Below are 219,704 nucleotides of genomic sequence, written 5' to 3'. Positions count from 1 at the left end.
GAAGACTAACAACAATAACAAAGAGAACCAAGTTGAAGAACAAAATTCAAAGAACGAGATGAAAAAGGAAAGAAATTACTTGAAGCTTCAAAGGATTCTACAAATTGATGTTGAATACCAAAGCAATAAGATTAGCTAAGTGTTTATCTCTATAAAAACCCTAAAAACTGAAACTAAGAGCAAAAACCAGATGTCCTAAAAAGTGGGGAAGATGGGGTATTTATACCCTTTCCCGAAAAAGAACAAAAATTAATAAAATATCTGAATTTCGGACGTCGGTGCGGGAGCACCAAAGGGGTGCGGGCGCACAAATATGGGTCTTCGAGGGCGCACCCGGATTGGGTGTGGGCTCACCAATGAGTGAGAGAATAGGGGAAAATCAAGATCTGTCTTTGGTGCGTGCGCGACCAGATGGGTGCGGGATTGCGGGCGCGCGCCTCTGAAGCGTTGGAGGCGCAGAGAGGCTCAACATGAATCTGAAAACTGCAATTTGAGCTTGGTGCGGGCGCACCTGCACAGAAATGCAAATTCTTGCATTTTCAGAAGTTCCTGTAAGTCTGGACATTTTGGTGCGGGCGCGGCAAAAGTGGGTGCGGGCGCACCATCATGGAAACGACATTTTTGCAGATTTAACTTTGCTCCAACTTGTGCACGCGCACCAAATGAGGGTGCGAGCGCACCGTTCTGCATTCTTGCTCAACTTGTTTTCCATTCTCAACTCCATCCGAAATCCTAGAAAAATCAAACAAAAACGAAATAAAAACCAAGGAAAAACGAACTAAACTAAGAGACACTACGAATTCAATTAAAACTATAAAGTAAGCAAAATTATAGAGCAAATAGGGAAAATAAGAACAAAAATAATAAGAAAATAAAGGTTTAGAGCGACATAAATGTCGCTCATCAACCGTATATAAGGAAAATGCCAACAAAAATCTATATCTATACTAATATATTAAAAGGCGTTTATAAGAACGTATATGTGTCACGTAGATCCCTCCTTATTACGCCACATCACCACTACTCTGTATCATGACATATAGTTGACAACCAAAAAGCATATAGCAAGGATTGAACACTAGACATCTTGAATTAAAAGTTACCATTCTTACCATCTTAGCTAGCCACAATGATGTTATATCTTTCTATTTAAATAATAAATACAACTTTTTTTAAATGAATAATTAAAGGGAAAAAAAAACAAAAGAAAATTAATTACTTAACTTATAAATGTACAATTCTTTTCTTCTCAACTTAAGCTTAAAAAATAAAAAACTTAGGGTAATGGAGTGTAATTATGAGTGCAAAAGAGGGAAACATTGACAAGAGTATAATAATCAACTAATCATCAAGAAGAGAACTCGACTTTATTTTGATTTTCGGATATGGGAAGGAAGTTTGTTGATCGGCCACTGATCTTGCATGGAAATCAGATAATAGCACCACATACACATATTTAAAATAAGTAAATCCCACTAAAAGTAAAACCCGGAGCAACGCCCGGGCCACAAACTAGTGAAGAATAAAAACGAGGGAAAAATTAGACAATGCACTATTGTGGGAATGTAATTGGAACTTCTTACTTTTACAAGTGTTAGGATTTAAGCTCAAAACTTATTCACTGGATCTCAAAATTTTATTCAGTTAATTGACATTTTATTTTCTTTTTCTTATTTCCGCCATATTTTTCTTTTCTTGACAATTTAATTACAGAAATGTCATGTTATTTGCATATTTACAAATAACAGTTACGGAATATTGTTTTTCAATTTCCCCGAAATAAAAGGTGAGGAAAATATAATTGGGCTTGGAGTTAGCGTTTTAGATAGTGGGTAGTGTTTTGACTAAACTTGAAAATTTTACAAGTGTTTGGCAAATTAGGGGTTTCGATCGAAATAGCGGTTGGATAGTTTTTTTTTCTCAAACTTTAGGGGAACGTTTGGCAAATCTAGCGGTAGTGGGTAGAATTTAACAGTTAAGTAACGGGTAACTATCAAAATAGCGGGCAACGGTGAACTAGTAGCGGGTAAGCAGTAGTTGTCAAAGTAGTGGTTAACTAGTACGAAGGATTGGTAAAAGTAGTTGTCGGAGTTGTAAAAAACAATAAAAAAAAAACTATGGTAAAAGTTTTGACCCCCAGCATGGTTGGCCACCATCATCACCCCCAAGTGGGTGGGGATGGAGACAAGTTTTGTGGGTTATGGGGATAAAAAAATGTATGACGCGGGTGATGGGCCGGGGTTATCCGCCTTGGGTAACGAGGCAATGATGAATTTTGGATTGGACTTAATCGCCTCGCTTATCCTTTATTTAATTTATTATGAGTACATCAATATTTTTCAATACTAACCTACAAATTTTGTTTACTTACACAAGCTACGAATCACACAACTGAGTTGTCAAATACACTATAATAGAGTTTTAAAATTCAAAACTCTCATATATCCATAAAAATAATAAAATTGTTGGACCTAGGCCGGTTTGAGGTTGAGGCGGGTGTGGATTCCCGGGTGAGTGATGGAGCGGGGATGAGTTTTATTTTGTACCCCACAAGGCTGAAATTGTGATTAGTTTGAGATGAGGATGTGTAGCATACCTATCGTGGGTGGTGAGGATGGGGACAATATACGCAAGTACAATTGTGCAAGGACCAATGCCCCATCAACCATTATCACATCTAACCTTGCCACTAATCATACAAAATTCATTAAGGTTTGTTCCCGAGCAACTCATATATTGACAAAATATGATTAAGAAATTAGTGTTTGGCACAGGCAATTGGGTTACTACTTTGAATATTATAGTGAGGTGTGTAATATGTAATTTAATATATACTATACAATGTGATGTTCCAGTTAAATATATATATGTGTGCAATAAAGAGAATATCCCATACTTGGCTAAGATGGTACAACATCCATTTTGCATGTGACAAGTCTCATGCTGAATTCATATTATAAGATATTTTTGTTGTGCATTTTCCCTTGATAAAGAGATGACATGACATATTGACATGTACGTTCTAGTGAATAGAGGTGTTCTATGTGGCACGCATATGTTATTAAAAATGTTTTTTGATATATTAGTATAGATAGAAAGCTATAAAATACATTGGTAATCTTGAATCTCATTGTATTTCTTTTACCTACGCCGACTAGAGTATTGAAGACAATGCCAATAATCCTGAATTATATAGATCGATTATGGTGCTACAATGTTTATTTTAGCGAGGAGCTTGATTTGTTTACTTGTTTTTCTTGAGATTTATGAAAGTTGACAACACTACGATCTTCAAATTTTATGTATGGGATGATATTTCAATTTTATGTATAATTGTTAAAAAGATGGTATGTGCAACTTGAAAAATGCACAACACGATTAGGTATAGGGAGGATGTTGGTGGATTGAAGTGACGGATTGAGACTTGAGACTAGTTGTTGGAAGAGTAGAGTTAAGAGTTATCTAAGTTGTGACGATACAATCGCTAACATGCAGAATTAGAGGGACTCCCCTCCCTCCCTAAGATTTTAAAAAGCAACAAGTACGCCATATTAAATATAGCTAAGAATTAGTAAGTCCGTCTGACATAATTTTCAACCTATGATTTCTTTAAGAACAAATTCTTGTATACATGCACCATGTGTCCTCTAAAAATTAGCAAGTCCGTCCAATACAATTCCCAATACTATGATTTCTTTAAGGAGATACAAAGTATTCTTTTATCACCACTATTCATATATGCACGCATTCCTTGTGTCAAAAAATAAAATAAAATAGTATATGTAGTATTTAATAATGATAATAAGAGAATTAATAGAAAGTTGGTTTTTAATTTTGAAAAATAAATTAAGTGGAGTGTATTAATGATAGTTCACATAACGCTGCCTCAGACGTACCTTTATACAATAAAGATTTGTTTTTCGTGGATCTCTCAAACATAATATTGCGCCTTCTTTTGTTTTGACGGAAAACACTTTCCCAGAAAATGAATTTCACATATCTCTTTGTTTGTTTTGTTAATGGTGGAAAACTATTTTCCCAACGATGGAAAACAAATTTCCATAGGGAAAAACCAACTTTCCTTTTGAAAAGAAGGAATGCCACATTTTTCACTGTAGTGCGAAACAAAAAGTAACTAGTTTCCCTCACATTTCTTGTTCTCTCCTTCTATCTATCCCTCATTTCCACTTCTATGTTATTTTTCTTTATAAATTAACTAGTTTTTTACCCGTGCGATGCACATGTTACATGTTTTTTTTTTAAAATTGCTTTCATACAAATTTGATATTCGAAAACCAAATTATTCAACACTTGTTTCAAAGAGTAACAAAAAAAGTTGATGAAAAAGTTGAAGGTGACGAATAGATCTAATCAATTTAAAGATTTATTTAATTAAAATTTAAGAGGAGTCAATTAATATCTTTGTTAAAAAAAAAAGTAGAATTTTAAAAAGATAACAAGTGGCATAGTATTTGTGTTTTAAAATATCAGTATAGATTTTTTTTTTAAACAAAGAAAATTTATTTTTCTTGGTATTTTTCTTTAAAATAGTTTTTTCATTGAAACAAAAGGAGGCTACGAGTAGTAAGAAAAGCCTTTGACTCAATTCAGCAAAAGCCCATAAATTCTACCGAGTAAATCTTATAAAGGTTTTACACCTCCACTCATCAAGTTTATAGAACCCCTCTTCTATTTCCCCTTTTTTTCTCTATCGAAACCCTAAAATCTCCCGAACTCTCGATTCAATCAATTTTCCCCAATTAAACGCACATACACCGATCGGAGTTCCGATTTCCGGCGAAGATGGCCTCCAAATTCAAGAACGATGGTCCCCACGGCGATGGAGCCAGCCCTGGGTTCGAAATTTTCATCCTTGTTTGTTACTAATTTCATTTATTTTTTGTTGCTAAATTTCTTCCCTTTTTTGGTTGCAGGAAGATATTCATCGGTGGGCTTCCCAAAGATACCACTAACAGTGAGTTCCTTAATATCCGTTCTTAATTACATCTTTGTTTCACAGTATTATTTGTTGAATTTTTAATTTCCCCATTTTTTCGACGTTTTACAACTTTCTACCCCCTCAAGTTGAGTACTTTGTCATGCGACTGTCCGTGTATGTTTGAATTTGAGTGTTTTCCTTTTTCAAAGATGTGAATTTGTGTATTTCACTCAATTTGCTGTGATTCTGGTTAATTTGCTGAATTAGATGTTTTCTCTGTCCGGTATATTGCTGCCGAATTTCGACCCACTAGTATGCAATCATTTTAAAGAAACAACCTTTGATAGTATTTCTGTTGCGAATTTATGTGCATGTTGTTGTTAGATATACCATAATACTAGAAAAATAATTCATTGTTAGTTGTTGGAACAAGTCTTATGTTTCATGTTGTTTTGGTGGGAAACAGCTATATTTATCAAGCACTTTGGGAAGTATGGTGAGATTACAGACTCGGTTATTATGAAAGACCGTTACAGTGGGCAGCCAAGGGGTTTTGGATTCATCACTTATGCGGACCCTTCAGTTGTTGACCAAGTTATGGAGGATACTCATATCATAAACGGGAAACAGGTATTATGAGTGGAGTTCTATGGAATATTGGTACTCTTGTACTCTTATTATCCTTTTCAATAAGTTTTTGTTGATCTTTGTAGAAGCCTAGAAGGTGAAAGACTTCAACAGTTTGTTCTCGAATTGTGTTTTCTGTTAGTTTACTTGTGGTTTTCTTTGTTATCAGGTCGAGATTAAGCGTACTATACCCAAAGGTGCTGCCCAGTCAAAGGATTTCAAGACGAAAAAGATATTCGTTGGAGGCATTCCTTCGAGCGTCTCAGAAGGTATGCTGTTTTATTTGCATTAATCCTGATTGATTTTTGTAAAATTTATATAGTGATGAATATAAGCATGCATTTGGTATCCGTCTTACATACGATGTTACTCAAAGTTAATACTTGACTCATCTTTGATTAATTTTGGACAACTCAGATGAACTCAGAAGCTTTTTCTCCCAGTTTGGAACGGTGGCTGAGCACCAAATTATACGTGACCATGAGACAAATCGTTCTCGTGGGTTTGGATTTGTTGTATTTGACAATGAAGATGTGGTCGACAGCTTACTCACCAAGGGCAATATGATTGACATGGAGGGTACTCAGGTTAGCTAAATGCAATATCATTTTGTTTTCATTTATCATGCTTGTTGGTTTCTCTGCGTTCTATGAACTTTATGAACCTGTTTTGAGCCGAGAATCAATTTTCACTGATGCATGATCAATTTTTTTTAATAAAAAACACTTAAGGTTGTTAGTTCGTCTATACAGGTATAGATTATGCCATAAGAGGACTCTCATCTTAGTTTAATGGAGCAGGCTTTAGGTTAACTAAGTTCCTTTGTTGTAGGTGGAGATCAAGAAGGCTGAACCAAAGAAACCCACTAACAATCCTGTAGCTTCTACTTATGGTAGCAATACTAGGACCCGTTCTTATGGGGATGGTAATGCTGGTTATGGAGCCCCCTATGGGGCTTTTGATGGTGGGTATGGTGCAGGTAATAACTATAATAGGATGTCCGGAGGTGTTGCTGGTAGACTTGGGTATGGAAGCTATGGTAGTGCAGGGGAATATGGTAGAGGTTATGGTTCTTTTGGAGGTAATAGTTTAGGGGCCTATGGGGGAGAGTCATCCCTTGGGTACTCTAGCCGATTCGGTCCGTATGGTGCAGGTTTTAGTGGTGCTTATTCAGGAGGCAGTTTAAGTGGATATGGCGGAAGTGAAGGTTATGGTAGCTATGGAGCTTCAGGCTATGGCGGCAGTTATGATCCCAGCGCTAGTGCTGGTTATGGTGGAGCTAGTGGGTTCTACGGTGGTAAGGGAGGCTATAGTGGTGGCAATAGTCGGTATCATCCTTATGCACGGTAGAAAAATCAGTGTTCTTAAGTTCGTGATAGGAGCTGTCCTTCCTATTATGTTTGAGCTGATAGGTACTTCCCGACCAGAGTTAGAGATGCTTCCTCGAGTGCTAAAGGCATTAGAAGATCAAAAAACTGCTTTCATTAATGTCTTTATTATTGTGGTTTAGACAACTATGTCGTACGGATTAAAGAATTTGGTGTCTATCTTGTTCTAGTATCAGTTTATTTTGTGGATTTTTTGATACTAGATGAAGTTTATCTTAGTTTAGATAGATTGGTGCAATTAAACTTTATATTTACAATTTGAATGTGCAGCTTGTTGTTTTACTCTTTACATGTTTTAGAGGGGCCTTAAGTATTTTGGTCAATTGTTACCAGTGTCTTCTGCAGGTTTTCACCACTTTTCTTAGTGATCATTTTTTCCTTTTTAGTGTTACCATTTTGGTAGTTTGCCCTCTTGTGGTTGTCCCTTCCTAATCCAAGTCTTTAATGATTTTACGACTTCCCTTATTCTGATTGATCACAACGCACAAGTAGGTCTAAACTCTGAATTTCTATAATGAAGAATGCATTTGGTGCTGTTAAGTTTCTTGCAGTCTGGCTATTCCTGAAGTGGTTCTGTGTTAAATTATGATTAAGCTCTTGTTTCGCATGCTAATTGAAATTTATCCATTTTAAAACCAATTCTCCCCTGTTCCTATGGATGTTGAATATTATTGTTGAGGATTATATGCTTTTATTATCTTTTCGAACGAGCTTGGTTGAGGTCGATGGTACAGACAGTCTTCCCATGTTTCTTACACGAGACATGACATTATGGCTTAAAGTCAGAAGAACTTGCAATAGCTGCAGCATTGATTGCATATTGACTATTGAAGAAGCTTGCATTCTAACTAGTTTATTACCCCTCGCCCCTCTTTTGTATTAGTTTGTTCTAAATTGAGCTCTAAATTTATAGATTACCATTGTAATCTAGATGGCTAGCTTCAAGACATTGTAAATTGTCAATACTACAACTATCTTTGATCACCGATGTAGCGATCCGGTGTCATATGTTATCTTTGTACTTGCACATTTTCTTTTTAAAATTTCCAATTCTATTCAATTGTTTGGTTGGTTCCCAAATATTTGGTTTTTGTTGTTGTCACCTGACAAATTGGGGGAATTTTAATGTCATGGAACAAATATTGTATTGATCAATGTTTGTGTTTTTAGGTAAAGAGAATTGAACCTCAACAATGATTCTACCCAGAGTGTTTTTGCAGATACGTTTGTGTGTGTGTGTGTGTTTTTGTTGTGGTTAAAACTAATTTTGCAGGATATTTCTTTCATCATTTTGATTTTGTGCTGAACTACTTCACTGCTCGTCGTGAATTTTCATCACTTTGTAGTTTGCATTTTTTATTTTTCTAATGTAAAAGATTAATTAGAGCCTTCAATCATCCAAAAATAAATGAGGTTTTGTATTTGGACGTTCGACTAGGGGTGCAAAGAGTACCTCTAGCATGCTCAAAAGATTTCTATTTCGATTCCCATATCATAAGAGCAAGATTAAGTGGAGTATGAGCTTAAAACTTCCACACCAGCTTTCCATATCATAAGAGCAACTTTGACATTAGAATTTCCCTCAAATATCTCTATTCAAAAGAAAAATTCCTTAGAAGTATGTTATTTTGGCATTCAGTGCTCGGCAATTGTCTAATTGGTAATCACCATTTGCAAACGCGTTTGGAATAGGAAAATTATCATTAATAAATTGCCAAGCGGTATCTACAACAATAATTAGCCCTAAACAACATATAATCTAAAATATTCATCCACTGTACTAGTGTGCACGCATGGGAGCCGCTTCTTTGATATTCGTAGTATTAATCGACTTTCGATGACTCAACATCCTTAATTCTTATGTTAATAATTGAAATTTGATATTCGTCCTGACGTTCTTGATCTTTAATCAATACGGAGTAGTAGTTTTCCCTCATAGTTTCATACATATAGAATTACGAAATAACCTAAAAAAATTCTCGAAAGATAAGAAAAGTGAAGAAGCGTTATTATAATCTAAAGATAAAATCGCTAAAGGAGGCTAGAGTTTAGAAGATTTTGTATCTTGAAACTTGATTCTTGATCGCGACTTTTGTGCTCTCACTTTGAATTGTTTAGTTCGTGGATTGCATCTCAAGGCCATGACATGCTTGTATTCTTGTGGACATTACTATGAGACGCACATGGTAAAGTCAACGCTGAAATTTAGTTGCACATTCATAGTTCAATAAAAAGTAGTCTCTTATAACATAATTCTTTATTTTATAAAGTAGCTAAGTTTACAATATTTTTCTTATTAGATAGTTTTTCGCAAAATTCAAAATTTATATGGTAGATTTTTTATAAATTTACCCGTAAACAATTATACAACATTTTTGATGGGTTGATGGGTGTGTATAACTTAACTTTTTAGTGCTATGTAATAATGCAACAAGTCCCCTAGACAATAACGAGATGCTAATACGTGAGAGTGATAAGGCTATTGAAGCCTCACCTTTTGCATACACGTCGGACCATTGTTATGTACTTTCTCTGTCAAACACAAAATAAACTACATATTTTTTGTATGTTTTAAAATAAGATGATTAGTTTGAACCATTATTATGTACTTTCTCTGTCCACTTACACCATTTTTGCATGCTCCTTAAGAAAGTGATCAAAGAAGATAAACAAACAAATCAACTAAAATAAGTGAAACAATAACGGCCGAATCTCTGGTTGATGTTAAAATAATATGGTCCCAAAATAATTTCATCATTTTATACGTCTGTTGTATTCAGTCTTTTTATGAAATTGCATATGAAAGATATACGAAATAGGTTGCAAGTAGAAGAAAATGGAGAAATTTGAGTTTGTATTATCTGAAATTATCTTAGAATTAGGCAACCTTGAAGTCTTGAACTAACTTTTTTTTGTAGGAGAAATTATTTTGATTAGTGGACAAACAATGAACATGAACGAACCGAACCTAAAAAGGAGGCCAAGGTTGTAAAAGAGGCTCAAAAGCCCCATAGGCGGCCAACCATAAAACTAAAAGGGCAAAAAGGGAAAAAGGGAAAATTGGGAAAATCAGATTTCTCCCATAAACCCTAGCCATTATCGAAGGAGGAGGAGAAAAACCCTAAACCCCTCTTTCGCACTCTCTTTCTCTCTCCCCAGAAAATTAGCAGAAATGGTTTCAATTGCATCAATAAAGAAGAATATAGGGAATTTCACTACTAAACAGAAGAAGAAAGAAGAAGCTCCAATTGTGAAAAAGAAGAAAAATGTTGGGAATTTCATTACCAAGCATAAAAAGAAAGAAGAAGCTCCAGTGGTGAAGAACAAAAAGAACATGAAGAAAAAAATTGATGATTTATCATCTGGAGATGATGATTCAGAAGATGATGATGATTTTGTTATGTCTGGTGAAAGTTCTGATGATTCAGATGATGATAACCCACTTCAAGATGATTTTCTCGCAGGAAGTGGAAGTGATAATGACGATGATGTAGTAAAAGGTTAGTTTTTTTTGGTTCAGAAACCCCATTTTGCGTTTTTCTTCATTCGAGGTTACACCATTTTATTTAACCTAAAAGGTTAAAATGAGAAAATCCCATTTTGTGTTTATGTAGTATTGTTAATTTGAGAAAGCTACATTTTGTAATTTTGATGATAGGACTAAATATAAACTCTATTGTGCAGGAAATAAGGAGTATGATTCTGGTTCAGGTTCAGGTTCGGATTCTGATGATTCCGACGAATCAGACATAGAGAAGAAATCGAAAGCCATCGACGACAAACGAGCTAGGGAAGAGAAGGAAGCAGAAGAGGAATTACAGATAAATATACAGGAAGAATCAGATGAGTTTAGACTGCCAACCCAGGAGGTATATTGTTTTTGTTGGCTATTCCCTTTTACTTCTGTGTTGAATTTGATGAGATGAAATTAACTTTATGTTGGGAATGAATTGTAGGAGCTTGAAATAGAGGCTCTTGGTCCTCCTGATCTTCCTGGTATTCAGAGGAGGATAAAAGAAAGTAAGTGTTTTTCTTAGTCTCGAACTCTCAATGTTACGCAGAATCTCTATTTAGTTAATATTATACTACTAGAAATAATCACTTGTGCCACAGTAACAATCATGGCACAAGAAAATTTCTGTGCCTACACTATCTATCCACTCAAAATCAAGCCGTATACTCCCGTGGCTCAAGTGAGCTAGGTTAGAATTTACCACTGGAAATACAAGTTAGTGGCAAAATTTGAATTTTTTTGCCACTTTGATACCCGTGGCTAAACATATTCTTATGCCACGGGTTAAGCTGTGGCCAGAGTAGTGACCCATGACAAATCTTATCACTTAGCCACACGCATAACTGTGGCTATATTTGATTAGCGTATATTAACCTTTGATAAAAAAGTTCATCAGACTTATTATGTCACCAATCATGTATTCGTGTATAGGCTTTAAAGTCTTCCATTAGATCTGTCTGTAAACTGAAAAAACTAATACCTGATGAAAATAACTTTTATAACCTCATCCGGTCATCCCAAAAGTATTTATACATAAAAATCACTTCATCTGATCTCTTTACAAAAGGAACATAAACAATGTAATTGTGCTCTACTTGTAGCTAACTTCTCTAATACCGACACATTTATAATACTCTTCTGTAGCATATGCCAATAGCTCTTAGCATCCAAACACCATTTTTCCCGTGGCTAGATGTAAAATTGCCACGAATTTGAAACTTTCATTGCATAATTCGTGGCACAAGTGATGATTTATAGTAGTGATAAAATAATGCATTTCGCTGTTTTTGAATATAAGTCTAGCTGAAACTGCTTCACAATAGCTTTAATGACTTCCTTCTTTACTTCTATTATGAGTAGTTTTATGCTTATTTGTCTTGTAATGCCAATGCCTATTAGCGGCTTTTGTTTTAAGGAGATTCCATATGTTCAATACCTAATGCCTCTTTTATTCATGTTAGTTGTTCGCGTCCTTTCAAACTTTAGTTCTCTGAAACAAGAAGGGGCGTCAAGGAAAGATTACACTGACCAACTCCAAATAGACTTGTCTTCATACTATGGCTACAACGAGTTCATGATTGGGATGTTGGTGGAGGTATAGTGCTCCTGTTATGTTTCTACAATGAGGTTCTGTTTCTTTATCTCAGTGTGGCATTATTCCTGTTAGCTTACTGGTTTAACATTTACAGATGTTCCCAGTTGTTGAGTTGTTAGGGCTTATTGAAGCTTTTGAAAAGAACCGTCCAATGTGTATAAGAACTAATACCTTGAAGGTACCATTGTGTTTCTATGTATATTGACTATATTCTGTCTTTTATATTGGGCATTCATAGAAACTGTCTTTTGATGTAGACACGCAGACGGGACCTTGCCGATACTCTCTTGAACAGAGGAGTGAACTTGGATCCTTTGAGCAAGTGGTCAAAGGTAATTATAATTGTGCATGTTTTGTTGGGGAAATTCTGGTTTCTTATGTTGTTTGTGCCACTACCAGAATTGACTTTGAATGCTTTTGTAGGTTGGATTACAAATATATGACTCTCAAGTGCCGATTGGTGCCACTCCTGAATATATGGCCGGTCACTATATGGTAGTTTATCAATTTCTATAAAGTACACTGCTTTTCCGTACTGATTCCAGTTCAATTTACTTGATGTTTAAGTGGTTTCTTCTGTTATGCTGCAGTTGCAAAGTTCAAGTTCTTTCTTGCCAGTAATGGCTCTCGCTCCTCAAGAAAAAGAGAGCATTGTTGATATGGCGTAAGTAATCAATGTTGTTACTTTGCTTGTAATTTATACAAAGAAGATTTTTTTTTTCCAGCTTCCAAGGTCCTACACACCAGTCACCACCATTTCTTCTGAAAAGAAAGAGGAATGATGGGACTTCATGTACTATAGTTTCAGCAGTAGTGAAATGATTTCATTTGTTTTTCTCGTGTGATGACCTGTTCTCTTTCACATATCTATTCCAAATGGTTGTGATATGGTGTGTTTCTATGGTTCTTGCAGGGCGGCTCCCGGTGGGAAAACCACTTACATTGCTGCTCATATGAAGAACACTGGTACATTGATTTTCCCCCTCTTCTCCGTCTTCATGTTTGTATTTGGATTTTCATATTGACAAGGCTCTACGTTATTTTTCTAGATTCAGATACTGTTTTAGCTAGTTATTTCCTCCATTTATTTTTTATTGTATCATTTTGACGTTTCTACTATTGACATACTCTACTTTTGACTGTACTTTGTTTTTTATTCTCAAGGTGAAATATAATCATGTGAGATCTTGTTGTTTTGAATCTTGCTGTTTTCAGGCATTTCTTCTTCTTCCTGTTTTCTTTTCTTATCAGGCAGAGGGAAATAGGTTCATTCTGTTTTAATTCATGCTTAACTGGTGGGCGGGTTTTTATATATTGCTTTTTGTTTCTCCCAAGACTCGCCCCTTGAAGTATTTGATAAAACTGATTTTTTTTATAGAATGCAAAGGTGAATGTATGGATGAGATTTCTGAGTTAACTGCACATAAGAAAGAACAGAAAAATGATTTTGAACAATATGCAATCTAGCTGTGAAGCTGTAACCAATCCCTAAAGAAGCTCCTGTTTTAAATCCAGTGCCATTTTAAGAAAATCAGTTGATCTGTAAGATCTTTGTATGATCACCTTCTTTAATATTGTTGCATGTAAAAGCAGCAGTGCTTCCATAGCTCCTCTTTATCAACATATTTATTTTTGGAAGATGCTTTCTTTGGCGTTTAAACATGTTAAAATGATAAGTGTTTACTTTGATTTAAAAGTTGTTGATGAAGCTCTGCTAGAGGTTTTACTTGTTAAAATAATTGTTTTAATAGACTTATATTTGGCACTACCTATGGCTCAATCATACTGTACTATGACTATGTCTTGCAGCGTGCGGCACGCTAATCGCTAACCTAATCTTAAGGACATAAATCCATGGTTTATTTGTCCTGAATTCATCTTATAGAAGTTCTGATTTATTGATCTACTTGTAGGGTTATTGTTTGCAAACGAGATGAAAAAACATAGGCTCCATTCTTTGTCAGCAAATGTTAGCCGCTTGGGGGTGACTAACACAATAGTGATAAACTATGATGGAAGAGAGGTTTGATTATTTTTATATGCTTTGGTTCTGGTTTTGTAATCCTGTCTTCGTACCTTTTTTATCCTTTTTCTCGTCCTTTTCCCTGATGTAATGCCGTGATTGACTTCAATTTCTCCCCTACTAATATGCTAAAAGTTTAATCTAGTTAGGTAGATGGATGTTAAAGAGTATCTTAATTATTTTCTTGTACATGTAGCTTCCGAAGGTATTGGGAGCCAATTCACGCGACAGAGTACTACTGGATGCACCTTGCAGCGGAACTGGGGTAAGCAGTTCAATTATTGATGTTTTGTTCGTAATTCCTTGGCTGCTTTTAGTAGAACTGTTTGTAAATGAATTCTTAGTTGAAATTTATTAAAATATATCAAGGGTTCTTAAATTTACCTCTATATATAGATCGAAATTCAAGCAAAAGCCCTGCAGTAGATTTGAACTAACTATATTAGTACTCCACATCAATGTAAAGTAAGCCCTCTTTTTGTGCTCGCTAGTTGTCGCACAGTCCCCCAAGTTATACAAATTTCTTTGGTTTCGAGGGTTAAATCTTTAATGTAATACATTCCTCTTTTTGCGTAAAAAAAAATCACTATAAAGTAAGATCTACTTCAGTACTTTTTAGACTTTGTTTTTTCTGATTTTTCCATTATTTACTTTTTCCATTTGTTCCACACTTGTATTTTGAACTCTGATGTTTCACCTACCCCATTTATGTTCTCTGCGTGCCTGCACATGTGCTTAGAAGTCTAAAGTATATATGCATTCAAGTTATTTTCTACTTCTTGCATAATTTTATTTTCTTTTGGGTAAAAAAATATTGCTAGAAGATTTAGTTTTGTGGGTTATGGCCTAGTCATACATCCTACTCAAGAGTACTGGGTCCCCCTCCCCCCCCCCCCCCCCCTTCAAACTTATGTGAGGCTTTTGTAAATTTTTTATGTAAAAGTAAAAAAAACAAATTTGTTTTTGAGTTTCTCATGACTTTATGAGCTTCTCTAGTCTAATTCGAGCTTTCATTGAGTCAAGTATCTCGGGAGCAGACTGACATGATTTTGCTTTTTGCTTTGTCATATATTTGCAGGTGATATCCAAGGACGAATCAGTAAAATCCACTAAAAGCTTTGAAGAGATACAGAAGTGTGCGCACTTGCAGCAGGTATCAAACTGTTATGAATCTTGTTTGAATTTCACTAGTACATTGTACATTACTGTCTCAACCCGTCGTTAATTTTCGAGGCATGGTATGTGTGCTATGTAAAATAGTAAAATACAAAAGGTTGGTCATGGTCAAGGTACATTTTCGAAGCAACTATTGTAACCTAGTTTTATTGGTGGTTGGGGGGTTGTTGGCCTGTAGCTTTGTTGTCATAATAGGAATCTTTTTTTAATCTTCGCTAATATTAACATGTTGAATCCTGTCTGCAGCAACTTCTCCTAGCTGCTATTGATTTGGTGGATGCAAATTCAAAAACTGGGGGATATGTTGTGTATTCGACATGTTCCATCATGGTTATGGAGGTTTGTGAAATCGGATACTATGTTTTCTGTCATTTTTTATCCCCTGTTCCCTCCTAATTTAGTATCTTGCAGAATGAAGCAGTTGTTGACTATGCCTTGAAGAAACGAAATGTAAAACTAGTCTCATGTGGACTAGACTTTGGAGTGAAAGGGTAAGCTTAATTTCCGAGTTCTTTTTCGTCATATGGGTTTATTCAGAGGATTTAAGTTGTCTGATGATATCCCTTTTTTCTCAGGTTCGTCAACTTTAGGCAATATCGATTTCATCCATCATTAGAAAAGACGAGGCGGTTCTACCCCCATGTGCATAATATGGATGGGTTTTTTGTGGCAAAGGTAAATCTACTGCCCGTCTCACCAGAACAATAAAGTGGTAGCCTATATGTTGTCATTTGAGTATGAACCGTGCATTAGCATAAGTTTAGGCAGACCATGACACCTTACCAATAATTGTATTTGGATTATGGGACTCTGCTTGATTTATCCTTTTCTTTTATAAATACAAGCCCAACAGTTAGCAGCGTTATCTATGGTATGTCAGTATGGATATCTCGATATTTTTTATGCACATATTAGTAGAGAAAAACTAAGAGAAAGTTAATAACTCCCAGAAATGTGCTTGTAATGTGAATGTTATTGACCCCCTTTTCTAATTCCAGGGCTAGGTCTCGGATAATCCTAACTTTTGAGAATCATGGGTTTTGTACTATTACCCAATTGAAATGGTACCTGAGTATCATTGCTATTGGGGAAGGACTGTTTTGTGTGTGTTTGGAGGGTTGGTTAATTGGTATACAATGAATCTTCAAAGTAGGATTTGGTTTCTACAGTATTCTATGCTGGTAGTTTTTGTGTTGTTGGAATGATCCTGATTTAATGATGTGATGTGCTTGCTGCATTGTATGCTGATGTTTTTGTTATTTCACTTTGCAGTTGAAAAAAGTAAGTAACACAAACCCCACTCCAAAATCTGATATTCCATCAGAAATAGTAGGGAAGGATGTCGATGTCAGTGATGAAGAGGATGCTGATCAACCGAAATCTAAGAAGCGACAGAGGGAAGAAGATGATACGCCACAAGAGAATGGGGATTCGGGTGACACTAAGAAGAAGCCTTCTTCTAATCTCGTAGAGAAGAAGAAAAAGACCTCAAAGACGACTAATAAGGAGAATGAAAGCGAAGAATCACCTCCGAAAAAGAGGAAGAAAAGAGTATTCCCATCTCGTGAAGAAGTTTCAAAAGCAAGGTGAGCAACTGATAACTAGAAGCTTGAAGATTTATGGCCTGTTACATTTATCCATGAAATAATATCATGATTGCCTTTTTTTTTTTTTTTTTTTTTTATAGTCAGAGTAAAGTTTTTGCTTATAATATTGATCTAGATCAGTTAATTCCTAATTCACATAGATATTGTGTTATGTACTGCATCTGATAATTGTGCGTTAAAACGTGTTCAGGGAAGAAAAAAGAAACTTGCTCAGGGAAGAAAAAAGAAATATGCCCCCGAAAGACAAAAGAGAAGGAGGGTTGAAGAAAAAGAAGGTTGATGGCAAGAAGAAAGGTCGTAAATGATCCTTGAGCAGAACTTCGCAAAACCTTGCTGTCAAGAATGCTGTTTACTAACAGGATGAACAGATTCTATTAGTTCTAAAGTTTTGTATCAGTTTATTTATTTTTTGTTTCCAATTTTGTGTAAAATTTTAGGAGTAATTTATATGTTTTCTCTCTAGTTAAAATCGATGTTGTAGAAAATTTTGGTCCTTCAAACAACTGGAAGGACAGGTCTTGATTACAGGCACATTACTCTAAAATTTTAGTGTAATTTTTCGAATTTCAGATACCTATTTTTATCAAACATGAACTTATTTGTTGTATACGCCTATTTCAATTCTTTTTTGTGTTGTTGATTAATTTGATTCTTTTGATGAAGTTTTTGTATGAGTGATTGATCCATGGTGAATTTTTGCGTCTCCAAAAACAATGAATATTCCATCTGTTACATAATACTGGCAAAATTTGTGTTTGGGAGTAGGTTTTGGAATGTTCGTGTATAGTATATGGAAATGAATAAGTTCATTAGTGGTGATTTTTTTGAATGTTTGTGTGAGAAAAACAGTAAAGAATTGATGCATGTGAAGTAAAAAAGGAGAAAGAATTAGTGGTCTGATTCCAAAAAAGGAAGTGTTGTAATTATTTAAAAATGATCGAAAGAGGCAAGTGTTGCAATTATTCAAAAACGGAGAGAAGCAAACAACTCATTCAAACAATACAAAGGAATTGTCACCTAAATTACAACCTATAGTATTTACTTGTAGTCCGCTTGCATATCAAGTCACTATTCAGTGTTGATCTAGTCAAATGTCCATAGTCGAAGGGAAGTGAGGAACTCTCTTATTGTTAAAGTGTCTTCTATAGCGATGAACTTGACACTTGAGTAGTAAGGAATGTCAGGATAAAACTACTAGTATCCTTGGATACACACTTTTACGTAAGGTAGGCTATTCTTTGAAATTTATATTACACGTCATTTGATTGTTCACTATTTCGTACTAAGGAAAATAATGTACTTGTACGTTGTACCATGTAAAACTTAACACTTCAAGAAGGTACCAAATGAGCGTTCTTTCTCGGGATTAAACACCTTGTATGCGTCGTCAACGCTATTAAGCGACAAAGGAAGGATTCTTGGGCGATCTTCAACATTATTGCTGATGTAGAGAAGGATATTTCGAAGTTCGAGTCGATATATTTTCACCATTATTTTCGGAATCAAATCAGACGACATATTTTATGGCTAATTACGATTATACTCACCCTTCCATGTTCTATTGATTTAGATTGATCATTTTTCAGGGCCAATTCTAGTTTTTTGTTTTCCTTGTAAAAAAAGAATGGACATAAGTAGGCCATTAAATGGGATAGGGTCCATTTAAAAGTCTCTGACCCGAACCGTTTAAAACAAGTTGGGCCAATGATTACGTACTACACTACTACAGTCTACATACTTCGTATATGGGTGGTACATGGGTACGGGTCGGGGTACACGGTAACGGGTCCCAAAAAATCCGTCTCCTGCAAACCCGTCGCTGCTAATGATGAACTTTCCCTCTCCTATTTTCCGTTCTATTTATGTTAATAAGTTTCCTCTAATAAACATAAACCTTGAGGAGGAGAAAAACCCTAAACCCCTGTTTCTTTCTCCTCTGAAACTTAGCAGTAATGGGTACAATTCCAGCAAAGAAGAAGAAGAATGCTGGGAATTCCATTACCAAACATAAAAAAGAAGAAGCTCCAATTGTGAATAACAAGAACATTAATGATAGTTTTTTATCCGGAGATGATGATTCAGAAGATGTTGATGAATTTGTTATATCTGGTGAAAGTTCTTCTGATAATTCAGATGATGATAACCCACTTCAGGATGATTTCCTCGCGGGAAGTGGAACTGATAATGACGATGATGATGAAGAACAAGGTTAGTTTTTCTTTTTTGGTTAATTTGAGAAACCCAAATTTTGTATTTTTCTAATATTGTTAAGCGAAATTCTCACTTTTACCATCCAATTTTTGCCAATGGTCGATAATTTTTTTCTTGTGTTGGTACCATGGTTGTGACTCTGTTAACAAAACTCCATTGAACACTTTGTATTTTTGTCTACCATTGTCAAACGTCAATAGTTGAATAGTACCATTGAGAATTTCCCCAATTGTTAATATGAGAAAACCCCAATTTGTATTTTTGTAGTATTGCTAACTTGAGAAAACCCCATTTTGTATTTTTGATGATGGGACTAAATATACACTCTAATGTGCAGGGAATAAGGAGTCTGATTCCGATGATTCCGATGTATCAGACATAGAGAGGGAATCGAAAGCCATCGACGATGAAAGAGCTAGGCAGGAGAAGGAAGCAGAGAAGGAATTACAGATAAATATACAGGAAGAATCAGATGAGTTTAGACTGCCAACCCAGGAGGTATACTATTTTTTGTTGGCTATTCCTTTTTGGTCATGTGTTGAATTTGATGAGATGAATATTAACTTTATGTTTACGCTATATTGGGAATGAATTGTAGGAGCTTGAAATAGAGGCTGTTGGACCTCCTGATCTTTCTGGTCTTCAAAGGAGGATAAAAGAAAGTAAGTGTTTTTCTTAGTCTCGATCTCTCAGAATCTCTATTTAACATCACTTGTGTGACAGTGACAATAATTTATTTAGTTAAATATACTACTAGAAGGCCTAATTAAAATATTCATACACTTAATTATCAAAAATATCTGTCACACTGTATAAAACTATAAAATGAAGCAACATATTCACATAGGCTAGCTTGATTATTTTTTGTTGTATTGCTTCTGATATCATACACCGCTTGATTACTGCTGGCGGGAATTGAAGTAACGTTGTTTCTGGGCATATATAGCGAAAATTTAATGTGACTGCAAAGACTGTTGTTCAAATAATAGATTCAGAACCGACTGACTTGAGGTAGCAATGGTAGCACTAGTTCCTTCCTCCTTTGGGTGTGCTGTGGGATTGACTCAATGTTACTCAGAATCTCTCTTTTACCTCGAGTACTCGTGTAAAATCCATTTATTTAGTTAAAATAATGCATTTCACTTTTTGAATATAAAGTCTAGCTGAAACTGCCTCACAATATAGTCTTGATGACTTGTTTGTCTCGCCATATGCTTGTTTTTTATAATGTCGTGGCACAAGTGTAAAAATTTCTGTGGCTATGCTAAAAAGCCACGGGATTGTCTCAGTGTTACCCGGACTCTCCATTTTAACTAGATTACTGGTGTAGGATTCATTTATTTAGTAAAAGTAATGCATTGTGTTTTGCTGAATGTATTGTTTGGTTGAGCTGCCTCACAATAGCTTTTATGAGTTCCTTGTTACCTCAATTATGATTAACTTTTTTTATATCTCACAACAAGTTTTTTTTTTATATGCTATCATGACTTTTAGTGCCTATTTTTTGAGATTCTTTATTTTCAACACCTAATGCCTCTTTTATTCATGTAAGTTGTTCGGGTCCTATCAAAATTTCGTTCTCTGAAACAAGAAGGGACAGATAGGAAAGATTATACTGACCAACTTCAAAAAGACTTCTCTTCATACTATGGCTACAACGAGTTCCTGATTGGGATGTTGATGGAGGTATAGTGCGAATATTATGTTTCTACAATGAGGTTCTGTTTCTTTATCTCAGTGTTGCATAATTCCTGTTAGCTTAATGGTTTAACATCTACAGATGTTCCAAGTTGTTGAGTTATATGAGCTTATTGAAGCTTTTGAAAAGACACGTCCAATGTTTATAAGAACTAATACCTTGAAGGTATCACTGTGACTTAGGCTTCTATATATATTCTGTCTTTTATTTCACATCAAGTTTCAACCGTACTTTTTGTATTGGACATTCGTAGAAACTCATGTTTTTTGTTGTAGACACGCAGACGGGACCTTGCTGATACTCTCTTGAACAGAGGAGTGAACTTGGATCCTTTGAAGTGGTCAAAGGTAAATATAATTGTCATGCGACTCATGCGCAATGGAAATATTCTGGTTTCTTTAGTTGTTTGTACCACTATGAGTGTTGACTTAGAATGCTTTTTGTAGGTTGGATTACAAATACATGACTCTCAAGTGCCAATCGGTGCCACTCCTGAATATATGGCCGGTCACTATATGGTAGCTTATCTATTTCTATAAAGTACACTACTTATCCGTACTGATTCCAGTTCAATTTACTTGATGTTTAAGGGGTTTCTTCTGTTATGCTGCAGTTGCAAAGTGCAAGTTCTTTTCTGCCAGTGATGGCATTAGCTCCTAAAGAAAAAGAGAGCATTGTTGATATGGCGTAAGTAATCCATGCCGCTACCTTGCTTGAAGTTTATATAAAGATATATATTTGTTTCTTCCCCACTCCCCGCCCACTTATTATGAAAAAAGAGAGAGAGAATGATAAGGCTTCATGTTCTCTAATTTCAAAAGTATTTTTTTCTTGTGTGTGATATGTTGACTCAGTTTTTCCTGTTGGTATCCATAATAATAGTGAACTTTGCAGCTAGTAAGATAGTATTCCAGATGGTTGTGATATGATATGTTTCTATTTTTCTTGCAGGGCGGCTCCTGGTGGGAAAACCACATATATCGCTTCTCATATGAAGAACACTGGTATATTTATCTTTCTCACCTCTTTTATCCCGTTCATGTTCTTATTTGGCTTTTCATATTTACAAGATTTTAATTTCTTGTTTTAACTTCAAATACTGGTTTAGCTAGTTAGTATTGAATGTTGCTGTTCTCAGGTGTTTCTTATCCTTTCTGTTTTCTTCTTTTAACTGGCGGAGGGAAATAGGTTCTTTCTTTTTATTTCTTACTCATAACGAGTTGAGGCCTTTTATAACTTGAGTTTTTGACCTTTTCGTTTATCCAAATACTGGTGGGTTGAAGTACTGAGTATTTGATAAAACTAATTTATTTCTAAAGATGAGAATTCTGGAGGTAACTGCACATAAAGAAATAACAAAACCCATACTGAACAATATGCAACATGGCTTTAAAGCTGTCGCTAAGTTGGATAGACTACCACTCTCCTAAAAGGGCGCTACTAAACAAAAGAAGGCGAAGAAGGGATAGCACCTTTGAAACTAGGAATCTTTGTTAAACTAAGATGGCAGAGAAAGTTTAGCTAACAAGTCCCTTCAAAAGCTCCTGTTTAATTGTATTAGAAGAATATCAGTTGATCTTTGTATGATAACCTTTTGTAATATCACTGCGTGTAAAAGCACATTAAAGCAGTAGTGGATCGTTAGATTCTGTTTCCTCTTAATCAACATGGTTGACTAGAAGATGTTTGCTTTGGCGTTTGAAATGTTAAATCATTATGAAGATCTGCAAGAGGATATACTTGTTAAAAATCATTGTTTCTGTAGACTGATATTTGTCACTACATTTGGCTCAATTATACAATTCTTTGAATATGTCTTGCAGTGTGGGTCGTGTTGCACAAAATCTAATACCAAGAGCATATATTCATGGTTAAATTGTCATGAATTCATCTTATAGAAGTTCTCATTTCAATTGATATTCTTGTAGGGTTATTGTTTGCAAACGAGATGAAAAAGCAGAGGCTTCATTCTTTATCAGCAAATATTAGCCGCATGGGGGTGACTAACACAGTAGTTATAAACTATGATGGAAGAGAGGTTTGATTATTTTTACTGACATGTTTAGATTCTTGTAAAGAAAATTAATACTGTGTTTGTACCTTTTCATCCATTTTCTCGTCCTTTTTCATTTAAGAGTTTTGCATGCCTATCTTGATTATTTTGCTTTTACATGCAGCTTCCGAAGATATTGGGAGCCAATTCACGCGATAGAGTACTATTAGATGCACCTTGCAGTGGAACAGGGGTAAGCAGTCTAATTTTTGATATTTTGTTGGAGTCACAGGTTCTAAACATTTGATGTGCATTTGGTAATTGTTCTTCCAACACAAGTATAAACCTCCTGTCACAATCCATTCAAATTCTTAGACTAGGGGTGCTAAACTACTAATAGATTGAGGTTGATTTGAGAACAATTTGACTCAAAAAGGGTTCATATCTTTGCCTCAACCTTTATTTTTTAAATAGCACCTCAGGCATAGGGGTACAGGCCACATCCTTCCATGTCCAGCAACCTGGCCTATGACAGGTACTATGTTGTGTGCTCCTCCGGCTAGGTTTGAGACGTAGTGCCTTGACTGCTTTTTCATAGAAATGTGTGAAAGTGAGAAGATCTGAGTTGAAATTTGTTAAACTACCAAAATCTCTCAAATTATGTCTTACCTAAGTATAAAGATCCAAATTCAATCGAAAGCCCTCACTTAACTGCATTAGATTTTGTTGAACAAAATTTCAAAAGCCTAAGGTGTAACTCACTATCTACTTCAGTACTTTGTAGATTGTATTTCTCTGTTTTTTTTATTATTTGTTTGTGCCATTCCTTCTGCACTTGTATTTGATATCTGCTGTTTTTCCTGCCCTCATTTGTGTTCTGTGTGGCGTGTGCTTTTTTGTAGTGTAAAGTGTGTGCTTAGTAGTGTAAAGTACATATGCATCCATTCAGGTTACTTTTAAATTCTTACTGTCTTAAGTAAATTTAATTCTTTTGGATAATTTTTTTTTTTTCAAATAGTGTTGTGGTTTATGGCCTGTCATTCAGCCCTCTCAAGAATACGTGATGTTCTCCCTTTGCAAAGGACATGTCTAGTTCGAGCTTTTATTGAATCAAGTAGCTCGCTAACAGACTGTAATTATTTTACTTTGTCATGTATTTGCAGGTGATATCCAAGGACGGATCTGTAAAATCCTCTAAAAGCTTTGAAGATATACAGAAGTGTGCACACTTGCAACAAGTACCAAACTGTTTCAGATCTTGTTTGAATTTCACTAGTACATTACTGTCTCAACCCATCATTATTTTTTGAGGCATGATATGTGTGCTATATAATGCAAAAGTTTGGTCAAATGTTCAAGGTTCATTTCTGAAGCAACTATTGTTGTAGGTTTGTAGGTTTATTTTCATTATAAGATTATTATTTAATCTTGGCTAATATTTACATGTTTACCCCTGTCTGCAGCAACTCCTCCTAGCTGCTATTGATTTGGTGGATGCAAATTCAAAAACCGGAGGATATGTTGTGTATTCAACATGCTCCATCATGGTTATGGAGGTTTGTGAAATCGAAGAATGTTTTCTGTCATTTATTATCTCCTGTTCCCTCCTAATTTAGTATCTCGCAGAATGAAGCAGTTGTTGACTATGCCTTGAAGAAACGGAACGTAAAACTAGTCTCGTGTGGACTAGACTTTGGAGAGAAAGGGTATGCCTACTTTCCGAGTTCTTTTTGGTCATATGGGTTTATTCAGAGGATTTAAGTTGTCTGATGATAATCCCTTTTTTCTCAGGTTCGTTAACTTTAGGCAATATCAATTTCATCCATCATTAACCATGACGAGGCGTTACTACCCCCATATGCACAATCTGGATGGTTTTTTTGTGGCTAAGGTAAATTTTACTGTCTGTCTCACCACCAAAAATGTGGTAGGCCTAGATTGAAGACATGCTTGTCTTTTGTTTCCATGAATCACTACAATATGATTTGGTTTAATGATATGATGTGTAATTTACTGCATTTTTTATTTGATGTTTGTGTTATTTCACTTTGCAGTTGAAAAAAGTAAGCAACACAAATCCCACTCCAAAATCTGATGTTCCATCAGAAATAGTAGGGAAGGATGTCGATGTCAGTGATGAAGAGGATGCTGATGAACTGAAATCTAAGAAGCGGCAGAGGGAAGAAGATGATAAGCAACAAGAGAACGGGGATTTGAGTGATACTAAGAAGAAAGGGACCCGAAAGACAGCTATTAAGGAGAACGGCAAAGAAGAATCACCTCCGAAAAAGAGGAAGAAACGAGTCTTTCCATCTCGTGAAGAAGTTTCAAAAGCAAGGTGAGCAACTGATAAGGTTTACGCCCTGTTAAAGTATCCATGTAATGTAAAAACATTGTTATATCTTTTACACTGAAACCTTTGAAACAAGGTGTTTTTTTTGCCTTGAAAATGTGCAGATTTTATGCTTGTGTTGTATCTGACAATTGTGTGTTTAAACATTTTCAGGGAAGAAAAAAGAAACATGCTCAGGGAAGAAAAGAGAAATAAGCTCAATGAAGAAAAACGAAATATGGTCAAGGAAGGAAAAAAAGAAGGGTTGCGGAAAAAGAAGGTAGATGGCAAGAAGAAAGGCGGTAAATGATCCTTGAGCAGACTTCCTGAAACCTTGCTGTCAAGAACATTTTTTGTTTAGGAGTAGTTTATATGTTTTACCCTTGAGAGGTTAATTTTTAGGATCAGATCATATGTTACAGGAATATGTTTATGGATTATAGTGTAATGTATTACTCTGAAATTTCAGACGCGTATTTTGTCAAACGAGAATTTGTTCATTACATTTTGCCTATTTCAAGCAGATGATTTTTGTTGCCTAATCTATGAGGTAGGAAATTTTTCTAAGTCCTGATATTCCTGAAGTGTCTTATATAGTTCTGTTGAGAAGTGGAACTGATAAATGGAGTACATAGTATCTCTACTAGCCTGTAGTACTTCATGTTCTAAGAGTTGGTATGCTATTCTTTGAAATTCAACTAACATGTCACATATTGTCATATTGGTGGTTGATGGTATTGCTATTCTTTTACTTCTTGTGGTTAATCAAATGATACCTAATCTTTTAGAACACAAAATTTTGTGTACCATTGTGCCACGTGTTATGTCATGTCATTAATTTACTCCTTTTTTTTTCCCTTTTTAAATATCATTTATTTTCGGTATTTGCAAAAAATGACATTTTATCTAGGTTGCACCAAAACGGACACAGACACAATACGGGTACGGGGATACGCCTTCCTAAAAATGACGGACACGGGGACACGGGAAATAATAATATTAAAATAATATACTATATCAAAGAAAATTAAAATTATTAATAAATTAATATGCAAAAAGTAATGAAATTCATTAATGACATTCAAATAAGAAAATAGAACTATACTACATAAAATGACATGATAATCATCTCCTCTCGATCACATCCCTCATTTTTGTTCTTCCCTTTTAATAACTTTCACTCCTCCTAAATATTAGACGGAAATTATTGTGAATGAACACCAAGCCTTCATAAACATAAGATCAGATTCACATGATGGATAAAGTAACTCACAAAGGAGACCGTAATTAATGTCATGGTGGCTTGTGAATCTGGTCTATGTTTATGAAGGTTGTTGATTGCTCAGGAGATCTTCGAAAGAATTGTAAAAAAGAGATAGCAATCTGAAATATTAATTAATATTGAAATATGTGTTCACGACGTGTCCAAGACGTGTCCATCGTGTATCCGATCGTGTGTCTCGTGCCCTAATTTTTCAAAAAAAATCAGACACGTGATTTCGCGTGTCGGACACATATTTTCGAGTGTCCAAGGCGTGTCGGTGTGCAATACGTGTCGGACACGGGACACGGCAGCCCAATGGCGTGTCCGGGCTTCCCAGCATTTTATAGCCCAAATTTTGCGAGAAATGACCTTTTTTTTTTTTGTAAAATCATACCTTAATATAATTTCTTTGCGAAAGACAACCAAATGGAAGTTTCCGGCATTGACTGAGTTTTTTCGACCATTGACTTACACACGTGCAAGTCAATGGTTGGAAAAGCTCAGTCAATGCTGGAAACTTCCCTTAGGTTGTCTTTAACAGAAAAAAAAAAAAAAAAAAAAACAATAAGGTGTGATTTCACAAAAAAATTATATTAATGTCTTTTCTCACAAAATTTGGGTTATAAGAGGTCTTTTTACAAATTTGTCTTTATCTTCCTATATTTCCCTTTCCCTTCTGCCAAATGTCATCTCTGTCTTCTTCAAAACACTAATACTTTCACATCCAATTTTAATTGAGCTGGTTTCGGCAAAACTTTTGAAGCTTTTTCTCCTTTTTTTACATGATCAACTTTAAAAACTATGATAAATCCGTGCATTGCACAAACAACAAAGCTAGTTATTTTAGACTAAAATAAGTAACGCATATTCATACCAAAGGTATCTAAAATTTCAAAAGAGCCAAAACACATGTACAAAACTCATTTAAAAAATATATTGTATAAAATTATGGATATATTAGATTTTTTTAGGTAGACAGTCAATTTTTTAAATGTACTTCGTATAATTTTTTTTTTAAGGTAAGATGAAGGACCTTAGTCTTAAGAGGGGGATTATAGGGGAAATCCTCACTTCCAAAGAGCCTCTAGTGGGGTTTGATCCCATAATTTTGGGGTTATGAGGCTAAAGCTTTACCACTAGGTCAAGCCTTACTTGGTAGATGTACTCCATATATGGTACTTGTATAATACAATAATACATACAGATAGGGGTGTCAAATCGGGTCATCGGTTCGGGTTCATCGGTTCGGGTTGAAACCGGTTCATTTTGCTATCGGTCCGATGCTAATTCGTACGATGCGCTTCCGATTAAATTCCCCGTTCCAGAATTCATTTCCGATACGACCAATATTTAATATTTCCGATTCCGGAATTAATTTCCGTTTCGAACAAATATTTAATATTTCCGTTTCCGGAATTATTTTCCGATTCCGACAATATTTCCGATTCAGACAATATTTCCGTTTCCGTCAATATTTCCGATTCTGGCAATATTTCCATTTCCATTAATATTTTCCGATACGTACCATGTTTCCGTTTCCGGCAACATCTACGACTTGGATAATATTCATATTTCCGATACGATCCATATTTCCGTTTCCGGCAATATCATCGTTTCCAGAGTATTCATTTCTTGCTTGTGACGATCTTAGCTCCCACTGAAACCAAGATCCGTCGATTCCGAATATCCATAGATGGAGTATTTAATGACATTAAATACTTGATCCGTTTACGTACTATTTGTGTGACCCTACGGGTTCAGTCAAGAGTAAGCTGTGAATTAATATAATTAATTCCACTTGAACTGAAGCGGCCTCTAGCTAGGCATTCAGCTCACTTGATCTCACTGAATTATTAACTTGTCAATTAATACTGAACCGCATTTATTAGACTTAATATTAAATGCATAATTGGACCAAGGGCATTATTTCCTTCACATATCGGGTCGGGTTCATATCGGGTTGGTTCATATTTGGTAGGGTCATAAACGGGTTAAGTCGGGTTCATATCGGTTCAGGTTCATATCGGATCGGGTTCATAACGGGTCGGGTTCATGTCGGGTCGGTTTGTAGTCGGGTCGGGTCAATTCGGTTCGGTTTGTTCACGGGTTTATCCGGGGGTTCATATCGGGTCGGGTTCATGTTTAGTCAGATCAATTCGGATATAAATTACAAACAATGTCGAGTTATTACTAAAATCACATTTTTCAATACGTTTATACTATAATATCTACATTATTAAAGCAAAGTGACAGGTAAAAGAGGCCATATAATTTGATTACGTGATTTATAACTAATGTTATTTTCTTTTTTGACGAACAACTAATGTAGTAATGTTCACTATCCAATTAATTTCTTAAACTTAATTACGAAAAGTCAGTCAATGTCTCTTATTATGTCATGTAATATTTACCAATCAAATGATTCAAATGGAATCAAAATCATCTATGCCCTCCCCCACCATGCCAGAGTATTACGAAACATGTATTGATGAACTAAATACGTACTAATAACGTAGTAATTAATAATCGATAATGATGAATTAATACGTAATGATTTTGCAAAGTTTGTAAATACAAGTTTGTCATATATTCATATTGGTTTAAACAACAACGAGACTAACACGTTCATTAACGAAACGAGACAAACAAGTTCAATTGTTAATGAATTAAGTCGATTCAATTAAAATAGCATAGTTTTTCGATTAGTTCTTAGGTTACAAGCTTATAAGCTTATAAGGTATTGAATTAGATCATTTTAGTTTAATGATCGATTAGACGATTAGTCAGTTGAATACGAGTCAATAAAAGAGTGCACATTCAATTCTACAAGACTATAACTATACAATAATATACTCCGTAGCTATATTGGAAATTAATCTAATAAAGAACAATATGTTAAATGATAACATGTTTAGTTACTTAGTCGGTTGATAAACAACAGTTCGAATACTCGGTTGAACAACGCACATTGAATTAATCTTTGGTTTATAAAGGTTTAAGAAGTACAATTACTTACGAATTATATCATTTGATATCTTAGCATTTCGGCTCTGTTTGGTTTGACGTAAAATATTTCAAGTAAAAACTTATTTTTGAGGCGGGTTATGAACGGTTTGAATTAAACGGGGTGTAAACGGGTTACGGGTTGTAAACGGTTCGGGTTGTAAACGGTTCGGGTTGAAACAGTTCGGGTTGAAACAGTTCGGGTTGTGAACGGGTTTTCCCCGGGTTGAAACGGTTCGGGTTGAAATAAATCGGGTCATTAACGGTTTTCGGGTCCATTTGGTTCGGGTAGAAACGGTTTCGGGTTGACGCATGACGGTTTGTTATCGGGTATCGGGTCTTAATCGGTTTAATATTTTCGAGACGGTTCGGGTTCGGGTTGAATGTTATCGGTTCAGTTAGTTTTCGGGTTCCAAGTAACGGGTTATTAACGGTTCGGGTTCTTAACGAATCGGATTAACCCGGCGGGTTCAACTGTTCGGATTGAGATTTGACAGCTCTACGCCTCTACCTACAGATTTACGTGTACAGTACAAGTTTAATATTGGGGCTTCTTTGGCGACCGTGAAGTCACCGGGTCTTGTCCGAACCCCATAAAAGAAGTAGAAAAGGAGTGTGAACAATAATTTAAATAAGAAAAGAAAAAGGCAATTTGGGGTCCTAAAACCCTAAACCCTTAAACGCTGAAATTCTCAACTATTGTTCCTCACATTGGCGTCACAAAGCAGTGAAAACCTCAGAGAATCGACTATGCCAAAACTACCAGACCACCTCGAGCTCAAGCGCACTCGCGTCTCCTGCAAACTCGACGCTCCTAATGACGTAATCTCTCCTATTCTTCATTCAATTTCGTTGATTAATTTATTGTCTTTTCATTTGCTTGATTTTTTTTTTGTGAATTTTTATTTCAGACTGAATCAGTTCTATACTCTGGAGCATACGCTTCAATGGGCGTTGATAATTCGAGTTTGGAGAGCTTTTTCAAGGAATTCAATGTCGTAGTTAATCGTCTTAGTGAAGATGATATTGAATTTGATATGATTGGTATTGATGCTGCTTTGGCTAATGCTTTTCGTCGAATTCTAATCTCCGAGGTAAAATGAATTTGATGTTGGTTTGATGCATATTTCATCTGTTACATGCCAAAATTTATCTTTAAGACAAAGGAGAAACCTTGCAAGCTGTTGATTTTTTTTCTTATGGAGCTTACAAATTGTGAGCACTGAATCAATATTTTCTCATGAATGCTGAGGAATGATAGTGTGTTTAGGTCACAGTAAATGTGTGATGATGTTTTCAAAGTAGTATTTGGGAACAATGTAACATACTTTGAACCTTAGCGAGGTAATATGTAAATGATCATTCTTGGAAAATTGCTACATGGGACAACAAAGATTGCAATAAGCCACATAAGGTGCTGAGTTATTCAGTTATGAACATAATCTGTTTATGGATACGAATCTATGACATGCATATGCTTTATTTCACATTTCATTTTCCAATAAAAATCTCAAGTTTGACAACTTTTGTTCACTTGTTTCTCATTATGTGAATTTCCTTATAGCATTAACATAAAAGAATGTGGATCCTGTAAAAACAATTTGTAGGTTAAAACTCAAGATTTGATTGAAATCAGATAAAGACTATAAGGAACAGCTGGAACATTCAGAACTTGGAGAAACTTGATTCAGAGACTTTAGTTAGTTTGTTCATGAGTTAATTTGTTTGCCCCACTTGTTCTTGCTTTTGGTACTCTTTGGCTTCTACAAAGATGCTAATCATGTCAGGTATATTTCAAGCTGGATTTAGAAAGAAAAAAAACACACACACACAACAGTCAGTCAATTACCAGTTTCAACAATTAGTCTCAAGTGCAACATTAGAATGCTAAAAAGGTTTCAGCAATTTAAGCTAATAACTTCATATAAGAAGGTAAAGAAAAAATGATAGGGACAATGGAATTTCACGCCCGCACACAGGGTATGAATCTGGATAGCTGAATGATTTATTAAAATGATTACGATAAGTGAATGTGAAACACAATGCTCAGACTTGTACATGAAAAACAGAGCTTAATATTCAAACTCTATCCCCACTTCCACTAAGATTGCAAACTCATAAAAGTAAAATTAAACATAATTGTATATTTGTATATGTCTTGATACTCTTGAAACACAGGTTGACCTTTGACATTAGATAACATGGAACTTTCCAGCGCACAAAGGTACAGATAAAGTTGGAAGTTAGATTTAGGTTTAAAATATCTTATTAAAAATCCAAAAATTCGAGGAGATGTCTAGATCAACTCAAGTTCTACATCTTGCTATAAACATAATCTTTATGAAAAACAATATCGCCTTAAAAGAACTTCATTAAATCTCATATTCAATAATTGGCACTACTTTCTTCTGTAGGCATACTATAATACTATGAAACAGGCCTTATTAAACCCTAGAAATAAAAGATCTATATAGTAAGAAAGATTCTGACATAGAGAGGATAAGAACAGGTGGAAGTATTCAACAGCCACGTCTACATCAAAACCAACAGACGGAATAAACTAAAAAATGAACGGTACAGGACTATATTCTAAATTTGAATTTAAAGGTGGCCAATGTCAAAATTTCAAAGAAAATTTAATTTGTTTTTGAATTCAATTTTGATTCTCTTCTATCCATTTTGCTGTGTGGATTTTAAATTTAGTGAAGGGTAATGTGTTTTAGAAAGACACGGCCTTGAATTTGCGGAAATGTATATTCGTTAAGGTCGGGAATAATAGTCACGTTTACTATCATGGGACCTATGTATAAAGTTTTCACCTTTTCTAAAATAGTAATGGTTTGTGGTTGGATTCGAAGATGCTTAAACTTATTTTGGTTGGGAAATGGGATAGGTTGAGGATGGGCAGCCTTTTATAACAGTTATTTTCGTAAAATTGTGTTATTAACTTTATCATTATAGTTTAGTACGATGTTAGCTAGTTTGATGTTAGCTAGTTTACAAACCAAGGGAATAAGAGTGAGAACAATTTAGTCAGAATTGAACATGATAGAGCATAATCATTCTACATAGGAAAAGGATGTCTGTTAGTGACTAATTCAAATCAGACGAAGACGGAAGCTGCAATGGTTATGCAAACAAGTAAAGAAGTTGTCTAGCAGGGCTATTAAATGTCAGAGAGATGAGCTATGACGAGATTGTAGATGAAGATACATAAAAGTAAGACTAATTCTTTGACTCTGTATTGTTTGTATAGAATGTAAATTGATAGGATTCCCTGATAACTCTGGCATAATACACAAACTTAAACTCCTAGAAGATATAGGCCATATAGCACTATTATTTCTAAGTAGAAGCTTGCTGAACTAGAGAATAAGTTAAGTCTCGAGAATATGAATAGAATTTTCGACTCATTAAGGACAAGATGAATCTTCATTCCCTCTCTGTAAAGATTTATGTTATGAAAAGACCTGAAGTTTTACCAGAGATGATGTCATAAACTCATAATACTGGGTGGCCAAGAAGATGATACATGAGTACATTACATACCCTCTCGAGGAATCTACAGGAACAGCCAAATCTGCAAGTTCTAGGTGTTTAACTACACTAAGAATGCCAGAATGCCAGAAAGCCTCATATAGTCATATATTGATTTCACTCAATATCCTTCCCATGATTTGCAGGCTTGCAGCATCATATAATTCAGGATTCCTTCTGTTGTTTACCTCAAAGTTGAGGATAGGTGAGGATTGCATTATTATTCTATATGCAAGGATCAATTACTACTTGTCTTTGAATGGGGCTTAAGCATTGCTATGCATGGTCCAAGTTGGATACTCAATGACTAGGTGCTTCCTGTGTGAAAAAGTGATTTAGCTTTGAACTCTTGTTTCAGGTTCCCACAATGGCCTTTGAGAAGGTTTTTATAGCAAAAAACACATCAGTGGTTCAGGATGAGGTTCTTGCACACAGATTGGGGCTTATTCCCTTGAGAGTTGATCCAAGGATGTTTTCTTATAAGTCAGGTATGGTCTACTGGTGTTTAACGCCGATACATGAGTTCATGAGTTTACCATATAAGATTGTGCTTTGACATATTATTTTTACTTTTTATTAGAAAAGGATGAACCAAATGAGAAAAATACCATTGTTTTTGGACTTCATGCTCAGTGTAACCGAGGTGAACCACGGCGTTCAGGTATAACTTTACTTCATTCCCTTGGCATGTAAGGGGTTGGAGGATTAGTTTATAGTATTTGTACTAACTGTTCACCTCCATTGTTTCACTTGCTTATGGTGCGTTTAAATAATGATTGCTATCATTTTGTTGCAGTCAAGTCAGAAGAACTGAAGTGGCTGCCAAATGGGAGTATGTTCTTGTTGGAGATAGAAAATAAAGCGTCAAGTTCAACTACAGCACCCAGAACTTATACTAATTTTAAGTCTAGCCAGGAAATGCAACCTGAACTATCTGAAAATCCAATTCATCCTAAGCATCCTGATATCACTATTGCTAGAATTGGGCCAGGACAGGTAAATTTTATATGTTTCTCTTTTTACATATTTGTTTAATGTCTATTTTTATCATTGAGTACAGAAGCTTGATACTTAAAATTACTAGGGTTGTTTAATGATAGATGGAAGTTCTCTGATTGAGTGATTCACGTGCCTTGTATCTCTGGGCTTCTGTTTTTTCTTTTGTAAACTCCTTTGCGAAGTTTTGAAGTTAAATATCATCAAACGGCAATCTTGTCATCTGTCCAGGAAATCGAACTTGAAGCACATGCTGTCAAAGGTGTTGGCAAAGAACACGCAAAGTGGTCTCCAGTTGCCACTGCTTGGTACCGGATGCTTCCTGAGGTAAACAATGGCTACACCGCTACTTTGAGGGATTTTCCTATGTGAATATGCTGATATGTTTATTTTGTATTGTATAGGTTGTTCTCTTGCAAGATATTTGTGACGAGGAGGCAGAAAAGCTGGTTGAAAAATGTCCAGCTAATGTTTTTGACATAGAAGACACTCCAACTGGTATTGTGCACTTCATTTTACATTACTGCACATCAACTGTGATGATTTTTGCATTTTACTTCAAACTTTGAAAATACATCCCTTTGGTTGCTTCTTTATCAAAACTTGTGCCTGAACAGGTAAAAAAGCAACAGCCCCACGACCAAGGGCCTGCACCCTTTGCAGAGAATGCATTCGAGAGGAAGGATGGGACGAAAAGATTGCCCTGCGACGGAAGAAAGACCATTTTATATGTAAGTCTTGCTCATAAAATGTTATGTGCTTTGAAAATGTTGCTTCCTGTTATTTTTCTAATGCTTCTTCATTCAGTAACTTCCTTTGTGTACCGAAAAGTCTTGTACTCTACTCCGTATATAGTTGGAGCTGAAGGTTTCATCTTTGTGTCTTTTACTTCTCGGTGAAGTGTTTTCTGGGTCCTGTTTTAGTTTGAGAATATACGATATGAAAAGTTCAAAGTTCACATCCCGTGGGCAACTATATATTTTACTCTATTAAAGAATTGCATACTTGTCACTGTGGTAGGTTTCTTTACATTATATGTTGTCATATCTGTTGTGTGAATGTATTGGACCCTTTTACTTTAGGGGAGTGTTTGGTTTGGTGAAAACGTTTTCCTGAAAAATGATTTTCCCCTTTTCAATCATTTTACGTTGTTTGTTAATTGTTATGGCAAGGGTGTGAAACAATTTTCTAATAACTATCACAAGAGTGGAAAATATTTTCCATTTGAAATGAAGGGAAACCATTTTTCCTCCTCACCTCCCTCTTCTCTCTTCCCATAATCCTCACTTATCTATTCGCATTTTCCTCTTCTTTATGATTTTCTTGTAAAGAACCAAACAAAGGAAAACTAGTTTGGAATTGAGCTTCTTCTTGGAAAATGTTTTCCATGAAAAATCTTGCCACTAAAACATTTTCCGCCAAACCAAACAAAGTCTAGTGCCTCTGCGTGCAAGATGTTTTTCTCTTTTTATCCTTCTCAACGGATTCCTCAAATAGTTCTTGGTTTTGTATTCTGCACAAGTGCACGATGATGGAAATGCCTTGAAAAAGTTTGTATATTGGCATTATGGTTTGGAAATTATTAACCCTTGTTTGTTCTGTTCCCAGTCACTGTTGAATCAACCGGAGCATTGCCTCCTGAGGTGTTATTTACTGAAGCTGTGAAGATCTTAGAAGACAAGTGTGAGCGTATCATAACCGAACTGTCATAATATCACTTCTTGCATTCGTGAATCAGATAATTCGCTGCAAAACATATGATTATTAAGCCGGATCATTAACTTAACCCCATTGAGGAGTCTTCGAGGACAAATCCAACCCTAGAATCTCTCCTGAGTGTTTCAGAAAAGGCGAGAATTAGCTGGTGGAAAGGGGGTTATATGGTGGTTGTATAGTATTTCTCAGCCAAATTCGTTTCAATCATCAACCAAAAAGACAATTGGGGAGTTTCATGGCAAGTGTTTTGGGTTGATTTTGTGTGGCTTTGTTCTGGTCAAGACAAGATCTTGTTCTTTAGTCCTTACACATGTAAAATAGGAAGATTATTGATGTGAAACCAGTTAAGGACAACACTTGCATTTTTTTGGGAATTTCAATTTCAATTTCACCTGCATAATTCAGTTAAGATGTGTTGAAGCTCGTAAGTTAACCTTATTAAGAGTTCGTCTTTGTTTTACATTTAAAAGGCGTGTTCTTCCACGCACGTGCCTTTCATATGAAGCCATTTCAATTTTTGGCTAGGCGCTTTGCTCCTAAGGGCTTGACCCTTACCATAATGTATTGAAGTATTGTTTGCATTGTAGCACATGTAATTCTCATATGTTTGTTGTTTTTTTGCCAATTTTATTTACTATAAAATGGTTTCTGGAAATGACTTTCTGCAGTTGGTTGTTAGGTTTTGTGAGTATGTGACAAATGAGATCTCATTTATACTTGAAAATTGGTGACTAGATTCTTGTCCTCTTGATAGGACAAATCCTCAATAATCAAAACAATTAGTCTCCCAATCCCACATCTAGAGTCACTAGAGAGACTCAGATCTGCCAGGTAGGTAAGGCCTTGGTAAGGCATACTTTATCTTATACTCGGGTGCACCTAGAGGCTAAATCCGTTATTGTTAGTGAAGGAATTTTGGTAAAATGCCAGTTGATTTTTCAAAGATTGATCCCCTATTAAGATGCAAGAGTGCACTTGTGACCAAAATCATTAACAATGTTTGCAAATCCTTATTTTGGGGTCATTTCGACTTTGAGTTCTCGGCACAAAAACACCTTGAGAGGTCTGAAATACTTGAATCTTGAATAGGCCGGTATTTATTGCCTCCCCCCTTATAGATATCTCGGTCCTTTTCTATGCATAGGACCTGTTGGTAGTTGGATTTTTGCTGACTTTTTCACTGGCTTTTGGCTTTTTATGTGGTCAAATAACTAATGGCTTTTTACTTTGCTAAAAAGTCGGTTTTGACGCCAAAACTCAAAATATAGTAAGACCATGTGCATTCTTGACCTTCATTCAAGTATAAAATAATTTATCTCTCATCCTTCTCCTTCTTACTTAAATACTCTTCTTCCACAATCTTGACTCAAGGTCATTAATTTCTCTTACCTATTTTTTTTACTTTTACATATACCCATTTCAAATCCACCTTCAAACACAATTATTAGTTTTAACAAACAAATAAATATGAAATTAAATTAACATACTTATAAATATAGCTTATAACCTTAAACATACATATATAGCACAATGAAGTAAAATTGACACATAACTGGCTACTAAATTTTAATCAAGTTCCTCTGATCGAAAAAATTATCATGCAAAATTTTCTAAAAAAAAATAATATGCAAACCATGAAGTTGCATGGCAGCACCGCATTACTTCAATACACATTTGGAGCAGAGTGATGCGTCATCGGTACAGGAAGCAACAAAATAGGTAATGCGTACAAAATGATCTTCTATATCCATGCAAGTTGCACGTAAACTTGGCCACACATCCCATATTTATTAACTTGACATTGGGTCACATATCCGATTCGGGTCAAGTTAATAAAATTTTGACCCTTACACACTTTAAACATTGTAGTCATTTTGTCCTGTTAATTATCACTTGACCCAAATTACATGTCAAGGTTGTGTGTGCTCTAACAGTATTTTTTTTTACATAATTGTTTGTTGGCTTTTCATTTTGGTATTTAATTTTGTATGAAACAATTAGTAGTGACGGCTAACTTTACAAACAAATTTTTAGAAAATTACGGTCAAATAGCCAACAAAAAAAGCCTAAACAAAAATCAAACAACCCAAGTGGTTACAGTCAATATTAAACGGCCAATTGACAAACAGACCCATAGTGTTAAAGATGGATGTGGGCCGGGCCGACGCGACCCGGCACGAAAAAAGCCCTGCCCGATAAGAGCACGAAAAAAGCACGGCCCGACAAGAATACGTAGTCGTGGGCCGTGGGTCGGGCCTGAGCTTAATTTTTTGGAAAAAGCACGACACGATTCGACCCGACCCGACAAATCACGCTAAATTTAGTAGAAATTAGCCTTAGGCACGACGGGCCAGCCCGACACGAAAGCCCGTGGGCTTGTGCCATGTTTTAAACTTTTCGGCCCGATTCGGAACGAAACAACGTGGGCATGACGACATGGGTTCGTCCCGGTTTGGCCCGTGGGCTCGGCCCGAAGCCCGAGTCGGCCCACAGGCATCTTTACATAGTGTAAGCTTCTTATAGAGTCAACGGAGCCATAACCGGCAAGATGGCTCGTGATTCAGCCTCGCTGGAAATCATTCATGGTTGTATTGTGAATTACAGAGGGAGAGAGGGTGGTTAATTGATTGGTTATAGGTTGGGGGCATGTGATTAACTCATAAAACATATAGAGATAATAGTTGTAAAGGCTACTTTGCCTAAACCCTAATTAGAAGGCTTAATTAAAAAGTGTGGTCCAAAAGAAAGAAAAAGACCCAACTAAACAACTTTTTTCCTTAGGATTGTGTAATGTTACTTCATTTAAAGAATTAAAGTACAACTCCTTTGTCTACTTTGTTGTTGATAAGCATTTCAGATTGAGGATCAATGGGACCTTTGTGGTTCTGGCAACTTCCAACGCACCCCCCTCCACCCAATTGCCGATTCGCCGTGTTCTGTCGCTGATAGTGTAATTTAAACTAATAATTTTGATAACTGAATTCAATTGAGTTAGATTTACTATAGACGAGAGAACAAATTGAAAGGATATAAATATATGTTTGTAATTTCACATGTGTTTTGAGTAGAAATGACACGCATTTACTCGTTTCGTATGTATTTTTGCAGACGGGGAAATCATGAAAGAATTAATACAATTGAGTATAAGGTTTCAAACCCTCGTAGATCAATGTATCAAACTATCAATAACCAATGAGTAAAATCAATGTGACAATAGCAAGTGAGTCAAAACTCGATACTCTAAATAAAACTTTTACTCCGTATTTAACTAACTACATACGTAGTACTCCCTCCGTCTCGGAATACTCGCAACGGTTTGACTGAACACGCTTGCCAATGCACAACTTTGACCATCAATATCTTCAATTATATATTATAAAAAATTATAAAATATTAATATTTTGAAAATATATATTAAGATGAAGCCAACAATATATTATATGTTAACTCTTATTTTCATATAGTATAAATAAAATAGGGTTAAAGTGAATTATGTGAATAGTGCAAAAAGTCAAACCATTGCGAGTATTCCAGGACGGAGGGAGCTAGTACTTCGTAACATAGTAAATTATCAATAGTATAGAGCGTGCCACAACAAGTATCAATACCCTTACTTATTACCTTATTATATACAGAATAAAGCTTTGTTCTTTTCAACTAGTCTGATCTAAATTTTTCAATTTGTGATATGGGTTTATTGTTTTCTGTGAGTGTTTTTAACTTTTTTGAGCTGGTTTTTATTTTTTTTGATAATATCTAATAAGCAATGAGAATAATGGGAAGATAGTAGAGGCAAATGCCAACAAAAACTTTCCCTATTGTTTGTTGACATTGTTTAAAAATCCATGCACATGCAAATATGCAATGCATGTGGTGGTGCCTCGTATGATTAAAAACGAGGAGGCATAGGATTCTATTGTATGCCCATAATCTAATTTGTTTATAGAAAACAAAACACATAGATATTTAACATTATTATTTGGTAGAATTAACAAAGATTGTATAAACTTGTACTTCGTACTTAATATATAGGCGTAGGAGGGCACATGCCAAAGAAGTGGGTTTGGAATACCATGAAAACCTACATTCTTGTATGTGTATGGATATCCACGTGCTATGGGAAAATCAAAAAATTTCCCATCAACCAATTATGAGACAAATAATTTTGGACATGAAAAAAAATACGGATGATTTTTTTTTTTTTAATAATGTATAAGGTTTTATGGTTCTATTTGTCTTATTTTCACTTGTTTTAATAAGAGAAACACGTTACGATAATAGTATAAGCTTATGAACAAATCTGTTTAAATACTCTACAAGGGTTGATGTAGTTCAATTTACAAACAAAACCAACTTTAGATAAATTTCGTTAATTAATAATAAGTGAAAATCAAGTGAATGAAATAACGCATAATTATTGTGACATATGAAGTCACAAACATTTGCATGAGGGTTGGGGGCTGTGTATTTTGGTTCTCAATACTCCCGGATGAATGTAATATTTACGTTCTTGGGGTTATTTAATTTATTTTAGGGTATACAAAAATTTATTTGAAGTATATATGGCAGTTTTATGTACTTCGTGTAAGACTAGCTTCTTATCAAATATACTCGGTAAGAGTAGTTGAGTAATAAAATAGTTAAACATTATTATCAAATACAGAGTAGTTATACACATTAATTATTCTACACAATATAATAGTAATTCCTTTTTTTCTTTTTTTTAAGGGAATTAATAGTAATACCTTCTAACTAATTACTCTGTAGTTATATTTTTTTAATCAAATAGTTGCATTTTGTCATCATATACTTATATTTCTAATGCTAATATCAGTTGTCTTATGCATATAGCGGCTTCAAACGAGACCGACCCCAATACATGCCAAAATAACGCATCTAGGTTATACCATACATAAGTTACAACTAATTGTATATAAAAAAATTGCCGACTATTGTATCATGATTTAAGGACCGTCCTCTAATTGGAACCTAACCTTCACAATCACATACTAACCAATTATATACTTCCCTTGAATGGCAGCAAATTGGTCCACCTATCTAGCTAAGATCTAATTCTATAAATCCAAAATGAAATTTTGATTCTTTTTTTATGTTGTTGTTGTTTAAAGCAAATTCTTGCATCACGAATTGACGATTGACAAGAAAGGGATACTTTTTGTAATAAATGAAATAAAAAATTAGATTGTTTTTATTTGCAAATGTAGAAATCTTTCAAATCAATGACAAGATATACAAGTATTATAAATTCGATGTTAGTTAGAAATATTGATCACTGCCCTATAATTTTATGAAACCCATGTGGATTTGAGGATGGATTTAATGAGAGCTTAATGATGGATTTGTATTGTCACCTCTGGTAGAGTCGTTGTTCGGGACATTAAGTTTAACCTTATATTAAGGCGTAATTTTGTCATACATTTTTTTACTTATATTCAAGGAATTTTATTAATACTTTAAAAAGTTAGAAGAAAATTTAAGTTCCAAAATGCAAGGAACCAAGTTTTTTCATCACTCTCATAAACTTTTCCGTGATTCCTAAGAGCTTTTGGTTATCCACTTGTCATGTTGTGATCACCTTATTTTCACTTTATTTCAGAAAAAAAAAAAGTTTAAGTAAATTCAGATAAGGATATTTTTGGCAATTAAGAAGTACCATCTTAAATAGTTCCAACTTCGGAAATTACCATCTTATTTTTTTAAGGGAAACCATTCAAGATTTAGCTATTATTATTGATTGATAAACAGAAATCCGAGGCTACAATCTCATAAATAACTTCCAGACAAGTTCCTACCCACACTCTAGTAGAGAACTCTAATGGGCGAATGTGAGCCAAAACATGGGCTGCTTCATTTGCCTCTCTAAACACATGAGAAAACAGAACTACATGAAATAAATCAGCCAATTTATCTATTTCTCTAAGTATCATCCCAACATACGATCCATCAAAGGTTCGCTCCTTGAGCTTCTTGATAACCTCTAGACAGTCACTCTCAATAACAACCGAGGTAGCGTTGCATTGTATTTTTTTGAAAATTACCTCTTTTTTTTTTTTTTTTTTGATAATTAAAACTTACCACTTTAAGTTTACAAACTTTTTAAAAATCACCATCTAAATAAGATAAGTTATGGGAAATGAAGGCTATCCAAGTACAACTTATAACTAAAGTATGGTATAATAAATTCTGAAAAGTCCAATTAAATTCAGATAAGATAATTTCAGATAAGATAATTTTAGAAAATATAACTGAAAACCAAGTTAACAGAATGCAACCTAAAATGAAGTTGTAAATTAAACTTATTGTAGGCATTTTTTGTCATACAAAAACTTAAAACACAGAAAAACCTCTTAAATTTTATATATAATTGATACTTAAAAAAGTGATTTTTTCACACCAAAATGCAATTTTAATATATTCAATTTAAAAGCAGAAAAAATTTGTGATATACTCACATAAATATAAAAATGTTTCTAAATCGACAAAGTGTTGAATGGAGTAGTAAAATCAGTTTTCAAATACTTGTAGTCAAGCCGATCATCTGATAGAAGACCTACAATTTTTACTAAAAGATGGAAAACCAAACAATGGTTTTAAAAAGGTTTAAAAAATAAAGCAAAATAGACAGGTTGGAGGTCTTAGAGGCCCACATGTTGATTCAGACCCTTGAGTTTGGGACAAAATACATTGAAAATAATTGAACCAAAAAAGGCTTTTTTTACTTTACCTTTGACCTCCTCTCTTTCTCTTTCTCTTTCTCTTTCTCTTTCTCTTGAGTTGATGGTTGCCCACAAACACCAAACTCTCTCCCAACAACAATCAACAATTAACAACACCACCACCATTTCCTCCTCTTCCTTCCTCTCTTTCAAAGCCTTCTCACTCATTTTCTCTCTCTCTCCTCACATTCCTCTTTTATCTTTCTTTGCAAGTTAATTAACCCCCCTTTTCTGCCTCAAAAACCCTAAAGTTTTGATCTTTGCAATCTTGGTAAGCTTCTCTCTTTTGGGTTTTTTGTTTCCTTCCTGCAACTGGTCCTTCATTTTTCTGGGTTTTTGTTTTTTCATTGTTTTTTGGGGTTTTTTTAGGGTATTGGATCCATTTTTACAGTAAAGTTTTTGATCAATTAAAGTGGGTCTACTGTGATTGATGGGATCTATACATGCTTTTAGATTGACCCTTTTGTTTTCTTATGATTTTGATTTTTATTTCTCAATCAAGTTGCTCTTATCTGTTTGTTAATTGCCCTTTTATGATCACTTAGAGCCATTAATTGGGCCGGCATTTTTATACTGATTGATCAATTTATAAACCTCTTGGACAATTGCTAATGTACCTTTCTTTTGGGGGGAATGAACTCATTTTTGTTGTTGTTGAGATAACTAGGCTTGCAATTATTGTGATAATTTTCTGCTTTGATTTTGATGATTCCTTTGATTGTATTTTTTTTGTTGTTGTTTATGAGTTAATATTTTTTGATCTAGCTCTAATATACACTGAAGGGTGCTTTTAGTTTGCAAAAACTGTGGGAAATCGATAATTTAAGGGTGATCTTCTAATTTTATTGTTTCTTGTTAGTTTACTTGTGTATGTTTAGTATTTGCTGATTTAAGGATTTCTAGATGGGATAATTAGGATTTTAGTAACTTGTTGATCTACATATGATAGCACTGAACCTTTTTGGTTGAATTATTTCAGACATAGCCATTGATATTTAATGGAGTTGGAGGTGGAAGATTTTGGAGCCGCAACCGGTGGGATTAATGGATTGAAATTATTGGTTTTGTAATGGGTATGCTGAATTTTGTTCTTCTAACTTGTCTGTCATATAATCTCAATGGCATCCAAATTGAGTGCAAGAATTTCTCCGGATAGGTTGAGGAAAGCCTCTGGCTCTCAAGCTCTTGAAGGTAGTACTCGTAGGCCTTCGCCTACACCACTAAGTAATAAGCCAAGCAGAACAGAACCAGTTACCCCTAATAGGTTACCGCCATCTATGCAAAGTTTTTCATCAAAGCAAGTTGTGAGTGATGTTGTAGATGAGAAAAGGTCATTACACCCTAATCAAAAGGGGTCTAGCAATGGTTTAGCTGATAGGTTTGGTTCTAGTTTGTCTTTGGCTGATGCTAATCAAGTTCAAACAAACGGGACTAGAGGTTCATTAGAATGCGGTTTTGAGGATGAGAAGAAGACATCAGAGCAAGGAGTTGGATCGTCTTCTACTAAAGTTAGCGATGGCACGGGAAGTCTTGCAAAGAGTAGTGTGTACAGAGCTAGTACAAGCAGTGATGTGAGTGATGAAAGCACTTGTAGTAGTTTAAGTAGTATCAACAAACCGCACAAATCACAAGATATGAGATGGGAAGCCATACAGGCTGTCCGTGCACGAGATGGAGCATTGGGGTTAAACCACTTCAGGCTTCTGAAAAGGTTGGGATGTGGGGATATTGGAAGTGTCTATCTTTCGGAGTTAACTGGTACGAAATGTTACTTTGCAATGAAAGTTATGGATAAGGCGTCTCTTGCAAGCCGCAAGAAGCTGTTAAGGGCGCAGACAGAGAGGGAAATCTTGCAGTCTTTGGATCACCCCTTTCTGCCAACTCTTTATACTCACTTTGAGACTGAGAAGTTTTCATGTTTAGTTATGGAGTTCTGTCCAGGAGGTGATTTGCATACGCTCCGGCAAAGACAACCTGGAAAGTATTTTACTGAGCAAGCTGTAAAGTAAGATTTTTTTTCCTTCAATTATAATCTGCTTGTCATTTCTGCCTGATGGGTTCTCTTTCTGGAGATCACCTGAAGTATTATTTTATCTTATATATGTTGAATATTAATCTTATTTACCTTTCATGTGCATCTTCTCTTTGACTGAGAAGATTTTTGGGTGTCTATTGTAGTGTGAATACTCCATCTTTGCCACCAACACTCTCAATTAGGAAACTGGTACACGCCGTACACCTCAAGATGCATTGATGAATATTAGAGTATATGTTTGCTGAATAACTTTTATGCAATTGAAATTTTTAATTTGTTACACTTCTTGGTATCGGAGTAACAAGAACATATGTCTCTCAGAAATGCTGATCCAACCATCTTGTTTCTTGGGACCTACTAACGATCTAGCTCAGTTTATAAAAAAGTTCAAGACCAAACAGGGAGACAAGGGTCCTCCTGTGCCTCGGTGCACTAAATATAAAAAACATTGTTGTGAAAAAGACAGCGGTGTGCCTTAGTTTACCTTGGCTGATCAAAGTGCTTGACCCCAAACGCCTGAGTGCCAGGGTGCACCTTTTTATACACTGATCTAGCTCTCCAGAAATTATCAGGCATGGGTATCTGGTGATTGCTGAATATTCTTCCCTTCATGATTTTCTCGTCCTGTGTTGTATGGGTGGGTTTTAAAATCTATGGTTCTTTTTATCTTCCTTTGGTCAGTACTCATTAGGCTTTGCACTTCAAACCTCTATACTTAGCTTAAATAGAGCCAGTTCTGTTTAGACCCTGTGGGGCCTGTGGGCACTCCAATTATGTTGGGTGCGTAGCCTAATTCAGATGCTCATATTGTATTTGTTTGATCCGAATAGATGGGTATCAAAAAATTCATCATAACCAAGCTTTGCCTGAATTATAACATGAACTAGATTCCTAATTACTTAAAGAGGATCCATTTTTTGGGCAGTGCTTCTTGGGCAGCAATTGTTTCCTGATCTTAGCTGGGAACAGGGGCAAGATGCTTATTTATTACTCATCCAAACACTACTAATAGTACTAAATGTACGGTTTCTATAACGAGCCTGAGCTGAAGAAGAAGGGCTCAGGACGAAGTTTGTTGCTGTTAGTCATGGCTGCATCCCTTTTCACATGCCAAAATAGACTTGTTTTCTTATGCTGGAAATCCACCGCAATTGTAACTTCTGTTTGCTCCATTAGGCTAATCATTCATTTTTGTCAGATCTTAGATGATGTTGCAAATTGCAATGGATATGAACATATATAATCATTGATCAATGATGATAAATATTGCTTCGTTGAATATGCTGTCCTACTTTTTAAGAATTGTTAGATACTTGTGGTATGCAAATACCAGTATTATTTCCTGACTTTGTGAAGTACCAGAACAGTATAAATATATGTGTCATATACTCATATATATTAATATATATTCATATGAAGTACTCACCATACTCTTTCAGTCCTCCATTACTTGCAAATATAGGTAGGGGATTAGGGGTCCATGATATGCCGTCTAGCCTGTTGTGTTGCAGATGTAAGCGGCAAGACTGCTTTAAATTATGCTTGTTAAGCATCATACAATGTTGATGGTGCAGGAATCAATTTCTCTTGGTTGCAGTTCGCTGCCTGAATTTGATTGTGTAAACGTACCAGCCTGGATCGTCATTTTCTGTTACATCTATGATCTATTGCTTTGTTTTGAGTCACCATGCATATGATAAATTTGGGTGAAGTTATGAACTTGTTACAAAACTATGATCCTGTTTCTAAGCCTGATTTGTGACATTATGAGTATCTGTTTGGAATTGATTATATGTTTAGAAGTGAAAATATTCAACTTTTCTAAACTCCCTTTTGTTAACCATGCAGGTTTTACGTAGCAGAAGTCCTCCTATCAATGGAATACCTTCATATGCTTGGGATAATTTACCGCGACCTAAAACCAGAAAATGTCCTTGTGCGAGATGATGGTCATATTATGCTTTCCGACTTTGACCTCTCACTTCGGTGTGCCGTGAGCCCAACACTAGTCAAGTCAGCGGCCGTTGATAATGAAGGCTTAAAGAAGAGTTCGGGTGGTTATTGTGTTCAACCAGCCTGCATCGAGCCCTCTTGTATTCAGCCATCCTGTGTAGCTCCCACTTCTTGCTTCACTCCCCGTCTCTTTTCAAGCAAATCAAAAAAAGAAAAGAAGTCAAAACCGAAAAACGAACTAGGCAACCAAGTTAGCCCACTACCCGAGCTCGTTGCCGAACCCACAAGTGCCCGATCTATGTCGTTCGTGGGTACCCACGAGTATTTAGCACCGGAAATCATCAAAGGTGAGGGACATGGTAGCGCGGTTGATTGGTGGACATTCGGGATATTTCTGTACGAACTCTTGTTTGGGAAAACGCCATTCAAAGGGTCCGGAAACCGGGCTACACTCTTCAACGTTGTAGGGCAGCCTTTGCGGTTCCCGGAGACGCCAGCTGTCAGTTTTCAGGCAAGGGATCTAATCAGAGGCTTGTTAGTGAAGGAACCACAACATAGGTTGGCTTACAAGAGAGGTGCAACAGAGATTAAGCAACATCCTTTCTTTGAAGGTGTGAATTGGGCTTTGATCCGGTGTGCCAGCCCGCCGGAGATCCCGAGGCCTGTGGAGTTTGATAGAATTCGCACTCCACCTGCGTCGTCGAGTGAGAAAGCGGCTGCTACGAGTGTCGGTATGCCGGACCAGAAAGGGTCCGATAATTATTTGGAATTTGATTTCTTTTAAATTTATTTATTTTTAGCCCATGCATTGCTGTTTGTCTTTAAAATTTGAGGGGAAGATGTAGAGTTGGGAGATAAACACCACAGAACACAGGTATGAATGATGTCCAACAATATGAACTTTAGGGGTTGTGTTTATTTTTTTCATGTGGTTTATATATTGATCATATGTTTATTTGACGTTGGCATTGAAAGGGTTGTTGCATATTTAGAGTGACAGGAGTTCAATGTTCTTTCTGTTTCATTCAATGTTCTTAGTTGTTAGTTGTTATGTATTAGAAGATTACAAAAGCTCCTAATTGAACATGTGAACCGATCGATATACAACATTAGTTTGTCACGTAAACACTAGGGATAGCCTTGATTCAACAAAATGAGTTTCGTAAGAAAACTGGATAAAATGTCACTAAGTCGAAATAGATGGTTTTAGCCACCCAATTAGTCTCTCAGGGCCTCATGTTGTCATGAAAACCATTTGGGCCCGCTAACCCTCAGAATCCGAAAAAGTCACAATTGTCCTAATTCCTAAATAAGGTGTGTGATATCAATCGCTTGTTGGTTCAGTGGTGATTGGAGCTGAACTTGATAGGGAGAACCGTGTTCGATCCTATCAACAACGATTGGGATGAGACTGGAACCTATCTACCCAGAACTCGCCCTGAATCCAGATTAGCCCTAAGAGACTAAGGGTGAACCGTGCTAACAAAAAAAACAAAAAAACGGCGCGTGAAGGAACACAAGATTACATACCAATTTTAGAAATTTTCGGGACTCAATCAAGCAAATTTTCACAATTTAGGTGAATGTATCTAAGGGTCATATAAGATTGTTTGAACCATAAACATTCACTAGTTGTCACATAAAGGCGAAAAATGGACTTGATTCAACAAAAATTTTTTGTAAGAAAATAAGCTAAAACGTCATTTTTATTATAAACTTTATACCAGTTTTTAGCTGTTATTAGAGCTGACAATGAGTTAGGTTTATACCAGTTTTTAGCCGTTATTAGAGCTGACAATGAGTTGGGTTGGTCAGAATCAGGTCGACCTATTTATAATCCAGTTGAGATTTTTCCAATCCAGCTCGACATGTTTACTTAAACGGGTTGAAATTCTCAACCCAACCCGGCCTGATTACAAACGGGTTAACCTGATTATAAATGAGTTGACCTAAAGTTGACCCGTTTAAGTGTAAACGAACTTGAATTCATAAAAAAGGATAATTTTTCGAGGCAAATCTCATTGCAAAAAAACTAATACTCCAATATGTATAAAGAGAGAACAAAATTTGTGTTGTAAGAAAACAAGCTAAAATGTCATTTTTATCATACAATTTATACCAGTTGTTAGCAGTTAGTTGTCCGGTATTTAAAGATTAACAAATGCCCCTAATTGAACATGTGACCCGACACAACACTAAGGTACAACTTTCATGACTAGATTGTTATGATCTTTTCACGAGTAATTACAGTAGAAAACTATAAATTTTGTATTTTTGTGTAATTAAGTAACTTAACAAAATACTAAGGTTGTCTTTTCATTCTTAAAATTCCACCGACTTTTCCCATTACCATTCTGGAAGAACTTTCTCTACTCGGATCGGTACGTAGAAATGTAGATCATCCACTAGAGATATGCATTTTGTATTTATAGTGGAATAATCCAATTGATGAACCAATTTTATTTTATTTATCTAACTCTAGTGCAAATTGCAAATTGCAAATTAAAATTGCAAATTACCCACTAGGCCACTAGATAGACATATAATTTTCTAGTTTGATTTTGGCTTGATGCTTTACGTGCAACGTTGGACACAAGCTCGATCGGTATCAATGTCGTTATCTGTTTTCATCTACCAAACAATATTGTTAAAGAAATATTGATAATTTTCTGAAAAAGAAATGTTATCTTTGTCCCGTTGATTGTTCTATTTTTTTTTCTTGAAATGGTGAACAAAGATTGACACTTGGAATCTTTTATAATTATTGGCGACTCTTCTTTATAATAAAACTACATATACGAGTACGACATATGCAATCTTAACTTTAAGCAAGCTTGCTTGGTAGAGTTGGAGGTCACAAGTTCGGTCCACATCAACTGCATTTTGCTTGAGATTAAGGATTCCCTTACCATGCATGCATCCTCGTACTTTCAAGTATTGACCTGTGTAGATAGATAGACGACCTGAGCTAAGTGTTGTTTCAGTAAGACATTTTATTTTACCTATAAAAATATGTAAATATAACGTACTTATAATGTAGAAATTATTCTATATTATAATAAATAATTATATATGTCAATCATTCCTCATATAAACTTTTAAGAATCGCGAACACCATAGAACACCAAACTAGTCATAGAAGATGTACTAGTTTAATAATTGAAAAATGAAAGTTTAATAATTAAAAAATGAAGTGTAGAAAATATGAAATGTTAGCCTCCTTATAACATCACTAGTCAAATGGTCAATAGTTTGTTATAAGTCAATAATAGAGTCCAAAATAGAGTAATCCAAGTAATTATTGTCCTACGTAACGAGCTGAGGCTACGAGTATTCTATTTACGATGGCTAACTAATACGATTATACATTATCTAATTAATATGTTCTAATACAATAATTATGGAGTGTAATCGCGCTATATTTAATACTTCATCTGTTTGTTTAAAATACATATTATTTCTAATAATGGCTGGTTAAAGTTAAAAACTGATATGATAATATATTGACTTTGTTCTATTCGACGTATTTTATCTGAACGAATATTATCAAAACTTATCTGGAAAAAAAAACCCGACTTTATCTAAAGTAAACTTATTTTTAGGTGAAATGTCTAAAAAAACTTGTTTTACTTGAACTTATCTGAACTTATCTAATCTTAATTATATAAACTCATATGAACTTGTTTGATCTTATCTGAACTTATTTTGACTGGAATAAGTCAAAAGTCGAATAGATTGAAACTTGATTGAGGTTACACCGTCGTTGCCCATTGGTTTAATAGTTAATACAAACTCGATCTGATCTACTTTAAAATTCTCAATTAACATGTATGCGTTTTGATGACTTAATATACCAAGGGATGACAATAGATCAAATTCGGGTGAACCTTCATCTACATCCGTCCGTCTTTCAATCCACTTCACACATGTCCACTCGTCAATCACCCACATGCATCCATCCGCCATCCGCTTAATTCTTAAACCGGAGGCTTTCCATAACGGGGGTAGTTGAAAAAAGAAATTAGGAGTTCGTGATAGATGTTCGCTTAAACATGAGGCTTTCTATAACAAGGAAAAGACTAAAAGAATACATACTACTTTGAATTATTTGAGCATCTTTTTTGGGAGGAAGGATGGATGACGTAGACTAGGCTTCTTGACAATTGGCATTATGTAGCTTTGAACATGGTCCATAATTAATTAAAGTAATTAAATTAGAGGGACAACAAGATGGCTAAGTAGGCTTAGGCCTTTAAATTGTCTCCTCTCTTTGCCTAACTAATTCAAAGTGTTATGCTTAATTTAAGGTAATATTATGCATACTTGTTAGGTTAAAATGAGGTATCTTTTTGTTTGATTATTAGTTTTGTCACGTTTATTGAAAACCAATTAGCATGTAATTAAGAAATAATGTCAAATTTTTATCACTTGTAGGTAACATGTCATTTGTTGTATGCCTTGTACTCCCTTGTAGTGTTGTAGAGGTTTCAATCCATACAAGTCATTTTTGGTGTATTGTTGTATACTACGATTGATATTGCATTCCATGTGATCAAACTACAATTCAAAAATATTCATCTTCTGACATGAAGGAGACTTTTGTGTATGCTCGTGTACTTTTTCGTTAATTTTTGTTTTAAGATTTTACTTTTATCGTATATATACATTTGCAATATGTGATAATCAATTACTCCGGGACAAATATTATAATCGTGGCTATGAATATGAATATGAAACCGATGGAGTAATTAACAAGAAGTTTACTCAATATGCTACGTACCCAAATCCAACTACATGTTTACAAATTATAACCATGTGTTATACATTACATTTGTTCTCCTGAGTTCTACTCACTTAATTTATATTTGTATACTCTTTTTTTTTTTGGTATTTTAGTTCTACTCACTTTTACTTTATTCTATTAATGATTACTTTATTTTCACCTTGTGGTGCCTTGGGACCTCGGCTCATTATATTAACAAATCCTCTAAAACCCCACATCATATATACTTGCTTCACTTCTCCTAAAATCAAACGTACCCCACATGAGTGATCCATTTTTTAAACTTTCATAGGTTTTATGTCGCTACAGTTTTAAGTAGAACTCAGAAAAACGCGAAGAATATTAATTATGTAAGGTACGTACTAATATCGCGTTGTCGCTTATTCTATTGTTTTGTAAAGTGGGTTTATCCTCCCTTATTCCGATCCCTCACCCCCATCCCATCAAAAAAGAAAACAAAGAAAAGTATAGGTCCTATAAATATTGGCCGTTGCTTAAATAAAGAGGTAGTTTAATTAAGAGGATGTGAATATTCTTAAATTCGTAACAATTATAATGTCAACCAAAAGACGTAAAATAAGATGGGGCATCGCATATGTACCCTAACCCATTAAGGCATTAACGGACAACATTAGTGTATGTCATGCAATGTCACTCATATATAATTAAGCATAGAGTTCGTTATTTATTCTCTTCTTATCACAATCATTTATCCTAAACTACTCTTAATTGCGTTAACTAATCAAAGTGGTTCTTCTTGTTTAAACAAAATTAGATACCAATTGCTTTGATTAGTGTGTTAAATTAGAAAAAGGAAGATTAGATACAGATCACTTCGTCAATGGTGCTTGATTAAGTTGATTTTAAATTCATATGATAGTGATGACCTTGTACGCGGAAGTATGGTTTTAATTATGAAAAGAGGTGATGAGCTTGACATGATGATTTCTAGACAAATTACTTTGAGTGTTAAATTAGAAGAAGAAAAAAAGGAAGATTAGATACAGAAGTATGATTTTAAATTCATATTATAGTGGTGAGTTTGTAAGCGAAAGTATGATTTTACGGAAAGAGGTAATGAGCTAGACATGATTAGACCTGGTTATTGGACAGGGTAATCCAATGGATATTGGGTTAGGGTCAAGTTAATAGGGCTTTTATTGGGCAGGGCTCTTATTGGACAGGACCTTTATTGGACAGGGTCATTATAGGGTCAAACTTATACTACAATTATTTTGAAAATTAAAATAGTAATGATACAAAAATTACGTGTATAGCTTCGTATTTACTTGTACTTGCACATGGCTCTTTTGTTTTTCATTTTTCATTGCTCGTTTATTGACCCGCCCACTAATGACCCGCTATTGACCCGCGACCCGCTTTTGACCCGCCCATTATCGACCCGCTAAAAATGACCCTTTCAATACCCGACCCTCTTTTGACCCGCACCGATCTTGACCCGCCCCGCCCGATAACCAGGTCTAGACATGATGATTTCTCGACAAATAACTTTGAGTGTTAAATTAGAAAAAAAAAAAAAGGAAGATTAGATACGGATCACTTCGTCAATGGTGCTTCATTAAGATGACTTTAAATTCATATGATAGTGGTGTGAGTTTGTAGGCGGAAGTATGATTTTACGAGAAGATCGACGCAAAAGGTGATGAACTAGATATAAGGACTTCTGAATTTCATTTTAAATTTTTAATACTGTTTATGCAAGAAATTCTAAAGTAATAAATTATGTTACCTTGCTACCATAAAATTTGGTTTGAAACATGCAACTTTGTTTTTGATACTTTGTTGGAATATATAGATAGAATTTGACCATGTCATATTGATAACTTTATGACTCAAAAATCAAAATAGCTAACACATCACACATGTGTGCTAAAATATAGAGAGTAAAACTTAGTGGTGGTCTCATAACTTTCACTTGATGTGTACCTTTGTTGTATCCTCGTCTAGCTCCAATGAAAACAACTTTTAAAAGTTACAATCCTATTACTAAAATAGATCGAAAAAAACAAAACATAAAGATAATTATAAAATGAAATTAATCGAAAAATAAGAAGTCCTTTGAAAAACGGAAGAATTATATATATACTAGTATTAGATATTTCTACTCTTTGTTATTACTTTTGTAAAAAAAACATGACCTACAAAAAAATGTTTAAACATACATATATGTAAATACTATGTAATTGTCTGTTTTATTTGTAAAGGATGGCGCACTTCTTTTAGAAGAAATAATAATAGTGACATAACTACCCTATTTAGAATTAAGTTGTAACGAACACATTTTATCAACGATTTGTATTAGTTGACTTATCTCACACGAAGTTGATGCACTTGTGTTCAATCTCTAAGCTAGTACGGAGTATTATGCAAGAATAATTATGCTATAATTTTTTAAAGTTGAAATAATCTTCATTATAATCAAAGACTTGAATTGGTTGATTGAAAAGGAGGTTAAAGGTAGGTTAAAGATAGAGTTCTTGTACCAAACTTGTGCATGTCCATGTGCACTGTTTGCATGTTTGAATTTGCTACCAACTTTAAATTAAAGCCCTTTAAAACTTTGCCAAAAAATTCCATGATTTGTACAACCTATTAAAGCTACAATTCTTTTTTCTCATATTTTGGGACCCCTCTATATATATGTTGGATTTATGAATGTCCTTAAAAAAAAATCAAAGTATTATCATCTTCTTTTTGTTCCTATGTTTCCCTTCTTTCATAAATGTTCATTAATTAAATTAAAAACGGAGTTCTTTAATCATAGGGAGGAGAGAATGTACACCTCTATACTTTAATTACGGAAAATGATAAATCCAAGGAATAATTCACTTCTTCCAAGGAAATCATCTTTGAAAAAATATGGATTTCCTTGGAAGAAGTAAAAATTTCCTTGGATTTATCACTTCCCTTTAATTACATGACCCTCAATATGACCATATAAAGAATAATGACATGTTACTCTTGCAATTAGAACAAATTTTGGAGGTCGAGTTGTTGCAAAACACTAGAAGTCTATAACCCCCTTCCCAATCTCCAACTTATAAAAAATCAAATTGTTATTATCGGCCGAGAAATTTCAGTTCTAATCAACAAAAATGACTTTTGAATTGTAAAACGCAGTTTATAACATCAATTTTGGGAATTAATCTTGAGAAAATGGAGAGGATTGAGTCCTTAGTATTGTACCGTAATGGTGGTTAAAAAAAAAAATCACTTATTTTCACTTATTTCAGGTCTATTAAGATAAGATAAGATAAAATAAAATAAGGGCCGATAAGATAAGATAAGTTCAGGTTCAATAAGATAAAATAAGATAAGTTCAGGGTCAATAAGATAAGATAAAATAAGATAAAGTTAAATATTACACAAGGTAATAATATAAGTTTCAATAAGATAAGATAAGATAAGGGTCAATAAATTCAGATAAGATAATGATCAATAAGATAAGATAAAATAAGATAAGTTCATGGCCAATAAGATAAGATAAGATAAGTGAAATTCAGGTGAAAAGAACACTACCTAATTCACTGAAAGTCAAACAGGTCATCTTGATTAAAGAAAAAGGTGAAAACAATTTTTGTTAGGATTTGTTTGTATTGAATTTGAGAAAATATGTGACCCTTGTTAATGTGGTAAGAAAAAATGTATTAAAATAATTAAACGGCTTTTTTCCAACATAGAAATAAAATAAAAGGACAACTAATTAGGATTACAAAAACCAATTGTATATTGGTTCAATGGTGATTGGAGCTGAACTTAGTAGGGAGGACCGCGTGTTCGATTTCCCCACAATAACAATTGGGAGGGGACTGGAACATATCCACTTAGTACTCGCTTCGAATCCGATTTATTCGATTTAGCCCTAAGGGTGAACCATGTGGTAACACTAAAAAAAAAATTAGGATTGAAAAGAGTAAAAATCAATTTCAGACGTTGACATGTGATCTAAGACTCTGTTTTATTCGACTTATTTTGACTTATTTTAGATAAAATTAGTCCAGTTAAGTTCACATAATAAATGTTCAATAAAAATAATTTTTTTCACGTATTTTCACATACAAATAAATTTATATTAGATAAAATAAATTCAGATAAATGAGCCCAAATAAAATTCAGATAAATGAGTACCTTATCCGAACGGGGATAGGTAGACAAGTCACATTACTACGTCTCAAAAAGAGAAGAAAAACATTGTGGGTTAGTAAAGAAATTATGGTTAATTTTATTAATTAGATTAGCAGTAGTATGGTCAAAAACAGACATTATTAATTAGATTAGCAATAGTTATGGTCAAAAACAGACAAACTAAAGAATAGAACTCCTTACCACAGTGAATAACTACGGTGTACCTTGATGGTAAATAAGACTGCTAAAAAGGGAAGGAAAATAATTTCATTGCTTCGTGCTCCGTATTTTTCAACACTTATTTATTCAGATTCTTTGTTAAGACCGTATAAAACTTACTACATCCGTTTCAAAAAGATTTTTACTATTTGTACGGACTCCAGTGTAATGTTTAACCGTTAATATATCTAAATCTATACGACAAAAAATTATAAAAATTTGATATTTATAAAATATATTTTGAAACGAATCTAACAAGATATCTCATGATAATTTTTATAGATATAATAGTGAGAATTTATGGTCAAAGTTTTGATTATTAGATACAATTTCAAAGCGTAAAGAACTTAATAAAACGGAGGTAGTATTAAACTTAGATTTAGGCGAGGCATAAGTCTGTCAACGAAATTCAAGTGTTAAGACTTGCGGCTAATCATACTCTAAGTACATTCGATAAAATTTGCATGTGCATAATTGAAAGTTCATAGGAATTACTACTTCTTCTGGATGAAATATTTCCAAAGCAATGAAAACAAGCTATGATCATTGCTAAGCTAAAATGTAAATTAACCACAACTAATTCTCCACAAACCTTACAACAACATTCAAAAGGTGAATTTTACGAGATCAGTTAGTTATCATAATTCGATTACAACATCATTCTATCGATTAACTTCGGCTCAATTACGTGCACTATTTCTAAGGTTCTGTTATGTACTTCTGTTCGACTTTTGACTTATTTAAGATAAAATAAGTTCAGATAAGCTTAGATAAGTTCATATAAGTTTTTATGTTCAGAAAAAATAAGTCTTTCAGACATTTTCACACATAAATAAATGTAACAAAATAAGTTTTTTTTTCGATAAAATAAGTTAAGATAAGTTCATATAATATAGATTCAGTTAAAATAAGCATAATAGAACGGAGCTTAAATATTGATGATAACGCAGTTATCCTATATAATATAAGATAGATGTCTATATGAATTAGGGAACCTACAAACCATATTCCCTGATTTATATAGACTTCTATCTTATATCATATAGGATAACTACGTTATCCTCAATACCAAACCATATTCTCTATGAGACTGACCTTACTTAGCTTACTTGCTCTATTGTACTTGGGTATAAGTTCAAGCTAGATAATTACACTATTACTGCATTGGTTACGTTCAACGGCAATCTAATATATGAAAATTATTAAGTGCACCTGGTTGCACCGTACACCCAAAAATAATTTTATGTCCATTAGTAGCTTTTATCATATTTTCTCCTCGCATGTAAATGGAGAATATAAGAGAGTGCACGGTACACCCGCATGCAATTTAAATGTACTAATTTACCTGATGTACTTGTAACTTGTCCAATTTTGTTCACGCACGTATGCACTAAGAACACTGCAAGAATTTGTATCTTTAACGAAAACCTGATTAGGACGGGTCAAAAATTCCGTCGCAAAAGACTTTTGCGACGGAGCTAACAACCAAACAAAGACGGGAATAACCGTCACAAATTTCTTTTGGGTTAACGACGGAATTTTCTATTAACGACGGACCCCTTTTATGACGGGTTTGCGACAATATATTCCATCGTTAATCAACAATTATTGGCCTTTCGCGACGGGATTTCTCATCATTAATAGTACAATTTCTTGTAGTGGAGGTTTTTCACATTTAGAAAGTGAATAAAATAAAAGTTGAAGCTTTGTCTTTATTCTTCAAGTGGCCGGTTAAGCTTACAAGCATTAATTGATATTCAAACATCTTAGATTATGATTTGTGAATGATCAATGATAGTTTGAGATTCTTCCCTCAAAAAATCGACAGTTTGAGATTCAATTTTCAAAGCTCACGAGTAATTTCTGTGGCCATTAACTATCAATGCGTTTTACATTGAGACTTGAATAAAATAATAATGACCTAATCTTTATTCCAACTACTATAAAATTATTTATTCTAACAAACGTGATTTTAAAAAAAAAAACCTCAACTAACTTAGTGTTAGGATCCATTTAAATAAGTATTAAATACACATAATTAACATATTTTTTACTTGGTATTAAATTTATTAATATATATAACGAATCAATTACGGCATATGACGATCAAGTAGGTCTTTTATTCGACAAGATCAAGTATTTTTTGTCAAATCAACTTACATTTTACCTTCACCGACTCTACTTTTTGTTAATTAATGCTTTATTTAAAGAATAAGAATTAAGAACTTATCCCCATCAAAATAAAAATTAAAAATTAAGAAGTTATCACTTTATCAAATCGTCTGCTACAAAAATTTGCATGTACATTATCGTTTAGGAAGATATTAAAGGTGATGGATATCCCCAAATAGTAAAAACTTATTGTAATAGTAGAAAATATTTTGTATAGGTCCTACCATAAAATACTATGTAAGTATTTTAGCGAAAAATATGATCAAATATTTTGGTCAAACTAGTTACAAAGTGTCACTTTACCTTCACCAATTCGAGTTTCACAAGTTCTTATTTAAATGTGGTGTACAATAAATATTGTACATCACATTAAAAGTTATGAAAAAATGTTTAAAAGTTAATCTGGATAATGTAAAAGTTATCTATTTTTTGGTGATAATTTTTCCGCTTTATTAAAAGTTATCCTTTAAAATCACTAAGAATGTAATCCTTTAAAATGTTTGTCCATAAAAAAACAATAATATAAAAGTTAATTAAAATATGTTAAAATTAACCAAAAACTAGATCAAAGTTATCCTGATGTGCAATAATTTATTGTACGCGTAGTAAATGCAAGAGTTTTTGTTTCACTAGTATAAGATACGGAGTACTCTGTATAACAAATAAGAACTTATGAGACCGCCTTCTATACTAGACAATATTATTTAGGAAGATAATAAAAGGCAAAGGATATTTCCAAATTTGTCAAAATTTATTGCTATAATAGAAAAGATTTCATATAGGTCCTACAATACTTATTATGAGGTAATAATCTTTATTTATTATTGTTTCTTAATTTTTACTTTTTTTGTGAGGGATAATCTTTATTATTTTATTTAAAAGAAATATTTGGTTTTTCCTATAGCATGACACTTGCTCTCACAAAGTCACAAAAAGTAATACAGTATTTAATTAAAATAATAATGGAATTTTAATGGTGAAAAATTCTTGTGAATACTCAAAACAGTATTTAATAGAGACCGCTGTGATTTCACTCTTTCATCATCATCATAAAAGGCGTGGAGCAAATTCCAGATTGTTGAGGGGTCAGTCTGTCAGGTTTCAAACTTATTACTCCGTAATTTATAGTTCCATCTTTTGGAAAATTCCTGACTTTCTTACCCAATTTCTCTTCCACTCCTTTGAATTTTCTTCAACAATTTTTTAAAGGGTTGCTAAATTAAAGATCTATAAATATATCTTTAGAAAACCCACCTCGGATTTTGAGTTTGGTGGGTTTTCTTACTTACAATTTGTGCTCCATAGTTTGATAAAAATTGTCCCGGATTCGAAATGGGTATTGCCAATGACGATGCTATCAAACAATTTGAGATTTTGATGGAAGGAGGTTAGTACACTTCAATTTCAAAAAATGGGGATTTTTTTTGTTTTCTGCAGTTAAGTTTAAAAAGTTCTGATCTTTGATCTAATACACCGCATGATTTCTTCAAATGTGGTTTCTTTGTTGCAGTTGATGAATCACTGAAGAACACTTTTCAGGTTAGTTAACCTGTTTCTACTATGTTCTGAGATTTTACTTAATTTTTTTGGGGGGGGGGTTAAAGTTAATCTGATCTGATTTTCATTATAGTTAAACTTGATGGGTTAGTGATTTGGTTTTAATCTTATCCGATTCTATGATTTAATGCTATTTTGATTGTTTGTCTGAATTAGTATGATTCAATTCGGTCAACAAGTAACCGAATTTGACTGATTCTTATGTTTACAATTGATGATTTAGTGCTATAGTAGATATATGACTATATGAGAAGCGAATTTTAGTAACGATCTTGTCGTTTTAATTGGATTATGCTGGAACACCGACACTGCGAAATGGTAGTTTGCTCTTGAATCTTTGATCTGGTAAACTATTGTGGTTATGTGGGTGATTAAAGAATCATATATGGCCATTTCTCCATATCACTAGATCCGCTTGTGGGGCCATCTTTTTTCTGATTTCAATGGAAGTTACTGCCACCTAGTTTCTGCATTATCATGGTAGTTAGCCGGAAAGTTGCAACTTTGGCGCTTATTTTGTCACTGTTTATGGATCTTGTGATGATTTTCTCTCATTTACTGCTGATTTTCGACCATCCGTGGCCTGATAATGTTGAATTAACTGAATTATGATGCTTTTTTCAACTTTTTATTTGTTATCACATGCATTTAGCATGAGTTAATGTCCTGGATAATCAACTTTGTTTAGCAGTCATAGTTCTAGTCTTGCCAGGTTTCTTAGCAATGTTTATCTATTTTCTTCTTCGATTGTGTGAAGAGTGGTAGTGATTAATTCTTTGAGAACTTTAGACTAGATTTTCTTATTCATTAACGGCCCTGTCTTTCTGTGTTGGATTTCAGAATATGCATCAGGGATACCCTACTGAAACATATGTTCGGTTTCTCAGAGCTAGAGATTGGAATGTCGAGAAGGCACACAAAATGGTAATTGATTTTCTACTGATTTTAGATGAAATTCTGCAAGAACACAATCTTTATTTCTTTGAACTGCATTAAATTGAATTTGTATTTGACATCACTGAATTTATGCAGTTGGTGGACAGCTTAAATTGGAGGGTGCAAAATGAGATCGATAATATATTAACCGTAAGTTCTAGTAATGATCTTTGATTTGGCTACAATCCATGAGACATGTCAATATGTCATGCAAATCACGGGTCTTGATGTATATCACCAATCTTTTCATGCATGAATTGATAGAATTTACTTGCGATCAACCGGCAAAAAGTAGAATGGGCAGTGGAAGAGTCCATTAGAAATATAAAATCTCTTCTTCTTCTTCCTGTTCAAGCATCACCATGCTTTCATCATCCTTGTTCATGGTTGCTCAAGCCTGATTGTGTACTTTGTCTGTTCAATGTCTCATTCACCATTTTAACGTGTGTAAAACTAAGATGAATACATATACATCGAGGCCTAAATAAAATGTCTATTTGCTTTCTAGGAAGTTTCATGTTGTCTTTAGGTGGATTTTGCATGGAGAAGCCTAGATTAATGATCTAACATTCTAATCCGGTGCTTTCATTTGCCCAGAAACCTATTGTTCCTGCTGAGCTATACCGAAAAGTGCGCGACTCTCAGCTTGTAGGACTTTCGGGTTACTCAAAAGAGGTAAAACCACCTTTCATTTATCCGTGGTTGCATTTGGCATTGCTCTGATCCTTGAAATAGTACTCCAATTTTTTGTGTGACTGATAATAGTTTGGTTTTTTCTGTGTTAAACAGGGTTTGCCTGTCGTTGCCATTGGCGTGGGACATAGCTCGTATGACAAAGCATCCGTAAGTTAATTTCTCTTTGGCCTTTTTACATTTGGAAAGTGTAATGAGTGCAAATCAGGATCGAGTTTCGTATATTTGTATCGTTTATGTTGACATTTTCATTAGATTAATCTAAGTAAATGGATGATTGATGCTTCATGATTTGGGACTTTGGCTATTGCATCGTTAGCTCTCTGTTTGTTGCCCTGGCTAGTCATTTAGAAATTTGTACTGAGATCAAGATGTCCCATGGCCAGTTGCCTTCTCTGTAACTAACTAGATTGTCCTAAGTTCATCAATGATCGATACTATGGTTAGGTCTTCCACTTTTGTGGATGTTGCTTGGTGTGATTGGGAAAAAACTAATCTGTTTAACCCATCAAAATGGGTTTACTGTTAGTGTGGATCATTACTCTATATACTATGTTGCTCTTAGATTATAAATACTGCAATTGTTACTTATATCATCACATGTCTTCCTGCAGGTCAACTACTATGTGCAGTCGCATATACAAATGAATGAATACAGAGACCGTGTTGTAATGGTGAGTTTGATGCTAAATACAGTCTTGTAGTGTTGTAGAGTTTGCACATGTTTTTCCGTGACTTAACAGATTTGTTTAATTTGTGTTGTGCAGCCACTGGCATCGCAGAGGTATGAACGACCGATAAGTACCTGTATCAAGGTACTTGATATGACCGGCTTAAAAATATCGGCCCTTAATCAAATAAAGGTACCGTTTCTAAACTTTACTGGTTGGTTCTCTGTTCATTCTGTTCTTTTTACCTTTGGTTCCTTTGAGTTATGTAGAGTAGTGGAAAAGAGTGAGATGACCGGAGCTGGGGCATCATATATTTTCCAAACATTCCAGCATATGTTGCCTTTTACAATGATCTAGTTTGTGGAAAATCATTTTTTTCTGCATTAAGAATCTAAGATCCACTGATGTTTTCATTAACCTCCTACTTTTTTTTAGTGTATATTAGCTTTTGGCTTCTGTCAAAAAAACAAAAGAACTTTTGTCTGGAATTAGAACCAAAGTTGACTACTGTTGGACTTTTACTCTGATAGTAAGTTTCAGTGTGAATGAAATATCAATTGTTCTTCTTCCACTTGATTGATTCACTTTGATATGATATACAGCTCTGCATATTTGGTGTCAGAAATAAGACTAGACCTCATTCTCTGAGTGGGGGATGAATCTTGTGATTTCAACAGCTCCCAAATCCCAATACCTTTACCTAGTGTTATCCCCATACTTGGGAACAATTACATAGATTCTTTGCCACTAAACAACAACGGGAATATTTCAATATTACCTTGGAATCTGATTTTTCAATACAAAGAATTATACCCTTGATTCTCCCACACCTGCTCTTTTCCTGTTTCATTTCTTCTTTTCCTTTATATCCCGCCCTCTTTCTTCAAATCGATGTCGGATGGTCCTCTTATCTTTCACCCGTCACTTCGTTGTTCTGTTCTTTGTGCAAATTATGGAACTGGTTTATTTCACTGTAAATTAGACAGCCATCAGTCACTGATACAACTTATTGCTACTATTAATTTGCAGCTCTTGACTGTCATAACTACTATTGATGACTTGAACTATCCAGAGAAGACAGATACCTATTTCATCGTTAATGCACCATACATATTCTCAGCATGTTGGAAGGTTTGCCTATTATCTTATTCTTTCCACGAGTAAATTCTGTCAAAGGTGCCGTCTCTAATGGCATGTTGACAGGTTGTCAGGCCTCTTTTGCAAGAGAGAACTCGGAAGAAAATTCAGGTTCTTCAAGGATGTGGAAAAGATGAATTATTGAAGGTAATTTTTTTACATGACTATGGTGATATTGTTTCGTAGACCAAGTAACAATTAGGCCCGTTCACTTTCGTTTTTTGTTTCCAGTTTTTTGTTTTTTTACAAAACTAAAATCCAAAATATGAAAACCACAAAGGAGTTTCCAGTTTTTTGTTGCCTGTTTTCAAAATCAACATGATTACTATAAATATGCTTATTTTTTAGTTCATCATTTGTCAAAAGCATAACTTAGTAAAAAAAAACAAAAAACTGGAACTGACCGTGGTACCGACCGAACCCTTAGTTCATGTTTTCAATTTTTGTTCTTCAAAATTCTAGCTTTTGTAAGATTGGTGACACTCTCTAGCTTTACTGACCCACTCGCATCCTAAAAGACTGCAATGTGTTACTCGTATTTGGTACGTTTACATGTTACTACAAACTACATTTTCAAGTTCTAATAAGTTGCAATAAGTTCCTCTTGTTCTTTCGGCTTCTTTTCCATCCACCACTGTTGTCTAAACACACCGTTGATGCCCTAACTAACTATTTTACGAAAATGCAACTTGGTTTCAGATAATGGATTACGCATCTCTCCCACATTTTTGCAAGAGAGAAGGATCGGGGTCTTCTCGACATTCTAGAAACAATGGAATGAGTGATAATTGTTTCTCCTTCGATCATCCTTTCCATCAAGAACTATATAACTTTGTAAGGGAGCAAGCTGCTCCTAGACCACCCTTGAAACAAGGGTCCTTCCATGTGGCGTTCCCCGAGCCCGACGCGGACGACGCCAAAATTGCTAAAACTATAGAAACCGAATTTCATCGGTTGGAAGATCAGAAGGATAAGAATGGGCTCGTAAGATCACTCTCGAAACAAATAAGTGATCTTGACATCAAAATCAACTAATAAAACCATTGAGCAATGCAATGGTTTTTTAACCCTTTTGTCCACAATCACCAATTGAAGAACATACCCTTTCATCTTCGATTATGTATTATCACCATCACCGATGCCTCGGATTACCTTGATGCAGGCATGTCGGAAGTGGTCGCCACCTTAACGGATGTTGTATCTCTACTTATATATGTTAGGTAGCAGGACTGAAAGTCTGAAACAAAGAGCAGGTCATATTCATAATATATCTTGTATAATTTCTTTTAGCCAACCTGATAAATGATTATGTATGTTCCTTTCTGAGTATCTATCAACGTAAATTCAGGTAGCCTGTTCTTCTTCGCTAAATTACTACGTATATTTGATGTAACTCCAAGTTTAGACAGGAAGTTCATTTTGCAAATTTGTATTGATGTACAAAGTTTGTCATCTGTTCTGAAACTGCAAGCTTATTTAATTAAGTTGATCAGCAGTTGAAGAAAAGCTTTAATAACACCTATAATCGTTACAAAAAAAAGCAGCTATTTATGGACATAGAAACAGGTTTTCAGCCATGAATAAAAATGGAACCAGTAACCATTGCAGCAATTACAGGAGGTTTGATTGCACAATTAGGTTTTCTTTCCTTCAGAGTCCGGCCTGTTTTCAACTGTGTTCGGCGTCTTGTTGAGTGTATGAGGCGCCTGCCTCGGCGACAAGCAGGCGAAAGAATCCAAAGCATGGAAGAGTACGGTTGTTAAACGTTTCCTTGATTCTTTTTTTCAGCCATGAATAAAGATGTGCAACAACCATGGCCCGTTAGAATCGCGATTCAAATCGTAGAATCTTACAATTCTACGATTCTACGATTTAAATATGTTCTTACGATTCGAATTAAGATTCTACGTTTTTTTACATAACTGGCGAAAACTTGGTAAATTTAAATCATGTTGAAAAAGTTATTAAGTTTTTCACCTATAATATAAGCAATTTTAATGAAATTTGAGAATAAAATATTGATTATATTTATTTGTTACACTCTTACTATTCAACTTTACGATTCGATTCTAAAAGTTTCTTCCAATTCAAAGTAGAATTCCGATTAATCATTACTTACTCACTTTAGAGTTAAGAGGTCTACATCTTTAGTTTGGACCACATGAGTGATCATTCCAATTCTTAATGCTTGTTTGGTCAAGAAATTAAAGCAACCATTTTGGTATCCTAGCCGAAATAGGCAAACAACATATATAAACACAATGCAACTTAATTCGTCGTTCCTTTCTTTCATTTTTTTTCCCAATATTATTTTGAAATTAGATTTTAGCCCGTGCCATGCTAACTGCTAAATTGTTAAGTTAAAATAAAACTCGTATATACACCAACTGCTATAATTTACATATTACATTATATTTTTTTTGATTGAATTTCATTTTAGATTTTTTTTAATTATTAGAGTGTTTTATTTTGGATGGAATTTTATAATCGTAATATTAATAATTAATTAATAAAAATATCTACGTGACACCTAACTATTTATCTACGCGGCCCTCGACTTTTTTAATTCAAAAATAATTTCGAAATCTTATTTTTCATTAGCCGAAACCATTAGATTTCCTACGTGGAGATTTAATATTGGATTAGTGTTTGATTTTGGATTTGAATTTTATTTGAGAATATTGTTTGATTTTGGATTAAATTTTATTTTAGATTTATTTTTTAATCATTAGAGTGTTTGATTTTGGATGGAGTTGTATATATTAGTAATTAATTAAAATATATATGCGACACCTATTTAATTATCTTTGTGGCACTCAATTTTTTTAATTCAAAAATAAATTAGAACTCTTATTATTCATTGGCCGAAACCATTAGATTTCCTACGTAGCGCTCTAATAATTCAGCAAATATATATATTATAGTTTTAAAGTCGTGTGTTGCACAAATCTAATATATATATAAAGGAGGCATATTTGCTGAAATATTAGAGCGCCATCTAGGATTACTAATAGTTTCGGCCAATGAAAAATAAGATTTCTAATTTATTTTTGAATTAAAAAAATCGGATGCCACGTAAATAATTACTATTGATTTCGGCCAATGAAATATAAAATTTCTAATTTATTTTTGAATTAAAAAAATCGGGTTCCACGTAAATAATTAACAAATTTAAACAAATTTAAATCACGTTTACAAATTTCACGTTTAAAGATTTGAGCTAACAAATTTTATATATTTACGATGCATTGTACAGATCACTCCATATAGATTATAAAGTAGAGATGATTATAAAAACGATAAGGATAGACATTTGTTGAACGAAATTGCTACCAAGAGTTCATATAAGTTTATGTTACTTTTGAAACAAATTCACCACATGAAGATTTTAGGAAAGATGCTGATAGAATTAACCAAAAATAAATCTCGCGAGATCATATTTTATTTTGATGGAAAAATATCTCATAAAGGACAATAAAAAAGAAGATTTCTAATTTATTTTTAAAATTAAAAAATCGAGTGACATGTAGATAATTTATTAAGTGTCACATAAATATATGAATTAATTAATTAATTACTAATATATACAATTCCAACCAAAATCAAACACTCTAATAATTAGAAAATAAAAATCTAAAATAAAATTCATCCAAAATCAAACACTAATCTAAGAAAATTCAATCCAAAATCAAACACTAATCCAATAATCGAGTGTCATGTAGATAAATAATTAGGTGTCATGTATAATTTTTATTAATTAATTATTATATTACGCATATACAATTTTATCCAAAATCAAACACTCTAATAATTAAAAAATAAATCTAAATTGAAATTCAATCCAAAATCCAAAACTAATCTAATCTAATATAATATATAAAATATAGTAGTTAGTATATAGGAGTTTTATTTTAACTTAACAATTTAATAGAATCCGTGCATCGCACGGGCTAAAATCTAGTTTTATTATTGGGTGAAGAAGCACTTGTCAAGTTTGTAAGAAATATATTTTAAACTTGGGCTATTATCACTTATTTTTAGTTGCATATCTTACCTCGTTACAACTTAACTTATCATATACTTTCTAGATTATCATATTATTTTGTTAAATAATATTTTCTAGATTTGAATGTATGTTAATTTAATATTTTTTTCATATTTCTCCTTGTTTTTCCCGAAAAACCTAGCTATGCATCAAAAATCAATCGTAGCAATGTAGCATGGTATTTCCAAAAATAAATCAGTTACTGATAGTAAAAAAAAGAAAATTCAACGTTTTATATTTAGCATATCAGCTTCTATTGCATCGTAGTAGTCGGTTTGTTCATACTGAAATACATGCTTGCTGAAACATGATCCTATCTCATCGATATCTTGATACCTCGTAATATATATGGCATAGAAAATCAGGATTTCGATAGCCTTTTCTACTTCGAAGATCTTTGTTAATGTTTTTTCCCTGCCTTTTCAATGCAAGAAACTTATTTATTTTCTCCTGTAGCTTATCTGAACACTTCTCTTTTGGCGGAGGTCGATGAAATTTTTGTAATAGTGAGTCTTGGGAAGAGTCAGCCTGATGGTTCAACGGGCCGGGTCGGGCCGAAATTAAACGGGCTGGGCCTCTGTGGAATATTGTCTTCCATGTCTTTGTCGTCGTTCAATGTTCATTTTAAACAAGACAAAACAACATCGTTTTGGATGAGGGTACAGCCAGCTTTGGCTGTACCCGGGTATAGCCAAAAATTTGCGATCGTCGTTTTCATCGTGGTACAAGTTCAGCAATTTTAGAACCTCTGAATCTTTCTTCGTCAACGCCATTGGGGGAAAGGAAATTGAAATAAACGACAATTAAAAGAGCTTAACCAATATTATTGATAATTAGAAAGTATTTATTCATACAATGAGAGACCTTGCAGTACTATGATTCTAATTCTCGTATCAACCTAGAATTAGGAAACTAAGGCTACTTTCCTAAATACACCTGTAAATCTAGGTAAATACTAACTAAGGCTACTTTCCTAAAAACACCTGTACGGCTGTACTGCTATACGCACCAGATGATAGCTAATATTGAAGCCCGTGCGATGCACGAATTTGTCAGTTTTCGTACATATTTTTCTTATTACATCATCGTAAACAAATAGTTGTTTTATAAATTATACGTATAATAGAAAGTTAAAATAAGTCTCATTTCAAGTTGGAGCATAAATGTGTTCATAATACTTAAAATGTTTATGTATAAGGTATTTATAAAATAATCGAGTTACTCCCTCCGTCCCGGAATACTCGACCCGGTTTGACCGGCACAGAGTTTAAGGGACTTGAATTGACTTATTTAATTTAATAGGTAGTAGTTGATAGTGGGGTATTATTTTAATGTAGTTAGTGGGAAATGTGTAAAGGGGTGGGGTTGGGGGAGAGTAGGAGTTGAATTTTTAATTATTTTTTGTATGGAGTAGGGGGTAGGTGGGTTAATAGGGGTGGAGTGAGAAATAATATAATATTGTTAGAATATTTCCATTTTTAGAAACAGGTCAAGTATTAAGGGACGATCCGATAAGGAAAACAGGTCAAGTATTCCGGGACGGAGGGAGTATGAAATAGTTAGTTCATCGTATATCATCGTTTTTTTTTTGGGTACGGGTACAGCAGTTAGGGGTTAAAAACCATATTCCATTAATTAATAATAATACATAAATAAGAAACACATATTTACAAGATTATTGTCCATTTACATTACAAACCTTTCACATCTGATGCCAAACAGAGAAAAACGCCACTGCCCATTTCACATTGCATTCTTCTCCTTATGATGTCTATGCACAATGCAATTCAACTGTTAAAGCCCAATCGGGCCCACTACTAACATTACAACATTGCACCAATTGAGGAGGGGCGGGTCGGGGCCCGCATGGGTTTACAGTTGCTTGTAGCAGCTATACGCGACTCCCACTGAAACAGCAGCACAAGCAACTGCAAGGGCTGCGTATGTATCTTCACGTTCCCAGCTCTCGAACCATGAAGGCATAGCACATACTTTCCTCTTTCCAAGCCTATTATTATTGTAGCTGTTCTTCCCATTGGCTATTTTTACTTGTCCTTCATGAATAACAAAATCATCATCTTCCTCCTTACCCACTGAAACGGGGTTTTGACAGCACGCAGCATTTCCGTTTGTCTGGCAACAGCCGTTGGACCCAAAACGAGATCCACATGTCGGAGAGTTAATCTCCGGCAACTCGGAATAGAACTGTCTACTGTTTCCTGTGTGGTTTCCTTCTTTGTTGTGGAGCCTCAGTTCTTGGGCTTTTTGTTGTTCATCCTCAGATAAACCCATTTGACCCCTGAAATTTGTAACAAAGTGATAAGAGAAAGTAAGACAACATCAACACACTTAGGCTTCGTTTGGTTTGGTGTAAAACGTTTTCATGGAAAACATTTTCCAAGGAAAACGCAATTCCAAACTAGTTTTCCTTTGTTTGGTTCCTTAAAAGAAAATGGGAGAAGATGGTGAAGATTGAGGGGAAGAAAGGAGAGGGGGGTAAGGAGGAAAAGAAGGAAAAGTGGCTTCCCTCCCTTTCAAATTGAAAAAGGTTTTTTCACAATTGAGGAAGTTATGGAAAATTGTTTTTCATCCCTTGCAAAACCAAACAACGTAAAATGATTGAAAATAGGAAAATCGTTTTCCATGAAATGAAAATGTTTTACACCCTACCAAACGGAGCCTAAGTCAAGATTCCCGATTCAAATCGCCTCAGCCTATGTCCATAACGGAGTTCATTTCATTAAACTGAGAAGAAAATCAATCACATTTACTGAGTGTTGGGAAGGGGGTAAAGAAAAGGGAAACTCACCTCCACAGCCATTCTACAATTTCTCCCTTCAATACATGTTGTTCAAGCAAATTAGGCACATCGTCTGGTGTAACATATCCATACCTGCAGAAAGTAACTACCATTGCTCAGCAACTTAAAGATATTCTAATCAAACAGCATATTTAATACAAGTATGCTGTTTGATTAGAATATCTTTAAGTTGCTGAGCATATTTAATAGACGTATGCTGTTTGATTAGAATATCTTTTAAGTTGATTAGCATATTTAATAGAAGTATGTTGTTTGATTAGAATATCCTCTGTTTCCCTAAAATTGCAACAGTTTGACTTTTACACTATTCGCATGATAACTTGACCATGCGTTTTTATTTGTATGATCATAAAAGTAGATGATGTAATATTCTCAATTATCAACTTTAGTTTTTAGTTTTTTACTAATACAAAATTTAAAATGTTAAAGGTCAAAGTTATGCATTAACAAACATGATAGTAAAATTGTTGCAATTTTAAGGAAACGGAAGAAGTACGTACTCAACTACTTACCAGTGCCCAGTGACTTGCCCGTCAACCCTAGATCCAAAGATGATTACATTTCCAGCATATTTGTGACCACCAACATGAGAGCAAGGGCTAATTGAGACTTTTCCTTGAAGACCGTGTAAATCTACCTCTTCTTTGAATCTAGCAACCAATGGAGGTCCACACACACCACAACGGCGATCTCGGCTCCCATGACAACATACAAAAATGTAATAGCCTTTAAGCTTTTCTGGGTTTCCAGGAAGCCATTCACCATCTGTAATAAGAACTTCTTCAACAAAGGTATCAACATCAAAATGTGTCAATCTCCTGCATTTGTGCCAAACGGTTATGAGTACCACAAAAAACACGCTACCACACAAGCAATATCAATGATGCAAAAGGTTTTGGGAACCTGTATCTGATCATGTCTGGGAAAATTAATACGTCTCCGTTTGATGTTTCGGTTCCATCACGTCCCTCGCAGATTGTTAGCCGGGTCTATGCAAGAAAATAAAAAAAGGATGAGAAAACAGGCTTGTTTAGCTAAACTCAGCTGTCAGCAATTCAACTTGACAAAGGGGCTATTTCCAATTAACACTTCCACTAACATACAAAGAGAATAATCATCAATGTCTAGTCAAAATATACCAACAGGTAGACCAAACATCATAACTAGGGTTCAGAATTGTGGGATTCTGGGGGACAATTAGTTGACAGGTTTTATGCATATTTCCGATCTTTACCAGGGAAACAACCACCTGCCATAACATTCCCATATAATCCCTTCTTTACTAGCATATCAAATGCACATAGAGATAGTGGTTGTGTGGTATTATTCCAAAAAGGTGGTTCTAAAATCATTATCCTCCAATATATAGATGTTAAGATATACTGTTATTGACTGTGGTGCCACTTGATGCCGTGTTTGACTTACAAAGGCACTGGATTTCATTAATTGAACACATCACAAACAGCATCCTTTTTACGCTGAGTAACAGACAATGGCAAAAAGATATCCCACCAAAATGTTCTGTAGTAACTATACTCACTTCAACTATGAATCATGTGATAAGTGTGCTGAACTATGATTCGAATAGTTGATCCGACGAGATTTTCAGTTATCCAAATTGATATTAGATGCATTAACTGTACCTTCCCGTTCAAAGGACATAGGAAGAAGTAAATTTCAGGAAACAGATGCATAAAAGCCAAAATGATTGCAACACCTGAACGGATATGGTTACAACTTACAATGTTTACAAAGCTGCCCATTAAAGTTTACTTCTAAAGTCATTAGTCAGGAGTTGTTGTCAGAAAATATTACTGTTACAAAATCATTCAACCCCCCAACCACAAGACACCATCAACCTACATTTTGCATCAGTCACTCAGAAGTTTGCATTAGTCACTCGGAAGTTTGATAAAGCTTGCATTTTTAGTCCATCCGTTCAACATCAACATAAAAGATATAGCCACTTCAGTCCAAGCAAAGAAGATGTGTATCAATAAAAAAGAGTCAAACAACTACCACAATTAAACGAAAGGTGCCAGTGTGCCACTTGTTTCAGAGCTTAAGGAAAGATCATTACTACTCACCAAATACCTCAAAATAAAAAAGAAGTTTCCCATAATCAACTGTCCTACCAGAATCACAACCAATAAATACAGCAATATCCAATACTTATTTGAACAATCATAATTAATGATATATCCATATCAAAATGAGTTGCAAACAACTAGCCTAAATGCAATTACCAAGAACTTAACTTTCATCAAAGATTTCTAAAACCCACATCAACTGTCTTTGCTAAACAATGATCAAATCAATACATGAATTGAGTCCGAAACAGGAAACTAAAACCCTGATCAACGATTCATCAGAAGTTTCAAAATTCCCCACATTATCTCTATCTTTGCAGAATAAAGAACAAATCAATAAAACAACACAAACCCAATTCCATACTAGTGCAGAAATCTAAAACATACTCAAAGCAAAATGAGCTCCACACAACCAGCCAAAGCAGACCATTGCAGTTACTAAATCAGGACCTGATCAAGAATTCATCAAAAGTTTCAAAATTCCCCACAGAATAATGAACAAATCAATGAAAACAACACAAACCCAGTTCCATATTAATGCCGAAATTTAAACAAACAAACGTGAATCGCGTTTGAAACATGAAATCAAAGCATACCCAAATCAAAACAAGTTCCAAATTAACCAGCCAAACCAAACCAAACCATTACAGTTTCTAAATCAGGAACTGAACATCTATTCAATCAAAAGACTATAAAATCCCCACATTTCTTTATCAATCTTTGCAGAACAATGAACAAATCAATGAAAACAACAAAACCCCAGTTCAATACAAAAAAGAAATACTCAAATAAAAAAAAAGTAACTTTTTTTTACAAACCTCCTTGTTCATATCTGATTTACGAGAAGCCAAAGCAGCAGAAAGAAGCCTAGGCAAGCGATCAAATTCAGCAGCATCAATACGAGGGGGCCAATTTCGAGGGTTTTTATAACACATAAAAACATGGCGATCATAGTATTGAACACTACCCAACAACACATTTTGTCGGAAATCGGGCCTAAAAAACCCAAACTCCGGGTCACCGCTGCTACTTCCGCCGCCATCATATAGAATACTGTCGCTTTGGAAGCTGTTTGAAGCGCTCCCAATCTGACTGTTGTTGTTGTTGTCCCCACCAATTCCTTCTGAAAGTGTGATTGGAGATGATGCTGATGATGTGTTTGAGAAGCTTATTAATGCTTCTTCTTTGTTGCTTGACATGGTAAGATTTGCAGAAAGACAAAAATGGAGGAGAGTTGTGATTTTTGGGAGGGTTTTTGCAGTGTTTTGAGGAGAGAGAAAGTGACAAAGAAAGGGTGAATGTCGTTGTTGTTCTTGTGTTAATATGTGATGAATGGTTTAAAAAAAGGTTTAATTAATGGTCCAAAGGTTAAAAATCTGTGATGATTTGGAGGAGATAATCTAGATACAGTATCATACATGATTTTTATATCAGTTTTTCATATTTTATTGAAGATTGGTTTGTTGCGGAGCAAAATGAGCATTGTGCATTCTTTCTTACCGTACACATACTACACGCATTGTATTAACTGAGTATTGTGTATTCATTTATGACGTTAATGAGCATTGTGCATTCTTTTTTACAGTACACATACTACACGCATTGTGTTAACGAAGTATCCATTTATGACGTTAATGAGCATTGTGCATTCTTTTTTACACTACACATAGACCTGGTTATTGGACAGGGTAGTCCAATGGATATAGAGTTAGGGTCAAGTTAATAGGGCTTTTATTGGGCAGGGCTCTTATTGGACATGGCCTTTATTGGACAGGGTCATTATAGGGTCAAACTTATACTACAATTAGTTTGAAAATAAAAATAGTAATGATACAAAAAATTACATGCATAGCTTCGTATTTACTTGTACTTGCACATGGCTCTTTTGTTTTTCATTTTTCATTGCTCGTTTATTGACCCGCCCAATAATGACCCGCTATTGACCCGCGACCTGCTTTTGACCCGCCCATTATCAACCCTCTAAAAATGACCCTTTCAATACCCGACCCTCTTTTGACCCGCACCGACCCTGACCCGCCCCGCCCGATAACCAGGCCTAACTACACATACTACCCGCATTGTTTTAACGGAGTATCCATTTATGACGTTGATTAGAGAGATAGATTAAGTTTACAATAAAGGTATTAAAACATGTGATCCGTAAAATAGTTTTATAATGTCAAATTAACTTAGAATCGGAGTTTTAGAGACAATGTGATTAACTAAGACGACCTTAATAGTGGGAACGAGGAAGGTCGGGGCTAGTGAAGGATTCCACATAAGAAATGGTGAACTTAAGTAAAATAAAGGAGATGCATAATTGTTCAAGGTGCTAATCACTTGATCAACTATATTGTCTACTAAGTTGAATACAAAATATATCTAACGATTGACCTTTACTTGATATGACTAATTAAATGAACGACTTTATTTAGCATTTCATATAATTGGGAGTTTCTTAATTTGAAATTTGACTTCATCTTGTCAAAATTATGTTTGTTATGTCCTTAAGGCCCTGTTATTTTTGGCTTAATTTCAGTTTCAAGACTTATTTGGCAGTTCAGTTCAGTTCAGCTCTAAAAAACAGGGCCTAAGTTGATTTATGAGTTAGTTTTTTAACCAAAATGATGAGGACAATACATTAGGAATCCTCCTTTAGACTAAATGTCCTACTTTGCTATATGTTTATTGCTTTATTCTCTAAAATTAAGATGATGTTTTGTAGCTTCTACGGTATATTTCAGATGCCTAATAGCTATGGAGTAAACAAATTATAGCCTACCATGCTAATTTTGAAGTTGGCTTCAAATCTAATGTTTTGTACTTGGTATATATAAATAATCAACAACCTACAGCTAATGTTGCAAAGTATATTTGTAAATAGGATAACACCGGCTAATTAACTAAAATAATCAATATAAACAACTAATAATACTAATTAATGGAGTAGTTTAAGTGTTTAACCAAACCAGACAAATAATAAACTAGGAAAAATTACAACTGTCCCAACTCTAGTGGCTAAACCGCTGAAGGGAACTGATGAAACTTTTTTAATTGTCATTGTGTCAGAGTACCATTTGACTTACAAATCAACTTGAATACCTAACTCTCTGTTTCTATAAGATTGTCCCGTAATCAAAATTCATTTTATAAAAAATTATGTGTAAAATTCATACATAAATTAGTAAAATGGGAGAGGAGAAAGATAGACAGAAAACAAGTTGAAAAATTTACCATTCCGAAAAAAATACGGGATAATTTTTGAGGGACGGAGAGAGTATTAAGCCTTTTACTAAACAAAAGAATACCAAATAGGATAAATAAAATGAGATGGGATGTCTGTTTAACTAATCTTTCTAGTTCTACAACGTTACTCACTCCATAGCACTTTGTCTTTGGACAAAATTTGAATATCATGTTAGATAGCCGTTGAGTTCTTCTACGTTGACTATAAGAGCTATTACAAATTCAAACAACTTTTGGGTTGCCTTCCTTTAGCAGGATGAGGAAGTCTTAATTTATACTGGGTATACTATTTTTATTTTGTACAAAATTACATACTCCGTAGTTTAGTATTAAAAAGTAGTTGTATTTTCTCATGTAATACAAAACAACATAGTTTGGTAACATGGTTTTATTTTTATTTGGTTCCAAACAACATAGTTTGGTACTTACAAGTCAAATATAAATGTTATTTATCGTGGGCCTGATTCAATTACATGAACTTACCATTTAGCCCTTAATATACCAACTGAAGTTACTATTTTGCCCTTAGTATACCATTAAAATGGTATACCCAGTATAGATTCAAAAAACCTCTTAGCAAATACCGCAAAACCATTTCTAAATACTCCCACCGTGTCATATCTAGAGGAGGAAGTCTTAATCTATACTAGGTATACCATTGAAATGGTATACTAATATTCTGCATTTTTATTTACTACCAAACCACATAGTTTGGTACAAGAAAAATAGTTGTATTTTCTCATATGATACCAAATAACATAGTTTGGTAACGTGGTTTCATTTTTTTTGGTTCTAAACAACATAGTTTGGTACTAACAAGTCAAAGATAAATGTTATTTTTCGTGGGTCAGACTCAATTTATTACATGAACTTACCATTTAGCCCTTAATATACCAAATAAAGTTACTATTTTACCCTTAGTATACCATTTTAATGTTATACCCAGTATAGATTCAGAAAACCTCTATCTAGAGTCTCGTTTGACTAAAACACAAATTTTAAGAAAAAATGAAATATACTTCATCTGTTTATAAATACTCGCAACGTTTGTTTTTTGACACTATTCACATATTCCACTTTGACTATTGTTGGTGATTATATGTCAAATAAAACGTAGTCACGTGGGATCTTGTTAGATTCGTCTCAATTCGTATTTTCATATCAACTTTTTATAATTTTTGCTAGAAGGGAATTTAAGATATTGATGATCTAAATTGTGCATTGGCATGCGTAAAAGTGACAAACGTTGCGAGTATTTATGAACAGAGGAAGTAACACATTGGTAATTGAAATTTAGTAATTAATTTGCATTGAAATGTGAAATAGAGTACGTGAGAAGGGAAAATAGTTCATTTTTTTTTGTTGGATTTTCAATGCATTTTTATTTACCATAGTACATGAAAAAATAGAAAATTGACTAAAAAGTAAAAATAGAACTACTATAATTTTGAGACGCCCGATTAAGAAAACATGACTATAATTTTGGGACAAAAGGAGTACGAACTATAAGTAAAAGAGAAGGGGAGGGTGGTGAACGAGAGGCCCCCTTTTCGAGAGACACAAATGGAGTCAAGCCACAAGCCATACCAACAATTGAAAGAGAGCAACACAAATGAAGAGAAGGGATCTGGCATTTCATGCCCCATATTCCATGCACTCAATAATAGCATAGATTTAAACAACATACAATGACCTACACTAATTCAAGCAGATTATTAAGTACCTTGTGTTCTATACAGAAATGACTCTTTGGATGTCTAACTGTTACTTGCACATCCATACCCATGTCCTTACCACATATCACATACTATAACACACGGATTCCACCTTCCTACCAAAATGTACACGTCTCCAAAATGCAGCACAAGTTACCTTCACCATTATCACAAAACATCAAATACCTCAATTCTCACCCGGAAGATAAGATGGCGATCCGCCTTCCACCTGACTTTTCTTCTTATGAAATATACCACTAAGATTAGGCAATAGCACTTTCTTCGACACTGAAGTTTTCGGTTTCTCCAAACTATTCTTCCCCCCATTAGCCATTTCTGATGCATACTGTACTTGAAACTTGTAATCAACAGGCCCCGACTTTGTCGACATCAGTTGTGCGCGTGTCTTTGTAACCGGTGACTGAACCTGAGCTTGGACAACCCGTGTCTCTGCCAAAATACGGGATGCAGCCTCAGTTGCCTTCTTCTGCTCTCTCTCTCTCCATCTCCGAAGCTCACTCTCCACGGCTTTTTTCGCTGCCTCGGACATCTCAGCCTTCTTCAACGCCTCCTGTGTTGCAGCTTTCATATCATCTATTTCCTTCCGAACAGCCTCCAATCTCTTGATTGCTTCATCCTCACTCGCCTTCACCGCCTCCACTTGTGCCATTGCAGCTTCTATCTTCATCTCCGCAAGCTTATCGGACCCCTCTGCTTTCCTGCTCAAAGCCTTAAACTCATCCCGTGAGATGGTGATTTTGGACCCTGATTCCGAGGTGGAGGAACGAGCTGCATCTGTTCTTTCAGACAAAGCCTGAATCTGATCAATGGCGTTCGCCTCAGCTGCTTTCGCTTCCTCGGCTTCTTCAAGTGCAAGTTTCAGCTTTTTCTCAGCTTCATCTAGAGAAACCCGGGTAGCAGCAGCTTCCTTTTTGAGCTCTTGAGCCTTGGACCTCATCCCTTCTGCTTGAAGTCTAGCACTTTCTGCCTCTTCTGTTAAGTGACTCAACGTTGCAACCATTTCATCTGTGGCCCCACTAGCTTTAGCTTCTTCTTCAATGGAAGCTTCGAGCTCAGACTTACATTTACGGAGCTTAACATGCAGATTCCCAGCAACGGATTCTGTCTCTGTTTCTTTCTCTTTCAGTTCTGCATGCTCTTTTCTCAAATTCTCTAACTCCTGTTTCAGAGAATTCACCAGATTCTGAAGGGAACTTCCCTCTTCCAACACTTTATGCAGGGATTCCTTTGCCCCGTCTAGCTCTAAAGTAACCGTTTTCACGCAGTCTACGTCGGATGTCTTCGCATTCTCCACTTCCTTCCTTAAAACCTCGATTTCACCCATTGCTTCTGCCAGTTTAGCCTCTAGTTCTCTGGAAATTTCAGGATCAAACTCTTTCTTCATTTCCTGCAACTTCATCACAGACTCCTCCAATCTGGCTTTGTAAAATTGTCTCTCAATGTCTTTCTCAGAGAAGATAGTCGCTTGCTCCTGTTGGGTTGAAACTGAAGCTTGCCTCACTTGATCAATCGTTTCCTTGAGAGAAGAAATTTCCTTTGAAAGTTCAGAAGCTCGATCTGTGTTTGCTTTCGCTGCATGCTCGGCTTTTGCAGCTTGTTTGGTGGCAGAAGCTTTTGCTTCCAAAGATGTATCATAATCCTGACGGACTTTCGCCAACTCTTTCTTGGCAGCATTAAGTTCCGAGATTACAGTCGTGTACCGTTCTTTTGCATCTCCGGATTCTTCTTCGTGAGAACCATTGGTCAGAGCATTTTTGCCACTGTTTGCATCTTCAAGCTGCTTTGCAAGTTGTTTTGCAGCTTCTGTTGCTTGAATTGCAGTTTCTTTGGATTCATTTAAGATTTTGAGCTTCTGTTCTAGATTTTCCACAGTCCTGTTAGCTTTCTCAAGTTCTAGAAGTGCTTCTGCTTTGGTATTTTCAGCATTTCTTAGCTGTTCCTTTAACTTGTTCAGCTGCTTTTGAGCCAGGTGAAGTTCCGTCTCCTTAACCAGAGCTCTCTGCAATACAAGACTGACACCTTTAACAACCCAACAATGACGAGCAACAGATTTTCATGGATAAAGTAGATTCAAAGAGAAAAATATTCCCAGAGCTTTTTTAAACATACAATCTCAGTCCAGCACACCTCCAGAAAAAGGGAAAAAAACAGATTTGGCATTTGGGTTAGGGGAGGGCCGAGGGGGGTTGTAACTTGCAAGGCGCGCAAAGTTGATTGAAAAAAAGGATGTCTAGTTTTTGTGATAACTACAGTATGGCGTTATCCAAACAACATACTGTAGAGCATTTAGCACATTTGAGAGCAATAGGCATTTTGACTAAGTCAATATTCTGATTCTAAGTGCTTGGTAAAGAGCATAATGAATCATGTTTGTCCCAATATGGAGTATTAACTTTCAAATTTCATTCAGGATAGCATTTTCAAACAGGATACGTGATACTTATAAATGGTAAAAGATCCCATTATACTAACAATGATCTCCTCCACACCCCCGGTAGCGCAAACCAAAGATACGCGATAAAGCTTCCCAAAAAAAAAAAACCAACACTGACAACTAGAGAAGTCCTTCAACATGGCTGCAAGTTTTTTTTAATACTCCCTCCGTATTTATTTAAGAGATACACTTGGTCGGGCACGGGTATTAAAAAAAAGAATTGAATTAAATAAAGTAATAAAACAAGTGGGGTGGAGTAGATATTTTAATAAGAAAAATAAGTGGGGACCATGTCATTTTAGGGAGTGGGGGGTGGGGGTGGGGGTGGGGGTAGATAGATTACTCCCTCCGTCCCGGAATACTCGACCCGGTTTGACCGGCACAGAGTTTAAGGGACTTGAATTGACTTATTTAATTTAATAGGTAGTAGTTGATAGTGGGGTATTATTTTAATGTAGTTAGTGGGAAATGTGTAAAGGGGTGGGGTTGGGGAGAGTAGGGGTTGAATTTTTAATTATTTTTTGTATGGAGTAGGGGGTAGGTGGGTTAATAGGGGTGGAGTGAAAAATAATATAATATTGTTAGAATATTTCCATTTTTAGAAACAGGTCAAGTATTAAGGGACGGCACGATATGGAAAACAGGTCAAGTATTCCGGGACGGAGGGAGTATTTAATTAGATGGTGGGGTTGATAAGTTACTAAAAATGGCAAGTGTATCTCTTAAATAAATACGGCTGGAAAAGGCAAGTGTATCTCTTAAATAAATACGGCTGGAAAAGGCAAGTGTATCTCTTAAATAAAAACAGAGGGAGTATAACCTACTGGCTACTGTAAACTAAATTTAAAAATAATCATCCTATAAGGAGTGCCATCTAAAATACCTATAAGGTGATTTGGCTATCTATCGTCCATACATTATCAACAAATTGATTACTGAAACAGTTTTGATGGTCAAATTTTAACTTTAGGTAATTAGGTTACAATGGAATACATCATTCTCCATACGTCTCCCTGGGATGTCCTTTACCTAGTATTTCCTTGAGAAGTTGAGATAGTAAGTTGCCTTACGGAATTTGGATCAAGGGTGTAAATGAAACAGCTTTTTTGCACTTCGTAATGGCAGGGGTAAAAATATATGATTGCAATCTCAGGGACAAGGCTAATTGAGGCACTTAGCAACTGTGCCGGTAATTCTATCTACAGGTGTCCTCCTACATGGCACTCGCTTCTCAGCTTTACCCTACTCACTCTTCTAGTTCATAGGCTCGCTGCTCGCTGCTCACTGAAAGAATGCCGTCTTGCACAATTAAGATTATTTACGTAGGTTGTAAGTAAGGAAAACAAACCTCTGCCGACTGTGGTTTTGCCTTCCTAATTGCAGGTCTTTCTCCAGAAAATGCAACCTCGCCAAATAAGTTGACAGCATCTTTCACAGACTGAAATGGAGCCCTGGTATCTATCTCTCCTACTTCAACTTTAGGAGAGCCTGTATTTTTTGGTCGTTCAGCTGAGTGCACCATATTCCTGACTTGGTCTTTGAAAATCTAAAGCCTTCTGCAAAAAAAAAAAACAACAAACTCATAAGCAAATATTGAGAAGCTACTAAAAGACAGTCCAAGGTCTACACTAACAGAACCACAAAGTAAAAAATCAAGACAAGAGAAGAGTAGAATTTAGAAGGCGCATAATACCCCCACACACCAAAGTACCAAACAAAAGAAAAGACAAAAAACAGGGAAAAACACTACTTAAGTATGAACTCCAGAGTGTAAGTAACATTGCAAAAACAATCTTCTATGCAGACCAAGACGGTCCATTTCAGATCAATAATCACAGTGTCATGGTTCCTTAAATTTTAATTCCTTAGGTATGATAATGACTAACTATGCCCTACGGGTTGATTGCGACATGCTCACGCTAAAGCTGAGAACGTTTTGGACCATTAAGTTTCTGCATGTAACTTGTCAAATTTGTTCTTGACAGAGGAGTTTGCTTTTCACCAGCTCAGGAGTCCATCTTCATCATACTTCTCTCTCTTTCATCAATTAATTTCAAATTATTCAATCTCAAGAAATTAATCAACCTATTGGTCATAAGACACCGAGAAACAGAAACACTTCATTGACTGGACCAAGCAACACAATCATGTTGAATGCAAATATTAAAACAGAAAATCATACCCCAAAAAGGATGCAAAGTTGAACAGGCTTACCAATTCCAAACAGCTAATATAATAGGCTGGCAGACAGACACAAAGTATGAGTGCCTCCCACATAAATGAGGAGAATATATAGCAACTACACATTGTAAGTTTGTAAACCCCACACCCTATCTCCTTTCCAAACTACTCACTTTTGTATGTAAGAGACACTCTTCCGGTCACTAAACTCGAATGCTAAGATGGAAAAAGATTAAAACACTTCCAACCTCTACACTGTTTTGAGCTTCCTTCTTTCTTCGTATGGAAATTGTTTATTTTTGCATATATGATTTTTTTGTAATTACAAAAGATACATGACTTCTACGTTTAATATTCATGCCAGAAGAAACAAAAGAAATCTCAAAACAGTCTCTCTTTCTCCCATGACAAAGAGGGGCACAATTAATTTGAAGATCAAGGGGTCAATGTAACGAAAAGCCATCTACCCTTGAAATCATTTATCAGACACTCAAACTGTTGTTAACTAGGTGATGATATTTGTGATACGGGGATTTGCATAGTCGTATCATAACAATTTGTCAAACTGAAAACCATAAGATCCCATCAGCCAAAAAACAATAATGCAGGAAAAGCAAATTGAATACTTTCAGCAGTAGTCCAGATATTCCACTCAGAGGGCCCTCCCAAAAAATCCAAGACATATCAGATGTGATAAATCGAAAGACAAGGCAAAAAAACAAACATTTAAACATTCTTCCATCCTCGAGATTCTATTTGAGCACATGGAATGGATTAGGAACTATCAGAAATTGACAAATAACCAGGTTTTCGTTATAGGGCCAATTGCTTATCCCCATCACATGCTAATGGAAAATTATTGGGAACAAAAACCATATAATGTTAACAAAAACTCAAAAGGCCAACATCACATTTCAGCATAATACCACACAAGTTAACCATAATATTTTTTTGGTGTATCCTGTATAGAAGCCACGAATACCAGTGATGTGGACGGCATTCAATCCCTAGTCGTGGGTACCACCTCGACAACCCCCCATCCCCAAAGACTTTAACGAACAAATAAGCTAATTCGCATCCTCTTTACAACCATCATAGACGTACATATAACCACAGGGAGACACAAACAAGATTGATGTAGATGGGAATTCGATCCTTAACTTGGGTACCACCTCGCCAACCCCCGGTCCCAAAACTTTAAAGAACAAATAAGCTATTCGGCATCCACTTTACAGCCATCATACACATACATACAAGTAATACAACCATCGTTGAATACATTTCATAAACCTTCAAAAGTCTAAATCATCACATATCAATCATTATTACATACCAAACAAAAAAAAAGAGGAAACTTTATGATTATGCAACAACATAATTACTATTTCCAATCATGATATAACTTTCACGAAACCAATATCATAAATGACATGAATTACTATAATATGAGCCAAAAATAGAAGGGAAATAGCAAATTAATTAAAAATTGATCCAATTCCATAAATAAGCAACTAATTAAATTCAATCTAATAATAAAAAGTAGTACTAGTACAGCTCCTCTCCACCTACCAGATAAGTAACAGAGAATTCTTACACACAACAGATAATTTAGAGAAAAAAATCAACATCAATCAATCAATTAATCAATTAGTTTAGAGAGAGAAAACCCAAACCTGAAATGATGATGTAAAACCCTAAAATGAAAGGGCAAAAACCCTAGAAAAGTTTCAAATTGATCAGACGGCTAAGATATTTGCGCTTCGATCAAAGTCTCTGATCATCATCTTCTTCAAACCCCAAAAAGAACACGAAAATTGGACCGAGTAAAAACAATTAAAAATATTAAATCCCAGAAAAGCCCCAGAAAAAAGGGAAATCGATGAACGAATGAGTGTAATAGTAGTAAGAAAATCGAAAAAGGGTCGGAAATAATTGCAGAAGAGAAGAAGACGAAGTATGGAAATTACTACTATTTCATCAAAAGAAAAATTAAAAGGGGGAAATTATAACAAAAAAAGGGGGATGATTTTGGAATGATTTTGTAAAAAAAAAGAAAAGAAATTGAATTGGAGATTTGAGAGTGATGAGAGAGAAAAGGGGGAGGTTTGAATATGAAAAAAGTTGTTTTGAAAAGGAGACAAATTTGTATACAGAGGAGAGAGAAAGAAGGGAGAGAGTGGGGACAAAGGTGGAGCGCCATGTCATCAAAGGGTTGTCTGAAATATTTTCTTTTGGAATTTTGTTTTATGTCATTACACCGTTTACTTAACTATGCCCTTCTTCTTTCTATATATACATCTGATGAAATTGGAACGATACAGAAGGATGACATACAGTTAACTAGTTACTCGGTATGTCTTAATTTTATAAAATTACCAAGGTCCATTTATGTAATTGCTTATGTGGTATTTTATGCACAAATAGAATAAATATAATTCTCGTAAATAAGTTGTGATACTCTTAACTACCTTTTGAAAGAGATGTTTTATAAGGAACACCTTTTTTTACAAAATCTTGTAAGAAAAAACCGATTTATAAAATGTTTGTGTGAGACCATAGTTAACCAGATTTCGATAATTAACTCGATTTTTCGACATTGATCATCCAATGTTATTACATAGATAACATAATCAAAGTTTTATCTTTTCAAATGAGACTATCTATCTCTCTATGTGCAAAAACAACATACAAAATGGATTTTACTAAAATCCCATATGAAAGTGGGACAACCTAATATAGGTTTCTATCAAATAAAAGTAAACTAAGAAAAAACATATGTAGAAAATGACGCTTTTAGTACATTAATAATGCATGGCAAGTTGGCAAACATGAACAATGACAAATAGGGATTCACATGAAGTCGCACACTATTTCAATTTCTTCGAAAGTGTACAAAATAAGAGGGTGCACTAAAAGAACCTTAATTAGTGTATTGGTTAGATGATCAAGACCATATAAGAAAATGTGTTCCTTGTTTTTAAGGTAATTAAACGGTTCGTTAATAATTAGAGTACCCTTACATATACACGTAATTTTTAGATTTTAACTGCGTTGTTTTTCTCTGTCATTTTAGAAATATTTTTTCAACAAATACTCCTGAGATTCAACTTAATTTACTATATATCTCTCGTGTTTTTAAAAATTTGTCCTATACCCTTGAGATTTACATTTATCCACAATGTGACCCTGTCGTTAAATCGCTGTTATAATTTAGGGTTTCTCGTCTTCTCCTTATTTCTCTTTCTTCCATGGCAGCTATAGCAAACCCTTCTTGTTGCTCACCACCATGGTAGGGAAAGATGAAAAAGAAGGGAAGGAGAAAGAGAAAACTAATGGCAACTTGACATCGTTAGACATTAAGACAAGTCATGAAAAAAATGTAAACCTCGGACAGTATTTGGTGAAAAAACCGTTTTAGAAACTACTCGTAAAAAGTACTCCATAAAAGACTAAACTCACATGTGACAATACGCTTGATACAACTATACAAGTAATAAGTCGGACTTGTCACATTGATTTTACATTTATACTCACAACAAAACCAGTAGCTCCACTCTCTAGGGTTCAACCTTTAGCTAATCTAGATTAAACCCGTGAGAAGTTCCGGTCCGATAGCATACTTTCTTCCGGTTTAACAACAAAAAAACTGAAGAAACATATGAGTAACTCTTTGTGTAAACTTTTTTATAAATTAGTTTTATGAATGGCTGATAGGCCACACAGTCACAGATGCATAGTTCTGCCTCCAAAATCGATAGACATGCCACTGCGCCCTTGCCTCCGATTGTTCTATTAACATAGGGAAAGCTTTCTATAGATGCCCTGCGTAAACCATGTCGTCTTATGTTGCCCTATTGAAGCTTTTTCCATAACTTCCATCTTCAAACATCGAAACACCCAACTCGTTATAAATCTTTGCCATATTTCTGGATGAAAATTTCTGCAAAAACTGATCTTGAAACATCAAAGTTTGTTTCCAACTTTATCTTCGGAAAGGCCCTGCTCCAAGAACAGAAAAACCAGCATGCATACGCTCATTGAGGTACATGCCCCCTGAGGATTGGTTATGGCTTCCAAAACTATGCATCACATTTGAAGATTCAACATCAAAATGTCGCACAGGTAAAAACTGTGGATGATCCTGAACATGAGGAAGAGGTCTCAAAAAAGTGGGACTCTGAGGTTCCCAACTTCTTTTAACCAATTTATTCATGTCACCATTTATGGCAGCTTGAGACCTTGAAAGATCGGTGTCTATCTGGTTACTAACCTTTAAATCCTTGCCCATTAACCGGAGAGTTAGGGCAGAAGGACTGATAGAATCACAGTCACCAGTTCTTGAAAATGGATCAGCTGAGTTCACTGAGTTTTCCCTGTGATAGTTGCTGGAAGAAAGGACAGCATTTCGGTCATTAACAACAATTGAATTTCCATCCAATGCGGAATATGTATGATTTCCTCCAGAAAAACTCTTGGAAAATGTTGGTCTCCAACCTAGAAGTTGAGATTCCTGGGAAGTCATAGTGCTTTGAGTAATCTCTTCAATTTGTGGACAGCATTGCAGATCAATCACGTCATTTGCCGAACTATTAACACGAGTAACCCTTTCACTCTCAGGAGCAGTAATTCGTGAAGAAACTGTTGAAATCCCCGGAAAAGGTCCACAGCTGGCACCTAACCACACTGGATAAACATTATCGGGGACTGAAAGAGAAACACCAAAAGATTTTTGTTCATTGACAGTAACATCATCTGTTCTATTTCTACCCAAGTTTGAGATGGTGGATGTGGCAGAAAATGGGGATTCTGACAGATCTCCATCAACCTCCTGTCTTCTTCCAAGTTCATAATTATCATCTTCAGAGCCCATATCACTGAAACTGGGCAAATCTGATCCTGGTGGTCCTGGAATAATAAGCATTGGATCAACTTCCGGAGAAAAACCTCCATGACCGAAATTGAGAATGTAATCTCCGGTCTTAAGCTCCAGTCTCTGAGAATCCGCCAAATTTCCACAAAGCATCTCACACTCATCATTTAGACCAGGTTGGCTTAGATTACCACTAGCTTCAGCCCTGAATAAAGGACTCTGAAATTTGTCTGAACATTGGAGTAATTTAGACTGAGATACATCCACAACTTTTTCTAGTTCAGGATTAAACGTTGTCCTCAAACTAGTCTTATTTACCCCAATAGCCAAGCTGGAAGATGAAACTGAAGCAATAAACTCTGTTTCATTATGAAGACCTGTCATGGCAGAACTGACGCAACCACGTGTGTCATCAGCAAGTTCATTATCTCTGTTGGTATCTCCATTCTGACCATATTCCAAGGCTCTTTTTTGTCGCACTTTGACCATGTTACTTCTACCAAGAGAGTCGGAAATTCTGGTACTTTTTGGGTGGTCAATCGTAGCATCAAACTGTTCACTAGTGTCAGTAGACCAAGCTTCAGCCTCTTCATCTTCATGGCAGTCACGAGAGTTTTCAAGGGCTGGACCAATTTTTTCAGAATTAGACTGACACCCACGAGCACAAGAGCGGTTGGGTGAAATCATAGCTTTTGGATTGCGCGGTCTCATTCCTTTCGATGGTCCAGCACGACAACTACGCAACAGTCCCCTGCTAGTAGAAAAGGATATAACGGCATTTGGCAAAACGTTTGGTTGGATGTCAGCTTCTCTTTCAAGGGGAGGAGCTGGAACCACAGCGGAATCTGAAGAATTTGGCGTAGATTCCACGGCGATATTCCTGTTAGACAGAGTAGCTCCTGACTTCAAAGATACCTGCAATGCGTCTCTATTTTCCCGGACTGCGCCTCTCAGTGAACGGCCACCCAACATCTTCTCTCTACAAGAACCGTCACTCCTCCGGTCCACCCAAACAGGGGAAATAGCAGGAGTTGTCAAGTTACTTTGAGTAAAGGAGACGGATATCTTTGGCAAATCAATATGCTTCTTGACAGGTGTCCATCTAGGCCCCACCTCAGCATTCCCAACTTGATCATTCCCAATGAGCGAATCTTTTGTTGCTTGAACCTCACACCTGGAGAGTTTGGTAATGCCTCCAGGATCACCGGGATGGTTCTGTTCTTGAACTTGGACTCTCTTAACAAATGAGGCTGGTTGTTTCTCGCCTCCCACTTCACGCACAGCATCTTGTAGCCCACAAGCCTGCATGAGATGAATAAACATAATTTTATAAAGGAGCACAACCAATCTAAATTTCACTTTGATTTACATATAAAGACAGAATTCATGACAGAGGAACCAAGCTAACAGGAAATAATCAAGCAACCCAATAGCCAGAAACTATCAAAGATGGTAGGGGGTTTTGCATCTTTTGTACCTAGATATTTTTATTCTCCTTTTTTCATTTTCCCTTCCTTATCCAAATCCACCTAGGCATTCATAACAATTTAGGTACTCAACTCTAAAGAAAAGGAACGACGACAATAAACAACAACAACAACAACAAAGCCTTAGTCCCAAAATGATTTGGGGTCGGCTAACATGAATCGTCATAGGAGATCGTCAATGTGACCAGAACAAACCAGAAAGGAGTTGGACGTTAAAAGAAAAAAATATCATAAGTAATGCAATAAGTAACGACGACGATAAGTAATGCAACAAAAAATAAGAGTACAAAACAAAGGCATACTTCAACAGAAGGTCCCTTGGTCTTCGAAGAGAAAGACCGTTTTCTTTGACGGGTGGCTTTAAGATACTTCAAATGTTTAGCAAGACACCTTTTCCTATTAGGTGAAAAGAATTTGCTTCTCTTGGCCTTTCTTGATTGCTTTTTGGGTCTTTGATCCTCTCTAGCCTTTGAAAATGATGGTGACGTACTATTGAACTTCGAAAGAATACGTATTTTTCTTCCACTCGAGTCAATATAAACAGAACCATCATCAGCATTTTGTTTAAGATATCTGGATGATACTCCAGGACATCTCCGTTCAGAAGGTACATCAGCCTCCTCCAAGGGTAAATCTGCATTTGCAGCCCAGTTAGTACCATTTCTCCTATCCAAATCTTCCAATGTGCAGCAAGGGGCTGTGGCACAGATATCAGTCATTAATCTTATCTTTCTTGGCTTTATTCTAGGCTTGATTAGCTTTGAACTCTTCATCCAGATAGGAGGAGATTGTGAAGAGAGACATTGATCAATATGGGCATTCAAAGTAGTATTTGAAGATGATGAGAAAGTTTCACAGACTGGGCAAATCTTCGAAGAAATTGTCTCGGGAGGGCCAGTACAAGGAGAGGTGATATCTTCAGGTGTGTTACGTTTACTGTTAACACGAATCTTCACTGCCACTTTGCACTTCTTACTGGATAGTTGTGAGGCTGAACTGTTTGTCTTGTTATTAGCAGCTGAACCCACAGCTTCTCGTTCATCCGAGACTTCCGACAAAGGAAGGTTGCTAGTGGAAACTGACCCTACTTCTGATTGAGAATTAGCAGTCGCAACAGTCTTGAATACCAAATCTCTTTCCCCTCCAGTACGAAATGAATCTGAATCCCTGTAGCCTTCAGCAAGATCCTGGTTCCATGAATGATCCAGTTGCAGTATAGTGTCAGGTGCAATATGATTATTAAACATTGACAGCCTCACATTACTTTCTTCACTGCGCAATATATTCTCAGCCAAACAATTCATGGAACTATCTCTCGGAGAATCTAGAGGCTGAAAAGAAGGCAATACATTCTTTACACCATGCTTCAGACAAAGTTGCAAATTTTTCTGAGAAAAGGGCCAATTCAGGCTGATATCTCTATTCCGAGCAGCAAAGACAAAGTCTCTGCAGACACAAACCATAATATGGTCCAATTAACCACGACGAGTACAAGAAAAGATTGAATCTCGGAGCTCCAACCGAAATAATGAATAACAAGTCTGAAGGATAAATAGAAAAGACGAGCAAAGTTGAACAGGCAAATGATGTAAATAGAAAAGAAAGGAAAACGATAACCTGAATTATTACGTCTTCTTTTGCTGGTTTTATAGTATGTGTATTATTTGTTATAGTTGTATTCTGCTTACATTTTAAGCGTGTTTACAGGTTAGTATACCTTGGAATAATAGTTTATATGATTAGGCAAACGTGGTGGGCTGTGAATAGTTTAATAGCCCAAAATGCTTGGTATTTTACAGGAATTTGTAATGAATTTCATATAGATTGCTTATTGTAACACATTTTACATTAACATGAATAAAATAGATTGATATAATGACTCTTGGTAGCCTAGCTCTTGAAGGAGGGTGTTGGGATATGGAGGAGCAGGGCAAAGCACACTGATTCTAGGTAGAAATAAGCAAGAAGACTTTTTTTTCACAATAACAGAAGAGTGGAAATTATAATTCAACACCTGCAGGATTATGAGCATGGAGAAAAGTAAATATAATCTTGGTTTTACCCTGCCCTTTAGTGAAATATAATAAAAAGGTGTACAAGATCCTCACCGAATGGAGAATTCAGAAGCATAGTCACATTTTTCCCCCTCAACTCCTTCCTTTGCTGCAACCGAAGTTCCCCTATCCAACTTAGCTGACTTCCCCACTTGCTGGCTTGATGACTCAAGCTCATCTTCAGAAATCATAAATCGGGCACTAGATTCAGACGTTGATACACATGCAGGATGAATTCCCTCAGGAAAGCTCTTAACCAGATCGGCCGAGCTCACTATACGCTCTTTTGCTTCATCAACATCAGGCATGATTTTTGGTCTCTTCTCCACATTTTTAGAAAATTTTGCAGCATCATGTTCCCTTTTCAACCCTCTTGCTTTAATCTTCAGGTCATTAACTTCTTTATCCTGAGTTACTTCTTCAGAAGTTTGACTAGCTTTATCTTTCTTTGCAAAACATCCTTCATTCTCGGGTTTGCTTCTAAAGAACCTGAAATTCAGATTCCTAGCAGCAGATTCTGCTCCTACGTCAACATCACTTAATCCTGCATGTTCTTTCTTCAAATTGTCAAGTTTAGCTTTTAAAGACTCTACCATCCTGTGGATGGAGCTACTTTCTACCACTGTCTTTCGCAGTGACTCCATAGCATTATCAGGATCTATTGAGGCAGTCCTTGTCGTTTTTGAATCTGCAGCATCAATAGTATCTATTTCCTTCCCCAAAATCCCAAGTTTACAAATCATTTCCGTGATTTGGGATTTCGTATTTCTAGCAAGAGATTTATTAAATTGTAACTTCACAGCCTCCAAATCCTTTTCAGATGCTTTGAGAACTCCATTAGGATACAGCATTTGTACATCCATTTCAGAAAATGTCTTTTCTAGCCCATGTCCTGGTGTGGTGGATGCTTGTTCAGCTTCAACTGCTAGATTGCAGACATTGTCTTCCAACAGCAAAGATGAATCACTACAAGGGGATATCTTTGGTTGTTCTTGTTTTCCGCCACTCAGCCCAGCAAGTGCGGTCAAGTAGTGATCCCTAGCAGTATCTAAGTACTGCTTCCTAGACAAAATTGCCTCTTCAAATTGCTTGGCGGGATTATTTGCAGCTTCTGTCGCCTTCATTTCCACTTTAGAATGTCAAGGTCCTGACATAGACCTGATAAACCACTTAATATTTTCAAGTTCTGGCCCAGGTTTATTTCTGTACACTCAGCATCTCTAGAGTTTCTTTTGAGCTCTTCTTGAAGCAAGTTAAGTTCTGTATGTCTCTCCACAGGCAAGCCTCTGCATTGCCACATATAAATCAAAATGGGAAAATAAGAGAATCGACATGCCAGAAAAACCTATCCACCAAGTCAAGTCCAAATCATAAAAGTAACTACAAAATCGTGACCAGCTCAGTTAGATGTTTCTTCCAACCCAGTAGTAATGATACATAAATTGAAAAAAGTTAAATGACAAAAGATGTTTCGTATCTACTCTTCTATGAGTTTATCTATCAAATCTCACCCCAATTCATGAAGATGATACTCCAGTAAAAATAGTAAAGGATTATCTTGGCATTTTCGCTGTAATCATACATCTATCAAAATCCAGCAAACATCTCAGACATCAAAGGATTAAACAGGAAGGATAAAACTAAACCAGTTTATACTATTACTTGTATTAGTCAACATGAACATGCCAGATATGTCAGATTGGTCGAAACTCTAGCACTAATAATTCGGTTTATAATCTGTGACTACTTGTATACTACACTTGTTAGCTTAAAGGATCATAAGCAAGTATAGTCTGAACAACATAGCCGAAGAAGCACTAAATTATCATTACATGGCTTACCGATAAGGAGACACCGTTATAGTACAAAAGTGTAGGAATATCAATGGAACTTGCAATACAAAAGATAAGGACTAAACACTGTCATCAGAAACTGCATGGATACAACTAATACTTCGTACTCCGTAGTTCGTACTAAGCGGACGCTGTTGCTAAATTAAACAAAGGAACTCTTAGAGGTATCAAGCTGCATTTACTTACATGCAATTCTTCGTCATAATTCCCTAAACTATCACACGCTATACCATAAACAGCTAAAAACTTTAAAAACAATCCCTCCAAAAAAAACCTCGAAAGCTCAAACGTACACGCATTTTTTAACCCTTATGTTCGCAAAGAAGAAACTTCAGCAAACCCATGATAAGAATGTCATACACTGGCATACTACATTCAACAATTAAATCCCAAAAGCATAGTTTCGTTATGAATTCGATGTAGTTCATTTTTTTCCGCCATTAGAAGAAATTCAATAACAGAAAATAACTAGTGAAATTAAAAAAGCTATTGCCTTAATCATCAAAACACAAACTAAAATACTAAAATGAACTTCAAAGTAAGGTGAGCAAACTTACATTCCAATGATAATCAAACATCTGATACAAACAAAAATTACTAAAATCGCGAAAATAAAGAAAAATAAACGATTGGCAAACCTGAATGAACAGTACCAAGAAGATCAATCCGAAATAAACCCTAGAATGATCAAAAACCGGGCAATCATTGAAAAAAATCATTAAAGAAGCAGACGATCATGTCGAAATTGATGCTATTTGAGAGAGGAGAAGACGATCAAATCCCTAGATGAAGAAAAGATGGTGATAAACATGAAAATGAGTATAACCCTAAAACTGATTGAAACAGTAGTAATATTGGTAATCATATTGGGGGTGATTGAAATGGATTGAATTTGATGTTGATGATGATGATGGATGAAATTTTGAGGGATTTGAAATTGAAATTGGGGGTATTTGAAAAGAAGCAAGGGAGAAATCGAGGAGGAAGTTGGGGAAAGATTGAGGAGGGAGGAGTGTGTCAGTGAAGTAAAAACGGGGGAAGTTTTTCTGGAGAGAGAAAGACAAAGAGAAAGAGAAAGAGAGAGGGAGAGGACAGGACAGGTCAGATGGAGAGACAAGCAAGCACTCAAAATTGAAAATCAATTGGCAAATTTTTCAACTCAATACAAGCCGTTCAAATTTTCCACCATTTTCCTCACCCCTATTTACCAAGTGGGTCGGGTACCCGTGTTTATATGCGTGATGTGCATGGGTAACAGAGTTAACGAGTCGAGTCGAACTCAGCCGAGTCGAGTCAAGATCGTCAACTCGCCAAGCTTGAAAGTTTGTGAGCTCGGGTTTGGCTCGAGCTTGTCGAGCCTGGGAAATTGAGCTCATGCTCGAGCTCGAAACATTAGAATTGAGTTCGATTCGGATCGAAACTCGATATCCTCGGCTAAGGCTCGAAAATTTGAGGTTTGACCATCAAATGTTTAATTAAGAAACATGTTTATCAAAGTTTTTAGGTATTATATGTAAAATAGAAGGATAAAGTGACTTTACTGTGGAGCTTTGACCGAGCCGAGCATCAAGTAGTGCCACGTGTAGGGGTGTAAGTGGATTGAGAAAAGTCCAAAGTCCAATCCAATCCAGTCCAAACTTGTCGGACTGGATCGGACTTGAAAATTTTTGGATCGGACTCGGACTCAAATTACCAAGTCCAACTATTTTTGGACTGGACTTGGACTCAACCTTTTGGAGTCCAAAAATCCAATCAAGTCCAAAGTTTTATGATTTTATTTATAGAGAAGCATATGTAATTTAAAAACTATTGTGAAATATGTGATATTTGGGCCTTTAATAACTATGTGCAACAAAAAACAACAAAATATCACACTCCATATAAAACCCATATCAACCTCTTTCTCCCGCCGGCTGTGATAGTTGATTGTTGATCTTTATTATACATACTTTTTTTAAGAACTATAACCTTTTTGCTAAGGTTTTGATTTGCAAGACATATCAATACTACTATTTAATAGCAGGGAAGTTTAATCGCCACGTGTCCTCTCCTGAAAATTTCAAATTTAATTTAAATATTTAATTTAATTTTATTTAATTTTCTGATTTTTCACTTTTTTTTCCCAAAAAATCATCTATCTCTCCTTCATGCTAATATGTCGCTTCGATTTCCTTCCACTTGCCAAAATATTTTTAAATCAATCAATGAATTAAAGATCATGCTTACAACCAAAATTCCTGATTTTGCGAACTCCAAAATCCCACTTCCAAAATCTAACTCATTATGGCTAACTCCATCCAACCCTGATTTGAAATACTCTTTTTGTAAATTGTTTCGTAGAATCAACATCATCACTAACCCATTAAATAATTTAATATTTTACAATTGGTCGCTTGTGTTTAAGTAGCAAATCGTCGATTCAAACGACGTGTACTGTGGCAAACAGGTTTGATTTTATTTCGTTTTTGAATTTTTGATTAATAGCTAATATTATCTGTTATTCTGGTCTGTAATTTCTTTATTGGTGGTTGAATTTCATAGTTTAATTTATCAAAACTTGAATACACTAATTATGGTTTGATTAATTTTCATCTCTTCTATTGTGCATGTTTTTGTTTTTATTTTTAGAATTTCTTGCTTTTTATTTATTTATTTACAAATTAGTAAGTGTTCGACAAACACTAATTCTGGAATTTCTTAATTGGTTGATTGCAGATGTTTGTTTGCGTTGGACCAAACTATCAGTATGCAATTGAATGTAAAATCTGTTGACATCACTCTATCTTTTGGCCTGGTATTTATTTTTCTTAGAGAAGCTTTAATGTTAGATATATGTAAATGAATTTATGACACCAGTGCATTATATGAATCTTTACCCAATTTTTTTTTGAGGTGTCGATTGGTTTCGGATGACATGAAAAGTTTATTTAACATTGTCGCTTATTCTATGTGAATGGATATGTTAATATGGTACTCGATCCGTATTATTTTTATGCAGATTGCAACTTTACGTTCTTATATTTTAGTGTTGAAATTGCTTATTTTGGTATTATAAACACATGTACTGCTCGCAAGGGTTTAGAATAATATGGTTATCAAACTAAGATGGGGATAAATCGATAATCTCTTTATCTAAAACATAACATATACCAGTAACAAACTTTGATAAACGAGTTCTATAAACAAAGTCAAGTCAACAACCGGGATGCCAACGGAGAAGAATTTGCTACATTTTTTATCTTAAGTAGTTTATTTGTAGTTTGTTATGTAAGTTGTTTATTGTAATTTGTAAACTTTATTAATAATGCAAATTAAGCTTATGTCAAAATAAATAAATAAATAAAGGAATTTTTGTCAGAAATGACCTTTTATAATCAAAAAATTGTGACAAAGGACCTTTTAAAAAAAAAGTTGTGAGGTAGGACCTAAATCAGAATTTTTGTTGTGAATAGGGACCAAGAACCATTTTCCGGTAGTCAAACCATATTCTCCGGCGTTGACCAGCACGTGCGTGGCACGTGCCCCATAAAAACGATTTTTTTAAAATTAAAAATCTAAAATTTTCCCCTCCAATTCCCCCTTGCATGCCTACCGAAAATCTAAAATTAAAAATCCCCTTTTCTCTCTCCTTCGTTGCTCTGTTCCTCCACATTACCTTCTCATAGCTTCTTCATCTTCTTCATCAATCCATTGCATATTGCTTATGGAAAATAAAATTCATTGCTTCCCCTTGATTTTCGTTGCAATTCGTACCGGGTAAGAGTAAAATCCCTAATTGTTTTGGTCCAATTTCTCCAATTTCGTAACTTTCAAAATTAGGGTTCATAAGCTAAATTTATTTTCAGACCGTAATTGGTTGGTTTTAGACCATACTAGAGGGTTGTTGGGCCCTTCGGAGGCGGTAACGACGGCAACTCGAGTGTTAATCCTCTTCAGGCCGGTGGTGTTGGTGGTTGCGTTTGTTTGAGTTACACGGTCTAGCAGGGTTGCAGATGGCTTTAGGCATTAGTGCAAGGTGGTCGGATTTTTTAGTTGAGTATGGGAGTTGAAGTATGGGAATGGAGTTTTTTGAATTTTGTTTAGGAAGTACCGAATTTTCTTTTTCCAGAAGCAAAGTGCAGGTAATGTCGAGGAAGAAGAAGCAACGAGGAGAGAGAAGAGAGTTTTTTTTAAGGTTTTGTATAGGTAATTAGGGGGAAAATAATTAATAAGTCGTTTTTATGGGCGCACGTGCGACGCACGCGCTGGTCAACGCCGGAGAATGTGGTTTGACTACCGGAAAAGGGGTCTTGGTCCCTATTCACAACAAAAATTCTGATTTAGGTCCTACCTCACAACTTTTTTTTTAAAAGGTCCTTTGTCACAATTTTTTGATTTTAAAAGGTCCTTTCTGACAAAAATTCCATAAATAAATAAATAAATACACGAGTTCTGTTTTATTCGATTTATTTTGAATTATTTAAGAAAAATAAGTTTAGATAAATTTAGAATAAATAAGTTTTTCCATACCTTTTTATACACAAATAAGTTTATTTTAGAAAAAAATATGTTTTTTTAAGATAAGTTCAAAAAGGTTAAATTCAAATCAGTTCAGATGGTCTTATGATATAATTTCAGACAAAATAAGTCGAATAGAACGAAGCCTATAATGAAGGACTTAAGAATAGGAGTTTACCATCCTCATTGCTTTCTTATTAGAACACGAAAAATAAAAAAATCTTTTAGTCTAGAAAATTAAATAAGAATAATTTTAAGACAAAACGAAACCGTGCGTCGCATGGGGTTAAAACTAGTTGTTATTTATAATTATATCTATTGGTTAATGGCTATTTATTTACGCTTTATGGAAGAGTAACTTGTAGTTGTAGGTGTTAAAACATTTCATAACCAATATTTAGTACTCGTATATTTTATTTTATGTGTCAGAAATCTTAGCCGGTAACAATATTATTTGCATTATGATCGAAATATTTGACTTTACCTTTTTTATAAAAAAGAATTAAAATGAAGTTTCTTTTCTAATAAAAATTCGGACCGGATTGGACTGGATTCGGACTGAAGAAATTTTTTATGGATCGGACTGGATCGGACTCGAAAAAAGCTTGGATCGGACTCGGACTCAAATATCCAAGTCCAAAATTTTTTGGATTGGATTTGGACTTGGCAAAGTCCAATCCAGTCCATCCAATTTACACCCCTAGCCACGTGTATGAATTTAATTTCATATGCATAACCATATTTTAGGTTTTAAGTGCATATGCTAGTTAAGTATTATTTTTTGACGGGACATATGTTAGTTAAGTATAATTTCTCCTTATTTACCCTATTGAGTGTTGATTTGTTTTTAATTTTTATTACTCAGGGTAATTCATTTATTTTATGGGAGGCACAAATGAAAATATTTTTATATAACCTCAAGAGTTGTCTTATATAATAGAGATATGTTATGGAGTGTATTATCTTAACTAACCTAAATTAATGACGATTTTTAGATTCTAAGGGAGCAAATCAGAAAGAAAAGGTACATGTGATGTATAGTGAAGAGTAGAAGACTCTCACTTAATTGGACCTTGTTGAAACGGTATATGAGTAATCTTTAAGTTTAACTTTGAACTATATTAGTCTAACATCAATTAAAAGAGTAAAACTAGTGTGTGGCCTGGGCGTTACCCCGGGATTTGACTTTTACTCGGATTTATTTTTTGTACATATGTGTCCATGCATGTATCTGGTGTCTTCATAGAATTATGGTGTTACACACAATATTATCGACCAATTAACCAACCTTCCCAAGCTGAAACTCCACGTTCTATTACCCCGAGTGCATTTATTATGTTCTATAATTATTCAACCACTTACTCGTTATTACATTCTATTACCCTAAGTTTTTTTTCGAGGCTTAATCTAAAAAAGTAATAATTGTACATGTATAAATTAAGTAATCATTCCCTTTTTTTGCATTCACTTTTATTCAATTTGTTATTTATTGTAAACAGCACATAAATGTCTATATAGAAATATATAACATAAGTTGTAGTTATATAAGTTGTAGTTGGTTAAGATGGTTGGATGTTGAACTTTTAACAAAGAAGAATTGAAAATCAAAGAAGAAAGACTCAAGGGGAATAATCCTTAAACATTAATGTTTCGATGTTAAAAGAAAGTTAATATTGTAAAAACTCTAGCCTGATAAAACGATGCGACGAATAGTGTCAAAGTTAATAATAACACAAATATTTCCAGGGTGTTTGTTTTGTGGGAAATGTTGTATGGAATGAGAATTCATATCCCAACTTGAAACATTTCCCAGGTTTGTTTGGTGGGAATGAAAATTGATGGCCTTGATCCCCTTGTATAATTCCCTAGAGAGGAGGTGAGAATTGAAAATGAGAATTGAGAAATAAATAAAATGTCTAATTGCCATTAATAAAATAGAAGGTGAAGTGCATTACAAAGGTTATTTGGATTAATTCAAAATGTATTCTCAATCTATTTTCCATCCCCATCTATACAAGTCAATACACACAAATTCATTCAATTCTCATTCTCAATCTCACATTTATTCCTCAAATTCTCATTGTCACGTTCCAAACACCCCCTTGAAGTAATATTCGCTATAATTTAAAGAACGTCTTCCTCAATATCCATAACAATTTTGGAAATAGAATGTCATTATTGGAATAAGACATGTTGACACTTGACATAGTTGACACTCATTGTATGTTCTGTAAACAACATCCGAAATAGGCGTCGCACCTTCTGCGTGAGTGGGTCGTTGTCCAACATGTCGGGCAATGTTTGATAATTTTGGTAGGGATGTCAATGGGCGAGGCGGATGCGGATGTAGGTCCCTTCATCTCCATCTCCACCTAAAATTTTCATCCCCATACCCGTCCCATCACCCATGGCGGGTACAAAATTCATCCCCATCCCCGCCCCAACGGGTATAAACTAAAATCCATCCCCACCCCACCACCCAACTGGGTATCCATCCCCGTCTTATCCCCGCCTCATACCCGCGCCAATACCCGTCAAAATTTTCTTATTTAGCAAACATTTTCCATATATACGGAGTAATGAAAGTTAACCTTCGAAAAAAATACCGTATGACTAAAGTAACATATATAATTGAAAAAAAATCTCTCATGACAAAAAAAATCTCACCTAAATTCATATTATCACTTAAACATGCAAATAAATCCAAACTCAACCCATCACCCATGGCGGGTATGAAGCGGGGCGAGTGGGGATGGGGCGGGGCGGGCGGGGATGGGGCGGGTTCAACACAAAATCCACACCCGCCCCATAATCCATGGCGGGTACGATTTTTTTACCCATCCCCGCCCCATCACCCGCCAAACCTACCTCCATCCCCGCCTACCTGGGGCGGATGCGGGACGGGTCTCCTGCAAAACCCGCCCCACTGACAACTCTAAATTTTGGTATTAGGTTGCCTGTGGACATTCAAGAAATGGGCTTCAATCGTCGCACCCCATCAATGAAGCGTGCTTGCTGATCCAAGCAACACCTCGCCCTATTTGGGCTTGAATTCGTGCACTATACTCAATATTGTGAACATGTCACATACCAACTGATAAAACCAATGCGCGGTTTTGACCAAGTGGCTAAGACTGATGAGTGTGGACCAATATACTTATGTCCCAAGTTCGATTCTCTCGCCTCCAATTTGTAACTCATATTGTTATTGTAACCCATTCGCACAAAAAATAACATACAAATTGATGCTGTGAAGAGCCATAGATAAGACTTTGAATTATCAGAAGTATATTATTGTAAGACTTAGTGTGGATTTAAGTCAACTTAACCCGACAAATATGATGAAATAGTCTATTAAACGACTTATTATAATGTTGGTTTAGTAGTGTTTTGACTTTAGGCTCTGTTTTTTTTGGTGGAAAACACATTTCCGTAAAATGATTTTTCCATTTTCCTTTGTTTATTTTGTTAAGGGTGGAAAACAACTTTCTCTAGAATTTTTTTAAAAAAAAAACAACTTTCTTTTTGGAAAAATTGAATGCCATATTTTTCCACATTTATCCATTACATTCCCTTTTCTCTCATCTTATTTCTACTCTTATGTTATTTTTCTTTATAATTTTCTTTTAAAGAAACAAACAAAGGAAAACTATTTTCCCTTGAAAAAAAAACCATGGTAAATCATTTTGATTTGAAAATATTTTTCGTAGAAATAAGCGAAGCCTAAATCTACTGACAAATTGAAAATAACTTGTCCTATTTACCTGTTTTTTAAGAGTCTTTTGTCAAATAGAAGTATAGAACAAGGCAGAGGGAATACATTATGTTAAACATCATGTGTATCGGGAAGCTAATCCACAACCGATTATGTTGCTTCTGTAGATCTCCAAATACAAATACACCAATATTGATCATTACATCAACAATAAATTTTCTTATTTTATTTCTTTACATAAGTAAGGGGTCGTTTAGTTCAACAAATTGGAATGGAATGGAATGGATTCTCGTATCATAGTGATATGGATTGAAAATCTCTTACCAATATGGATTTGTTTGGTTCAACATTGAAATGGGTTCTCTATCCCATTTGGAGGTGATGGGTCACGAATTTAGAGGCTGTGGGAAGTAGGTGGTGGGCAGGAAGGTGATTGTCAATTGGGCACCGTTCAATTTTGGATGTCTCCTCTCTCACATCAATCTTTTGTAAGTTAGGGTTTGTAACTTGAGGGGCATGGATTGTGAAACTTGGGGTGAGGGGTGGATACGGGCCGGGATTCCATGGGGATGGGGAGGAGTTAGAACCCCTCTGGTACGAGATTTCATACCAAAAAGCTAGAGCCGGCAATTTCAACCGAACCCGATGAATATCCACCCACCCAATCCAGATTATACGGACAAAAACCCAAAAATAAGTGGATGCTTGACGGATAATGGATGGATCGGATGACGGGTGGGTCGGATATGGGTGAAGGTGCATCCAACCCACCACCCGATCCATCAACCTATTACATTAATTAGTTTTATGATTTAATTTATTATCATTTACTTTCATAATATATTTATTATTGTAATAAAACTATACTAGACATAAACGTAACATAAAAAAAGTCATGCTATGGTTTTTCAAAAAGAAAAATAGCCATGTGTACTATATGTGGACTGATAATTCCTAATTGCAATATGTGACACTTTGAGTTGTTTTTATATATCTTCAAATATATTTCACCCGATTCACACCCGATCCACCCAACTCACTTGCGAATGATGGATGGATCGGATGTAGATAAAGTATTTTACGAGTGATGGATGGGTTGGATGACGGGTGAAATGTCATGGATGGATGTGGATTGAGCCTCACCCGATCCATTGCCACCCCTACAATAAGCCTCAACCAAACAATTAAATGAAAGGTCCAATATACCAATCAAACACCCCCTTAGTGTACCCAACCGTCTTAAGAGTTGAGAGATAACTATCATAACTTTCATATACTCTTTCTTTTTAAAAAAGATAAAATAAACGAATCAATAATTTCCACGTCAAATCATAGCCACAAGCAACGTGTCAAGAATGAGAGTAAACACGTTGCCAAGTATTATATCGACACCCCCCACCATACTTGCTTGTATAAAAAAAGTACACCGTCACATTGAGTTAACCTTGAGTCCTTGACCATCTCATCCACAAATTTTCTTGGTACACCACCAGTCCACCACTACTAGTCTACTACTAAACACAAGTAATCAAAGACATATATAATCTACGTTACTTCTTATTATAGTAATAACATGAGTTTACAGGCCAACCTTAATCCAAAACCACAAGAAGATCAACAGACAACCAACCACCAAAACCAGGAGAAACGGCATCAAAGAAAAGGCGACGATGTTGCTAATACTACGGTGGTTCAACCACAGCCAGAGGTTAAGGACGGCTGTGGTTTACGTTTAGGCGGCGGCCACCATGAATTGGTGGACTGTAGTACGTACGAGGATGGTTCAGGGGATGTAACGGGTAAATGTTATGGGATGACCCAACAAGCTCATCATTTTAGATGTGTAGGTAAAGATGAAGGTTGATTACGATACACCAAGTTATGCGCGTCACGTGACAACTAAATCATAGGGAGCGTCAAGGGTAAGTGTAATATGTTTGTCACGTGACAACTAAATTCGAACGTAAGAAGCGTCAAGTGTAGTATAGACGTTTACTTTGTACTCCGTAGTTGTACACAACAATAAAGGAGGTTTTCTTTTCGGATCGATGTAACCTTTTCTTAAGGTTTTGTACAACAAACTAGTTATTGAGTGGTGTGATGTACGGGTTGTTACATGTATATTAATTGTTACGTAGTACTTACTCCGTAGTATAGGAGTATTAAATAAATAGCGACTAATTAAAATTTGTTAGTTTAATTTCTTTTACAGATGTTGTATAATTTTTATTTTAAGATTTGTTTTACTATAAAAAAGTTAACTAAAATGTCAAGTGGTTAAGTGATTGGTAGTTGATATTTACGTTTTAACTCGAATTTTGGAGATCGTGAAACGTCAATCTTTTAGGGACAGAAGGAGTGTACGTTTCCGTTCTACAAGTATTGTACCATTTTGACTCATATTATTCCAGTACATATACCGTGTACGATCTTATTATATTCATGTCGATATTACTTTTAAAATATTAAATTTTAATAATTTTTAGTTATGCACAATTCGAGAGGTTAAGTTAAAGTCATGTGTTCAAAAGCGTAAAGTCAATATGGTGCATATTTAAAGAACGCAAAAGTATATTAAATTACAAAAATTATACTTTCTTTGGGAAAAAAATAAACAATTGGTTGCTAAAAAATAGTGCAACAATTAACTTTTATTTAAAAAAAAAAAACAAAAGCCTTCTAAGATAATAATGGTTAAAATTTTACATTATAAACGATAGGCAGTATACGCTTAAACCACCCCTAAACAATTGCAGTTTAAGGGTTGATCTTGTGATCTTCAAATCACAACGTAAATTTCCCATCAACTCTACTGCCTTACATCAGATGTATGGAATACGAAGTACCAATTATCAACAAAATGTTTCTCCAATATGGGCCCTTGCTAATAGTGGCAATACAGTGAAGATAAAGATAGATCAAAGCATGCTAATTGCTAAACACAGAGTTGCTGGGTTCGACTACGATATGGCAAGACAGTTCACCGCGATTTCAAGACTATATCTTCCATCAATTTCATACAATGTCACAGCCCAATGTTCTCTCTTATACAGAAAAACGAATTCCGCGTAAAAAATCTAAGCTATGGCTTTGCTATGATGAGCTAATTAGGATCTTGTTCACCACATCAACTGGCAACGCATAGGCAGGATCTACGGCTTTAACCCCGGGATACTCGAGAAGTGAAAGACCTACATTCATGCCAACCCAACATGACAGTATCAGCCAGTGCAGAAAACTCAACATGACAGAATCAGAATAGTGCAAAAACCCGGCCTTTATGCAGGTGGATAGCAAGAAGTAAAGCCTCTAAATTCAGGAAATCAGTCTGTTATGCTGCTGTTTGTGCTTGCTTGTATCAGGTTTGGAGCTCTCAAAATGAGTGTTATTGGAATAAGAAGGTGTCTGCTATCGAAGCAGATTAAATATAATGTTCAACACAGGATTAGAGCTTGGTTTCCTGAGAAAATCTCTTGTAATGATTTGGCCTGGTTTGAGGCGTTGTAATTCTTGTAATTTTGGTATTTTTGTTGGTTTTACCAATATGGTTATGTTGTAAAACTGGTATGAGCTTGGCTATTTGGGTTTCGGCCTTGTAGTCTTGCTCTGTTTTTGGATTCCATTGTGTTTATATAAAGCTTACCTTTTACCAAAAAAGAAAAAAAAAAACTCAACCAATGACGAAAAAAACTGTTTTTTCCCGTCTGTTTAAAGGGAAATAGAACTATGGCATTAAACTAGCAAGTTACCTGCAACTCCAAAGTAAGTGTGGAAAACGTCAACAGCGTCATCTGGCCTATCTGAGATTCCTCCTTTCTCCAAATCCTGGATGAAATTCAGATATGGGAGCCGAGGTTATGAAAAAGCAGTGGGAAAGAAAAATGCAGGATACTGACATTCTAAGCAGTGGGAAAGAAAAATGCAGAATAAGCGCGAAATCTAAGTTACCTGACAGTCTAAGATGAATTTAGCAAGTTTTTCTTTGTCAATCCAGTGAACTCTGTCGATCATAATCAAGCTAGAAAGTACCCACCATGAATAACAGACCTGAAGTCATAGGACAATGCCGTATATCCACATTCAGAGCTCAGAAGAACATGTTAATGTTAGAGGATCTTGGTAATTAAAATTTGAAAGACTTAAAAGAGGAAATAGCTATCTCACATCCGGAAGCTTTTCTGGTCGGCCATTTAGACCTCCTGATTTCACTTGGCGCTCACACAACCACCAACCAAGAAGGTCCTTGTCAACATGATGCAGAGAACCCGTTATTGCAAGTGCACCAACACAGCAAAAAACTGCAGTGATGATTCATACAGTTTTGACTCTCACCAAAAGATACAGAGAGCAGGAAAAAAAAAAACACAGAAAATAAAGTGAGCTCTATAGCAGGGGCGGTTCTTGAGGTGTGCGGGGTAAGTGCCGGCACAGGGCCCCCAAATTTCATATACTTCGTATAATATAATTAGTTTCCTAAGTATTAACAAAAAAAAGTAGCGGTTAAGGTGTTGTTATAAAATAACCTGGCACTGATCTATATTAACCAGGACTTGCAGAGCTCAGTGTTGATCCACAAGAATGATACTTACACAATAAACATGGAACCGAAAAACTCTATTATTAATCCATGGCTTCCTCAAGTGATGTAAATATTGGAAACTAAAACATAAAATTCACAAAACAGTGTGCTTTCAACCTCCCTCTATAGTAGTTGATGTCCGTAGGATGCTTGATAAGCGGATGTCTGTAACAATTCCTAAAAAAACAAAATCTTCCTTCGGTTGAAGTACCGATAAGTAAAAAGTTAGAATTTGGTGATAAAGTATATCCTAACTCCAATCTGCTTATAGTGAAAACATCATTGACTCATCCATGATAAAGAATACACAAGACCAGAAAGCAGCAATATGAACTATTCAACAACCAACAGTAGGAACTAGGAACTATCCCAATGAGGCAGGGTTCGGAAGATTCATATGTATACAACCTTACTGATCTTACAAGTTTTTTTTTTTTTGCAACATACTGATCTTACTAGTTAGAGATTATTGAAGAGGTTGATCACAAGAATCCCACCGAAAACTCCAGTTTATGTACGAAGGAAAGCCTATTTTATGTAAGTGCAGGTATCATTATCACCTGTCCTAGACCACAAATGGGCAACTTATAAAACTCTCATGATTAAAACACTTGGTCACTTAGGACGGAGTCCCTTAACTCTGATCGATTTATGGGAGTGTTAGATTGACATGAATGAAAGAAACAAAAGACGGGACAAAGCTATAGGATGCACAGATCACAGGATCCTAATTCTGACCTTGCACCTACCAGTGATGATCTAATATAATAATAGCAACTACCAAATATATCTACATGTACTATCCATGAGAATAATTGCAGGTATGTAATATAAAAACAACATCAAGAGTGTCATATAATTTATAAGTTAATTTCAAAGTGCATCAACATACTTTGTCCTGCATGCGATTCCCCACCAGGTGTGCATCCAAATCCCCCATCTAGGTTTTTGCATCGCACAATGTAGTTCACAGCCTTCTCCACATCAATTTTGTCCAACTGATGTAGCAATGATAGACAACAGATTGCAATATATGAAAACCTAGAAAAATGAATAAGCCTGAGTAAGACGATCTTCGATAAAGGAAAAAAAGTTTGTGCAACAAGGGAAAAATGAAGACTTGCAAACGCACCTTGTATCAACTTCTCCCCACATGTCTCCTGAAAATGATCCATCCTCATTTTGCAGCCCCACAACATCTAGTTAAGAGGTTAAGGTACCATGAACAAACTGGGGTGTTCTTGATTGTATGAGTGAGTTACTTGACAAACGAAAAAAAGCAGTTTATTCCATTCATCAAGATTAAGGTAAATTGGCGAAACTTCTATGACCACATACAACTAGAGAGCCGGTCAAATGTCACAACGCACAAAATGCAATTCCTCATCTCCTCCAGAATTTATACAATAAGAAGCAAAATATCCACAATCTTATTAAATAGTTGGATAAATTTAGTGAACAGAAAAACACAGAAGGATACGAGGCTCAGAAATAGTTTAGAATCACGTGAAATTCTCCACTATAAGTCAGAAAGGATACAATTTGTCACCTTAGAGACATCAAGAATCTGTATCTTATCAAAAAGAGCTAAAACTTGAACGGCACTGAGAGTATATAGTATATGTGGATCATGTCCAATATTGCCTCCAAATCCACCTGCATAAGCCAGTCATGGTAAGCACATGACATGTTATTCTTTTTTTTTTAATAAGCATGTAAGTGAACAAGAAAAATCTAGGAGCTTGCAAACTACATAGCATAGTCGACACTACAAAACCCATGAAATTGAGTGAGCATAATTTGTACTACGTAGTAAGCAGGAACTTGTACAAACCAGATTCGTGCTGACACTGCATCACCCATGAAATAACTTCATCTTGATCTACGACTTGAAGCTTTCCCAAAAGATCCAGCGTTGTCAGCCCCCAATAAGCACCATTCATCCTAAGGTGCTCCATGACCACTGATTCAAATGAGTCCTTTTTCTAAGGACAAAAGTAGCAAAAGAGTTAAGCTCATAAATCAATCACATATCCAAGGACATTAAACAGGAAAAAGAAAATGAAAAAGAACAGAACAAACAAACAAACAAACCTTCTCAACAGATATGACATATTGGACATGCTTCTCAGCCACCAGCTCCACCATTTTGGCCGTAAGCTATTTCTTCGTCCTTTCAAAACAGCCGAGAACAAAGTTTAGACAACGCCTTCTGAATAGGTAAAGCAAAATATTGCACAACTAATACCCGACAACTATATTATATACTATATAGTACTGTAATTGAAAATAAAGCCATTTTGGCCGTAAGCTATTTCTTCTTCCTTTCAAAACAGCCGAGAACAAAGTTTAGACAATACCTTCTGAATAGGTAAAGAAAAATATTGCACAACTAATACCCGACAACTATATTATAGTACTGTAATTGAAAATAAAGCCATTTTGGCCGTAAGCTATTTCTTCTTCCTTTCAAAACAGCCGAGAACAAAGTTTAGACAATGCCTTCTGAATAGGTAAAGCAAAATATTGCACAACTAATACCCGACAACTATATTATATACTATATAGTACTGTAATTGAATTTGAAAATAAAGCCAAAACATTTGACACCATCCCACTTTGATAAACTATGTCATATTCTCATTATATCTTGTCCTCTCCCATTCAAAGTGATTATTTGTGGGATCAATGAGACTAATTATTACGAGGAAGCCTGATGATTCTGCATCAACATACAATGAAAACAATGACACCCAAATCACATGAAGCTTAAAAGGAGCTAGTGTTTGCCGCTCGAAGAGGATGCTAAACTCATTTGAGTACTCCGTATTTAACAATATACTAGACTAATTACCATGAAAGGCCTACTGATTCTACAACAAGCAAACATCAATGAAAAATGAAGCCAAAACAAATTGTATCAAGCCTAAAAAGAGCTTGTAGAAAAAGATGCTAAATTAGTTTAACAATATACTACCAATTGAGGTGGGGTTGTTTGGTGTAATGAAGCATTTCCATTACAGAATCTCTCTATTATTTCATCTGTCAAAATTTCTATCTACTTTAAAAGCATTCCCACTACAATCACATGTTGATGAGGGTTACAGTATGTATGTGTGTAGCATAGAAAGTTAACATTTTGACAAATTAACACTAATACTCGACTAATTAACGAAAATTAATATGACAAAAATTAAAACAAAACCCAGAAACGACAACAAAGGAATTAACACAAAACATGGAAATAAATCAATCAAAGAGAAGAGATGAAATCTAATTTGAATATAGATGTAACTGTAGAAGAAAGAGAAGATGAAGATTGAGACCTGATTACTTGACTTTTGAAGGATAAAGATTCAGAAATGGAGAAACGGAGAAGTCTTGGGATGGGTCGGAATCGGAACTCGGAAGGATGGATTTGCTCCCCACTTCGTCAAAAAAACGGAACAGTATTGTGATCGGGCTGTGACCCGAAAAATCAATCAATTTTTTTTGTAAGGCATAGCACATCCGGAGGAGCCTAGCTCCGATTACATCCGGATACGACATATATCGCACATCGTGCTTATGGTGGATGAGTCTCCAATCAATTCTTTCTAGCTAAAAAGTTTTATTTTGGTTGATAAAAGGTTTCTTTCATGACAATTTTTATTTTATTTTTTATAGGAAACCGTGACTATCTATCTATTACTATATACGAAAAGACACACCAGGAATGACAAGTTTTATTCCCGGGTGCATTCTGTGTTATTTTTCTAATTAAAAATATTTGATATTGATACTTAAATGGAAAGAATTAAAAAAAAAAAAAAAAAAAGTAATACACATTAGGAAACGATCACATAATTACAAATAAAAATCAATTGTATTAGAAATTCTATTATAGCAAGAATCTAAAATAATATTCTAATCTGATTTAAATAATATATAGTGAGAATAAAAATAATCTAAATATTTTTGTTGCTATTACAGATTTTAAAATGTATGAAAATCAAAAACTCGATCAAATATTTGGTCTATAAAATAGGATACTCGGACCGATATGGATAATGAATCATATAGTTGATCAGAAAATTTGAGTATGTACGGTTACACATATAATTCTAAAAACAACGGTTAATAGATCTTGATAAAAAAAAAGGAAAATTTGGTAATATTAATCCAACCTTTGGCCGGTTTTCTTTTATTAATCCCACCTACGACATATTTTTTAATAATCCCACCTTTACTACCCAACGACTTTTATTGGGCTTAAGTGACCGATAACCTTGTGAAAAATCATCGAGATGGTGATGAATTGATTATGATGACGGAATATATCGAGAGAGAGTATTTCCACGTAGGGACATATTACCGCCTACAATAGGTTTATGACGTGTTGGGCCCAATAAAAATCGTTGGGTGGTAAAGGTGGGATTATTAAAAAATATGTCGTAGGTGGGCTTAATAAAAGAAAATCGGCCAAAGGTTGGATTAATATTACCAAAGAAAATCCAGCTTAAATATTTTAGTTAAATCTTAAACTTCTAAAATAACACTAATCATTTTGTAGTTCGAATAAATGGTAGAGGGTATTTTTCTCTTATTCTCTCATCTAACACTAACAAAACTTAATTTTATAAATGTAATGGTTTTTATAAAAATTAGTTTATCACGAAAAATAAACAATTATTTATTAACACCCGTACATTGTACGGGACCTGATCTAGTTTTTGTTAAATGTAAATTCAATTTATGAATAAAAAATCATACGCCATCTACAATGAAATAGGAAACCGCGTCTATTCTCATAATTCGTTATATTCTATTTATTTCATGTTGACTTATTTTAGTTTGAACACTTTAAGAACAAAAAAACTCAAACAATTTCTAATAAAACAAAGAGGTCTCTCTTAATTATGAGACAGCCATAAGCATATATAAGATTGCGGCATGTTAATGCCATCATTAGAAAATATAATTACATAATGGCAAAGTATAACTGTTTGATTAGAATTATAACTACTCCTTACATTCCATAATGATATTCCAATCTAAAATTTTGACACTACTCAAAATTGAAGATAATCTTCTAAATTATCTCAAATACATAAAAAAAAAAAAAAAAAAACGTATATATTCACGTGGGGTCTTGTTTGATTCGTCTCAATCACTACCTAAATAATACGAAGTATAAAATTTTATACTTTTTTGCTAACGTACATTTAAAGATATAAATAATACAACTGTGCATTGGCAAATGAGAAAAGTAAAAAAAAATACTCCGTATTGATTAATTTAAATAAGAAATAATTTTAATAACATTTCAACAACATTTTAAACTTCTTTATATTATATTAATTTAATAATAACTTAAAATCTTTTTGTCCTACGGAAAGTGAATGTGTTGTATCCCTTAAAAAAAAAATTACGCAATGAAATTAACATATACTCCGTATTTGTTTAGGTAAATATCTATTTTTTTAACAACTAAGAGGGACTTTACGTTTGTGTTCACACATTTTCTTTCTATTTTAGATAATGTAGCTAGCAACTATGGGCAGTACGTTGTTAATAAACCACAAAAATAAAATGATTACGTAGTATAGCAATCACTTTATCTTATAATATAGTTTAACATTCAACTGTTAATTTACTTAAAATAGCTTATTTAGAGCTAATAAAGTAACAAACTTGATTAAGCACACGTTAACTCATCTAATAAATACCTCCTCTCTCTTAACAATTCTTCAACACCCAACATAATAAACAAAAAATAGCCTCTCTTATTGGTCCTTACCCAAACAAACATGGCTAGTAAAATGGTTTATATAGCCATTTTATCCTCATTTTTACTAGCCATGGGACCAGAGTCTTGTTTGGGTAAGAGACCAAGGCTCGCAACATTTAATTCCATTGATGGTTGTTGGCGAAGGAACCTTAATTGGTTCAACAACAGGGAAGAGCTTGCAAAATGCTCAGTGGGCTTTGCAGGTAATTAATGTTATAATCAAACGCGTGCCACGAATAATCAGAAACAAACCCGCAAATATAATGTAGAAAAAATAACAAAAACAATAATAAAAGACACAAGTGTTTGTCGATCAGGAACCTCAAATATTATCGTATTATTAAGTTCCTGCAATAACCCCTAAATTGATATTCCTCTCACTAGCTAGTGTATTTTACCTCTTCTTTTCCAGCTAGGTGTAACCCCTTTTATAGGCTAAGCGTACTAGAAATTAACCCACGTTTATCAGAATTATATGCTTCCTAAGTCTAAATAATTTTAGAGATTGTTACATACCGAAATCACAAAATTCTTATTTATATGGGGTGTACGATAAATATTGTACACCGAAGTTAAAGTTAACGTAAAATGCTTAAAAGTTACCCTATCTATATATGTAACAGTTATCTATTTTTTTAGTGATAAAACTTTTCATTTTAAGAAAAAATATTTCTTCAAAATCACTAATTAATTAATTATATATAAAATTAATCATTTTACTCTTTAAAATGTTTATCTATCAAAATTTTATTTAATAATATAAAAGTTAAAGAAACATGTGGGTAAAAGTTAGAGAAATTAAACTGGATAAAAGTTATGTTGGTGTACACTAAATTTATTGTACAACTTGTACATGCAAGACCTTTTGTACCAAAATACTATTAATTTCCTAACTACAATTCTTAACTAGGAAAGTAATAAGACACAAGATAATAATTCCAACCAAGCTTCCTACATTGAGTTGTATGCTACTGCACCACGTAGTCACATTATGGTAATGTTTCACTTGGAAACCTCTACCAAAAGCATCCACCCATTTACGCACAGTAACCCAAAATTCTCGTCTTGGCCTAATATTTATATATTGTTTAAACTTATGATTTTGACTCGTGTTCTTGTCGATTGATATAAGTTGCGTTTATTTTCTAACAGGTAAGATGATCAACAACGTTGGCGAAGACGTGAAGAAATATGTGGTCACTGATCCTACTGATAACCCCACAAGCCCTAAACCAGGAACTCTTAGATATGGTGTGACAATGGTACCTGGGAAAGTATGGATCTCGTTCCAGAAAGACATGTACATTAAACTTGAAAGGACTCTTCTTGTTGGAAGCTATACAACTATTGATGGCCGAGGTGCTGTTGTTCATATTACCAATGGATGCCTCTTGCTCTACCAGGTATTCTATTTGATTAATAAACATTTTTAAATTAAAAATAAAATAAAAAACCTAACGACTTAATTGGAGATGACACGTATCATTTTTGGTGTATCTTTTAGTATAATTATAAATAGATAGATAGTTATTGATTAAGGCTTAATCATGGCAAAAATTTAAGCCTTAGTATACTTGTATGTAATTTTTTCGACGCACCAGGAGATGACGTGTATTGTTTATTTGTTTTGCGTGTCTTTACGTATATAGTAATTGATGGATTGATTGATAGTTATAGTTCTAGATCTTGGTAGTTAAAAATGTGCCACAAACATTCTTGCAAAATAAATTTGACTATTTTTTTTATAATATATTTAACTAGATTAGATCTTGTATAGATATTCTAAAATTATATAACTATTTTTTTTATAATATATTTGGCTAAAATATTTTCCTCCCTAAGTAAATATACTTTCCATTATTAACATATTTGTTCGTGACATTGTTAGGTTACTAATGTGATAATCCACGGGTTGCGAATTCACCATTGTCGAACCCAACCAGCAGGCCCAATTATGGGACCTGGTGCAAAGTTGATGCCAATTAGTCAAATGGACGGGGATGCTATTAGGTTGCTAGGATCAACAAAGGTGTGGATTGACCATAATACCCTTTATAGGAGTGAGGATGGTCTAATTGATGTAACCCTTGGCTCCACCAACGTTACCATCTCCAACAACTGGTTCCGTGACCATGACAAGGTCATGCTATTAGGTCACGATGATGATTACAATGACGATAAGAACATGAAAGTTACTGTTGTCTACAACCGTTTTGGTCCCAATTGCAACCAACGCATGCCAAGGTCTTGCATTTTATTTTCTTTTATTTTGTGGTCATTGACTCATTGGCACCTATTATTATTTAGGGGTGTTCATCGGTCCAAATCCAAATCGGATCAGACTATATAAATTCGGACTGGGCCGAAAATCAAAATTTTGATAATTTAAGATTCGAAGATAGGACCGATTATGATTGGATCAAACCCGGACCTGACCTGAAAATTGGTCCAAAATCCGGATCGTACCGGACTGGTTTGCACCGGTTGTAGACTTATTTCTATTTATTTTTTACTTTTTATAAAACTTATGGTAAAAAAAAAAAAATATTATATAAAAAAACAAAAATTTGAAGTACTTTTTTAGAAGCTAAAATAAAATACTTCGTATATCACAATATAGTAATATTTACAACATACGGAGTATTACGTATTAAGGGAGAGAATTAAATTTTTAAATAGTTTATATTATATTTATTAAGAAAAAGTCGGTCCAGTCCCAAACTGGATTTTGGGGACCGAAGACCAAAAATGGCAATCGGTCCGATCTCCGGGTTGAGAAATATTAATTTCTGATCTTCCGTCCTATCTGTTTCGGTCTGGGTCAATCCAGTCCGATCTAGGTCGATTCGGTACAATCCATTTTTTGGGTTCGGACCAATTTTTGCACACCCCTAACTATTAGTATCTCGGGATGCAATTTTGAATGTAATGGGATTTTATGGTTTTGCAGAGTTCGTCATGGTTATGCTCACGTAGCTAATAACTTATACCTAGGATGGGAAATTTACGCTATAGGAGGAAGCATGGACCCTAGTGTAAAGAGTCAATCCAACCTCTTCGTAGCGCCAAAAACTGGATCTAAAGAGGTAATCCCTTTTAGTATTCTTGTTAGAACTAATATACTTTTTCCGTTCCGAAAATATCGCACTATTATATATTTTTTTTTTTAACTTTGGCCATTTTTTGTGATTTGAACGTAATAAAATTTTATTCATGTGGAATCATGTTAGATTCGTATCTATATATATTTCTTAAATATTATTTTTTATAATTTTTTACTTAGACGCGATTTGAGATATTAGGATCAAAATAGTGGTTAGAGGAGTAAAAATCAACAATGGTGCGATATTTAATAAAGTTTCTTATTCACACATAAACCCTATCAACTATTGTGGTTCTCTATCTAAAATCAAGAAAGCAATTTTTAGCAACTTACACTATCATTATTTTTATAAATCGAGTATTATATCTACATTTTGTCCCTCATCCTTTTTGTATCAATTAATGGCAGATTATAATGAGCATCAACGACAAGAAAAATGGAAAAGGATTACAGAATTTTAAATCGGTGGGTGATGTATTGGAAAATGGAGCTACTTTCAAAGAAACAGGATCAGGTTATGTGAAGCCAAACTATAACAAAGATGAAAAATTTCCCGTTGAAAGTGGTAACGCTGTAAGGCAACTAACAAGATCAGCGGGGGCTTTACGTTGTAGAGGAAGAGTATGCTAAAAAGGATTTTTCATAACTGTAAAAATTTTGTTATATGATCATCAGAGCATTATTAGGAGGGTGTTTATTTAATCAATATGTGCTATATGGGTGTTCAATCACATGTAGTATGAGATACGAAGTATTGTAACAATAAATTAAACAAATTAATCAGAAGATCCTGTCTTTTATAATAGAAAAATCATACTCCAAGGGTTATTTAAGTACAATTTATAACTAAATTAATCAGAAAATCCTGTCTTTTACGATAGAAAAATCATACTCCAAGGGTTATTTAAGTACAATTTATAACTAATTTTTTATTTGATGAGTTTTAATAAATTCAGAAAAAATAAGTGAAATCAGGTGAATATAGTCATTATTAACTTATTTATGAAAATTATTAGGTACACCCGTGTGCACCGTGCATCTAAGAATTTTTTTATACTCACTAGTGGTCCCCATCACATTTTCTCCTCACGTATAAAAAGAAAATGTGAGAGGGTGCACCGTATACTCGAGTGCATGTAATAAGTTCTACTTATTTTAACTTCTTTACTTATTTCATCTGAAAAACATTTTTTTGTCTAAAATAAATTTTTTTGTGCATAAAATATATGATTTTTTAATATATATTTATGAATTTATTTTATACTTAAAATAAGACAGAAGATAACAAAAAAAAAACAAAAAAATTTAAATGGACCTAATCTACACTAAATTTATTGCGGACCACGCCTAAAAAGAAAAGTAACAACTTGATTCTAATTTATTTTGACCTATTTATTAATATAATTATAAAAAAGGTATTGGTGTCGTTAGTCATATTGTTCTTGAATAATGTGATTTAAAGTCACGTTTCTATTTTAAAAATATGGTTCCATCCAAAAAATGGTTACTATATATATCTAAGAAAATTGATTGTTTAATTTATTATAATCACGATGTGAAAAATAAAGTTATACATAGGTAAAAAGGGTAAAAGTACTCTCTCCTTTTCAAAATAATAGGAACTCTTACGTACTCCTTATTTTACAACAACCAAGATAAACGATGAGAATTGAAAGTCTTAGACTAGGGATGGCAGCGGGTCCAGGACCCTACCCGGACCCTGTCGGACCCTACCCTAAAATTAGGGTATGGGTCTTTATTTTTTAGACCCTATAGGGTAAGGGTAGGGTATGGGCATATGCTGTTTTTTTTAGGGTAGGGTAAGGGTCTTAATTTTTCAGACCCGTACCCTACCCATACCCTACCCGCGGACCCTTAAGACCCATACCCTACCCATACCCTATATGTAGACCCGCTTAAATTTTGTTATTTTTATGTACTTCACTTTTTTTTGTAGGATCTTGATGATGAAGTAGATGATGATATGGACGATAACTACTACTAAAGTACTGACTATTTATTAACATTAATGTTGTGTAGTTAAGAATGTGGGATTTTGTAACTTATGAGCTTCGTACTTTAAAATGTATTGTGTTTAAGGAAAGACAAGGATAATTTTTGAAGACTAGCTATTTATTTGTTTTAAAATGTCTTATTAATCGTTGTTCTTGTATTATTTTTGCATATTACATATAATTGCATACAAAAAATGAAATAAAAGTTATAGTTTAACGCGGACCCGCATAAGACCCTAGACCCTACCCATACCCTGTCGGACCCATAGGGTCCGGGTAAGGGTCTTAAAATTTTAGACCCTATAGGGTAAGGGTAGGGTATGGGTATATGTCAAAAAGTTAGGGTCCGGGTCCGGGTATTACTAGACCCTACCCAGACCCTACCCATTGCCATCCCTATCTTAGACTATAAAGGGCCGTGTTGTTCACCTTCAAAAAATTAGTTTCAGGTCCAATAAGTTCAAATAAGTTTCAATAAGTTCAGATAAATTCCAATAAGTTCAGATAAGTTCCAAAAAGTTAGGTAATAAGTTCATATAAGTTCCAATAATTCCAGATAAGTTCGGATAAGTTACAATAAGTTTCAATAAGTTCCAATAAGTTTCAATATTATTATTAATAATATTATTATTATTTTATTATTATTATTTATTACGGAGTATTTTTTTTTAATTTATTATTACTATTATTATTATTATAAATCAAATGCTAACAAAGTCAAATACTACGTATTTTACAAATAGTTAGTGGGAAGCCGAGATATAATAATACTTATTATTATTTGCTTTTAATTATTAATTATTATAATATCCTTTTTATTTATTATTATTTTTATAGAGTATTATTTATTTATATATTATTTCTCAGTATTTCTGTTAATTATATTATTAATTATTAACTATTTATCATGTATTATTATTGTTGTTATTATATAAGTCTAGATCCGATAAGTTCAGGTCAAATAAGTTGAATAGAACGTAATTTAATTGGTAATATTAATTATTTATCATGTATTATTATTGTTGTTATTATATAAGTCTATAGTAATATTAAAATAATATGTTACTCAATTTTCTGCAATGAGAAATTTTTATTTGGTAATCAAACTTACAAAATCCAAAGAATTGAGAAATTTTCTTAAAAAAAGAAAAAAAGAGAGATTGCTCTCCTCAAAGTCTCAAACTCCAACTCGCATGAGTCGCATCTGCTCTTCATCTCCTTCCTCGTTCTGATTGCCCCCTCCTTCTCTTGAAATCCCCCAACAAAACCACCGTCTTCTAGTTGTGTCACCGCCTTAATCGACAGCGGTTCTGCCATTGTGGATTTTCAGTGTGGAGGTTTTCCAACCACCTCTCTTTCTCTGCCGCTGTTTTTCTCGGTGTTAACGATACGGTATAGCTTCTTTTCCTCTTCTTATTTCATCAATTATATATTTTCTATCGATGATTTGTATTTTTATAGATCCAAAAAGTGTTTAGTGTCAATTGGGGGATGATTGATTTTGCCTTATATAATGTTTCAAATGATTAAACCTTGTTAAATATATTCTGTGGTATTTTTGTGGCTTTATGGGGTTGTTTTATGGATAATTAGTGTATACCCAGTTCATAATTGTAGTTGAAAAATCACATTATCCTTTTTTTTTTTCAATGTGTTTTTGATTTAAAACTACTTTTTTGGGGGTTGATCTGATTATTTTGGAAGGAGCAGAGTAGAAAAGAGCAATAATTCAAGGGCATAATGAATTTAGTTTGATTAAATCATTTTTCAGTATAATGTGTAAGTTTGATTGAATAAGAGTTTGGGCAAATGTTTTTAAAATTTTAATTCCGGAGCTTGAGGAAATGTTGGTGGTGGTGGTTATGTTCATGGGAAGATAGTATATTAGGTTAGATTTGAACCCCTGATGCCTTAAGAAAATTGATGATTAACTAGGCTACAATACCATTGAACCACTTCCATTCAGCCTAGTTTCAGGCTGTTTGTTTATAACCCTTTTATGTTAGGGTGGTAAACTATGAATGGACCTTTTTTCCCCTATTCCCACAGCAGGCTCCCCTCCTTCCCTGTCCCAGGGACGCGCCTGATTTCGAGCAAGTATTTTTTGTGGTCAATCCATGAATGGACTAGACTACATCCAGACCTTGAGCTGAAAATCAATGAATTTGCTTGACCACGAATCAAACCGGAACCATTATGTAAATGTAGATAGTTGTGATGGTTACTTTCTTATGAGTTTATGGTGCGTGCGTGTGTGTCTCTTAATTACTTGTTAGCTGCATCCTTGTTACGTCATTAGTAACTAGTTTTTCTACTTGCTGATCTCAACTCGAGTTAGTACATTTAATTTGCTATAAAACATTTAAGTAGTTGAACTCATGAGCTAATTGGTATACATTATAACTTTGATTCGTCCTTTTCTGCTTAATTTTGTTAGTCAATGGCACCAAAAGCCAAAGAGAAAGCTAAAGGGTCTTCATCACAGCCAGCCATTTCCATCGAGGATCTCTTTACTTCCCTTAATAAATTTATCGGGAAAAAAGAATATGCGCAGGTAGTCAAAGTTGCAGAACAAGGTCTCTTTTCCTCTCTTTATGTCTTACTAGAAATTTAAGTTATTAAGAATTCGGATATGATTTTCTGACTTTTGTTTTTTCGAAAACAATCTTTCAGTTCTGTCAATTGCTCCGGGTGATGAGGATGCTCTTCGGTGCAAGATTGTAGCTCTGATTAATACTGATAACATTGATGGAGCTATTGCGATTATTCAGTCTTCACAGAGGCTCCCAATTGACCTTAGTTTCCTTAAGGTATGTATGAATATTGCTGACCTTGAACTCATGATTTGGATTGAAGTTCTACCTGGGTTTTTGTTTATGTCTACACTATTGAAAGAGCACAATGGTAGTATATCTGTGTTTAAAGTTAAATGAGCTATCGCAAGCGTATTGTTGGATGTTGAGGTTTATGGAATTATTTTTGGCTGTGCTTACCATCATTGCATGGTTCAAGTTTCTAGTTTCTATCATATTACTCGGTAATAAACAGTCTTATCCCTGTGATAACAAGAAGGTGTTTTTGTCGACCCTTAATCTGATAGGCTACATATGTGTACTACTTGTCTACTTCACAATGAATAAGAATCAGGCAAATTAATGAAGCATTAAATTTTTTTACAGTCCAATGAAGTTAAAAAATATAGAGTCTATGACTATTGGATATTGACATTTGTTTTCTACAATGTCAACTAAACTGGTGTATGGATTTTTGAGGTAATTTACTTGGAAGTTTCCTCATTACTTTGTTTCTTTTTTCTTTTTGGTCCTTGGGTCAATTGGAGTTATGGGTGCATTGTTTCAAGTGGAGATGATGGAAGTCGTAGAAAGAAATTGACTTGGCTGGCTAGGAATGTGATATGGAGGGTTTTTGTGATCCCATTGCACCATGTGGTTTAGATTTTCACTGCCTAGGTTGCTTGTATCCTTTATCTTTGGGTGAATCCGGATCATGGGAATAAAGTTGTAGATTTTTTTTATTTCCTTATACTATATTCCAGCAAAATCCTCAAGTTTGACTTGGGATCATATGTTTCTGGTATATTTTTTTTTCTAATAACATGGTGGAAGCTGTAGAATGTGATTTTGGTGTTGAATAAGCAACGCTACATAGTTTAGCACTATCATACAATGCCATTAATTAGTTATTTTTTCTGTTAGTTTTTGGGAATTAGAGTATTTGGTTATGTATGAATTGTCCATTTCTGATGTAGGCAGTGATTCATTTGTTCTTTTGGCTTTGGGATATAATGGACTAATTCAAAATAGCTCTTTGAAGTTTGAACCTCTTCACTTCCTTTCCATGAAGTAGAACATGGTTGTTCCGTTATTGCTTATTGGTCAATTGGAAACATCCTCTCTGCAATTGCAGGGGTAAGGCTGCGTACGTCGGACCCCTTCTTACCTCGCTTGTCGCGGAAGCCTCTTTGAAGGCAACGGGGTAATGATAATGATGACCTCTAGAGCTCAATGTATTTATCTGACGACTATGTTGAAATGATTCGTTCCTTCTTTTGCTTAGGCATATATCGTTTTATGAATCATATGATTCTCATTTTTAGTATTGTATGTTGATGGAGTAAAATGTATGTGATTTTTGATGCTTGTCATATGTTCCATAGGCGTACTGTTTGTACAGGCTAAATAAACTGGATGAAGCTTTGGAATCCTTAAAAAACCAGGAGAGGAGTACTGCAACTATGTTGCTAGAATCCCAGATATTGTATCGTTTGGGAAGAATGGATGCTTGCCTTGACATCTATCAGAAACTTCAAAACTTAAGTGTTGACTCATTGGAGGTCAACTTCGTTGCTGGTCTGGTAGGAGCAGGGAGGTCGTCTGAGGTGCAGGGAGTGCTGGAAGCTCTCAAGGTTAAACCATCCAGCAGCTTTGAACTGGCATATAACACTGCTTGCTCATTGATCGAGAGGAATAATTATGTGGACGCGGAACAGCTTTTGCTGTCAGCTAGAAGGTAAAAATTCAAATGACTTTCCTTCTTAATTATGAAAGAGTAGAAGGAGATTCACATGCTTTTAAGCCGAATTTACGTCAGCAATACTTCTATCCCTAGGCCATATGGTTCAGTAACACATGCTGATTTGTGCTTCTCACCTCTTAATTTACGGAACTGTCGGCTGACGTTCACATGCCAGCATTATCTCTGGTATGGGTGAATTCGTAATTGTGGCGCTATGTATTGTTACACAAGTGGGAACATTAACAGTTTTTATTTTGCTTTGTTTTGGTCAGTTGGTGAACCAGTGATAATTATCTTATCCAAGATTTATTAACTAAGTGTAGTTATTTTTGGTTTTGAGGTGTAGTTATATTTTTGCATAAATGCAGATTATTTTATTATGGCCTGTGGGAAACATTGTTGTGAAACAATTTATGTGAAATAGGGAAAAGCTGCAAAACTGGGAGACATGCATCTGATTTAATTGTTGAAAGATCATGTTTTGTGCTTCGGTAGACAGAACAATGGGAGTTCTTGCTGATATTTGAGTTGATCTTGTAAACTCATGAGTGATTTATTTGTTTTACAGAGTGGGTCAGGAATCACTGATGGAAGATAACTGGGCAGATGATGATATAGAAAATGAATTGGCGCCTATAGCTGTTCAACTGGCATATGTTCAGCAGGTATGGATCGTGAGACATCTTACTTCTTTTACCTATGAATGTAAATGTGCTGAAAAGTTCAATATTCCTGCCTTTTCAGCAACTTGGAAATACACAAGAAGCTGTGAAAGCATACTTGGACATGATAAAACAGAATTTAGATGATGAACCATCCCTTGCTATTGCAACAAACAACTTAATTTCCCTCCGAGGTCTAAAAGAAGTTTCTGACAGCCTGAAGAAGCTTGATCGGCTTATAGAGAAAGGTGAGGGGGGCCAGTTCCGGTTGGCTGGTGCCCTTGAGTCAAAACTTTCAGTCAAGCAGAAGGAAGCAGTCTATGTTAATCGAGCACTTTTACTTGTTCATGCTAACAAAATTGACCAGGTACCTCTTTCTTTACTTTTACAAAGTTTCTGTCACGTATTTGTATATTTTTATTCATTTTGTTCTATTTGTGCAACAATTCACAAATAACAGACGGAAAGACGAAGTAGCACTGAATACACTGTTTAATTTCAGGCCCGGGAACTTGTTACTGCTTTAGTGGGAATGTTTCCAGAAAGTGCGACACCTGTGCTGCTTCAAGCTGCTGTACTGGTCAGGGAGAACAAGGCTGGCAGAGCTGAAGAGGTGCTGGGGCAGTTTGCTGGAAAGTTTCCTGACAAGTCAAAGGTATTCCTCCTTGCCAGAGCTCAAGTGGCTGCTGCTGCCGGTCACTTTCAAGTGGCAGCAGAGTCCCTTTCAAAGATCCCCGATATCCAACACATGCCTGCTACGGTGGCCACCATTGTTGCCTTGAAAGAACGTTTGGGAGACATCGATGGTGCTGAGGTAGTGTTAGACAATGCAATAAAATGGTGGTCCAATGCAATGACTGAAGACAACAAACTTACCATTATCATGCAAGAAGCTGCTTCTTTCAAGCTCAAGCATGGTAGACAGAAAGAGGCGTTGAGGTTGTTTGAGGAACTTGTTAAGAACAATAGCAATGTTGATGCTTTGGTTGGATTAGTTACTACTGCTGCTCATGTCAATGTTGAGAAGGCCGAAGCTTATGAAAAGAAGCTCAAATCACTTCCTGGTTTGAAAGGAATTAATGTAGATGATCTCGAGGCAACTTCTGGTGCAAAGCCTGCCGAAAATGGATCTCGTCTTGTGAATATCGAAGGGCATGATGAGAGTAAGAACAAGGATAAAACAAAGAAGAAAAGGAAGAGAAAGCCAAGATATCCAAAGGGATTTGACCCTGCTCACCCTGGCCCACCACCAGACCCGGAGCGTTGGTTGCCAAAGAGGGAGAGATCTACTTTCAGACCTAAGAGAAAGGATAAGAGGGCAGCTCATGTGAGAGGCTCCCAAGGTGCTGTTTCTCGGGATAAACAAGAGGCCGGGAATTCTGATGGTCCTGCTCGAAGTTCTGGGGCTGATAATGTTGATACCAAGGCCACACATTCAAAGTCAAGCCAAGCCAGCAGCTCGAAAGCAGCCTCCCAGAATACAGGTGGATCTAAATCAAAAAAGAAGTCAAGGAAATAGTCAGTTATCTAACCTTTATTGCAAATTTATTTTTTTCTTTCCATTTTGTCAACATTTTTGCCATTCTGAGATTTTGCTCTCTTTTTGTGTTTATGTCGTGTCGGTGACCCTTGTTTTGTTAGTTTCAGAGATTACAGTTAAAAATTAGCTGCCCTTTCTTTCGGATGATAAGGTCTCAATTTTTTTTGGACTTGTAGTTACACTGAAACCGAACTATTTATCACACAACTATTTACCACAGACAATTGCTAGACTGGGTTTGTTTATGTTGGTTAGTTGAATTATGTTGAGCTACAGAGCTAGATCCCAATTTTAGGGGTTAATTATGTCGTAATAGTGCTTAAAACAAATACTTAATTTATTACATCAGAAGAGTATGTAGAATAGAAGTTCCAATGCAATTTACTAGAAATACACTTGATTAGAATAGAAGTTCCAATGCTTTTGCAGAATTTGATCATCAATGAATGAAAGATATCATGTTTGCTAGAAGAACCTGATGTGGATTTAACACCCTAATAAGATAGTACTTCTAGATTACTATTCTATAAATGCCTAGCCACCATGAACAATTACTAGAAACAAATGATTTATATAACTTGATTAAAGAAGATCACCCTCGAGCTCATAATAAATCTCACACACAAATCATGCCAAAATATGTTTTTAACAAAAACACTCAAAACCCCAAGTATCAAACTTCAATGAATAAAACGGAAACAAGGTCCTCCTTTTTTAGGTAGGAATCCTAATAACAATAGGACTAGGAAAACTACTTAACAATAACTAAAATGCTTAAAGTTTATCCTTGGCTTAAACCGGAAAACCGACTTCAAGTGAAGCTCAAAAACCTGCAAGCCAAAATCCTAATAAACAAGGCAATTTTAACAAAATCCAAACTCTCAAGTCACCAAACAAACCACTTCTGTTGAATTAGTAAATACCAATCCTTTTCCCGCCCTTCCTAAGCAGCTCAACTCCAATGTGTGGTCGACTACCAAGATCTTGAACTCACCCTCGGCGTCCTCCCTAATCGTATCAGAACATTTTGCCGGTCTTCAGAAATAAAACATTAGGTACATGTTTGACAACGGAATAATGTTGCCCATCTTTTTGAAGGCTAAGATCAAAATCCAGTGGCATATCACGGAAAATGAGTGTTTCTAGCCTAGGGAGATACTCGAGTCCCAATGGCACCTGCAGTCTCGGACTTCCCTTGATTTCCATCAGCTGAAGTAGAGCCAAAGCACATTTGTCTATAGAAAACAACACGAGAGCTTTCAAATCAAGGAGATGTAGGATCTTGAGCTTCTTGAACCCTTGATTACTAATTTTTAAGTTGTCACCACAGTATGCGTCTAACAACTGAAGTTCAACTAAATTAGGCAATGTTTCTAGGAATCCAAGAGGATTCACATCGTCTAAACATGACCACCTTAGACGAATTTTCACTAGGCTGTGGAGTTCGAGGATCCAGCTTGGGAAGAATGTCAACGGTCCATTCAGATAGAGGCGTTTAAGTGTTGAAGGAGGTGACCGGAAATACTCTAAATCAATCAATTCATTGTATTTTGAATATACACTTAATGCTTCAAGGCATTCCATCTGTTCAATTGCAGCACAGAGTTCTTTCCCGTCTGTCATCTTGAGCCCCATGATTCCTAGCTTTCTCAGTTGCCTCAAATTTCTTAGCTCATTGATCACTGTACTTCTATCACCCACATCAACAAATGCTAGCTTTTGTAATTCCCCTAATTTCTCCAATGCCTTTTCTGGAAATTTCACTCCTATCACTTTCCAGGTGAGGCTAAAAGCTGATTCATAGTTATAGCTGTATGTAAGAAGATGGCGTAGCTTGTGGAGCGTGTTAAGATCAACAGGAAGCTCGTAAATTGAAGTTCCTTTCAAATCCAATGTTTGGAGATCTTGAAGCTTACCAATAGAGTTTGGAATCCTCTTAACTCGCGTATTTCTTAGGCTTAAGTAGCGTAAGTTAAATAGTCTCCAAACTTCCTTGGGAAGTTCATCAATGGGGGCATTACTCAAATCAAGAACTTTCAGCAGACGAGTGTTGCTCAATGCTTTAGGTAACACCTTTGTCCATAACTTCTCTTGTGCTCTTGCAGGCTCTGTTACTATTAGAAGAGACCGGATGTTCAACTTGATTCCGATATTAATCTCCATTGCAGGATTTGCAACTGCATTAGAGTTGTGGATGGACAAACGTCGTGGATCATCAGCAATGTTGGAATTCTTTTCTGGGTGAGTTTGTAAAAAACCCAACTCCTTTGCCTTAGAAAGGATTATCTCAAGCAAGAATTCATGGACTCTTAAGCTTTTAGGTTTTCCAGTTTCATCTCTGTGTTGAACTTCAACCAAACTCATACCAAGAAGTTGATCAATGTATTCTTCTGCAACTTCTTCCAGTGTCAACCTGTTGCTACATTGTATAAAACCTTCAGCTATCCATAATCGAATGAGTCTCATTCGACTGATGCCTTGTGGAAACAAACCAAAGTACAGGAAACAAGGCTTCAGGTGACGGGGCAAACTGTGATAACTGCGAATCAGGATACTGTGAATTCCTGTTAGATTCTGTTCTAGGTAAAACCCGAGGCTTTGATGGACTTTCTTCCATTCGTGCGTGTCATCTGATTTCGTGGACAGAAAACGTCCCATTTCTGAAACTATGAGTGGTAAACCTTCGCATCTTTTGACAATGTCGCTGGCTAGATCACACAAGAAGGGGGGACATTGTCCATTATGTCTTTGAAATGCCTTCTTGCAGAATAACTCCCATGCCTTCTCTGGTTTTAGAGGTTCGAGTTTGTATAAACCGTGGTTGGAACCATCAAGCCAAGCTCGGGCCACATTCTCGTAGCGTGTAGTCATCAATATTTTGCTGCCTTTGTTGTTATTACTTGTTGGCAAAACACTTTTGATGTAAATTGCCAACTCCCTGCCCCTATCTTGATCTTGAACGTCATCAACAACCACCATGTACCTAAGAGAAAATGGATTTTGAACATCAACACAATAATATATGCATACACTTCAAAAATATACATGGGCTTGTTTGTTGGCTTTTTCATTGGCTTTTGGGTTTTTTCAAGTGGTCTAACAGACAATATTCATGTTTAGTAAGTGGCTTTTCCTTGGCTAAAAGCAGACTTTCCCTCCAAAATCCAACAACTAGTAAGAGTAGCCTTTTAACATTTGTTGTTGACTTTTCAATTTACTAATTACATTAATATGAAAGAACTAGTAGCCAACAACCATTTTAGCAAACACATTTTTAGAAAGTCTTTGGTCAAACAGCCAACATGAAAAGCCAACACAAATAACCAGTCAAACAAGCCCAGTAAAACAGCCACCAACAAACAGGCCAATGGTTTTCATCATAGTGAAATACTAGAAATGACATAAAAAATTTGGATGATGTATGCTAAGAAGGAGACAAGGAAATTTAATTTATATGTATGACTGGACGTAGTACCTTGTGCAGGATACAACCAAGACTATTTCTTTTCCAATGTGCATAAAGCATATGGGCAAAAAATTAGCTTCGGCTGCACCTTACAAGTTACAATCAGTGAAGATCCTCAGAATACATAGAATGTAAAACAGTAAAAATATTAAAAGAAGTTAAGGATCGATATATGGTACCTCTTCTCCTTCAAATAGCTTCTTACAAGATTCTGCAAGGATATTTCGTCCATTGAATCAATCCTGTAAATATCAGTGTAAGTTTCTTTAGTACTCTGATCTGACCTGTATTCATTGATCCTGGAAGCTGACATCTTATTATGAAGCAGCTCGAGTTCGTTAGCTGCCTCATAGAATTGCTTGATCATGTTTCTTAGTATGTCAACATGGTTATAAGACCCAGATACAGGAACCCATGCACGGATAGGGAAGTAGTCTTTTACTACTGCAGCATGATAAACACTCCCAACAACAGTCGTCTTTCCAACACCTCTCATACCAATCACGGCTATCACCGGAGAATATAGCCTTGAATCGTCTAGCTCTTGTAACCCTAACAACTCAATGATATCTATTCTACCAGTTTCAGCACCCACAATATCAGATTCCTGGATTCTGATACTGTCATGTTGATCCTGCTCAACGATGACACTGGTGGCGCTACTACTACTACCACCACAACTGCCACCACAACTGCCACAACTTCCACCACTGTTTAACCTGTAGGAGTTGAAGTAGGAGTGTTTCCTCCTACCAGTCTCGATTGCCTTTTTGTGCAAGGACTCGATGGTAGTGGCAATGCTTCGAACATTCAGTGACATATACTGCTTAATCCTACCAAAACGATTTTCTTTCTGGAAAAGTTTATATTCATCAATGACATCTTCTATCTCATAAGCCAATGTTCTCACTTGTTTCACCCATTCTTTTACAGAGTTGTTATCCTCGGCTCTCTCCTCCGCGTCACTTAGCAAAGCTAACATGCTGCTCAGCTCATCGCGGATGCCTGTAACTTGGTCTCGTAAATAATATAATAAGGACACTTCATCTTTGATTAATGGATACAGTAATTCTATGGTGAATTGAACTGTACTGAATATATCTGCCATTCTTGAACTCAACTTGTTTGAATTGGTTCCTTGTGTTACAGACTGATCTTTCTGTGTAATTGTAGTTAATGCATTCACCTGAGGCACAAAAAACATTATACATATGGATACCAATGACGTCTTAGCCTAGTGGTTAAGACCGAGGGTCTGTATACGATAAGTCTCAAATTCGAATCCTCCGGCCCTGTTGTTCATGCCCAAACTCAAAGTATTTAATGCTAAAATGTTGAATGGGATATGTATATAGTTCCTAGGGATTAACTAGCTAGCATAAAAAAAGTAAGACAATGAAAACATGTAGAACACTATAGTCTTTAAAGAAAAAAACATTACTATTGTTCAGACATTTAGTCAACAATACGAAAACTCGATATCTAACGTCATATAAACAAAGAAAATATGGGAAAACTAGTTAAGTTCGTGTCCACCCCTAATAGGGAGTGATTTCGTTACAGTAATGAGCATCCCAAACTTGTTAAACTCCAAAAAACACTAAACGAGCGAGGTGATGGACGACATAATTTCCCTCCCTTCATATATGTGTATTAAAGACCAAACAAAAGAGAGAGTGATGGATAGCTCAGTTGGTTAGAGCATCCATTCCGGTTCCAGGTGATCCTGGGATCGATTCTCATCCCCGCCCTTGTGGCTCATTTGCACCAAAAAAAAAAGACCAAACAAAAGACCAAACAAGTAGAAGTTGAGAAAAAAGAGGGAATACAATATAGTTTACTAGATTAGATCCCGTGCACGCACAGATTTGATCAATTTTGTTACAAAATATTTAACTAAATATCCCCAAACTAATGCATAATTATTAAATGTTAAACATATTCATTTAATTTATTCATCTAATATGCTAATTTGACCAAAATATAAAGTTAATGTATTTTCCATTAATAATGTAACGATTTGACTAAAATATTATCAAAAAATATTTAGCACAATTAATACTGCCGTTAATTATAAACTAATATTTTTTCCATACATAAATTGTTTTAAAATGGTAGAGAATAAAAATAATATAAAACATAGACATTTTTTAGGTAAATGGATTTTGGCGGGAAAATTTTGTACCGGGAAGTGACACGTGTCATTCATGGTGTCTGTTTTAGTATAAAGTAATAGATACTATAAAACTAGGTACAACAAAGAGTAACCATAATTATTAATACAAGTATGTCGAGATATATGCAGATGCAACTAGCTAGCTTACTTGATAACGTCTTGGAAATGGTACTCCTTCAATTCATGCAGACAATACACTGAAACAGAATAGATAACACAGAGTTATAGTAATGTTGAAGAAAAAACAAATGTTGGAAGTATTGTTGAACAATTGAAAACAGATGGAGCTAGATAAGAATCTAAGATAAGCATGTAGTCTAGGATTCACCTTTTTATGATAACATTGGCAAGTAACTAAGGCAGGTTATAGATACTAGCCGGCCTGATCTGATCTGATCGGATCTGATTTGAAACCAGAGCCATAATGTACTGAAGATATCGTGTGATCAATCGAGTACTTGAATTGCAGACTGGATTGGACGACGACTTATATACATGGTGAACTGTCCCTGTGTACAACTTGAACTGTTGTGGGGCGATATGATACATATATAGGTAGAAGACATAATGAATGAATACCGATCGAGTCAATGACGCGGAAGATGTGACAGGAAGAGGAAGAGGAAGATGTGGTTTGTAACTCTTTCATTGACATTTCAAATAGGTAACTAGAATCATATATATGTCCACATTGAGTCCAATTGGAAGAAAATTCTCAGAAAAATCACATCAATGATACAGAAGATGTGATGAAAGAGGAAGAAGAAGAAGAAGAAGAAGAAGACGTGGTTTGTCCCATTTACGACTCCAACATCGACTCATGCATTGACTCCAATGGACCCAATGAAAGTCCATTTTGTATATCCTTGTCACTTCTAGTCATGGGCGAAGCTATATGGGGGCCTTGGTAGGCCATGGCCCCCCGAGATTGTAGATATATAATTAAAGTTGCAGGTAAAAACTATCTATTTCATTTAGCTGAGTTGGTAGCAACAACTAGCTGTCATGTTGCTAGTTCTAGTTTCGATCCCTAGCTTTGCCTCTTCTATTCAGCATTTTTATTTTTAATTTGATACATCTATTGTTCCTTGTTTACGAAACCCATTATGGACTTATATTCATTTTTCAAACTTGTTTTATTATCAGTAATTTTCATTACTTTTATTGTTACAGTATGGAAGTAGAGAATAAGTTATGTTGTCCAACAAAATTTATACAAAGTAAATATTTAATATTTAATATTACTTAACTGTTTTACCTAGATATTTATATTTAACGGTACTAAACATGTGTCACTTAAAACTTCCTTTTAATAGTGTCCAAGTGTTTTAGTGTTAGTATTTTAAAATATTAAGAATTTTAGGTCAATTTACATTCTAGATGTACTAAACAACAACAACAAAGAAATAGTTGGTTTGATATATTGAAATTCTAGTATTTTATTGGAATTAGACAAGTATTTCTGTACAAATTTCGGCCCCCCTTGTACAAACATTCTGGCTTCGCCCCTGCTTCTAGTTTAAAATGGATACAATGTGTTTGGTTGATCATTTTCATAATTTTATACCACATCTCAAACTACCAAGCAAGGTTACTAATTATTACTACTCCCTCCGTCTCTTTTTGTTTTTTACGTTTGGTTTTTTTCACGCGTTTTAACGATTAGTTAATGTGCATTGAGATTCCTCTACTTTTTTATTTAAACAAGATAAATTGCGTTTATTTATAATGTTTTCACTTTTATCAAAATTCTGATATTGGGAATATGAGAAAAATTTAATGTCCCAATGAAAAAGTGTGAGAGATTAAATGATCCAATGAATTTAATTGGTTAAAATAATTATTGGACACGGATTTTGATTGAATATTAAACCATTTATGAGATAATATAAAAGGAAATGTAAAGAACATTTTGAAACACCCAAAAAGGAAAACGTAAAAAACAAAAAGAGGCGGAGGGAGTAGCTAATACATACTACATCTGTTTCAAAAAGATTTTTACAGTTACTATTTGCATAAATATTAAGACAAAAGTAGGAAAGTTGGTTGAATATAATAAAACATAGATAAAGCAAGAGAAATGTATAAACAGGTGGGTGTAGTATAAGAAGAAAAAAAATGAATAAAGTAAGAGAATTAGTACAAAATAGTTAATATTGTGAGGGTAAGAAGGGTAAGGTAGTAAATTTTTATGTATAAAAATAGAAAAAACAAAGTGTAAAGAACATTATCAAACGAAAAACGAAAAGCGTAAAGATTTTTTTTGAATTTTGATATTGTTAAAAACATCTTCGAAGAACATCCGATTTGAAGCAAGCGATCACGAAAAGTGCCAAGCTAAAGGACATGTATAGTGTACAAGCATGCGTTTGAATTAGAAAAAGCAACAATTTATGTGTTTGTCAAACTATATTGAGCCTTCTAACTTCTAAGGCTCCCACATGTATTTGATGTATAGAAGTTTGGATGTTGGGGGGATGTACGTGACAACGTATCTTATCCTACATGCTAGCTCGTGTCTCTAATAGTTAATTATTCCCTCTGTTGAAAGATAGTACTTTCTCCGTTTATTTTAACTCGCAGCGTTAGTCACTTTCTTGCACGTCAATGCAAAACTTGGATCGTTAGTATCTTTAAATCTCTTTTGTTTTAACTCGCAACGTTAGTCACTTTCTTGCACGTCAATGCAAAACTTTGATCGTTAGTATCGATCTTTAATTCTCTTTTAGCAAAAGTTATAAAGAAAAATTGATATTTTGATAATACACATTGAGATGAATCTAACAAGATCCTACATGAATATGTTTTATCCTACATATAAATCACCAATATTATTCAAAATAGAATATGTGAATAGTTAAAAAGTGCAAACATTACGAGTATTAAAAAACAGAGGAAGTATAAGATTAGGTACATAGGATATTTTAACATAAACAAATTAACCTAATTATTGGTGTTCAAACAATTATAACAACTACAAAAACAACCTCTTTAAAAAAAACACATATCTGATATGCGAAAAAACAACCTTGTGCGTAGTGTCTTGTTGTGCCGTTTCTTTTTTCAGTGTCCTTGCGCTCGAACAACTCCCCGATACGCAGATCAGTCACTCGAATCGTACTCAAGAAAAAACATCAGAAAGAACCGTTGTGTGCATGTGATTCACTGTATCACAATTCACAAACTATACAATTCACCTAATCTTCTAGATAATATGGTTCTAAATTATAATCTAGAATATTCTTATGAAACACAAATTCTTATTTACAATGGGTGTACAATAAATATTGTACACCTGAGTAAAAGTTAACCCAAAATGCTTAAAAGTTAAGCATATATATGTAAAAGTTATCTATTTTTAAGTGATAATTTTTTTTATTTTAGTAAAACTTATGTCTTCAACATCACTAATAATGTATAAAATTAATAATTTAACCCTTTAAAATATTTATCTATCAATTTTTTTTACTAATATAAAAGTTAATCAAAACTAAGTTAAAGTTACAAAAAAAATGGTTAAAGTTATCTTGGTGTACAATAAATTTATTGTACACCCTGTGCGCGCAAGACCTTTTGCTTATGAAATGTCTAGAATTATCCTAAGAAAAATCTTGTAAAAAAATATCTAGATAAATGACAAGTGTAGGAAAATCTAGAAACTAGGATACAACAATTATAAATATGTTGTATGTACATAAGTCGAGAGGTGAGTCAATCAAGAGAGCTCCCACAAAATATGAGGGTAGAAACAAGTAAAATATTGTTGTACAATTCTTATCAATATAATAAATGATAAAAATGCAATTTTGTTATATTATTCGGGTCTATCAAAACTTCCGCGTGTGTCCTCAAATTTCTATCAAGAGGAAGATGTGGTTTTGTGAGATTTTTATTGTCGTATCCAATAGAAATGTAACACCCCGACAATTCTCTCTTTTCTAAAATAATCTTTTAATATAAAACGTAGAGAATTATCAAGGCATTATCGCCCGTGTGAAAACGTAACGGCTTATTCAGAATTTTGCAGCGGAAAACATAAAACTAACTTTAGGTTTATAAGTAATCGATTACAGGTTTAGTCCCAAAAATCATCCAACGAAAATAAGGAAATATAAATAGTACGACAAGTTTAAAGTCCCAATTAACAAACCCAAGTTAACTTAGCAAATCAAAACTAAATACAAGCTCTCTATTCCCGATCCCAATGATGCAACATCTTCAAACCTGCAGATGGACAATGCTTATTGATCCTTAGAGACTGCTCACCAAAGATTGGGTCATCACAGGATCAATAAGGCATAGCCATGATCAACATGCACAAGCAAAAGCACGTAATCAGCAAAGCTGAGTACTACATACTAAAGCAATAATAATCCTAACATGATACTATTGAACGAACACACCTAACATGGTACTAATAAAACACGAGTAAGGGTAGACAAAACATGTCAATTTGACGACAACACTTTACTAGGCTAGGCTACACTGGACTAGACTTTTACAACAATAACATTATTTTAATTGAAATAGTCAATGGACCGAGTTGCTACTAGAAACTTCTTCTTCTTCACTAAGGAAGACGAGGTACGGGCGCGACTCCGTAAACCCCAATGACCTGCGATATCGAGGGACTTTTAAATAAAAATAGAACCGGTGATCAATCCGGCCCCAGAAAAAGTCATAGGCTACCCATGACCCCAACTCCTGATTGTCCGTCACTTTAGACGTGCACAGTCTAAAGCTATTGCTACTCATTTTCACTTTACATGACTTAACTTTTAATACTTGGTTATGACTCATCAAACATAAATATTATATTCAACAAGTAAACACAACTTCTTTTATCTTTGAATTAAACAAGTGATTACAACGTTCAACCAAGAGCCAATTCCAACCATTTTAATCCTTCCTTTATCCATATTTAAAAACCTTTATTAGGTATAAGGTTCAACTACCAAACAAGGTCCTCGGCCCTTATAAAGTAGTGAAAATCTAAAGAGGAACAACGATCAATAAAGATCTAAACCAATATTAAATAATATAAAGTTCCACAAAACCAACATGCTTGCATCAATATTCCATGCTAACATGATTCAATTCTTATAAATAAAGTTCTATGCTCAACGCATTAATTCAACGACATTGAACATGAAATTCCAACATAAACAAGTTCATAAATATATTCATCATATTCTCAATACAACACACATCCAAGCACACGGTATGTACGTACCTTGTGTAAACAAACTGATAGGCCACTTTAACGAATTCAAAAGTCGCCCACAAAGAATTCTCCGCCTAAAATAATCAAGAAACGTACCCAAATCAATTCCTAATAATTTACAGCAACACTAACGTACTCTAAACACATCCTAAACATATTTAGAACATTCCCCAATATCGAAACTTAATTAATTAACTCCCTAGAATAGTGATTAATTCCCTAACGATCCCTAATTATCATAAACTCCAACAAACGTTCCTTTTTAAAATTTCCAGCAATATAAAATAATTTCAAACGTCCAAAAAACATAATCCACGTTCTTAAAATCTTAAAAATAATAGCTTTAATAATATATAGTCATTCTATTATGATTTAAATCATTAAAACCTTAAAAATTCACACTTTAATAATTAAAAACTCTTATTTCAATTCAATTATGTAATCTGAAAATTAAATTATTAATTAAGCATAATATATAATCTGAAAATCTATCTTAATCATAAAACTAATAATTTATATTCAAGAAACATGAATTAAATTAGTAAACATAATTAAAGCCCTAACTTAAACATGATTAGCAAATCTGAAAATAAATTAGTTTATAATATAATTTGAATTCTAAACATAAATTATTTGAATTCTAAACATAAATTATCAAAACTAATAATTTAAACTATGAAAACCTTAATTAAATTATTAAAACATAATATTTCATTAATTAAATAAGAGGTTAAAGCATTAACCAAAAAGAGAAGGAGGAGGTGCTGGCCGGCGATAGTGCAGGCGCGGCAGCGAGTGGGCGGCGCGACGGCTGGGCGCGCGACGCGATGGTTGCTGGTTCAAGGGTAGGAAAAACACAAGGAGTTAGGAGAGCAAGAAATATAAGAGAGAAAGAAACGCGAGGGGGAAGAAAGTTACGGCGGAGTAGACCCGCGCGGGTGGTGGCTTGGTTGCCGGCAAGAAACAACGAAGGCTGCTGTGGTTGGTTGTGAGAAACTGAAACAATAAGTGAGAAGGAGATAAAGAACGAATGGGGAGGAAAGAAAAAAAACGAAGGTGGGAAGGGAGGTGTGGTTTACCGGTCGACGGTGCTGCGTGGCGGCAGGTTGCGCGTGCAGGAGGTGGTGCGGCGGTGAGAGATGTCGGTTGACGGCTGAGCAGAGCCACGAACGTGAGAATGCAAGCAAGGAGAGAGATGGGTTTTGCCCTTTTGTTTTCACGTGAATTAGGATTAGGGAAGGTAGGAAGGAAATTTGGGTTTATCATGTTGGGCTTCACCAAATTGGGCTAGGAATAGGATTAAGTTTGGTATTTGAATTCGACACAGCTTAGGATTGGTTTCTAAATTCAATCGATTTTCGTAATTCGAATTCTTTTCAACTTAAAATTCAAACATTATTTTTGATTGCACAAACCGTTAAAATATTTAGAATATATTTAAATAACACTAAATATACATTTAATATATAAATATAATAAAGTTCAAAATCGTTAAATATTTAGAACGTACTTAAAATAAAATAAATGTAGGTTAATTATATTTTTATTACTAAAATTCATAAACTCTATTTAAATATAAATAATATACGTTAAAATATATTAATAAAATTTATAAATTTACGGGGGATTACAAGAAAATTAGGTCAACTAAGGTTCATGAACTTCTTTAATTATGTCCCATTCAGTAATTGCTTATTTGGTTGAATCTATAAATCTCTATCATATAACTAAACGACGTAAAAGTTATTGCCTATTTTACTATCTTAACTAAAATTAAAAAAATAAAAATAAAAACATTTTATATTACAATATAAAAGAAATTAATTTAATAGATATTTACTAAAATTACCAAATTTAAAACTAAGAAAAAACTATCAATAAAAAAGGCAAAAAATAATTAAGTAAACAAGTGGTATTGTGTTTGTGTTTTTAAATTCGTCATGTCAGTAGTTATTTTGATTTTGTTTCTTGAAGTTTCGTTCGTAGAGAAGCAATAAAGTTGCACATGAGATAGCTCATTGTCTTCCTTGGAGCATAGGTAGAACTGTTTGGTTTTCCAATTTTCCTTCTTGTATTGCACCGATATTAATGTCGGATTCACTTGCTAATGACAATTTATCGCCTTAGGGCTTACTTCACAAAAACAAAAAAAATAAACATGTACTCCCCCGTCCCTTAATACTTGCACCGTTTTCCTTTTCGGGTCGTCCCTTAATACTTGCACCGCTTCTTTAAATGGAAATTTATACCAATATTATATTATTTCTCACACTTACTTACTAACCTCACCTACACCCCTATTCCTTACAAAAAATCATTTAAAATTCACACCCCCACTCACCACTCTCCACCTCTTACACATTTCCCACTAACTATATTAAAAAAATACCTCACTATCAACTACTCCCTCCGTATTTATTTAAGAGATACACTTGCCTTTTCCGGCCGTATTTATTTAAGAGATACACTTGCCATTTTTAGTAACTTATCAACCCCACCATCTAATTAAATAATAAATCTAATTTACCCACCCCACCTCCCACCCCCCTAAAATGACATGGTCCCCACTTGTTTACTTATTAAAATATCTACCCAACCCCACTTGCTTTATTATTTTTATTCATTAATTCTTCTTATTAATACACGTGCCCGACCAAGTGTATCTCTTAAATAAATACGGAGGGAGTAACACCCATTAAATTAATAAGTCAATTCAAATGTCTTAAACTCCGCACCGGTCAAACCGGTGCGAGTATTAAGGGACGGAGGGAGTAACCCTTTAAAAAATTTGTCCATATAAAAATACTCCCTCCGTCCCATAATATAGTGTCTGTTTTCCTAAAATGGTGTCCCTAAATGATGTGTCTATTTCTATTTTAAACCATTAATTTTTACCCACAATACCCTCATGCACTAATTGTAATTCCAATATTGTCAAAAAAAAGTCAGATTTTTACTTTGAAAATTGTACTTTTGGACTTTTATTCAACCCATGTGCTTGATTTTTGTCTTTTTAGGCCTATTTATTATGTATACACCTTTAATTTCTAACTAGATTAGATCCCGTGCATGCACGGATTTTGATATTTTTTTCACAAAATATTTAACAGAATATTTCTCAAACTACTGCATAGTTATATAGTTATAACATTTTTAACATACTTGCTTAAATTTATTCATCTAATATGCATATTTAAAATACTAATCCGTAATATGTTAATTTGACCAAAATATTGAGTGATATATTTTCCATTATTAATATAGCGATTTGACTAAAATATTACTCCGTACCAATTTAGAATAAGTATTATTACGTCGTATCTATTATTGCCATACTTTATAAACTAAATTTTATTTCCATACATAAATATTTTATAAAAAAGGTAAAGAATAAAAATAAAATAAAACAGATTAACTTTATTGGAAAAGTGGTTTTGGCGGGAAAAAATCGCACCAGGAAGTTACATGTGTCATTCCTGATGTCTCTTTTAGTATATAGTAATAGATTTCTCTCTCCATAAAAGCTAACTAACATGTACTACCTTAATAAGTACAAATAATTATTGCTTTTATTATCAATGTTATTCTTTACCTTAATAACAAAAGGCAAAAGTATTAAAAGAACAAAATCAAAATAAACAAATATAGTACGTATTACAACATTAAATTTGTAAGTATTTGATAACCTTGTGTTTGCATCAACATAAAATCAAGAAAGGGTGAAAAAGGTAAGGAAAAGAAAGTAATCCAATGTACTGTTGCTGTAGTATCTATATTATATATTAAAATATCAAATATGGTTTCATAAGGTTTGAAACCATGATCGTTAGTTTAAAGGATAAAGCCTTTACCAGTAAGCTATTACATGTGTTCATGTTATCATTGAAAAAAAAAAAAACAATATAAGTAAATATGAATATCATTAATGTAAAAACTAGTTTCTAAATTAAAAAAGGCAAGTAATGCAATGTACGGTTCCATTTGCAGCAATTAATTAATTATCTGATATTAGGCTCTAAACACAGAATCATTTTTTAATTTTTGTTTAACTTTTTTTATTATTTATGCAAGCTTGGAACGATATACTTCCTCCGTTTCGAAAATATCGCACCATAGTTGACTTTTACTTCTCTACCATTACTTTGACTCTTAATATCTCAAATCGTGTGCAAGTAAAAATTATAAGAAATTAATATTTTGAAAATATATATCAATATGTATCTCACACGACCCCACGTGACTAAAATTTCTTTACGTATGAATCACAAAAAAATGGCCAAAGACGTAACGTCAATAGTGTAAAAAATAATGGTGCGATATTTCCGAAACGGATGAAGTATTAAAAGTTTAACAATATACAATAGTGTCCAGGGAAGGTCTATCCTCCAATAATACATCCGCAACAAATCCCGGATGGGAGAAATCAGAATGTAGTTTTAGTATGAGCATTCTGCTTCTACATTCTGTTTCTGCATGATTTGATGATCATTAAAGGAAGCAAGTTTCCCAGATCCCTTGGTCACTCTTCTGAAACAACACATTAGGTACATGCTTAACAATGGAATGAAATTTCCCATTATGTTGAAGACTACGAGCAAAATCCAGTGGCATATCAAAGAAATTGAGTGTTTCCAGTCTTGAAAGGTGCTTGATTCCCAGTGGCACCTGCAGTTTCATGCTTTGGCCAATAGCCATTAGTTGAAGCAGAGGCAGAGCACCTTTCCATATAGACAAAGATTTAAGGTTACCCAGATCAAGAAGATGTAGTATCTTAAGCTTCTTGAACCCAGTATTTCCAAAGTGTAAGTTGTCACCATCATATGCCTCTAACATTTGAAGTTCCACTAAATTTGGCAGAGTTTCCAGGATATGAAGAGGGTCATCTTCTAAACGTGACCACCTTAATCGGATTTTCACTAAGCTATGGAGTTCTAAGATCCAGCCAGTGTTGTGCTGTTTCAATGGTCCATTCAGGTAGAGGCGTTTTAGTATCAGTTCAGAAGCTGATTGGAAATGATCAAGATCAATGAATTCATTCGTGTATACACTGAATGTTTCAAGGAACTTCATCTCTTCAATTGCAGTACAAAGATCTTTCCCATCTTCAAACTTAAGCTCTGTTATTCCTAGTCTTCTCAATTGCCTCAAATTTCTTAACTCCTTGACCACACTATTTGTTTGAGTATGACCCACATCAACAAATGCTAGCTTCTGTAATTCCCCAAATTTCTCCAATGTTTTTTCCTGTAATTTCACCCCTGTCAACTTCTGGGTGTGGAGACTAAACCCAGAATCATACTTGTAGCAATATGTAAGAAGATGACGAAGCTTGTGGAGCGTGTTAAGATCAACAGGAAGCTCGTAAACTGGAGTTCCTTTCAAATCCAATGTCTGGAGATATTGAAGCTTACCAATGGAATTCGGAATCCTCTTAATTTGAGTATTTCTTAGGCTTAAATAATGCAAGTTAAGTAACTCACCCACTTCTTTAGGAAGGTAATCTATGAGAGCATTACAAAAGTCAAGAACTTTCAGTAGAAGAAAGTTTTTCGAGAATAAATTAGTCGACACCTGAGGCTGTAGATACATTTTTGCATAAAGAAGAGACCGGATGCTGGATTTCCGTTTTGTAATACTCTGCATGAGTTGATGATCTGCATCATGAAAGCTGTGGTCCATGTGAATGGACAAGCGACGCGCGTGGGGCTGTACAAATTCTTCAGTAATCTCTGAATTCGAAGGAATTTGACAAAAACCCAGCTCTTTCACCTTGGAAATGATCATCTCACACAATACTATAGAGACTCGCAGATTCTTAGTTTTTCCAGTAGCATCTGTGAATTCTTGAACCAAATTCATATCAACAAGTTGTTTAATGTACTTCTCTGCAAGTTCTTCTGGTGTTATATTGTTAGATCCAGATCCTCCATTTATATTTCCTCCTTCAAGAATGATGAAACCTTCTGCTATCCATAAACGAATAATTCTCGATTTCCCAACCATGTAACCTTCTGGAAACAGACCAAAATACAAAAAGCATGGTTTCAGGTAATGGGGTAAATCATGATAACTGCTTTTGATTAAGAGCTTATAAATTCCTGTATGATCTTGTTGTAGGCAAAACCCAGGACTTTGACTCATTTTTTTCCATTCTTCCAAGCTATTTAACTTGGTAGATAGAAAACAACCCATTTCTGATATCATGAGTGGTAATCCTTCACATTTTTTGACGATTTCCTGTGCTAAATCATCCAAAAATGATGGACAATTATTTCCTTGATTGTTTTTGAATGCCCTTTTGCGGAACAGTTTCCATGCGTCCATTGAATTTAAGGGCTTGAGTTTGTATAGCCCGTGTTCTGACCCGTCAACCCATGCACGGCCCACATTTTCATTGCGTGTGGTCATTACTATTTTGCTAGCTTTATTATCATCATTGTATGGTAATGCCTTTTTCACATAAGAGGCTAACTCTCCATCTTGTACGTCGTCGAAAACGACCAAGTACCTGAGAAATTATTTCAAACCTCAATGTTGTAGGGTGAATGTAATAAAATAAGTGAAAAAATGTAAAAAAAATGGGTGGACGTAAGGAAAATGAATAAAATACGAGAAAATTAGTAAAAAGTGATAAATGTTGTAGGGTATTTTTTTTACTTTTACAAGCAATTACTCTATATAATTTCTACTTAGAGAATTGGTAACGACTACGGAGTAATAATTAAGCAATAATAATGTTTAGAAATTTTGGTATTTACTACTCCGTATCTTAAAAATACACTACTTTTGCATTAACTATTTTGTGAAAATTTTATTATAATTTAGTGCCTTAAAACACAGCTTTTATAAAATCTTTACACATAAAAGAGGAGAACGCTTAAAACCATTAGGAAATGAAAGAGATATGTTTATTTTAAAATGAGAAAACCAAAAATTGTTAGTAGCTTAGTGATTTCAAAACAAAAACATACTATAAATCAAAATTGGTAGTAAAAATTTGTAGCGTAATTTATTTCCAATATTAATCGGAGTATTTAGTTATGAAAACAATGAGTATTAACTATTACCTCCGTTTCTGAAAGTTCTTTACGCTTTGAAAAATATGTTCAAATTATGAAAACTTTGACTGTAAATTCTCACTATTATATACATCAAAACATTACATGTAAGATCTTGTTAGATTGGTCTCGGTACGCATTTTCAGAATATCAGCTTTTATCATTTTTTCTCATATGAAATTTGATATGTTAGTAGTTACATATTGCAAATAGTAACTGTAAAGAACTTTATGAAACGATAGTAGGCAGTATTAAATAAGTACCTCTTCTCTGACAAAAACTTCTTTAATCGACACAGCAAGGGTCTTTCTTCCATTGAATCAATTCCTTCAAGAGCAGGGTAAGTTCTTGAGAAGTTAACATCACTATCATAACAAGTAAACCTCCGAAATTGCTCAACCTCACTAGTAGCTTCATAGAACTGCCTCAACATACTCCTTAATAGGTCAACATGGTTGTAATTTCTCGAAACACGAACCCATGCACGAATAGGAAAGTAATCTCTAACAATTTCATCATTATAAACACTACCAACAACGGTCGTCTTTCCAATTCCTCTCGTCCCAATCACTGCAATTGTAGAAATTGATGATGATTCCTCAAACTCCAGCAAACCCAGTAATCCAATCAAATCCTCTTTAGCAGTTTCAGCACCCACAAGTTCAGATTCCTCAGTCATACCCACAGAAAGTATTAACTGTTGTTGCTGATAATTGACAGTAGTACTAGTATTTATATTATCGAATCTGTAGTTTGTTTTCCTCTGACCAATATCAACTGCCTTTTTGCGTAAAGATTGAATGTTTTTAGCAATGGTTCGCTTGTTTAATGGTACAATCTTCTTCACCTTGTTAATGAGTAATTCATTTCCTTTCTGTAAAAGCTTATATTCCTCAATTACGTCCTCTATTTCGTAAGCAAATGTTCTTACTTGTCTCACCCACTCTTTTACAGAGTCGTCTTCATCTGATCTCTCTTCTGCATTCTTAAGTAAGAGTTTGATGCTATTCAACTCATCACGTATAGCAACTATATCATCTTTTAGACCAGATATTAAGGACACTTCTTCGTTTATTACTGTGAATAATATTTGGATAGCACCAGAAACTACCTCTGCCATTCTTTAATTTCCTTCCTTGTTCAGCGCGCACTTATATAGGCGTATTTGAAGATCTTGTAAAAAAAAAAATTACATTAAGGTGTGATTTCACAAAAAAATTATATAACGTCATTTCTCGCAAAATTTGGGTTATAAAATGTCTTTTTTGACAAATTTGCCTTAAAAATAATAAGCTTTGTTCATTTAGGCTCCTTTTGTTTTAAAAGAAAATGATTTTCCACGTACAACTAATAATTTTAAAGGGAAAACAATGGAGAAAGATTTTTCCTTTTTCCTTACTGGAAATTAATGTTATAGAGAAAAGGAAAATATAAGTTGAAAAGGAGAAATGGATAGGAGGACAGAAAAAGAAATATAGAGAGGAAAATTTGGTATTCTTTCGTTTCAAAAATAAAGTTGCTTTCCACCTTTGGGAAAATTATTTTCCGCCCATAACAAAACAAACGGAAAATGAGAAAATCATTTTCCGAAAAGTGTTTAAACAATTCGGAGTTGGGAAGTTGCAAAATGAAAAGGAGCCTTGATAATCAAAATAAAGAAAAAACTAGTAAAAAGAAAGTGAACTTGCTTTAAAAGTAAAGAAACTAACAATTCGGAGTTGGGAAGTTGCAAAATGAAGAAAATGTTAATAATGACATTTGTGAGATCTTGATCATCCATTTCTAAAGATGTAAGGTCCAATATGTTGAAAAATAGTCACATAATACTCCCTTCGACTCTTAAAGATTGTCCAATAGGCCGGTGAAATGTTACTTTTTAAAATTTTGGTTGGGTCGAGTTTGTGAGAGAGAAAATTGGTGGGACAAGAAGCAATGTTTTGTAAGAGTAAAAGTGTAATTCCTTAACCAAAAAAAGATTTCAAACATGAAGAACAAAAATATATGGATTAGAGTATATACGAAGATAATTAAGGGGACAGGAAAAAAAATGTGGAAGACAAATGGAGTACAATAAAGAGAGAGTCGATCTAATGAAACCTATTTTGATCTGATATATTTTTGTAAAAACATATCTGAAATGGAAAATACTTCATCTTTGCTGGTGTGCTTTTACAACGAATGCAATTGCAAAGCAAAAAAAAGTCAACATAGACGCCGATGGTTAAGAAAAACAAGATAATGAGATATACAAAAAAGTGAGGATAGTGAATGTTACCATGCACTAAAAGTTCATGTTTGTTTTGTCTACTTTGTTTGGTTTTCCCCGTCAAAGCCAAATACACCTTTATCTCATAACTGATCAAAAGAACAAAAAAGGAAAAGTTAATCAATAATTCAAGAAAAGCAAGACAAAATGACATCAAAATAAAGGAAAATTGGACGATTTAAATTGAGACCTTGTCAAAATAAGGACATGAAAATCCACGCTTCTCAATTTGAGATGAGCAAAACAAAGAGGAACTTGATATGCGCTAGCAATAACTCTATACTCTGGTTTGATAATATCCTATATGAATGAAGACCACAAATATAGCCCCCCCCCCCCCCCCCCCCCCCACACACACACACAAAAACTTCTGAACATAAACAATGACAAATTGGCAAGTACCAAAGTCAAATCAACTAAGAATTGATTGGAGTTTTCTTTTTGGTTTATTTATTTTCTTCGGAAATTTCCAATAATCTATGTTATTGTACTAAAGCACAGTATGTTTTTCCTCCTAAACTTCACATATTTTAATTTGCTTTTTGTTAAGGTGAGTTATATGTATAATAAATTTTCTTGGAAATAATAATAATTTTAAAATATTCTAGTTGTAGAGTACATTATGAAGTGGTCATATTTTTCTTTTAACAATTTTTAATTAATAATTTTTAATTAAAGTCCACTCAAAAATAAACTGAAGGATTTTTTGTCATTTAACACCTTAAAAAAATTAGTTTTTGTAATTAAACACCTTATTTATTTTTTATTATATTTAAACACCTTAAAAATCTAAAAATTTATAAATCAACACCGCTTAACGATTTCCATAAGAAAAAAACGTTGATTTTTAATCATGCTATAACTTCCAAAGCATAATTTGATGGTAGAAGGAGTTGTTACCACCATATCATGCCTTGGGAACTTTAGCATAGTTAAAAACTAATGTTTTTTTTAACAAAAATTGTCAAGTGGTGTTGATTTCTAATTTTGTTTTTTGTTTTTTTAAGGTGTTTAAAAACAATAAAAAATAAGTAAGGTGTTAAATTATAAAAATTTAGTTTTTTTAAGGTGTTAAATGACAAAAAATCCTAAACTGAATGCTAAAAAAAAATATTGAAGCAGAGGTAACTAGTGATAAACAAGTCAGAGATGGTGCGAGCTTCCAAAGTCTTATTGACCCTGTCAAACAAAAATAATTGGTGCGATAAAAAAAGGAAATTTAGAAGAATTTTCGCAGAAGACAATGTTATGACAGATTCTGCAGCAAGTGGTTTCTAATAATGCAAGTGGTTTCTAATAAGTTGACCACAAAATTATGCATCAGTAGAAATAAATGTTATACAGATACTTCAAATTTGAGACGAATTACTAAAATTTTATCTCTAAATTAAAATTGAGATGAAATTCCATCATAATATTTTTTGAAACGTCTTTTATAGAGACGTTGTACTGCCGTCTATAATCATCATTTTGAGACGGATTTAGACTATTTAGAGACAAAAAATTTCATCTCTATTAAATGATTATTTTTGTAGTGGTTGTACTTGGTCCAGTTGACTTTTACGAAAGTCAATTCTAACATGCATATCATTCTCTCAAAGGCCGTGTAATATTAAAATGATGCTACTTTAGCAAGAAATATTGAATTAACTTGATTCTAGAGGCATCCTTGCATCTAAGTAAAATACTTCCAAGAGGTATCATTATATTATACTATAGCAACTAGCAAGTTGAATTTTACTTTGAAGGAGAACTATTCGTGATAGTACATAAGACGTGAAAGGATACTTTGTACTCCTCCTGTTACTGATTAATAAATTATGTCACATTTTTATTTTAGGTTATTCTAAGATAATGTGCCACTTTCTAAATATAGTAAGTTAAATATTGACCTTTTTGGTATTACTCTTGACAGTCGCGGAGACGGGGGGCGGGGGGTGGCGGCCGCCCCCACAACATATAAAAATTTTGACATAATTGTACATAGTAATAACTCTGGTTCAGTGGTACAGAAGCAATTTGAGTTTTGAGTTTTGAGTTTTGAGTTGTATTTAACTCAACTCCTAAGAGGGGAAGGATATTTATGCAATGGATTCATGGGAATATAAATGGGAAATAACTCTTCCTCTTATGAACCAGGTAGACACTAATAAAAGTGGTAAGTATTATGAATGTATGTGTAATTTATTAACTGAATTTGTTAAAAGAACAATAAACACAATTTAAATATTGTAAAGCAAAATGTTACCAAGGCTAGGATAAATGGATAATAAACATACCTTTGACTAGCTTGAGACCTTGAGTTTCTTTTTTTGGATGTGTTGTCTTGTTGAGTTGTTGCACAACTCAAATTCATTGCACTAGGTCTTACGAAGTACTCCCTTCATCCCAGAATATTTGACCTATTTTTTTTATTGGGTCGTCCCTTAATACTTGATCCGTTTCTAAAAATGGAAATATTCTAACAATATTATATTATTTCTCACTCCACCCCTATTAACCCACCTACCCCTACTCCATACAAAAAATAATTAAAAATTCAACACCTACTCTCCCCCAACCCCACCTCTTAACCCACCTCCCATTAACTACATTAAAATAATACATCACTATCAACTACTACCTATTAAATTAAATAAGTCAATTCCAGTCCCTTAAACTCTGTGCCGGTCAAACCGGGTCGAGTATTCGGGACGGAGGGAGTATTAAAAACAAAAAAAAGTTGGCGAAAATCAATGCTCATTTGAAGGGGCGTCATTCCGGATTAAAGGATCGGGTGTTCATTAGATCGGGTTGAAACAGATTTATTTGGCTAATAGATAGGATAGGGTTCAAAACTTAACGCTTTGGGTTGGGTCCATTTTTAAGCACAGGTTCATATTTGATCGGGTTATAATCGGTACGGGTTAAATTAAAATCGGGTCTGTAACAAGAGGGGTTTGTAAATGGGTTTAGCTGGATTGTAACGTGTTCATATCATATCGGGTTAGGTTTATCGGGTAACAGTCTGAAATAGGTCGGATTGAACAGGTTAGTTTGGTTACATCGGGTTTGGGTTCATATCTGTTCTGGTTCGTATCAGTTAAGTTCTTATTGGTTTGAGTTCATATCGTGTGGATAAATCGGGAGTGGATCAAATGGGTAGCATGTCAGGTCAATACTGTTCCAATTAGAAAATCACAAAAACGACTTATTGTGAAAATCACAATTTTCAATATGTTTATAAACTATAATATCTGATGTGCTTGTAATTTGCACATCTTTAGGAGCCAATTATGATATCTTTTGTGTACATATTAGCGTATTTTAAATGCATATAAGTTGCATTTAGAGCAAATCCTATTCATTTGCTTTTCTCTACTTGTTTTCAATGGAGAGATTCTCTCTCCCCTTTTCCAGGTCAAGTCAAGGGGACACGTTGGAATGAGGAGTTTTGCTAATCCAAAGGAGAGAAAAGTCACATTCATGAGGAACGGGTATAGCTCTGAGGCTTCCTTGCTCTCCCCCTCATCACCATCTTCAAAGGACTTACATGAAGGAAGATCTAGAATAGAAAGCTCCCACAAGGTCAATTACGTGGGCCAAGGAAATATTCTATTCAAAGGGAAAACATCTCAGATAGTTTAAAGTCGTTGCGGAAGGATTCGGGAAAGTACTTGCACAAGGGTCAACTTTAACTGCCCATAACTCCCAATCTACTCAATATTTTAAGATGATTAAAGTTGGATGTGATAGCTTATCGATATAGATTTACAATGAGTGGTCACACACCTTTGGGGAGTATTTAACTGTGCGGACATTGCATCTTGATAGATATTGAGATTAGAAAGAAAAAAATCGATAGACAAATGTTAAAAAATAAGGATTGATGGGTCGTTTAACTGTTTTGTTGACTTTGTTGTATAAAATTTGTTTTTGTTTAGCAAATAATCGATTGAACCTTTAATTTCTAGAAATGAAATTCTATGTACTTCCAAACAACATAAAGAACTTGAAATTATGGATTTAAAATTCTAAATATTCTCCAAACAAATTATTTGAATTTGAATATTATGGATTTCAATTCCCATAATTTGAAATGAAGCAATTGAAATGAAATACGTGTTCCCAAACACAACCTTAAGGTAGGCAAAGAAATTCAACAACAAAGGGAGATGGTATCTTATCATGCATGCTAGATTACTAGCACGTTCCTCAAACCGTTATTCTCTCCATAGAAAATGAGACTTTTCATGCATTAAAATGTTAAAGATTAGTCAAGATAGTTTAACATAGACAAATTAACCTAATTATTGGTGTTCAAACAGTTATAACAACGACTACAAATATGAATTGAATAAAACAGATGAATATAATAAACTTTTATACCACATTCATGACTTTCTTAAAAATTGTATTTTGTGTCGAGCGGGGGACGACTTGAGGACTTGATGTTGGTTAGGCCTAGACTAGACACGGTAAAAGCCTATGTGTCCAACAATAAAACCATGTCGTGTCTAAACTATATTCCACTCCATTTGTACAGTGTAAAATCTATTCAACGAATTAACGACTGTAGTTTTGATGAAGAAAATATTTATTTGATTCAGTTTTCCGTGTATTTGTTAGATTTATATATTATTTTTATTGTAAATATCGTATGACCTTTTATTAATGAATTAATTTTCTCTGTACAAAATTATTCTACTACATTTGTCATTTCGGTAGGTATAGTCGTGTTGTATCTGATTGTGCCGTTCTTTTTCAGTATCTTCTGCGCTCGAACAACTCCCGGATACGCAGATCAGTCACTTGAATCGTACTCGAGAAAAAAGCATCAGAAAGAACCGCTGTGTGCCTGTGATTCACTGTATCACAATTCACAAACTATTCAATTCACCTAATCTTCTTGATTTCACTCCCTTTGATCTAATCTTCTTCTTCTTCAATTCCTCTTTCTTTTTCAATTTCGTTGAATAAAATTCCAAAAACCAGAGGGGAGAGAGAATGAAAGCAGCTCAAGCATGGTTTACAGGCACCGAGGAATTGCCGCAAACAACTTCCACGAAGCCGTCGACGTCGTCTTCGTTGTTAGCTGATTGGAATTCTTACGCTGCTACTCAAGATCAAGATACTTCCACCGATTTCTCCTCCACTTTAGGCTTCGATATTGAATCCGCCGTCAGATCCGCTAACGACACCGTTTCCGGCACTTTCAGCGTGTAAGTTCCTCTTTGTTTTCTACTTTATTGGACACTATTACCGCTTAATTCACTCAATTCTTGGATTTTAATTTCAATCTTTAGGGTTTCGAGTAAGTAAGTTGATGATTTAGGGATTTTGATCATGTATGTGCTCTAATTTGCTGTGGCAGAACTTAGGTGATAGTGTGAATTTATAATCTTTCAGAAAAATTACTGAGTTTATGTTGATTTGATGGATGTTCAATTTCGTAGGGTTTCCCGCAGAAATGATGTTCTGGTGATTCATTTTATACAGTATCTGATTGAATTAGGGATTATCAATAGCTTTAGGATGGTTGAAACTTTTTTCGTTGTTATTGATCCTGGTACTGCGTATAATTAGTGTTATTGTGTCGTAGTTGCTAGTCTCTGCTAGAGGAGTTCGAGTACGAATGAACAAAATCAATTTGGTGTGTTATTCTGTTAGGATGCAAGCTCATTTTACTTTTTCGAGTTCTAGATTGAATTCATACCTTAAGGCAAGCTCTATGACTAATTCAAGCTTAGCTTGTTTAGGATTTCTGTATTACAACTTGACTAGTTAAATGAGCTTATATATGCCGTCATATTGGTTTCCTAGAGCAAAAGGATAAATACACGATCTACTTTCAGCACATTTCATGAAGTGCAGTTCTTGTAGATATTCAGATTAAGTGATTGGGCAGATTGCTCATGAATGCTAGGCTGTTGCTAGGATGAGGTGACACAAGTGTAGTCATCACGTGATCCACATTTATTTATCATTTCCTTTTACAATGGGGTGTTGTCGTGTGGAAGACATCTGGATTTTGGAACACTTAAGAAGGGTCTTTATGTTCCAAATGAAGCATCTTGTTAGGCAAGGCTTCGATTCTTGGGGTGCTTTTTTTGAGGTGTAGTGTATTGCATGAGCTTTTTGTTGCACCACATTGTTAGGCACTAAAATTTGGCTTGGCTATCTTACACTAGCCTGGCTATTGAGCAAGCTTTGCCTTATAAACTGTGCCCTGTTAAATGGTTGATTTTGTGTTCTCCAAACTTATGAATGACTAAACAGAATTAGGAGAACTACTCTTTGTTTTGATCTTATTATTTAGTAGAAAGCCATTCCCTGGGAGTTCCACCAGCGGCGAAAAAAGACTTTGTGTATTTATGGTTTTCTCCTGAATTGTGACTACTTGCATACTAATCCTGGTGCTTCCTAACATACTCACCCCCAGCCAGCATCCTTAACTATTGTTCTCTAAATAGGCATGTATGGCCTGAGTGTCTCAGTGTCTTTAGGAAATGTGTTATAGACTGGAAAAATCAGAAAAGCCGAAAGGAGGAGGAAGATGATCTTTGGAGAAAGATTGATAGTCAATTATGGTCGATGCGATTAAATCACCAAATAGAGTATACAATCCCAGCTAAAGTAACTGATATGTAACAAAAAAAAAACTGACAAAAAAAAACTTTAATCAAGTTTCATTTTGCCTCCCCTCTACCTGATCTCATCTATACAACTCCCTAGATGCCTTCTTCCGAAGCTAATAAAAACTAACTTATTGCATTACCTAAAGTGTTCCTTCCCCTCTACATGATGCATTATGAAATGCTACCCTAAAACTGTTGAAATGTGAAGGCAAGTGTAAGTGTGTCAGTGTGTATGAGGGAGAGAGAGAGACCTACATTTTTACAATTATCTACTTTTGTTTGGAAGGTAAAGCTAAAGGCGGACAACAATTTTAAATATGTTAAACCTGTTGAGAATTTGCGGGTTATGGTAACCTACTAGTATCATGTGCTATAGAGGTGCAGAATCTGACTCCACGTCTTCTGTCAATTTGATATTTGAGGTGGTTGGTGTTTGTGAAGTGGGTTTTTTACGTTGGAAGGGGTGTTTTTGGAGTAAAAAATAGGGGAGGTAAGATGTTTTTGTTTGGGAGTAAATAATACTCCATAGAAGTACGATGTTTTGGATTAGGGAGTAAATAATAGGGGGTATGTTTGTAGCGGGAATATGTGATTCCAGGCTTCCAGCATTTTTTGTGATCTTGCTTTCTGTGGCCTCAGGTGCTTTACCTATATAATTTCTTTTGGATGTCCAGACTCTTGCATGATTGACACTGTATGCTTAGTTATAGACTCGTAATTCCTTTATTTTCTTAATAAATTTTACTTGTTGTCCCACCTTCCTAAACAAGAAATATTGTCAAAAAAAAACATCTTATGATTTGTGGTGTGCTAATATTCTTTGTTCTTATTCGGTATTTGCTTCACCAGGGTTTCTAAAGGAGTGAGAGAATTGCCAGGGAATCTGCAGTCTGCCACGAGTAATGTACCCTCAGGAAAATCTCTTATGTATTTCGGTTTATTACTAGCCACTGGGGTATTCTTTGTCTTCATGGCTTTCACTATGTTCCTTCCCGTGATGGTACTGATGCCTCAAAAGTTTGCTATCTGTTTCACCCTTGGGTGTGGGTTCATCGTTGGGTCATTTTTTGCGCTGAGGGGCCCATCTAATCAGCTAGCTCATATGTCTACAAAAGAGGTTCCTTCTGTCACTTTTCAATAGGCTCACTTGTTTTCTGCATCATATAATCCCCACACTTTTATCGGTTTTTACTGATATTGTCTTTTGGTTCTCTTCTGCAGAGACTTCCCTTCTCATTGGGAATTCTTGGCTGTATGTTTGGTACAATCTATGTGTCTATGGTTCTTCATAGCTACATCCTATCCGTTCTTTTCTCCGTATTACAGGTATTTACTGTTGAGCTGTGTTATTTTCAACTGATTTTAATTTACATATTTATTTCAATTTCTTTTTAGAAAAATTTGACTTTTACCACCTTACAAATTTTGATAAATTGTGTTTTAACACATAAAAAAACAAAAATTGTATTTACCACCTAAATTTAAAATAAAAATTGCTTTTTGCTACTCTTAACGTTAAGATGAACATAAACATTATGCGCACCCCATTTCAACGACTATATTTCTGATTTCCTTCTTTACTCCCACGATTTCCATGTATATAAGCTATCATTTTCCCTTACTTCCCATTCATTCACATAATTTGGTAATATTTCACAAATTGATAGAAGCATGATTTGCAAACGAGAATCAAGTTGCTTTATAGTATGATTTATGTTTGATTTGCGTCAAAAAGGGGTCTCATATAACGTTTCCATCCATCTTGCCGTAGAGGTGGTAAAAAACAATTTTTATTTTATTTTTAGGTGGTAAAAAACAATTTCTATTTGTTTAGGTGGTAAAAAAGCAATTTACCCTAATATTTATCTGGTGATAGTTTTCGCCATTTCATATACTGATGGACGTTAAATTTCTTGAGCATTCCCTGCTCCCGGAAAGGGATCAAAAGCACCAAATTTGATACGAATTTGTCGTCTTGTTGACTGTCGCAGGTATTTGCACTGACATACTACGCTATTTCTTACTTTCCTGGTGGGTCTTCCGGGTTGAAATTCCTTACTTCTGCTCTCACTTCATCAGTAACAAGGTTATTTGGGAGGTGACATTCTTCACATTAAGCTTGCCTGCTTAGTGCTAATGCCATTGTAGAATTCTTTTATCTCCTTCACATAGAACTCCTTAATTCTGGTTGGTAATTGGAATAACGGTGTGTTTTGATATGTTATTGTGTAGCGCATATTCCCTCTGTTATGAATGGTTAAAAATCTTACATTAGCAAATCGTACAGGAAATTTTGTTTCAGACTGCAAATTAGTTAATCTGCAGCAGAAATTTTACCATTGTCCTTGCCTGAACAATTATCAATATACACATTGAAAATGGGTGCTCTTGAAGATGGAGAGAGCAAAACTGGTTTGGAAATCCTCTCAAAAAAAATCGAACCAGAAGGTATGGTTCATTTTCAGGATGCTTTTCTGATAAGAAAGACGTTGTCCTAGTTCCTACAAAAAGACGGAGACTTGACAAGATACCTAGCTTGAGTAAATAGGTCTGGAGGTCCCTTAACTTTGCCAAAAGGAGCAGTTAAGTCCCTCAAGTTTCAAAAGGAGCATTTAGGTCCCTCAAAATGGATGGAATAAGCTATTTTTATTAACACCGTTACATTTTCCGTTAAATTCAATTAAATAATAATAAAACTGATTTTAAATAAAGGGAAATCAATTTACATGTGTATAAATGATTTAAAATAGCTTCTTTTGATTTTGACTTAGCTTTTTCAAGTTCCTTAGCCTTTTCATTTGCTTTTTCACCCTACACATTTCATCATAACAGAGCAATTTAACCCTATAAATCTACAATAAAAATTAACAAAATATATTAAAAGAGATGCTAAAATATTTGATCTTGATTAATTCCGAGAAAGAAAAAACTGAGATCTAATCCCCCCAAACAAATAGATTGATCATTTGGTGGAAGATGGCAGTGTATTCCATTGAACAATGATATAGGGATTACAATATGATCGAGTCCTAATTCATTAATATGACTAGAAGTCTAATATACATCAAATATCCCAAGGCAAAATCCTATGAGATATCTAAGTAGTTAAAAATCAAGTGTCGATGTGATTACAAATAGTTCTTACACTTAACTTATTAAACACAAAATCACAACATATATTAATAAAGGATAATCTAGTTACATGACAATGGTCCTTCCCCACTGTACAAGGCTAGTAAATACCCGTTGCCAACCCAATCCTCAAAAGGGTAATACACTTGAACCATAACATAAGACCAACCGAGTAACGGATACCATTTATGCACAATTTGATCCGACTCACGTTTGTTCGGCCCGGGATACAGACATTCTGGGATACAGACCAACTGCCTCGCGTACCTTCTGTTCACATGCCATCCATTCGTTTCATGTACTGCTTGAAGCCTTGGTTTGATGGCCATCATCTAGAACTCTCGAGGTGAGGCCCCACGAGGTGGATCCCTTCACAACACGCCTTTGTCGAACCCAAGCTTCACTTCATCGAAAAATGATTTCCTCACCATTCGATGATCTGCTTTTCAGGATTCTCCAACATTCACAACCCCTTTGAGAATGACTCAACAAGGGGTCATGGAAGCATGACATTGGAAGGCTACTTAGACAGAGAAACTACGGTCGTGTTTTTTTTATGACTAATTTTTATTTTCTGATATGGGGGGTGATATTTGTATACGAAATCTTCTATGGTTAAGAAGATATTCATTGTGTTGTGATGAATTGAAAGGAAAAAAAACTGGGTTGTTGAGTAGAAGAAGAAATATATATGGAGTATTGAATACAAACCAAGATATAAGAGATGAATATTGTTGTAATGCTTTAAGCCAACCCCCTTGTGTTTATATAGTCAAGGAAGACCAATGGAAGATAAGCTGTTTCTCACATCTCAATGCTCCTCATTAAATACTTAGGAGTAGTTAGTAGACCAAGGAAGACCAAATTAAATATAGTCTTGTTGTAATGCTTTAAGCCAACCCCCTTGTGTTTATATAGTCAAGGAAGACCAATGGAAGATAAGCTGTTTCTCACATCTCAATGCTCCTCATTAAATACTTAGGAGTAGTTAGTAGACCAAGGAAGACCAAATTAAATATAGTGCGTCTGAAATGCAACTTGTATCTAATACAAATGTTTAAATTTCCAGAACAGTGGATACATACTCCGTATATGTGCCTAGTTTGAACACATACTCCGTATTAAGGTTCATTACCTTACTCGGACGAAGCTCTTTTACGTCCTCTTATCTAACGAGTATGACCATTAATTGAATTTCGTTAAATAATACTCTGATGAGCGAGCTTAGCTTTGAGACGAGATAGAACACAAAATGAGGCTCATTAAACAAATCAGTTTGGACATGATCTGAACACAAACATGCTCGTTCATGTTACAAGCTCGTGAACAAGCTCGTTTATGTTCATTCACGTTCTACAAATTTTTTAAGTGTTTTATTTGCCATGGAATGTTAAATACTCTGTTTTTTGAGAGCCTCAACGGCTATATTTTTGTAAAAAGCTAACTGAAATGAATTTTCCTTTATTTAATTATTGGTAAATGGTAAATGTAACTGTTTTTGTGTCGTTTAGTGCCTTTTATTTAGTTTCCTTTTAATTTAATTGAATTTTAACGGCCGTTAGTAACGGAAGTCAAAAAGCAGCGGTTTCCATCCATTTTGAGGGACCTAAATGCTCCTTTTGAAACTTGAGGGACCTAACTGCTCCTTTTGGCAAAGTTTAGGGACCTGCAGATCTATTTACTCTACCTAGCTTCTTGCACTTGTGACTTCCTACTAATCCTGTCTACCACGCAAAAGATGACTCTTAATAAAGGCTGTACTTCCTAGTTCCTACAACATGATAAGTAAGCCAAGATCCGAAACAAACCCACAAAATCCCGAAATTTGAATTCAAAATGCGCACAAATGGCATTCAAATTACTTGTATCGAAGCTAAGAAATGGGGTATAAGAGAAAATCATATCGGAGAGAAAGAGAAACGACTGATGAGGCGATTCGAGCTCGGTTGGTCCAACTCCGAGAAGATTTTTTTGGTGTGAGTGAGTCACAATTGCAACACAAATTACAAATGGGGATAGGGGGATTTAAACCTGAGATCTATTGTACACAAACCTTCAATCTTAACTACTAAGTTAAAACATTATTGGCCCAACATAGAGAAGATGAGCATGAAGATCTTGTTTGGATAATAAACTTGTTTATTTTGGAAAATCATTCATGAACAAGTCCTAATAAAGGAAGTCCAAATCGTTCTTGATCTCTGAAAAAACACAGCACACGCACATTACATACAGTCGGAGTTAAGGCTATACCATACCTTAGTATCTTCTTGTACGATTAAATATTTAAATCAATTACTAGCTTATGAAAACATGTTAGAGGTGATCAAAATTAGGGTCGGGTCGGGTTTAACACAAAATTTTATGTCCAGACCCATAAATTTGGTTCGAATTTTTCAGATTAACACGGGTTTTTAGGATTTTTTGGACCGATTCAAATTTTAGTCTAAATAAAATACATATTTGAGATTGTCCAAACCGGTACTTTTTTGGGCTGAGTCAGCGGGCCAGGCTATAACTTGACCTCGTCTTGCTTTTTCAAAAAATTGATTCTCCCTCGTGCACGATTGCATATTTACTCCGTACGGAGAAAGAGTGAGCAAACACCAAAATTAGCATACAAGGTTAGTTAATCTACTTACAATGGGACAGGATTAACAGGAGATTGAGTTGTTGATGTTGCCTCAACTAAACTCTCCTACATAATTCGCATTCTAGCTTTGTTTCTCTGATCTGGAGTCTGGAATAGTCTACCGAGTATTTTATTTCAATGATCTTTTGGTGTCCCCTTTATAAGAATAGTGCATTATACTATCACTCACGATTGAATTTATAACAAATCTTGCTACAACAAATTTAATTACATGTCCTTCTTTAATCTTTCTTAACTTGCTTATTTTGTGAATAATAAGGCTCTTTTCTATTCGACTTATTTTGTCTGAACTTATATTATCTGAACTTAAGTGAACTTATCTTAACTTATCTAAATTTATTTTGTCTAAAATAAACTTATTTTGTCTGAAGTAAACTTACTTGTATGTGAAATTGTCTGAAAAAACTTATTTTTTCTGAACTTACCTGAACTTATTTTGTTTGAAACAAATAAAAAAAATGTCGAATTCAACAGAGCCTATAACCAATTATGTACAGATAAATAATTTCGTAGAAGTTAAACGTGAACTCATTTTCTTTTTCTTAATTTGCCAAAAAAAAACTATTATTGTAAAAATGTCTTTTTTTCATTTAATTTTGGGAAATTTCCACTAGTACACTTGTATTATTGGCTTCTGCCAACGATACACTCAATAAAAATTGACTTGTCAATAGTACACTTATAATATTATTACGATGAATTTTTCAATTAGATAGTTTAACTGTGGTTAACCATTAGTTTTAAAAAAAATATAACAAGTTGATTTGAACGTAGAAGTGTAGAACCCTTAAAAGAATGTCTTCCTGTTTTCTTCCGATCCTTTCTTTTTCCATCCGCTCATTTAACTCTTTTCGTATCCTCATTTTTTCCAGTAATTTGTAATTCTTTGGAGAAGAACACAACTTAGCTTTTTGTTGTCCTTGCCCCTGTAAGGGAGGTCTTAATTTCCATGTAGATGTTTAACATGAAATCTAGCTACTTTAATTTCTTCCATATGACTAACATGTTTCCTTTGACTTTTGGATAATGTTACTAGGATGTTCAAGACCAGAGATGCCTCTTAATCATAGAGTTGCTGACACTTTTATCTTTAGGGTGTTATAATTTTCCGTTAAAGTGTGGGATAGCCAATTTTGGATAATTTGTTGGAGAACTGCAGAATTTGTGTTAGGAATGAAATGTTCACAATTCTGGGAAGTACAATTGTTTAGCTAAATGGCATGGCATCACAAACTAAAGTATTAGCCTCATGTCTTTTGTTCAAGATATATTTTGGGATGGAGTCCCGTTTACATTATTGATGGCCAAGGATAGTTTTATGGGACAGTTTTGACATTTTTATTTTTAACTCATCTAGCCACAGTTAAATATTTAATGAAATAAGTCATGGTAATAAGAAAGTCAATACCTTAAGTGTACCATTGGCAATATAATTAAAAATAAGTGTATCATTGACATAAGTCAATTGTACAAGTGTACTAATGGGAATTTCCCTTTAATTTTTAATTTTCTTACATAAGAGGAACATTTTGACTTTTATTGTTAAAAAAAAATGTCTTAGACTCTTATGCTATGTTCTGTTTACCTTATTTCCACTCATTTCAGGAAAAATAATTTTAGATAATTTAAGTTCAGAGAAAATAATAAGAGTCGATCAAGTATAATTTATAACTAAAATAAATTTTAATAAGTTCAGATAAATTCAAATAAGTTTAATTAAATTCAGATAAGAAAATTTCACAAAAAATAAGTGAAAATCATTTGAATCAAACATTAAAAAAGCGGATTTTTCATGAAATACCCCCGAATTATGGCGTAATTCACCAAATGCCCCTCGACTTTCAGAAATTCACCAAATGCCCCTCACAAATGACTTAATACCCAAAATACCCTTACTAATGACGCGCCGTTAGTCCTCCGTTAGCCTAATTTTTAAATTCACCAAATACCCCTATTTTATTACTTATTTCATATAATACCCCTATTCTGAAACTTAATTCACCAAATACACATAACTTAAAATTACCCATTTTGATGCTCAGCGGCTAGTTTTTATGTTTGAAAATTAGCCGTTGCTTATTGTTTGCTTATAAAAACCCCTTTTCTGACTATTTATTGTAGTTTTTCTATTGTTTTGTTAATTTCATATCATTTTTGTCATGAGTTTTCTTTCAAAATCATCATCCACACCCATGAATCCACATATGTAAGAGTCCCAAACAATTTCTAATATTATGGGAGGAAATTTCCATCTGAGGCTCCGATACAACACTCAGTAAGTTTCAATTATGATCCAATAAGTTCAGGCCTCATCCAGTAAAGACAATGCACTTTAGCTGAGCAAAAGGCCAAAAAACCCCATTTTCAAAGGGATCTTATGTAAGTGAAGCTGAAGTAATTCAATCTAAAGCTAACACCTTAATTTTCTTATTGTCCGAATGGTAAAGAAACTAAGAAATCAAGTTCAATAACACATACATTTTTATCACAACCTCGATTTCAACTTGGATTCATGATGTGAAAATCTTGAGTTTGGAGGCAAATCTTTGTGCCAAGATTCATGTTTTTTCACTGGTTCATGAGCTTTGGAACATACCTTAGTTTCATTTTTTTTCTTGTTCCCTCAAATCCAAAAATAGACATTTGTCCATAAATCTGACCATGTCAATAGGACCTAGCTCAAAAGAAAAGTGGGAAAACCTTTATGCCTCGACTGTAAGGTTGAGAGAAAGTTAGGAGATTGAAGAAAGATGTTTGGAGGCAGTAGAGACAGAAGACAAAAGGGAGTTAACGTTAAATATGTGGCATGGAAGCAATAGAAGCCGAGGTAGCTGGAACATATGCGTTAGAATAAAATTAATAAGAGCTTTATTTTTACTCTGTTTGCATATGTTAAAGATATTTCCCATATTGAAAAAGGAATACCTTCCGATTGCGTGGTAAATATAATTAATTGGTCACATAAAGAATAAGGTACAAAAGAAGTAGCTATTTTCTTGAAGAGTTGCGACGTTTTGAGGTGTTTTTAGGAGTGTTTTCTGTTTTAGTGTTGTACCGGAGCTTCAGATTGAGTGTTGTATCAGATATTCGGATGTCAAATTTTCTCCCATGATAACAAAATTTATTTGGGACTCTTACATATGTGGACTCATTGGGTGTGGATGATGATTTTGAAAGAAAACTCATGACAAAAATGATATGAAATTAACAAAATAATAGGAAAACTACAATAAACCGTCAGAAAAAGAGTATTTATAAGCAAACAATAAGCAACGGCTAATTTTCAAACACAAAAACTAGCCGTTGAGCATCAAAATGAGTAATTTTAAGTTATTGGTATTTGGTGAATTAAGTTTCTGAATAAGGGTATTTGGTGAAATAAGTATTAAAATAGGGGTATTTGGTGAATTTGAAAATTAGGTTAACGGAGGACTAACGGCGCATCATTAGTAAGGGTATTTTGGGTATTAAGTCATTTGTGAGGGGCATTTGGTGAATTTCTGAAAGTCGAGGGGCATTTGGTGAATTGCGCCAAAATTCGGGGGTATTTCATGAAAAATCCGTTAAAAAAGCATCTCCCCTTCCTCCTCTCCTCAGTCCAGTCGCATTTTCCTTCTCTTAAAACCCTAACAACAAAAAGCAGCGTCTTGTAGTTGTATCCATAGTCGTCGCCGCCGCCTTTGCCACCACCTTCCCTCCTCCGGTGCTGCTATCCTCGGTAAATCGATTTTTCTTTTGATTTTATTTGCAATTTTGTAAATTGTTAAACATATTCTGGGTTGGGTTTTTTGTTATCTTTGTTTTGGTGTTGTGAAATTCGTATTATACTTGTATGATATGTTTCGATTTTTTCTGATATGATGGTTTTCAAATTGTTAATTATATCCTGTTGTGTTTCTTTTGGTGTTTTTCATGAGAAATTCTACTTGAAATTCGTATAATCCTATTCAAATTTTCTGACAATCACCGTTCTATCCTTTCCTTGGGCCCAGGGCTTCCCTGCCTCAGGGACGGGCCTGCTCTCGCCTCCGCCACAAACATGAACCCTTCCGCCCTCCGACTCGACCCAAACCCGATTTCCTTCACCGGGTCAACTCACTACAAGCTATACAGAACATCGCCCCTTTGTCGGCCGTGCCGTGTTTCTGGAACCTTCTCGAACGTCAAATGCTCTTCCCTGAAGTCAGCCGTTGCTGAGCCAACTCGCGAAGCGGTGGCTCGAATCGACGGGTTGAGTCAGGTTTCAGGTGTCTTGGGTTGTCAGTGGGGTGATGAGGGTAAAGGCAAGCTTGTTGATATTTTGGCCAAACATTTCGATGTCGTTGCCCGTTGTCAGGTTCCACTTTCTCTCTCTCTGCATTTTTTTTGATTATTTTTCGGATTGCATTTCTTTTTTTACCAAATCTTAATTGCTTTTATCGTGCATTTTGATTTTTGGCATCAATTAAGAATTTAAGATATTTGAAAGGTAATATTTTTAGGATTATTGATACATGACTATGTTTAATGCTTTGTGTTTCGAGTCAAGGTAATTCGGACTGTCGTTATTCATTAATGTAATTGGTTTGAGGGTCTCGGGTTCGATAGAGTCTTGTGTTTATGCTGGTGGGAATTGAAAGGATATGAGTAATTGAGTATGCATGAGTGTGGGACATTTATTCACTTCGTTGTCTGATAATGTCCTCGTATGGTTTGTTATTACCCTCTATAGTCATATGCATTTAGATTCGACTAAATTGATATTGCTAGTAAAATTGCATGCACTTCTTATTTGTTGAAATTAGCCTGTGATGGTCGTTGCATTTTGAATTAGTGGTCTAACGGAAACGGAACATGGTAATGATGAAGCTTAGGCAATAAGGAATTTATATGAAAGATTGTAGTGAATATAAATTATGAGTTTCTAAGAGAGAAAAGTGATAGTAATGAGAGATTTCTAATGACTTTTCGTCATAGGACTGGGCCATGTACCATAAAGGAGTGGAGTCATCCACTTTCAAGAGGAGGTTCCATCCCAAAACCAATTGGCAACTGGAGGAGTAGCTCCCCAAGCTTATAAATTGGTTACTATCTCCCTTCTACTCCGATGTGGGACAACTCTACATGACTACATGTGCATATTTTCATATAGGGTCTCAACAGTTTTGAATTTTGAGTAGTCTCATTATTGTTTTGGACCTTATATTATTTCACTACTGTTGAAAAAGTATCACATACTAAATTTAAGTTACGATATCTATATTGTTCACGATCCCCTTGGGTAGCGTTTTCCAGCTTCGTCCCTAGACAACAACCTCTCATTTGTTGCTGGGTTAAGGGTGTTAAGCATACATATACGTGAATCTTCATACGGTAGCTTGGTCCTCTATTGGGGCATGTTTTATGTTTTGTGTTGGTGTTTGATGCCAATGTTTTACGCCCAATTCTGGAAATCTGCCATCGTGGCATAGTGCCATGGGATGTAGGTATAGTTTTGATGTGAGTATTATAAGTTAAAATATTCTGTTTAAACTTTTAAATTACTACCTGTAAGTAGTCAATGTTGGTTGTTATAATCACTTAATTTTTTTTTATTTTACTCAATCCCCTGGTTTTTATATTTCAATTTGTTGTACTCTCTGTGATGTTATACTTCAAATCCCTGGACCATGTCCTAGATGAGGCCCCAAAACATCAACTTCACAAATGCTTGTTTCTCCCCTGTACAATTCAGGTATCCTCTTGCTATTTCCCTGATTCTTTTAGGTTTTTAGGAATTCTAATTCTTCGTATCATTGATGGGTAATTATGTGCAACTACAGCCGGTTGTACATTGTGCATGATACAACCGGTTGTACATTGTGCATGGTACAATTGGCTGTGTGTGTGTGCATATCTCTGTAATTGTGTTGTATGTCTCCTGTAGCTTGTCAAGACCTGCTGTGGCCTATACTTAATACTTAATTACTTGTCAATACTTAATACTTAATTATCTTGCCTTTAGGATTTTAGTCTACTGATTTTATTTTCAAATGACTTTAATCTTTTTTTAATAATAAATAGATAAATTTCAACTTGAAGAATTGAGCTTGTTATTGAAGTTTATTCTGAAAAGTTTGAATCAGTTGCCGATGATAATTTAGGGTAAAGCCCACTTTCATGGCACAGATTAAAAGTGGATAACTTGGAAATATGAACAGACATGATATTCTGATCCCATCCAGTGTTTTGGTTTGTCTCCTCTATTTTGTGTTTGTATCTTTTTTTTATAACTCTGCATTAGGTATTCTTGAAGTGTTCTCATTGTTTCATGCAGTCATTTTATGTGATGTCTTCATGTATAAGATATTAAAACATATTTCTTTTTTTGACTTGTTTTCAGGGTGGAGCTAATGCTGGGCATACCATCTACAACAATGAAGGAAAAAAGTTTGCCCTTCATTTAGTTCCTTCTGGTATTCTTAATGAGGAAACTTTATGTGTTATTGGAAATGGAGTTGTGGTGCATCTGCCCGGACTTTTCGGTGAAATTGATGGCCTTGAGTCCAATGGAGTCTCTTGCGATGGCCGTATATTAGTTTCTGATCGTGCTCACTTGTTGTTTGACTTCCATCAAGAAGTGGATGGTCTTAGAGAAGCTGAGCTAGCTAAATCCTTCATTGGCACAACAAAGAGAGGCATCGGGCCTGCTTATTCAAGCAAGGTGATAAGGAATGGCATACGAGTAGGCGACCTTAGGCACATGGATACATTTCCTCAAAAACTTGAAGTTTTATTGTTGGATGCGGCATCTAGATTCAAGGATTTTAAATTTGGGCCAGAAATGTTGAGGGAAGAAGTGGAAAAGTATAAAAGGTTTGCTGAGAGATTGGAGCCTTTTATTGCTGATACTGTTTTGGTCATGAATGAATCAATCTCGCAGAAAAAAAAGGTTTTGGTTGAAGGTGGTCAGGCTACAATGTTGGACATTGACTTTGGTACCTATCCTTTCGTAACTTCCTCTAGTCCATCTGCTGGTGGGATCTGTACTGGTCTTGGAATTGCTCCCCGGGTCGTCGGTGATCTTATTGGAGTAGTAAGTTATACTTCCCTTGATGTTTTGGTTCCTTCATGCTTTTTTATCCTTTGTTATACACACACATCTATGCGCTCACATATAGGAGAGAGCCATGTTAAGAAAATTTTCCTTAGTGAAAGCTATTTGCTGTATGCTGCTGCTATATCCCTATATCCCTGCCTCTCTCTCACGTAGGTGTGATATAGGACCATGTTAAGAAATGCGTGTAGCTAAACCTAACAACTACAAATCTTAGTGCAACAACAGAGATGGCACATTCTTTTTCTAATTTCCATTACCACCCCTCTCTTCTGCTACCTACTACTCTTACTCCCTTTCAATCACCTCACCTCCTCCCCCGCCCGGTTTATTATTTCTACACCACCTCTCTTTCTTCAAGCAGCTAACCACTCTTCTCTTTACTACAGCCACCCTTTCCTACTGATGGTATATGAGTGTGTCCTGTTCAACTTATAAGTTCCGAAGAGTTCTTATCTTATGTATTTTAAAAAATAAGTTTAGAGTAGATAATTTAATTTCAGATAAGTTAATACGGAGTACTTCTTCCGTCTCTTGGAGTTGTATCTGTACGTATTGACTTTCTTGCTCTATTCAAGTTCTCGACTTTGACCGTCGTTGGTCATTTATAAATAAAGAAGATCATATTCATGTGGATTTTGTTAGATTCGTGTCGTTCAAGAGATTAATCTAGTCGGTATTTGTTTCAGAAGCTGATGTTTATTTGACCATTGGGGATGGAACCCCAATTCCTTTAAGGGATAACTAGACTAGAATTGGGGTAACCCTTGACTAGTTGACTGAGCAATAAGACCATATAGAGATCTTATTTGTGAATGCTTCATTGGTTTCTTTCTTACTTGCCTGCTATTTCTTTTCAATCTCACCAGTTTAGCCCCGCTTATTTGACCAGCATATACATAGGTTTCTAACAACTTTTATTTGCAGGTTAAAGCATACACCACACGTGTTGGGTCAGGTCCGTTCCCGACAGAGATATTGGGTCAGGGTGGGGATCTTCTGAGGTTTGCAGGTCAGGAGTTTGGGACAACAACTGGTCGTCCTCGACGCTGTGGCTGGCTTGATTTGGTCGCATTAAAATTTAGCTGCGATATAAATGGATTCTCTTCTCTAAATCTGACTAAACTTGATGTTCTATCTGATCTTCCTGAGATCCATTTGGGTGTTTCATACAAGGATGTTGATGGTACACCAATTAAATCTTTCCCTGGTGATCTACGTGTTCTTGAACGGTTAAAGGTCAGTGTTTTTTCTTCAAACAGTTATCAAGTACGAAGTAGTAGACTTGTGCTCAATTGTCGAGTGAAGTGTAACCATTTGCCTTTAAAAGGGAGCGACATTTTCTAAATCATACCGGTCCTGTCCCCTGAATACCACTTTCTCATTCACCTCTTGTAGCCGTTGAGATTTGCCATTAGGCTCCATTTGGTTGGGTGTAAAACATTTTCAATGTAAAATGATTTTCATGGAAAACAATTTACAACAGAAAACACAATTCCACAATTAGTTTTCCATTGTTTGGGTTCATGTAAGAAAAATGATAGAAATGAAAGGGAAAGTAAGCAGGTAGTGAAAGGAGCGTACAAAAGAGATAAGCAAAAGGAAGGAAACCAGTTTTCCCTTCATTTTGAAGGGAAAATGGGTTTCCATCATTGGGAGAGCAATTTTACTCCTAGGGAAACTGTTTTCATGAAAATGTTTTACGCCCTACCAAACGGACCGTAAGGGTTACTAACTTACTGCCTGCTCCATTTCCAAACTTACCTCCTCCGGATTTCTTTAATCCTTTAAAAATTCTATTTATTATATTGTCCCTTGTAGTTAGGTTTTGATGAATATGGTCTAAAGCTGCTCGACCACTAAAGGACATGAATTGAATTCCTTTTGTTTGTGTAATTTGCTATTTGTACAGGTGGAATACGAGGTTCTACCAGGGTGGAAGACTGATATATCATCAGTAAGAAACTATGATGACCTACCTTTGGCGGCCCGTCGCTATGTCGAGAGGATAGAAGAATTAGTTGGTGTGCCTGTCCATTACATTGGTGTTGGGCCGGGTCGGGATGCCCTTATTTACAAATAGTGGGCTTACATAAGGCCGGATGATCACCATCTGTGGGAAGGGTAATTAGACTGTTGTTGAACTTGTGGGAGATAACTGCTAGCAAACAAATACATTATTTGTTAACATACATGCATTTGTCTGCAGCATACTGTATCATCATCTGTTACAATACTGCAGTGATTTTGGCTACCAACTTTTGTTTGTGGTTTTCTCTCCTCAAATAATCCGAGGTAAAAGGATTTCCTAACATCTTCATTGAGCGTCGTTTCTTCTTTCGTTTTCTTTTCGTTTCTTTTTCGGCGTATTGATTTGTAGCATTAAATCGATTAACTGCCAGATTAAGGACTAGTTAGTGTACTGACGGCTGTAAAAATTAGGATTGTTTCCATTTTTATTGCCAGATTTACCACGTCAGAAACCCTGTACAATAATGAATGAGTACTCATCATTCATAAACATACATTAGAGCTGATCAATGTTGGCCCGGCCCGCAAATTACCGGGTTTTGGGCAGATTATTTTGACCCGGTTTTCGAGCGCGGCCCAGCCGGAAATTTTTAAAAAAATTGTGGGCTTTGGGCAACGTAAAACAACAAATTTAGTTATAAATTTGGCATAGCCCGAAATTGGTCCGAAAGCCCGCTAATTTTGGCCCGAAATAGCGGGTTTTGGCACAAAAAATTGACCCGAAGTTTGGCCTGGCCGGACCCGACATAACGGGCAGACTTTTATGCCCTCGGCCCGGCCTGTCTTTTGATCAAGTCTATCATACATATTGAGTTGGTCTTTTTGCTAACCTACGCATTAAGAGAGGTCGAGATCAGGATGTGTTTTGGAGCTCAATGCAGTGGAACTGTTTTTTTAGTTTTCTAAGAAACTTGATCTTAACCAAAGCAAATGATCACCCCTACATGGAAGCTAAGAAATTGAGGTAAAAACAAAAATCATACAGGAGAGAAAGAGAAACGACTGATGAGCGGATTCGAGCATGGTTTGTCCAACATCGAGAAGATGAGCATGAAGATCTTGATTGGATAATAAACTTGTTTATTTTTCACTTTATTTTGGAAAATCCTTCATGAACAAGTCCGAATCAAGGAAGTCCAAATATTTCTTGATCTCTAAAAAAGACACATGAAGAGAGGAGAAAAAAAAAATTAGAGATATTATACTATCAACTTCGATTGAAGAATCAAATATATATATATATACATATATAATCAAATATTTATATATATACATATATTTTGATAAAAGAATCAAATATGTTTGAATTTTAACATTTACATATAGCACACACTCAGAATTAAGACTATGATTTACCTTATATCTTCGTGTATGATTAAATCAAATAGCTTATGAAAACAAGTTTTATTTTATTAAGAAAAGTAAATTAATCAAATTAGAAAATTATTTTATTAAAATGTTTACATCCAACTTTGCATCAACTTGGGTCTCACACATGATTCACATTCTAGCTGTTGGCACTTGTTTCACTGGTCTGGGCTATTGACCCCTAAATTGCCACACCACCTCTTGTTTAATGGCCTCTTGTTAGCCACCAAAACTAGCACTGTTCTTTGTTTTTTAATGTAATTATTTTTTGAGAGTAATTATTTTGTTTTCTGGCATCTTTACTACATAGTAGATTTTATCGCGTATTTCAAATTTCAAAAATCATGTATGACAACTATTTCAAAAACAGTACGTACAAAGTAAAAACATTTTACATTAAACTTCTCAAAAGTTAAATTAAGCCACAAAAAGGTTCTATAACTTATAACTTATAAGTGATACGAAAAATGAAATGTACTTTTAAGCCTACATCAAAATTGGCAACAACATTTCTAATTACATGTCTATTTAACCTAACGGCCTAACCTCTCTTAATTTGCTAAGTTTGCGAGTATTAAGGTTGATATATCCAAATATTGTAACAATTACTTACTACGTAGATGTTAGACATGAACATAGTTTATTTTTCTTTTAGATGAGGATGAGCTATAAGGACAACATTGTTTTATTGTTGCAATCTCTCCGTGTAATCACTACAAGAAATTGTACTATTAACGACGGGAAATCCCGTCGCGAAAGGCCAATAATTGTTGATTAACGACGGGATTTCCTGTCGCGAACCCGTCATAAAAGGGGGCCGTCGTTAATAGAAAATCCCGTCGTAAATCCGTCGTAAAAGACATTTGCGACGGTTATTCCCGTCATTGTTTGGTTGTTAGCCCCGTCGTAAAAGGCTTTTACGACGGGATTTTTGACCCGTCGTAATTATGTTGTCGTTAAAGATACAAATTCTTGTAGTGAATAGACCATTAATTAGTTTTAAAAAAAGTTATAACTTTTTTGAACCATTTCATGCATTGGATTGTCCTAATTGAGTTCAGCATTTCAATTTAACCTTGGGTGGGTGGGGTTTATGGGTTCAGCCTTACACCCTTACCCATTCCACTTTGGACATTGTTAATTACTTAAGTTTGTAATTACGGAGTACTCCTACAATTTTTTTAAAAAATGTTAATTAAAATAAGATAAAAGCTTATATAATTAAGAAAAAGGAAAAAAGAAAAAGAAGGAATTATTAGCTCACAGACTTTGACCATTGTAGTAGTTTTACTGCATGGAATTGTTTAAAAGGGTGTGTTTTAGGTAAAGATCTTTATTAAAGCTATGAAAAAGGCTTTGTTCAACTTCAGGAGATCTTTTTTATGGACCTCAGAAAAGCATTAGATTTCTTAATTAAAATAATTAGTCAATAATTTAATACAAAAATATTAATTTAATTAAAGTTGTGCATACAATCCTGAAATTGAGGGAGGTTATAAGGGGTCATTAAGGATTTATCAATAAATTAATTTAATTATATAAAAAAGGGGTCATTAAGGATTAATGATGTGACCTTTATTCCGGAGTTTATGACCAAAAGCTAAAAGGTGACCAATTACCAAAGTGCTAAAACAAAAGGGGTCCATTTCAAAGATTACATCACCTAATCACCTAATATTAGACGTGTAATTTAGTTGCATAAAGCCTATATTTTATTTTCTTATGGAAGTACATATTTTGACGTACAAATATTTTTTTTTATTTTATTTTATAAATATGTACTCCGTAAAACCCTTTACCTCAATAATGATGTATTAGGAGCTTCCCCCGTGAAGAGGGTGTTCTAATGCTTTTATTGTTCGTTCTTACCTTTAAAAAAAGAAAAGATTAAGGTCCTGCTTGGTATTTTTTTTTTTTCAAGTTTTCTAATTATCTAAAAAACTAAAAAGAAACAAAAAATGTAAACCAAAATAAATAAATTAGTTTTCAGTTTTCAAAATCAAACATAATTACGTCTTTTTTAATTCATTATTCAATTTAAATCATACTTCTTCCATTTTTTTTATAGTTGTACCATTTGAGGTTAATGCTTACATCTTTAACCAAGAATATCTCTAATTATACATTAATAATAAATAAATTTATATTTTGAAAATAAATATTGAGACGAAATGGAATCTAACAAGATCCTACATGACTATATTTATACTTGAAAGAAATTACAAAAGTAGTCATATGAGAGTGTGAGTAGTATTAAAATTCAAATGGTTCAATTATATAATAATAAAAAAAATAGGAAATTTGACTTCCAAAACCATAAATCACAAAACTAAAAATTGAAAATCGACAATGGTACTGAACGAGCCCTAATATTTTAGCGGTTTCACTTAAGAGTTGTGATGCAAAGCAGTGCATGCATGATGTATACAAACATAATCCATGAATTTAGAGAAGGTTAGGCAGGGAAGACAACCATTAAGGTAGAATGATTTGACCTTTAATCCGGGCTTTAAGCCCTAAACAACAATTATTATTTTCTTCTATTATTCAAAGCAAAAAAAGGACATCCCCTTCCAACTTGTGCAACAAAATGAAAAGTAAAAGAGAGGGCCGGGCCCAAGGGTTTCAAAATCACATACCATACTTATTAACTAAATTAGAGGTACTAATATTATTTAGGTGTTTTAATAAACCAAAGTTAATTGAAGCTTTTCACAAAGATTGTAGGATTATTGCTTAGATACGAAGGAAACCGTAGCTATCTATAGTTTAATCTCTTGTACTTGTACTTGTACTTGTACTTTGGGACAAGCTTGATTGTAATAAATTTGTAATGATACCTAAACTTTACAAATTTGAGTCCTAGTATGTGTTATAGGGGATCAAAGAGATTTAGAGGCTTTAGTTTAGGTAATTGGGTTTGGGTTTTGAGAATTCATTGTGTTATCGAAGGGTTATCTTTTTATCGTTTGGGTAATCATTTAATTTTTTTTTCAAGTGGTCTTAGAATTGGGGTTGGGGTATTTTGAGGTTAGAGTGTAATTTCTATTTCTTTTCAATATTATTCATTACGGAATATCTTGGAGTCAAGGTATTATATTTCATATGAAATTATGGATCATTTGAATGGGTGGGCTAAGTAGTCCACCTAGTTTTATTTCTTTTTTTAAAAAAAAAGTGATATGGAGGAATCGACTATAATACTTCATAGTCATTATTTACGCATCTTTCGGAAAAAGAAAACAAACATATATAGTACAGAGTATGTATTATGTACGTATGCGTGCAAACTGACACATACACATACAAACACACTCTTAGGAAAATAATAATTATTATGTACGTATGTATTGGACAGTGGCGGACCCAGGATTTTTAATCAGGGGGGGCACTGATCTTCAACATTATTGCCGATGTGGAGAAAGGGTCGGAAAAACAGAAGTCGATTTTTTTGGTTCACTTACGGCCATAATTTTTATGTTTTATTGGTTTAATTGAGGTTAACCTAATTTTTTTATTTCCTTAATTATCAATAAATAAATAAATAAATAAACAACATTAAAGCAAAAAATATTGATTTGAAAAAAATTATTAACACAGTAACATTCATATTTCATTTTTCAAAATAAACAAAAATATACTCCGTATATTATTTTGAAGAAAATATTAGTGTCGTAGACTTATATTTTAGGTCATATAAATATCTTGATTTTATTTAGTAACACCAAGACACTCGTACAGAGTATCTGCTTTCAAAGTCAAAAAATGAATATTCTGAAGAAAGAATTCTTGTCATTAACTTGAATTTTAAATCACCAAAACATCTACCTTCAAAATAGGGAAAAAAAATTCACGAAGACATCTACAACTTAATTTGATCCTCTACAAATAAATTATAAAAAAAAACCCTCCAAATAATATTATTGTATTTAATTTGTATGCAGTAATGTATTACTCCGTATTATATACGAAGTATTTTATTGATTCAAAGTGTTAAATTATCATAAACGAGAATAAAAAAAAGTTAAAATAAAACATAAATAACCAAGTAAAATGTTAATTTGTAGTAATGCCATTTCATTGATAAAAAAAAAAATTGAATTATCATGAAAAGAACGGAAAAAAAATTAAAAAAAAAAAAGAAAAGATAGAAAGAACGATTTTTTTAAAATAAATGATAAAATGTTCAGCAAACTTCATCAAACGAAGTTTGAACCTCGGACCCAGGGGAAACACCAAGCGCAACAAATTACCACTACAGCAAGTACTTATTTATGCTAGAATGTACATATTAAACACTAAATCACGACACATAGCTGCGTTTTTTAAAAATAAAAAAAAAAAACAGATTTTTTCCCCCGAGAGGAGGGGGGCACGTGCCACCCCTGGTCATAGGGTAGGTCCGCCATTGGTATTGGGTGATTAGAACCATCTACGTCGGCTCTTAAATGTCATTTAAGTCGTTTTTAATTAACACAAAACTCGTTTTGTTGAATCGAGGCGGCCGTCCGGGGCCTTTATGTGACCAACTACTGGTTGTTGATGCTTTCAAACTGCCTTATATAACCATCAAAGTATCGGTCAACTTAACTTAAGTTTAAGTTAAGTTTTCGAGACCGTGTCCTGGAAGCTTCTTGAACCGGTCCAATTTCGTGAACGATTGTTGGACATTTTTTACATTCTCTGACCCATAGAGGTTTGATGCTTGGATGGTTTCCATAGACTCACATACGAATCCTTGAGACTTATTAGGTGGTTAGAACCATCAATTTGGTTCTTAAATGTCATTTCACCCTTTTTTTTTCACAATACCGGTTTGTTTGAATCAAGGTCGTTTAACAATGAATATTGCAAACAACTACATTACTAAATTACCTTAATAAAGAAATAGGCTATACGTCGATTAAATAACTATTATACATTTTTGTATGCTCAATTACTCATCAGTCACTACCTTAGTTTGACATCCTTTCGTAATCAAACAACGGTATTTTATAGGAAGACAAAAATTAATTAAATATATATTAGTTATGTGATCCGATCTAAGTATGTGAAAGGATAAATATGATTATATTTTTGAAAAAATAGTACGGTCATATCTCATTTTGATTTAGTTGAAAATATAAACAAATTGGATAGTGCTAATTATTCATGGTTGCTAAACAAAGAGAGGGAAATTCACGTGCACCTCCTTTTTGGTCTCATAAAGGTTAGGTTATCATTAAAAGAAATTATAGTAATATAAATTTTGTGTATAATAAATTAATAATAATATGCCCTCTTCCTTAATGCTATAAAATTCATCATCTAAATTGTTTCATATAATTAAAATAAATAGTATAAATCATTGTAGATTGTTTCATATCAGGCGCGTTCTATTTACTTCTTACTTTTTCTGAATTATTAAATCTTTTCTAAAATTAACTTATTAATCTCGAAATAAAGTGAATGTAGAACATGAGCCAACCCTATTTGACATTTAAAGGATTTAATAACAATTTCATTAATTAAAAGATAATCATTAAATGGATGTAATTAAAATATTAATCACTACCAATTTAAATTACAATTTCTTAGCAAAGACGAAGTATTGAAAAATAATCATAGTCTCCCATCCCGCTCTCCCTCTCAAAAAATTAAGAATGTGTTTTGAGTCATGGATCCACTAATTAACCTTCCATCCTCCACTATATACACTTTGCATATGTTAATTAATTGCAAATATCTCTAGAGTAATCTGTATGTAATATGGTACTTATAAATCATCGTAAAATATCGTTTAAACTGTCAGACTACACGTGATATCGTCTACCTCTTATCCAACTAACATGCTATTGATTATTGAGCATGATCTGATCGATAGTTAAGTAAGCGTAATCCGGTCTAATAGGAGTACGTCTGTCTAGTTGTATACTACAACGTATGTAATATCACGTGACAAAGGCATGAGTTGTGGAAGTAGGGAAGTTGGCATCGATGAGATCCTTGACTTTGATTGGCTTAATTATATGAACATAGATTATAGACGACCCCTCCTCATGTGATTACATGCAAATTAGTCCAAGATCCCATTACATATAATTTTTATTATCTCAATAATTTTAGTGTAAGGTAACATGATCTCCATTATTGCTAATTGATTCTAGATTTGTAGGTCTTGGCTTGTTAGGAGTGTCATGCTTCATGCTCATGTGACAATTTGAGTATTCAAATCGAGTATGCATGCTAGATCCCATTACTCATTGTGGTATTCTAACTACTTCCTCTTTCAAAAATATCAATAATTTCATACTCCCATATACCAAGTACAATAAATTAGGCCGATCTTGAAAAAGTTTGTCACATTTTTCGGAATAATTAATATAATCCTACTTTGACTCGATTATGCTGATATAATGAAACCATCCAATTGCAAAACTACTCTTAATTAACAGTTACATTCTCTGTTGTGTACGGAGTATATATAAGGCTTCATACTATGACTCTAAACAACTTTATCTTTTTACTTATACGGTAAAAAATAAAGCTCACTATCCATTAAATCTCACTTACCCGTGATTTATGTTATTACCGTAACAACCTGAGATAAAAGTAATAATTTTGTTGTTTTGTACACTTCATATGTAAATTTGAAATGAACTCGAATAGAAACGGAAACGGAAATGGAAACGCAAATAATGGAGTTAGTACTAAATAGAAAACGTGATCCCAAGAAATCTGTGTAAGGAATTAGTGGTATTGAGGCAAGTGCATTTTGTTTTTGTATCGGACAAAAGTTAGTGTTTTATTTTTATTTTATTTTGTTGTTTGAACCTCTAAACCATTGTATCAACATTCCCGTACCATCATTTAAATTTATAACATTATTCAATTACTTTATTGTTGTTTTAAATGGTACTCCGTACATTATTGGAGGAGGACAAACACAACAATAAATAACTAAAAGTTTATAAATCATTAGTGAAGATTGGATGGTTACTTTCTTATCCGTAGTAAATAATTACTAACACATAAGATAAACGGATAAGAAAGTTGTTCAAATTTAACCAATTTTTAACTCCGGAAGAGTTTACCCTATTAGTTCGATTTATATTGCATTTCGAATTGAATTCGGATCAAAATCAAGTAAATCGGTTTGGGTAATCGAGTTTAGACCAGTTTTGTCGAATCTAATACGAATCAATACTCATAGTCCCTATTCAATCAAAACTTCATAACATCAAAAGTTTATCATGGCCACAAATAATGTCTAATAATTTATGAAGTTATATTTTGCTAACTTTGTTGCACAAGCACATGGGTTCTTTTGATCAAAGTTATGGAGAATTCAATGTTTTTTGCACAAACTAAGAAACAATCAGAATTGATGTTCTTCTTGCACTAGAAAGCTAGTTTACCTTTTCTCATTGAAAACAATCAAAGTTGAATTTAAGAAGAAGAAGGCCATTTACCTTTGAAATTACTCTGACATTTCTCTGTTGCACTTAACATTGTGGCTTCACAGCTTTCCTTTCCCATACACATTTTCCCTTTTCTTTCTTCCCGTCATTTTCTATCATCCTAAAGGATTAATTAAGCAGTCTGTCTGATTTTCTTCCCTTATCAAAATCCAAAAAAATAAATGTACCTTGCATTCTTATTACTACGGCTCTGCTCTATTCGAATAATTTCAAACAAAATAAGTTCAGATAAGTGCAGTTTAGTTCAGATAAGTTCAAATAATATAAGTTCAGACATAATGAATCGAATAGAATGGAGCCACAGAAATAAAAATGAGTGTATGCTGTCAACATGGTTGTTAAACTAGCGAATTGAATTTTAAAATCTTACCATTTTACGACCCTAAAATATGCGACTGATTCAAATCTACGATTTCTATGATTTTACGATCTTTGCAATGCAACGATCTAATACAACAAAGATAAGTTGATATGGCATAAATGGTATTTCCTTCTAAAAGAATAGTATATGTGAGCATTTATATGGTTTAATTTAAACAATTTAATTTCATGTGTTGCATATTGAAAAAATGGGTAAATAATTTACAAATTTATCTTAGAATATAACTCCCACTAATTCGTAGAATCTTACAATTTTACGATCCGATTACGACATGTCCTTTTAATTTAAAATAGAATCGCGATTTTGCTAATATTGACTATCAATAACTTTTAACTCATGGCTCACATTGTTTATACTGTCAATTGTTTTTTGCTCGTAGTAAGCAAAACACCCCCTAAAAAATCATAGGTAATATAAACTGAATCAATTGATCTCACAGCAATAAATTAACTGATTTTAGGTTGTTAATAACTCACCACAGTATTTAAGAAAATTCTTTACCTGATTAACAGAAGCCCAGCATTTTTTTAATTAATTTTCTGAAACTTTGTTTTAATAATCTTATACAGTAAAGGGAGAGCCGACAGTATGACAAGATCTGCAACTACATGTATTAATTAAACAATACTAAGAATAATTAAGGATTAATTGTTTAAAAAATCATAAATTCTTACTTACTCTTCTTTGCTTCCATGTGCATTTCACTCCTCCTGCAGATTCCATGACATATTACCCATCATCATACTATAAAAATGTAACTATCTACATCTAGAACATATATAGTATAATCTCCATTTTTTTTAATTTTTTTTAAACTAATCTTGGAACTAATTAACAATTTCCCTCGATAAACTTATACTCCGTATTATTGTCCTGGCATAATTAAGGATATAACATGATTTTACCATTGCTACTCTATGTGATAATGTTTCCTTTTTTAATGTGGCAATGAGAACGAGAGATAGAACTACAGTAGTATTTTGAGACAGAGTGAGTAATCGACAAATAGATTTTTGGCTTTATTATGTTCGACTTATTTTCAATTATTTCACACAAAATAAGTTTTGTTAAGTTTAGTTATGATAAGTTCAAGAAAAAAAATTAAAAAATTCATACATTTCACACACAAATACGTTTATTTCAGACAAAATAAGTTTTTAGAATAAAATAACTTTAGATAAATTCAGACAAAATAAGTAGAAGAGATGGAGCCTAAATGAAAGTGTGTACACAACTTTTTACTTCTACATTTTGATTAAAAAAAGGGTTAATTTTTATTTCATATAAAATTTGTGTAGTCAGAATTAAATTGTTTTATTGATTAGAAAGTTATTGGGAGAGTACTTACAAGTTACAAACAAAATAACACATGGCCAACTCATCGAACTTGTGACCACTAAACTTGATGGGCCAACTTTAGTTCATTGATTTATTTTACACTTATATGGTTTAATAAATCAACATGAATTGGAGTAATACTTAAGGATAATGTATAATAATTATAGTTTTATTGTGGAAATTAATTAAATGTGATTAAGGGGAAGGTGGTCCAAATAACCAAATTGTGTAGCAAAAGACAATAGTTATAGCATTCATACTTGTTAACTGTCAATGATAGCTATTGATACAGAAGACAGAAAATAAAACAGATAATTGGAAAAATACACTAAAGTTAGAAATACGATAAATGAAAATAGCCAAATATAATTGAAAAGTACAAAATATAAGAAACAAAATACATTCCTTTCAAGGAGCACTACATACACAAAAACCACACTATTCACCTTTTCTTTTCTCGTTTATTTTATATTTTAAGCGCATCTTTGTTGACACAAATTACAACCGTTTGTTTTAAGTAGTGTAACATTGTAAGCCTCACCCATAGGACGGGGGTTATGAAGTTTATTAGTGAATTGTTAGGCACGAGGGGCCGTGGGCCTAGACCCTGTTTTAAACTTTCGGGCTTGATGTAGAGTGGACGGCCCCGTTTAGGCTCACAACTCATGGGCTCGGTCTAAAACCTGACCCGACCCACAACCATCTTTGCACTAATAAATATCCATTCAGATACGAAACTCCCAGAAAAGGCACTGTTTTATTAAAAATGGGCATTTGAAAAATAACAAATTTAAGGTGGGGAGGAAGAAAGAGATAATATGTAATTTAAGGAGGGACCCCAGAGAAAAAAATAAAAAAAGGAAACAATGTCCATCACTATCCCATTGTTAACAAGAACATAAATGAAGTATAAGAAAATAAGATTATTTTCTTTTAAAAAGAAATAATATAAAAATTGAAGTGCAAGTAATCTGGAGTTTGTGGCTTTTTGTTCTATAAACAAAACATGGGGTTTCCCCCCCTTTGGCTTTGTACAATCCCAAAGTCCCATCTCCTCTGTTTCCTGTTCCTGTTTCTCTATGCTCTCTCTCAGCAGCAATGCCTGCAAAACTAAGCAATCTCTTCTCACTTTCTCCAACTAATATTACTAATAACAACAATACTTGTTATTTCTCCTCCAAAACAACATTACTTCTTCTTTCCCTCATCTTCTTCCTTCTCTTCCATTCTTGTCTTTCCATTGACAACCAAGGTCAAGCTCTTCTATCATGGAAGAACACCTTAAACACCTCCACAGACACACTACACTCATGGAAGACTTCAGACAAGACCCCTTGCAGTTGGTTCGGTATTCGTTGCAACGAAAAAGGACAAGTTGTTGAGCTGAGTTTACAGTCAATGGATTTACAAGGTCCATTGCCTTCAACTCTACAGCCTCTAACCTCTCTCAACACACTTGTATTGTCTTCTTCAAATCTAACTGGTGAAATTCCAAAGGAGTTTGGTGATTATATGGCATTAACACTGATTGATATCAGTGACAATTCCATTACAGGAAAAATCCCAGATGAAATCTGCAGGTTGCAGGGGTTACAGAGTCTTTCTCTTCACAGTAACCATCTTGAAGGGTCAATCCCTTCTGATATCGGCAACCTGACAAACCTCGTTTCTCTGACGATATACGACAATCAACTGAGCGGCGAAGTTCCAGTAAGCATCGGAAAACTGCAGAAGCTGCAAGTGTTTCGAGGAGGCGGGAATCAGAATCTCAAAGGGGAAATCCCAGTTGAGATTGGGAACTGTACTGAATTGGTGATGCTTGGGATTTCTGAGACTAGCATCTCAGGTAGCCTACCGAAATCGATAAAAAACCTGAAGAAAATTCAGACAATTGCAGTATACACTTCTCTACTTTCTGGTCCTATCCCAGAAGAGATTGGTGATTGCACTGAGTTACAGAACTTGTACTTGTATCAGAATTCAATATCGGGTTCAATTCCGAAGAGGTTAGGGGAGCTGCAAAAGCTTCAGAATCTGCTTTTATGGCAGAATAGTATTGTGGGTACTATTCCTGATGAACTTGGGGGATGCAGTAATCTCTCTGTCATTGACTTCTCTGAGAATTTGCTCACAGGAAGTATACCTAAAAGTTTAGGGAACCTCTTGGGTTTACAAGAGCTTCAACTGAGTGTGAACCAGTTATCAGGAACCATACCTACTGAGCTCACTCACTGCACAGAACTAACTCACTTAGAAGTCGACAACAACGCGCTTTCTGGTGAGATACCGGAAAGTATTGGGGAACTGAAAAGCTTGACTCTTTTCTTTGCTTGGCAGAATAATCTCACCGGAAAAATTCCCACGAGTTTAGCTCAGTGTGAAGAGCTTCAAGCACTTGATCTCTCTTACAACAGGATTTTCGGTCCGATTCCTAGAGAGATTTTCGGGTTGAGGAATCTCACAAAGTTGCTTCTACTTTCAAATGATTTGTCAGGGTTCATACCTCCTGATGTAGGAAACTGTACAAATTTGTACAGGTTTCGAGTGAATGATAATAAACTGGGTGGTACTATTCCATCAGAAATTGGGAATTTGAAGACCTTAAATTTCCTTGATTTAAGCAAGAATCGGTTTACCGGAAGTATACCGCCTTCTTTGTCAGGTTGCTCAAGCTTGGAATTCTTCGACGTGCACTCGAATGGGCTCACAGGGTCCTTACCAGATGCATTGCCTAAAAGTCTACAGTTTGTAGATATATCAGACAACAGACTCACAGGTACACTACCACCTTCTATTGGTTCTTTGAATGAGTTAACTAAGCTTAATCTGGGTAACAATCAAATCTCTGGTCAAATTCCTGCTGAAATTTTATCCTGCAATAAGCTACAATTGTTAGACCTGGGAAATAATGGTTTTTCAGGGGAGATACCGAAAGAACTCGGTCAACTCCCAGCATTAGAGATCTCTTTAAACCTTAGTTACAACCAATTTTCAGGAACAATTCCAACACAATTCTCTGGTTTAACTAAGTTAGCAGTTCTCGACCTTTCTCACAACAAGCTCAATGGCAACTTAGGTATCCTAGGAAGCTTACAAAACCTTGTTTCTTTGAATATCTCCTACAATGATTTCTCAGGTCAGTTGCCAAACACCCCTTTCTTCCACAAACTCCCTCTAAGCAACCTTGCTGGGAACAAAGCCTTGTACATATCTGATGGGATAGAAAACTCAGCTGATAAACATGACCGAAAAGCTCGTTACACAATGAAGTTAGCCATGTCAATCTTGGTTAGCATTAGTGCGGTTTTAATACTACTAGGAATCTATATGCAAGTTCGTGCTAGATTGGAGCAACGAAATCTGATGGAAGATGAAACTTGGGAATTGACTCTTTACCAAAAGATGGAATTCTCAATAGAAGATGTAATCAACAATCTGACTTCAGCTAATGTAATAGGAACAGGTAGTTCTGGAGTTGTGTATAAGGTAACTATGCTTAATGGGGAGACACTTGCAGTAAAGAAGATGTGGTCTACTGATGAAATAGGGGCATTCAAGTCGGAAATTCAGACCCTAGGTTCAATCAGACACAAGAATATAATCCGACTTTTGGGGTGGGGATCGAACAGGAGGATCAAATTCCTGTTCTATGATTACCTCCCAAATGGGAGTTTAAGCTCCCTACTTCATGGTGCTATGAAGGGTGGAGGAACAGAGTGGGAATCAAGATATGATATTGTTCTTGGGGTCGCTCACGCGCTTTCTTATTTGCACCATGATTGTGTGCCTGCTATCTTACATGGGGATGTCAAAGCCATGAATGTGTTGTTGGGTTCTAGATTCGAGCCTTACCTTGCTGATTTTGGGCTAGCCACACTTGTTGATGGATGTTCTAAAATCAATCAAAGACCACACCTTGCTGGTTCGTATGGTTACATGGCACCCGGTAAGTTCTGCATTCATTTAAAATAGGATAACTTGTTTTTGACCACCTGAAAACGAAAAAATAAATGAAACCTTTATGTGGAGCCCACTAATTCAATTTCTCTCCAATTTTTACACTCCTGATTTTCTTTAACTCCTTCACCCTCATCTCTTTACTGCCTTTTGAAATACATGAAATCGTGTAATAAGAGAAAATATCATAAATATTACCGTTATTGTGTTCCCCCACGTAACATTTTCATTTTCAGGTGGTAAAAAACATTTTTTTTCATTTTTTTTAGGCGGTAAAAAACATTTTTTTCAATTTTTTTTAGGCGGTATAAAACAAATTTTCCTTTAAAATATTTCATATCGTCTCATGATGACTATCAGAATTTACTGACTCTAAGCCTTATTTTTCACAGAACTTGCTTCAATGCAACGAGTGACAGAGAAGAGTGACGTCTACAGTTTCGGGGTGGTTCTACTCGAGGTTCTAACAGGGAAACACCCACTTGACCCAGCATTACCAGGGGGAGCCAACTTAGTCGATTGGGTCCGAGACCACCTACAAAAGAAAGGTGAACCAGCTGACATTCTTGACTCCAAACTCAGAGGAAGAGCTGATCCTCAGATGCACGAGATGGTGCAGACTTTAGCTGTCTCATTTTTATGTGTCAGTAATCGAGTTGATGACCGTCCTTCAATGAAGGACGTCGTAGCTATGCTCAGAGAAATTCGACACGAAGATAGTGCTAGACCAGACACTGATTTGACCAAAGGGACAGTACAATCTCTACCTACACCTTCTCCTAAAAGGAATGTGATTAGCCAAGGGTCTTCTAACTGCTCATTCACTTTCTCTGACGATTCGTTATGTTAAACAGGGTCTTTAATCTGAATACTAAGAGTTTGATATCTTACACAATATTTATGGATGGGTGTAGATTATATTTATACTAATAATTAGCAGTAATTTGTACCATAAGTTTGTAATGTAGTATTAGAATAGAACAGAACATCAGCGCGGTTAATAATTTTCGACTGTAAGTTTTAACAATGTCTTGTGCAATGCGGGAATGTCAGGAAAAGGGTTGAAAGTCTAGTGATGTATAAATGAAGAAAGTGGTCATGACAGAATGTAAAAGGTAGTTTTATGGAGAGATGGGATCAATGATTGGTTTGGATTGTTGTTAATCAGAATTTAATGCAAGAGGGAATGAGATTCCTTTTGATATTCCAAGTGAATGCAGAGGTCACGTGGTTACAACTCATGTGAAGTGAACAAATGGCTTTCCAGCATTTAAGGGTCTTTCCTTCTATTTAGGCAAATACTAATCTTCATTAGCAAGGCTAAGCAAGCAAATCAGTTAGTTCTACCTAGCTAGAGCACATGCCTAAGAATGCAATTCAAAGAAATGCTAAGTATCAAATCAGGAGCATTGTCAACAATAAACACAAAGTCCGGAGAGATCCAGATGTACGCGAATGACGCTTTCATACAACGAAGAATCCGAACAGAAGGGAAGAAAACAACAGTGAAAGTACCTATGTTTGCCTTCTACAACACCAACATTTTAAGCATCAATTAAATGAGAAAGTATTAACACATACGAAGTACTCCGTACACCCTAAAAATATTAGAATATGACCCCATGCATATTGATATTTCCCATGGTCTCCACAAAATGCCCATAAACTCGAGCCCTTGGTGTCCAATATCCCGTACACATTTTTATTAAATATCGAATATACACACCTATTATCCCTCCAATTAAGATCTGTCTAAATGTTGAGAAATTTGCAAGCTTTAGCTTGGTTTCCAACCCCATCCAAACATGGACCAGATAGCAGGGTAACGCCAAAGGGTGGGGGCCTGGGGGGTAATACCCTAATAATAGGGCCCCAAAACACATTCCTAACCACCATCCCCACCTCATGTGGAAGGTTATGAAACCCAATATTTGTGTTGTTATCTACGACACTACTAATAGAAAATTAGAAACTTAAGTAATTCTGGATTCAGATTTACTTAAGGCATCTTTACTAATACGGAGTAATAAATATACACACATATATCCCTTTCCTCTCATGATATAAATTAAGCGAATTACGAAGAAGAAGAGAGAGAATTTCGGATAATTTCCGGAGAAATTGCTAAATAATCTCCAGGATTGGCAAAATACGCATATCGGGTGGCATATTCGTAAATACGTTGAGATAATATACAATCTGAAGAGTATAATGAATTTTTTTTTTTAAATAAAGAAAATTAAGAAACCGTATATTTAATATTCAGACTGTATAGTTTGATAATTTATTTACGAAAATATCACCCGATAAACTTTGCTCGCCAATCTTGAAGATTAACTGGGCGGAGCTCCTAATTCCGAACCAAGGGAATTAAAAAAAAAATCTCCATATTTCCCAAAACGACAATTTCCCTAATAAAAAAAGCTCGCGTTGTCTAGAGATCAGGCGGTACGTAGCTCAACTTTGTGGTTAACCAAGTCCCAAATGAGGAAAGGATAAGCAAGGGAACAATGGGATTGGGATGTTATGCTTTCTCTAACCAAGTTTATGGGTACGGATTCAATAATTCTAACTCCATTATTCCATCTCAAATAAGTCCAACAGAAAAAAAGAAGTGATAACTGATAAATATTGACTGGATACATCATACATTCTCTGTCCAGAGCTGATACCAACTTGACCACTAAACTCCCCCCATTTACGGCAAACCACTTAACACTACTGAAACTTCCTCTTCCACGTTGCTGCATTTCAGAGAAAACCCATTGCACTGTTTCAGAACTCAAAAATAATCCGAAAGTATGTCTGGAAGAATAGAGTCGTCAGATTTTATAGTTTTCACCCTCAGTTGTTATCTAGTGCTAGTGTTGGCAATAGGGTCGGGCATGCAGGTCGGGGTGGGGATGAACTGGGGCTGGCCCATGAAGCAATCAGACTGGGCCAGTACAGGTGGGCCAAAATAGTCAACAAAATAGCAAAACAGCGAAAACGGACTGTGTCTGGCCTGGCCTGGCCCAGTTGACTCACCAGCCAGGCCATAACCGGACCACGGACCGTCATTGATTTGCACTATAATTTCTATCAGCTAGCAGAGACCCAAATGCTTAGTTAAGGTGACTAGATTCATGACATAGAATATCCCAAAATAATGAAGTGAATTGAAACATATTTGATAAATAAGCCACATAGTTTAAATACATTTCTACATGAAGCTAAGCATGTATATAAACTTAGCACAGAGACAAACAAGGATGCCAAGTGCTAAGCAATTTGGCAACTTGGAAGAAAGAACAACCATATGACATGGTTCTAAGGAGGAAATTCAGATTCTAGTTTTTTCAAGATGGTGCTAACAACTGCCCAGTCGAACCCACGGTATTGAAGCCACCTTATAACCCTTGCTTTTCGTTTCTCGTGAGTTACATTCCGGGACAGTTGCCATTGCTTGGAGCACTGCACATATAGTTGCTGTAATGAGGTACTTGAGAGCTTCGTGCTCGACCTTATATCACGCTCTTCACCGTCCTCAAAAACCAGTTTTACCGCCTTTTCTACATCTCCTTCACTGACACCCTTCTTCACAAGTGCCTGATTCCAACAAAGATCAGTCTTTCACTTAAAGATTGTTGCATACAATAGCCAATGAGAAGATAGACAATATGGAAAAGGTTTTCTCTCTCTCTCTCTCTCTCCCTCTCCCTCTCTAAGGACGGGAAGCAGAGAAGAAGGCAGAAGTAGGTATGGTCGGAGTATGAAACCAGCAACTAAGCGCAACTCCACATGCAAATACCTCAGAAAATCAACTGGTATTAACTTATAGGACTAAAAGATTTTCTGAAGACTAACAAGCAACTTGATTCAGTGAATTATAAACTCGAGATTATAGCATTGCAAAAATGAGTCCCTTATCAAAATGCAGCAACTATTAGCAAAAGCCTCAGCAAACTGACCTTTGATGGAGATTAGTCAAATTCCAAAAATTCTTACTCCAGATCAACATTTTGCCAGTTCCATTGTTAGCAAAATTCTTAGCAAAAGCCTCAGCAAACGGGTTCAGTAATTCTGGCTCAGATCAACATTTTGCCAGTTCTTCCCCTTTTCATGTCCCTTATTAGACTCAGCTAACTTGAACTTCAACACATTTTTTCGAGCACTGTCAATGAAAACACTCCCTTTTCTTTTCACTTATTTCCTTCCCTCAAAGACTTCAATAGAAGTTTGCTAAAGAACTTCAAGCAACTGGACACTGATAACTTTTATCCTATATTATGGCAATTATGCGGCTGAACTAGAACCTCCAAATATCAGTACTTTATTTGACGAGGATAGATAATTCTTTAAACAGTAAGTGATATTCCTGGATCAAGTACGAGTATCATAAGGATAACCTTTATATGCTCAATGTTCAGAAAATTGAATCTAGCAAACATATGTTACGATATAACATGCTCAATAAAAGCTGAAAGGTTGAGCTTCGAAAATCTCGATATACTTGATGATCATGATATAACTTGTCCAAAATCTAACTCTGGAAAAACTTTGATGTGTAAGGCCATTTCATTCCTATAGATTCCTCCAACGAACTTAAATCCCTTAATTCTAACACACATTTAAGTCACCTTTCTAGATAAAAACCAGATTCTCAGAAGCCAACTAGTTCAGTCACAGAATGTCAGAAGTCAAACTTCTCCTTGAGGCTATACATTTACGCACTGAATTGAAAGATCTTTAATTTTGGGAACCCTACTAGATAACTAACACTGCAGTACGTACATGACACAGTTAAACATAGACAATCTCAGAGCTTAATCTCTACCACTCCCAATATCTTATACATCCCCCAACCAGAAAAAACAGATAAATAAATGGACAGTACACAGCAAGAAGAAATTATAAATATATCAGGAAACCACAATCGGAAAACAAAAACAGACTAAAGGATACAACTTAATTATCTATTAGGTAGTAGTTTTTTTTAAGGCCAAAATAAATATACTAGTCATAAAGAAGGAAGCTTACTTGCTTGATTCGCCTAGGCCCCCAACTTGAAGCCTTCCATCTAGAATGGGAAAACATTTCCGCATACAGGCGATCATTAATCAGCCCTCTGCAACAAATAGAAATCCCGGTTAAGAAAAAGAAGTTGAACTAATTATGAAAGATTGAAAAGTGTGCTCCATAATGCCTTTCAAATTCTACAATGAGTTCAAATGAAACAAAAAGAAAGGCTAGTACTTAAGAAATCAATTACTACTGCCTCCATAGCATTTGCAGGAAAATATTCAAGCACAATAGAAAGGAAGATAATACCCACCTATTCTGGAAATCAGTTACTAATGCCTCAACAATATTTACGGAAAAACCCTTTGCAATAAGTTTCTTCCGCAACTCAACTCCAGTATAAGCCCTGGAAATAATACCAATACAATTAGCATCAACAAATAAGTTGAAGCATCATTAACATCTTTGTTTCAGCAAGTATTCATTTTGAGTGTACAGGTAGAAGAAATGAAATTGAAGCCAAAGACCTTTTTGCTAGTAATTCAATAGCCATTTTCTGAGCACCTTGTTTAGTCCTGCCGGGTTTTGAGATTTCCTGTTTGGCTTCACCAATCTCATCAAAAAGTTGTGTTTCATCAACATCTTCCACAAGCTCTTCCAGACACTCAGTGTCTGTTGCTTCATCATAATAACTGTTCTTTTGATTTAAATTGCACCATTGACCTAGACTCTCCCTCTTAGAAATTTGTAATTCATGAACAACTTCACCAGGCACATCCATATACTCAACAACCTCCTGAAATTTTCTTAAAGACTTTTTCTCCACAGCTATCGTATCATCCTTGCTGTCTTCATTCACTACTTGAATCACATGGAGTTCATAAAGCGTGAATTCAGCAATGCATATCATTAAATAACACATTAAATTCTGAAATACATAAGAGTAATAAACATAATTCAAGAAATTGGCCAAAATGTGAGATGAGTACCATGTGCATTTACTAATGACACATTTGACTGCTTACGATCAATTCTACTTCCTCGAGGGAAATTGATCGAGTCCGAAGTCTTATGTCCACTTGTACCATTACTCGAATTAGACCTGGGTCGGATTCCTTTTTTGGAGGCCTTGTCCCCTGAAAACAAAGCCAAAGACTTTTTTGCTAGTAATTCAATAGTCAAATTCTCAGCATCTTGCTTAGTCCTACAGGGTTTTGATATTTCCTGTTTGCCTTCACCAATCCCTTCATAAAGTTTTGTTTCCTCAACATCTTCTTCCAGAAACTCATTGTCCGTTGCTTCATCATAACAACTGTTCTCTTGATTTAAATTGTACCCTTGACCTTGACCATCCCTCTTAAAATTTTGTAATTCATGAACAACTTCACCAGGCACATTCATATACTCAACAACCTCCTGAAAGTTTCTCAAAGACTCCGTCTCCACAGCTATGGTACCATGACTACCATCTTTGCCGTCTTCATCCAATACTGGAATCACATAGTGTTCATAAAGCACGAATTCAGTAATGCAACAATATCATTAAATAGCACATTGAAATCTTAAAAACATAGAGTAATAAACATAATTGAAGAAACTGGTCAAATTAGGATATGAGTACCATGTGCATTAACAAATGATACATTTGACTGCTCATGATCAGTTCTACTTCCTCGAGGGGGTTTGATCATATTCAAAGTCTTACATCCACGTATACCATTTCTCGGACTAGACCTTGGTCGAATCCCTTTTTTGGAGGTCTTGTCCCCTGAAGAAGAGCATCCTGCTTGTTTTAAATCTTGATGTTTCTTAGGAATGTAACGAACTGGTAATTCCGAACCATCTGCCTTGTGCGAAAAGCATCTAACAACACTACTCTTCAGCCTATCAAATGTACAGTAAAAACACCCTATAAATATCCATCTTCAAATCAAAGTAAAAACTTTCACTTAGTGATGTCTGGTGAAGAAAGCACTCAAACAGTTTCTATCTTAACAAATGTCACCATAACATGATTATATATACCTCCTCCATTTCACAATACTTTCAACACTTCCCTGAAACGGAAATGTCATTATACTTGCAATACAGCTGAAATTGGAATTTTTATTGGAATAACCATTAATTTTGCAATTGTAATTGCAATCTTAAAACTAAAACCACAAAAATTAAGCTAAAATTCTACTGAAATGTGAAACTTTTTCGTTCCAAACATCACAACACTGGTCGAATATTTGTATTGTCTGTCTTTGTTCTTGGTGCGAAAGCTATGAACTTATAAATGGAGAGTAAAGTATATAAATGTTCGATTTCCATTGATAATTTCCATTAACAAACATGAGAAAGGGAAAATTAATTGACGAAAGTTTATGCTTCTGTTCTGTTGGATTTCCATGAATAATTTCCAGAAAAGAGAGAGAAGAAATAGAGGAAGAGGTACCATGGAAGAGAAGCAAGGCGAGGTTGAAGATTGATTGAAAGCTTGATCATCAAATTAGTTGACATACTTCTCTTTCCATTCGCTTTGAAAAACCCTAAATTTCAATTTCAGAGTTTCAATTGCCGTTTCTTTCCTTCATTTCCCGCTTGTAAGGGTTTCAATTGCCGTTTCGTTCTCAATAATGGACTAGACCGTAAAACTATGGTTTGACATTTTGACTAATCGCATCAAAAATCAAGGTTCGGTATATTTATCAAACCAAACTAAACCACATTTTGAGTCAAATCAAACCGTATCAATGGTTAGATATGTGGTTTTAACAATGAAATTTTGGTTTTTTCATTAAGGAAAAAAAAATCAAAAACTTGTATTATTAAGGACAATTTAGCGTATTTGGCAATTATTAAATTGTGCTTCTAACAGCATCATATTTCCTATGCTACATATCACGAAAATAAACAAAACAAAAAAACGGAGTGTTGAAGAGGCTATTTAAAAGATGAACGGGTGTTGAATGACATAAGGGATGAGCTCAACTGAAGCTTGATTGAATGACAAGTGTTGAGAGGAATTCAGAAAATTTATGACTAAGGTTTTACAAATTTTGATAAGTGTCCATGAAATTAATGAGTCACTTGAGATGAACAAAGGTGGTGACAAGTGGAAAATAAGCTTGACTTCCAAGGAGAAAATGGAGGAATTGCGTGAAGGAGATAAAGAGAGGAAGAAGAAAGAAACTAGTTCTTTGTTTCTTAAGTGAAACTGGTTCTTCGTTTCTCAAGTGACATTGAGGATGAATTTAGAGTATTTGTATTAGATTATGCTTCTAGAAGCATCATGTTCTCCTTGCTAACAATCTCTTATTGAAGTATGTCATGAAAATCACAAAATCTTATTTACAATGGGTGTACAATAAATATTGTACACCGGAGTAAAAGTTGACTCAAAATGCTTAAAAGTTACATTTATATAGGTAAAAGTTATCTATTTTTTAATGATAAATTTTTTCATTTGAATAAAAATTATTTCTTCAAAATCACTAATAATGTATAAATAAATCATTTAACCCTTTAAAATATTTATCTATCAACCTTTTAATTTTATAATATAAAAGTTACAGAAAAATAAGTTAAAGTTACGAAAAACTGCATAAAAGTTATCTTGGTGTACAATAAATTTATTGTACACCTTGTGCGCGCAAAACCTTTTCCATGAAAATAAACCGCCACAAAAGCACAAACTCTGTGTTTTTTTCAAACCACTTATAATTTTCTACTCGTACTTTAATGTCAACCAAACAACACTAAATATGACAGACTTTTTTTAGTATAACGAGTATTAACACGAGTCAACCACAATCCTTATAAAACAAACATATGTTGTTACGAGCAGCCAAGTACTATTAGATTATACACGAGTCAACCACAATCCTTGTTACGAGTCAACTATATACGGAGTACTACTACATAAGTAACAAATTTAGCTAGAGGGGGGGAGCCAACTGCTAGAAATCGGACCATTTTGGAAAGTAACTGTCAACTTGTTAAGCCTATTACAATCCGCAACGTAAAATTCATACAACATCTATGTTGAAAGAAAGTTTTTATTTGATTCGGTTGTTATGTATTTGTGAATTATGTAGATAGCGTATGAGTTTTTATCAATAAATTAATTTAATTATCAACAAAAAATAAATAAAATAAATAAATAGGTGTAACCTGTTTTGGCGGTTAAATTTTACCCACAAGTATTACCAAAAGGAGATCGATCAATCCATTCACTCTGCAAATTCCAGCCATCAGTTTCAAACAAAAAAAACAAAGCAATGATCTCTCTTTCACCCTCTTCACTCTCTCTCAACCCCATCTTTCTTTCTCCTTCATTCTTTCCAAACCAAGCTCATGCTCATCCCTTCAATGGCGCCCCTCTTTCCTTCTTATCCCCTGCAAAACCCTTCTTTCTCACTAAAACAAACATCCCCAATCACTCAACCTTTTCTGCAAATTCAGCCACAGTTCAACAACAGCAAGGTACAGAGGAAAAAGAAGAAGAGGAAGAAGAAGACTTTCGAGTTTTGACCGCAATACAAAGCGAGTTCAACCAGATATTAATCTTAGAATCCGAAACCTCCAAAATTTTACTATTAGATGATACTGGGAGTGTGCACAGCATACTGTATAAAACCCAGAAATGGACTAACTCATACTGGGATGAACATTGCAGCTTACCTGCAATAATTCCTGAAGGCCCAATTGCCATTTTCGGGTTAGGAGGCGGTACAGTTGCCCACCAGCTGCTCGAGTTTTGGCCTCGTTTGGTTATTGATGGATGGGAGCTTGACCAGGTTTTGATTGATCAAGCAAGGATGTTTTTCGGGTTGTCTGAGTTGGAAATGAAAGGTGGCGGTGATGGTGGTGGTGGGATTCTTCGAGTTCGTGTAGGAGACGCGCTGTCGCCTGCAGCAACTGTAGATGGTGGTTATGCTGGGATAATGGTGGATTTGTTTGCTAATGGGAAGGTTTTGCCGGAGTTGGAAGTTGCTCAAACTTGGGTTGACATGAAAGAGAAACTAATGCCTAATGGGAGGATCATGGTGAACTGTGGCGCGGCAACAACAGAGGTTTCTGCAGAAGAAATGAAGTGGGAAGTGAATTTGACTATTAAGGCATTGTGTGAAGCATTTGGTGATGAGTTTGTGAACTGGAAAAGGATGCCTATGAGTGAGAGTGGGAATTATATGGCATTCACCGGACCTTTGCCGGATTTGGATTTGTGGTCTGATTCTGTGCCAGAGAAATTGAGCTCCACCGTAAAGTTGTGGAGCCCTTGTAAGCCTGTGTCTGGTCTGGTCTGATCTGGTCTGGTCTGATCTGGACTGGTCTGATATGGTATGATCTGTATTGGTCTGATCTGGACTGGTCTGATATGGTTTGAATTTTTGCTTGTATGAAGTATGTTGTTCCAATTCTTTGTTTGTCATACAAGAGTTGGTATATTTCATTGCATCTAAAACCAACTCTTAATTTCAGCCGAAAAGCCATATAGGCTGATAAACAAAATAAAATACAGGAAGAACTCAAATTTTCAGAAAGCTTCAACCAAGGCATTGTTTTACTGAACTAACTATACACACATAACAAAATAGACAAAATTAATTTGGTGAACAAGTCTATTTAAGGCAAAATCAAAAACTTCCCACGCGGTGTAGACTGACTTCTTCTTATCCCAGACATGGACGGATTGTTGCTTTCCTTTTGAAGATGTGTTTCCAATCTTCCTGACATAACTGAGTCTACTGTATTTGTATGTCCTCTGCATGGGAAAAGCAGCTGGTTAATAACATATGAGCAAAATGTTAACAAAGAAAGTCAGATAACTTTTATCAAGGATTCAAAGTACTAAAATATGGAGCAATCCTCAATGTTTAGGTTAGAGTTGAGAAGACATACCTTGGTTCAAGATACTGAGAACTCTTAGTAGAGTTAGCCTGCAACTTCTTCAACCGAGAATTTCTGCTATACATAGGAGAAGAAAATAACCCGTTTTCATTTTCAGGCTCAGAAAAGTCACTCTTTCTACCCTCATCAATCTTTCCTCCTGTAGTAGTATCAATGTCTGTCAACAAAGTGTGTGTCTCATCAACTTTTGGAATCCTAGTTGCTGGTTGTTGATTCTTGGTTTTCGGTTTGTTGATATCGTGTTTGCTTTTCCTTACTGACAACATCTGCCTTGTATTTAGTACTGGCTTGAGTTGTTCATTCTCCTGATTTAATAATAAGTTGCCATCATACAGGTCAACTAACGGATTCCCTTGTGGTGGACCGGGATGTTTATTCACTGATACCGATCTAGCTGATGCAGGGTACTGAACTTTTTGGACAGGTTTTTCTGTTATTTCAGGCTTAAGCCTACTCCTAATCAGAATTCCTCTGTCAGTAGACATTGACCTTCTCACTGGTGGAGATGGAGACCTTGGATTTCCAGGCTTTGGAAGCTTCTCTTCGGCTATGAAGGGCATCTTTGGCATCGGCTCATGTTCCTTAAACCCGGAGGGAAACCGTGATCTCCTCTGCTTACTCGAAGAACAGCTTCTGACCTGAAAACACAACCTTCATTGTAAAAAAACAAAAAAAAAACCCTTTTTTTGGACAGAAAGGCTGAGGGCTCGTTCAGTATCACGTTAAGTTTCCAGTTTTTAGTTTTTTTGTTATAAAAGTCATATGGTTTAGATTGGATCATAAACTAAAAAAATAGTCATAATCATGTTGATTTTGAAAACTGAAAACAAAAAACTGGAATCTACTTTTTGTGGTTTTCATATTTTAGTTTTTAGTTTTGTAAAAAATAGAAAACTGGAAACAAAAAACGATACCAAATGGGGCCTGGACAAATTGATCCTGTTCTGAGATTTATATTGTCAGATTAGTGCGGCTTCATTATTTGGTTGCATTTTCTGACAGAAATAAATAATGATGCGGGTAACATATAAACAAGCCTCTTATAGTAATCAAGGACATAGAACATGCTTTATGTTATCTATTAACTATTTAATCCTACCTCAATGGATTTATCATCAACCGGTCGCGCAAGCCTTGGCACATGTACCGGTGAAACGGGTCTTGCCTTTTGTATTTCAGAATTGCTTCTTACATTAGCACATTTCAGATGTTCCAGTTCAGCTTCTTTCTTCTCTAATGACGATTTCAAATTAGAGATCTGCGGTAAGAAAAAGAAAGATACATATTTGCTCCATGTCCAAGTGTTTTAAGGCTTGAAAATGAAAAGGAAGTAAAAAGAATATATAAGGAACAAACCTCGGCTTTGAGGTCCCGAAGTTCAGTAGTTTCTTTGTTAGCTCGAGCAGCTCCAAGTTCTATAGAGGCAACCCTTTCTGCAAACTTGAGGGTACTTATTGTCTCTCCGATAGCATTAGATTCCGGATTTATATGCACAAACATCAACGTTTTAGCTTGTCCACCTACAAGAGAAAGATACTCATATTTTTAGCAGTCAAAGACTGATCGGCCTACTTAATGAGGTCTTGGCCTAGTGGTTAAAACTGATAGCCTATGTGATAAATTTGAGTAAGGCTCCTTTCTATTCGACTTATTTTGACTGAATATTAACTGAACTTATATTAACTGAACTTATTTTATTTGAAATAAACATATTTTGTTTGAAATAAAATTATTTGTGTATGAAAATGTATGAAAAAAACTTAATTTTTTTTCTGAACTTATATTATCTGAACTTAACTGAAATTATCTGAACTTATTTTGTAAGAAATAGGTCAAAATAAGTCGAACAGAGCAGAGCCTGATATGGACAAAGAATAACAAAGTTTAAATTAATATCTATTATGCTCATTACCTAGAGAATCCTGGAGGACTTGAGTAAGTTTGCTATTCCGGTAAGGAATATGAGCATTCTTCTGAGCAAGAGCAGAGATAACATCCCCGAGTGCAGAAAGTGACTTATTTATATGTTGCGCTTCCTTAAGTCTTTCTCCAACAGCCTCGGATTTGTCAACTCTCTCGCTACCAGCTAAATCCACCAAATGGAGACAACCCCTCAAAATGGACCCGGTGATCAACTCTTTTCCTTGGACATGGATGGTTAAAATACTGCAAAAAAAAAAACACAAAAAAATGTTTCGAAACAAGATAGAAAGAAAGAAAGCGAGAAATTATGAGACGACATTTGATTGAGAAGTATGTATACCTGTGAGATCGGCTACTCCTTTCGTTCAGAGCCGTTGCACCCACAGCACGATTCTTTAGGCCAACCCCCATCAAGTCAAGGACATGTTTGGTGCAGTTAACGTGGACTAAACATGCATCAGGTACATTCAGACCATTGAGCTGAGAATTGTTTCGAATATCTAACGTGGATTTAATTAAGGTATCATATTAGAAATGTCTACAATACTTGTAAGATAAGAAGTTCATGACAAAATAATTGATTAATTAGTTGAGCTACACTAAAGGATATCTTCTGGAAGAGCCATCAACAACTAAAAGGTCTCTGACTTGTTCATTGTATATCTCAATCATCTGGACTCGGATTTCATATTCAATCATGTTAATTCTGGATTTTGAAATCTGAAATAGGTCTTGCAAAGCTCGGTAGTTGACACCCCAAGTATCTTCTGCTGTGAAATCAGGGCCACTCTAAACACAAAAATGCAGTTTTCATGAGGTAGATTTCCAAGAAACCAAGGCAAATCATATACTAACCGCAACTTGAAACTACTCCCTCTGTTCCTAAATATTTGCAACAGTTTGACTAGCACACTTGTCAAGACACTAGTTTGACCGCAATTATATGCAATTACACACTTGATTTCCAAGAAACCAAGTCAAAGCGCTAAATGCAACTTAAAACTACTCCCTCTTTTCCTAATTAAATACTTGCAACAGTTTGACTGACACACTTATCAAGACACTAGTTTGGCCGTAATTATATGAAATTACATATTAGTAAAAACCTAAAAAAAATTGATATTTAAAAGTATGCATTAAGACTAATCCAACAACATATTACACAATAACATTTGATTTATAAATATTAGTAAGAAATTTTGGTCAAAGTTAATGTATGAATAGTGCAAAAGTCAAACTGTTGCAAGTATTCAGGAACGGAAGGATCGGAGTAATGCAGAGTAGAAAATAAGCAATACCATAGTGTATGTCTTCCCAGAGCCAGTTTGTCCATAGGCGAAGATGCAGACATTAAAACCATCTAAAACTGATCTGATCAATGATTGGGTATCTGCATATATTTGCTCTGCATACAAAAGAGATAAAAAATATATCAAACCCAACCCCTAACACCCATTAATAAGACAGCAAAGTGCTTACTGTGAAACATATCATATTCTTGCGGAAGATGGAAATCTTACGTTGAGTTGCATTTGTTCCAAATACTTTATTGAACGAGAAGATTTTTCGTGCATCCTTCCCTTGTTTGTGAGGATGGACAATCATTATATTTCCATTTTCTCCGATATGATCCACAGTTGATTCCCTGTCAGATTGCCCATGCAAGAACGGCCTTACTCGACAATAAACTCGAATTGATCCTATGAATATGAATACAACAGTTAGTTTCTCAAGGAGATGGATGTTAGAGATTATACAAAGCAAGAATACCTTTTAAGTCTTGCACTTGATTGTAAAGTTGACGATTTTCTTCTAAAATCTTGTAGTAAGACGATGATGCCACTTCAAGACTCTTTACGTGATTCTCTGAGCCAATAAGAGAATCAAATACAATTCCATATACATTTTCCCTGAATTTCTTTAAAAATGGGATGATAAGTAGTGAAAAAATAGTAAAGCGTACTATACTTTTTCATCAAATATATGCATAAATATATAAATCTCACCTAGTTTTTTAATTTCTTCATCCCATTGTACATGAGCCTTTTTCACTTCTAATCTTGTCTCTGTAAAAGACGACTTGAGTTCCTGCAGATCGATAAACCAGAAATTGAAATAAGATTCTCATAAAACAAATCATAAAGAGAACTAAATCAATTCATGAATATGAAGTTATGAAATTCCAAGAAAAAGATAGTACCAGAAGTTGTTTTTGTTGCTCATCTACCACTGCCTTGTAGCTTGTGGAATCTCTGATACAATGACAGATAACCTCTTTTCTTCCACCACAGACGCAACATTCTGGTGCATCGTCAGAATTCATAACAGGCATCTTGCTGCCAAGATACCGTGAAATTGCTTCTAGGAATTCGTCATGTGTAAAACACGCTGCCTCGCTCTTCAACTTGTTCTTCAACATGAGCCCGAGCTACAAGATTTGTTACGCAAAACCTTAATTCAGAAGCTGATTCCTATACAATTACTTCACTGTGCCAAAAAAATTAAGTTCCTTTGAAATGTTCCAAACTCTACCTGAACACCTTGAGAAACAAGCACTGCTGAAAGATCTTTGACTACCTTCCTGATCATAATATCAATTACCTGCACATTTATTCACCAAGAAGTTGATGTATAGTGTACAGAAAATTAACAGTGCATATTGCATGCAGTCGATTACACTTACACGAAAACATTGGCTCTGTTCTTTTCACCTTATTCTTATTACTTGATAACATACCATAAAAATTCAGACCATGCCAGAAAAATTAAAAAACACTCAAAGAAAACATTCCATACCAGACGAGACCAAAACAGGAAGAATCAGAGCAGACCAAACCAAACCAGAAACTATCAAAATCATACTAGACCAGGTGAAGAGAACAAAGCCATAATTGTGTGACCTGCATTACATAATCTTTTGTTGTGACCTTAAAAACAGTTCTGGTCACTTAAATTTCAAAGTCACTTACTGACTTCAGCACTATATTCTTTAGTTTTGATGTTACTTGGTATAAGTTTGGCATCGGTTTATCGTTTGTTAACCAGTTTAGAAAACTAGTGATAAAAATCATTTCATCTCATGGTAATCCAAACAGAAACTTTACTAAAACGTACAGAAGAAACCTTACCTACCATTGAATTCAAAGGCAAATCCTCAACTCCACTCTTCTGATTGACATATGCTTGCAAAATCCCAAGCACATAGCGATCTAGTAAAAAACATAGACTTTTTGCTGCTTCTGATTCCTCCTTTGAAACCTTACTAGACCGATGAAGAAACTCGGACAACTGCTCATACGGTAATGATTCATATTCATCAAACGACGACAATGAATCATCAGCACTTTCACTGCCAACTGAAGAGGAGGAGCAGTCTTTTGGGAATGACGTGATCCTCACTGTTCCACCATACCTCCATACTCCAATTCCACCAGCTTGTTTCCACTCGTAGTAGCCTTTTAGGCAAAGAATGCAGTCCACAACTTTGCTTGTAGAACCTCCCTGTACACATGAATCATTCCATTAGTAACAAGGTAAGGTAGAGCAATGCTTGGTCATAAATTCATTTAAAGACAAAGTATTCCCACCAAAATGGGCCAGCCTCATGAGTAAAATGGTAACACAGTTTAAGTATGATCAGTGTTGGCATAGCTAAGAGGGCACTACTATTGTTGCTACTAGCCCATACAAGAGAAGAGACTGACCACCTAGGTTGCACAGACACGGGACACGGATATAGGGAAACGAGAATCAAAGTTCGGTATCATAGGGTAATAAGCCCGAAAAGTTTTGAAACACAATGTTACCGCATGTGAGTTGTCCCACATTGGAGAGAGACGAAATAAAATACCATCTTATTATCTTATAAGCTTGTGAACTGAACTCTCCTCCTTCTTATTGGGTTGCCCATGCCCATTTTATATTAGTGTCTTTTGGAAACGGTTAGTGTCATATTTTTGAAGTGTCTGTGGATCATAGTTGACCACATATAAGCCTGACGAGTCAAGATCTCTCTATTTTTCAATATGGGATAACTAGTCTGTAGCTCTGTACTCACACGTGTATTATACTCTTAACCATGATAGCGGCTAACAGGAAAACAAAAATAAGAAACCTTTTCCAAGTCAGAGGCTTCAAAAGTCAAGAGCTTCATATTGCCAACAGTTACCAAGAAATTCCTCATGTTTTCAAAGTACTGAATGGCTGATTGTGCTGCTCCTTCCGGAGATTGCACTGTCACCACTGGATTATCCACAACCTGATTTTGTTAACAGGGACAATCACACAGCAAAATGTCATTGATAAAAAACAAAATATGAATATAAGGAAGTATACATTATACTAAGGTAGAAAAAATGTACTTGATGGAAGTATACCTTAAGTACAGCACCAGGGTTGACTTTATTAAGGACATTGCAAAGGATTAGACCATTCCGTAAGGCTAAACAAAAGCGTTCTTCAGAGGGGTCCTTTGGGAGGGTATCCCTTGCTACTTGGTCCATTTCCCTTAGCCATCCTGTTGCTTGATACCTTCTTGCAGCTGCACAAATTAATGCAACCCACTTTAACTATTATTCGTTACATCGTCCAAATGTACAATGTTTGTAGTCTTTGTACGTTAGAAATAGCGAAAATGATAAAGGTTGCAACATGCGACCTTTAAGTCGTGTCACAATGATGACATGGCATGCTTATGTGTCATGGTTTAAATAGGAAATTAAAATATTTTACTTATATAACATATTATATATGTTATAAAAAACTGTAGGAAAATCTTAATATTCTAATTTGTTTCCTTCTTTATATCGACTACCTTATTTACAAATTTTCATAGTAAAAATATTGAATTGATAGTAAAAATATTTCTCTGACGCATAACCTACATGGCGCATATATGTACCAATTAAACTACGACACGTACGATTGCGACAACTAAATGTTGTCGCAACTTGCGACCTTTATCATCACCCTAGAAATAGAGATAGGAAACGAGTTGTTTGAATCATACTCCGGTTTCATGTCATTTGATTTAGTTTTGAATCCATTCTAGTTCAAAAAGTTTGTCAATTGGAGTAACTTATTGATAATTTTCATATAGTCAAGTTATTATTGTTGGCAAGGTCACTTTCGATTTAGGCTTTGTTCGGTTCACCTTATTTCTACTTATTTCGCGAAAAATAAGTTTAGATAGGATAAATTTACTCGATCAATTACAATTTATAACTAAAATAAGTTCAGATAAGTTCTGAAAAATAAGTGAAAATCAGGTAGATCGAAGATACTTCAATGTAATTTAGGGGTGTTGTGTAAGATCATCATATTGCAGGTGAACTAGCTAGATCATTCACAGAAAAAAAAAAAGGCAAAACATAAAAATTTAAACCTTTAATCTTTGCCCTGCTTTACCCTAACATCCTGTCTAATCCACTTCCTTTTGGGATTAACATACATGCTTAATCATCATTAAGTAGACAATTGGTGAGGTCCCAACCTTGATTAGTAAGGCATGTCCACTTAAAACGGCACTTATTAAGGGCAAGGGATCCAATTCCCACTTGTAGGGCCCAACAGGCCCACTTCTCTAATTTACTTACTAATCAAATGGGCCAGCCAGCCTGGCCCTCCTTAACGGCTCAACACCATAATGAGCCCCATTAACCTTTTATGGGCCCACCCATCTTTTTTCAAATGAAATCATCAGAGACTCCGATCTTTTTTTTGCCTAAACGGAAACAAACACAAATCTGAGTGTCCCTTTGTACTCACACCACAGAGAATGAGAATCTAGTGTGCTTGTTTATTTGGATTGCATTCCCAAATATTCTCTTCTTTGTTATAAATGGGGAAAAAATAAATCGAATCTATTTTTGTATAAAAACCTTGACATTTAGTTGAAGGTTCATAAAGAGACACGTAACCTTAAAAATAGTAAACACAAATTCTTATTTACAAGAGGTGTACAATAAATATTGTACATCGGAGTAAAAGTTGACTCAAAATGTTTAAAAGTTATCTTTATATAGGTAAACGTTATCTATTTTTTAGTGATAAATTTTTTCATTTTAATAAAAATTATTTCTTCAAAATCACTAATAATGTATAAAATTAATCATTTAACCCTTTAAAATGTTTATCTATCAACATTTTTTTATATAATATAAAAGTTATATAAAACTAGGTTCAAGTTACAAAAAACTGCATAAAAGTTATCTTGGTGTACAATAAATTTATTGTACACCAAGAAACTAAGCAACAATTAAGCTAGTACGGTGTACTAATTTGAATTGATCTAAACACTCTCCGAGTATTATAACCACGCTCTATCCATACTAGTAACAATATTTTAAAACATGATGTTTAATTTGTTTGCCACGTACCCAATCCTTGATTTTCTATGTTTTTTTTTAATTGATTTTCCCTTGAAATCCTAATTTTATACTCCGTATTTTTAACAAAAAATACACGACTCTCCATATTTTTTCCCATAAATATTATTTGCATTTATAACATTATATTTTAACAATGGTAAAATAAATTGATTAGTTTATTGTCCCTTTAACTTCTATAATAATATACACCATTATGTAAGTTTGAATAAACCATATATATAACCATGCATAACATGACATGGGAGTATTTTTGTAACAAGATACTATAAAACTTTAAAACGTGCCCTTGTAATATTGTAGGAACTAGGGATATAAATTAGAAAATAACACAAGTCGAATATAGTCAATTACTAGAGTATAAATATCAGTAATTAAGTATTAAATTGGATTAATGGGAGTAGTTTAGATCCACATCTAGGTTGTACATACAAATTGATTAACTGTGGCGCCACCCAACTTCAAATAAGTGCAGTTCAAAGTTGTGCAATTCACGTGATCACCGTGATTTCTGGGAGGCATTTAAACAAAAAATTTCATTTTGTTTTTATTCAGTAAAATAGGATTACAAATCTTGGTCTTTCCAATTCAAACAAATCTAAGTTCGTGGAGTTTCAGCTTCAGGTTTGTTTTCAAGTAAGATGAGGGAGCTTATCATTTATTGCTCACTGTGTATTTATTGAACTGAGGTTAGATCTACTTTGTACTCCTGGTTCATGTACACCATCCGTAACTACGGAGTACTCCGTATGATTTAGATAAGAAAAAAACAAATTTAAGTTGGTGCACTAGTACGGAGTACTTTCTTTCTTTCTTTAAGGAAATTCAGAGCATTAGGCGGACTATCTAAGCTTTGTTCTGTTCCACTTATTTCAGAAAAAATAAATTCAGATAAATTTAGTTAATTTCTGATAAGTTCAGATAATATAAGTTCAACTCGATAATTTTACACACAAATAAGTTTATTTTAGACAAAATAAGTTTTTTTTGGTGTACCATCTGGTTCACGGTTAATCCGAATTCGGGGCGAGTTCTGAGTGGTTAGGTTCCAGTCCCCTCCCAATTATTATTGCGGGGATCGAACACGGGGTCCTCCCTACCAAGTCCATCATCATTCACCACTAAACCAAATAAAATAAGTCAAATAGAATCGAGCCGGACCAAATTGCCTCAAACTACTCAGTCCCGGTACTAAAATAACTTTATGATACACTACAAAGATGAATGATTAACCGAGCGATAAAAGATACAATGGTGCACTAGTCTTTTTAAGCGTTTCCTCTCCCATTTACAATTACACCTTTAATTAGAGGTTAACGATTCATATCCACGCCTGTACTTATAATTTACATCAATATGACATTGCATTACTAACAAGTGACCGATTAAAACTATTTTTTACCAATAATTAAAACGAATTACGGAAGAAATTAATTAATTAGCTTGATCAATTGACAATGGAGAATCATCAGAAATAATGAAGAAAGAAATACCTGATTCACCAGCCTTTCGAAGAGCCAATTCATGATCACTGATCATATCATCAACAATTAAGTCGTCATTAGTAGTATTATTATTAGAAAGCAGAGCCTTCAATCCTCTGAAATTCTTGTTTGGGATTGGAGATAAAACTGCATTCGACGTGCTCTTCTCTTGCCGCATCTCTACTTAATTAGTACTTAATTACTCTTGTTGCATGTGTTTTTGATGTGGAACTTAGACCTGAATTTTGATGATCAGTTATATTTGGAAGTAATTAAGAAGTATGAAAAAATTAAATAATTTGTTAGTGAGAAAAATGGAAGATGGGAAAAAATGGAAGTTATGGTAAGAGAAAGTGGAGAGAGATCGAAAGAGAGGGAGTGAGGGGGCGTTAATTAAAAACAACCTCAAAGTAACATTGCCGTTGATTTTCCCTTTTTTTTTTCTTTTTTTATTTATTTTGGTGGGGTTGGTTGGATTTTTGAAGTTTTTTTTGTTTAAATTTGGGTGGGTTTAATCGGTTGAGTTGATGAACCGTTTGTTTGGAAGGGGATTGTTAGAATAGGTCTTAGAAGCGATTTAAGTCTTTTGAAGTAACAATCTAGCATGGGGATCTCGTTGGAGTTATCAGTTTGGTCTTATTTTCTGAATTTTTCTGTATTTGTCTAAAGCGTATTATATAAATTCTTTATGTCATACCTTATTGTGTTTGTTATTTATATTCCTCAATGCCAATAAAGTTTTCTGGTTGTGGACGTGCGACACACCTAATACACTGATTGCTTTACTTTATTTTGGAAAATAAAGTTTATAATAAGTTCAAACAAAAATAATTGAATAAAAATGGCTCATACTCTATTTTTACTCGAGCAGTGGCGGATAGTAAGCAATTTTGTTTTGTGATTATATGAAAAAAAAACATTATAGCTTGGTGTTTGTTTTGTTAGATTTTTGTTCATTTAGTTGTCTTAGAGTCCAACACCAACAACTTATAGTACTAGTAATACTTTTTAACATATTTCATTATCAAAAACTGTCAATTTTCTTTCTTGTTTTTCCCGCTATAAATGATTAACTTATTGGAAAATTTGTAATTATTAATTCAACCTTTGCCCGATTTTCTTTAATTAAGCCTACCTATGCGATATTTCTAAATAATCCAACCTTTATGACCCAACTACTATTATTAAGCCTAACAAGTTACTAACCTGCTATATGCGGTATTCACCCTTACGTGGCATATACCAATTATAATCCCCCCCCTTTATTTTCTTTAATTGCTATTTTAATTTTCGTTCCTCTCTCCTCTGCGATTTTCTGCTTCATCTCTGGCTCTCTGCACTCCTCTCCATTATTTCTCTTCTACCTCTTCTCCACCATTGTTGATCCCTCATACCTCTCCATTCGAAGCTCATCAAAAATAATCAGCAATTGTTGTGGCTGGGGTAAAGCAATTGCCTGTTGGATCTGGATCTTCTTCAAATTCAAGGGTTTTTTTCTTTCTAAATTTTCAACAAGACCACAATAACCAACATCCCACAACATAAAAAAAAAACTATTTTATTGCAACAACTCGGGTTTTTACGAACTGACCATCAAGGAAGCCCAAAATTCAAAATTTACCAAAAAAGGAACAAAAACGCTACGGTTTGTAAGTTCACCTTTAATTGTACGATTTTAGAGACGAAATTTGAATAAGCGTGGATGAAGTCACCTATTTCCACAAGAAAATCGCTGATGATGTCATGAACCAGTACAATTGTGGTTGAAGCAGCAGTAATGGAGGAGAGAGGAATTGAAACACGGTACAGAGAAGAGAAGAGTTAAGGGTTTTTTGAAGAAGAAAAAAAATGAAATCCTTGTTCAGGTAGCAAGTGATGATGACATGTCCAATATTTTAGGAGGGAAACCAACTTTAGGTTTTGAACGTCTTAACGTTGACTTTGTAGCAGGTAACCGGTCATCCAGGCTTAATAATAGTAGTTGGGTCATAAAGGTTGGATTATTTAGAAATATCGCATAGGTAGGCTTAATTAAAGAAAAACGGGAAAATGTTAGATTAATAATTACAAATTTTCCTTGACTTTGTAGCAGGTAACCGGTCATCCAGGCTTAATAATAGTAGTTGGGTCATAAAGGTTGGATTATTTAGAAATATCGCATAGGTAGGCTTAATTAAAGAAAATCGGGCAAAGGTTGGATTAATAATTACAAATTTTCCTAACTTATTTTGGATGTTATACTATTTTTGTACGCTATATATATTGAATTTAACTAGGAAATTTAGACCATAATTTGATAAAATATCGTTAATTTTATAAACAATGTTGTTTTGGTTTACAAGAGTATTAAAGAATGTCAAAAAAAAAAGTATTAAAGTACTTCGTAGTATATAATATTAAACGTATTTCTAATTATATTTTATTTAAAATATTTTGTTTTTGAAAAAAAAAGTCGGAGTATTTAATTCTGGTCCACCTAATATGTAAATCTTGGATATGTCGTTGTGGATAAGACAGTCAGACAAAACCATTTCTTATATGTAGACATCAAAGATAAATGTCATATACAACTTGAGTGTTTTATTCAATACAACAAAGACTTATATAAATAATACTACTCGTATATAAACTTCTCAAAATATTAGTTAGGAAATTTTTTAATGCCTCCGAGATTATTAGTAAAAACTTTGTAAGTATATAAATATATTCTTCATTCCTATTAGTAGTAAATGAACATGCAAACTTAATGGTTTACATAAAAACTTGTGAAGAAGTCCATCTTACGATCAATTATCCTCACCTTATGTCCACTTATTTCGGCAAAAAAAAAAGATAATATAGTTAGAGGGGATAGACTCTTGATTGAAGACACTACCATAGTAACATACAAGGTACAACACCAAGATCACAATTAGTGAATTAGATTAGTGTTGTAAATACCGTTTTGGTAAAAATTGGTGACGTTTACAAGTAAATTATGAATAGTAGAAAGTACCAAAAGGTCAAAGGAAGTATACGTTGGAATTTTGAATGGAAAATAGAAGGAAAAAAGAAATTGAAAAAAAAAAAAGGTTTCAAAAGTTTGAGTGAATTTCTTAAGACGTTACGTTGGGTTGCCCAAATTTAAATGATTGCAAAAGCATTCTCTGCCTCTCATAGTCCCATCTCACGGACCAGCAATGGGAAATCATTCTTCTAAACTCAAATTACCCCCGTGGCTCATAATAAATCGTTTTAATGAGTCCTACGGTTTTTGTTTTTTTTGTTTTTTAAATAACCTCGTTAGAGCAACTCTAATGGTTGAAAAATGGACCTACTCACGAAAAAAAAATATATATATATGAGCAGGTAGCCCACCATTGTTGCAATAATGACATCAGCAGCTACAAAAACATTGTAGCTATTTTGGGCAGGTAGCTCAAAAAATAAAAGGGTAAAGATATAAATTAAATATTATAGGGAGCTACAAAGGATTGTAGCCCACCAATGTGAAAATTTGTAGCTTAAGTTAATTGTAGCTAGAAATATGATGTGGCAAACTTAGCTACATCACGTTGTAGCCCACCATTGAAGTTGCTCTTAAGGGTGATGATAAAGGTCGCAAGTTGCGACAACATTTAGTTGTCGCAATCTTACGTGTCGCAGTTTAATTAGTACATATAAGCGTCACGTAAGCTATGCGTCATCAGAATATTTTTACTATCAATTCAATATTTTTACTATAAAAATATATAAATAAGGTAATCAATGTAAAGAAGGAAACAAATTAGAATATTGAGATTTTTCTACCTTTTTTTGAAAAGTATATAATAGATTATATAAGGGTCCGTTCGGCGATGATTTTGTTTCCTGTTTTCCGTTGCGTTTTTTAGAAATACAAAACCAAACCTGTTCGTTAAAAGCGTTGAAAAAAACAAATCCCGTGTCATTTTATCAAAACCGCAGCGGAAAACTTGGAACCATAAAAAGTGGTTTCGGATTTTTCGATTTAATAAACTGACTGCCCCTGTCACTGCACCGCCTCAACTGGAACCAGAAATATGCCCCTGTCACCGCCTCAACACCTTCTGTTTAATCGAATACCTCCGGTATCTCCGTCGTTCGCCACCACCGACCGACACTTTCGCTGCATCAACTCATGCCTTTTGACTACTTTGCTGCTTCTTTTGAATCCTCTAATTTCATTCTACCCAAAAATTAAATTTGCCCAACTCTAATTGAATTACTGAAGACGAATTTCTCATACCCATTTATATTTTGGTTTTGTGGCCTTTAGCCTGATTTGCAGAAGGAAAATGTCTAAAAGAAGAGGAAGAAAATTAAAGCACAGTCACAGACTCACTGGAAGTATTTATTTGCTATTTCTTTTGGATTTGGTAATATATGGACTAATATAGAGTTTTAAAGTTCGGAAATAATTTGCCTTTTTTATATGCTCGAAGGTATAACAATAAGCAATGGAGTTATGGAGGTAGATTTATGGAGGGAGTTGGAAGACGGACACTGACTTGAGAGGAGAGAAGTAATACTGATCCAAAATTTATTTTTGTTTTTGAAATTTGATAATACCCCACTTGAGATCCAAAGTGTTGTACACTTGTACACAGTAGTAGTACTATTAATTTACAAAGTTTTTTTTTTAATTGTATATTGTACTCGTATTTCAATGTAGTTTTATTTTGGTTTTGAAAACACATAATAATAAAACGGAAATCAGTTTTGAGTTTTCTAAAAACAAAAAACTGAAAACACACAGTGATACCGAACGAGCCCTAAGTTAAATATTTTAGTTTCCAATTTAAATCATGATACATAAGCATGTCATGTCATCATTGTGACACGGCTTAAACGTCGCATGTTGCAACCTTTATCATTTTCGCCTCGTTAATAACAGTATATAAATGAATATATGTACATAAAAGTCAATATATCACGTTCTATTAGGGAAAAACTTCATTCTTCAATATATCACGTGCTCTTTAATAAATAAACATTCTTAAAGAAATGTTGTACTGACCAACAAAAAGAAATGTTGCAATAATAAAAGAACTAAAGAAATACATATTTCCTCCGTTTCTTTTACTTGTAACAATTTACTTTTTGTACTATTCACATACTCTACATTTTACTCTTGATGATCTATACTTAAAGGAAAAAAAACATATTCATGTGGCATATTGTTAGATTTGTCATAATGTATATTTTTCGAATATCAATTTTATTTATCGATAATTAAATATACTAGTTATTCAATTTTATTCATTGAAAAGCGCAAAAAATAAAGTATTGCAAGTAAAAAGAAACGAAGTAAGTAACATTCACCCCATCATCTGGTTTCTTTGCTAACTAGTGAATGGTAGTTCCCCACTTAGGCACTTATCTTGAAAATAAAACTTTGGAATGAAATGGAAGGTTAATATCATGTATAGTAGCATGTGTTTAAGATGATGATGATTGTTAGGGTCCATGAATTCCTTTTTCAACTCCTTTTACTACACTTTCCTTGTTGGGATTCCTTTCCTCTATGATCAATTGATCACCGCAATTTTTACTTGCAATTTGCCTAAATATTGCCATGGTCTGCGCCGTTTATCCGACCAATTCGATCAAATTGACACCTCCTCTAATATAGGTATAGGCCTTGTTAAGCAAAAACTAGCTTAACGTAGCCGTTAGCTTTTACTTTTTTTTTTTTTTAAGTACTACCTTTGTTTCTAATTATTTGCTTCATACATTAGAAATGTTTTATTAAGAATTGGTTGTATGGAATTGAGAAAAGATAAAAGTGATGGGTCAAATGCATTGTATATGAGACTATAAGAGTAAAGGTGTGGTCTCGTGAGCTTTTATAGTAATTGATCAATCTTTTAGGGATGGACTAAAATAACAAATGGGGCAAACAAAAAGGGACATACAGAGTACTTGACAACTTTCAAAACAACAAGAGGTTGTCAAAGGTTAGCGGTGGAATTGACAATTCATATAAGTATAAGTGTTTGGTAGGATGTCAATTAACGTAGTTGGTAAAATATTGATGGGATACCTAAAACCTGTAAGGGGCTATTGAAGGAAATAATGCCCTTGGTCCAAGTATGCATTCTATGTTAAGTCTAATAAATGCGGTTCAGTATTAATTAACAAGTTAATAATTCAGTGAGATCAAGTGAGCTGAATGCCTAGCTAGAGGCCGCTTCAGTTCAAGTGGAATTAATGATATTAATCCACAGCTTACTCTTGACTGAACCCGTAGGGTCACACAAATAGTACGTAAACGGATCAAGTATTTAATGGCATTAAATACTCCATCTATGAATATTCGGAACCGACGGATCTTGGTTTCAGTGGGAGCTAAGATCGTCACAGACAAGAAATGAATACTCCGGAAACGATGATATTGCCGGAAACGGAAATATGGATCGTATCGGAAATATGAATATTATCCAAGTCGTAGATGTTGCCGGAAACGGAAACATGGTACGTATCGGAAAATATTATTGGAAATGGAAATATTACCAGAATCGGAAATATTGCCGGAAACGGAAATATTGTCAGAATCGGAAATATTACCGGAATCGGAAAATAATTCCGGAAACGGAAATATTAAATATTTGTTCGAAACGGAAATTAATTCCGGAATCGGAAATATTAAATATTGTTCGTATCGGAAATAAATTCCGGAACTGGAAATTTAATCGGAAGCGTATCGTACGAATTAGCATCGGACGAGGCCTGCCGGACGAAGGCCCAGCACGAAGCCGGGCCATCGCCCAGCAAGCACGCGCGCCACAAGCCCAGCCAAGGCAGCGCCCAGGCCTACCGCAAGGCAGGCCCAGCGCGCGCCAAGGCCACGGATGCGTGGGCCGCGCTGCATGGGCTGCTGCTCGCACGCGCATGGGCAGCCCTTGTGGCTGCCGTGTGTGTGTGAGTCTGTGCTCATGCGTGATTCCTAAATCTACAAGTGTTAGTGTATGATTAAATTTCTATTCCTAATTGGATAAATTAATTAATAGAATTCATGTAGGATTCTAATTTCAATTAATTCGTATCCTACTAGGATTACGATTCCTTTTCCATAACTCTATAAATAAAGGCCTTGGGTTCATTATTTATACACAAGTTTTAAGTATTCAAAACTAAGATTTTTAAGCAGAAAAATCAGCCAATATTCTTGCCTACCTAACCGAAAATATTAGATCCTTAAGGGCGATTCTAGTTGGTCAATCTTAAGGCGGATCCGGACGTGCTGTGGACTATCTACGGAGGGACGACACTTGGAGTCCTAAAGACTTGTTCTTGTTCGGTTCGGGCGCAGCTAGGGAAGGCACACAACAAAGAGTATGCATCTAAACTATGCTAAATGATTATGTGTAAATAATATGTTTCCTGGCTTTATGGTTTTTCCGCATGATTTATGAACTGTCATATGAATCATAACCTAACAGTGGTATCACGAGCCCCTTATTATTTTCATAATCTAAATTGCATGAACATGGTTAAATATTACAAATTTGCAAGAATTAAAAGGGGTGATTAATTTTCGTAATTGTTAATTAATTGCAAATTGCGTTTATTTAATTATACGTACGCAGTTTTTCGGCAGTTTCTTCGTTACTCATCCAAATCGAGTGATTTTTGTGTCAATTCCGCATGTAAAAGGCATTCTAAAATTTTGACAAAAATAGTATTTTTCTGCCGAACCCAGAATTCTCAAATTCAAAGCCTAACTATGACTTTTCGAAGGTTTTAGTTTTTCGAATGCAAAATTTCGTAAATTTAAGATGTTAAATTAAATATTTGCGATTCTTGTTGATAAATCTTGAATTTTTGATTGACCTACTGCATATGTTTAACAAGTTTGAATGCCTAGTCTTGTTAATTATGCAATCTAATTTGTAATTATGATTAATTTGTTGAAAATTAGAATAATTTAGAATTAATTTGATTTTCATAATTAATTGTAATTTAATTAGAAACCTATGATTAAAAACCACCATAAAAATTGTAAATTTACGATAAATTTTAAATTTTTATGACCTAGACTTGAATCCATAACAATCGGAAATCAATTGGATAATAAATTTTCGATTTTTTCGCCCTAAAATTATGAAATTAATAATATTTATTAATTTGTCATTAATTTTAAATATAAATTTTAAATTTTTATGCGATTCGTTCATATAACTTGCACGCACGAAGCAATGGACGCTTCGTGTTACCCTTAAGGGGTGTTGTATAATGCGGGCATGCGACGACGAGCAAGGGAGCTCGTCGCCCGTGCGGCACGAATGCAATGAGCAAGGGCGTAGTGCACGAGCACAAGGCAGCAGCCCTGCCTTGTGTCGTGTGCCACGAGCAATGAACGAATGGGCATGGGCGAAGGGCGAGCCAAGGCAGTCGCGTGTGGGCAGCAAGCGAGCTGCGCCACAGCGCGCGCTGCCTCGCACAAGAGCGCGCAGCCTCGCGCGCAGCGAGCGCAAGCTCGCGTGCCACGAGCGCTGCGCCCAGCATTACTCGCGCGCACAGCGCGCGATGTCGCCCGCCCAGCGAGCGATGTCGCGCCCCAGCGAGCGATGGCTCGCGCCCAGCGAGCGATGTCGCGCGCCCAGCGAGCGATGTCGCGCGCCCAGCGAGCGATGGCTCGCGCGCCCAGCGAGCGATGTCGCGCGCGCGCACTGCGAGCGATAGCTCGCGTGCGATGTGCGCTGGCGCGCGCAGCGAGCACCAATGCGTGCGGAGGCTTGCGATAGGGCAGCAGCAGCTATGCGACGAGCGCATGGGCTGCGCGCACATGGCCAGCAATGGCTGTGTGCGTACGGCCCATGGGCGTGCAACGCGTAGGGTGTTTGCGTTACGATTAGATCGTTTTGAATGTTTAATTTGAAAATTTCAGTTCACGTAATTTTAATTGATTTTAAAATTAATAATTTGAATTATTTTCTTGGATTTTAATTTTGAATATTATAATTATAATAAATGTTATTTATTCTAATTATTTTACTAAAATTAAAATCATGAATTAATTTAAATACGACTGAAATTAAATTAAATTTTGGATTCAATTATAAATTGATATGAGCTTTAAATTTTAATTAAATTTGTATGTTTCCGGTTGGACTAGAAATACATTTTTATGTTTAAAATTGGTAAAGCATATGAATTTATTGGTTTAAGTGGGAGCGCTTTTTAGTCATAAACTCTTGATTAGGTCTACAAATCCTTAAGGTTAAAACAACTTGATTAGAATTAATAAGGACTGAATAATTGGTAGATTATTGGTGCCCTTGATTAATTGCTGCAAATGTTTACGTGATGCATAATGTGTTTTACTAACCAGCAATGTGGGCCATTCATGATAATGAATGGGTGAATGGTATATATTGTATATGTACTGTTTTGCAGGTTATGAAGTGACTAGTATGGCCCAAATAGGATAGAAAATATGGTCTGCGTACCATTAATTTGAATGTAATTGGTCTAAAGTACCAAAGTTATTTTTCAATTCAAATATGGTCTGCGAACCATCAAATAGTTGTAATTAGTTATAGCTTATCCTATTTGAAGAAAATGGTGCCTCCCACGGAGATTTTCAAGACGGACTTTGAAGTCAAAGCTTCAAGATGAAGTCGGGCCATACTAGATCACAAATATCTTATGCATGTTTTAAGTTATTTATTGTTTTAAATATGTCTTAAAATGCATGAGATCAAAAGCTTGATTATGTTGCATGATTAAGGATTTTAGTTCACTTAAAATCTAACCAACATAGTAAGAGCCTTAAGTTCCAAACTTAAAAATTGAGTTAAAAGGTGCCATGCCAAAATATACACTTGCTTGGATATCCTTTACATCAATCTAGTAACAGTTTTCGCTCAGCGAGGTGTTACTTATTGGTCCTAAAGGGGCAAGGTACACAAATAATTGTGAGTACATGTTAGTTTTGGTGAAACTCAACGATATAAGTAAGGAGTCCTTTTATGTCGTGGCAAATTCGATAGGTTTACCTAATAAGTTCTTAGACGTACCTATCAACCAAGAATAGTTTCTAGACTATTAGCAAAAGGCTTTTGCTTACCTAAGATGTTCTAGGATTAAGTCGACAAACTGTGCTTAGTTCTTCAATGATTTTAGGATCTTGGAATCATTTTATTCACACCTGCCGGAACAATAAAATCGAATAAAATGCTAATAACTTGTTTGAATTGCATGGTTGCTTTAATTTCAAGTTATTATTCATGATAAATGTTTAGACTTTGCATGCTTCAATGTATGTTTTAATTATTGTTTATAATTAAATGTCTTGCACTGCAATAAAACCTTTTAGAAAGGTAACAGTAAATTTCCTCGATTGGTAGTGAATCCAAGAACGATTCACGGAAATGAGAGAAAGTGAGCAATTTAAAATGTACGTTTCTTTTAGCGACTTTTATGGTTGTTTTCGAATATCAAAATCGAATGGCAAACCAATTGGTGCTTGTGAATTCAAAATACACTGTAGTTTTGAGATCATAAAGCATTGAGTCTAATACGCTCAGCTTTACCAATGGTTAACAACCTAATATCTTTGTCCATTTAATTCTCGAATGAGTCTAGTCCCTAGACATTCGAATAGATCGATACTTAGAGAACTTTAGAAGCTTCTGGTAAGATCATCTAGTTGAAACAAAATATTCAACATAAATTAAAATGGTAAAGAACCTTGTTAGTGACATTGGACATGTCTAACAAAGTATAAAAGTCAACACTAAAGAATTCAATTCTTAAGACTATAAGAAAGGGTACAAGAAATAGGAAAACGGGGAACAAATGAAAGGAATTACGATTCCGTTTCTACCTATAAGTTTATGTTTAAAGAGAAGTGACCTAGCAATCAAACTTCCTTGGTATCATATACCGCTTGAGGTTCTTACTTCGGTAATAACTCAAACAATGGAAGCTAGGATACACTAATGACCTACAAGTGGGAAATGAAGCATGGCAATGCTACATTAGCTGTAGGGTCATCTAGTTTGTTTTAAGTCCTTTCAAAGGCTGGAACTTAATGGCTATTTTGTTCCATAATCAGCATACCTAAATTTCTGCTTCAAACACAGAAAGACTCACATTCAGAAGAACAAAAACAATGCTTGTTTGTTTGTTTATTTGAATGAAATGGTCAATTACTGGTTGAGTCAATATGCTTGATTAAAACAAACAACTCTTTAAAGAACTTTACTAGGTTCAAATCAAACCCTTGATTTGAGTTCCATTAAATCTTTGGCATTGTTGCTTAGACCATATCAACAAGTTAACATTCATAAGCTCTATTTTGATGGACTTTTGAAAGTTGGTTGATTTCTAGATCAACTTAAGACAAGCTAGTCTTACTTGTTGAAAGTAACAAAGAATATGAACTATTGTTAGAACGCCTAGACGATAGAGTTCAAAGCTAAATAAAGGTTTTATGACTTTATTATTTCACATGGATTTGAGTGAATATAGGTTTATTTACTCAAATGTGATATAAGTTGAATCTGTTTGGCTAGTTCAAAGATTCAGAAGTATAAAATCCACTCGGCAAGAAATCATAAAGATCTAGGTTAGATCATGTTGATGATTACTTGAGACCAAATATGATCATCAATGATTGTGTGTTGTAATTTCACAATCTAGGTCCATAAGATATGGCATAATCAAAGTCAATTAGTACTTGATTCGATCAATGATGGATCATAAAGACTTTTCCTATAATTTCTAAAACAAAATGCTCAACTACCACCAAACTAAACCAAATTCGTCAAAGCTATTGAAAAGTAATTTCAGAATAACTTTTCATAAATTATCTAGAGAGTTGCAAAACTCAGTGGGAGCTTAGTGTTTGTCATTCGACAAACTAAGGCCCAAGTATAGATATGTTTCATTGTGATTTATTCAAATGAGACACAAGGGTATTGTTTCTACCACGAATTTTTGAGAACATAATGTTTGTTTGCTCGAAATAATGTCCTTTTGGAGATTCGTTTCCAAAATGACAAGTGGGAGAAAATAGACCTCGAAAGTCTTCGAGACGAACAACAAACATAAACGGACATTCCGGAGGCTTTTCGAAGTTCTTCAGAAAATCCGAACTTATTCTTTAAGAACTTTAGAAGTGGCTTTAAAGAATACACATCTCTTAGAAGACTTTACAAGTGCTTCAAGGAGAACAGAATATTCAAAGGACTTTCAAGTGGCTATTGATATTCTATTGTTTGATGTTCTATACCCAAGTAGGCATAGAATTCAAGTCACTGAAACTATGAGATCCTTCTATTAGATAGTGAAGAAACATAGAGATCAGGTAAATGAAACTATGAGATTCTTCTATTAAATAGTGAAGAAACCTACAACTTGCAGTCAAACTGTTATCATGTAGATTAATGAGTTTGTGACTTGTAAGAAAGCTATGACAAAACCCAGATTCCCTAAAATGGTTAGAGGCCATATATAGACTAAATGTTTTAAATGGTTAGAGGCCATAAAACATACTCAATGTTTTGATGACAAAATTGAAATTTTGTTGATTTGCAAGAATAGTTTCACACCTATTGGTTGCAAGTTTGTTTTAAGGATAAAAACCATCAAACATGGAATTGTGTTCACACACAAAGCTAGATTAGTTGCTAAAGGTTACAAGCAAATTCATGGTATGGATTGTGTTGAAACCTCATGCAAAATCGTAATGCTTAAGTCTATAATTCAAGCAATAATTGCATATTGGTACATATGGCAATTGGATGACAAAACGTATTCCTCAATCAAATGTTGGAATATAATATGTACATGGCATGTCATAGAATTTGTGGATCCAAATAAATGCTTGAAAAGGAAAGCTAGCTTATAAAATCTAAGTACAGATTTAAGCAAGCAATTGGGAATTGGAACTGTATTTTAAGTGAAGCTAATAAGCATTTTAGTTTCATAAAATATACATGATTCTTATAGATGTATAAGAAGTTTAGTGGGAGTACATAAAAACTTATTTGGTCCTATGTGTATCACACACATATCTCTCTATTGTGAAATAACATTCAAATGCTAATGACTTAGATTTGAAATTATTCATCAATGATGGACCATGGCGAAACTTAGTACATATTGGGTATTAAGATCTATTTACAAAGATCTTATAATATTGTTTTAGATTAAGTAATGGCATTTACTAAATCAAACACGAAAGTCTCCATTGGAGATATTCGACCCATGTGAATAAATCTAAGTAAAGAATGTTTGAACTATGTATAAGCATTTACTAAGTTAAACATCAAAGAGTCTAAATGAGATTCTTAACCTATATTATATGTCAAAGAATTTAGCTGGATTCAGTATCTACTAGAATTGAATGAGCTAAAGTTACATGAATAGAATTCAATTGGGAATTATTCTGCAAAAGAATTTATCATGTATGATATAATATGAGGATCGCCAAAAACGTATCGTATGACTTTAGGCATGACGAACATATACCAATCTCTATTGATCTAAGTGAAGATCAACTAGATTGAGACCAAGAATACTTATGGTACTTGAAAAGGTACATAGGAATAGTTCTTGATTCAAGGAAATAAAGATACGCTAAATATTGATGCTACACGCATAAACACTGGCAAAGGATCAAGCAAGACCCTTTGGAGTTAACCATTGATAAGGACGAGCTATAGAGCATCGTGTTTTAAAATGGCAACATGGATTGGAGACCATGAGTTGTTGCGTGGGAAATTAAAATATTAATTTCTATGTTCTAAGATATAGTTGGAGAGTCTTCCACATATCTATGAACTGCTTGGATAGGTAAATCCAAACAAAGCATCACTAGCAACCTATACAGTTGAAGTAAAAGTAATTATTGCCTAAGAAGCAATAAAACAGGGTTGTTTAAAGTTCTTCACTGAACTTGGGTAGATCACCTATCTGCTGGCTTGATGGTTCTTCATTGAAAAATGCGTGGAACCACTCTTGAAGCAAGAAAAACGTCTGCTAACTTGATGGTTCTTCATTGAAAAATGAGTAAAACCACCATCGAAGTAAGAAAGACTAGATCACATAATAAACAAACTCGAAAAGATCTTATCATCATATCTCGAAGAACATTCGATGAAAAGGATATTAAGATTGGCAAAGCATGATAACTAAACCTATGCAACAAGTGAGAAGCAACACTCACGTTGTAGCACTGGAAATCAAGCATAGCTTTGAATTCCATGAATTGTTTTAGAAGATGGGTTTGAGGCCCATGGTTGTAAAACATTGGGGTTGAACATTTATCATATATGAAATGTATTTTCATATTCCATTTAATCTTGGTTTAGTATTAAATGATGAGTCCCTTCAACTTGACGATATATTCAAGATAGACTGTCAGGACCAGTCCTGTGACTAAGAAATGTCTATCAAGTGAACTTGAATGTCAAAGGTTGAAAATGGTCCCTAATCGGAGTTTTCTATAAAATTGGACGCATAGAAAACGTTAGACGATTAGAATGCAAGATGACTAGTAGTTCTGTTTCTTGAACTATGTGGACATGGCAATGTCATAATCATTTGCATAGATACTTACTTTGGGAAGACTAGTATCGGACAAGACCTATGAAACTTTACTGTAAGAGATGAAAGTCTGTCATAAGTAAATTTCATTAAATTATTAGACACTAAATCCTCAATACCTGAGTGATTTGAGATTACTTGTTTGAGAACTGGTTGCTTTGACGTTGACCAACCGTCGCACCGTAAAAGGAGGCTATAAAGGCAACGCTCAGGTAATCACCTATCAAACGAAGTCTAATCTCAAGATCGCAAGATTGGGATTGTCCTCCCATAAATCGGGATGAGATGCTTAAAAGTTGTACAAGGCCACTCGGAGAGCTAGAAACTGTGAAATGCATGGCCGTGCTCGGATGAATCATAGGCTATGATTATCTGTTTATTTGATCAGTTGAACTCTGAAACCGAGGAACACCTCTGGACATAATAAGGATGACAACTCTTACCTTATGTTCAAGAGCAAGCATCGAGCGACAAAGGAATTAGGAAATGCACACTTGTCCCTAAGGACAAGTGGGAGACTGAAGGAAATAATGCCCTTGGTCCAAGTATGCATTCTATGTTAAGTCTAATAAATGCGGTTCAGTATTAATTAACAAGTTAATAATTCAGTGAGATCAAGTGAGCTGAATGCCTAGCTAGAGGCCGCTTCAGTTCAAGTGGAATTAATGATATTAATCCACAGCTTACTCTTGACTGAACCCGTAGGGTCACACAAATAGTACGTAAACGGATCAAGTATTTAATGGCATTAAATACTCCATCTATGAATATTCGGAACCGACGGATCTTGGTTTCAGTGGGAGCTAAGATCGTCACAGACAAGAAATGAATACTCCGGAAACGATGATATTGCCGGAAACGGAAATATGGATCGTATCGGAAATATGAATATTATCCAAGTCGTAGATGTTGCCGGAAACGGAAACATGGTACGTATCGGAAAATATTATTGGAAATGGAAATATTACCAGAATCGGAAATATTGCCGGAAACGGAAATATTGTCAGAATCGGAAATATTACCGGAATCGGAAAATAATTCCGGAAACGGAAATATTAAATATTTGTTCGAAACGGAAATTAATTCCGGAATCGGAAATATTAAATATTGTTCGTATCGGAAATAAATTCCGGAACTGGAAATTTAATCGGAAGCGTATCGTACGAATTAGCATCGGACGAGGCCTGCCGGACGAAGGCCCAGCACGAAGCCGGGCCATCGCCCAGCAAGCACGCGCGCCACAAGCCCAGCCAAGGCAGCGCCCAGGCCTACCGCAAGGCAGGCCCAGCGCGCGCCAAGGCCACGGATGCGTGGGCCGCGCTGCATGGGCTGCTGCTCGCACGCGCATGGGCAGCCCTTGTGGCTGCCGTGTGTGTGTGAGTCTGTGCTCATGCGTGATTCCTAAATCTACAAGTGTTAGTGTATGATTAAATTTCTATTCCTAATTGGATAAATTAATTAATAGAATTCATGTAGGATTCTAATTTCAATTAATTCGTATCCTACTAGGATTACGATTCCTTTTCCATAACTCTATAAATAAAGGCCTTGGGTTCATTATTTATACACAAGTTTTAAGTATTCAAAACTAAGATTTTTAAGCAGAAAAATCAGCCAATATTCTTGCCTACCTAACCGAAAATATTAGATCCTTAAGGGCGATTCTAGTTGGTCAATCTTAAGGCGGATCCGGACGTGCTGTGGACTATCTACGGAGGGACGACACTTGGAGTCCTAAAGACTTGTTCTTGTTCGGTTCGGGCGCAGCTAGGGAAGGCACACAACAAAGAGTATGCATCTAAACTATGCTAAATGATTATGTGTAAATAATATGTTTCCTGGCTTTATGGTTTTTCCGCATGATTTATGAACTGTCATATGAATCATAACCTAACAGCTATTTGGTGAGGGCAGAGAGACCCATGTCAGATACATGCCTCCAAACACATATATGAGGGTATGGTGGTAATTGCACCATTATTTTGAAAACTTTTGTGTACGATATTTGATAAATAAACACTATTTTTGTACTTATGAGTACCATTTTTGAACTTATTTTGATCTGATATGTTTTTGTCAAAACATATACTTCCTCTGATTTTAATACTTGCAACGTTTGTGATTTCTATACTATTCACATATTATACTTTGATCATTGTTGGTGATTTATACGTAAGATAAAACATAGTCATGTGGATCTTATTAGATTCGTCTTAATTTGTATTTTCAAAATATTAAATTTTATATTTTTTTTCTTAAATATATTAATAATCAAAGTTGTGCATTGACATGCGTGAAAATGACAAACATTGCGAGTAAAAAGAAACAGAGGAAGTATGAGATTGGAATATAATTTCTCCCATTTGGTTCGAACAGGGTAAACAAAATGAAATCAACAAAGGAAAAGGGGAGGAAAGGAAACTAAATCTCTTTGATGTAACGTTGTTCGTTTAGCAACATTGTTCCAATACTTTCTTCCTTCTCACACCAATACACCATTGCTTCCACCACATTCTCCCTCCCGGCTCCCGCTAATGGTGTTGTTGCCCCCCCCCTCCCCACATCTACAGTTGACGTCCCTCTCACAACATCCTCCGTCATAGTCGCCGCTCTCCCGTATCCACCGTCGTCCGTCCCCGCCGCTCTCTTTCGTCCCCCGCAACCCCGACCATGCAACGAAATAGGGCGCGAGAGAGTAAGGGGGCTTGAAATATTATGTGGCATGACAAGCTAATTTAGAAATTAGCTTACCGTTGGAGATGATCTAAGGTTAAAATAAGTTACATGAAAATATTCGTGAAAAGGAGCTCTCTTGAAAGAAGTGGACTGGGTTTTAGAAATTGATTACAGTTTATAACTAATTTAGTAGTCTACCAAAGCCCATAACTATAAAAGCCCACTCCTGATCCAACAATGAAGCCCAGATCCGAGGCAGCCCGTAGATAATGGACTTGCGCTTTCACATCGAACCATTTTCTTCCGCCCAATGTGTAATTTGTATCTGCATTTTGCAGCCCCCTTTCCAACCAGGCCGTCTGATGAGGGGGGTTCGCTAGTTCCCGTTTACGTGTTAGATGTTAGCAAATACTCCGACCTTAATATCCGATCTGTTTTGATCGGACACGTTTGTCAGTGCACAATTTTGACTATCAATTTCTTTAACTGCATATTATAAAACTTATAAAAATATTAATATTTTGAAAATATATATTAAGATGAATCCAATAATATATTATATATATACTAATATTTGTTTTCATATACTATAAATAAATAGGGTCAAAGTGAATTGTGAATAGTGCAAAAAATCAAACTAGGTCGAGTATTAAGGGACGGAGAGAGTATTTATGTAATATAGGTGGTAATTGTGTATGTGTAAAATTTAAAATCTTGTTTAATTGGTTAGAAACTTATCGTACGCACAAAACCTTTAAATACATATGAAATGTCATACTCCCTCTGTCCAGGAATATTCGCACCATTTGACTGGACACGTTTGTTAATGAATAACTTTGACCATCAATATCTTTAACTACATGTTATAAAAACTTATTAAAATCAATATTTAAAAATATATATTAAGATGAAGTCAATAATATAGTATATACGGATTTTTCATGAAATACCCCTCAATTTTCACGAACTTCACCAAATGCCCCTCAACTTTCAGAAATTCACCAAATGCCCCTCACCTTTAATATAATACCCAAACTACCCTTACTAATGACACGCCGTTAGTCCGTCGTTAGCCTACTTTTCTAATTCACCAAATGCCCCTACAATGTAACTTATTTCACCAAATACCCCTATTTTAAAATATAATTCACCAAATGCCCAAATGTAAAAATTACATTTTTAAAGCCCAACGGCTAGTTTTTGAGCATGTGTATGTCGGCCGAAAAGAAGGAACAGTCCTTGTCGGCTGGTGTTATGGGGGAGGAAATTGATGAAGCGGGTTCTCCGTGCTAATTTATTGGTGGCGTTTCTGTGATTTCTCCGGCTAACAATTGTCCATTGGTTGGGGTTGGGGTTGGGGTTTGGTTGGGGTTGGGTTCTCTCTCTCCATTTTTTTAAAGACAAGTGAGAGTCTTTTTATTATTAGATGCGAATACAACATTAGTTTACACCATAACTGAGCTTAATCATAGTTTGGGGAAGTTGATGTCAAAAATCCGTAGCTCTAGCGACAACCACATGTCCATAATAGGACTAGACATCGAAAGACACTACTGTCAAGATGACACCAAACACCAACTTGCTGAAAAAGTTGCCATAGTGAAGCTGTTTTTCTTCGACAATTGCTTGATTATCCAGTTGTTGCGGATTAATAAACCTATTTGTTCACTGGCTTAGTTCTTCCAAAGACAAGAGCTTACCTTTGTTGCTGTTAAAATGAACAACTGTCTTAAAGCGTTGAACAGAGATTATGGGATTCAATGCAGGAATGCTTTTGATTTGCGTGAATTGGTTGTAACTGTTAAACAGGATAAAAAACAGACCAATGAAAAGTTCAAAATATTTGGATTGCAATATTTGACGAATCTATTTACACCGGGTAAAGAATTGTTTTTGTACGTGCTTAAAGGTCCTGCAGCACCTCTAGGAAGTTGGGGTGCTATTATGTTGTCTTTACAACTAATTGAAGCAGCTACTCGTGATGCTTACTTGTGTTGCCTTGTTGCGTATTTCTCTTGTTAATTACTCCATATTTGGGAACTAAACTGCTTCCTCATGAAATTGTAATCAATCTAGCATTTCTGCTGCTAATATTTTCAGATGTGTCAGAAATAAAGTGTACTAAAAATATCAGCAACAGATTAAGCATATTCAACACACAAAAAAACATCATTTATCAAACTAGATTAAGCATATTCACCATTCAAAAACATCATAATGATCATATTCACCATTCAAAAATAACTTCATATAGTGACAGATATACTGAAACAATATGTAGTATTGATCAAAAACATCATATTTAAGCATATTCGCCATTGTTGCTTGGATCACACTTGTAGTATACCCTTTGTGGAATGAGTGTTGTATCGGAGCTACGAATGACAAATTTCCTCCCACGATAATAGATTTTATTTGGGACTCTAACATATGTGGACTCTTTATGTGTGGATGATGATTTTGAATGATAACTCATGACACAAAATGAGATGAAACTACAACAAAACAATTTGGTGACTAAATAAACACTCAGAACAGGGTTATTTATACTAAAACAATAAGCTACGGCTATTTTTCAATCCCAAAAAACTAGCCGTTGGGCTTTAAAAAGGTAATTTTTACATTTGGGCATTTGGTGAATTATATTTTAAAATAGGGGTATTTGGTGAAATAAGTTACAGTGTATGGGCATTTGGTGAATTAGAAAAGTAGGCTAACGGCAGACTAACGGCGGACTAACGACGCGTCATTAGTAAGGGTAGTTTGGGTATTATATTAAAGGTGAGGGGCATTTGGTGAATTTCTGAAAGTTGAGGGGCATTTGGTGAATTTCGTGAAAATTGAGGGGTATTTCATGAAAAATCCGTAGTATATATTAACATTTATTTTCATTTATTAGAAATAAAATAAGATTAAAGTGAATTATGTGAATAATGCAAAAAGTCAAAACGGTGCCAATATTCAAATACGGAGAAAGTATAAACTTAAAAGGTTGATAATTTGATATTACACAAGTGACACATAAATATATTTTTGTTATCTAGAGGATATTATATTTCATTGGCATTAGACTTTATAAAGATTATACTCTCTCTATATTTATTTAAGGGATACACTTAATTTTTCCAGCCGTATTTATTTAAGAGATACACTTGTTATTTTTAGTAATTTATCAACTCCACCATCTAATTAAATAATCTATCTACGCCCCACCCCCACCCTCAATCCCTTAAAATTACATGGTCTCACTTGTTTTACTTATTAAAATATCTAACCAACCCCACTTATTTTATTATTTTATTTCAATCAATTCTTCTTTTTAATTCCAGTATCCAGCAAAGTGGGGAGTAAAGAGGAAAAGTTAAAGAAATAGAGAGAATATTAAATTTGGAGGGTTCAAAATCAATTAAAAGTCGTAGAATAAAGTATATGAAACATAGAAGTTGAACATTGCATGGGGTCCAAAATCATGAACTGGTATCTACGTGGAGCTCCGATCAAGTTGTTGTGCGATACCCCCATCAACGACATCACTCCCTTTTCAATTTTCGTTTTATTGAGCCAATCTTATCTAACCTACTCGTTAGTACACCATCACTTTCAAACACCTTCTCGTTATCTATCTAATATAAAGAAATTTGAATTTTATACTCGAGTGTAATCTAATGAATATGAAAATTGA

The 219,704-nt window shown here is 34.9% G+C and overlaps 20 protein-coding genes and 1 long non-coding RNA gene across 38 annotated transcripts; 12 read left to right on the top strand and 9 right to left on the bottom strand.

The window, feature by feature from the left end:
- The first annotated feature begins 4,613 nt into the window (after positions 1-4,613).
- LOC110782070 (heterogeneous nuclear ribonucleoprotein 1) lies at positions 4,614-7,243 on the top strand. The gene is made up of 6 exons (XM_021986141.2): positions 4,614-4,856; positions 4,935-4,975; positions 5,406-5,569; positions 5,736-5,835; positions 5,984-6,153; positions 6,398-7,243. The coding sequence occupies exons 1-6, from the start codon at positions 4,804-4,806 to the stop codon at positions 6,914-6,916; spliced, it is 1,047 nt and encodes a 348-aa protein (XP_021841833.1). The 5' UTR covers positions 4,614-4,803; the 3' UTR covers positions 6,917-7,243.
- A 2,760-nt stretch (positions 7,244-10,003) lies between these two features.
- LOC110782071 (26S rRNA (cytosine-C(5))-methyltransferase NOP2B) lies at positions 10,004-17,475 on the top strand. Its single transcript, XM_021986142.2, has 17 exons — positions 10,004-10,454; positions 10,639-10,823; positions 10,911-10,974; positions 11,929-12,062; positions 12,157-12,240; positions 12,320-12,394; positions 12,486-12,557; positions 12,653-12,726; positions 12,976-13,028; positions 13,976-14,085; positions 14,282-14,350; positions 15,164-15,238; positions 15,508-15,600; positions 15,673-15,752; positions 15,837-15,936; positions 16,534-16,847; positions 17,059-17,475. Exons 1-17 carry the CDS (start codon positions 10,127-10,129, stop codon positions 17,171-17,173), a joined length of 2,025 nt encoding a protein of 674 aa, XP_021841834.2. The 5' UTR covers positions 10,004-10,126; the 3' UTR covers positions 17,174-17,475.
- Positions 17,476-18,744: 1,269 nt separating this feature from the next.
- LOC110782072 (26S rRNA (cytosine-C(5))-methyltransferase NOP2B) lies at positions 18,745-25,645 on the top strand. The gene is made up of 17 exons (XM_021986143.2): positions 18,745-19,076; positions 19,417-19,577; positions 19,678-19,741; positions 20,632-20,765; positions 20,860-20,943; positions 21,054-21,125; positions 21,225-21,296; positions 21,392-21,465; positions 21,730-21,782; positions 22,707-22,816; positions 22,956-23,024; positions 23,935-24,009; positions 24,235-24,327; positions 24,398-24,477; positions 24,563-24,662; positions 24,826-25,109; positions 25,278-25,645. The coding sequence occupies exons 1-17, from the start codon at positions 18,821-18,823 to the stop codon at positions 25,411-25,413; spliced, it is 1,917 nt and encodes a 638-aa protein (XP_021841835.2). The 5' UTR covers positions 18,745-18,820; the 3' UTR covers positions 25,414-25,645.
- Positions 25,646-30,013: 4,368 nt separating this feature from the next.
- LOC110782073 (uncharacterized) lies at positions 30,014-36,088 on the top strand. Its single transcript, XM_021986145.2, has 9 exons — positions 30,014-30,192; positions 30,282-30,464; positions 33,266-33,395; positions 33,488-33,568; positions 33,704-33,903; positions 34,135-34,230; positions 34,308-34,401; positions 34,521-34,634; positions 35,512-36,088. The coding sequence occupies exons 1-9, from the start codon at positions 30,121-30,123 to the stop codon at positions 35,613-35,615; spliced, it is 1,074 nt and encodes a 357-aa protein (XP_021841837.2). The 5' UTR covers positions 30,014-30,120; the 3' UTR covers positions 35,616-36,088.
- A 6,274-nt stretch (positions 36,089-42,362) lies between these two features.
- On the top strand, positions 42,363-47,304 carry LOC110782074 (serine/threonine-protein kinase D6PKL2). Of its 2 annotated transcripts, none has more exons than XM_021986146.2 (3): positions 42,363-42,627; positions 43,336-44,361; positions 46,240-47,304. In XM_021986146.2, the coding sequence occupies exons 2-3, from the start codon at positions 43,475-43,477 to the stop codon at positions 47,126-47,128; spliced, it is 1,776 nt and encodes a 591-aa protein (XP_021841838.2). In that variant the 5' UTR covers positions 42,363-42,627; positions 43,336-43,474; the 3' UTR covers positions 47,129-47,304. The 2 variants fall into 2 exon arrangements, with proteins under 2 accessions (XP_021841838.2, XP_021841839.2); XM_021986147.2 differs by lacking the exon at positions 42,363-42,627 and adding an exon at positions 42,951-43,184.
- An 11,384-nt stretch (positions 47,305-58,688) lies between these two features.
- On the top strand, positions 58,689-64,009 carry LOC110782075 (phosphatidylinositol/phosphatidylcholine transfer protein SFH2). Its single transcript, XM_021986148.2, has 11 exons — positions 58,689-59,051; positions 59,175-59,203; positions 60,062-60,145; positions 60,254-60,307; positions 60,755-60,832; positions 60,947-61,000; positions 61,465-61,524; positions 61,618-61,713; positions 62,551-62,652; positions 62,725-62,805; positions 63,358-64,009. The coding sequence occupies exons 1-11, from the start codon at positions 58,997-58,999 to the stop codon at positions 63,691-63,693; spliced, it is 1,029 nt and encodes a 342-aa protein (XP_021841840.1). The 5' UTR covers positions 58,689-58,996; the 3' UTR covers positions 63,694-64,009.
- A 4,320-nt stretch (positions 64,010-68,329) lies between these two features.
- On the bottom strand, positions 68,330-72,996 carry LOC110782195 (uncharacterized). Its single transcript, XM_056837782.1, has 5 exons — positions 72,433-72,996; positions 70,428-70,513; positions 70,037-70,342; positions 69,513-69,596; positions 68,330-69,002 (listed from the first exon to the last, which is right to left on the bottom strand). Exons 1-5 carry the CDS (start codon positions 72,811-72,813, stop codon positions 68,576-68,578), a joined length of 1,284 nt encoding a protein of 427 aa, XP_056693760.1. The 5' UTR covers positions 72,814-72,996; the 3' UTR covers positions 68,330-68,575.
- A 3,477-nt stretch (positions 72,997-76,473) lies between these two features.
- On the bottom strand, positions 76,474-83,356 carry LOC130468094 (WEB family protein At5g55860). Its single transcript, XM_056837781.1, has 3 exons — positions 82,885-83,356; positions 80,379-80,586; positions 76,474-78,595 (listed from the first exon to the last, which is right to left on the bottom strand). The coding sequence occupies exons 2-3, from the start codon at positions 80,550-80,552 to the stop codon at positions 76,763-76,765; spliced, it is 2,007 nt and encodes a 668-aa protein (XP_056693759.1). The 5' UTR covers positions 80,553-80,586; positions 82,885-83,356; the 3' UTR covers positions 76,474-76,762.
- Positions 83,357-84,684: 1,328 nt separating this feature from the next.
- Positions 84,685-92,589, bottom strand: LOC110782076 (uncharacterized). Of its 2 annotated transcripts, none has more exons than XM_021986149.2 (4): positions 92,114-92,589; positions 89,677-90,908; positions 87,871-89,014; positions 84,685-87,383 (listed from the first exon to the last, which is right to left on the bottom strand). In XM_021986149.2, the coding sequence occupies exons 2-4, from the start codon at positions 90,744-90,746 to the stop codon at positions 85,194-85,196; spliced, it is 4,404 nt and encodes a 1,467-aa protein (XP_021841841.1). In that variant the 5' UTR covers positions 90,747-90,908; positions 92,114-92,589; the 3' UTR covers positions 84,685-85,193. The 2 variants fall into 2 exon arrangements, with proteins under 2 accessions (XP_021841841.1, XP_021841842.1); XM_021986150.2 differs by having other exon boundaries at positions 92,129-92,589.
- A 9,947-nt stretch (positions 92,590-102,536) lies between these two features.
- Positions 102,537-107,786, bottom strand: LOC110782077 (geranylgeranyl transferase type-2 subunit beta 1). Its single transcript, XM_021986151.2, has 10 exons — positions 107,593-107,786; positions 106,361-106,439; positions 106,101-106,251; positions 105,806-105,922; positions 105,399-105,465; positions 105,159-105,307; positions 103,852-103,985; positions 103,636-103,734; positions 103,437-103,512; positions 102,537-102,878 (listed from the first exon to the last, which is right to left on the bottom strand). The coding sequence occupies exons 2-10, from the start codon at positions 106,412-106,414 to the stop codon at positions 102,781-102,783; spliced, it is 945 nt and encodes a 314-aa protein (XP_021841843.1). The 5' UTR covers positions 106,415-106,439; positions 107,593-107,786; the 3' UTR covers positions 102,537-102,780.
- A 2,238-nt stretch (positions 107,787-110,024) lies between these two features.
- On the top strand, positions 110,025-113,885 carry LOC110781954 (probable pectate lyase 4). The gene is made up of 5 exons (XM_021986002.2): positions 110,025-110,239; positions 111,189-111,439; positions 111,925-112,280; positions 112,987-113,122; positions 113,548-113,885. Exons 1-5 carry the CDS (start codon positions 110,056-110,058, stop codon positions 113,767-113,769), a joined length of 1,149 nt encoding a protein of 382 aa, XP_021841694.2. The 5' UTR covers positions 110,025-110,055; the 3' UTR covers positions 113,770-113,885.
- A 2,401-nt stretch (positions 113,886-116,286) lies between these two features.
- LOC110782078 (uncharacterized) lies at positions 116,287-126,421 on the top strand. 7 transcript variants are annotated; one of them, XM_056837777.1, is made up of 8 exons: positions 116,287-116,546; positions 117,592-117,730; positions 117,828-117,964; positions 119,332-119,684; positions 120,259-120,355; positions 120,435-120,719; positions 120,855-121,870; positions 126,292-126,421. In XM_056837777.1, coding segments are annotated over exons 2-8 (2,025 nt in total). In that variant the 5' UTR covers positions 116,287-116,546; positions 117,592-117,594; the 3' UTR covers positions 126,293-126,421. The 7 variants fall into 7 exon arrangements, with proteins under 7 accessions (XP_056693755.1, XP_056693753.1, XP_056693754.1 ...); XM_056837775.1 differs by lacking the exon at positions 126,292-126,421 and adding an exon at positions 124,061-124,199; XM_056837776.1 differs by lacking the exon at positions 126,292-126,421 and adding an exon at positions 123,998-124,125.
- LOC110782196 (disease resistance protein RPM1) lies at positions 122,494-128,309 on the bottom strand. Its single transcript, XM_021986322.2, has 4 exons — positions 127,863-128,309; positions 127,683-127,731; positions 125,538-126,544; positions 122,494-124,875 (listed from the first exon to the last, which is right to left on the bottom strand). Exons 3-4 carry the CDS (start codon positions 126,464-126,466, stop codon positions 122,910-122,912), a joined length of 2,895 nt encoding a protein of 964 aa, XP_021842014.2. The 5' UTR covers positions 126,467-126,544; positions 127,683-127,731; positions 127,863-128,309; the 3' UTR covers positions 122,494-122,909.
- A 3,209-nt stretch (positions 128,310-131,518) lies between these two features.
- On the bottom strand, positions 131,519-133,593 carry LOC130467173 (uncharacterized). The gene is made up of 3 exons (XR_008927331.1): positions 133,502-133,593; positions 132,768-132,832; positions 131,519-131,792 (listed from the first exon to the last, which is right to left on the bottom strand). It is a non-coding gene; the product is annotated as an uncharacterized lncRNA (long non-coding RNA).
- A 2,845-nt stretch (positions 133,594-136,438) lies between these two features.
- Positions 136,439-142,405, bottom strand: LOC110781955 (disease resistance protein RPM1-like). Its single transcript, XM_056837774.1, has 4 exons — positions 142,273-142,405; positions 142,092-142,171; positions 140,080-140,989; positions 136,439-139,266 (listed from the first exon to the last, which is right to left on the bottom strand). Exons 3-4 carry the CDS (start codon positions 140,934-140,936, stop codon positions 137,247-137,249), a joined length of 2,877 nt encoding a protein of 958 aa, XP_056693752.1. The 5' UTR covers positions 140,937-140,989; positions 142,092-142,171; positions 142,273-142,405; the 3' UTR covers positions 136,439-137,246.
- Positions 142,406-146,832: 4,427 nt separating this feature from the next.
- Positions 146,833-151,009, top strand: LOC110782080 (protein transport protein SFT2). Its single transcript, XM_021986154.2, has 4 exons — positions 146,833-147,283; positions 149,549-149,816; positions 149,921-150,025; positions 150,691-151,009. Exons 1-4 carry the CDS (start codon positions 147,069-147,071, stop codon positions 150,799-150,801), a joined length of 699 nt encoding a protein of 232 aa, XP_021841846.1. The 5' UTR covers positions 146,833-147,068; the 3' UTR covers positions 150,802-151,009.
- Positions 151,010-158,042: 7,033 nt separating this feature from the next.
- LOC110782081 (adenylosuccinate synthetase 2, chloroplastic) lies at positions 158,043-163,873 on the top strand. 3 transcript variants are annotated; one of them, XM_056837772.1, is made up of 6 exons: positions 158,043-158,202; positions 158,477-158,820; positions 160,846-161,538; positions 162,487-162,798; positions 163,472-163,683; positions 163,769-163,873. In XM_056837772.1, the coding sequence occupies exons 2-5, from the start codon at positions 158,524-158,526 to the stop codon at positions 163,640-163,642; spliced, it is 1,473 nt and encodes a 490-aa protein (XP_056693750.1). In that variant the 5' UTR covers positions 158,043-158,202; positions 158,477-158,523; the 3' UTR covers positions 163,643-163,683; positions 163,769-163,873. The 3 variants fall into 3 exon arrangements, with proteins under 3 accessions (XP_056693750.1, XP_021841847.1, XP_056693751.1); XM_056837773.1 differs by having other exon boundaries at positions 158,081-158,202; positions 158,477-160,197; XM_021986155.2 differs by having other exon boundaries at positions 163,472-163,873.
- An 8,373-nt stretch (positions 163,874-172,246) lies between these two features.
- On the bottom strand, positions 172,247-185,816 carry LOC110782083 (uncharacterized). Of its 7 annotated transcripts, XM_056837770.1 has the most exons (8): positions 185,537-185,749; positions 184,718-184,980; positions 184,086-184,586; positions 183,624-183,957; positions 183,410-183,502; positions 183,115-183,202; positions 173,479-173,510; positions 172,247-172,518 (listed from the first exon to the last, which is right to left on the bottom strand). In XM_056837770.1, the coding sequence occupies exons 1-7, from the start codon at positions 185,599-185,601 to the stop codon at positions 173,502-173,504; spliced, it is 1,353 nt and encodes a 450-aa protein (XP_056693748.1). In that variant the 5' UTR covers positions 185,602-185,749; the 3' UTR covers positions 172,247-172,518; positions 173,479-173,501. The 7 variants fall into 7 exon arrangements, with proteins under 7 accessions (XP_056693748.1, XP_021841853.2, XP_056693749.1 ...); XM_021986161.2 differs by lacking the exon at positions 172,247-172,518 and having other exon boundaries at positions 173,302-173,510; XM_056837771.1 differs by lacking the exon at positions 172,247-172,518 and having other exon boundaries at positions 173,303-173,510; positions 183,624-183,954; positions 185,537-185,748.
- On the top strand, positions 174,999-179,310 carry LOC110782082 (leucine-rich repeat receptor-like serine/threonine-protein kinase RGI4). The gene is made up of 2 exons (XM_021986157.2): positions 174,999-178,084; positions 178,488-179,310. Exons 1-2 carry the CDS (start codon positions 175,237-175,239, stop codon positions 178,943-178,945), a joined length of 3,306 nt encoding a protein of 1,101 aa, XP_021841849.2. The 5' UTR covers positions 174,999-175,236; the 3' UTR covers positions 178,946-179,310.
- A 1,493-nt stretch (positions 185,817-187,309) lies between the features above and the next one.
- On the top strand, positions 187,310-189,714 carry LOC110782085 (uncharacterized). Its single transcript, XM_056837768.1, has 2 exons — positions 187,310-189,398; positions 189,476-189,714. The coding sequence occupies exon 1, from the start codon at positions 187,362-187,364 to the stop codon at positions 188,388-188,390; it is 1,029 nt and encodes a 342-aa protein (XP_056693746.1). The 5' UTR covers positions 187,310-187,361; the 3' UTR covers positions 188,391-189,398; positions 189,476-189,714.
- On the bottom strand, positions 188,601-199,181 carry LOC110782084 (kinesin-like protein KIN-14F). 2 transcript variants are annotated; one of them, XM_021986163.2, is made up of 17 exons: positions 198,797-199,181; positions 195,294-195,457; positions 195,032-195,175; positions 194,050-194,418; positions 193,450-193,518; positions 193,118-193,345; positions 192,924-193,005; positions 192,688-192,783; positions 192,438-192,617; positions 192,216-192,322; positions 191,528-191,706; positions 191,258-191,422; positions 190,907-191,160; positions 190,351-190,514; positions 190,094-190,252; positions 188,986-189,632; positions 188,601-188,865 (listed from the first exon to the last, which is right to left on the bottom strand). In XM_021986163.2, exons 1-17 carry the CDS (start codon positions 198,963-198,965, stop codon positions 188,829-188,831), a joined length of 3,213 nt encoding a protein of 1,070 aa, XP_021841855.2. In that variant the 5' UTR covers positions 198,966-199,181; the 3' UTR covers positions 188,601-188,828. The 2 variants fall into 2 exon arrangements, with proteins under 2 accessions (XP_021841855.2, XP_021841854.2); XM_021986162.2 differs by having other exon boundaries at positions 188,601-188,848; positions 198,797-199,176.
- Between the last annotated feature and the right edge of the window lie 20,523 nt (positions 199,182-219,704).

This window comes from Spinacia oleracea, chromosome 2 (genome assembly GCF_020520425.1).
Source record: "Spinacia oleracea cultivar Varoflay chromosome 2, BTI_SOV_V1, whole genome shotgun sequence".
Taxonomy (NCBI): Eukaryota; Viridiplantae; Streptophyta; class Magnoliopsida; order Caryophyllales; family Amaranthaceae; genus Spinacia; species Spinacia oleracea.
Note: the sequence above shows the minus strand (reverse complement) of the source record. Positions and strands in the feature narration are given on the sequence as shown.

What these genes read in the sequence shown, in the direction of transcription:
- LOC110782085 (XM_056837768.1), top strand. Translation starts at nt 187,362, where the DNA reads ATGATCTCTCTTTCACCCTCTTCACTCTCTCTCAACCCCATCTTTCTT.
- LOC110782072 (XM_021986143.2), top strand. Translation starts at nt 18,821, where the DNA reads ATGGGTACAATTCCAGCAAAGAAGAAGAAGAATGCTGGGAATTCCATT. An exon ending in TGATTGGGATGTTGATGGAG is followed by an intron (nt 20,766 to 20,859) that starts GTATAGTGCGAA and finishes TAACATCTACAG; the next exon opens with ATGTTCCAAGTTGTTGAGTT. An exon ending in TAAGAACTAATACCTTGAAG is followed by an intron (nt 20,944 to 21,053) that starts GTATCACTGTGA and finishes TTTTTGTTGTAG; the next exon opens with ACACGCAGACGGGACCTTGC.
- LOC110782073 (XM_021986145.2), top strand. Translation starts at nt 30,121, where the DNA reads ATGCCAAAACTACCAGACCACCTCGAGCTCAAGCGCACTCGCGTCTCC. An exon ending in AGGTGAACCACGGCGTTCAG is followed by an intron (nt 33,569 to 33,703) that starts GTATAACTTTAC and finishes ATTTTGTTGCAG; the next exon opens with TCAAGTCAGAAGAACTGAAG. An exon ending in CATAGAAGACACTCCAACTG is followed by an intron (nt 34,402 to 34,520) that starts GTATTGTGCACT and finishes GTGCCTGAACAG; the next exon opens with GTAAAAAAGCAACAGCCCCA.
- LOC110782074 (XM_021986146.2), top strand. Translation starts at nt 43,475, where the DNA reads ATGGCATCCAAATTGAGTGCAAGAATTTCTCCGGATAGGTTGAGGAAA. An exon ending in TTTACTGAGCAAGCTGTAAA is followed by an intron (nt 44,362 to 46,239) that starts GTAAGATTTTTT and finishes TTAACCATGCAG; the next exon opens with GTTTTACGTAGCAGAAGTCC.
- LOC110782195 (XM_056837782.1), bottom strand. Translation starts at nt 72,813, where the DNA reads ATGTCAAGCAACAAAGAAGAAGCATTAATAAGCTTCTCAAACACATCA. An exon ending in CCAGACATGATCAGATACAG is followed by an intron (nt 70,343 to 70,427) that starts GTTCCCAAAACC and finishes GCACAAATGCAG; the next exon opens with GAGATTGACACATTTTGATG. An exon ending in ATTGTAGAATGGCTGTGGAG is followed by an intron (nt 69,003 to 69,512) that starts GTGAGTTTCCCT and finishes TACAAATTTCAG; the next exon opens with GGGTCAAATGGGTTTATCTG.
- LOC110781955 (XM_056837774.1), bottom strand. Translation starts at nt 140,936, where the DNA reads ATGGCAGAGGTAGTTTCTGGTGCTATCCAAATATTATTCACAGTAATA. An exon ending in AAGTTTTTGTCAGAGAAGAG is followed by an intron (nt 139,267 to 140,079) that starts GTACTTATTTAA and finishes ATAATTTCTCAG; the next exon opens with GTACTTGGTCGTTTTCGACG.
- LOC110782071 (XM_021986142.2), top strand. Translation starts at nt 10,127, where the DNA reads ATGGTTTCAATTGCATCAATAAAGAAGAATATAGGGAATTTCACTACT. An exon ending in ATATGGCCGGTCACTATATG is followed by an intron (nt 12,558 to 12,652) that starts GTAGTTTATCAA and finishes GTTATGCTGCAG; the next exon opens with TTGCAAAGTTCAAGTTCTTT. An exon ending in TGCTCATATGAAGAACACTG is followed by an intron (nt 13,029 to 13,975) that starts GTACATTGATTT and finishes ATCTACTTGTAG; the next exon opens with GGTTATTGTTTGCAAACGAG.
- LOC110782081 (XM_056837772.1), top strand. Translation starts at nt 158,524, where the DNA reads ATGAACCCTTCCGCCCTCCGACTCGACCCAAACCCGATTTCCTTCACC. An exon ending in ATGTCGTTGCCCGTTGTCAG is followed by an intron (nt 158,821 to 160,845) that starts GTTCCACTTTCT and finishes ACTTGTTTTCAG; the next exon opens with GGTGGAGCTAATGCTGGGCA. An exon ending in TCGGTGATCTTATTGGAGTA is followed by an intron (nt 161,539 to 162,486) that starts GTAAGTTATACT and finishes TTTTATTTGCAG; the next exon opens with GTTAAAGCATACACCACACG.
- LOC110781954 (XM_021986002.2), top strand. Translation starts at nt 110,056, where the DNA reads ATGGCTAGTAAAATGGTTTATATAGCCATTTTATCCTCATTTTTACTA. An exon ending in ATGCTCAGTGGGCTTTGCAG is followed by an intron (nt 110,240 to 111,188) that starts GTAATTAATGTT and finishes ATTTTCTAACAG; the next exon opens with GTAAGATGATCAACAACGTT. An exon ending in GATGCCTCTTGCTCTACCAG is followed by an intron (nt 111,440 to 111,924) that starts GTATTCTATTTG and finishes TGACATTGTTAG; the next exon opens with GTTACTAATGTGATAATCCA.
- LOC110782076 (XM_021986149.2), bottom strand. Translation starts at nt 90,746, where the DNA reads ATGAAGGCGACAGAAGCTGCAAATAATCCCGCCAAGCAATTTGAAGAG. An exon ending in GCTTCTGAATTCTCCATTCG is followed by an intron (nt 89,015 to 89,676) that starts GTGAGGATCTTG and finishes TTGTGTCTGCAG; the next exon opens with AGACTTTGTCTTTGCTGCTC. An exon ending in CCAAGGGACCTTCTGTTGAA is followed by an intron (nt 87,384 to 87,870) that starts GTATGCCTTTGT and finishes CATCTCATGCAG; the next exon opens with GCTTGTGGGCTACAAGATGC.
- LOC110782078 (XM_056837777.1), top strand. Translation starts at nt 117,595, where the DNA reads ATGGCACCAAAAGCCAAAGAGAAAGCTAAAGGGTCTTCATCACAGCCA. An exon ending in AGTCAAAGTTGCAGAACAAG is followed by an intron (nt 117,731 to 117,827) that starts GTCTCTTTTCCT and finishes ACAATCTTTCAG; the next exon opens with TTCTGTCAATTGCTCCGGGT. An exon ending in CTTTTGCTGTCAGCTAGAAG is followed by an intron (nt 119,685 to 120,258) that starts GTAAAAATTCAA and finishes TTTGTTTTACAG; the next exon opens with AGTGGGTCAGGAATCACTGA.
- LOC110782070 (XM_021986141.2), top strand. Translation starts at nt 4,804, where the DNA reads ATGGCCTCCAAATTCAAGAACGATGGTCCCCACGGCGATGGAGCCAGC. An exon ending in ATATCATAAACGGGAAACAG is followed by an intron (nt 5,570 to 5,735) that starts GTATTATGAGTG and finishes CTTTGTTATCAG; the next exon opens with GTCGAGATTAAGCGTACTAT. An exon ending in TCCTTCGAGCGTCTCAGAAG is followed by an intron (nt 5,836 to 5,983) that starts GTATGCTGTTTT and finishes TGGACAACTCAG; the next exon opens with ATGAACTCAGAAGCTTTTTC.
- LOC130468094 (XM_056837781.1), bottom strand. Translation starts at nt 80,552, where the DNA reads ATGGTGCACTCAGCTGAACGACCAAAAAATACAGGCTCTCCTAAAGTT. An exon ending in CAAAACCACAGTCGGCAGAG is followed by an intron (nt 78,596 to 80,378) that starts GTTTGTTTTCCT and finishes CTTGTATTGCAG; the next exon opens with AGAGCTCTGGTTAAGGAGAC.
- LOC110782075 (XM_021986148.2), top strand. Translation starts at nt 58,997, where the DNA reads ATGGGTATTGCCAATGACGATGCTATCAAACAATTTGAGATTTTGATG. An exon ending in AGATCGATAATATATTAACC is followed by an intron (nt 60,308 to 60,754) that starts GTAAGTTCTAGT and finishes TCATTTGCCCAG; the next exon opens with AAACCTATTGTTCCTGCTGA. An exon ending in CGGCCCTTAATCAAATAAAG is followed by an intron (nt 61,714 to 62,550) that starts GTACCGTTTCTA and finishes ATTAATTTGCAG; the next exon opens with CTCTTGACTGTCATAACTAC.
- LOC110782077 (XM_021986151.2), bottom strand. Translation starts at nt 106,414, where the DNA reads ATGGTGGAGCTGGTGGCTGAGAAGCATGTCCAATATGTCATATCTGTT. An exon ending in AATTCATCTTAGACTGTCAG is followed by an intron (nt 103,513 to 103,635) that starts GTAACTTAGATT and finishes AATTTCATCCAG; the next exon opens with GATTTGGAGAAAGGAGGAAT. An exon ending in CACTTACTTTGGAGTTGCAG is followed by an intron (nt 102,879 to 103,436) that starts GTAACTTGCTAG and finishes GCATGAATGTAG; the next exon opens with GTCTTTCACTTCTCGAGTAT.
- LOC110782083 (XM_021986158.2), bottom strand. Translation starts at nt 185,601, where the DNA reads ATGTCAACTAATTTGATGATCAAGCTTTCAATCAATCTTCAACCTCGC. An exon ending in GTAACTGATTTCCAGAATAG is followed by an intron (nt 183,203 to 183,409) that starts GTGGGTATTATC and finishes TATTTGTTGCAG; the next exon opens with AGGGCTGATTAATGATCGCC. An exon ending in GGCCTAGGCGAATCAAGCAA is followed by an intron (nt 181,684 to 183,114) that starts GTAAGCTTCCTT and finishes TGTTGGAATCAG; the next exon opens with GCACTTGTGAAGAAGGGTGT.
- LOC110782084 (XM_021986162.2), bottom strand. Translation starts at nt 198,965, where the DNA reads ATGCGGCAAGAGAAGAGCACGTCGAATGCAGTTTTATCTCCAATCCCA. An exon ending in AGTCCTCCAGGATTCTCTAG is followed by an intron (nt 190,515 to 190,906) that starts GTAATGAGCATA and finishes TTTCTCTTGTAG; the next exon opens with GTGGACAAGCTAAAACGTTG. An exon ending in TTCGGGACCTCAAAGCCGAG is followed by an intron (nt 190,253 to 190,350) that starts GTTTGTTCCTTA and finishes TTCTTACCGCAG; the next exon opens with ATCTCTAATTTGAAATCGTC.
- LOC110782196 (XM_021986322.2), bottom strand. Translation starts at nt 126,466, where the DNA reads ATGGCAGATATATTCAGTACAGTTCAATTCACCATAGAATTACTGTAT. An exon ending in AGCTATTTGAAGGAGAAGAG is followed by an intron (nt 124,876 to 125,537) that starts GTACCATATATC and finishes ATTTTCTCTTAG; the next exon opens with GTACATGGTGGTTGTTGATG.
- LOC110782082 (XM_021986157.2), top strand. Translation starts at nt 175,237, where the DNA reads ATGCCTGCAAAACTAAGCAATCTCTTCTCACTTTCTCCAACTAATATT. An exon ending in GTATGGTTACATGGCACCCG is followed by an intron (nt 178,085 to 178,487) that starts GTAAGTTCTGCA and finishes TATTTTTCACAG; the next exon opens with AACTTGCTTCAATGCAACGA.
- LOC110782080 (XM_021986154.2), top strand. Translation starts at nt 147,069, where the DNA reads ATGAAAGCAGCTCAAGCATGGTTTACAGGCACCGAGGAATTGCCGCAA. An exon ending in CTCATATGTCTACAAAAGAG is followed by an intron (nt 149,817 to 149,920) that starts GTTCCTTCTGTC and finishes TCTCTTCTGCAG; the next exon opens with AGACTTCCCTTCTCATTGGG. An exon ending in TTCTTTTCTCCGTATTACAG is followed by an intron (nt 150,026 to 150,690) that starts GTATTTACTGTT and finishes TGACTGTCGCAG; the next exon opens with GTATTTGCACTGACATACTA.